The sequence below is a fragment of the Zootoca vivipara genome, chromosome 2 (genome assembly GCF_963506605.1).
Source record: "Zootoca vivipara chromosome 2, rZooViv1.1, whole genome shotgun sequence".
Classification (NCBI taxonomy): domain Eukaryota; kingdom Metazoa; phylum Chordata; class Lepidosauria; order Squamata; family Lacertidae; genus Zootoca; species Zootoca vivipara.
The window spans coordinates 9,773,390-10,053,491 of record NC_083277.1 but is presented as its reverse complement, the minus strand read 5'-3'; the positions used below and the strand labels follow the sequence as shown (position 1 = coordinate 10,053,491).

The window sequence follows — 280,102 nt, the reverse complement described above, 5'->3', positions numbered from 1 at the left end:
CTTAGTCTAGCATCTGGGCCAGCCAGATGCCTATGGGAAACCTGGGAGCAGAACATGAGCACAAGAGCATTCTCCCCTCCCGTGGTTTCCAGCGACAGGTATTGGGAAGATTTACTGTCTCCAGCTGTGTGGGGGCAGAGCATAGCCATCATGGCAAGGAGCCCTCAATAGCACCCTCTATTAATTTTGTCTTACCCTCTTTTAGAGCCACCCAAGTTGGTGGCCATCACTGCCTCCTGGGGGAGCATACTCCATAGTTTGACATTATTATTATTATTTATTATTATTATTGACTAGTAGAAGTCAGTTGGCCCGTAACCTGTAAGATTGCCATCTGTTGTTGATACACCACACTTCAGTGTGATCTGCAGTCTTCCAGCAGAACATCAGAGTTTTCCTGCTTTCCAGTAGCCTTTTCCAGAGCTCCTTTCCCACTCAGTTCAGTTCAAAGTTGATTGCCTCATGGCACAAGACAAACATAAACACACTAGCTACATAAACTTTAATAGATGCTGGTACACTATTAGCTCAACCAACTATAATAGAGTTTTTGTGGTCTTAGAAGTAAACCTTATAAAGCATGGGTCAGCAACCTTTTTCAGCCGTGGGCCGGTCCACCGTCCCTCAGACCATGTGGTGGGCCAGACTATATTTTGAAAAAGAAAAAGGAATTAATTCCTATGCCCCACAAATAACCCAGAGATGCATTTTAAATAAAAGGACACATTCTACTCGTGTAAAAACACCAGGCAGGCCCCACAAATAACCCAGAGATTGTTCTTATATGTTCTTTCAATCTGATTTCAAATCTGAAATCAATTTTCGTGTACATGCTATAGTTATCTTTCAATTTCTGACTTTTGCCGATATGTCATATTTACACTGGGGATAAGTGGACACTGACATGTTGATCTACCCTAACCACATGGTAATTACAGTATTGTTTTGCAAACTTAATTTTTCTTTATTTTTATAGTTTTGTAAACTAAATATTTGTATTTTCAGATCAGACCATGGCTTCTTCAAGAAGACAAAAATGTGTAAACAAGCCTGATGCTTTCCTAAAAACAGCCCAAGGACCACACATTTCCAGTGGCCTTGAAAAGCTGATTCTCTAATGAGACAGGAAAATTCTCTCTGTGTGTGTGTGTGTGAGTGAGAGAGAGAGAGAGAGAGAGAGAGAAGTGATAAGTATCCTGGAAGACAGCAAGATAATAATAATGATAATAATAATAATGATAATAATAATTGTATTTAGACCCCGCCCTCCCCAGCCAAAGCCGGGCTCAGAGCGGCTAACACCAAATATAAAACTTGTTAAAATACAACTCAACAACAAGACTAAATACATCAAAATTAAATTAAAAATGCAGCCTCATACAAAAGGGAAAAAGAAAGGGAAAACGGGGAAGGGAATCAGGTTGGCTCCAGGTCAAATGCCAGGCAGAACAACTCTGTCTTACAGGCCCTGCGGAAAGAAATCAGGTCCCACGGCCCTGGCCTCAGGAGACAGAGCGTTCCACCAGGTCGGGGCCAGTGTTGAGAAGGCCCTGGTTCTAGTAGAGGCCATGAGCACCCTACAGACTGCTGCGTTTCATTACAAATCTAACTTGTAGTAGTGGAATTATCTTTTTAGTGTTCACAGTGTTTCATGTAAATGTTCCCAACAATCCTTTACAACACAGCTGTAGGCAGGCAAATGTTGCCAATTCCCAAGTGCAGATAGGGGATAACTATGAAAAAGGGACAGCTGATCCACTTCGTAACATTATAAAACCGAGGGGGTGGGACTGTGTTAAATGAACTACCAGGAAGAGGTGGTTATGAAGCTGCCCTTCTCTTAAACCATTTCCTACCATTTGAGCCCCTCTGCAGAGCACATTCCAACACCAGGGCTAAATAGACACATAGAACATGTCATTTTAAGAACCCCCCCCCCAAGAGCTGCAAACACAGAGTATTTTCAGTAATCCCCCCCCCTGCAAAAAAATGCCTTTTCTTTTTAAAACTAATGACAGATGTACGGTATTAAAGCTTGAGTGCTGCTGAGTAATGTTACTACTTCTAACTGTTCCTAGCTGGTTTCACAGTTCTGTATTTCTTCAGCCACAGTAACTAGGGTTTCATCTTTCGAGGGCCAGGGTTTGTGGTGCATAAGAACATAATACGAGCCTGGCAGATTGATAGCTATGTGTTGAGGAAGACACTCAATAGCAGTGGGCAATCCATCTTTCAGGGAAGCCTCTCCGTAAGGTTTTGAGGAACTACCAGGGCTTTTCCATTACAAAAACTATACAGTGGTACCTTGATTTGCAACCGTCTTGGATTACAACCGTTTTGGATTACAACCACGTCAAACTCGGAAGTCCGTGTCCCTTTTTTAAAATTACAATTACAATTATTATTATTATTATTATTATTATTATTATTACAACCATTTTTGGGGGGGGGGGAGGCCCCATTGGCGAAAGTGAGCCTTGGGTTACAACCTGTTTTGGTTTACAACCAGACCTCCGGAACGGATTATGGTTGTAAACCAAGGTACCACTGTACTTGGGAAAATCAGGTACTTCCACCTTAGGCTGAAAAATATCAAGTCCACACTTGCAAGTTAAGCTTTTAGACAGTCCTTTTCTCTCTTGAATGTGTTTTCTCGTGTGATGTGAGGCTGCCCTTCTGACTGAATCTCCTCCCGCAATCCAAACACTGGTACGGCTTCTCTCCTGTGTGGATCCGCATGTGCGTCATGAGGTTCCCCTTCTGACGGAAGCGTTTCCCACAGTGCAGACACGGATACGGATTCTCCTCTGTATGGGTCCTTTCATGTATAACAAGGTTGGACTTCTGAGAGAAGCTTTTCCCGCAGTGTGAGCACTTGTATGGGTCCTCCTCTGTGTGGATTCTCTCATGTGCGATGAGGTCACATTTTCGACTGAAATTTCTCCCACAATCGGAGCACTTAAAGGGTCTCTCTCCTGTGTGGGTCTTCTCGTGGATAGTAAGATTGCACCTCTGAGAGAAACTTTTCCCACAGTCAGAGCACTTGAATGGTTTCTCACCTGTATGGATTCTCATGTGTTTCCTAAAAACTGAGCTACGAGTGAAGACCTTCTCACAGTGTGGGCACCTGTGTACATTCTCCCCTGTGTGGATTCTCTCATGCGCTGTAAGGCTCGAGCTGTGATAGAAGGTCTGGCCACAGCTTGTGCATGCATACGGCTTTTCTCCTGTGTGGATTTTCTCATGTGCCCTAAGATTTGAACTATGGGTGAAGCTTCTCCCACAGTTGGAGCACTCATATGGTTTCTCTCCAGTGTGGGTTCTTTCATGTACTAGAAGGTTGGTGCTCCGGCTGAAGGTTTTCCCACATTCCGAGCACTTATATTTATCCTCTCCTGTATGCATTATTTGGTGTTTATGATTTCAGCGCTGTTGGAAGCTGCCTTTGACATCAGCACATGGCTTTACGGCACCATAATCATGATCTTTCACTTTTTTCCCATCCAAACAATCCTCTAGGAACAGCATCACTCATATCTTTCCCGGATCCACATGCTCCCGAAGCTTCTTTGTCTTATTCTCACGCACTCGTCCATCACCTGCCTAGGACGAAAGGGGCAATCATAATATGAGTCACACCCTGCTCTGGATGCTTATTTCTTATGAATAAATATTACCCCACACATCAGGCTGAAGTCTTTTAAAATGGCTCGCCATAATATGAGAACAGCAAAAAGGCCGTAGTGGCACAGCAGATGAAAGGCTAGGATCTAAAAAGCCTAAACATCTTGGGCAAAGAGAAGGATTTGTCTGACTGCAGAAAGGCAAGCAGCTCAGCACCAGGTGAGCAACAAGACAATGCCTTAAGGCTGAGGCAAGGAACCTCAGGCTCAGGAACAAAAGTGGCCCTTCAAACCTCTCTGTTTGGCCCTCAGGGCCACTAAGCCACAACCCCTCCCAGGGGCCTTTCCTTCCTTGAGTGGTTTTGCCTGACTTGAATTCTTATAAAGCCTTTCGTTGCATGAAAGGAAAAGAGAGGTGTTTCTGTATGAATGGATGGATTTTTTTGTCCTTTCCTCTTTTTCAGCATTTGAAAACAGCACTTTTGCCTAGTGGCACAAAGAGCACAACTATTCTGAGATCAGGAACCTCTCTTCAGGGCTATTTGCGTGATATTCATGTCATGTGGGCCAGAGGGAAGACTACTTCATTTTGTTCTAAGACAGTAATGTGAAAGTCAGAGTTGGGTGAAAATATATAGCATCCCAGCTTTTTAAAAATAAAGTTTCAAATTCTCTAAGGGATTGCAGGATTTAGAACTCTTAAGGGTTTTGAGTTCTGCTTGAGAATCCTTTAGTTTTCCACGTGGTTTAATGCTATGCTGCATTTGTATGCTTAAGGTTAGGATTGCCTTTGAACTTCTTTATCGTAGGCTGCCAGAGAACTCCCTGGAAACGGCATATAAATGGTCCCATAAATAAATCTATATAAATAAAAATGTAAAGACGTCTCTGTTCAATGGGGGCAATCTCCAAAAAAGCTTGACCAATTGCTTCGAAAATTCGACACAACATTGCCACACCGTACACGAGTGTTTTCGTATACCTAGGTTCTAAAGATGTCTCACCTGTGACCTTATTTTTTAGAAAAACCTTCCTCCAAAGTTCGTTGTATTACCATCTGTTGGACGTCAAAGCAGCACAGCTGAGGATGTCTCAGCTGCTGTCATTGGCTGCAGAGTATCTGTGACATCACATGGCATTGCCTAGCATTGCCCTGCCAGGGGAACAGACCAGGCCCAAGATGCACATGGGGTGTGCAGATGGAAGAGGGGTCGAAGATGATGTCACGCAGTGGGGGGACCAGAGAGAGGTCTGGGGTGAGGAACGGGGGCGCTGAGTGGAGGAGGGTCGTGCCTTTGGGGAGGGGTGGGGGATCTAACAGAACACGTGGGGGGATGATGGCCACAGCAACGCGTGGTCGGGAACAGCTAATAAATATTAAAATCGTCACCTGGGATTCTGCTCTAGGACACCTGCCTTAGGAAATGATGTGGATGGTGACTGGGCAGAGGGATGTCTCAATGGAGGCACCCCCTTATGGCAGAGATGGGGCAGTTTTTCAGCCTGAGGGCCACAACAACAACAACAAAGAGCCTTGCTATTTCAGGCCAGTGTCCCATCTAGTTCAGCATCCTGTTCTCAGTGTGGCCAACCAGGTAGCAGCTGGTACCACAAGCTGTTAGGAAGCTGGGATAATTACTAATGATATGAGTAATAACTGTATCGTATACTGCTGGATTGTACCCAAAACCTCTTAAAGAGTTTGCAAATAACAATGATGATAACTGTCAAAAAAAATTTTTTTAAAAAAAAAAATCAAACTGTTTATTAAAATAAGCGTAGTTAAAGGCAGACTAAAGCATTCTAGGCATCTTGGATAGGCTTGCATGAGCAGAAATGCTTTGACCAGAAATGTATTACTATTTTACAATCAAAATGATAAAGGCACTCCTTCCCAAAACAAACAAACAAACACACACACACACACACAGAGACAGTGGATTTACCAGGGTGAAATGCCAGATAATCGAGTCAACCAGAGTATCTGAACACACAACGGATCTTTTTTCTTCCTCTTCTTCAGTCTCTCTCCCGTCTTGTGCAACCAGCTCCTGGGCTGCTGCGGTCCATTCTCTGGAACTTACTAGGCTCCCCTTTAAAACCCCTTCCTTTCCCTCCACGCTCACCTCTCCTTGCAACCTTTTGCAATGCAAACCCTGCTAATTGCAGCTGGTGGGTAGGGTGGGGAGATCTGCTAAAAGGCTCCAACGGGAACCCCCTTGTCTGTAAAGGTCGTAGAACACGCCAACCCTGCCACCCACCTCCAGGGGGCGCGATAGAAAAAGGTTTAGTAAGGAAGTGGCTTTCCTGTTCCATCATCATCTTTCTTCCTCCTCCGCCTCCTCCACTCTCTCTCTCTCTCTCTCTCTCTCTCTCTCTCTCTCTCTGGCCTTTCTAGGAACCGGAGTTAAACTCGGTGGATTTAACCGTTTGAGTAATGATGACTAACCTTGCAGACACACTTCTCTGGTCGATAATCCGACCTGTTTCCTGGCGCTTTTCTTATTGCAATGAAGTCTGATCGGCGGAGCAAATTGGTTGTGCAATATAATTTGTGACTGGGCAACCTGAATGTGTTGATGTGCTTATATGTACACACACACACACACACACACACAAGAGCTTGCATGGTAAAGCGCTTAAAGGTTGGACTAGGACTTGGGAGCCAAAGGTTCAAATTCCCCACTCTGCCACTCACAGGGTGATAGTCACTGTCTGAGCCTAATCTACCTCACCGGGTTATTGTGAAGATAAAAAGGACTCTATACAGGCTCTTAGATATCCCATATAAGGGAAAGGGAGCAGTATTTTTCTTACCACAACAGATTTGTAGAACAGCATTATGATATCAACAGTTTTATTTTCAATTCCTTTCTTAACAATTCCCAGGGTGGAATTTGCCTTTATCACAGCTGTGGCACACACTGGGTAGATAGATGTCTTCATCAAAACTATCCACCATGACCTCAAGGTCTTGTCCCTGGCTGGTTACAGGTAGGTAGCCGTGTTGGTCTGCCATAGTTGAAACAAAATTTTAAAAATCCTTCCGGTAGCACCTTAGAGACCAACTAAGTTTGTTATTGGTATGAGCTTTCGTGTGCATGCACACGTCTTCAGATACCTGCACACGAAAGCTCATACCACTAACAAACTTAGTTGGTCTCTAAGGTGCTACTGGAAGGATTTATTATTATTATTATTTTGTCCCTGGCTAGTTACTGGCATTGCTAACTCAGTTAGTGTTAAGGTTTGTTTGGCCCAAAGTGCAAAGACCTTGCTTTTAAACCAGGCACCCCCAAACTACAGCCCTCCAGATGTTTTGGCCTACAACTCCCATGATCCCTAGCTAACAGGACCAGTGGTCGGGGAAGATGGGAATTGTAGTCCAAAACATCTGGAGGGCCGAAGTTTGGGGATGCCTGTTTTAAACCATGAAAAATAAAATGATCAGTTTGTATAATACAAACTGGGACAGCAACTCACAGGGATGAGCTTCCACTAAAAATAAATACATATAACATTTTTATTTACAACAGCAATTCAAAGAAGGCTGAGTGCTCTGCCTCTACATTCATATTTGCAGGCGGGGTTGGAGTTCTTGTGCACTGTTTCTTCAGGGGCAAATAAATAAAAGGCAACCATACAATGTGAAAAATTGTCGTTGTTGTTTAGTCATTTAGTCGTGTCCGACTCCTCGTGACCCCGTGGACCAGAGCAATTCCAGCTATGGTATGGTTCACCTGAAGGGGGTAAATTTGCCTCTGGGAAGTACCACTTCTGATTGCAGGGGGAGGACTCATGTTCCTGAATGCATAAAAACAACAACCCTGCATCTAGAAAACTAGTGTGCCTGGGCTAAAATGATTCTCATTGGCACACTAGCTTTCTAGAGGCAGGGTTTGCTTCTTTTTAATAGTGAAGTATTTGAACATATTGAGCTCCCAACTACCGTCAGAAATGGCACAGCTGAAGACACCAGTTTACTGCTGAAATAAGAACTACAAGGTTTTATTTGGGAGAAACCGGGGGGGGGGGTGTAAAATCGGGTTCAACAGATCTCAGTCCCCACCCATCACATATTGATATCTGAAAGACTCCTTTGCCTTAACAACACAAATGTGTAGCTCCGAAGAGACACCACATTAGCACATTTACCACTCAGCCGTTGTTTGCTTTACCCATGGTTTGTCTGGCCATTTGTTCAACCGCAGTCAGAGTTTCTCCGTGGTTCTCCCTCCCAAGTGGATTCTCCGATGCACGCGAAGGCCTGAGCTGTGCCCGAAGTTCTTCCCGCAATCAGAGCAGCTGTACGACTTCTCTCCTTTGTGGCTTATCTCGTGGGCCAGGAGGCAGGACTTCTGGATGAAGCTCCTCCCGCAGTCCGAACACTTATAGGGCCTCTCCCCCGTGTGGATTCTCTCGTGGGTCAGGAGGCCCGACCTGGTCGTGAACCTTTTCCCGCAGGTGGAGCACATGTACGGCTTCTCCCCGGTGTGAGTCCTCACGTGAGCCCGGAGCGTGGAACCCTTGCCGAAGCTCCTCCCACAGTCCAAACACTTGTGGGGCCTTTCTCCGGTGTGGGTCCGCTCGTGGGCTTTCAGGTTGCAGCGGTGCTTGAAGCTCCTTCCACAATGGCAGTGGTGGAGCCTCTGGTGACCGTTGCCCTCTTCCCACCCCAAGTCGCCTCCTTTACTGGTAGGATCTCCATCCACGTTCCTCTCTGGCCTGATCCCCTGCTGACCCGCAGGCCTCACTCCCTCTTTGCCATGATGCAAAACCTTGCCTCTTCTCAACAGTGCCTCCCTTAGCTCCAGTTGTTCTGGGCTTTCCTGCTGAAGGCGATGTCCCTCAGTTTCAAGTGCTCCTGGATGTGTATATATAAAAAAGAACCATAATAATAATAATAATAATAATAATAATAATAATAATAATAATAATTTATTTATACCCCGCCCATCTGGCCGGGTTCCCCCAGCCACTCTGGGCGGCTTCCAACAAAACATTAAAATACAGAAATCCATCAAACATCAAAAGCTTCCCCTAAACAGGGCTGCCTTGAGATGCCTTCTAAAGGTCTGGTAATTGTTGTTCTCTTTGACTTCTGGTGGGAGGGCATTCCACAGGGTGGGTGCCACTACTGAGAAGGCCCTCTGCCTGGTTCCCTGTAACTTGGCTTCTCGTAGCGAGGGAACCGCCAGAAGACCCTCGGCGCTGGACCTCAGTGTCCTGGCAGAACGATGGGGGTGGAGACGCTCCTTCAGGTATACTGGACCGAGGCCGTTTAGGGCTTTAAAGGTCAACACCAACACTTTGAACTGTGCTCGGAAACGTACTGGGAGCCAATGTAGGTCTTTCAGGACCGGTGTTATGTAGTCTCGGCGGCCGCTCCCAGTCACCAGTCTAGCTGCCGCATTCTGGGTTAGTTGTAGTTTCCGGGTCACCTTCAAAGGTAGCCCCACGTAGAGCGCATTGCAGTAGTCCAAGCGAGAGATAACTAGAGCATGCACCACTCTGGCGAGACAGTCCGCGGGCTGTCCTTGCTTTGGCTAAGAGTTCCCAACAGCTGGAAATCTCTGTCCTTTTCCTCGAATTTAAACATGGAATCACAGAATGGTGGAATTGGAAGGAACCCCATGGGTCATCTAGTCCAACCCCCTGCAATGCAGGAATCTCAGCTAAAGCAAATAGGTTATCTGCCCCAAAGAAGGAAAAATCTGTATCTTCACTGGTTCCCCACATTATTTTAATTATTTGTTTGTATCTAATTCTAGTCCTATCCGGAGGCAGCTACCAAGACAAGAAGACATCGTGTTGCATCAAATACTAGTCGTACCTAGAGGAGACCCACTAAATTTGCATGCTGCTTTTCCACAGAAGTGTGCCCAAAGGGATCTTACAAGACAAGAAAAGCAACAACAGAGCAAGAGAAAGAATCACCGTGACCTTTGTGTGCCCCCTCCTCAGGAGGTCTGGAGGGTGGCAACATGAGAATGGGCCTTCTCGGTGGTGGCTCCCCACTTGTGGAATGCTCTCCCCAGGGAGGCTTGTCTGGCGCCATCATTACATAGCTTTAGGCACCAGGAACAGGGTTGTCTTTTAGATTGTCTTTTGTTTTGTTTTTTCTTTTATGCTCATTTCAATGTACGTGTTTGCCTTCTTATATATTGTAATTCACTTTGAGTTACCTAGGTTAACAAACCAACCAATAAATTTTAAAAAATAATTAAAAAATAGCAGCCATGGATGTACTGTATACCAAGATTGCAATCACCTGTTCCATCTGCATGCTGAGGACGAGCATGAATGACTCTGGAATGAGAAAAACTACATTTTAGCCTTGCAAATGGGTCAGTCTGTACCCAGCCATTGATTTACATCTGCTAAGCCACTTTTTACTCGTTTACCTTAGCCCTATATTAACTATTCCTGTGGCCGTGCAGTTAAGGATGGGTTTCAGGGACAGGGGAAAAAAACCAGATCCTTTTAACTGGATCTGCCAGGGGGGTGGCAATGGGGACTTCCTTCAATTCAGCCCCCCATGTGCTCAAGCACCCATGGAGTTCTCCTGCCCAGCGAATGCAGCTTACAGCCTGTCACTGACCCATTTTCTCACCTGTGTGGATTCTCTCGTGTGCCGCAAGGCTTGCACTCTGACAGAAGCTCCTCCCACAGTTGGTACACTTATGCGGCTTCTCTCCCTGGGGGCTCCTCTCGTTGGCCACAAGGGTTGAGCTTTCACCAAAGGTTTCCACTTGGTACTGCAATTGCCGTGGTTTCTCAACCAGATGGATTATCCGAATGTCTGAGCCCCACCTGGAGTCTCCTCTGAGGTCACTCTGGGCCTTTTCTCCCTTGCCATGCAGGGTGTTATTCTGGGTTATGGCCACTTGCTTCCGAGAGCCCCCTTCCCAACATGAAAGGGTTTCGGCAAAACTCTTTGTCGCATCCTTTCCCTGCTCCTTTTCCGACTCTTGCAGAACCTGGAGACTTGCGGCCTCGTTGTGATACTGGAATATACCGCCTCTTTCCAAGGAGCGCTTTTCTGGTGCCGCCTGCACAGAACATCCGTGATGAGGCTCCTTCATCTTGTTCTCGCGCATTTGCCCATCAACTGCAAGAATAAGCAGAATGTGGTGCCCTTCACATTTAAAATTAAAGCAAAACCGCCGCCCCCCCCATTTTTCTATCCCTCCCCCAGGCCTTCTCAACTCAAGCGAGTTGAGATGAAGTTCCGTGGCACAGGTCAAAGTCCTTGCGCTAACAGGATGACTTCCTTAGATACAACAACCCAATCAATTTTCCATCATTCTGATGCAGCCTGAGTCCTATCCCTTGTGTCCTTACCTCCTTTTCTTGCCTGTTCAGTGGCCTTGTCCAAGGGCAAGACCTGGCTGGCCTCAGAGGAATCCACAGCCGTTATGGTCCCCTGAGGCCGAGACATCTGAAGCTGCAATTAAAGAAAAATCAAGGCATTAGTGCTCCAATAGAGGCAGATATTTGGTTTCTCCTCAAAAAATCCACTCAGTACAGGGTTCCCTTGCACTTGGTCGAGAAACTACAGGTAATAGAGAATGTTGTTAGGAGACCCCCTATTCCCCACAAAATTAAACCATTCCCAGAGTGGTTTAACTACCAGTCCCCCTTCCCAGGGAACTCTGGGAATTGTAGCTCTGTGAGGGGAATAGGGAGTCTCCTAACAACTCTCAGCATCCTTAACAAACTACACTATTCTTGGGGGGAAGCCATGGCTGTTTAAAGTGGTATATAACATGCAGGAGGGTCCTCTCTACAGCTGCTGCCAGTCACTTGTCAGCAGTACTGAGCCTGACTTGGTATATTCCTGTATTCCTGTTTCCATAGAGGAGCTTTATCTCAGCTGACCACCATAACCCCAGAAAGCTAGATGCAAAAATCTGATCTAAAATGCTTGTGGCAACAGCGTCTCTTCAACTCCAATGCCATTTATCTAATTGTAGTAACTGGATTGGCACCAATCAAGTAATGCAAAATCGGGGCGGTCACTCTCTCCTGAATCCACCTTCCAGGACCACCAGAACGACCAGCATTGAACACCCCTCACCTCTCCTTCCTGTTTCACCGTGTTCTGCTGCTGTAGCAGGAAATTCTCTGCCAGGACCACTGCCTGGGCACAAGTCTCTGGGCCCTGTTCCCTCACCCAGCTCTCCATTTCCTGGGGCAGGACGGTCAGGAACTGCTCCAGGATCAGCAGCTCCAAGATCTCCTCCTTGGTGTGTCTCTCCACTCTCAGCCACTGGCGGCAAAGTTCCCTCAGCCGGCCGTAAACGCCTCTGGGCCCCTCCACTTCCTGGTAGCAGAACTGCCTGAAGTGCTGGCGCTGCTTCTCCCTCAAAGTGGAGTCCCCTTGCAAGATGGCCGCCTTCACCTTCCCGTAGTCTCCCCTGTCCTGGGCACTGAGGCTGTAGAAAGCCTGCTGAGCCTCTATGCTGAGGGCTGGCAAGAGGAGGGTCACCCACTTGTCCAGAGGCCACCGGCAGGCTGAGGCTACTTGCTCAAAGGAGGCCAGGAAGGCCTTAGGATCCTCCCATGCTGAGGGCCCCTCTGATACCTGAGGATTCCCCCATCCTGAGTGAGGGGCCTGCAATGTCTTGAGGAACTCCTGCCACTGGGCTTCCCAGCATTCCTGAAGCTCCTCTTCTGGTTCACGTTTCACCTGCCGTGGATAGACCGTAGCTTGTGATTCTCCAATCCCCTTGATGCACACAAGCTGTGGGGCTTTCCTTCCTCCCAGATCTGTCCACAATTTGACGTTGGGGGTGTTTTGCTCTCCCTTCTGCAATCCTGGGGTCTTTGCTGCCCCTTCATCCACAGACATGTTCACCTCCACTCTCAAGGTCTCCATTGAACTGTTCAATGTCAGGAACTGTCAGGAAGAACATCCAGCCTCTGCTGGGCTTTCTTTAAATCACTCCTCACAGTCAGTCCATGAATCTCTTGCTATATTACAGTCTTCTAGGAAACTATAAGTTGCAGGGTGTTGTGGTCTCTCCGATGAAGTGCTGCAGGCTTCTCCTGAAAGGGAACAAGATTTATGTGAATATTTAGTTGGGAACCTGCCCTCACAAAGTGTCTGGACCTTCCTGATAAGCTTAGAATGAGCTATGAACAGAACAGGCAAGACCCACTAAACACTACTGTCCTAAGAGACAGCTCCTTTCTTATAATGTTATTTACCCATCATTTTCAAATGCTTTATTACTGTTGCAAGGTGCGTCGAGCTCAACACTGTTGTTGGAAAAGTGTGTTCCACACATTTGAAGTCAAATCAAGATTGACAGAATTTCAAAATGATTCTTATCCATTATTTCAGGAATCCCTACAACTGTCTGCAAAGACAGGTTAATATAAGTAGCCCCAGAACTGATCGAGGAGGATGAAGGATGGGCAAATAAATCAATGGAACTGTGACACACTTTCCATTGTATGTTATGGTATGAGCAACTTGCAGAGGTTAAATATAAATTTGAGGTACGACTGTGTTTCAGAGGAAATAAACTCTAACATGGATTATTATTTATTCTTAAACAATGCAAAATTTACTCATCACTGGTAACGATATGAACTGCAGATAACACAATTCATTTCCCTGACAGAGCTACAATTCCCAGATTTTTCCGAGAAGAGGGCCTGTTTATACTAATATGGAACTGTAGCCCTGTGAGAGGAATAGGGGGCAACTCTCAGCACCCTTTAGAAACTACAGTTCCCAGGATTCTTTGGCAGAAAAAAATGATAGTTTAAAGTGGTATAATCCTATTTTAAAATGTATGATGTGAATGGAGCCACAGAGACGGAAAAGATCTTCCTCTCATCTAGTCTAACCTCCCTGATTAGTAAAAGACATAAAATGCAACCTCAGCACAGTCTCTCCCCAACAGGCAGTTGCTATTAAATACCTCCCGTTAAGGGGACCACATCACCTCTCAAGGAAGAAACAGGCATTCCCTCAAATAATAGATTTCTCTTTCAGTGCAAAACTTCACTCTAATGTCTAAGGTTGGTGGCAAGCAGAGGAGCCCAGTCAGGAAAGCTGAAGAAAAGGTGGCAACTCAGGCTTGCCAACTGACCAGTGGGAGAAAAAACAACTACCTGCTCCTGTGTAGTTAAACGTTGCAAGTGGTGTGGTACCACCGTGCGCTAATATTTGAGGCTGAAGCTGCTGTTCACAGGCACAGCGACAGAATCTGTGCAACGCCTGGCAACCTTATGCTAGCTTCCAGAAAGATGCTGGTTTGAGCCCACCCAGGGAACAACTGAGCACAGAATTATTGCTTTGCAGGGGGTTGGACTAGATGACCCTCGGGATCCCTTCCATCTCAAGAATTCTGTGATTCTATGATTTAGTGTGTACCTTTGTGACATCTTTCCACTTCTGCACTAGCATGCACTTTGCAGCAGGGATTTGGTGGCGCGGAACCTCTGGATCCCTCCAAAGGCTATTAGGACTCCAACTCCCATCAGCCCCAGCCAGCACAACTAATACTGTAGTGAGGAATGATGGGAGTTGTAGTCCAACAACATCCGGAGGACCACAGCTTCCCTGCATCGCTCTTTAGCAGGCTGTTTGGAACTGGTTTGATTTGGGAGAGAGGTTGAATCTTGTTGCTGCTGCCCTGTTTTTTCTCCCAGGATCTGGGATTGCAGCAGTATGTAGTTTCATTGCTCTTCCTGCAATTCTGCATTTTCTATCCAACTGCAGCTTCTTCCTGCCCCCTTCCCTTCTTTTAAGGTCCCGTCCCCAACCCCACCCCGGCCATTTTCACTCACCTCTCCCTTGCAGCCTTGGCACTTCTCTCCTGGCTTGGCAGCCTGTTCTCTGCAGCAAGAAGATATTCAAAAGCCAGTTTCCCTCCAGAGGGGAGCAAGAGGGGAGGGGGCAGGAAGTGGATGCCCTTTGTTTACCACAAAGAGATAGGTGCTTGAAAGGAAACAAGCCTTTTTTTTAAAAAAAAAAGCCCCAAAGCAAGAGCCTTCATTTCCGGTTCTCCTTGGACTTCTTCATCTGAGGAAAAGTGCAGGGCATCCTTGGCTGCAGTTTTTGTTTTTGTTTTTCAAAATAAATCAGGCAGGAAGGGTGAAAAAGTCTTTCGGGACAGGCTAAAGAAACAGCACAGTGGCATTCACACCCACGCCATGTGGTCACCAACTTGGACAGCTCCAAAAGGGATGATAGAAACATGGAGTTGGAAGGGGCTCCCTAAGGGTCATCTAGTCCAACCCCCCCACACAATGCAAGGGTCTCCACTAAAGCATATAGAATCACATAGTGCTGAGACAACTTTGAAAGTTTCAGCTTGTAAATGCGTTGCTGAAAATTTTTCTACTCCGCCAGGCCTGCTGTGCAGGCAGATAAGAATGCATTTTTCCACAATGATTAATTGATTTCTGCTTTCATTTTATCCCCATGGTTTTCACTGTATGGTTTTGTGAGTCTTTGTTGCAAACCACCTCATTATCTTAAAAAAAAGAAAAAAAGAAATAGCGATATCAGAGAGCCAAGTGTTGCGCAGTGGTTAGAGTGTCAGACTAGGACCTTCGGAGACCAGGGTTCAAATCCCCACTGAAGCTGACTGAGAGACCTTAGGCCAGCCACTGCCTTCTCTCAGCTGAACCTACCTCACAGGGTCGTTGTGGGGATCAAATGAGGAGGGGGAGAACCATGGGGTGCCCCCCTCCTTGAGCTCCTTGGAGAAAAAGGTGGGATATCAATGCAGTAAATATAAAAAATATATAAAAATAAAATCCACTGGGGAGAATGGTCTTGGTCTGCCAGTCCTTACCTGCCTGCCTTCTTAATTCATAACTGGTCCAGGGGTTGGTCCTGCCGTTCAGTCTCAGTGTCAGTATTGCACTTGTGCAGCTCACCAGAGAAGAGGACCAGGGACAAAACTAGAATTAGTTGCCTCTGCCTGTCAGCGGCTTTGGCTGCTGTTTTGGCCCCCTGCCTTCTTCCCCAGGGAGCACCATCCACTATTGCCATGGCTACTAGCTTGGGAGGGCTCTGTTCTGCCTCTGAATATCAGTTGCTGGAAATCACAGGGAGGGAGAGTTTGGTTGTTGGGCTCACGTCCAGGCTTCCCAGTGCAATATCTGGCTGGCCACCGTGAGAACAGGGTGCTGGACTAGGGTGGCTTATGTCCTGCTGATCCAACCAGGATTTTTCTTAGGCATACACCAAATTATTTTTACCCCCAATTCCTGTTGGGCGTGGGAAGAACAAGCAGAAAAGGTCAAATCCGACAGAGCTTTTCCCTACAAGAGTTTCTTGTGTAACTCTTCACTCCAAATAATATGCCAGAAATAAGAGGGGTTTGGAGGGTAGAATCAGCCTTGCCAAGTTTGTGTTGTACTCCCCCCCCCTGCAGATGGCGTGCTCATTTCAAACTGCCTGCTCTATTGGACCTTTATAGAAAAGAACACCTTAATTCCTAGGTAATTTCGTCCTGCTCTTCTACCAACTGCAACTGTGAGTCAGAAATGTTGCTGGAGAACCATAAAAACTGTAGCCCTTTGGGGTTTGCAGTGGTGTCAGATTTCTCAGTTTCCCAGGCCTTGCTAGGAATCCAAGTGGAATTCTATGGCTTTAACTCTTCAACTGCTTTCTGGGTGGAGGCGTTGGGCTGAACCCTTTTCTATTGGTTGTTTCAAAAAGCACATTGCTGCTGCATCTTAGCTATGTGAACTTGGAACAAGTTTTGTTTTTGGATTGCTGCTGTGAATGGCCTAACAATCTGTGCACTTTTCTGTATTTCATTTCCTTTGGATCTTCAGTTTTCACACACTAATGCCACATCCTGTAGAATTCTATCAGATATAGTCTATCTGAACAATCAGAATGATTTTCATTATTTTTTATCTGTGCAACCTGCACAGGAGCAGTAAACAATATTATAGTTAGTTGTTGTAGTTTGTCTTCATTTACTCCACCCCGCTGCCCTGCCCACAGTTGTGAAGAATATTCTCATGTTATGAATGGTCCGTGTCATCATTAAGAAAAAGGCAGGAATCATTTTGTCTTCTCTGAGACATTGCCTAAAAGCAGTGTTATTCAGACAAAGCATTGCAATTTTCACCAACCAGTATTTATTGATGTTTTTACAGCTCTTATTGTAATTTCATATGACTTATAAATCATTTTAGGAATGTGTGGTGTGTGGGTGTAGGTGTGGGTGTAAACCCAAAACACTATCCAATGGGCTTTTGATGAAGGGTAGTATAGAAATTTCAAAAATAAACAAACTGACACAGGTTTGCCCCATAAGAAATAGCCCTGAGGGACACTTTGTTTGCCTCTGTCAGGTTGTCCTTAAAAATCAGAGGCAACAAGAGTGCTTCAGTAAATTTTCTAGTCCAAAACATCTGGAGGGCCGAAGTTTGGGGGTGCCTGGTATAGCCCAACATTCTATTTCCCACAGTGGCCAATCAGGCACCTCTCACTCTTGTTCCCTTGGCAACAGGTACTCACTGACATATACTGTCTCAGATTTTAGAGGTACCAAACAGCCATCATCACTGTTTACAGGCTTATCCTCCATGAATTCAACCCACCTTTTAAAGCAGTCCAAGTTGGTGAAGAACTTAACCCATTTGCCACTCCTGAATCTTCCAACATTCAGCTTCTTTGGATGGCTACGTGTTCTCATATTACGAGAGAGGGAGATAACTTCTCTCTATTCACTATGTGCATAATTTTATATACCTCTATTGCGCTCCCCCAGGGCCTTTTTTCTAAACTAAAAAGACCCAAACATCATAACCTATCCTCATAAGGGACTTGCTCCACCCCCTTGATCACTTTGGTTTCGCTTTTCTGAACCGTTTCCATCATAGATTTGTATAACAACATTGGCAATTTTATTTTCAGTTCCTTTCCTAATGAATCCTAGCATAGAATTTGCTTTTTTTCCCCCACTCTCTTTTGGCATTTCCGTTGCACTTTCCACCACGACCCCAAGGTCCCATTCCTTGCCAGTCATTGACAGCTCAGATCCCATCAGTGTAAACTGATACCAATTTGGATCAATAATTTTCAAGCTCTTCACAGTCCTTTTCTGTTTTTAATCACCCTAAACAATTTGGTGCCATCAGCGAAATTTGCCACCTCAGTAAAGGTAAAGGTAAAGGGACCCCTGACCATTAGGTCCAGTCGCGGACAACTCTGGGGTTGCAGCGCTCATCTCGCTTTACTGGCTTCCGGGTCATGTGGCCAGCATGACTAAGCCGCTTCTGGCAAACCAGAGCAGCGCACGGAAACACCGTTTACCTTCCCGCTGTTTATCTACTTGCACTTTGACGTGCTTTCGAACTGCTAGGTTGGCAGGAGCAAGGACCAAACAACAGGAGCTCTCACCCCTAAATCCAAACAGGTTATGGAAAAAAGTTTTTAAATATTGGTTGGTAGTGGGTCACATTCATTGGGACTGGTGGGGCAGGAAGCAGCGAGCCCAACACTAGGTGGCACCAGAGCCAATATCTGGACCAGCCAATTAATTCAAGCTTTGCTTTGTCCTCCTTGCTGAGTTCCATATTCACAACACTGAAACTAAGGAGGAGGGAGCTGACAGCCAGGCCTATCCACTGGACTGGCTGTAATAAGGAAGGTGGGTTGGTGACGGCTGGTTGAGGGCAAACTGAGGCTGGTGGGCCCCATTTGCCTTAACTGGCCAGCATCCATGGGTAATGTTCCCAATTCAGGTCCAGTCTCCGGCTCCTACCACCTGCATGGGCTCCTGGTGGAAGGGATCCTCCCCACCCCCCACCCCACAAGCCAAGACAGGCAGAAGGAAGTTCATTGCACACAATTCCCTATTAAGACACATGAACTGGAAACTTGAAAATGTTAGTTACATACAGTCAACACTTCTTCCCAGTCCTACCAAAAGTACATTGTCCTATCACTACCGGTAGCATGCAAGCCTCTCACTTTAGTGAACTTTAGTCACTTTCTTCAATAGAAAAGTTCCTCTCTTGTGTAAACATTCAGCAAATTCTGTAGTCTGACTAAAGCAGGCCCACTCCGTGTGGGTTTAAGGGCTCCAAATCTTTGGGGATTCAATGTGAGTTTTATGAAGATCAGGTACTCATCTTCAGGCTTCCTCAGCATCAGCTGTCCATTGGGAGCTTCTTCCAAAGTCAGAGCACTGATGCAACTTATCTCATAGCCAAGCTCCAAATACTTGTGGCAGGAACGTGTTAACCTGGGGGCTCTCCAGGCCACCTCTGACTATTGGCTGGGGCAGAGGGAAGTCTGTAGCCTAGCACCATCTAAATGGCCACATCCTGCCTTACTGGCCAGGCTTCCACAGCCTGGTGCCCTCTAGAAGTTCTTGAATAACAACTCCCATCATCCCCAACTCTTGCCCATGGCTGCTGGGGCTGAATGGAGTTTAATCTATAGGGTGCTGGGTTAGGAAGGCTGACTTAACCCTTTAACAAAGCCTTAACATAGTAGTGAGGAACCTGTGGTCCTTTGGATGTTGCAGGACTCCAATTCCCATCACAACCAGTTGGCATGGATGATGGGATTTGTAGTTCAGCAGTATCTGCAGGGCCACAGGTTCCCCACCCCTGTCTCGACACAAATGGCTTCCCTGCGTTGTGGATTCTCTCTAGTGTCAGAAGGACGATGCTCCATCCGAACTCTTTTCCAATAGCCCATATGGCTGTTCTCTGATATTTGGCTCTTCTCTTCTCACATGCCCTATGTCACTGAAGCCCTCCCCACAATCAGCACTCATACGCAATTTGTCTCCGGGATTCGATTCCTGGCACAAACTTCCACTTGCGCCACCGGCCAAACCCTTCCGACAAGCCGGGCGCTTGTAAAGCTGGACCCCGGCGTGAACTCGTTCGTGTGTCATAAGGCCTGACTTCTGACAGAAGCTCTTCCCACAGCGCCCACACCGATATGGTTTCACTCCCGTGTGGATTCGCTCGTGGGTAATGAGGTTTGAGCCGTCAGTGAAACTCTTCTGGCACACAGCACACTGATATGGTTTCACTCCAGTGTGAATCCTTTCATGGACCCTCAGGTCCGCAGAGGTCCGGAAGTTCTTCCCACACTCGGAGCACTTATATGGCTTCTGTCCCAGGTGGATCTTTTCGTGCGTCGTCAACGTGCCCTTCTGACGGAAATTCTTCCCGCAGATTGAGCATTTGAAAGGTTTCTCTCCAATGTGGATTTTCTCGTGTGTCGTGAGGGTGCCTTTCTGGCGGAAACTTTTCCCGCAGTGCGTACACCTGTATGGTTTCTCTCCCGTGTGAATCCTCTCGTGGGCAACGAGGTTTGAGCCACTTGTAAAACTCTTCTGGCACATGGAACACCGGAAGGGCACCTCCCCAGTGTGGATTCCCTCGTGGGCCTTCAGCTGTGCAGATTTACGGAAACTCATCCCACATTCGGCACACTTATATGGCTTCTCTCCGGTGTGGATTCTCTCGTGGACCCTGAAATTCGAGCTCCAACGGAAACTTTTTCCACAGTGACAGCGGTGGATTTTGGGGTGGGCCCCGGTTTCCTCCTGATTTAAGTTACCTTTATGGACAGGAACGGCTTCATCTGAGCACTTCTCAGGTTTGGTTCTCCACTCGCTCTCCAGTCCCTCCTGACTCCCAAGGCTTCTTCTCTCTTTGCAGTAATGGAAGATGTCGTCTCCTTGCAGTGATGTGTCTGCTGGTACCTCAGAATCACCCTGCTGAAGATTATCAAGTTGGCTCTCATGTACCTGCCCGTCACCTGCAGGAATAAACAGAGTCACACGTCTTGTATAAGTTTATTGCATTTTAATAATGACTCCCTGACTGTGGAATGCTCTCTCCAGAGAGGCTCACCTGGCAACATCATTATTTGTCTTTAGGCACTAGGAAAAACTATTCATATTTACCAAGCATCTGGCCTTTAAATAATCTGTGGCCTGTTAAACCAGGAGGAGGTGGGGGGAAACTGCTATTATGTTTATTCTAGTATTATGCTGTCTGTTGTTATGCTTTTTATTGCATTTTTATAATGCTTTTATTACTGATGCTCTGTAAAATGTGTTCTTAATGTTGTACACTGCCCTAGGGTATTTGATAAAGGGGAGTACTGTATATAAATTGAAGTATATAAATCACAACAACAGGTTACAGGGGAATAAATGGAATAAAAATTGATTTAAGAATTGTAAATTGTCACAATTGCCAGTAAAGAAGTATGTGATTTACTGAGTCAATAACAAAGCATACTAAGAAGGGAATGATGTATGGACTATTATTACAAAGGGTTCTGTAGTCTAAATTGAAGCAATTTATATTTCAGAAAAGAAGACAAGAAGTGACCTTAATCTGAACTAAATCCAAACACTTGCACAGCTAGCTTGTGGTACGTAGCGATGCTGGGAACTGAACCTGGGAAATTCTGCATGCAAAGCAGAAGTTCTGCCACTGAGTCATGGCCCAGATTAACAAAGCCACCAAATTCTGGTCAGTTGTTAAAAAGCTCCCTTTTTATGCTCATCAGGTAGCTCTAGGGTGCTGGAGACCGGGACTCTGCTGCAGAAACAGGAATGAGTCTTCACCCCCAGCGTGTTAACATTTCAGCAATTAGATTACAATGAATCCTTACCAAACAAGCTTGCCTCTTCATCTTGCTCCTGCTTGAACTCCTTGAAAGGCTGCCTTTCCCACGCCTCTGGTGGTGGGACCACGCCTGCCTCGGAGAGATTCACAGCCAGTCCCACACCCAAGGGCCACAGCCCCTGAAACATCAGTGAGAAAAACCATTCAGGACAGGGGAAGGTGCTCCCAGACATGCTAGAACTTCCCATCTCCTCCTCAGCTCTAGATTTCTGGACCCCAGGCAGGAGACATGGAGACACCTTGCAGGGGCACGGCCAGGTGGGCTGGCCTGGGATTCATTCATCTCCTAGGTGGGACACTGTGGCACAAAGCAGAGCAAGCTGCTGCTGCTCTTGCCTCTTGTCACAATAATCCCTCTCCTGCCCTCTCTTGCTAAGCCATAAAAATCAGAGATGGTGGGTGTCTTTTCTGGGAAAGTGACACACTTCAGACAACAGGGGACCCCAGAATTGTTGTCCGTCAAAAAATACAAATGTTAAAGCATCAGCTCTCTCCTGAATCCACATTCCAGGACCACCAGAATGACCAGCATCTAACTCCCCTCACCTCTCCTTCCTGTTTCACCGTGTTCTGCTGCTGTAGCAGGAAATTCTCTGCCAGGACCACTGCCTGGGCACAAGTCTCTGGGCCCTGTTCCCTCACCCAGCTCTCCATTTCCTGGGGCAGGACGGTCAGGAACTGCTCCAGGATCAGCAGCTCCAAGATCTCCTCCTTGGTGTGTCTCTCCACTCTCAGCCACTGGCGGCAAAGTTCCCTCAGCCGGCCGTAAACGCCTCTGGGCCCCTCCACTTCCTGGTAGCAGAGCTGCCTGAAGTGCTGGCGCTGCTTCTCCCTCAAAGTGGACTCTCCTTGCAAGATGGCCGCCTTTACCTTCCCGTAGTCTCCCCTGTCCTGGGCACTGAGGCTGCTGAAAGCCTGCTGGGCCTCTATGCTGAGGGCTGGCAAGAGGAGGGTCATCCACTTGTCCAGAGGCCACCGGCAGGCTGAGGCTACTTGCTCAAAGGAGGCCAGGAAGGCCTTAGCATCCTCCCATGGTGAGGGCCCCTCTGATACCTGCGGATTCCCCCATCCTGAGTGAGGGGCCTGCAATGTCTTGAGGAACTCCTGCCACTGGGCTTCCCAGCATTCCTGAAGCTCCTCTTCTGGTTCACGTTTCACCTGCCGTGGATAGACCGTAGCTTGTGATTCTCCAATCCCCTCGATGGATACAAGCTGTGGGGCTTTTCTTTCCCCCAGATCGGTCCACAATTTAATGGTGGGGGTGTTTTGCTCTCCCTTCTGCAATCCTGGAGCCTTTGCTGCCCCTTCATCCACAGACATGTTCACTTGCACTCTCAAAGTCTCCATTGAACTGTTCAAATGTCAGAAAGAACATCCAGCCTCTGAAGAGCTTTCTTCATCTAAAGTCACTTTTCAAGGACCATGAATCTCTCTGTAAATGAGTCCTCCAGGAAAGCATAGAAGACCGAAGGTGTTGTAGACAGGTGTTTCTGCTAAAAGGAGTTTTGAGGGAGGTGGGAGGAAGAGAGAAATAGATCATAGAATCATAGAGTTGGAAGAGACCACAAGGGCCATCCAGTCCAACCCCCTGCCAAGCAGGAAACACCATCAAAGCATTCCTGACAGATGGCTGTCAAGCCTCTGCACAAGGGACTATCGTTTTTTGCAAGTTGCCTTGCATTCACCTTTCTGAGAACAGCAACTAACTATTAATGATAATAATGTTCAGAAATGAGCTTTCCACCTCATTCAGAACAATCAATTTTAATGCAGCCACAGTCCAGACATTCCTGGTTTCTAGAATTGCAAATTCCAGGGAATCGCCAGCAGCAAGTCTTTTTGTGCGGTGATGGATAGGCTCAGAATTCTTTGATTTGAAGCATTATTTGATTTGGCTCCAGTGAGTGGGTCTTGGGGAATCTAGTGGGGGGAAACAAAGTAGGTCTCATAAGCCTCAAGCTAATCCACCTCTGCTCTATAGCAAACCTCCCAAAATATATAACTGTGTCACCTCTTAACTTTTCCGCAATCACCCCTTTGGGCATGTTTGCTTTCAGATATAAGATTTGGAAGAGAGGATAAACTGGGAAGTGCAGTGCAGCTCAGTGGTATATACAGAAGGTCCCAGGTTCCGTCCCCAGGTACTGCTGGGAGAGGTCTCTTGTCTGAAACCCTGGAGAGCTGCTGCCAGTCAGTGTGTACAATACTGAGATAGAAAGGGTAATTTTATAAAGGCAGAGCCCTGTGTTCTTCAGCTCAGTGGTGTGAGGATCAGCTTACATGCATAAGGTCCCAAGTACTACCTCTGACATCCCCAGGTAGGGCTGCCTGAGAGCCTGGAGAGCTGCTGCCAGTCAGTGTGGACAACACAAAGGTAGATGGACCAACGTTTCTAAGAAGCAGGCTGTAGCTCAATGGTAGAGCATCTGCTTTTCATGCAATCCCAGGTTCAATCCCGGGAGTCTCCGGGCAGGGCAGGGAAAGTTGCTGTCTGAACCTCTGGAGACCCACTGAAGAGTAGACAATATTGAAGCCCTGCTTCAGTCCACCCTGCCCCTCTTGCAGTTTTATTCCTCCCTGATCTTGCTGGCTCCTGATCTTGCTGGCTCCTTCTTAACAACAATGTCCCCTTTTAAATTCACCTTTCTCTGCAGGCTTGACAGCTGCAACTATCCTCCTGGCTGAAGAAATCTGCTCCTTGCAGCTCCTCTGTGTCTTCCTCCAAGCTTTAAAAAGAGAAGTAATTCAAAAGGCAGTTTGCCACCAGAGGTGAAGCAGGGGGGGGGGGGCGTCAAGTGGGGGGGGAGCGATGTGGGTAGTTGGGGAAGGAAGTGAATTATCAGATACTGCACTTGGGGGGGGGGACCCAAGAGTTCCACCAACCTTCATTTCAGGTTCCCAAGCAGAGCTCTCCATTTGAGGGTGGCTAAAAGGAGTGGCACTGGTTGGATTTCTGCCTGTCATTCGTCAACGCGTTATCTCCGCACACCCCAGTATGTTTTGCACTCAACTTCCTTATTGTAAAAATATCTGCCGGGGGTGGTGGTGAGTGGGATTGTTGCTGAACAGCGCCAAATCCAACTTTAATTGTGCACCCTGAATTTGCAAGTGTGTAATAGAATTTTTCCCTCCACACACTGCAAAATATTCGCAGTCTGGAAACAGCTTCGGGTTTCCAGAGCAATGAGTGCTCAATGGGCATCTGCAGTGATTTGGGGGTGGTGGTGGTGGAGGCAGTGCTAAAAGGGGGAAGCCGGCCAATTTCTCACCCACAAAATGAGAACAGTGCACGTTTGTTTTGCCTCGTATCTCAGGTTCTACAATTGCTAGAAACTTAATTTTATTTTGCGTGTTTTTAGAGAGCGAGATGATCGCAGAGCCAAAGCGCCGCAGCGGCACGTTCTTCGCACGGCTTCCTATGCAATCGGAATTGCCAGTTGGAAAACATGAAAACTGTAGCCCTTGGTGTTTTAAACTACATTACCGGGGCTTTGTATCGTCACTGGTCTCTCCAGGAATCGGAAAGGAACTCGGTGGTTTTAACCTTTACGTACGCGCGTGTGTCCCTAAAATGGAAGAGTGGTGGGATCTAAACTGAATAAAATAAGCCAATACTTTGAGGTGGGGGCTCTTCCACCATCTTCAATCTCTTCTGGGGTTGATGTGACTCCTCTCCCACTTTCTGGGATATCCGCCTTCACACAGCCCACAGGGACTCTTTGCAGAAGGCGCCCCCTAGTGGAACCTAGGCGAATGACATCCCAATACACACACGCACGCGCACTGGCACCTGCAGTGGAGACGCGCTTTCACCTTGAATCTAGTCGGAGGGGAGAGCTCTGTCGCTTTAACCCTTTAGGCTCTCGATAGCCTTCAGCTAGACATTGGCAACCGGGGGAGAAAAAGGAAGAAGCACGCCCAGAGAGAGAAGCGGGAGGGAGGCTCGCGGGAAGGGGGGAGCAAAGAGGACGAGCTTCGTTGCAGCGCCTCGATCTTCTGATTTTAAAGAAATGCTTGGATTGCACCCCGCTTTATTATTTATTTTATTTTATGAAAAATCAGTTTGCAACGTTGGTTTCCACGATCTACTGCGAGGGCTGACATCACGCTTCAGCCGAAACATCCGGCCTTTCCATTGCTGCGTTTCCGCCTTGGAAGTTTGACTTTGCGAATTGCAAAATTCTAAAAATTCCAGAATTCGGCATGGATTGACTTCGCCGCGGCATTTTACGACCCTTTTCTCCTCCTCCTCCCTCGAGTTCTCTCTCTTTTTTTAGTCGTGTTTTTAAATCTACTCGTAGGCCGCTTTCAGCCATTCCGACAGTCAAAGAAGGGTGCAAAACAACCCGCTTCTTCTTCTTCTTATATCAACATTTCTGCAGGCTTTCTGCCCGCGATGCTTGCTTTGAAACGCTTCGGGCCATTTTGAGCCGTTTTGGAGAAGCTGGGGCAAGTCTGGAAGGGGAATCATAGAATTGTAATTTTGGAAGGGTCCCCTTAGGGTCATCTAGTCCAACCCCTGGCAATGCAGGCATCTTTTGCCCCCCGTGGGGCTTGAACCCACAACCCTGAGATCAAGAGCTCCCTGCTCTACTGACCGCGCTATCCAGCGCAGCTACCCTTGCTTCAGTCATCGCCATCCAAACAAACGATTGCGTAGTAGTTGCCGCTTCATTCTCGTGCGAATGGAGAACCTCGAGGCCATCGTGCTGGTGATCCTCGCCACGCACAACCTGGTGCGCCTCCACCTGCACCGGGGCGGCGTGGCTGCCCGCGCTCGGCGGACGATGCGCCGCGTGATGGCCAACCACGTCTCGCTCCTGCACCAGCTGCTGCCCGACGCGTGTCCGGACAGCGAGGCGCGCTTGGTGGCCGAGGAGCTCCACGCCGGGCCGCACCGCTTCTGGTCGCGCCAGGTCAGCCAGGACTGGTGGGAGCGCGTGGTGCTGGAGACGTGGCAGCCCAGCCAGTGGCTGCAGGGCTTCCGCATGACCAAGGACACCTTCCTGGCGCTTTGTGAGGAGCTGCGGCCGGAGCTGCAGCGCCAGACCACCACCATGCGCGCGCCGCTGAGCGTGGAGAAGCGCGTGGGCATCGCCCTCTGGAAGCTGGCCACCACCGAGTGCTACCGCTCCGTGGCCGGGCACTTCGGGGTGGGGCGCTCCACCGTCGGGGAGGTCTTCATCGAGGTGTGCCTGGCCATCGAGAAGCTGCTCTTCAGGAAGGTGGTGGCCCTCGAGGACCCCAAAGAGGTGCTGGTATTTTATTATTTTTATGTACTTGCATATTTTTTCTTTGTTACTACCGTACTACTACTATTGCTACTTTTGTCTGTTTGTTTATTTATTGGGGTGTGTGTGTGTGTGAGAGAGAGAGAGAGAGAGAATAATATTTTATTAAATTTTCTGTTTTACAATTTAAAATACTCATGTTACACCCTTAAGATAATCAATGACTTTCCTTCTTCTCTTTCCATGGTTCACTTTAAGTATCATAAATCCCTGCATGTTTTACAAAAACTATACCATTCAGTATTCCATTATTGCACCTATCAAAACTTAATTTACACTGTTGAATTTATCTTAATGCTGCCAGCATACACAATAATTTCCCATATATTCACAATACACAATAATTTCCCATATATTCAATAAACGCTTTCCAGTCTTCTTTAAATGTATGTTCTTCTTGTTCTCTTTATTTATTTATTGTTGTGTTGACCTTTCTTTCGTTCTTTATACTATTCCTTTTCTTTTCTGTTTTAGAAATTTTTTATTAGTTTTACATAAAGTTAGAATCATAGAGTTGGAAGAGACCAGAAGGGCCATCCAGTCCAACCCCCTGCCAAGCAGGAAACACCATCAAAGCATTCCCGACAGATGGCTGTCAAGCCTCTGCTTAAAGACCTCCAAAGAAGGAGACTCCACCACACTCCTTGGTAGCAAATTCCACTGCTGAACAGCTCTTACTGTCAGGAAGTTCTTCCTAATGTTTAGGTGGAATCTTCTTTCTTGTAGTTTGAATCCATTGCTCCGTGTCCGCTTCTCTGGAGCAGCAGAAAACAACCTTTCACCCTCCTCTATATGACATCCTTTTATATATTTGAACATGGCTATCATATCACCCCTTAACCTTCTATTCTCCAGAGAACAGTAACTACAGTATAACCATTAAAAAAAAGGTTCTTTCGAACCTTCAGACCTCCTTCCCTCCCTCTATGGGTACCATTCTAAATATTTTTTTATTTTTATTTTTTCCTGCATCTTTCACCGTTATCCCTCTATTACATAATCACAGTAACCAAAGTTCATTTCACTTTACAAGTGTCATTGTATTCCTGCCAATGATTTCAACTGTCTACAGTTGTCTTTCAAGTATATTAAAAAGTTATTCCAATCTTTTAAGAATACTTGGTCTTCCTGGTTTCTGATCTTTCCCGCCAGTCTTGCCATTTCTGCATATTCCATCAGCTTGGTCTGCCACTCTTCTCTGGTCTGTACTTCTCTTTCTTTCCATCTCTGGGCTAGAAGCTGCCGTCGTTGCATACATAAATAGTCTTTTATTTTATTTTGGTAGTTCCTCACCTATTATAGAGAAAAGCCTCTGGTTTTTTAACAAAAGTTTTCTTTAACATTTTCTTTAACTCATTATATATCATTTCCCAGGAAGCTTTTACCACCCCACATGACCACCACTGAGCTGTATAGAACCAGCTCAAATCTGTACTGAAAATGTAAACGGAAAGAGAGTATCTACTAAATATTCCTTTTTTGGGACTGGCTGATTGATTGATTGATTATATTTCTATGCCAGTTTTCATACAGATGACTCCCAAAGCAACCTGATGCCCACTAGATGTTTAAGACTCCAAGTCCCATCATTCCAACTGGGGCTGATGGGAGCTGTAGTACAAAACACCTGGCTAGCACCTGTTTAAGGAAGCCTGGCCTGGATGATGGTGGGACGATCGGCTTTCTAATTCTTCAATCTTTTTGTTTTGAAAGGTCATGGCAGGATTTGAGGAAATGGGGTTTCCCAGCTGTGTGGGGGTCATGGACAGGACCCACATCCCCATCATCTGCACTGTCCGAAAGGGGACCAACATCAGCCAAAAGGGGTTCTTCCCTATGTCAATGCAAGGCACGGTGGACCACAAGGGCCGTTTCATTGACATCGAACTCAGCTGGTGCGGAAAAGATAAGGATGCCTCCTTCTTCCGAAACCTAGCCCTGTGTGAGGCGATGGACCAAGGGTCGTTCGTACCTGGGACTCATTCCATGACCATTGGCAACGTGGAGATCCCCCCGCTCATCTTGGGCGACGCGTCCTATCCCTTGAAGAAGTGGCTTATGAAGCCCTTCACTGGCAACCTCAGCCCCCGCCAAGAACATTTCAACTCCCGCCTGAGTGACTGCAAGAAGGTGGCCGAAGAGGCCTTTGGGCGGCTGAAGGGACGGTGGAGGTGCCTGGCCACCCGCTTGGAGGTGGCCGAAGAGAACATTATCCCCGTGGTGGTGGGGTCCGTCGTGCTCCATAATATTTGCGAGAATCGTGGGCATGCTTTGGTGGATGGGCCTTGGGCCCAAGATGGCGTGTGGGACCAGGCCCCTGAGGGACACTTGAGGCTCCCAACGTCCCCAGAGGATGCACGGGATGGAAGCCTGGTGAGGGAAGCTCTGGCAAGCTACTTCATGAGCGATTCCTAACTCCTCATGGAGCCCTTGGATTAAAAAAAAACACCAAGGTTTCAAAATGCACACTTCAGTTCAATTCAAAGCACTCTTTGAAGCTGGGGATCTACCACAGAAAGCTCTGGTAAACTGTCTTCCGAAGCCCTGTTGTGAGATGACTTTTGCCACTACGCCATGTGATGTTTCTGATCAGGTCCTGAGGTAAAATTACCTCATAACACAGCCTATATGGTGAAGTGGCACTCCATGTCTGTGGTCACCACAAGAAACAGTTTTGCGAATCCACTTTTTGTGTCTCTGTTGGCAAAGCTATGACTTTTATGCAAGCCACTACTCTTGCCCTGTTTTTGTTTTTATTGCTGTCATTTTTATGGTCGTAACCTGCTGTGAAACTTTGGGGAATGGCAGTTCATAAGTATTTTTAAAAATAAACAGTAGGAACATTTTTAAAGGATTCCTAGCTCCATTATTTGCCAATGTGTAATGAAGCAGTGGGGAGAGGGCTATTTTATGGGAGAATCATCGAGTTGGAAGAGACCACTAGGGCCATCCAGTCCAACCCCCTGCCAAGCAGGAAACACCATCAAAGCATTCCTGACAGATGGCTGTCAAGCCTCTGCTTAAAGACCTTCAAAGAAGGAGACTCCACCACACTCCTTGGCAGCAAATTCCACTGTTGAACAGCTCTTACTGTCAGGAAGTTCTTCCTAATGTTTAGGTGGAATCTTCTTTCTTGTAGCTTGAATCCATTGCTCCGTGTCCGTTTCTCTGGAGCAGCAGAAAACAACCTTTCACCCTCTTCTATATGACATCCTTTTACATATTTGAAGTAAGCAGGAGTGCTTAATCCCTTTCCCTTCCTCCACCACCACTTTTCTAAGGGACCATTTCTTGTTTCCCCCCCACTTTACCAGCAAGCCCACCTAGGAACACCTACCTGGGGGAAAGTACCCTGGGTGAGGTGGTGTTTTGAGCAGGTGTGGGGAACCTTTCACCCTCCAGATGTTGCTGAACTACAGTTGCCCTTGTCATTGGCCGCACTTGCCGGGGCTGATGGGAGTTGTAGTTCAGCAACACCTGGAAGGCAAAGGTTTCCCACACCTGATTGAACACTGCTGTGGAGAAAAAGAGGCAGGTGGGAAGTGTTATGTATGCCTCCAATCCTCCCTGGGAAGACTTAGACATGGGGTTGGCAGCCCTGCTTTTGCTGCTGAACATGTAGTTCCTGAATTTGGAGACGGGGCACAAATGAGGTTGTAGGGTTGCCAGACTCAATAGAGGACAGGACTTTTGTGCCTTTAATTGCCCTGCTCTCTTTTGAGTCTGGAAACCTTAAAGAGAAACCAGCAGACCCTTTGCTTGGAAATTAAACAAAGGGTCTGCTGGCTTCTCTTTAAGGTTTCCAGACTCAAAAGAGAGCAGGGCAATTAAAGGCACAAAAGTCCTGTCCTCTATTGAGTCTGGCAACCCTAGGAGGTTGCTAAATCTGAGAATTGGATTTGCTCAGGTGTTCCTCATATCTAGGTAATGTTACCAAGGGAGAACACACCCTGAGGTAATAGAATGTGTACATACTACTCCTCCACAAAAAGGTATATACTGTATATTCCGGCGTATAAGACGACCCCCAAGTTTTCGAGTTAAAATATAGAGTTTGGGATATACTTGCAATATAAGAAATACGACCCGGCGTATAAGACGACCCCTGACTTTTGAGACAATTTTCCTGGGTTAAAAAGTAGTCTTATACGCAGGAATAGTATTTAAAATATACATAGAAGCCTGAAGCAATCTTAACATTACAAAATAATTTTTCTACCATCATAAAATACACACAGACACAAATATATTGCAACCACATTTATTTATTTATTTTGTTCACATTAACAGCATGATTCTCTGTAGGTTTACTCAGAAGTCCCAGTGTTCCCTAAGTAATTATACATTGGATCGCAATACATTGGATTTTTCCCAGGAGTGAATACAAGATGTGGAGCGGCTCACTTTCATTTCTCGCCCTCCCAGCTGGAGCCAGAGCTCTGATTCCTTGGTCTGCTCCAGAGAAAAGGTGGGGCTCAGCATCCCCAAATATAGAAATTTATTAGTGTGCTGAAATGCTAACCCAGGCACCCCCAAACTGCGGCCCTCCAGATGTTTTGGACTACAATTCATCTTCCCTGACCACTGGTCCTGTTAGCTAGGGATCATGGGAGTTGTAGGCCAAAACATCTGGAGGGCCGCAGTTTAGAGATGCCTGTGCTAACCACTTTGAATAGATGGTTATCTGAGGGCAAAACAGGAGAGGACATCTGTGCAGAAGGAAATGAGCTCCACACAACCAAAGCTTTGGGCAAAGAGGTGTGTCATGCCATGATGGTGGCGTGGCTCCCCTGTAATAAAACAACAGAAACACTTTACCCCCTCCTTCGTTTTCTTGCTGTCTCTCCTATAAAGCATATGATTGTTTGTGGTTTTTATTTCCTTTTATTTACTTCCATATCTCAGGCTACAGACTCGTGGAAATAATAGTAAGCTGGTTACATGAAAACGCAAAATCTGTAGAAAATTGCACCCACACCGTATATTTAAAGCACATTTTACGCACATGGTTCTCCCCCCAAAAAATCCTAGGCGCTGTAGATTACCCATCACAGAGCTACAATTCCCAGCACCCTTAACAAACTACAGACCCAAGGATTCTTCAGGGCACTGAAACCTCAGGGGCATCTCTGGTCCTGCCATGTGAGGAACAGAGAAGCTGCTGTGTTGCTTTCTAGCTGTGGTTGGTCTGCATTGCCCATTAGTTTCAGCTAGCCCAATGGGCATGGATGTTGCTAAGTGAAGTCCTCCTTGAGGGTACCAGGTCCCCAGCCTTCAAGTCAGGGTGTTTGTGTCTCAGCAAGAGAACAGCTTGCCTTTACTGCATTGCAGTGGACGCAACTTGAACCCAGTGCGCTGTAATAGTTCGAGCCCTAACATGGAGTCCTCACACACCCCTGGTTCCTACCAAAGCCTCGTGCCCCTCTGCACTTTTGTATTTTGCTTTAAAAAATAATCAGTAATAAACAGGGTGGGGGGGGGAGTTGCTTGGTTTGGGAGGGGGTTGCCTGTTTTGTCCAGGGGGCGAGTAGTACCTGTTGTTGTTGTTTTTTTTAATGTGTTTTATTTGTGTCAAGTGTGCAGGTGTTCTGCCTGTTGCATTATTTGTTTACAGCATTTATTTCGGCAACGCAAAGGCTCTTCGAGAGCAGCTTGCAAAAATCAGTACTTGCCATCTGAAAAGGCACGGCACACGAGGAAGAAGAACTGGGAGGGAGAAGGGAGGAAACAAGCTCAAAGACAAGTCTGCAGTGGGTCTGGCTGTATTGCCTTGCCTTTGACCCTGCATTGCAGAGGGGAGATCATTGCAAAGAGCAGGTGCCCATCTTGAAGAAGGCGTGTTTCCATGTTGCCGCAAGATGGAATTCTGCAGGTTGTAGCACATCTATCGGGGCGACCTCCAAATAGCTTACTTGACTAATGAGTTCTGTGTGGGGCTGCCCCTTAGTAGCTTTCTTCAAAAGCGGCAGTTAGGCAGCAAAGGGGGATGTTCTGGCGGGCACATACAATGCCTGATCTGAAATAACTCCAAGGGGTGCCAGCTTGTGACTAAGCCAGGTTAAAGGTTATGTTATTTGTGTATATGGAGCCCTAAACAACTTGGGACCAAGTTACAGTATGTGGCTTTGCATGCAGAACGTCCCAGGTTCAATCCCCCACACCTCCAACAAGGACTGAGGGAGATCCCAAAACTTGGGGAGCTGCTGCCAGTCAGTGTAGACAATACTGAGCTAGGTGGACCAATGGGAAGACTTGGAATAATATTGCAGCTTCCTATGTATGTGAGAAACCTGCCTGCATGAATCTGGCAAGTAGAAAGTAGATAGAGAAAAGTTTTCCTCCCTCTCTCCTAATACTAGAACTTGAAGGTTATCCAGGGAAGAAAATACTTCAAGCAGTGCCTAGTTAAACTGTGGAACTCCCTGCCACGGGAGGCCGCGACAACCGCCAATTGGGATGACTTGAAAAGAGGATTAGACAAATTCACTGCACAGTCCGACGCAGTAAATGTTTCTGAATACCAGTTACAGTATTGTACTAGGAACCATAGGAGGGGAGAAGGCTCTTGTGCTGGGATCCTGCTTTTTTGGGGGGGGGGTTCCACAGAGATCTGGCTCATGGGTGTAGCTAGGATTTTTTTGGGGGGGAGGCCTTTGTGGGGGGGGCAGAACCTCAGTTTGCTATGTATTTTTATTCATTTTTATTGATGGCGGGGGAAGCTGCCCCTCCCTGCCCTCCCTTGGCTACGCCCATGATCTGGACGGACCTTCTGAGAACAGGATACTGGCCTAGATGTGCCGTTGGCCTGATCCAGCAGGCTCCCCGATGTCCTTCTGCTTTTAATCTGTCCACTTTTATATACAGGTGAAACTCGGAAAATTTGAATATCGTCGAAAAGTGCATTTATTTCAGTAATGCAACTTAAAAGGTGAAACCAATACATGAGATAGATGCATGACATGCAAAGCAAGATATGTCAAGCCTTTATTTGTTGTAATTGTAATTATTTGTCGTTAGGCGGGTCAATTATAAATGGAATGTAATTAATGAAATGTAATAGCGATGTTTATTTTTGTATTATTGTAACTATTTGTTTTATTACTGTGGAATTTCCAAAAGAAAGCATTTGTAAAAATTAAAAGAAAAATAATAAATAATAAATTGCATTACTGAGATAAATGCACTTTTCGACGATATTCAAATTTTCCGAGTTTCACCTGTATAACACGCAAGTTGCCTTTTCCAAAAACCAACAACAAAATGAAATACAAGGAAAGGGTTAAATGAATCGAGTTCTGCTTGGCAGAGAGGCACACGAATTTGAGAAGGGCAGATGTGAAGAAGGCAGCCGCTTTGTGTTCCCTTCTCCTCCTTTCTTGGGAGACTGGCTTTTGGGGTGCACGCACACGCCTTTTGAAATGTGGGAGGCCCCCAAGACATCACCAGCAGCTGTGATGCAAAGACGGCCAGGAGAGGGTGAGTTTCAGGCAAAGCCCCTAGTTTCAGAGGAAGAGCAGGAGAAGCAGAAATAGCTGGAGAGAGAGAAGCAGCAATGTTGCAAGCAGGGAAACCGAGAGCCTGCGCTGGGGTTGCCAACTTACAGCCTCTCTTCTGTGCCTTTTTGACCGCAGCCTTTGATTGGTAGACCTGAGCTGTTGATACCTCTGTGCCATGGCTTGCATCCCTTGCATCCCTTTTTAGGGAAGCTTTTCATCAAAGCATTCCTGACAGATGGCTGTCAAGCCTCTGCTTAAAGACCTCCAAAGAAGGAGACTCCACCACACTCCTTGGCAGCAAATTCCATTTTAAAAAAAATGTTTAACAGATTATTGTATTTTAATATTTTGTTGCAAGCTGCCCAGAGTAGCAGGGGAAACCCAGCCAGATGGGTGGGGTATAAATAAAAAAATATTATTATTATTAATATTGTTGTTGTTTGTTGTTGTTGTTGTTCTTGTTGTTATTGCTCGCCTTTGCAGATTCATGCAGCTGTTAATGGCACAAGGGTGGGGTAGGTTTCTTTTTCCCTTGGCCAGCCTCACATACTCTGTGTTTTCCTATCATTTTTGGATTCTGTTCTAACTTCCATTGAAAATTATGTCCAGCGTCTGCAGCAATGGGGCCTCTGAATACCACTTTTCAGTGCTGTTCTCCAGCCAGATAATGTGTATAAAATTGCATGTACTGGGGTAAACTGTGCAAAGTAATGCATATTTTTGTGATTGCTTTGCAAAATTGTTGGGGGGAAATGGTGGTGCATATAAAGAGGAATTTGCAGAAATTAAAGAACAAATTGTGTGGAGAAATGAATTTAAGATTGAGGAAATTAGAATCTAAAATCGAGAAACCAGGTTAGACCTGGTTTCCGTTTGTTTTTTTTAATAAATTGCAGACCTACTGACATTGCGCTGGATGTTTTTCCAGTTTCGTGTGCAAAGCAAGGAAGCATGCCTAGAGTAAAAACAGAAAAGGTGGACCCAGCAGAGTTCAGACCAGGGGAGTCCCTGCAGAGGGACCTTCACATCATCCAGGTGGAGACCAGTGGAGAGCTTTCTGGGGAAGCAGCCACACACAAAATTAAGCAGGAGCCAGATGGAGGGCTGCAACAGTGCTGGGAAGCTCTGCGGGGTAAGTTCCCAAAGGATGTGGCCGCCGCTTGGCCAGGATGGGACAATCCGCTGCCACCACGGCCTCACTTGGGGAAGATCCCTAAGGATTTTAAATATTCCATAAAGGGATTTGCAGACGCCAAATGGTGGACTTGTGAAGAGTGGAGGGTCCAAACGTTGCCGGGTGTTAATGGAGAATCCCATGAGGTTGACCGGAGCCAGGATCTTTCTGGGAACCTAGCAGAGGGGGGCATTCCAACTGGCTTGGAGGCCCAGCGCTTGCGTTTCCGGCGCTTCTCCTATTGGGAGGCTGAGGGGCCCCAGGAGGCACTTGGACATCTCCAGGAACTTTGCTGTCAGTGGCTGGAGCCGGAGAGACACACCAAGGAGCAGATCCTGGAGAAGGTGATCCTGGAGCAGTTCCTGATGATCCTTCCGGAGGAAATGCAGAGCTGGGTCAAGGAACGCGGGCCAGAGACCAGCAAGCAGGCGGTAGCTCTGGCAGAGGATTTCCTCCTGAGGTTGAAGTGGTCTGAGAACCACAAAGAGCAGGTGAGCAAACTGCTTCATCCTGAGGGTCACAACTTTCTCAGAAATTAGGTGATGGTAAAGGCACCCCTGACCGTAAGGTCCTGTCGTGGACGACTCTGGGGTTGCGGCGCTCATCTCGCTCTATAGGCCGAGGGAGCTGGCATTTGTCCTGAGACAGCTTCTGGGTCATGTGGCCAGCATGACTAAGCCACTTCTGGCGAACCAGAGCAGCGCACGGAAACGCCGTTTACATTCCCGCTGGAGTGGTAGCTATTTATCTACTTGCACTTTGACGTGCTTTCAAACTGCTAGGTTGGCAGGAGCAGGGACCGAGCAACAGGAGCTCACCCCGCCGCGGGGATTCGAATCGCCGACCTTCTGATCAGCAAGCCCTAGGCTCTGTGGTTTAACCCACAGTGCCACCCCCGTCCTCTCACAAATCAGCCCTTAACAAAAAAGCAATACAATCTGCATTTGTGTGTGTGTGTGTGTATCAGTCTTTTAGTGTGGTGGCACCTACACATTGGAACTGCAGTATTGATATCCAGCAGACACCTTCGTTCTATTATTTTCTGCACCTGCTAGAAACATTTTTGTTTAGACAGACCTTCCCAGATATCTAGGAAAGCGTATGTGTTTCGAGTTTATTGTTGGTTTTTCATTTTTTGAACATTTTACTTGTTTTTACTAATAATGTTATTGTTCTTTTTTGTTTTTGTTATACTGCTTTGAGGTTTTTTTGCTTAAACACACACACACACACACACACACACACACACACACACACACACACACCAAGAACATATGAAATAAGTAAATAAAAAGAATGAAAATATATTATTCACTGTCCTTCATTTCAGACACCATGTGGGCAGCATCTGTCAGAGACTGTCATGTTGAAGCTTTCCATGGAGGCTGTAGAAGAAGGTGATGGAGAGACCATTGTCCCAGGCAAGTATTTACTGAGCATCCGAGGTACTTGTGGTAGCACATTCCTCCTGTGTGAAGTTCTGAGTGCACCTAAAGTCCACAGTCCCGATTTGGAAACCGACATAGGGTATGAGGTCAAGATTCCTGCCTCCCCCTTAAAAAAATATGTTTTCCTCGGTTGGATCTGAATGAGGCAGTAGAAAGACTATACCACTTCAGAGTTGTTGATGTGGAATCCTGTTTTTAAACACTTTTCTTCCTAACAAAGTCTTAAAAGAGCTACACTGGTTGACCGTTATTTTCCAGGCCCACTTCAAGGTGTCAACTTTTAAAGCCCTAAATCAGGCTTCCTCAACCTTGGCCCTCCAGATGTTTTTGGCCTACAACTCCCGTGATCCCTAGCTAGCAGGACCAGTGGTCAGGGATGATGGGAATTGTAGTCTCAAAACATCTGAAAGGCCGAGGTTGAGGAAGCCTGTCCTAAATGTTTTGGGATCCAAATATTTGCAAGAAGGCTTTCTTCCATATTTACCTCCCTGTATGTATTATAGTCAGGACTTTTTTTCAGTTGGAACTCAGTTCTGACATCTCCTCAGTTGGGTGCCATTGCAATTATAAGAGAACAAGGAGACATTAATGGTGAGTTCTGGCACCTCAAACAGCACTGATCATAGTGAATACCACTCATATTTGTCTGCACATTTTTTGTCCCTAGCCTCGGATGAATATCCAGATTACAGAAACTTCCACTCCCTTTTCCATTTTAGATGGAATTATCTGACACCCCTGATGAAATGTATAGGATTGTTTGTGATTTTTGTTGACATCTATGTTCTTGTTTAAACGAGTGGTCTACTTGTTCTGTTCATTATGATGCATAGATCAGTTCTTACTCCACTTTGTGTCCTTCGTGTGACCGATTTAACAGGTGTCTTGTTTCCTTCCAGCTGTCGACTGGCAAGTGAAGGTGAAAGAGGAGCCCAAGGATGAAGAGACTCTTCTGCCAGAAGTACCCAAGAAGGGAGATGTCCCCACTGCATCATGGGAAAACACTTCCCTTTCCCCAAGTCCCCAGGATCCTGAAATGGAACTGATGCCCAGAGGTTTGCAGGTTGAAGAAAATCACATAGAAAACCATCCATGGAAGACAGCAGAACTATCCTTTCTCTGTGAGGGTGCTCACACAGGCTCACACAAGAGGGCCTTCCAGGACGGACTGCTCCGGCGTAAAAGAAAGAAGGCGGGTGTGGATGGCGGGAAGAACTTGTTCCCGAGCTCTGACGTCCTCAAGAAGCAGAGACTGCCGACCACAGAAAAGGCATATAAATCCTCGGAATGGGGCAAGAGCCTCAAGTTGAGGCTGCACCTCAATATGCCTGAGAGGAAATGCATGGGAGGGAAACCCTCCATCTGGTCGGACTTTGGGAAAAGGTTCCCTCAGCCTTACGATGCTCCTCAGCCCCGGGAAATCCAGGCAAGGGCGAACCAACACGTATGTTCGGAGTGTGGGAGGACCTTCAGCAGGCAATCCCACCTCCTCATACACCAGCGCATGCACACAGGAGAGAAACCATATACGTGCTCGGAGTGTGGGAAGAGCTTCAGCTACAGCTCGGTCCTTACAGAACACGAGAGAATCCACACAGGGGAGAAGCCCTATGAGTGCTCGGACTGTGGGCAGACCTTCAGTCGCAGGTCATACCTCATTCAGCACGAGAGAACCCATACGGGGGTGAAGCCCTACGAATGCTCCGAGTGCCAGAAATGTTTCACGCGGCGCAGCGGCCTTCTTCGTCATCAGAAGCTGCACGTGGAAAGGAAGCCAAGCTGAAGCCATGTCTTTATAAGAATCTTTCATTTCCTTTAACTATGCATTAAAGATAATATTGTTGAGTGTTCTGGATGGCCACAGGAGAATTGGATGAATAAATATTAACTGTAGGTTGTGCAGGGTTGTTGTTTTTATTGTTTGGGGGGGGGATGTCTTCTAAAAGAATGTAAGAATCGTCTTGCTAGATCAGTTTATTTATTTCCAGTGCTTCCTACAAAGAGTGCAGAGCAGCCACACAGGGTTTCCTCGGACGCACGCCAGGGACGCTGCTCCAGGTACGAGCAGGTTGCTTCGCCTCTGGCAGCAGACAATGCATTCCTTGGAGGATAGATTTGGTTTGAGTCCAGGCTGGCAGATGCCTTCCTCTGCCTTTTACCTCCCAAGTAGCAAAGACAGCATAGCTAGCCAAAAGTCAATGCTGCAGATCAACAGTGTGATGCAGCAGCTTAAAAAGCCAATGCAATTCTGAGCTGCATCAATAGGAGTATAGCATCTAGATCAAGGGAAGTAATAGTACCACTGTATTCTGCTCTGGTCAGACCTCACCTGGAGTACTGTGTCCAGTTCTGGGCCCCACAGTTCAAGAAGGATACTGATAAACTGGAACGTGTCCAGAGGAGGGCAACCAAAATGGTCAAAGGCCTGGAAACGATGCCTTATGAGGAACGGCTTAGGGAGCTGGGTATGTTTAGCCTGGAGAAGAGAAGGTTAAGGGGTGATATGATAGCCATGTTCAAATATATAAAAGGATGTCACATAGAAGAGGGTGAAAAGTTGTTTTCTGCTGCTCCAGAGAAGCGGACACAGAGCAATGGATTCAAGCTACAAGAAAGAAGATTCCACCTAAACATTAGGAAGAACTTCCTGACAGTAAGAGCTGTTCGGCAGTGGAACTTGCTGCCAAGGAGTGTGGTGGAGTCTCCTTCTTTGGAGGTCTTTAAGCGGAGGCTTGACAGCCATCTGTCAGGAATGCTTTGATGGTGTTTGGCATGGGGTTGGACTGGATGGCCCTTGTGGTCTCTTCCAACTCTATGATTCTAAATGTTGATGATGGCGAGATTCAAATTCAGATGTGCAAGGAACAATGGATTAGCCGCTCTTCACCTTCACCATGCAAACCCCTGACCTTAGGTAGGCTCAGACCACTTTATTTCTGGTTAGGAGCCAGACATGCTCACTGATTGTGCCGCAGAGAGCTGAGTGGTTCCCCACCACCACCACCAGCCTCCCTTGACCTGAAGTTTATCTGCTGGAGCTGAATAGATGAAAATCACCAGGCCACTTTCCTGCCATCCAGCAGAGTGGCACAGCGGGAGCGTGCTGGGCCCCTAACCCAGAGGTCGATGGATCAAAACCATCCTCTCCTAGGTGCCAATGGCATTTTGCTTTTCCGTTAGACATCACTCAAAATAAAACGGTGAGAGGCATTTGCTTCCTGCTACTGGCTGGAATGCTTTGTGTTAAACAGTTCCAGATTCCGCAGTCCTGTGTTCTCTTCCAGCAACAGACTTAGAGCTAACTGCCTTCTCTCCAGTGATGGTTCTGGGGAAGTCCTCAGTCTCTGCAGTGCCTCATTAGAGCAACTCCATGCAGCATCTTTGCAACAGAAAGTGTGAATGGTATAGAGCAGGCATGTCCAACAGGTAGATCATGATCTATTGGTACATCACTGGATGTCTGTGGCCAGATCACTGGCTCTCCCCAAAGAAGCTCAATAACTTTGGCTCCTCTAAAAAAAACCTTAGACCCCCGAAACCCCAAAACAGGGCTTTCCTTCCTTAAAAAAAACTCAACAACTTTGACTTGAACCCCTAAAAAACGGGGGCAGATCACTGCCAGTTTTTAACTCTGTGAATAGATCGCAGTCTCTTGGGAGTTGGCCACCCCTGGTATAGAGGCATTTTGTGAGTTGCCAATCTTGTAGAACCTGTCTTCCAGTTCTACACTTTATTCTGACTCTTACCTTTTCCAGGGGTCAAGACAGCAGAGCTAAGTAAAAGTTTCCATCCTGAAATCCTGCATCCCATGGGGAAAAGGGCCGAGGAGGGTGGGATTCGAACCCACGCGTGCAGAGCACAATGGATCCATCGCCTTCACCACTCGGCCACCTCGTCCATGAATCCTGGCCGCAGCCGTCCCTGGGTGGGCTCGAACCACCATCCTTCTGGTTAACAGCCAGACGCGCTAACCCATTGCGCCACAGAGACCTGGGCAGCTTTCCTCAGCCTCCTTTTGTCTGAGGTTTTGGGGATGGAGGTGTTCATAAGACAGGCGAGCAGAGCTGGGAAATGACACTGAGCTGCCTGAAATAGCCTCTCACCACCAGCAGGTGCTTTTAACTTGTCAGTGAGAAATGATGAGCCAGTACTCCTCCAGACCCTCCAACTCTTCTCTATTTTCCAAGGACATCCATGATTTAGAGAAGCCATCCCAGTTTCTGATTTGATCCCAGAATGTCCTGGTTTTCCTTAGGATGTTCCTATTTTCAATGGAGAAATGTTGGAGGGTATGGAGTTATCCAACCCCCGAGCCGTCTGAAGGCAATCCTGTATAAAGAAGTTTTTTTATTTTAAAAAAAGTTTTATGTTTTATTATGTTTTTATTTATGTTGGAAGCTGGCCAGACTGGCTGGGGCAACCCAAACAGATGTGTGAGGTATAAATAGTAAAATTATCATTATGGAATGGGACGTCCCTATTTCCATCAGAGAAATGTTGGAGGGTACTCTGCTTCTGCTTTGTCAGCAGTGAGCAGTCAGGTCAATGCGACCTATGCCTGCTGCTTCCACAGAAGAAAAAGGCCCTTGTGAATGACTGTATAAGTGCAGAGGCATTATGGGAGGCTCCTAACTTCATTACCTGGGCCTCCATCTGCACTATACATTTAAAGCAGTAACATACCATTTTAAACAGTCATGGCTTCTGGCAAAGAACCCTGGAAACTGGCTTGCTAAACAGAGCTGTAACTAGGGGGAGGTTGGCTTTTGTTTTTGTCCCCCGCCCCCTCCTCCAGAGGGATCCTCCAGAGGGATGCCATTGATGCTCCCATCCTCTGTGTGTGCAAATGCACATGGATATTTTTTTTATACCAGAGTGGTGCATGCTCTGGTTATCTCCCGCTTGGACTACTGCAATGTGCTCTATGTAGGGCTACCATTGAAGGTGACCCAGGAACTGCAATTAATCCAGAATGCAGCAGCTAGACTGGTGACTGGGAGTGGCCGCTGGGACCACAAAACACTGGTCCTGAGATATCTACACAGGCTCCCAGTACATTTCTGAGCACAATTCAAAGTGTTGGTACTGACCTTTAAAGCCCTAAACGGCCTCGACCCAGTATACCTGAAGGAGCGTCTCCACCCATATTGTTCAGCCCAGACACTGAGGTCCAGTGCCGAGGGCCTTCTGCCGGTTCCCTCATTGTGAGAAGTGAGGTTACAGGGAACCAGACAAGAAGGGCTTCTCGGTAGTGGCACCCACCCTGTGTGCCACTTCCTTCCATCAGATGTCAAGGAAATAAGCAGCTATCCTATTTTTAAAAGACATCTGAAGGCAGCCCTGTTTAGGGAAGTTTTTAATATTGAATGCTGTATTGTTTTAACACTTGATTGGGAGCCACCCAGAGTGACTGAGGGAGACTCAGGCAGATGGGCGGGGTACAAATAATATATAATTATTATTATTATTATTATTATTATTTACCAAACTGGGTCTTTGGCCTGGGTGAAATAAAGCCTACTTTTGCCCCTGTGCTAAGGGTGCAGAGAGTTTTTCAGGGACTCCTATCCTCCTCACAGAGCGACAATTTGCAGAGTGGTTTAACCAGTGCTTTTTTCTGGGAGTGACGCAGGGGTACGCATACCACTTAAACATTTTGTGAATCTAAGTTTGGCCTCATTGAGTGGCAGTATTTCAATATGAGTAGGAAAAATGAGAGTACCTCTAAACATTTTTTTTAGAAAAAAAGCACTGGGTTTAACAGTTTATTCCTTTTCCCAGGGGACTCTGAGAATTGTAGCTCTATGGTGGGGGTTATGGGTGTGCAAATTGCTCAATTACTCGAAGGGCAATTGAAATTTGTTAAAAACTGTTATGAATTGTATTTTCTTCCTCTCTTCATTTTCTAACTTTACCTGGTATAGAAGCTTTCCTTCTCCATTTCTCTTTTGTGCATGTATTTTTCTTCATCTGTAGTACATAACGATCACAGACAGTGATTCATACAAAACTGATTTCTTGTTCATTTCATTGGCTGGGGTTTTGTTTTCAGTGTGGCTGCTGGAAAATAAAAGACATGTTTCTGCCCGGTTTTGATCCGGGGACCTTTTGCGTGTTAGGCAAATGTGATAGCCGCTACACTACAGAAACCCAAGGGCAAAGGCTCCCCCATGCCAGCTTGCCCATATCTCAGTGCCCTTTGATAGCTCGGCTGGTAGAGCAGAGGACTGTAGGTGTACAAGTCAAGGCATCTTTGCATCAAATCCAGCTTGAAGGAGTTCTGCTTTCCAAGCTGAGCATCTTTGCCTGCACCCAAACTCGGATTCCCTGATACAAGGTTTAAAAATGATTCAGAATGCTGATAAACAGGTAAGGTGATTTGCAGAAAGTGAGCATGGGTTGAGGATTTTAGTTAGTGTTATTTATCTGTTTTAAATAACTGTTAAAAAATAATTAAACTAACAAAAGAGGACCCCCCAACTGGGAATCAAACCCAGTTTGTGTTGGTGATGAGAGTGCCAAATCCTAACCACTAAACCACCAGGTAGTACGACAGGGTGGAGGTGTCTGCAGACAGGTTTCTTCCTTAGCACATCACTCAATGTGACCCAATGTGCATTGCAGGGGGTTGGACTAGATGACCCTTGGGGTACCTTCCAACTCTACAATTCTGTGACCCTTTGAAAAGGAGCCAGAGTCAGGCTAGTGCTCCTTCTTCCTGGCAAAAGGATTCCCTGACCGGGAATTGAACCCGGGCCGTGGCGGTGAAAGCGCCAAATCCTGACCACTAGACCATCAGGGACAGATGAAACTAGCACCGCCTCCCTGACTTTCATTCCTTCACTCAATGGGTTTCGTTTGTTTGTTTTAAAGACAGTTTCGCTCTGTCCAAGCACATGGGCTTATCTGAGACACCAACACACATCCTCTCCCACCCAAAGCATCACTCCTGTCCTTGAATTCACAAGACAAAACACTCGGAGCTCTCGCTCAGAAAACAGAGGGGGCACACCCACCCTTTGCAAAAACAAAGTGATCTGCAAGCTGCCTTCTCTGAGGCTCGAACTCAGGACCTTCAGATTATGAGACTGACGCGCTGCCTACTGCGCTAAAAAGGCTGCACAGAAATATGCCTGAGCACACTTTCAACAGAAACCCATGTCAGGTGTGGCCACAAGAAAAAACCTCTGCAAGAGCATCCCCTCCACGAGGGGAGGTGGGGGTGGGGAGGAAACACTTTCCCTTGCAGCATTTGGGGACACCGCAGAGAAGAGGCCAGTCAGAGAGGTGGCATGCTAGATTATAAAATTATGCATGTCATGGAGAAAGTGGAGAGAGAAAAGTTCTCTCATCACCCTAGAACTCGTGAGCATGCAGTGAAGCTGAATTTCGAAAGATTCAGGGCAAGTTAGAAAAGCATTTCTTCATGCACCACATTTAAAACAATGGAACTCATTCCCACAGGAAGCAGTGATGGCCACTGAACTGGGTAGCTTTAAAGAAGGATTAGACAAATTCAGGGTGGACTATCAAAGGCTAGTAGACCATTGTGAGAAGAGGATGCTAGGTCATTGGGTTCTCCTTATGTTTTTATGCTCCCTGTCTGGAAATCTAGCCCTGGCCAGTGTGGTGAGACTTACCAAATCACTCGACCAGCCAGGTCTGGACCAGGGTGTTGCCGTTCCACTTCTTGATGGGCCTGTTATCTAAATTCAAGGGCTCATCTAGGCTTCCATTGGCACCCTGCGAGATAGCAGCACACATTAACGACAACTAACTGTTCTGTCATGGAGTTTTCTTGGCAGGGATACTGGAGTGGCTTGCCAATTCCTTCTCCAGGTGGATCACGTTTAGTCAAAACACTCCACTATGACCTGTCCATCTTGGGTGGCCCTGCACGGCATAGCTCATAGCTTCTCTGAGTTATTCAAGCCCCTTCACCACGACAAGGCATTGATCCATGAAGCTGGACCATAAAGAAGGCTGATCGCCGAAGAATTGATGCTTTTGAATTATGGTGCTGGAGGAGACTCTTGAGAGTCCCATGGAATGCAAGAAGATCAAACCTATCCATTCTTAAGGAAATCAGCCCTGAGTGCTCACTGGAAGGACAGATCATTAAGCTGAGGCTCCAATACTTTGGCCACCTCATGAGAAGAGGAGAATCCTTGGAAAAGACCCTGATGTTGGGAAAGATGGAGGGCACAAGGAGAAGGGGACGACAGAGGACGAGATGGTTGGACAGTGTTCTCGAAGCTAGGAACATGAGTTTGACCAAACTGCGGGAGGCAGTGCAAGACAGGAGTGCCTGGCGTGCTCTGGTCCATGGGGTCACGAAGAGTCGGACACGACTAAACGACTAAACAACAACTGTTCTGTGTCCAACAAACAACACAGTACTTCTTATTTGGAAAGAAAATTACCTCCTCACAAGCTGTGTGAGTAGTGATGGGGTATCATATGAAGTCGCCAGTCCTGTGACCTGGGTTCATGCATGTCTTCCTCTCTTTTTCGCCCCTTGGAGAGGTGGGGGCAGCACAGCTATCCAAAGGTTTCGATGCCAGGGCGCCTGGCCACTGAGAAAAAGGTCCAGCCACCTTATCTTGCAACTTGGGAGTCTTGTTTCTGGGAGAAACTAGAACGGTGCTTGCTTTTGCCCTGGGCAGCCAAAGTAGCTCAGTTGGGAGAGCGTTAGACTGAAGATCTAAAGGTCCCTGGTTCAACCCCGGGCTTTGGCAAAGCTGTACAGGTCGTGTTCCTTTTGCATAGTCCATTCACTCCCTTTCATGGGCATTACCCCAAAGGACGCTCCCCTTGCTATGTGGAAAACTTCGGAAGAAAGGGAGCTCTCCTTTGAGCCTGGGGTGGTGGGATGCTGATCTGTGGTGCTTTGTTCACATGGGCCAAAATCCCACTGACTGGGGACTCTGCAGCATAAAATGTCTGCCTGGCTGTGCCATCCTTCCCTCTCAGAAAGGCAAAACACAGAGGAAGGAATTCACCACCAGCCGGGACTCAAGCCCAGGTCACAAGGTTGGGAACCTTGAATGTCTCTACACCCCTGGTGCAGCTGATGAGGACCATTGCCATCCAGAGGTGGAAAGCTTTAAGAAAGTGGCAAGGAATGTGCAAGGTCCCCTACACCCTAATAATAATAATAATAATAATAATAATAATAATAATAATAATAAATTTTATTTATACCCCGCCCTCCCCAGTCAAAACCGGGCTCAGGGCGGCTAACACCAATAAAATTACAATAAAACATAAAAAGCAATTAATTAAAATACAGATTAAAATACAATATTAAAATTTAAAATGCAGCCTCATTTTAAGTAGTTCATAAATCCAAGCCATGAGGGAGGAAAACACAGGGGTCAGACTAAGTCCAACCCAAAGGCCAGGCGGAACAGCTCTGTCTTGCAGGCCCTGCGGAAAGATGACAAATCCCGCAGGGCCCTGGTCTCCTATGAAAGAGCGTTCCACCAAGTTGGGGCCAATACTGAAAAGGCCCTGGCCCTAGTAGAGGCCAATCTAGCCACCTTATGGCTTGGGATCTCCAGAATATTGTTGTTTGTGGACCTTGAGGTCCTCCGCGGGGCATACCAGGAGAGGCGGTCCCGAGGTTTTAAAATATGTATTTATGTGTTGGATTAGCCCTGCTGGAGAGATTGCCACATGACTAGAGGGTGAGAGTCCTGCTGACCTTTAGAAGTGTTTGGCAAAATACCACATCTTTGCCACCAGTGGAAAAGGACCTCTTTTCTCTTTCTGGGTATTTGAGGCAGAAGCCAAAGGCAGCATCTGCCTAGCAGAGGGAAGTTATTGACCCAGCAACCTCTGAGTTATGGGCCCAGTGTACTCCCCCTGTGCCACTCTGCCGGGGGGGGGGGGGAGGCTTTTCAGCCAAATTGACCAGAACTGGACGCACTATTACAAATGTGGTTTGCACCATAAAATGAAAAGTGGCATTTATTGGCACTTTTACGCTCACTTCATTTCCTGATGATCCCTCAGATGGCATTCTCTTTTCACAGCTGCTGCGGTCTCTTCACTGAGCTATTCGTCTTGACCCCAAGATCTCTTTCCCACTCAAGTCACTGTTACAACAATCAAGATCCCCAACTCACCACCCGTGTCACCCAGAGTCTTCCCTGCTCGGTGCCCCAGTCCTGCCACTCAGCACCTGGCCCAGGGTGGGGCCTGGTGGGCTCTATAGAGGACTGCCGCCACCGCCACTGCTGGGCAGAGAGGGCTGTGTTTTGTTTCGTTTTAATTCCTGTTATTTTTTACCTATGTCATTTTAAACTGTATCAATGCTGTATTCTTAGTTTTGGATTTTGATTTATGTGGAAATTGTTTTCCATTTGGTTGTGTATTTTTTGATGTGGTTTATGTATTGTTTGTGACTTTTGTAATTGTGCTAATCCTGTATTGTTTTAATATTCGATTGGGAGCCGCCCAGAGTGGCTGGGGAGACTCAGCCAGATGGGCGGGGTACAAATAAAAAATTATTATTATTAAAAAAATTCCTTCAGTAGCACCTTAAACACCAACTAAGTTTTTATTTTGGTATGAGCTTTCGTGTGCATGCACACTTCGTCAGATACACTGAAACAGAAGTCACCAGACCCTTATGTATATTCAGAGGGTGGGGGGTGGGGTGATGGGAATGGGTGATGGGCTGATAGGAGTGGTAAACCTGTTGATGACTGTTAATGACTGTTAGTGACTGCAATTGGTCTTAGGGGGGGGGGAAGCAAGGGCTGAGGTGCTAAGGAAGCCCTTGCTTCCCCCCCCCCCCCGCAAATGTGTAAACACATTTAACAGGGCAAAAGCCCCACTGAATTCAACAAGTACCTAAGTGTTGAGACAGAAAAGCTGTATTTGCATAGGGGGGTTTGAAGTTTGTGCCCTATTCAAGTTATTTGTGTTTTCTTCTTGTCTGAGTTCTCCAGAGCAAGGAGCCTTCCTGCCTGGTGTGGGTGAAGGGGTTAATTTCTAGAAATATATTAATTCAGTGTGAGTTTGAATAGCTGCAGAAGGTCTTGTGAGCAGAGGAAGGTGTAGAAATGAAACCAGGATTGAAGGTGATGGAGGCTGAACCTTTATGAGGAAAAGATTATTTATTCAGATTGGTCAAGTGTTACTGTTTCCTTAAGATCTCACCTGCAGAATAAATTCTGGAAAGGAAAAAGAAAAACACAACAACAATTGATTGACTATTTTGTTATTTCTGCTTATTTCGACTGGAATGAATCCTCCTCAAAGTGCCCTTGAGAGGCAAATGCTGCTGTTGTTTTAATCTGAGTCATTCTGGTCCAGAGAGAAACTCTTGCCTGTGAGGTGGATTCCATCTCCTCAGGAGATCCTGAAGTGGGTTTTATCTCCTGACAGGTGAAAGAAAGGGAGGATGGTATCTCCAGAAAATGAGGCTCCTGAGAAAGTGTAGAGTTCGGTTCCTGAGTCAGCATCAGAAAAAGACACCTCCTCCTCTTCATAGTCCACAGTCACTCGGATCCTTTTGGGCTCCCAAAGCAGGGACAGAGGGAGGTAATCAGGGGGGTCAAACGCCATGTACTCATCTCCCGACTTCCCCACAGCCCAGATCCCTCCCTCAGAACTTAAGTCAAAGTCACCCTTCCTCTCTGCAGACTTCCTAGTGACCCCCACAGTCCAGTAGACACACTTTCCCTCACTTTCCACAGTGACTTCCCAGAAATGGCAGCCTGCTGTGAATCCCTCACGTCCCAACACAGAAGTACGGTTGTTGAATCTCTCAGGATTGTCAGGCAGGTCTTGCTCTTTGTCTCCATATCTCACGCTTTTCCGATCCTCAGACAGGATGAGGCTGGGATGGGCTGTGTCTGGATCCAGAGTGACATTTGCTGTTGTAGGGGGAGGATGAGGGAAAGAGAAGAGAGGCAGGATCAGCTGAGAGTCAGAGGCAGACATCCCGAACCAAAAAACACCCCAGGTACCAGATTCCCTCTAAAAAAGGGGAGTTCTTTGCCTCACACCTAAAATTAGGAGTCTTCCAGAGTCTCGTCAGAATAAATACATTCCTTTTAGATTTTGAATCAGTTTTGTTCTTCTTTTACATAACACAATGCATTTATATTGTTTCCCTCCTTTCAATCTAGGTATCTTCCAAGAAGCAAAATCACCCAGGAAACATTATCCTATGCCAGGGTTCCTCAACCTCAGCCCTCCATGTGTTTTTGGCCGACAACTCCCATAGTCCCTAGCTAGCAGGACCAGTGGATGATGGGAATTGTAGCCTCAAAACATCTGGAGGGCCGAAGTTGAGGAAGCCTGTCCTATGCCCTTTTAAAATGTGGTTTTTTTTGGGGGGGGGCTATTGGATTATTATTAATTATGATGATGATGATGTATTTTGTGGTTTTATATCTTTATTTTATTCTGTGAACCGCCTTGAGACCCTTGGGTGTAGGGCAATATATAAATTCAATAAATAGTAAGAATAAGAATATTCAGCTCTTCTATGTTAGTGAAGGGGATAGTGGCCAGTAGACAGAAACTGCCCTCCTTTGGCACTTTCTGGGTGAATTAGCCTTTTGGAGCTCCCATGGGGTGTTGAATGACGACACCCCAGTTCAGTTCAGCAGAGAACAGCTATCGACCCCTTAATAACCTCATTTATAGTTAGAGTTGGGAAGAGCGTCAGTGCAGACTGATCAGCCCATTTTAGCTAAGCCGGAGGTAGGACTAATGCTGCTTCAAGGGTTAACGTTTCAATGAGGAAAACAAAGTTGGGCAACCTAGCAGATGCCCTTGCATTGTGAAACTTTCCGTAGAATCGTTGTACCACCAACATGCAAATTTCCTTTCCTGGTGCATGCTAAAAGCTCTTTAAATAATGTTTCGTCTTTTGCAGTTTTCACTGTAAAGCTGATTCATTGTCCTGAACTCACACCTGCATTTGTATATTTGAATTTTTCAGTGATGGCTCCAACCTGGTGGAATGCTCTGTCCTATGAGACTAGCGTCCTACAGGATTTAACCTCCTTCCGCCGGGCCTGTAAGACAGAGCTATTCCGCCTGGCCTTTAATTTGAACTCAGCCTGATCTTTTATTTCCCTTCTCTCCCCCCCCCCCGGTTTTATGAAGATTACCCACTCTGGGACCCCACAGCTATTTCTCCCCTGGCCTCCTCGCTGGCCCAAGTAGGTCTAATTTAGCCAGCTAGCCCTGGTGATTTGGGTGGATTCCCCCCAAATTGATTATTGAACTTGAATTATATTGTTATTCATGCTACTATACTGTATTTTAAGCTGCTTTTATGTTGTATTACAATTAAGTGTTTTAAATTTGTTGTTAGCCGCCCTGAGCCCGAGTTTTTGAACCGGGAAGGGTGGGGTATAAATAACAATTATTTATTCTTTCTTATTAAATACCTTGAAACAAGCTGTGCTTGAGGAAAAGTTGGCTACGGTGGAGTACCTATTGAACTAGAGTTAATACCATCACATGCATGGCTCCCACTCACAATCCCCACGGCAGGAAGATTTTTTTCTTTAAAAAAATATTAGGCAAAAAAATGAAAGAGAGCACTGTGCCTCCACAGTGAAGCGCCTCTTCCCAAAATTCCTCTGGAAGCAGAAGGATGTTTAGGGTGGGCTGTTTCTTTCTGGCCCCTTCCCACTAAGACCAACTCCTCCTCCCTGACCTGAGCTTGCTGAGCCATTTCAGACTACAGATTTCTCCCTACCAAATCAGCCATTAGCACCTGTCTTCTTGGAACTGCTTTTTAAACTTCCAGAAGATGAAGCCTTCCTTGGTCCCTTAATAAGACCAGGGGTGCAGACAGTGCTGGATCTGGCCAGCAAAACAGATCTCCCTGTGGGCTAAATTTTCAAGGGGGGGGGGGCTACTGACAAGGCTGCCTCTGATTCTCAGGTGATTGAAGCCAGAAACTGGAAGCAACTTCCTGGTGGCATCAGTTTGGCTCCTGCTGGAAAGAGGATTTTGGATGAGATGGACTCTTGGTCTAACATAGCTGCGAAGTGCTTTGGTCACATAAAGCAAACAAACTATCTCTAGGCAGGCAGAGAACTTAGTCTTATACATCTGGGCAGTTTCTTTGGAGGGGAAGCCCTCTCCCCATCCTCTCCCTACCCTGTCTGCACCTTCAATCCCAGCGTCTCTGCCTTTGTTGTACATAGGGAAAACCCAAACAGCAAGACCAGAGTCAAGCTATGGATGGTTCTTCACAGACCCCATGAAAGACTAGGCCCGACCCCTTCTGTGAATTTAGGCCTCCATGTGAAACTTACCTCTCTGAAGATTTCTGAGTAATGGGTCATCTGAGGAAGCAAAAAGATATAATGTTTAATCTTGTTACGAAAGTATTACATCATAAGCAAGCATCTGTTGTTTCCTTATTTCAAGCAGAAGATTAAATCAGAGAACAAAGAACTGCAAACAAGAAACAGTATGACTAAGAAATTAAAGACACTAACATAGATGGCCCTCGGAAACCTTTAAAACTCTACTATTCTGTGCTTCTATGTGAAAACCAGGAACGGTACTCCATACTAGAAAATCGCAAAATAAAATCAATTTGAATCCACGAATGAAATAGAGATCTATACTGGATGACTGGAAGGCCGGAAGTGCCATTTCAATCTTTTAAAAAGATCCAAAAGAGAGCTGAAGGAAGGTTAAGATCTGCCCCAAGTATAAACTGGTGGGAAATAGGTGCTGAAGCCGGAATTTTCAAGCATGACTACAAACCAAATTCCAGAGGAAGAATTGGCAGAGCTTTAAAAAGTAATTCCAAGGGTCTCATGCAATATGAAGTCCTCCTTCATAGAATGGGGTTGATCTCATAAGTAGTGTGAGTCCTTTAAGACTCTTGAAAGGTACTGTAAGTCTTTGAAGTCACACACACCCCCACACACAATCAAGCGATATATAAAATTTTATGAAATAGATAAAAATAAAACTAAAAAATCAAGTAGAAAACCAGGCAGGAATGGAACTCTTCCATTAGTCCCAGACTGATGTGCAGGTTCTTCACAGGGAACAGCTATGCCCCCAACACATATCTTCAAACCCTCTTCCAGTTCATTCATGAGACATACAAAGAACCCAAACACCACTAGAGGACTGTTACCCAGAGTTACGCCATTGATGGGGGTCCCAAAATCTGCAGCACAGATGGTTCAACACCAATGAAATATCAGTCCCCATCCCACCTGTGAAATTGTTTTCCCAATGAAATTTACCTTCCTGAAGCTGTTCTTTGAATAACAGAGCATCTGAGGAAGCAAAAAGATATAGTGTAAGGGCAACACTCTTCCACCTGAAATAAATCTCCATACAAAAGTAACACTTCATAACATAGCATCTTCAATTTTTTAAAAAAAGATTAAGAAGTATAATTTTTTTTATAAATCATAGGAAGAATCTATGAAAACCACAAAAGCTTTGAAACTCCGAAATTGTAAAGCAAGCTTACAAACATCAGAATAAAAATATTCAGCATAAATCCTGATATTCTCTGAGTTTTGTCACTAAAATTGGTGTCAAGGGTGGAGGGCTGGAGAGGAGGCAGCACAATAGGAATCCTGTAAAAGGATAAAGAGGGGAGATGGAGGCAGGCTTAACATCTGCCCCAAGTAAAGTGGTGGGGAAAATTATTAAAGGCAAAATTGTGAACCACAAGGAGAAGCGAAGGTCGATGAGGAAGGACTGGCATCTCTCTCATGCAAAAGGAAGCCCTTCTTCACAAACCTTCTACAAATCTTTCAGATTGTTAACAAGCGTAATTGTGCCCATTTGGGCTCATGAGCTCTTGTTTCCATCCTCAATGGGGGAACTCTCAGGAGATCTTGAAGGCTGAAGCACTAGATATGGCAGCTGCAGAGGGACGTCTGAGAAGAAGACGGCTCAGGCCTTGGCTCCACTGCTGAGAAACAAGCCTAAGCAGGCGGCAGAGGTAGAACTGGGGGCTTCTTAATGCCCATTGACTCCGTTCAGAGCAGGAGAACCTCCAAAAGGACAACCCCAGATTGTGTAGACGGGGAACCAAAAGGAAAAGGAGGTTCCGTATAATTGAAAACAGATGCACACTGGAGGAAAAAATCCTGACTTTACTCTATGTTTAAGGCTTTCTTTACAGGATCCAGAGTGACAATATACACGGGGGAAAGGAAATGATCGCTGGAACACCAAGAAGGAAACTACCCTCTCTGCAGCAGGAATGAAATTCAACGCAACAAGAGCCTGGCATGTTCAGTTCTGAACTAATATAAAGCCTAGTGTAAAATCCTTGCAGGCAGTTTTCATTACCTTCAAATTGTTCCATGACATCCTCCACAAGGATATTTATATCACAAAATTCCGAGATCCTCTTCTTCAGCTCTGGAAATAAAGCCATTGGATTCTCTTGACTCTCCCTTTTCTCATACCTGGTGAAAAGAAAAACACTGTTAGCCTCTACAAATCCACAATTCCTAGTACATGAAAAAAATGGAATTGAGGAAGAGAATTGCAGAAAGTTTAGAGCAGGGGCCCCCAGACTATGGCCCGCGGGCCAGATGCGGCCCAATTGGCCTCCCAATCCGGCCTGCGACGACCCCCGCCGCCTGCTCTTACGGCGCGCAGCGCGGCAGCGCACTTCCAGATCGGAAAAAAGCGCCGAAAATCGTTTGTGCGCATGCATATGGGCCTCTCCCGACCCAGAAGAGATCATTTCCGGTGCACTTCCGGGTCGGGGGAGGCCCATACGCATGCCCCCAAACGATTTTCAGCGATTTTTGGAAGCGCGCCACCGCGCCAGTAAGTGTGTGTGTGCATACGCACGGGTGCACACTCCCCCGCCCTCCGGCCCGCTGCGCACGCACTCCCCTGCCCTCCGGCCCAAAGCCGGGTAAGTCTGGGGACCCCTGGTTTAGAGGGACAGGCAGGCACAAAGGGCAAAGATTCTTTCTCACTATGAACTCCACAGCCAGACATCACAGGGCCAGAACAGCAACCCCAGGCCTCTGAGTCTCCCCACTGATGTCTATTCAAAGAACAATAAATGAATATAACATGCAGGAGACAGAGAAGAAGAGGAGGAGGGGTTTGGATTTGATATCACGCTTTATCACTACCCTTAAAAAAAGGTAAAGGTACCCCTGACCATTAGGTCCAGTCGTGACCGACTCTGGGGTTGCGCGCTCATCTCGCATTATTGGCCGAGGGAGCCGGCGTATAGCTTCCAGGTCATGTGGCCAGCATGACAAAGCCACTTCTGGCGAACCAGTTTACCGTTTACCTTCCCGCTGTAGCGGTTCCTATTTATCTACTTGCATTTTGACGTGCTTTCGAACTGCTAGGTTGGCATCACTACCCTTAAGGAGTCTCAAAGCAGCTAACATTCTCCTTTCCCTTCCTCCCCCACAACAAACACTCTGTGAGGTGAGTGGGGCTGAGAGACTTCAGAGAAGTGTGACTAGCCCAAGGTCACCCATCAGCTGCATGTGGAAGAGTGGAGACGCAAACCCGGTTCCCCAGATTACAAGTCTACCGCTCTTAACCACTACACCACACTGGCTCCAGTCCTGCATGAGGTGATTGGGGGGGGGGAGAAGGCAGAACTCTGATCTTGATCCTTGGAGCGAGAATTGGAGTGCTACAAGGTCAAAAGAGGGGGCCCTACTTTTACTTGTGAGATACTGCAGGGAATGAGCCCTACAGTCTCTCCCCTGCAGCCCCTGGAGGGGCATGTTTGAGGTCCTTGCATCCCAACCTCCTGGAGGGATGCTAATGGGAATGAGCCAGATCCACGTACCTCTGCAAGGTGCTTCTCACATCCTAAAGGGAAAAAGAGAAGAGAATTCACTGCACACCACAGGCCACACTAGGAAGACCCCCTCAGAATGGAGGAACAGCCTGGCCCTCGGATGTCAGTCTGCCTGACATATGATTTTTTGGGGGGTAGGGATCAGCCAATTTTGCTTTCTCTCAGTTTACATTTTTCCAATGTTAAGTTCTTAAGTTACCCAGTCCTAAGTTCTTGAGGACAGAAACGGTTTTTTTTCTCCCGGGGGTGAGATAAATAGACATGATGACAAGGCCTTAGTTGAGTCAAGACAACATACCAGCGTGAAGGCGCTGCAAGATTTGTTACTTCATATGACTAGTAGCGCTGGGTGACCTTTGTGAGCATCCCTGTACTCTAGGCATCTCACATGAGTCCCTAAAACAATGGCGGTTGTCCCTTGTCTGCCTCTGGGTGAGAGGATGGGGCAAGAGGGAAGGACAATCTCAATGCCTAAAACCTGGGGTGTCAAATAGGAGACAATTCTTTTCTGCAAAGGGCAGAAAACCACATCCAGTTCCATCCACCACAGAAGAATCTCTAGTCTGTATTCATCCCAGCTCTCCTGACCAGAGCCTCCATATACTGAACCCCATACTACTTGCATAGATGAATGAGGCACTTAAAAGTTTGCCGGCACCCTTTTCCAGGAGTGAAGCCTTGGTGCTGCTCCTGCTACCATCTTACCTGCAGGAGTTCGTTCGCTGGCTTCTGGCGCTTCTCCTCCAACTCCTGCATGCTCCTTTCAAGAGAGGAGAGATCGCTGGAGAATCTGGCCAGCTGCTCATCCCTTTCCCTTGCAATCTCCTCCTCTACGTCTTCTATCTGATTCAGCAGGTGTTTTTCTTGTTCCTCCAGGAACTGCCGCAGTTGCCTGAGCTTCTCTGCAGTTTTCTGCCTCTCCGTTTCTGTCAATTTCTGCAAGAAGCAGGAAGAAATAGGAAAAGAGGCGGCCGGAGTCTGGGATGTGTATTTACAACATCAGAAGGAGACACAAGAGGAATTCCACAGGAAGGCCATGTTTGATTTTTCATACAGGTGAAACTCAGAAAATCAGAATATCGTCGAAAAGTGCATTTATTTCAGTAATGCAACTTTTTTTTTTTTTTTGGAAATTCCACAGTGATAAAACAAATGATTACAATAATACAAAAAAATTGCTATTACATATCATTAATTACATTCCATTTATAATTGACCCACCTAACGACAAATAAGTACAATTACAACAAATAAAGGCTTGACATATCTTGCTTTGCATGTCATGCATCTATTTCATATATTGGTTTCACCTTTTAAGTTGTGTTATTGAAATAAATCAGGGGTGGCCAACTTCCAAGAGACTGCGATCTACTCACAGAGTTTAAAAAGTGGCAGTGATCTACCCCCTTTTTGGGGTTCAGGTCAAAGTTGTGGAGCTTTTTTTTAAGAAGGAAAGCCCTGTTTTGGGGGGTTCACATAAAATTTGTAAAAGAGCTTCTTTAGGGAAGAAAGCAATGTTGAGCTTTTTTTTTTTAGGAAGGAAAGCCCTGTTTTTTTGTGGTTCAGGTCATTTTAGGGGTGCAGGGCAAAGATGTTGAGCTTTTTTAGGGCAGCCACAGTTGTTCAGCTTCTTTAGGGGGAGCAAGTGATCTACCAGTGTTCTACCACAGACGTCCAGGGATCTACTGGTAGATCACGATCTACCTGTTGGACATGCCTGAAATAAATGCACTTTTTGACGATATTCTAAGTTTCCAAGTTTCACCTGTAGACATAAAACCAACACCTAGCAGCTAAAAAAGCCCTCTTCTTCAGACATTAAAGTAAACATTGGAGGGTGGCAGGAGGTTGAAGGGATGAACACACTCTCTACCCTCTCCACTGCCATTTCTATTGCCTTCCATTTTGTTTATGACCACAGCATAAAGCAAGAGCCTTGTCATGTGGAAGAATGAGAAACAGGGAGAGGCTGAAATGGGCAGATTTCCCATCCCTCCTCAGTCCTGACTTGATTCTTCGAGTACCCGGTGGTTGTTCCCTCCCTAATAATCATAGTGATACTTACGAGGAGGGTTTGGCTTTCCTTTTCCAGGTCCACTTGATAGGCTATAATTTTCTCTCTCTCTTTCATCAGGATCTGCAGGCGGATGCTGATCTGTCCCTAAAGAGGAAAGAAAAAACTCAGGCTAGACACAGAGAGATGGAGAGATAAATTGATTATCACCCTGACTTCTAACATGCGGTGGCCCTGCTCTTAAATGGTTTCTCTCCCTCTTCCGATTCATTAATACTTTTAATTGAGCAGAACCCGGCCAGATGGGCGGGGTATAAATAATAAATTATTATTATTATTATTATTATTATTATTATTATTTAATATGCAACAGCTAATGCTTGTATTTTTACGTTTTTAATAAATGATTATAGATAAACTGCAAAAGTTTGGATAAAAACCATAAAAGATTTATTGAGGTGAGAGCATTTTTAGCAGGCTTTGCCAATCTTGCTACCCTGGCAGAAGTTTTGTTTAGGGAACTTTTTAATGTTTAATGTAATTTTAATATTCTGTTGGGAGTCACGCAGAGTGGCTGGGGAAACCCAGCCAGATGGGTGGGGTATAAATAATAAATTATTATTATTGTTATCCATTTTAGCGTAAAGTAAAAAATACAAATGAACAAAAATATTCAAAGTCACAAAACATAAGTGGTTATATCTTCCACATAAACAATAGGCTATGTAGAAAAATGGAAGCTGCCAGGACTGGCTCAATACATTTCATTGCCTGGGGGTAACCATAAAAATAGGGTGCCCCTCACCATGTCTCACTCATACAAAAAGCAAGTACTGTATTTGCCTAGCTGGGATCTAGAGAGGACCTTTTTGAGCCCTTTGAAGCCTAGGAGGTTTTGGCAGACAGAGATGTTGAGTGCCACCCACAAACGTGGCTACTTTATGGCTCCCCTCCAACTTCCCAGGGTGTCTGAGCCAGGGGAACTGCGTTGTCCCCCTCCTCTAAAAAAAACAATAATGGGAGAGGGTGGGTGACCGGACATCAAAAGTGTTCCACCTCAGTGCAAACCTATCACCTTCTGCCAGCTCCCCCCACCCCACAGGCTCCTAGTGGAGATGCAGCCCTGGGAGTTGGAAAGGAGCCAAGGGTCATCTAGTCCAACCCCTGCAATGCAAGAAGCACAGGTAAGATTTGTAGATTTACCGCAGCATGCAATTTATGGCTACTATGCGATGCACCCATCCTCGGAGACAAGTCTTATTAGCATCATCGTTGCTATCTTTTTATTACCCCAAAGGGGTAGCAGTGTTGGACTAGGGCAGAAAACAACAATGAGAAAGTCCCAGGACTTCACAAGCTTACTATAGGTGCTGCAATGTGTATTGATAAAATTTCAAATCCTTAAAAGGAAGGGGATCAATTTATCTGTTTATGGGTGCTATTCCATCCTTACTCAGGAGCAAGCTCCACTGAACAACCAGCATGCAAATGGCATCCAGACAATGAATGGCATGCCTTGTTCAGACCTGTGAGCCAGGGAAAAGCACCCAAGAAGAATCCACAGCTATTCCCTCCCCCGCTCAAGATCCCGAGTGGTTTCCTACCTTGTACTCCTCGTAAGCCTCCTCCAGAGGAATCACCTTGTGGTTTTCATGTTCCTTGGATTTGCCACACGCCACACAGATGGGGGCTTCATCCTCCTTGCAGAAGAGCTTCAGAGGCTTCCGGTGCTCCTTGCAGACTTTCCCTCCTTCCTCCTTTCCCTCTTGGAGGCTGAGCTTTTTGATTAATTCCACAAAGTTTGCCAGCTGTCGGTTGGGGATGAGATTATTTTGCTGGGCTGTTTTTCTGCATTGAGGGCAGGAAGCCTCTGCCTCCGATTCCCCCCAGCAACGGATCAGGCAGGCTCGGCAGAAGTTGTGCCCACACTCTGGGATGGTCACTGGATCCTTGAAGTAATCCACACAGATGGAGCAAGTGGCTTCATCACGGAGATCCTGGACGGGATCCCCAGCAGCAACAGCAGCCATGGCTCCCTCGCGCCAATGTAAGAGTTAAATGTAATTTCCTCCCATCTCACTTCCTGGGTTTTTCTGCAAATGACTCCGGAGCTTATTGCCCACGTGATTTAGTCTTGCTCGTTTACTCTCTGCTTTGCATTTCTTATACAGTACTGTCATGAGAATGCAATGTGTACGTACTTTTATAAACAAATAAAATAAAGGAAATCCTTGGCACCGTGCAGCAGCATCTTCCGCTTTAAGAAAATCCTCCTCCCGGAGGGCAGAGCTTTGTAGCAGCCCGAGATCCCTCCCTGCTCCCCCACCTCCTGGATTGGACATCTTGATCCCCTGCTCAGCTCTGGGATCTGGTGGGGGTGGGCAGAGATTTTTCAGGGGAGGAGCTGCCCTTTCTCCCCTGCTTCGAATCAACTAGTTTGGGTGAACAAAGTTCATTGAAATATTTCCAATAGTGTCTGTGAACTGCACCAGAAAGTACCTCCCATAAACGCTGGTGGAACTAGAGGTGAATTATATTTCTTTTGGGTAAAATGCTTAGAGATTTTATTACCATCAGTCAAGCAGTACAAAAATGTTAGATAAAATAAGTGAATCAAGGACAGCCTCGACAGATCTGTCGGCTAGACTGTGGTGCTGATTACGCCAAGGTTGCAGGTTGTTTTAAATAAAATCTGGCCTTATTCCCTTATGGGGTACATAAGAGCCTTGCAGAGTTCTCCATCGGTAGGAGGAAATAACAGAGCCAACCAGAGAATATTGAGAAGCAAAGCAGCTAGTAAGCTTGATCTTTATTGACTGTTGCAACAGGGTGTTTTCTCTCACACACAGGAGGAAAGAAAAGAACCCCCTCCCAAACGTGCGCCAGCCCCTATGTAGCCTTTTGAAATTGCCCCCTCAAACTCAAGACCCGCCCCAGAAGCATCATGCATACATCACAGAAGGGGTGTAGCCCAAGACCACCACCCCAGATACGTCACTTACATCATAGAAAGGAAAATAAAAAAAAAATTCCTTCAGTAGCACCTTAAAGACCAACTAAGTTTTTATTTTGGTATGAGCTTTCGTGTGCATGCACACTTCTTCAGATACAGTGAAATGGAAGTTTCCAGGCACTTATGTAGAGAAGGGGTGGGGAGGGGTGGGGATGGGGAGGGGGGATCACTCAGAAGGGTGGTGGAAATGGGTGATTGACTGACTGATAGCTGTTGATGACCGCGCTCAGTCAGTCAATCACCCATTTCCACCACCCTTCTGAGTGATCCCCCCTCCCCCTCCCCACCCCTCCCCACCCCTTCTCTACATAAGTGCCTGGAAACTTCCATTTCACTGTATCTGAAGAAGTGTGCATGCACACGAAAGCTCATACCAAAATAAAAACTTAGTTGGTCTTTAAGGTGCTACTGAAGGAATTTTTTTATTTTATTTTACTTCGATCCAGACCAACACGGCTACCTACCTGTAATCATAGAAAGGGGCGGTCTACAGCAGAAATCTGAGTACCTTGTTTATCTCCTGTATGGGAAGTTACCTGTTAATGTTGGATTACCAGGGGCCAGTCCTTTGAAATGATAAATACTTAATTCCTAAGCCAGGACACAGATTCACACCCTATTCATATCTTAAATGTGCCCTTAAGGCAGGATCTGTGAGCAGAGAGACAAAGGGGAGGTTTTTTCATTTCCTCCCTCCTCGCAGAGAAATATTTGGTCAGTTTGGGAGTCAAAATGGTTTTCAGGCCTGTCTTCCTGTATTGTTTGCTTGGGGACCCAGGTGGTGCTGTGGGTTAAACCACTGAGCCTAGGGCTTGCTGATCAGAAGGTTGGCGGTTCAAATCCCTGTGACGGGGTGAGCTCCCGTTGCTTGGTCCCAGTTCCTGCCAACCTAGCAGTTCAAAAGCATGTCAAAATGCAAGTAGATAAATAGGAACCGCTACAGCGGGAAGGTAAACGGCGTTTCCATGTGCTGCTCTGGTTTGCCAGAAGTGGCTTTGTCATGCTGGCCACATGACCTGGAAGCTATACGCCGGCTCCCTCAGCCAATAATGCGAGTGGAGCGCGCAACCCCAGAGTCGGTCACGACTGGTCAGGGGTCCCTTTACCTATCAATCCCCTATGTGGGACAGCTGCGTGTTCCTGCATTGCAGGTGGTTGGACTTAGATCAGTGGTGTCCAAACTTTTTTCAAAGTGCCAACCAAAATTGTTAACTTTTTTTTTTTAGGATTGAAGTTGCTGAGGTTTTTTTTAGGATTTTACCACAGGAACCAGATTAAACCTAGCGGCGGGCCCCCGAAACGGACTTTGGACAGGCCTGACTTAGATGATCCTCAGGGTCCCTTACAACTCTACAAAACAGACAAGTCATATTCCACTGCACCTGTTTGTTTGTTTTTAAATATATTTTTAAAATTTTAAATAGACAGAAAGTGATGTCTCTTTCTGCTGCATCTGTTTTGTTTTTGAAATTTTTAAAGGGCTGGATTCCACTAAGGAGGCTGGCAGGTTTCAATACAGCAACCTCTGAGTTATGGGCCCGGCATGCTCTTCCTGCGCCACTCTGCCAGAGGGTTTTTCTTTAAGGTGACTTGACCAGAACTGGATGCAGTATTACAAATGTGCTTACACCATAGATTGAAACCCAGAGTCTTGGGGGAAATGAGGGAAGTGCAAGTTGCCTTCCCTGAGGCTCAAACTCAGGACATTCAGACTTTGAGGCTGATGTTCTGAGAAGTGGGCAGGTAGTGATGCCCGGTGATTGAGTAACGTATCTCTCCTCTAGGAAAAACATTTCCCACAGTCTGGGCATTTGTGGGGCTTCTCTTCTGTGTGGTTCTTCTGGTGCCTCATCAAATGTAGTTGCCCTCAGTCAGGACATCAGTTGACCTCATGAATGCCTGGACTGTGGAAAAAGCTTTTCCCGGATGAGAGATACGTTACTCAATCACCGGAGGACCCACACAGGGGAGAAGCCAAACGAGAGCCCCGATTGTGGGAGAAACTTCAACCATCCGTGCAACTACATTATTATTATTATCATGATCATCATCATCAGTGTTTATATACCACCCTATACTCAGAGGTCTCAGGGTGGTTCACAGAAAACCATCAGAAGATGTACACAGGGGAGAAACCGCACAAATGTTCCGAGTGTGGAAAAAACTTCTCCCGACAGGATACACTGATCAAGCACCAGAGAACTCACACGGGAGAAGCCTTATGAATGCCCCGAGTGTGGGGAAAGAGTGTGGGGAAAGTTTCCATCATCGTTGTCGGTTGTTTGACCATCAGAAGATCCACATGGGAGAGAAGCCTCACGAATGCCCTGAGTGTGGGAAGAACTTTTCTCAGCGAGATACGCTAATCAAACACCAAAGAACCCACACGGAGGTGAAACCTTATGAATGCCATGAGTGTGGGAAAAGCTTCATTCAGAAAAGGCATTAATCAGAAATCAGATAATTCATCCAGCTAATATTCTTGAAAAGTGCTACATTCCACAGGAAAAAAAGAGAGGGGGAATGTTGGTTACATCCTGATTTGCATGGAGAACCCACACCTTTTCTATGTCATGAGTCATAGGCGGATGACAACAGAGAAACCTAGCAAAAATAGGTTCAAATAAATAAATTGATTCAGCAGGAAGTTTAAAGTAATAATTGATTAAGAATAGAAATTGGACCAATGTTTGTTATCACAAAAAGGTTTTTATAAAGGAGAAACAATTGATGTCATAGGTATTAATCTAGAAGATATAGATGATCTGATTAGAAAAATAATGTGCACCCTGGAGGTTGAAGGATGGAGTGGGAGGAAAGTTTATTTTGAAGAGTCTATCTCTGTGTTGCACCAGTTGCAGTTGATAACAAAATGGATTGTGTTTTGTTGATGAATAGCTATTTTTTTAAAAAAAGAAGCAAAACCCCACCCCAAGTTAATTAGTTAAGTCCCAAAATGTTCTAGACTCCATTATGAAACATCTCGGCTTGATGGTTCCAAATCAAGGCCAGGGACGCATCACAAGGGCAGCCACAGACCCACACTTACTACCACAGTGACTCCCACTGTATTTCTAAACATTAGAAAGAACTTCCTGACAGTAAGAGCTGTTCGGCAGTGGAATTTGCTACCAAGGAGTGTGGTGGAGCCTCCTTCTTTGGAGGTCTTTAAGCAGAGGCTTGACAGGCATATGTCAAGAATGCTTTGATGGTGTTTCCTGCTCGGCAGGGGGTTGGACTTGATGGCCCTTGTGGTCTCTTCCAACTCTACGATTCTATGATTCTATGAACAGATGTGGAAGTGTGAACTCCACAAATGGGAGGAATAGGACACTACTCTCTTTTTGCATACTTGGCAAAGAAAATAAGAAGATCCTTGTTGGATCAGGTCAAAGGTCCATTTAGTCCCAGATGGTGGAAGATTCCAGACTGACAAAAGAAAGCAAAACTATGGAACTCCCTCACATAAGAGGCAGGGATGGCCACCAACTTGGCTGGCTTTAGAAGACGACTAGACACCTTCAGGAATGGCTACGTAGGGCCTCCACTGTCGGAGGCAGCATGTGTCTTTGAGTTGGGATTCCAGAAAGTTAAACGAATAGTATAAAGAAGGTCATGAGCATTACTTCAAAAATGGAGAAGAGCTGCGGTTCAGGGGAACAATGTCTGCTTGGTATGGAAAAGCTTCCAGGTCCAACCCCCCCCCCCAATCTCCATTTCAGACTCGGAAAGGTGTCAGTCTGAAATCCAGGAGAGCCACAGCCACTTGGTGTAGACACTGCAGAGCAAGATTTCCCTGCATCCAAAGCAGCAATGCAGCTTGATCACACACACACACACACACACACACACACACACACACACACACACACACAAGCCAGTGCATGGCATCTCCAAGATTGACTTTCTGTTTCCACAGTTCAGGGAGGCTGGAGCTGAGAGATGTTGTGTTGTCTTTGAGAGGCCTGCTCCTTCCTGATTTGTTTTCCTGCTGCCTCAAGAAACCAGTTGCTGTTGTTAATTCAAGAAACTTCTCTGTTGAGGCTTCTTGTCCCAAGAGGAGACAAACTGTCCACCCCCTGCTCTGGTGCCCACGATTGAGGCAAGCAGGAAGAGGCACATTATCTCCACAGATAATTCTCATAGCACTAGAACTCGTAGCCCCCAAACAAAGCTGAATGTTAGTAGATCCAGGACAGATAAAAGCATTTCATTGTGCAGCACATAGCTGAGCTATGGAACTCACTGTCATTGGAGGCAGAGATGGCAACCAACTTAAAATCATGGAATTGCAGTTGGAATGAACCACAAGGGTCAACTAGTCCAGATCTCTGCAGTGCAGGAATCTTTTGCCCAATGTGGTGCTCAAGCCGGTGACCCTTAGATTAAGGCTATCGTGCTCCACCCACCAAGCTGGGGACAAGACAAGGGGACAAGTTCATGGAGCACTAGACTGTGAATGGTTCTTAAGCACAATGGCTATGCTCTGCCTCCACAGTCCAGAGGCAGCAGGCTTCTAAATCTCAGTTGCTGGAAGGTTCGGGGGGGGGGGGCTGATTTTGCTCTCTGTTCCTACTTGCAGATTTTCCACAAGCGTCTGGGTGGCCCCTCTTGGGTGCTGGACCAAATGGGACACCATTGTGTCCTTCAACAGGGTGAGTGGAGGCTCACAGGGAAACTTATGATGACACACAAACATAGCCAACATCATATAGGGGATGAAGCCAGGAGAAGTGGCCCTCAGGCAGGTGGGGGGGGGAGGTGTCTTTCAGGAAAAGGAGAGCAGGCTGCACCAGTCAGTAGTTAGCGGCCCTGTTAGTGGAGCCGCCACAGAGAGTCCTGCCAGATCTTTGAGAGGGGTCAATTCCATAGGCATTTGTTGTTCTAGCAGTTAGTATCCCAGGAGAAAAATCAGATGCAGCTGGTGCCGAAAAGACGCTCCTTGGGGGAGCATTGTGTATTTGGGGTGGGGCTGAGGAAGACAGGGAAGGTGCCCTGCAAAATGTATAGGGCAGCATAGCCCATGGGGCCCCTTCCTGGAAGAAAGGGGTGGACAGTCAGGATGAGTCCCTCTGTCTTGCTCCCTTGTCTCTTAGGTGTTCCTGTCCATAACAAATCTGACTGGAGGCTCCATCATCTGAGCCCCTGCACTCCTTGTATACATGACAGTTCCAGTTTCAACAGCTTTCCCCCACCAGTTTACTAGATGCAGATGTTAACCTTCCTTCAGCTCTCCAAATGAAAACAAGATTGAAGGTGAGGGAGCCCATTTGAGGAAAAGATTATTTATTGGGACTGCAAAAAGTGTGACTATCTCTTGAAGAAACTGCAAAGGGAATTCTGGGAAAAGGAAGGAAAATGCAAAGCAACAACAACCACCCATTTTTCTTTTGTTATTTCTGCTGATTTTGACCGGAAAAAACTGCCCAAAGTGTTCTTAGCAGGTAAATGTTTTTTTATATATCAGTCATTTTGGTCTGGAGAGAAACTCCTGCTTGTCCTGAGAGGCAGATTTAGTCTCCTCAGGAGATACTGAAGTAGGTTTGGTAGCCCCACAGAAAAAAGATAGGGAGGAGGGTCTCTCCAGAGAATGAGGCTCCTGAGAACGTGTAGAGTTCAGCTCCTGAGTCAGCTTCAGAAAAAGACACACGTCCCCCTTCATAGTCCAGAGTCACTCGGATCCTCCTGGGCTTCTCCCTCAGGGACAGGGGAGAGTAATCAGGGGAGGTGAAGGCCCAGTACTTGCTTTCCCAATTCTCCAAAGCCCAGATCCCTCCCCCAGGACTGAAGGAGAATAGGCCTTTTCTCCTCACAGACTTTCTAGTGACCCCCAAAGCCCACTCTTCCTCACTTCCCACATTGACTTCCCAGAAATGTCTGCCTGCTGTGAATCCCTCACGTCCCAACACACAAGACCAGCTATTGAATCTCTCAGGATTGTCGGGCAGGTCTTGCTCTTTGTCTCCCCATCTTACGCTTTTCCGATCCTCGGACAGGATGAGGCTGGGATGGGCTGTGTCTGGATCCAGAGTGACATTTGCTGTTGGGGAGAAATGAAGGAAAGAGATGATTAGGCAGAGTCAGCTGAGAGACAGAAACGGACATCCTGAAAACAAAACAAAACCCAAAAACCATATTCCCTTTCAGGTTTCTTTCCATCACATGCAAGACTGAGACTCCTCCTTGCAGATTTTCATCAGAATAAATATCTTCCTTGTTGGTTTTTAAGTTTTCTCCACTTTCTTATATTCAATGTGTATTGTGCCTGCCCTCCTCTCAACTCAAGTGGAAAGTTTTCTCCTCTTTCTTATATTTGATGTGTATTGTGCCTGCCCTTCTCTCAACCCAGGCATTTTCTAAGAGGGAAAACCAACCAGCACACCTTTTACTCATCTCTTCTGTGTTAGTGAAGGAGAAAGAGGGGAGACCTGGAGGAGGCAGGAGAGGAGAGAAGCTGCCCCCCTCTGACAATCTCTGTGGGAATTGGCCTTTGGGGACCGCTGGGTTGGGCTGGGAGATGAGGACCCCCTGTTGTAATAATAATAATAATAATAATAATAATAATAATAATAATAATATCATCACACTTGCCTACTGCCCTTCATCCATAGGTCTTAGGGTACTTCACATCATAAAAATACAACACATATAGGTGTCCCCTTGCTTTTGCAGGGGTTATGTTCTGGGCCCTTGTGCCCGCAAGTGAAAATCGTGTTGTGGGAAGCCTGTTTATTCCTGCTCTCCATCTCTCTCACCCCCTTGGTATTTCCTGTGCCTTCCTCCCTACCATCTTGGAAGTTTAGGGCTTGCTGCCAGGGAAGTGGAGGCAGGTGGCAGGGCAGTTTTACAAAGCACGGCTTATTCAATGCTTCTCTTTTGGATTTAATTTATACCTTAAGACCAGTTCCCTGGGGGAAGGGGGGGGTAACTCAAAAGGTTACCTTTTGAAGAAGGTTACCTTTCTGAAGAAGTGTGCATGCACATGAAAGCTTATATCAAGAACAAACTTAGTTGGTCTCTAAGGTGCTACTGGACTATTTATTTATTTATTTAGACTGCGTCAGCCCAACACGGCTACCTACCTGAATCAAAAGGTTACCAGTTAGGGGCTGAGACAGTCATGATAGGCAAGTGTGGAGTTGCCATATTTTGAAGAGCAAAAAAGAGGACACATTTGCCAACTTCTACTTTTAACCGTGTATCGCTATGACGACACTCATTTTAAATACCCCTATTCTATGTAGGCTATAGAAGCTGCGACATATTGCTAGTAGCAATGTTCTTAACTTTCAACAAAAAAAGAATAATAATAGTACATATTGCTCCCTCGCTTGCCACATGAAAGTATTTGGACTCATGTTCACATCTTTGTGAACGCAAGTGTGCACAGAACAATTTATTAATCTGTTAAACATGTATATATGGACTCTCCTTAAGGGCAGGGGGATGTTAAGTCTTGCCCTCCCGGACTCCTTCCTCAAGATCTTGTAGCTGAGCCAGTGTCCTTTTAGTTCAGCCACAAGAGAAGGGATTTACACAGTATGTCACTAGCTTAAGATACAGCTCTGGTGTGATTCTCTGCTGCAGACTAGGTTAGCCTGGTGCCTTAGATGTGAGTCTAATGCATGAGAAAAATTTTCATGGGTTACTGTAAACCAAAAAACCAAACAAAAAAACTTGAGACATTTTGCCAAATTTAAAAAATCCACCAGGGGAGAAATTTTTATCATGAAAATGGAGGACCTGTCCGAGAAAAAGAGGACATGTGGCAACCAGGCCTGAAAAAGGTCACATGGAAAAGCAACCCAATTTTCCCTAGGCAGGAATAACACTCTTCCCTCCTCAGTCTGACCCTTCTGGGCAGTCCCCCCCCCATTCTGCACCTCCAAGTCCACCCTCTCTGCCATTGTGGTACAAACAGCAGGGCTAGAGTCAAGCTGTGGATGGTTCTGAACTGTACAGAAGAGACTCGTTACCCCCCATGAAACACTAGTCCCCCCCTCCTGTGAACTGGGGTCTCCATGTGAAATTTACCTCTCTGAAGATTTCTGAATGACTGGACATCTGAGGAAACAAAAAGACAGGCTTAATGGGCTACACTGCAATAGCTATTAAAAAAAAACTTTTTACAGAACTTCACCATAACATAGCATCTGTTGTTTCCTTATTTCAAACAAAATATTAAATCATAGAACAAATAATTGCAAAGACAACAACTGTAGGCCTAAGGAATTAAAACAACTAGCATGTTTAGTTGTGATTCCTGCATTGCAGGGGGTTGGACTACATGATTCTTGGGATTCTTTCAAACTCTGCTATTCCATGGGAAAAGATGGTAAACCACACTAGAAAATGGGAGAATACAATCATTCAAAATCTACAAATAAACTGGGGATCTGTACTGGAGGGCTGGAGGAAGGTTAACAGGTGCCCCAAGTAAACTGGTGGGAAAAAGCTGTTGAAACTGGAATTTCCAAGCATGCTGACAAACCAAATTGCAGAGGAAGAATCAGCAGAGCTTTACCATGTAATTCCAAGAGTCTCGTGCAATGGAAAGTCCTCCCTCATGGAATGGGGCTGATCGCAAAAGAACTGTGGGAACTCTGAGGAGATTGGGATGGCTGAAGCATGAGAAATGGCTGGTGAGGTGGAAACTTTGAGGAAGAGGCAGCTCAGGCCTTGGCTTTGCTGCTGGGAGACCAGCCTGGCAGGAGGTGGAGGAGGGACTGGGTGCTTGTGGGTGCCCTTTTTAACACACTTCACGAGGGGGAAATCCAAGCAAATCTTGAGAAGCTCCAAATAACCTCTCCAGATTGTATGGAAAGAAAGCAAAAGGCAAGGGAGGTTCCATATGAATCAGGACATTGATAGAATTCCCAGTGTGAAATCCCGGCAGCCATTTTTCATTACCTTTCCATTGTTTCATTGCATCTTCCACAAAGTGATTTACATCACAGGATTCCAAGATCCTGTTCCTCAGTTCTGGAGGGAAAGCCAGTGGCTCTCCTTCTCTTTTCTCTCTTTTCTCATACCTGGTGAAAAGAAAAACAATATCAGCTCATTCAAATCCACAATATCTGGTAAAGAAAAAGAAAGGAATTGAGAGGAGGAAGCCGGCTGGAGGAAGCCTAGAGGGACAGGCGGGCACTGAGTGGGGAGATTCTTCCTCACTACGACTCCTCAGATGACTGAAATTACTACAAAGTCCTTGTATACATAAGGTTTTGATGCATGAAGAAAAATGGACGTATTAGATGTGTATAATAGAGAAATATAGTAGGTTTAGTACGTTCACATAAGTTTAAAAAATACATCAGAGATTGGCAGGAAGGTGAATGCGAAAGGAATAGGGAAAAAACACACACAAACCCTTTGTTTTTGTCTTCTTTTCCAACATTTTTAGTGTTAATGATTTTTATTGAATTCTTACTCCAGGCTTTAGAGTTGACATTTATAATGTATAATATGAATAAAGGAATAAGGGTCATAGGAGGGAGGGAGAGAAGACGGTAAGGAAAAAGGTAGGAAAGAAAGGGTGGAGAGGGGTGGGAGCAGGGAGGGTGGGAGGGGGGAAGGGGTTTTTTATTTACATAGATATAGGAAATGGGTATGACTTGTAAGATTCGAAGTATTTGAGTTGTACCGTTACCTTATGTGCTTTTGTTTTATGTAAAGTTTTAAATTGACCAATAAACTTGTTTTTTAAACTGTAAAAAAATGAAAAGAAATTACTACAAAGTCCATGAAGAGAAAGTGCAAGAGAAAGAAAAGAGCCCCCATCCCTGGGTGAAGTGATGTGGGGAGGGAGGGAGGAGGTAGAGCTCTGGCCTTGATCACTGGAGGGAGAATTGGGGAGTTACAAGTCCAAAATAGGGGCCCCTGCTTTTACCTGTGAGATGCTGTAGGGAGTGAGTCCTACGATCTCCCCCATGCAGCCCCTGGAGGGCCATATCTGAGGTTCTTGCATCCCAGCCTCATGGAGTTATGCTAATGGAAATGAGCCAGATCCACTTACCTTTGCAAGATGCTTCTCATATCCTAGAGGGGGAAAGAAAAAGGAATTCACTGAACACCACAGACCACACTAGGAAGACCCCTCAGACCCCCTCAGAGTGGAGGAACAGCCTGGCCATCATATGTCAGTCTGCCTGGCACATGCCAAGGTTTTGGGTAGGGATGGCGGAATCAGCCAGTTTTGGTTTCTCAAAGCTTTTATTTTTCCAATCTGAAATTATTAATTTTGCCAATATAAAGTTCTTCACATTTCTACATCAGTTTGTATTATTTTTTTAAATCCTTTTGAAAATCAGCCCATCTCTTGTCTTAGAGTATAATTTATTAACTTTAATCCAGTTTGCATTGTGCAATTCAGACGTAGGTAAGCCTATGGGATAATCCTGCCAGGGCACTGTCCCAATTTGTCTCTCATTGAAGTCTCCAAATGTCAATTTTCATTTTCCATTTGGAAATAAAAAAGCACCTGCAGCATAAAATGCCTCCAAAGGGGTAAATAAAACAGCTCAGTGTTTCTTTGGGCTCATCCACATTTCTGCTTTTCCTGTGATCAGAAAACATGGCTCCAAGTGGTTTTGCCTTTGCCCTGCTGCTTTCCCTCAGGTAAAACCTGCTCCTTAGTGCAACGTCGAAGCAAAGGTCAACCCAGAGAAAACCTGGCTGATGTTTGCTCTCATTCAGCAGTAAACAGCGGGTTTTCCTGGAGGAAAGGGGTGGGAGAAGCAGCAGTCTGGATGAGTCCCTCTGTCTTGCTCTTTGGTCACTGTGACTGAGCACCATTTTGGGCCAATCTGTATCCATGGAGAAGGGGATCAACCCAGAAGTCGTGGAGGGAACGGGAAGAGAAGCTTGGTCAAGAGACTGGCTCATGTCGGAAGGAGGCCAGAATGCATCCTTGGCGAAGCCCTCACAGGGCATGAAGGCAGCATTGCCAAGCTGGAAGGCATTCGGAGACAAATCATCAGCAAAGAGCAGAAAATCACCTCCCGTTCCATCAAGAACACAGAAGAATCTCTAGTCTGCATTCAGGTGAGTTAAGCATCCTAGGTCTCTTGGGTCTTCCTGTCCATTACAAACCTGACTAGAGGCTCCATCATCTGAGCCCCTGCACTCCTTGCATACATGAAAGGGGCACATAAAGGATGGGAGGCAGCCTTTTCCTGGAGCAGAGCCTTGGACTGTTCCTGCCACTGTCTTACCTGCGGGAGTTCACTTGCTGGCTGATGACGCTTCTCCTCCATCTCCTGGATGATCTTCTCAAGAGAGGAGAGTTTCCTGGAGAGTCTAGCCAGCTGCTCATCCCTTCTCCCTGCAATCTCCTCCTCCACCTCTTCCACATGATTCAGCAGACGTTTTTCTTGTTCTTCCAGAAACTGGCGCAGTTCTCTGAACTTCTCCACAGTCTTCAGCCTCTCCGTTTCTGTTAATTTCTGCAAAAAAGAGGAGGTCTTAGTGTGGAAGATGGTCAGTTTTCAGAACATCAGGAAGAAAATTATGAGAATTCCACAGGGAGGACACTTCTGATTTTCAGAGACATGAAACTGGAAGTGGCTAAAGAAGTAAACATTTATTTTGAGGGGAGGCCCTCTCCATTGCTATTTCTCTTGACTTCTATTTTGCAGAGGGCTACACCCTAAAGCAAGGAGCATTTTTTCTAGCCATGGATGTTCTCTGCATGTTTTGGGACATGGCATAACCAGAGTTCTAAGTTGTTCAGAGAACATCCATGGACATAAAACACCTCTCAGTTTAGACTGGTGCCATTTAGGTGTAGGAAGACAACAGAAACAGAGTAGGAGGACAAAGTGCAGAGTTCATCACCACAGCTCCATTACTTTAAGGGGTCAAAATAGTCTGTGTGTCCTAAAGATGAACAAGAGTGCACATTTAGAAAGACAATTCTTTAGTAATATTTATGGTAAATCAGAATTTGAATTGAACTGCTTCCACCCTCTCAGCTCTTAAGTCCTCAGGCTCCTTGTTGACTGCTATTCACCTAATAAATGAAAATGGGAAATAAACTCAATCTAGCTGCATTAACTCAATATGCCAGCAAGTTTGGAAAACTCAGCAGTGACCAGAGGATTGGAGATCAGTGTACATCCCAATCCCAAAGAAGGGCAGTGCCAAAGAATGCTCCAACATGCTAGCAAGGTTATGCTTAAAATTCTACAAGGCAGGCTTCAGCAGTATGTGGACCAAGAACTCCCAGAAGTGCAAGCTGGATGTCAAAGGGGCAGAGGAACCAGAGACTAAATTGCAAACATGTGCTGGATTATGGAGAAAGCTAGAGAGTTCCAGAAAAACATCTACTTCTGCTTCATTGACTATGCAAAAGCCTTTGACTGTGTCGACCACAGCAAACTATGGCAAGTTTTTAAGAAATGGGAGTACCTGATCACCTCATCTGTCTCCTGGGAAATCTCTATGTGGGACAAGAAGCTACAGTTAGAACTGGATATGGAACAACTGATTGGTTCAAAATTGGGAAAGGAGTATGACAAGGCTGTATATTGTCTCCCTGCTTATTTAACTTATATGCAGAATTCATCATGCGAAAGGCTGGACTAGATGAATCCCAAGCCGGAATTAAGATTGCCGGAAGAAATATCAACAACCTTAGATACACAGATGACACAACCTTGATGGCAGAAAGTGAGGAGGAATTAAAGAACCTTTTAATGAGGGTGAAAGAGGAGAGCGCAAAATATGGTCTGAAGCTCAACATAAAAAAAACCAAGATCATGGCCACTGATCCCATCACCTCCTGGCAAATAGAAGGGGAAGAAATGGAGGCAGTGAGAGATTTTACTTTCTTGGGCTCCATGATCACTGAAGATGGTGAAAGCAGTCCTGAAATAAAAATACGCCTGCTTCTTGGGAAAAAAGCAATGACAAACCTAGACAGCATCTTAAAAAGCAGAGACATCACCTTGCCGACAAAGGTCCCTATAGTTAAAGCTATGGTTTTCCCAGTGTTGGAATATTGGGGTGTAAATCACCAATATTCTTACTACTGCCACTGGCTTCGGTAAAGAAGACAGCAAACAATCGTAGGTGCTAATCTACGTTTATTCAGAGAGTGTGTGTTCGGCCATCACTCTCCAGTTCAGAAGAAAGTGAAAGTAGAAAGAGAACAAAGAACATCACATGACAGGAGATCAGGTTACAGCTTGAGCTCCTGTGTGGGAAAGTTACAGCAATCATATAAAGTAAACAATTCAGCCACATGCCGCATCTGTGCCATGCAGAGGATTTATGCTAACATCTCCCCTGAATCCTGAAATGGAAAAAGATGCAAATGTGAGAGCATCATTAAGAGAAGTGAACAGACAGTTGTCATAAACAAAGTAGGACTTTCCTGCTGTGGAACTCTCTGAGACTGGATTGACCAGCTTTGGCTTCCAGGGGACCAGAGCAGTTGCTCTGTTGACAGAAACAGTGTTGCGTTTGACAACCTGTTGTTGTGGCTTAGCCTGTGTGACTGCTGCCTGTTTTGGAGTTCTAAGCACAGCTAAATTTGCAATTGCTGTGTTGGCAAACTCCTGAGAATACCTCTTGGGTCCTCTTCTAATCCTCTCAGACCTGCGTGAGAGGTGCAAATCCTGTTTACTGAGATTCTCCCCCTCAGGACTTTTGGGAGAACTCATACCAATGGTAAACAGTGGATCTAGTGCTTCAAGCACTTTTTCATCATCCGATGATGGTCTGTTAAAAACAGCATGAGTTCCTTTGTGTATGACTGTCTCCCCTGTGTCAGAGCTACTCGGGGTAGAGCCTTCAGCAAAGGAATCATTATCACTACAACTTGTGTCAGTGTAGGAATCATCAAAATCATTGGCACCTATGGGAAATTCATCAAGAACATATGTTTCTTGTGGCGTAGGAGTGTGTTCTACCTCTTGAGTAAGAATCACCTCATTGGAAGAAAGCAACATAACTCTGTATTGACCTTCCTCAAAACCCAATAGAATGCTTTGGACTGGCTTGCCCTCAAGCGAAGCCACCCACATTTTGGTTCCAAAAACCTTAGTGTTGCTCACATCAGGCTTTTGTTGGAACAGAATCTCATAAGGAGAACGTTTCTGTCCTTTAGGAACCTGTCTGAGCCACTGGTAAAGGAAAAATGAGATGCTTTCAGCCCACAGTTGTTCAGACAATCCTGAACTCAGCAGTTGCGCTTGCATGCCTGCTTCTAACTCAGTGTTAACCTTAACACATAAGCTTTTGTCCCAAGCTGCCTGGGTTTTGGCAAACTTGTGGTGAATGCCTTTGTCATCAAAAAAAGCTTGAAACTCCTGTGAAGTAAAAAGAGGAATGTCATTGGTTAACAAACATTCAATTTTACAACCATGTTTCAGTTCAACCTTAGCATGAAATTCAGAGAATTTCACAAGAGCCTGCTGAGGCTTTTGCAGAGGATAAAACCATGTATACTTAGAGAAGTGGTCAGTTATCAGAAGATAATATTTGGCCTTGCCAAGGGACTTCGGCATAGGACCAAAAACACCAGCAGAAACTATCTGGAAACAACGTGTTAGGCCTTTCTTGGTTGGTTGCTTCTGTGTCTGCTTAGGCTCCTCTGGACCTGTCAAACAATCATCAACAACAGTAAAACATGCATCACTTTTATCATAAGATAATCTGAAAAGGTTATCTTTGTCTCTGTGTCCCGTCAAAAGAACTTCTCCATCTTTAGAAATCACACAGGTGCCCCTGTGAAAACACAGCTCAAACCCCTTCTCATCAATTTGAGAAACACTGAAAAGGTTTTGCTTCAGCTCTGGAACAAGATACACATTACTGATACTCAAATTTAGAGATTTCAGAAAAATAGTTCCCTTTCCAATGGATTTCAAGGAATTGCCATCTGCCTGTGACACGATGGAATCCAGCTTCTCGAAAGTCTGGAACAGTCTCTTGTCGTTCACCAGATGGTGCGAAGATCCCGAATCTATGATCAGATAAGACCCGTCGTCTTCTTGGTCATCAAGCTGAGTGAGCATTACAAGCATTTTGCGTGCTGTAGGGCCCTTGCTGCTGCCGCCGCCGCCGCTGCTGCCGCTACCGCCGCTGCCTCGCCCCTTAGGCCCAGAAGCCTGTTGTTGACTTCCTGAGTCCTTCTGGGGTCGTCTGCATGTCTTGGCTGTGTGCCCAGGAATATTGCATAACTGGCATCTGACCACAGTTTTAAGGGCTTGTGCTGTCTCTGCAGATGCACCAGGTGAGGGTGAGTAGCGCTCCCCGTTGGCCTCCGCCTGTGCGCGGGTCCTGTCCTCCTCATTAAGCAATGAAGCATAAATTCCTGCTGCAGTCATTTGCTGAGGGTCTTGAGCCCCCAGCTGGGCTGCAATAGCATTATAGGACTTGGGAAGGCTATTTAGCACTGTAAAGCAATAAATGTCGTCATCCAAATTGACGTTTCTGTCAACTAGCTCCTGGCGTAGTTGACGCATCTGATGCAAATGGGCTCTCAGGTCTCCTCCCTCCTTCAGACGCAAATTAATTAATCTCTGAAAGAATAATGTTGTTGATCCGGCGCGCAACCTCAGGTGCTCGTCCCGAAGATGAGTCCAAACATCATAAGCATTATCTAAGTTCCGAATATGAACCAGCTGTGATGGGTCCAAATGCAGAACTATTGTTGCCCTTGCCTGTGCGTTGCGATTCAACCACCTGTGGCCTGGCAAAACGGGCGGTGCGTTCTGAATCAACTCAATAAGTCCTTGCCGGATAAGAACACATTCCATTTTAACACTCCACGTTGCATAATTTGAGTCATTTAACAAAGGACACAAACTCTTGGGTGTTTGATCTGAATCCCCGGCTTTAGCCATCTTGCTACTGTAAGCGTGCTGCTAGCTTCTGACTTCAAAGTACAAAGAAGCTGCAAATTAGGCTTTCGGCAGGCATCTGCAATTAAGCTGCCGCTTTAGAGGTTTTATTGCCGCTATAAATCAGTCCCGGTTACTCACTGCTCCGGTGATAAGGAACGCAGACTTCCGTGCACTTCCTCCCCTGGAACGCAGGAACCGTGACTCCCAAGCAGGCGAAATTCCTCAGGATCAGCTGCTGCAGATTGAGGCCTCCTTGCCAGTTTACGCTTTTCAGAGGTCCGTGGATCGGAACCAGAGCTCTGCCAGAACTCTGCTACCACTGTTGGAATATTGGGGTGTAAATCACCAATATTCTTACTACTGCCACTGGCTTCGGTAAAGAAGACAGCAAACAATCGTAGGTGCTAATCTACGTTTATTCAGAGAGTGTGTGTTCGGCCATCACTCTCCAGTTCAGAAGAAAGTGAAAGTAGAAAGAGAACAAAGAACATCACATGACAGGAGATCAGGTTACAGCTTGAGCTCCTGTGTGGGAAAGTTACAGCAATCATATAAAGTAAACAATTCAGCCACATGCCGCATCTGTGCCATGCAGAGGATTTATGCTAACACCCAGTAGTGATGTATGGAAGTGAGAGCTGGACCATAAAGAAGGCTGATCGTCGAAGAATGGATGCTTTTGAATTATAGTGTTGGAGGAGACTCTTGAGAATCCCATGGACTGCAAGAAGATCAAACCTATCCATTCTTCAGGAAATCAGCCCTGGAAAGACAGATCCTGAAGCTGAGGCTCCAATACTTTGGCCACCTCAGGAGAAGAGAAGACTCCCTGGAAAAGACCCTGATGTTGGGAAAGATGGAGGGCACTAGGAGAAGGGGACGACAGAGGACAAGATGGTTGGACAGTGTTCTTGAAGCTATTAACATGAGTTTGACCAAACTGCAGGAGGCAGTGGAAGACAGGAGTGCCTGGCGTGCTCTGGTCCATGGGGTCACGAAGAGTCGGACACAACTAAACAAGCTGCATTAAAAGGTGAAGTTACCTAATTCACAATTGCTGAAAAAATATGGAGACCGAAACAGAGGAATCCTTTGAAATTCACACCTCTGAATTTTTCAAGGTTGAGCCAGCCAAGTAATGTTCACAAAAAATGTTATTTATGAGGGTAAAGTACGTATTAAAATATTTATACAAGGAGGTACCTACCCTAATATCTGATTCATTTTCAGAATAATAAATGAATAAGCAGACAAAATGGAAAAATGAGAAATGCAGAGAAGCTGAGATGGGCAAATTTTTCCATCCCTACTCAGTCCTGACTTGATTCTTCAAATACTTGTTCCCTGTCTAGTAACAATAGAGACACTTACCAGAAGGTCTTCGCATTCCTTGTCCAGGTCTGCTTGATAGGCCAGAATTTCCTCTCTCTCTTTCCTCAGAATTTCCAGGTGGCTACAGATCTCTCCCTAAAGAGAAAATGAAAAACTCAGGTTTGATTGAGACAGACAGTGTTGATGAATGTTATACTGGCTTCTTGCACCCAGTGGCCTTGCGAAGTAGCACCCCTGTGGGGCTCAGGGACCCAGTTAGGTCACCCCTTGCTTGCCGAGCTGTCATTATTGACATTGCATGGCGCAGGAGCATTTTTGCACCACTGTACAGTGGTACCTCTACTTACAAATAACTCTACTTACGAATAACTCTACTTATGAATGGAGCCCCGTCTGCCATCTTGGATGCGGTTTAGATAGGATTTTTTCTACTTACAAATTTTTAGATAGGGTTGCTTCGACTTACGAATTTTTTCTCCCAATGCATTCCTATGGGATTCGACTTACAATTTTTTTCGACTTACAAATGTGCATTCGGAATGCATTAAATTCGTAAGGTACCACTGTAGTAGAACAAGTGAATTTTTTAAGGGATTAAAAGGCATTTTTAAAAAGTTTCTTCTGTAGCAGCATGAGAATTTTATTTTTTATATATAATAGCCCAGGTCTATTTCTGAGTTATCATGGAAAAGTCACCTTTTCCCCTAGTCTTTGCAGATGCTATTCTGAACTCTGTATGTGCAATTTACATTTGTAGTGTTCTTCATATGTACAAAGCAACCTTGTGGGGCATGTGGATGGGGTTAACCCTTTCTCTCCCTACCACTGCCCCAGTTCAAATCTTTGAAGTTGCTGTGATTATTTCAAGGGGAAATCCCTTGGTCCCCCTGGCAGAGAGAAAGACTTAAACTCCCTCGTCCTTGTCATCCCAGGAGCCCTCAGGCTTCCCCTCAGCTGCTTCTAACATAATAAACAACCACCAATTAATGCCATGCCTACTTTGCAGCTGAGAATTAAAAAGAAAACCTCCCAAGAAGAATCCACAGTTATTTTTCCACATCAAGGTCCAGGGATCTCCTACCTTGTAGTCCTCAAAAGCCTCCTCCAGAGGAATCACCTTGTGATTTTCATGTATCCTGGATCTGTCACACACCAGGCAGATGGGGGTTTCATGGACTTTGCAGAAGAGCTTCAGGGGCTCCTGGTGCTTCTCACAGACTCCTCCTTTTCTTTCTTCTTCTTTCCTTCTTTGAACGCTGAGATTATTTATTAATTCCAAGAAGTTTGCCAGTTGCTGGTTGGGGATGAGATTATTTTGCTGGGCTGTTTTTCTGCATTGAGGGCAGGAAGCCTTTGCCTCCGATTCCCCCCAGCACCGGATCAGGCAGGATCGGCAGAAGTTGTGCCCACACTCTGGGATGATCACTGGATCCTTAAAATATTCCAGGCAGATGGAGCAAGTGGCTACATCCCAAAGATTCTAGACGGGACGCCCAGCAGCAGCCATGGCTCCCTCACGCCAAACACCAGGGTTAAGTTTCACTTTCTAAGTTTTCAGCCACCGGGAGTTTCCTTTCCTGGAAATGACTCAAACTCAGTGACCACGTGATTTTTGTTGGTTTTTTTTAAAAAAATGTCCCCAGGTCTTTGCAGCTGCGGAGTGTTTTCTCAAGGAGCTGCGAATGCTTCTTGATTGCTTCCCATGCTTTTGAGCACACACACAAACGTACCAATTTGGGAATTCTCTAATGTCATCCATTCCTTCAACCAGCAAAACCTAGATGCCTCATAAAATAGTCTCATATCTGGCTGGAAAAAACCTCTTTCTTTTGCATCTGTTAATATTTTATTCACAGTTTTTTCCTTTGCCAAATATATTTAGAAATATCTTTTTGCCATTGCAGGGAATTGTGCTTTCGAAGAAACACAGGAGAGGTGAGCTTGGTGGTTGTTTGGAGGGGAAAGAAATAGAATAATAATTATTATTTTGGGGGGGGGGGACATATATAGCACAGTCTCAGATCAGTAGATGGGGAGAGCTGAGAGGGCAAGAGTTCATTACGATAACACTCTTATCATAGTGTCCTAAATGGGTTTGTGTGTGTCTATTTAATTTGGAGTCAAATCCTCTCACATGTGGAAGCTCCTCCATCCAGATTTCTTTCTGTTTTGCATTTTCTTACCTTCATTGAGGGAGGGGTTTGTGGATGTTTCCTTCACACAAGGAATACAAACAGGGATTCTAGCTGATGTACCATATACAGTGGTACCTCTACTTACGAATAACTCTACTTACGAATGTTTCTACTTACGAATGGAGCTCCGTCCGCCATCTTGGATGTTGTTTAGATAGGATTTTTTCTACTTACGAATTTTTAGATAGGGTTGCTTCTACTTACAATTTTTTTCTCCCAATGCATTCCTATGGGATTCGACTTACAATTTTTTTCGACTTACGAATGTGCGTTCGGAACGCATTAAATTCGTAAGTAGAGGTACCACTGTATAACAGATGTTGTTACCCCACACATTATGACCTGCAGAGTTTCCCCACACATGCACACAACACCCCAGGCAGTTTCCCCAAGATTCCATACAGAAAAAATGAATGAAAAGGAGAACAGTTTCAACTGATTTATTCATAAAGATTAGTCCTACTAAGGCTATATCACAGTCAGTGCATTTAGGACTGTAGCCCTAAGTCAGGCATCCCCAAACTGTGGCCCTCCAGATGGTTTGGCCTACAACTCCCATGATCCCTAGCTAACAGGACCAGTGGTTGGGGAAGATGGGAATTGTAGGCCAAAAGCATCTGGAGGGCAGAGTTTGCCTGATTTAAATGGTAGTGGAACAGAAATGCCCCTTACTCGTTTCTCAAAACGGGTGAGAAAAAATCGTTGCTGATCACATATTCTGTCAATGCCCTTTATGGATTGTGTGGTGCCCATACATTTTATCTGTCCAGACAAAGCTGTTCCCATACTCGGGGCACCATGCTCTAATCAACCGAGCTATTAGTACTGTTAAGGTGAAGCAGTGCTTTACCTTTCTGTCAGCGTACTTTGGACTATAGCCTATGTCAGTCAAATTGCCACTAAGAAGGTGACATTAGCCGTAACGGATTTGTGTACTTTATGCACTAGAGGTAAAAATAGGAGTCAGGAACTTAGGGGTGCCAACCAAATGCCCACACCCAATCCAGAAGCTAAGGAGGTCTAGAGAAAGTGGAATCTGACAGGCCTCTGGGATAAACACACACCAGCCACCGATTCTGCCAATGCACCTTATATATTGTGTGGTTTGTAGATTCATTTTATCTGTCCAAACCAGGGTTTCCCAAAAGTATTATAAGAGCAGGTTTTGGACTACAGTTCCCATCCTCCACAATCACTGGTCCTGCTAGCTAGGGCTGATGGAAGTTGTAGTCCAAAACCAGCTGGAGACCCAACTTTAGGAAACCCTGGTCCAAACAAAACTTATCCCATACTCAGGAGCATTCATAAGGTCTGTTTCCCATGGGTTTCTTGATGTCCACTTAATCTATCTGTCTTGTCAAGAAACGTTTCTCTGGCCATTTGAAAGATCTCTCTCCAGGACGGGTTCCCAGCCACGTCGCAAGCCGCCCTGGTACCAGGGACGGCACCTCGCCCCTTGGCGTGCAGCGTCCCTCCATAGGGACATGCTGCATAGTGACCTAGGGACGCTGCGCGCACATGCGCTACAGAGGGGGATTGGCAGCAGCGATGCTGGAGCTCCGCCGCCAAACTGCGAGCAAGCCACGGCGCGCAGCGAGTTTCATAGGGCTCAAAGGTGTTGACATTGATACAGTGTTACCGGATGGGGCCTGAAATGCTCCAATACTTTGGACACCTCATGAGAAGAGAAGACTCCCTGGAAAAGACCCTGATGTTGGGAAAGATGGAGGGCACTAGGAGAAGGGGACGACAGAGGACGAGATGGTTGGACAGTGTTCTTGAAGCTACGAACATGAGTTTGACCAAACTGCGGGAGGCAGTGCAAGACAGGAGTGCCTGGCGTGCTCTGGTCCATGGGGTCACGAAGAGTCGGACATGACTAAACAACAACAACCTCAAGCATTTCAGGCCTCATCCGGTAACACTGTACCAATCCGGTAACACTGTACCTCTGTTGTGAGTTCTCTGGTGCTCTAGCAGGGCCCCACTCTGACTGAAGCATTCCCCACATTGAAAACATTTGTATGATTCCTCTCTAGTGTGTACTTTCTGATGTCTCCACAGAACTCTTTCTCGATAGAACCTTTTTCCACACTCAGAACATTCATGTGGTTTCTCTCCAATATGAATCAGTTGATGTTCCTTCAAATGCCAAGTCTTCCTGAAGCGTTTTCCACACTGAGAACATTCAGGTGATTTCTCTCCAGTATGAATCATTTGATGTTCCTTCAAATGCCAAGTCTTCCTGAAGCGTTTTCCACACTGAGAACATTCAGGTGGTTTCTCTCCAGTATGAATCAGTTGGTGTTCCTTCAAATGATAACTCTGCCTGAAGCATTTCCCGCAATGAGAACATTTGTAGGGCCTGTGTGTGCTTCCCTTGATTGAATTTGTAGAAATAAAGCTCTGCCTACACTCAAGAGAATTATTAGGCTTCGCTTGCATTGGGTGGCCCGGATGTCTAGTCAAGTGACTTCTTTTCCTGTTCCAAGAGATTTCAGCTTTTCTCTCTCCTCTTCTGGTTCTCTGCTGTTGCCGGACATCTTCCTGTGACATGGGATCCTCATTCTCGTCCTCCACTGTTTGCATCATAGCATGTTCTGATCGGTAGCGATACCTCCTGCCATACCTGGAGAACAAGGCCATTCCCCCCCCTTTGCCAACTGTGGAGGTCTGGCTAATGACAATTGCAGGACCTTCTGTGAGCTCATTGCATTCATTCCCTCTCTCCACAGGGTTCTTCCCATCTTTGAATTGGCATCCTTCCTCCTTAATCTCGCTGGGCTCCAGCTCATTCCCGAGGCTTATCTCTGGGGGTGTCCAGGGCGTGTCCTCTGGCTCATTTCCTCCACACTGAGAATTCTCCACCTTGACCTCACTTCCTTTCCCATCACCTGCAGAGATAGAGAAAGAATTTTGCCCATGCTCTAGGGACCTCTTTTCAGGATGCCTGAAACCTCCTTTTGCCAAGCTTTTCCACTTTGAGATATTTCTCTCTGTGTGTGCGCTATGTCAGCATTCCTTTATGCTGGCTTTTCAAACTTTTCAATGGTTTGTCTTTTATTGCATTTCATTGAAATCCTTTTGACTTAAAAGTCAGTCTTGAAAGCTCTAAAACAAACAAAACAATATTGAAATTATGCAAACTCATGACGCAGCTGCATTGTGCACTATTGCGCATAGCAGATGAAGCCAAAGTGGTGTTTTTCAACTGATCATGAATTCCTATCTGCTCCAGCTGCAGCCCCACAGCCAACAGCAAAGGATAATCAGAGTTATACTGCTGAACAATTTGTATGTGTTCCCATACAGAAAGGGACAAAGTCTGTCATGCCTAAGAGTCCCAGCAGTGGCCAAGGAGGGTGGGTGGGTAGGACAGGAGAAAGGGACAGAGAGGAGGGAAGAACCCAAGGGAAAGAGGCCGTTCAGCTACAGTCCATCTGGTCCATTTTTCTAATGCCTTCTGAGCAACAATAAGTTCTCTTCTTTTCAGATATTTGTGCTGCAGCTTTTTAGAGGCTCCCTCTGCCTGTCTTCCAGCTCTTCTCAATTCTACAAAAGGCAAAAACGGATCAGGTAAGGTTTACTGGATTTCCAGGACCTGAGGGAGAGAGCTCCTTACCCAGAAAATCTCTGTTGCCCTCCTCCTCCTCCTGCTGCTTCAGAACTTCCCAGACCAGGGTCTGTGGGCCTGGCTGTGTCACGCTCAGCTTGACGATCTGCAACGGGACTCCTGTTTCCTTGAGAGCCATCGGTCCCTGCATACAAGGGAAAGACAGCCATCTCCACCAAGTCAGATATTGGCGAGGAAGAATATTATTAATATTAAAGTAAAGCTTGTTTTTCTTTTTTTAATGACATGAGGTAGGCACAAAACACTCTTAGGGGGCTGTATGGAGCGTTCAGTGCAGCCACCCAAATCAAAAAGTTCTGGCTCTGCGGACAGTCTTTAGGACACCCACTGTGATCTCCTGCCTCCCCACCACCTTGCAAATATGAAACCCGCCACAGGGCCACATACCTCCCTCTCGCCAGCCTGGTCCATTCCGTGTCCTCCAGGAGAAAACAACAAAGGGGAGTGACTTGAGCCCAGGATTGCACTGCCTGCAAAAGATGGAAGGGAGATTTCAGGCAGGCGGAGCTGGTCCATGCCTGCATTTATAGTCTAGCCAGATACAAAGGAGGACTAAAGTAGGAGCACAGGGAGCTGCCTTCTTCTGAGCGAGGCCATGGGTCCATATAACCCACACTGACTGGCAGTGGCTCTCCAGAATTTCAATCAGGAGTCTCTTCTGACCTCACCTGGGGATTGAATCTGGGGCTTTCTCTCTTTGCCTTGGACTTGTCTCTTTCCTTGAGGACATGAGGGAAATTATGGCAGAGGGAGGTTGTGATTCCGTGAGGAGGAAGAATGAGGCCCCTGCAGAAATCTTCTGCCTGACATTCAGCAGTGCAGGTTACAGGTAGGTAGCCAAAATAAAATAAAAACTTAGTTGGTCTTTAAGGTGCTACTGAAGGAATTTTTTTATTTTAATTCAGCAGTGCAGTTGCCCTGTGCACCTACCTGCACAGTATGCAAGGAAATAAGGGGGGAGTATTCCTTGCGGAGGCCAGATTGTGGAAATGTCTAAATCTGGCATGTTGGAGGACATGCCAAAAGAACTGGAGAGGCCAATCCTTCTGGTCCTTCCACAGCAGTAGTGAAGAGGAAAATTCAACTGGTCACCTGCAAAGTGAAGCTGAAGTGGCCCACATCCCCCTTTCCACAGGCTGATACAGGTAATGAGTGGAAAGACTTTAAAATTTATTTTAAAAAATATCCTAAAATTGTATATTGAGATTAGATTTAGAAGTGTATAGAAACCGTGGATTTGGGAATTATGTGAAGTAAATAGATGTATGAGAGATTTGAAATTGTAAGGAATTTTTAAAAATGAATTGGAAATTGCTAAAGATAAAGGAGAAATGAACCGCAGATGGAGGGAACTCGAGGAAGTCCCTTTATACAATGTTAAAAGAAAAGGATTGTGTATTTGGATTTTTGTGTTTCCTTTTATTGTTATTGTGTTTTATTGTGTGTTTTATTGTGCTGTTTGTTTCTGCTGTTTTTGTTGTAAAATCAATAAAAATTATATATATATAAAAAGATACAGGTAATGAAGCCCTGGTCTTTCCTTTTCACCTGACTGGCTTAGGTTTGCCTCACAGAAAATTACACAGCACTGAATAGGTGCCCTGGGAATCCTCACCAGGAACAACGATCTCCCCGTCGCCATTTTGCTTGGCTTCTTCATAGATCTGGTCCTGTATGGCACTCAGAGAATCCATGCGTTCTTCCGTAAATTGCCCCTGAAACATGGAGAAAGATCCCCATTAGGATAGAGAGAAATTGCTGGGACAGGAGCTGCTGTAAGCAAGAGACACATTCTGCTCCCCTCATTCCTATTGTGGTTATAATTAAAATATCAACAGCATCATTAGTCCTCATGAGATTTGCTGTGCAGCCAAATAAGAGTGGGGAAATGCTCTCCTTTGGAAAGGTATGCATCAGACAAAATGAAGTTTCTTCAGAAGCTCCACCTTTTGCTATGTGCTATCAATTCTATCCATTTTAAGCTGAAAAAAGGCAGGTGATCCCAACAATCTATTTCACATTAAAACCCTCACCTGCCACTCTTCAGCCTCAGCCAAGTCTTGCTGGCTGGCCATCAGGAACTCCTCTGCCAGGGCCACCGCCTGCGAACATGACTCTGGTCCTCCTGCTCTGATCCAGTTCTGCAGCTCTGGCGGGAGGCTGGCCAGGAATTGCTCCAGGACTAGCAGCTCCAGGATCTGCTCCTTGCTGCGTCTCTCCGGCTTCAGCCATCGGTGGCAGAGATCCTGCAGCTGCAGGTGGATCCTCCGGGGGTCTTCCACCTGTTGGCAGCAGAAGTGCCGGAAGTGTTGGCGCTCAGCCTCCGTCCTCAGGGCAGCCCCTCGCAAGATGGCTGCCTTCACCTTCCCATAATCCTCTCTGTCCCTGGCTTCCAGGCTCCGGAAGGCCTCGTCTGCTTCCCCACTCAGCGCAGGCAGGAGCCGGGCTGCCCACTCTCCTCTGGGCCAGCGGCAGGCTTTGGCCACTTGCTCAAAGGAGGCCAGGAAGGCCTTGGCGTCTTCCCAGGGGGCAGACTCAGGCGTCTCTGGGGGGCTGCCCCCTTCTGGGTGAAGGGACTCCAGGGTCTTCAGGAACTGCTGCCACTGGGCTTCCCATTGCTCTTGCCTCCCCTTGCCAGGTCCCCCCTTGTCATCTTGAGACGCTCCACATCCTGGTCGCTCGGTGGCATATTCAATCTTGTGGCTGCCATTTGCTTTGTCTGGTTTGATTACTAGTTCCGGGCCTGCAGATTTTGGCTCCTTCATGCCTTTCTCTCTTATCTCTACTCAAATCTAGACATTAGAGAACAAGTGGTGACCTTTCCAGGAAGTTGATTTCTGACTAAAAATAAAAACCCCAAAATTTGCTGTTACTCAAACGTTTGAAATCTTGCTGGCACTCAACAAGTCAGGCTTCATGAAGTTTGACAGGCAACAACAGAGCTGTAATTTCCTAGAGAAGCACAGCAGCCCAAGAGAAGTTTCTACCTGAATGAGAGAGATACAATGGAAGCGTCAGATACCATGAGGGAGCAAAAAAGGGGAGAGATCAGCCTGCTGTTGTAGAAGCAGGGAAGGATAAATTTATTTTAAAAGTGCATATATTGGGATGGAGAAGAAACAGAAAAAAGGAAGGGAGAAGTCACCACATGCAGCAAGGATTTTAAGAGGATACATGCTTAAGACTACCATCCTTATCCTCTTATTTCTGCAGTATTCAGAAAGCACCAGATAAGCATCTCATTTAAACAGGGCCCCTCAGGTGCTGAGATTGGCAGAGAGGAAACGAAGGAAACATTTCCCCAACATGGGGCTCGAACCTGCCACCCTGATATTCAGCGTCTCATGTCTACCAGCTGAGCTATCCTGAAGGAAAATTCTATTATTAGTATTAGTATTATATTAACGAAGGTGAAGGGGGGAAATAGCACAGAGGCTGCTTGGGGCAACCCTATAACCCCATATCCATCATTATTCCTTCCATATTGTATATGGGCTGTTAGGGGAGGAGCTGTATCTGGTGGGGGACAAATTATGCTCTGTCTGGGCCCCCACCTTGCACCCAAGTTCTCACCTGTGGCTCCTAGAAACTGTCACCATGCAACAGCAGCCACAATCCCAGAAAATGGCTTCTTCCGGCTGGCTAAACCAGGTTAGGGTATCTGATGTGTCTCAAACCCTTGGTGATTTAGGGACTTTAGCTGCACACGAAGACAGGCTCCGGTGGATTTTGAGACCAAAAGTGGGTGGTACAGTCTGGAAGGCAGTTTCTTCATGTGCCGTAGAGGGAACTGAGGGGCATTTGGGGCTCCTTTACCTGGGAAGGTAGCCCATCTAGTCTAGAAGAAGGAAAACTTGGATCCTAAAGCTCCGCTGCATTGTGGGACTGGAACATCTTGGGGAGAAGAAAAGGCTCAGAGGTAAGCCCTACAGGAGCCCTAAGATGGTTGGGTGGCACCTGGCCGAGGGGAGGGGTCTTATTGTCTGGCCAGACCAGGGCCTCCAGACACACTGCCCAAGCTTGCACCCCAGAGAGGTCATTGGGGTGCTGCTTACATTACAAGAAGGCGGGAGGCGAGTGGGGGACTAACGCAAAGCGACTTCCCTACAATATCCCAGGATGATGATGATCATAATAATTAGTTTCCTCTCCTATACAAGCCCAGCCCAGGACTGTTCTACATCCTCGAGCCATCTAGAAGCTTTCGAATTCGGCAGCGGAACGGGCTGCCTCGGGATATGGATGGATGGCCTTGTTTTTAGTTGAGATTCCAGCCTTGCGGGGGGTTAGACTGGATGACCCCCCGAGCCCCCTCCAACTAAACCTTTCCCATAGAGCTCGACGGAGCACCCAGGTCATACCTTGAAGCGGCGAGGAGTCTGGTGCAACTCTCTCGGCTGCTCGGCTCCCTTCGGATGGCTGCAAAAAACGGCTCCGTCCGGGAAGAAGTCGGCCGAGAGTCCCCGATCCCAGCACGTGGGGAAAGGGGAGGGGGAGGCTGGAGTCGCGATCCCAGGCTTGCCCTCGTTTTCCTTTTCCTCGCGGGTTTCGGGGCGGAGCTGGCTTGCTTTGGGGCGGAGCTGGCTTGCTTTGGGGCATCGCGGGAGAGCTACACGCATCCCGGTGTTCGGAAGGGGGCGATCGTGTGAATCCTCCGGGTTTGTCTCTCGCGACTCCGCCGTTAAACCACTGAGCAAGAGGCGGCGGCGGCTGCAGCCTTAAAACGAGAAAACGAAGCCGTTGTAGAGACCGCCGCGCCGGGCCGTAGGAACTGGGATCGCTCCGGCTTTGTCGCTGTGTGGGCTTTCCCTGCAGCCCAGGGAAAGGGAAGTCTCGTCGGGATTCGGAGCTGGAGGAGCCGCCGAACCCAGATTCGGAGCATTAGCGCCTGCCGCCCAATACTGGCTGCACTGGCTGCCAGCGCCTCGCCAGGGTTTCAGGTGGTGCGGGAGGGGGGACAGTCCCAGCCTCACCTGGAGATGCGAGGGATCACACCTCCATGCAAGATGTTGTTCCTTTATATCCTACTGACATAGGAAGCTTATATCAAGCCAGACCAGTGGTCCCTGCAGCCCAAGACTGTCTGCACTGGACGGCAGCCCCAGCCACACCTGGAGATGCTGGGATTCAAACCTGGGGCTTTCAGCAAACGAAATATTGTTTATTCATATTCTACTTACCTTATATGGGAGGAGACACAGTTCAAATCCCCCCTTGGCCGCAAAGTTTTCGCTGGGTGTCCCCATGCCAGTTGCTGCCTCTCCGCCAAACCTACCTCGCAAGGCTGTTGTGGGGATTAAATGAGGAAGTGGAGAGCGATGTTGGCTGGCTTGAGCTCCTTGGAAATGAAGGTGGGATATAAATGTATGCCTCTTCCATGTGAGGTCCAGAGGGTGGCAACACGAAAACAGGGCCTTTTCTGCGGTGGCTCCCCTTTGTGGAATGCTCTCCCCAGGGTGGTTGGACTGGCGCCTTCATTATACACTTTTAGGCGCCAGGCAAAAACGTTTTTGTTCAACCAGGCTTTTGCCTGATTAATATTCTACAGCCTTTTAAATGCATTTGTGTTTGTTTGTTGTGATTTCATTGTTTCTGCTTTAAGCATTTATTTGTGATTTCATCTCATGTTTTTATCTTGTGAACCATCATGAGATCATTTGATGAATGGCAGTATATAAATTCAATAAATAAAATAAAGGTAAAAATAAAATCAAGGAAATTAATTAATTAAAGATGCTGAACTTGGTAGACCATCGGCCCCCAACTCTTCTTTAATTCACAACTCTATCATCCCTGAATGAACTCCATCAACCACAATCCAACCCTTTAGGGGACTAGTAGATCAACCAAGAAGATAGTTTCTTGTCAGTCAACCGGCTTCTAGATTGGCCCAGTGAGCTTTGGAAGTGATGAAGCAAAAATCTACAGGTCTGGAACTGGAACTCAGACCAGACCCAGCAAGAAAAGCAAGCAGGGTGCTCCTGCCTGGAATAAGGATGGAGCGACCAGGATATGAAGCGTCTCAAGACAGCAAAGGGGGACCTGGCAAGGGGAGGCAAGAGCGATGGGAAGCCCAGTGGCAGCAGTTCCTGAAGACCCTGCAGTCCCTTCACCCAGAAGATGGACTTTCTTTTGTCTTCCATGAAACTTCCAGCACCCAGTTTTGTGGGGTGTCCGCAAGTTCTAGTTCGTTGAGGGAGAAAAATACTTCTATCATGTCGCCTCTTACTCAGGTTCTCTCCGAGCTAATAAGTCTTAAATTCTGCAACCTTTCTTCATTGGGGAGTTGCTCCCCAATTCCGGTAACACTCTGAAAGTTAACACGATATTCCAATGAGCAGTCAAATCCTGTCTTATTATTTTGGATGCTTCTCCGACTTGCTTTCTCTTGAATTCATGTTTTCTGTGTTTTTTGTAGATGTTTCTCCCTCAACACACACTATTAGTTGTGGTACGTATAAGAACAATATTTTGTGATCCCTCCATTCACTGTGAACTGCAGAGTTTTCTGCATCTTCCCTGGGCTGGGCTCCCAAGGAAAATGGGAAAATCCTTTTGGGAAAAGGATGAAAGGAAGAATGGTTTCATCAGAAGATTTATTAGAATCATATTAGAGTTGGAAAGGACCCTGAGGATCATCCAGTCCAACCCCCAGCAATACAGGAATAGGCAGTTGTCCCATACGGGGCTTGAACCTGCAACCTTGGCATTATCAGCACCATGCGCTTAACCAACTGAGCCGTTAGTCCTGTTAAGGCGAAGCAGAGCTTTATCTTTCAGTCAGCATGTAACTGCTTTGGGTAGAATTTAATACACTACTAGAGGTAAAAATGAGTGCTCACTTAGTGCTCACTGGAAGGAGAGATCGTGAAGCTGAGGCTCCAATACTTTGGCCACCTCATGAGAAGAGAAGACTCCCTGGAAAATACCCTGATGTTGGGAAAGATGGAGGGCACAGGGATAAGGGGACGACAGAGGACGAGATGGTTCGACAGTGTTCTCGAACTCCACTGTGAGTTCTTGGATGTCTATTCAAATTTACTTCGTTGCAAAAAAAATTTGCGAACCAAGAATGTTCATATGGTTTCTCATGCCTCTTCTCTCTGATATGAGTTATCTCTCACTCTCTTTTTGCAAATTATTTTTTTTATTGAGATTGTATTAAAAAACAGACATGAAAAAGGTACCAAAATTGACAAAGTACAATATTAATACTAATACTAATACTAATACTACTAATAGACTCTTCCTCCAGGATAGCAGGGGGTTGGACTAGATGACCCCTCTGGTTCCTTCCAACCCTACAATTCTATGATTCCATGACCTGCCTCCTTCACCCAAAGGCCCCAGGGCGGGTTGAAGTACCAAAAAAGAAAACCCTTTGAGCCACAATATTAAAAGCAGTGTGAAACAACTTAAAGTTACCAAATTAAGGTGTGACGCAGTCAAAACAAAATAAAAAAATCCTTCCTATCTGAAGAATGTGCATGCACACGAAAGCTCATACCTATGACAAACTTAGTTGGTCTCTAAGGTGCTCCTGGAAGGATTTATTTGGTTTTGACTGCGTCAGACCAACACGGCTACCTACCTAAAATTAAGGTGGGCCTTGAAAATATACATCTCAAGCATCCAAAGCCAGGGTTAAGTTGTGTGTCTTACACGTTCACTGAAAGCTGCATCACCTCTGGGATTTCATGGACCTGAGGAGGAGAGCTCCTTACCCAGAGAATCTACGTCCCCATCCTAAGAATACAACCCTTGTAAGCCAGCTCTTTCTAACAATGCCATGCCTCATATTTTATCTATTTTCATGCAGAATCCTGTTGTTTTCCGTTGACCCATTTGTGCTAACAGATGGAAGCGGGAATCCAGGTCAACAATGAATCAGTTGAGGCTTAACAGGAGATTGGATCGTGAACAACAAATAGATTGAAATAACTTTAAATGTTGCTTTTTGAATTCTGGGTGACGTTGTCTTAAAAAGGCATCATACCTCAAGCATTCCAGGACTCATCCGGTAACACTGTACTAATGTACAATTTTTTGAACCCTGAGGAACCTCCATTGTGAGTTCTCTGGTGCTCTAGCAGGGCCCCACTCTGACTAAAGCAGTCCCCACATTGAAAACATTTGTATGATTCCTCTCTAGTGTGGGCATTCTGATGTCTCCACAAATCTCTTTCTCGATAGTACCTTTTTCCACACTCAGAACATTCATGTGGTTTCTCTCCAGTATGAAGCAGCTGGTGTGACTTCAAATTCCAAGTCTTCCTGAAGCGTTTTCCACACTGAGAACATTCATGTGGTTTCTCTCCAGTATGAATCAGTTGATGTTCCTTCAAATGAGAATTCTGCTTGAAGCATTTTCCGCAATGAGAACATTTGTAGGGCCTGCCTCTGCTTCCCTTGATTGACTTTGTAGAAGTATTGCTCTGACTACACTCAGGAGAATTATTAGGCTTCGCTTGCATTGGGTGGCCTAGATGTCTAGGCAAGTTACTTCTTTTCCTGTTCCAAGAGAATTCAGCTTTTCTCTCTCCTCTTCTGATTCTCTGCTGTTGCCGGACCTCTTCCTGTGACATGGGATCCTCATTCTCGTCCTCCACTGTTTGCATCATAGCATGTTCTGATTGGTAGCGATACCTCCTGCCATACCTGGAGAACAAAGCCGTTCCCCCCCTTTTGCCAACTGTGGAGGTCTGGCTAATGACAACTGCAGGACCTTCTGTGAGCTCATTGCATTCATTCCCTCTCTCCACGGGGTTCTTCCCATCTTTGAATTGGCATCCTTCCTCCTTAATCTCGCTGGGCTCCAGCTCATTCCCAAGGCTTATCTCCGGGGGAGTCCAGGGCGTGTCCTCTGGCTCATTTCCTCCACACTGAGAATTCTTCGCCTTGACTTCACTTCCTTTCCCATCACCTGCAGAGATAAGAGAGAGAATTTGCCCATGCTCTAGAGACCTCTTTTCAGGATGCCTGAAAATATTTCTCTCTGTGTGCGCAATGTCAGCCTTCCTTTATGCTGGCTTTTCAAACCTACCTTTCTTTTTCTTTTTAATTTCTTTTTCATACAAGAATTTACAAAAATTTACAAAAATTTCAAAAGACAAACCAAAAATACAATGAATAATCAATACATAGTAAAAATCAATTTTCAACTCTTTAGACACCCCCACCACCCATCCCACTACCCACCATGTTGTGCTTTCCAGCCAATCTTATATTGTGCATTTTTTGTTCTTTACTCATATATATAGGTAAAGGTAAAGAGACCCCTGAACATTAGGTCCAGTCATGACAGACTCTGGGGTTGCGCGCTCATCTCACATTATTGGCCGAGAGAGCCAGCATACAGCTTCCAGGTCATGTGGTCAACATGACAAAGCCACTTCTGGCAAACCAGAGCAGCACACCGAAACACCGTTTACCTTCCCGCTGTAGCGGTTCCTATTTATCTACTTGCATTTTGACGTGCTTTCGAACTGCTAGGTTGGCAGGAGCTGGGACCAAGCAACGGGAGCTCGCCCCATCGCGGGGATACGAACCGCCGACCTTCTGATCAGCAAACCCTAGGGTCTGTGGTTTAACCCACAGCGTCACCCTCTCTCATAATATGAGAACACGTAGTCATCCAAAGAAGCTGAAGGTTGGAAGATTCAGGAGTGGCAAACGGGTTAAGTCGTGGGGATTCGAACCACCGACCTTCTGATCAGCAAGCCCTAGGATCTGTGGTTTAACCCACAGCGCCACCCGCGTCCCATACTCATATATATATACCTATGTCCTTCCATTTTGATATTCATTTGTTTGAGCCTTCATAAGTCTTCATAAGTCTACTGAGAGGTCAGAATTCTCCACAAAACTTGCTATATAATCTTTGAATTTATTCCAATCTTTATCCTTTTTTGTTCATTTATTCCTTTAATTTCTGCTATTTTTGTTGCCAGATTATAATATAATATCATTTTTATTTGCCAATCCTCTTTGCTGGGTATTCTATCACACTTCCAGTTCTTTGCTATAAGTAGACTAACTGCTGTTGTCGCATAAATTAGAATATATCTATCCTTCGCTAAGATCTCCTCATCCAGCATTTCCAATAAAAATAACTCTGTTTTTCCTTAAAAGAATATTTGAGTATCTTTTTCATTTCCTTATAGATCATTTCCCAGTAATTCTTAATTTCTTTACAATTCCACCATATATATATGTACCGGTTTCATTGTGACATCTCCAGCATACATTATTGCTTCTCTTGTACATTTTAGCTAACTTTTCCGGAGTTAAATGCCACCTATATTGCATCTTCAGTAGGTTTTCTTTTAAATCATAGTTGGCTGTAAAACTCATATCTCTCTTCCACAAAATTTCCCATTTTTCTAACATGATTGTTTTCCCTAGATCTTGTCCCCACCTTATCATTGTTGCTTTTATTAACTCACCTTTATTTTCCCATTCCAATAATAAATCGTAAAGATTTTTATATATTTATCCTTACCCCTTAATATTTTCTCTAATTCAGAAATTTCTTTATTAAAGCCATTTTAAAAATCTTTTTGGAATCTTTGATTTATTTGAAAGAATTGCAGCCAGCTATTCAGGTAAGATTTAATTGCATTATATTCTTTTAATTTTAATTTCCCACCTACCTCTTCTACTAAATTTTTATAGGATGGCCAATTTGTTCCCATATTCCGCCTTCTCACAGCCACAATTTCCAAGGGTGATGTTGTAAGAATTTTGAGGTCACACATATATAATAAATGTTCATAAATGTACCAAGCAAACAGTACAGGAAGATAGGCCTGAAAACCATTTTGACTCTCCCAAACTGACCAAATGTTTCTCTGCAAGGAAAGGGGGGGGGTGAAGGAACTTTTCCATTGTCTCAAGAATTAAAGTGATATCCATCTTGTTGTAGGAATTTCCCCCACCCCATTGAATCACACACACACATTTCCACATGACTATCAACTTGGGAGCCATAATCCTGTAAACTGGAGGCTCTGCTAATTTCCCCATCCACGGTGCCAGACTGCTAGCCATCTCATTCACAATGGAAGACTCCTCCGAACAAAAGACAGTGATCAACTCTTACGAAAATGTTAATTTCTCTTTGTGTTTAGGAATTCACAGCTGGGAGGGGTGAGAGGAGGACTAGGAGAGGTGTCAAAGGTGCTCAGATTTCTGCCTTGAACCCTCCTTTTTTGTGAGGTATTGATTACATAGCTGTGATGTAGGAATGATGTATTTTGGGGGTGTTTCTTGGTGATGGGAAAACTGATAAAAGTGGAGGTTGTCTTTTGTTCTGGGTTCCTTCCTTGTTCTCCTGTGTGAGGGGAAGGACCCTGTTGCAACAGCAAAAATAAAAGGCTTTGCTTCTCAAAATTCTCTGGTTGGCCTCTGTTATTTTCTCTGACCGATGGAGAACTCAATGAGGGCTCTTGTGTACCCCATAAGGGAATGTTGTTGTTTAGTCGTTTAGTCGTGTCCGACTCTTCGTGACCCCATGGACCATAGCATGCCAGGCACTCCTGTCCTGCACTGCCTCCCGCAGTATGGTCAAACTCATGTTCGTAGCTTCGAGAACACTGTCCAACCATCTCGTCCTCTGTCGTCCCCTTCTCCTAGTGCCCTCAATCTTTCCCAACATCAGGCAGGGGCTTTTCCAAGGATTCTTCTCTTCTCATGAGGTGGCCAAAGTATTGGAGCCTCAGCTTCACGATCTGTCCTTCCAGTGAGCACTCAGGGCTGATTTCTTTAAGAATGGATAGGTTTGATCTTCTTGCAGTCCATGGGACTCTCAAGAGTCTCCTCCAGCACCATAATTCAAAGGGAATAAGGGCAGATTTTTGCTTATAACAGTGACACCCATCCCGGTGTTTTGGGTTCTTGTATGCCTCGGTACTTCTTCCATATTTTATATAGGGATTTCCTTATGGTGTTATTCATGAAAATATTCTGGTTTTTTAGATTTCCCCCCCATTAGATACCAATGTCAGCCAAATCCCAGACCCCCCCCCCCTTCTAGATCCAATATCTCATCATTTTTTAATTCCATCCATTCCTTGATCCAATTCAACCCCGCTGCGTCATGGTACAGCTCTAAATCCGGTAAACCAAATCCTCCTCTTCTTTTATGATCAATTAATATTTTATATTTGATTCTTGGCTTCCTGCCACTCCAGATAAATTTAGAAATAAAGGTAAAGGTAAAGGTAAAGGGACCCCTGAACATTAGGTCCAGTCGTGACCAACTCTGGGGTTGCGCGCTCATCTCACATTATTGGCCGAGAGAGCCAGCATACAGCTTCCAGGTCATGTGGTCAGCATGACAAAGCCACTTCTGGCAAACCAGAGCAGCACACGGAAACGCCGTTTACCTTCCCGCTGTAGCGGTTCCTATTTATCTACTTGCATTTTGACGTGCTTTCGAACTGCTAGGTTGGCAGGAGCTGGGACCAAGCAACAGGAGCTCACCCCGTCACAGGGATTCGAACTGCCGACCTTCTGATCAGCAAGCCCTAGGCTCAGTGGTTTAACCACAGCGCCACCTCTCTTCAAATCTTTGAAACATTTTGCCCCGCCCAATATCGGCAAGTTTTGAAAATAATAATTCATTTTTGGAAGTACAGACATTTTAATAATTGATATTCGGCCTAATAATGAAATTTTTAATTTGGACCAATTCTCCATTTTCTTTTTAATTTCCTTCCAAATTTTTTCATAATTTGCTTGAATTAAATCAATACATTTTGTTGTCATTTGAATTCCTAAATATTTCATTTTCTTTTTTATTTTGATGCCTGTTAACTTTTACAAATTATTATTTTCTTCTATTTCCATATTCTTAACCAACAAATTTGTTTTTGTATAATTAATTTTAAAACCTGCCAATTTTCTTGAGCACTTATGGAATGCTATTTAGTGGATCTTCCATAGTTATAATTTCATAATCAGCAAAAGCTTTAATTTTACTGTATATCGTTCCATAAGACACACTTTTTTCCTCCTAAAATGTCTGTGCATCTTATGAAGCGAACGCCTGGTCCCTGGAACCGAATTGCCCAGGGGCTAAAGGCAGATCGTGCTTTTTTTTTTTTTTTAAGGAAGAGCTAAAGACTAACAAGAGTGAAAGACAAACAACCGGCTCAGCAGCTCTCTTGCCTAGGCCTCACTTGTCTGCAGAGGGAGACATGGGACTGGCTGATTAGATTATCTGTCTGGAAACTGTAGAAATGGGTCTCTTTCATTTCTTAGAGAAGCTGCAGAACTGTGAGTTGAACAGGATTTTCCCCCTTTTGCAAAGAAACTCAGCAACTTTGAGCTGATCCTAAAAAATGGAGCTTTCCCCCTTTGCAAAAAAGATGCACAACTCTGAGTTGACCCCCCCCCCCAAATGGGGTTTTTCCCATTTGCAAAAAAAGCTGCACAACTTTGAACTGATTCTTTAGAAAATGGAGCTTTCCCCCTTTGCAAAAGAAGCTTCCACGAATATTTAACCGGGGGGGGGGGGAGGCACCTAGGCCTCTAGGAGTTGGCTGCTATGCCTAGGACAATTCAATAAAGAAAAATATTTTTTTCTTGTTTTCGTCCTCTAAAAACTAGGTGCGTCCAATGGTCAGGTGCGTCCTATGGAGCGAAAAATATGGTACTTGAATAATCAGGACTGAGGAGGGATGGGAAATCTGCCCATTTCACCCTCTCCCTGTTTCTCAGTTTTCCACATCATGACAAGGCTCTACAAAAGGCAAAAACGGATCAGGTGAGGTTTACTGGATTTCCTGGACCTGAAGGGGAGAGCTCCTTACCCAGAGAATCTCCGTTCCCATCCTCCTTCTCCTCTTCTTCTTCTTCTTCCTCCTCCTCCTCCTCCTCCTCCTCCTCCTCCTCCAGAACTTCCCAGACCAGGGTCTGTGGGCCTGGCTGTGTCACGCTCAGCTTGACGATCTGCAAGGGGACACCTGTTTCCTTGAGAGCCATCGGTCCCTGCAAACAGGGGAAAGACAGCCATCTCCACCAAGTCAGATCTTGGCGAGGCAGAATATTATTAATATTAAAGTAAAGCTTGCTTTTTCTTTTTTTAACGACATGAGGTAGGCACAAAACACTCTTAGGGGGCTGTATGGAGCGTTCAGTGCAGCCACCCAAATAAAAAGCTCTGGCTCTGCGGACAGCCTTTAGGACACACACTGTGATCTCTTGCCTCCCCACCACCTTGCAGATATGAAACCCACCAAAAGGCCACATACCTCCCTCTCGCCAGCCGGGTCCATTCCGTGTCCTCCAGGAGAAAACAATGAATGGGAGTGACTTGAGCCCTGGATTGCACTGCCTGAAAAAGATGGAAGGGAGATTTCAGACAGGCGGCGCTGGTCCATGCCTGCAATTATAGTCAAGCCAGATACAAAGGAGGACTGGAGTAGGAGCACAGGGAGGTGCCTTCTTCTGAGCCAGACCATGGGTCCATACAGCCCACACTGACTGGCAGTGGCTCTCCAGAATTTCAATCAGGAGTCTCTCCTGACCTCACCTGGGGATTGAATCTGGGGCTTTCTCTCTTTGCCACTGAGCTATGGACCTTCCTATCCCTTCTTTCCTTGAGGCCAAGAGGGAAATTATGGCAGAGGGAGGTTGTGATTCCATGAGGAGGAAGGATGATGCCCCCGCAGAAATCTTCTGCCTGACATTCAGCAGTGCAGTTGCCCTGTGAACATACCTGCACAGCATGCAAGGAAATAAGGGGGGAGTATTCCTTGCGGAGGCCAGACTGTAGAAATGTCTAAATCTGGTCACCTGCAATGTTGGGCTGCAGTGGCCCACAGGCTGATACAGGAAATGAAGCCCTGGCCTTTCCTTTTCACCTGATTGGCTTAGGTTTTCCCCACAGAAGAGTACACAGTACTGAATAGGTGCCCTGGGAATCCTCACCAGGAACAACGATCTCCCCGTCGCCATTTTGCTTGGCTTCTTCGTAGATCTGGACCTGTATGGCACCCAGAGAATCTATGGGCTCTTCCTTAAGATGCCCCTGAAACATGGAGAAAGATCCCCATTAGGATAGAGAGAAATTGCTGGGAGAGGAACTGCTGTAAGCAAAAGACACATTCTGCTCCCCTCATTCCTATTCACTTGTACAGTGGTGCCTCGCTTAACGAATGCCCTGCTTAACGAAATTTCTGCTTAACAAAATGATTTTTCGAGTGGAGGTTGCCTCGCTAGACGAATTCGTTTTATGAAAAATTTGTCTAGCGAATCGCGGTTTCCCATAGGAATGCATTGAAATTCAATTAATGCGTTCCTATGGGCAAAAAAAAATTCAATGCATTCCGATGGAATTCGCTAGACGAATTTTTCGTTATAAGAAAAGACCCGTGGAACAAATTAAATTCGTCTAGCGAGGCACCACTGTAGTTACAATTCAAGGGGCAAATATATATATCTCACAACAACTTTATGTTATAGGAGAATATGTATTATATGCCTTTAATCAAATAATAATAGTGGGGAAATGCTCCTCTTTGGAAAGGCATGCATCAGACGAAATAAAGTTTTTTCACAAGCTTCCCCTTTACAAAGGCAGGTGGTCCCATCCCAACAAACTCTTTCACATTAAAACCCTCACCTGCCACTCTTCAGCCTCAGCCAAGTCTTGCTGGCTGGCTATCAGGAACTCCTCTGCCAGGGCCACCGCCTGCGAACATGACTCTGGTCCTCCTGCTCGGATCCAGCTCTGCAGCTCTGGCGGGAGGCTGGCCAGGAACTGCTCCAGGACTAGCAGCTCCAGGATCTGCTCCTTGCTGCGTCTCTCCGGCTTCAGCCATCGGTGGCAGAGATCCTGCAGCTGCAGGTGGATCCTCCGGGGGTCCTCCACCTGCTGGCAGCAGAACTGTCGGAAGTGTTGCCGCTCAGCCTCCATCCTCAGGGCGGCCCCTCGCAAGATGGCCGCCTTCACCTTCCCATAATCCTCTCTGTCTCTGGCTTCCAGGCTCCGGAAGGCCTCGTCTGCTTCCCCGCTCAGCGCAGGCAGTAGCCGGGCTGCCCACTCTCCTCCGGGCCAGTGGCAGGCTTTGGCCACTTGCTCAAAGGAGGCCAGGAAGGCCTTGGCGTCTTCCCAGGGGGCAGAATCAGGCGTCTCTGGGGGGCTTCTGCCTTCTGGGTGAAGGGACTCCAGGGTCTTCAGGAACTGCTGCCACTGGGCTTCCCATTGCTCTTGCCTCCCCTTGCCAGGTCCCCCTTTTTCATCTTGAGACGCTCCACATCCTGGTCGCTCCATGGCATATTCAACCTTGTGGCTGCCATTTGCTTTGTCTGGTTTGATTACTAGTTCTGGGCCTGCAGATTTTGGCTCCTCCATGCCTTTCTCTCTTCTGTCTACTCAGATCTAGACATTAGAGAGCTAGTGGTGACCTTTCCAGGAAGTTGATTTCTGACCAAAAATAAAAAAAACTCAAATTTGCTGTCACTCAAACGTTTGAAATCTTGCTGGCACTCAACAAGTCAGGCTTCATGAAGTTTGACAGACAACAACAGAGCTGTAATTTCCTAGAGAACCACAGCAGCCCAAGAGAAGTTTCTACCTGAATGAGAGAGATACAATGGAAGTGTAAAATACCATGAGGGAAGAAACAAAAAGGAGAGATCAGCCTGCTGTTGTAGAAGCAGGGAAGGATGAATTTATTTTGAAAGCGGCATATATTGCGATGGAGAAGAAACAGAAAAAAGGGAGGAGTCGCCACATGCAGCCAGTCCCAAAGTTGTGGACCTCCCTTCCTCCCACCCCCAGGTGATACAGCTTTAGGTGAATGCGGAAGACACACCCCTTAACCCTGGCTTTGGACATTTGAGATGTATATTTTCAAGGCCCAACTTAGTCTTGTAATTTTAAGTTGTTTCACACACTGCTTTTAATATTTTGGCTCCATGGGTTTTCTTTTTTGGTACTTCAACCCACCCTGGGGCCTTAGGGTGAAGGAGGCAGGTCATGGAATCATAGAATTGTAGGGTTGACAGGAACACCAAGGGTCATCTAGTCCAACCCCCTGCAAAGAAGGAAACTTCTGCCCAACATGGGGCTCAAAGCCACCACCCTGATATTCAGAGTCTCATGTCTACCAGCTGAGCTGTCCTGAAGGAAAATTATATTAGTATTAGTATTAGTGTTATATTAATGAATGTGGAGGGGGAAAATAGCACAGAGGCTGCTTGGGGCAACCCATATCCAGCATTATTCCCTAAATATTGTATATGGGCTGTTAGGGGAGGTGCTGTATCTGGTGGGGGACACATTATGCTCTGTCTGGGCCCCCACCTTGCACCCAAGTTCTCACCTGTGGCTCCTAGAAGCTGTCACCATGCAACAGCGGCCACAATCCCAGGAAATGGCTTCCACCGGCTGGCTAAACCAGGTAAGGGTATCTGATGTGTCTCAAACCCTTGGTGATTTAGGGACTTCAGCTGCATGCGAAGACAGGCTCCGGTGGATTTCGAGACCAAAAGTAGGTCCTACGGTCTGGAAGGCAGTTTCTGCACATGCTCTAGAGTCTAGAGGGAATTGAGGGGCAGGTGGGGCTCCTTTACCTGGGAAGGTAGCCCTTCTAGACTAAGAAGAAGGAAAACTTGGGTCCTAAAGCTCCGCTGCATTGTGGGACTGGGACATCTTGGGGAGAAGAAAAGGCTGAGGGGTAAGCCCTACAGGAGCCCTAAGATGGTTGGGTGGCACCTGGCCGAGGGGAGGGGTCTTATTGTCTGGCCAGACCAGGGCCTCCAGACACACTGCCCAGGCTTGCACCCCAGAGAGGTCATTGGGGTGCTGCTTACATTGCAAGAAGGCGGGAGGCGAGTGGGGGACTAACGCAAAGTGACTTCCCTACAATATCCCAGGATGATGATGGTCATCATCATCATAATAAGTTTACTCTCCTATACAAGCCCAGCCCCCCAGGACTGTTCTACATCCTCAAGCCATCTAGAAGCTTTGCCCAGGCTTGCACCCCATTGTGTAATGTTTCAGTGTATCTGAAGAAGTGTGCATGCACACGAAAGCTCATACCAATGACAAACTTACAGGTGAAACTTGGAAAATTAGAATATCAAACAAAAGTGCATTTATTTCAGTAATGCAACTTTTTATTTTTTATTTTTACAAATGCTTTCTTTTGGAAATTCCACAGTAATAAAACAAATAGTTACAATAATTACAAAAATAAACATCGCTATTACATTTCATTAATTACATTCCATTTATAATTGACCCGCCTAACGACAAATAATTACAATTACAACAAATAAAGGCTTGATATATCTTGCTTTTCATGTCATGCATCTATCTCCTATATTGGTTACATCTTTTAAGTTGCATTACTGAAATAAATGAACTTTTCGACGATATTCTGATTTTCCGAGTTTCACCTGTAGCTGGTCTCCAGGGTGCTACTGGAAGGAATTTTTTAATTTTGTTTCGATCATCATAATAAGTTTACTCTCCTATACAAGCATATCAACAACCTCAGATATGCAGATGACACAACCTTGATGGCAGAAAGTGAGGAGGAATTAAAGAACCTTTTAATGAGGGTGAAAGAGGAGAGCGCAAAATATGGTCTGAAGCTCAACATCAAAAAAACCAAGAACATGGCCACTGGTCCCATCACCTCCTGGCAAATAGAAGGGGAAGAAATGAAGGCAGTGAGAGATTTTACTTTCTTGGGCTCCTGGATCACTGCAGATGGTGAAAGCAGTCACAAAATTAAAAGACGCCTGCTTCTTGGGAGAAAAGCAATGACAAACCTAGACAGCATCTTAAAAAGCAGAGACATCACCTTGCCTACAAAGGTCCGTATAGTTAAAGCTATGGTTTTCCCAGTGGTGATGTATGGAAGTGAGAGCTGGACCATAAAGAAGGCTGATCGCCGAAGAATTGATGCTTTTGAATTATGGTGCTGGAGGAGACTCTTGAGAGTCCCATGGACTGCAAGAAGATCAAACCTATCCATTCTTAAGGAAATCAGCCCTGAGTGCTCCCTGGAAGGACAGATCGTGAAGCTGAGGCTCCAATACTTTGGTCACCTCATGAGAAGAGAAGAATCCTTGGAAAAGACCCTGATGTTGGGAAAGATGGAGGGCACTAGGAGAAGGGGACGACAGAGGACGAGATGGTTGGACAGTGTTCTTGAAGCTACGAACATGAGTTTGACCAAACTGTGGGAGGCAGTGGAAGACAGGAGTGCCTGGCGTGCTATGGTCCATGGGGTCACGAAGAGTCGGACACGACTAAACGACTAAACAACAACAACAAGCCCAGCCCAGGACTGTTCTACATCCTCGATGCTCGAGCCGTCTAGAAACTTTCGATTTCGTCAGCGGAACGGGCTCCCTCGGGATATAGATGGCCTTTTTTTTAGTTGAGATTCAAGCCTTGCGGGGGGTTAGACTGGATGACCCCTGGAGACGCCTCCAACTAAACCTTTCCCATAGAGCTCGACGGAGCACCCCAAGCCATACCTTGAAGCGGCGAGGAGGCTGGTGCAACTCTCTCGGCTGATCGGCTCCCTTCGGATGGTTGCAAAAAAGGCTCCGTCCGGGAAGAAGTCGGCCGAGAGACCCCGATCCCTGCACGTGGGGAAAGGGGAGGCTGAAATAGCCGATCCCAGGCTTGCCCTCGTTTTCCTCCGCCCCGGGCTTCGGGGCGGAGCTGGCTGGCCTTGGGGCGGAGCTTGCGTGCTCTGGGCATCGCGGGAGAACTGCACGCATCCCGGTGTTCGGAAGGGTGGATCGTGTGAATCCACCGGATTTGCCTCTCGCGACTCCGCCGTTAAACCACCGAGCAAGAGGAGGAGGAGGCGGCGGCGGCTGCAGCGTTAAGCGAGAAAACGGGCCGTTGCAGAGACCCCCGCGCCGGACGGTAGGAACTGGGGACGCTCCGGCTTTGTCGCTGTGTGGCTTCTCTTGCAGCCCTGCAGCCCAGGAAGAGGGAAGTCTCGTCGGGACTCGGAGCTGGAGGAGCCGCCGATGATGTTGTTCCTTTATATCCTACTGACATAAGGAAGTTGAAACCAAGCCAGACCTGCAGCCCAAGACTTTCTGCGCTGGACGGCAGTCCCAGCCACACCTGGAGATGCGAGGGATCGTACCTGCATGCAAGATGTTGTTTGTTTATATCCTACTGACGTAGGAAGCTTAAACCAAGCCAGACCAGTGGTCCCTGCAGCCCAAGACTGTCTGCACTGGACGGCAGCCCCAGCCACACCTGGAGATGCCATGATTCAAATCTGGGGCTTTCAGCATACGAAACATATGATTATTCATATCTTACTTACCTTATGTGGAAGGACACAGTTCAGATCACAGTTCAGATCCCCTCTTGGCCGCAAAGTTTTCGCTGGGTGTCCCCATACCAGTCGCTGCCTCTCCACCAAACCTACCTTGCAAGGCTGTTGTGGGGATTAAATGAAGAAACGGAGAGCAATGTTGGCTGGCTTGAGCTCCTTGGAAATGAAGGTGGGATATAAATGTATGCCTCTTCCATGTGAGGTCCAGAGGGTGGCAACACGAGAACAGGGCCTTTTCTGCGGTGGCTCCCCTTTGTGGAACGCTCTCCCCAGGGAGGTTCGACTGGCGCCTTCATTATACACCTTTAGGCGCCAGGCAAAAACGTTTTTGTTCAACCAGGCTTTTGGCTGATTAATATTCTACAGCCTTTTAAATGCATTTGTGTTTGTTTGTTGTGGTTTCATTGTTTCTGCTTTAAGCATTTATTTGTGATTTCATCTCATGTTTTTATCTTGTGAACCATCCTGAGATCATTTGATGAATGGCAGTATATAAATTCAGTAAATAAAATAAGGTAATTATTAAATCAAGGAAATTAATTAATTAAAGATGCTGAACTTGGTAGACCATCGGCCCCCAACTCTTCTTTAATTCACAACTCTATCATCCCCGAATGAACCCCATCAACCACAATCCAACCCTTTAGAGGACTAGTTGATCAACCAAGAAGATAGTTTCCTGTCAATCAACCAGCTTCTAGATTGGCCCAGTGAGCTTTGGAACAATGAGAAGCAAAAATCTACAGGTCTGGAACTGGAACTCAGACCAGACTCAGCAGAAAAAGCAAGCAGCGTGCTCCTGCCTGGAATCGAGCGACCAGGATATGGAGTGCCTCAAGACGGCAAAGGGGGACCTGGCAAGGGGAGGCAAGAGCGATGGGAAGCCCAGTGGCAGCAGTTCCTGAAGACCCTGCAGTCCCTTCACCCAGAAGATGGACTTTCTTTTGACTTCCATGAAACTTCCAGCACCCAGTTTTGTGGGGTGTCCGCAAGTTCTAGTGCATTGAGGGAGAAAAATACTTCTATCATGTCGCCTCTTACTCACCTTTTCTCCAAGCTAATAAGTCTTACATTCTGCAACATTTCTTCATTGGGGAGTTGCTCCCCAATTCCGGTAACACTCTGAAAGTTAACACGATATTTCAATGAGCAGTCAAATCCTGTCTCATTATTTTGGATGCTTCTCCGACTTGCTTTCTCTTGAATTCATGTTTTCTGTGTTTTTTGTAGATGTTTCTCCCTCAACACACACTATTAGTTGTGGTACGTATAAGAACAATATTTTGTGATCCCTCCATTCACTGTGAACTGCAGAGTTTTCTGCGTCTTCCCTGGGCTGGGCTCCCAAGGAAAATGGGAAAATCCTTTTGGGAAAACGATGAAAAGAAGTATGGTTTCATTAGAAGATTTATTAGAATCATATTAGAGTTGAAAATGACCCTGAAGATCATCCAGTCCAAACCCCCAGCAATGCAGGTATAGGCAGTTGTCCCATACGGGCCTCGAACCTGCAACCTTGGCATTATCAGCACCATGCTCTTAACCAACTGAGCCATTAGTCCTGTTAAGGTGAAGCAGAGCTTTATCTTTCAGTCAGCATGCTTTGGATTGCAGCCTATGTCAGTCCATTTGCCACTAACAAGGTGACATTAGCTGTAACTGCTTTGGGTAGAATTTCATACACTACTAGAGGTAAAAAATAGGGGTCAGGAACTTAGGGGTGCAAACCAAATGCCCACATCCAATGCAGAAGCTCAAGATGTCTATATATAGTTTGGTTTGTAGATTCAATTTCTCTGTCCAAACCAGGCTTTGCCAAACTTTGGTAGCAGTTTTTGGACTACAGTTCCCACCTTCCACAATCACTGGTCCTGCTAGCTAGGGATGATGGAAGTTGTAGTCCAAAACCAGCTGGGACCCTAGTTTAGGAACCCTGGTCCAAACAAAACTCTTCCAACACTCAGGTGCATTCATAAGGTCCGTTTCCCATGGGTATCTTGATGTCCAATCAGTCTATCTGTCTTGTCAAGAAACGTTTCTCTGGCCATTTGAACGCTCTCTCTCCAGGACGGGTCCCCCGATTACTCCAGCTGAAACTTTCTTTCTTTTTTTTTTTTTTTGTTTTTCATATTGTTTTAATTCTATTAGAGTTTAACTGCTTTTTAACAACTGCCTTTTGTGTATTTTTAGCATTTTGTATCTAAACTGTGCCGTTTTGATCTGTGGAAGCCGCATTGAATCCCAATTTGGGGAAGAGGTGAGATATAAATAAATTGTGCATAATAATAACAGTAATAATAGTAGAGCCCGGGCTGTGTGTGTAGAAAGGATCCCTACGTGGCTTTTCTGTGCTCTGCACGGCACCTCTGCATCTGCCATTCTGCCAGGTTTTAACGGCTCCTGAAGCACTTCCGTCCCATTCCTCTCTGTTCACTCTCACTAATGGAGGCCAGAGAGCTTGAAGCAAAAAGCCGCTGACATTGGTGAGCTTCCTGGCTATACAGAGCCACTTTCTGAGTCCTCTCAGCCCCTTGCTCTTCTCACCTGCGACCACAGGGCCTGGGTTACCAAAAGAGCAAGAGCGAAGGAAGGGCCCACCTGGGGCGCTTCAGCCTTACAAGAGGCAGGCACAGGCAGGCAGTCTCAACGGGGTGCCTCAGGTAGTTGCATTCAGCCTGCTCCTCCAGCGCCGTCATCTGCGTGCTTTGAAACGTCCCCTGAGCTGGCTTCCCTCGCAGGGGCGTTGTGGGTCTCCAGCTGAAACTTTCTGCACACCAAGAACATTTATATCAGGCACCCCCAAACTGCGGCCCTCCAGATGTTTTGGCCTACAACTCCCATGATCCCTAGCTAACAGGACCAGTGGTCAGGGATGATGGGAATTGTAGTCCAAAACATCTGGAGGGCTGAAGTCTGGGGATGCCTGATTTATATGGTCAGTAATAACTCCCTCATTTCTCTCACTCTTCTCTCTCACTGACGTTACCGGTATTTACCACATACAGAATATCAGATCATCTCTCTCCACTGTGAGTTCTTGGATGTCTGTTCAAATTTACTTCGTCACAGAATTTTTTTGCAAACCAAGAACGTTCATATGGTTTTCTCTTCTCTCCGGTATGCGTTATCTCTCTCTCTTTTTGCAAAAAATTTTTTATTGAGTTTGTATAGAAACCAGATATGAAAAAGGTACTAAAATTGACAAAGTACATGTAAAGTACATTAGAGTAATGCATACAATGTTGAGACATAATATTTCAAAGCAGAACAGTGTCTTGATAGCAGCCCTCCGTGACATGACATTATTTCTCACCCTTATTTGTACAAAATATAAATGGTCACCATATTATATTGAGCTTGTACTATTTTTGGCAATTCCTCTAACAATAAAACTCTTGTAAGCAAACTCTTTCTAACAATGCCTTGCCTCATATTTTATCTAGCCAACGTTTCATGCAGAATCCTGTTGTTTTCCAGTGAGCCATTTTTGTACAAATGTCAACACGTTTAAGCCCTGAGGAACCTCTGTGTGAGTTCTCTGGTGCTCTAGCAGGGCCCCACTCTGGCTAAAGCATTCCCCACATTGAAAACATTTGTATGATTCCTCTCTAGTGTGGACTTTCTGATGTCTCTGCAAATCTACTTTTCGAGAGAACGCTCTTCCACACTGAGAACATTTGCATAATTTCTTTGGAGTGTGGACACTTTGATGTCTCCGCAAAACTCTTTCTTGATAGAACCTTTTCCCACACTGAGAACATTCATGTGGTTTCTCTCCAGTATGAAGCAGCTGGTGCGACTTCAAATTCCAAGTCTCCCTGAAGCGTTTTCCACAGTGAGAACATTTGTATGATTTCTCTCCAGTGTGGATATTCTGATGTCTCCGCAAATCACCTTCTCGATAGAACCTTTTTCCACACTGAGAACATTCATGTGGTTTCTCTCCAGTATGAATCCGTTGATGTTGCTTCAAATTCCAAGCCTCTGTGAAGCGTTTTCCACAGTGAGAACATTTGTATGATTTCTCTCCGGTGTGGATATTCTGATGTCTCCGCAAAACTCTTTCTTGATAGAACCTTTTCCCACACAGAGAACATTCATGTGGTTTCTCTCCAGTATGAATCAGCTGATGTTCCTTCAAATAATTACTCAGCCTGAAGCATTTCCCGCAATGGGAACATTTGTAGGGCTTGCCTCCGCTTCCTTTCCTATTCCAAGAGAATTCAGCTTTTCTTTCTCCTCTTTTGGTTCTCTGCTGTTGCCGGACATCTTCCTGTGACATGGGATGCTCATTCTCGTCCTCCACTGTTTGCATCATAGCATGTTCTGATTGGTAGCGATACCTCCTGCCATACCTGGAGAACAAAGCCGTTCCCCCCCTTTTGCCAACTGTGGAAGTCTGGCTAATGACAACTGCAGGACCTTCTGTGAGCTCATTGCATTCATTCCCTCTCTCCACAGGGTTCTTCCCATCTTTGAATCGGCATCCTTCCTCCTTAATCTCGCTGGGCTCCAGCCCATTCCCGAGGCTTATCTCCGGGGGAGTCCAGGGCATGTCCTCTGGCTCATTTCCTCCACACGGAGAATTCTCCACCTTGACTTCACTTCCTTTCCCATCATCTGCAGAGAGAGAGAGAGAGAGAGAAAATTTTGCCCATGCTCTAGGGACCTCTTTTCAGGATGCCTGAAACCTCCTTTTGCCAGGCTTTTCCACTCTTAAGATATTTATCTCTGTGTGGCCTATGTCAGCCTTCCTTTATGCTGGCTCTTCAAACCTTTCAATGGTTTGCCTTTTATTGCATTTCATTGAAATCATTGAAATCCTTTTGACTTAAAAGTCAGTCTTGAAAGCTATAAAACAAACAAAACAATATTGAAATTACGCAAACTCATGACGCAGCTGCATTGTGCACTACAGAGGAAGCCAATGTGGTGTTTTTCAACGGATCATGAATTCCCATCTGCTCCAGCTGCAGCCCCACAGCCAACAGCAAAGGATAATCAAGAGTTATACTGCTGAAGGTATAACATATGGTACAAAGGAAGGAATCAAAATGGAGTTTCTCTCTCTCTCTCACACACACACATAATTCCAGATTTGGGGTCATCCAATGAAATTGATTGACAAAGGAAGAGCTTTACACAATGCACAAGAGATCTATGGCATTCCCTTCCACACTGGATGCAGTGAGGACTAGTAGATTGGATCACTTTATAGGATTATTATTATTATTATTACAATTTATTAACAATTTATTATAGGGAATATCACTGCCTCTGCCTGCTTTAGGGAGTCATCGGTGCCTCTGTGACATAACCAGCCCCTACACAAATCCCCACCCTCATCTCAGAACAATTTGTATGTGTTCCCATACACATACCTCAGACTACACAAAGCGACAAAGGCTGTCATGCCTAAGAGTCCCAGCAGTGGGCAGGGAGGGGGGTGGGTAGGACAGGAGAAAGGGATAGAGAGGAGGCCATAACCCAAGAGAAAGAGGCCTCTCAGCTACAGTCCATCTGGTCCATTTTCCTAATGCCTTCTGAGCAACAATAAGGATGACATGGGAGCCATTTGCTAATACTTAAGTTCTCTTCTTTTCAGATACAGGTAGGTAGCCGTGTTGGTCTGAGTCGAAGCAAAATAAAAAAATTCCTTCAGTAGCACCTTAAAGACCAACTAAGTTTATATTTTGCTATGAGCTTTCGTGTGCATGCACACTTCTTCAGATACTTCTTTTCAGATATTTGTGCTGCAGCCTTTTAGAGGTTCCCTCTGCCTGTCTTCCAGCTCTTTTCAATTCTACAAAAGGCAAAAACGGATCAGGTGAGGTTTACTGGATTTCCTGGACCTGAGGGAGAGAGCTCCTTACCCAGAAAATCTCCGTTCCCATCCTCCTCCTCCTCCTGCTTCAGAACTTCCCAGACCAGGGTCTGTGGGCCTGGCTGTGTCACGCTCAGCTTGACGATCTGCAATGGGACACCTGTTTCCTTGAGAGCCATCGGTCCCTGCAAACAGGGGAAAGACAGCCATCTCCACCAAGTCAGATCTTGGCGAGGAAGACTATTATTAATATTAAAGTAAAGCTTGTTTTTTTCTTTTTTTAACGACACGAGGTAGGCACAAAACACTCTTAGGGGGCTGTATGGAGTGTGCAGTGCAGCCACCCAAATCACCCAAATCAAAAAGTTCTATCTCTGAGGACAGCCTTTAGGACACACACTGTGATCTCCTGCCTCCCCACCACCTTGCAGATATGAAACCCACCACAAGGCCACATACCTCCCTCTCACCAGCCTGGTCCATTCCATGTCCTCCAGAAGAAAGCAACAAATGGGAGTGACTTGAGCTCTGGATTGCACTGCCTGCAAAAGATGGAAGGGAGATTTCAGACACGCAGAGCTGGTCCGTGCCTGCATTTATAGTCTAGCCAGATACAAAGGAAGACTGGAATGGGAGCATAGGGAACTGCCTTCTACTGAGCCAGGCCATGGGTCCATACAGCCCACACTGACTGGCAGTGGCTCTCCAGAATTTCAATCAGGAGCAGGGTCTCCAAACTACGGCCCCCGGGCCGGATGCGGCCCAATCGGCCTCCCAATCCGGCCCGGGACGCCCCCCGCTGCCGCCGCCCACTCTTACGGCGCGCGGCGCGGCGACGATCTTAAAAATCGGCAAAAAATCACCGAAAATCCTTTGTGCGCATGCGTATGGGCCTCTCCCGACCCAGAAGAGGTCATTTCCGATGCACTTCCGGGTCGGGGGAGGCCCATATGCATGCGCACAAGCGATTTTCGGCGATTTTCTCCCGACCGTGTGCGTGTGCGCATGCGCACAGGCGCACACTCCCCCGCCCTCCGGCCCGCTGCGCGCACACTCCCCTGCCCTCCGGCCCGCCGCACGGTAAGTCTGGGGACCCCTGATCAGGAGTCTCTCCTGACCTCACCTGGAGATACCAGGGATTGAATCTGGGGCTTTCTCTCTTTGCCACTGAGCTATGGGCCTTCCTATCCCTTCTCTCAAGAGGGAAATTGTGGCAGAGAGGTTGTGATTCCATGGGCAGGAAGGATGATGCCCCCGCAGAAATCTTCTGCCTGACATTCAGCAGTGCCGTTGCCCTGTGGCATCTGCACAGCATGCAAGGAAATAAGTGGAGAGTATTCCTTGTGGAGCCCAGATTGTGGAAATGTCTAAATGTGGCATGTTGGAGGACATGCAAAAAGAGCTGCAGAAGCCAATCCTTCTGGTCCTTCCACAGCAGTAGTGAAGTGGAAAATTAAATTCGTCACCTGCAAAGTGAAGGTGCAATGGCCCACAATCCCTTTTCCACAGACTGACAACAAGTAACAGGTAGGTAGCCATCCTGGTCTGACCTAGTAGAAACAAAATTAAAAAATTCCTTCCGGTAGCAATTTAGAGACCAACTAAGTTTGTCATTGGTATGATCTTTCGAAGCTCATACCAATGACAAATTTAGTTGGTCTCTAAGGTGCTACTGGAAGGAATTTTTTTATTTTGATAACAAGTAATGAAGCTCCGGCCTTTCCTTTTCACCTGATTGGCTTAGGTTTTCCCCACAGAAGAGTACACAGTACTGAATAGCTGCCCTAGGAATCCTCACCAGGAACACCAATCTCCCCGCCGTCATTTTGCTTGGCTTCTTCATAGATCTGGTCCTGTATGGCACCCGGAGAATCCATGCGCTCTTCCTTAAGATGCCCCTGAAAAATGGAGAAAGATCCCCATCAGGTTAGGGAGAAATTGCTGGGAGAGGAACTGCTGTAAGCAAGAGACACATTCTGCTCCCCTCATTCCTATTCTCTTGTGGTTATAATTCAAAGGGCAAATATCAACAGCGTCAACATGAGGTTTGCTGTGCAGCCAATTAAGATATGTATGTCTGATCATCACCCAGAGTTCCCCCTAAATTCTTCCCTTCCCGTTGCTGCTCCTGGCCAAAACTGGCGGAGGTACAAGAGGTACACTGTTCTGTGCATTAACACATCTACACACCAGGAAAAGCTACACCTGTGGATTTTCTCAAGGATACTTTCCCCTTGCCAACTGAAAATTTATACATTGCTATACATGTATATATTGCAGTTTTAAAAAAAGAAAATAATAAAACTATCAATAAGTTAATGACAGTAACAATTTAAGGCTTTCAAAGAGTAAAAATAACAATAGACTAAAAACAGATTAAAACTTGCATCAATGAAAAGATAATTTTGATGGGAGACATGAACGGTGTAGCTTCCCTGAAATGGGATAGGACTATAAGAAAAAGCGAGGCTGGGATTGTCCACCTCCCGCACAACCTGAAACCCCTGACAAGCCGCTGGCAGCCAGTGCAGACAATCTGCAGGTGGTCCCAACAATCTCTTTCACATTAAAACCCTCACCTGCCATTCTGCAGCCTCGGCCAAGTCTTGCTGGCTGGCCATCAGGAACTCCTCTGCCAGGGCCACCGCCTGCGAACATGACTCTGGTCCTCCTGCTCGGATCCAGCTCTGCAGCTTTGGAGGGAGGCTGGCCAGGAACTGCTCCAGGACCAGCAGCTCCAGGATCTGCTCCTTGCTGCGTTTCTCTGGCTTCAGCCATCGGTGGCAGAGATCCTGCAGCTGCAGGTGGATCCTCCGGGGGTCCTCCACCTGCTGGCAGCAGAACTGTCGGAAGTGTTGGCGCTCAGCCTCCGTCCTCAGGGCGGCCCCTCGCAAGATGGCCGCCTTCACCTTCCCATAATCCTCTCTGTCTCTGGCTTCCAGGCTCCGGAAGGCCTCGTCTGCTTCCCCGCTCAGTGCAGGCAGGAGCCGGGTTGCCCACTCTCGTCTGGGCCAGCGGCAGGCTTTGGCCACTTGCTCAAAGGAGGCCAGGAAGGCCTTGGCATCTTCCCAGGGGGCAGACTCAGGCGTCTCTGGGGGGCTTCCCCATTCTGGGTGAAGGGGCTGCAGGGTCTTCAGGAACTGCTGCCACTGGGCTTCCCATTGCTCTTGCCTCACCTTGCCAGGTCCCCCTTTGTCATCTTGAGACGCTCCACATCCTGGTTGCTCCATGGTATATTCAACCGTGTGGCTGCCATTTGCTTTGTCTGGTTTGATTACTAGTTCCGGGCCTGCAGATTTTGGCTCCTCCATGCCTTTCTCTCTTATTTCTACCCAAATTTAGACATTAGAGAGCAAGTGACGACCTTTCCAGGAAGTTGATTACTGACCAAAACTAAAAAACCCAAAATTTGCTGTCACTCAAACATTTGAAATCTTGCTGGCACTCAGCAAGTCAGGTTTCATGAAGTCTGACGGGCAACAACAGAGCTGTAATTTTCTAGAGAATCACAGCAGCCCAAGAGAAGTTTCTACCTGAATGAGAGAGATACAATGGAAGCGTCAGATACCATAAGGGAGCAAAAAAGGGGAGAGATCAGCCTGCCGTTGTAGAAGCAGGGAAGGATAAATTTATTTTAAAAGTGGCATATATTGGAATGGAGAAGAAAGAAAAAAGGAAGAGAGGAGTCGCCACATGCAACAAGGGTTTTAAGAGGATGCATGCTTAAGACTACCATCCTTATCCTCTTATTTCTGCAGTATTCAGAAAGCACCAGATAAGCATCTCATTTATACAGGGCCTCTCAGGTGCTGAGATTGGCAGAGAAGGCCCCCTTGGTAGTTCCTCCACCTTCTCCCTGGCAGGAGGAGCTGACCCGGGAAAGGGCATTTTTTTTGTGGCAGCCCCAAAGTTGTAGACCTTAGGGTGAAGTGGGCAGGTCATAGAATTGTAGGGATGGAAGGAACCCCAAGGGTCATCTATAAGAATGGATACAAAAACTGGTGGAATACGTAGAAATGGCAGGGGAAAAGAAATCAAGATAACAAACTTTTTATAAAAGAGTGGAAATTGAATATTTACAAACAAACTGTAAACAGATTAGTAAATGGGCAGGAAACCTGCAGTTTCATAAGAGTATATATTTAAAGTACCAGTACCTTTACCTTTTACCTATATTTAAAGTAGATGGATAAAGGAATAAGTTAAATTAATTTAGAACATGCAGGAAATGTAAAAAATAAAATAAAATTTAAGGAACCGCAGAAAGCGAGGAAGGGAGTTTTGAAATGTCAGAATGATTGTAAAACTACTGAAATGCATATGTAACTGAAAATCATAAAACAAATAAAATACAGAGCTGTTCGGCAGTGGAACGGGCTCCCTCGGGAGGTTGGATACCCTTGCTTTTGTTGAGATTCCAGCATTGCCTGGGGTTAGACTGGACGACCCTTGGAGCCCCCTCCAAAGCAACATTTCTAATAGAACCGTACCTGAAGCGGCGAGGAGGCTGCTGCGACTCTCTCGGCTGTTCGGCTCCCTTCAAATGGCTGCAAAAAAAGGCTCCGTCCGGGAGGTTGGCGGGCGAGGAGACCCCGATCCCTGCAGAGGACGATGCTGCAGCCGCGGATCCCCTCTCTGTCCCTCTTTAGGCGCCCTCCTCTTCCTCTTCCTCGCGCGCTTCGGGGCGGAGCTGGCGTGGGAGAGTTGCACGCATCCCGGCGTTCTGAAGGGGGCGATCGTGTGAATCCTCCGGGTTTTGCCTCTTGCGACTCCGCCATTAAACCTCCGAGCAAGAGGAGGAGGAAGCGGCTGCAGGTTTAAAGCGAGAGATCGGGGCAGTTGCAGAGATCGCCTGCTGCAGCCTCCGACGCGCCCCGCTTCCAGCCGGGGACGGTGCCAGGGAACTGTAGTTCGCGCCCGCGGGCGCCGAAACGGAGCTGAGCGAGCGGGGAGCAGCGCCGGTACGAACCGGGATGGCCATCGATCGCGGTAGGAACCGGGATCGCTCCGGTTTTGTCGCTGTGGCAGCTTCTATCGAAGCCCTGCAGCCCTCCCTGCGAGAGGGAAATCCCGTCGGGAGCTGGATGAGCCGCCCGCATTAGCGCCTGCCTGCAGCCCAATACTGTCTGCACTGGCTGGCAGTGGCAGCGGCTCGCCAGGGTTTCAGGCGGGGGGACGGACGGTCCCAGCCTCACCTGGAGATGCAAGGGATCGTACCTGCATGCTAAATGTTGTTTGTTTATATCCCACTGACATTGGAAGCTAAGCTTATACCAAGCCAGACCAATGGTTCATGCAGCCCAAGACTGCCTGCACTGGCCGGCTGCCCCAGCCTCACCTGGAGATGCCAGGGTTCAAACCCTGGGGCATTAAGCATACAAAACATTAGGTACCTTAGGTTCATGTCCCCACTTGGCTGCGAAGCTTTCGCTGGGTGTCCCCGTGCCAGTCACTGCCTCTCCGCCTAACCTACCTCGCAAGACTATTGTGGGGATTAAATGAGGAAGTAGAGAGCCATGTCGGCCAGCTTGTGTGTGTGTGTGTGTGTGTGTGCCTCTTCCATGTGAGGTCTGGAGGGTGGCAACATGAGAACAGGGCCTTTCCTGCGATGGTTCCCCATTTGTGGAATGCTCTCCTCAGGGAGGCTCGCCTTGTATATATTTAGGTGCCAGGCAAAAACATTCTTTTTCAACCAGGCCTTTGGCTGATTAATACTCTACAGCCTTTTTAATGTGTTTGTGTGTGTGTTATGGCTTTGTTGTTTCTGTTTTAAGTATTTATTTGTGATTTCACTTTGTGTTTTTATCTTGCGTACCACCCTGAGATTAAAAAAATTCCTTCCAGTAGCACCTTAGAGACCAACTAAGTTTGTCATTGGTATAAGCTTTCGTGTGCATGCACACTTCTTCAGATACTCTGAGATTGTTTGATGAAAGGCAGTATATAAATTTTAAAAAGATAATAATGCAATCAAGGAAATTAATGAATTAATGAAATACTTAAAGATGCTGAACTTGGTAGCTAATTGGCATCTCTCTTCTTTAATTCACATTGAGACGTGCACACCTTGGCTCCTTTTTCTGGGTTTTTAAGAGTACCGTATATTCTGGGCGTATAAGACGACCCCCCAACTTTTCCAGTTAAAATATAGAGTTTGGGATATACTCGCCATATAAGAAATACGACCTGGCGTATAAGACGACCCCCAACTTTTGAGACGATTTTCCTGGGTTAAAAAGTACGTAGTCTTATACGCAGGAATATACAGTATGTGCTATGGTCATCAGTTCTCCCTGTATCTCCTCTCTCCCTCCCCACTTGTGTTTTAAACAGTCCATTGTTTCTCACTCAGGAAGACTATCGCCTAAACACTGAGCATCACTGCCAGGGAATGGTCAGGGGCAGGTGGTGTATATGACGGTTGAACCCCATTGACCACAATCCAATTCTTTAAAGGACTAGAAGATCAACCAAGAAGATAGTTGTTCCTTCTTTCATATTTCTGGCCAGACTTTCAGGGATTGAGAGCAAAGATAGTTTCCTGTCAATCATCCGGCTTCTAGATTGGCCCAGTGAACTTTGGAAGCGATGAAGAAGCAAAAATCTACAGGTCCGGAACTGGAACTCAGACCAGACCCAGCAGGAAAAGCAAGCAGGGTGCTCCTGCCTGGAATTAGGATGGAGCAACCAGGATATGGAGTGCCTCAAGACGGCAAAGGGGGACCTGGCAAGGGGAGGCAAGAGCAATGGGAAGCCCAGTGGCAGCAGTTCCTGAAGACCCTGCAGCCCCTTCACCCAGAAGATGGAAGCACCCCAGAGACGCCTGAGTCTGCCCCCTGGGAAGACGCCAAGGCCTTCCTGGTCTCCTTTGAGCAAGTGGCCAAAGCCTGCCGCTGGCCCAGAGGAGAGTGGGCAGCCCGGCTCCTGCCTGCGCTGAGCGGGGAAGCAGACGAGGCCTTCCGGAGCCTGGAAGCCAGAGACAGAGAGGATTATGGGAAGGTGAAGGCGGCCATCTTGCGAGGGGCCGCCCTGAGGACGGAGGCTGAGCGCCAACACTTCCGGCACTTCTGCTGCCAGCAGGTGGAGGACCCCCGGAGGATCCACCTGCAGCTGCAGGATCTCTGCCACCAGTGGCTGAAGCCGGAGAGACGCAGCAAGGAACAGATCCTGGAGCTGCTGGTCCTGGAGCAGTTCCTGGCCAGCCTCCCGCCATCGCTGCAGAGCTGGATCCGAGCAGGAGGACCAGAGTCATGTTCGCAGGCGGTGGCCCTGGCAGAGGAGTTCCTGGTGGCCAGCCAGCAGGTGGGCAAAACAGACAAATGGCAGGTGAGGGTTTTCATCCCTGGAGTCCCTCTCAAGAAACAGTGAACTGGATTCTTGCCGTCATCTGCAATTGTTCAGTTAGCAATGGGTGGGATATTTAGCAGGGAGGTGCAGTGAATTTTCTTCAATTAACCACACTAAGGTTGTTGAGCTAATCAATAGCCTTATTGGTTATTAGCACTGAGGGAATTAAAAATTCCAAAGCATCAGGTTAAATTTTATAAGTTAGCAAGTTATGTATCTCAGCAAAAAGCATGCATCTCTAGGTCATATGCAGCCTTAAAAATGGAAGCTTTTGGTTACCCAGGCAACACTTTTTACCAGACACAGGAAAGTATCATATCCGGATTCAGTGAGGTCATACAGGCCTCATCAACAAATTCCTTCTCTCTTTTCTTCATTTCATTTCACTTTTAATTTGTATACCGTCTTTCTATTTTACAGTACTCAAGGCGGTTTACAAGCTGAAGAAACAAAGAATGTACTCCTTATAAGCATCTAATCCAATACAAAAATGTGATAATAAAACATTACTTTAAAATAAGCAGAAGAAACAAAGAATGTACTCCTTATAAGCATCTAATCCAATACAAAAATATGATAATAAAACATTACTTTAAAATAAACAACTTTAAAATAAGCAACTTATATCAAATAAAGTAATATTCAACAATCCATTAGAATAGTATAGAATAATATTAAATTCCAGCATATAAACACTAAACAGAAATCCACTCTTAACAATTATAATAAATATTTTCTAAACTATAATCAATAAAAACAACGGCAAGTCACAGTGCATAAAATAATGCAATGCAAATTGAAAAGCAGAGACTGGAGGGTGGGGCAAGGCAGGTGGAAGAAGGCCTTTTCATAAATCAAAAGGCCTCTTGGCTTATTTTTTACAAAACCCCTCCACCTCAATAGCTTTTTGATGCTTTATTTTTTGCGCATACATCTTAAATGTATACATTTGGATGTTTTCCCACAGCATAGCCAAAGCTAAGGACACTTAGCTTAGCAGGATCTGCTGAACATCATTGGGGTATCTCTGAATGCTTTTTGTAAGATGCTAATATGTTTCTTCAGATGGCAAGAATTTTTCATACATGCAGCCATATGAAATGTTCACAACTGCTCCATTACCATTATAAAATATTCCTATTAAACACCATGTGTAGATAGCCAGTTGACATTTTTATTTTTATTTTTGTTGACATTTTATGACTGGTACTATTGCTACTGGCACAGGGAAGGGTTGAAATGAATGTCAAACTAAATGAAAAGGTGGATTAATACAAATTGTAATAAGTTTTTTCAGTAGAATAGAATAACTTTCATTGTGTTATTCCTTAGACCAGGGGTCCCCAAACTACGGCCCCCGGGCCGGATGCGGCCCAATCGGCCTTCCAATCCGGCCCGCGACGACCCCCGCCGCCCGCTGCCGCCGCCCGCTCTCACGGCGCGCGGCGCAGCGACGATCTAAAAAATCGGCAAAAAATCGCCGAAAATCCTTTGTGCGCATGCGTATGGGCCTCTCCCGACCCGGAAGAGGTCATTTCTGGTGCACTTCCGGGTCGGGGGAGGCCCATACGCATGCGCACAAGTGATTTTCGGCGATTTTCTCCCGCCCGTGTGCGTGTGCGCATGCGCACGGGCGCGCACTCCCCCGCCCTCCGGCCCGCTGCGCGCGCACTCCCCTGCCCTCCGGCCCACCGCGCGGTCGGCGCGGCGGGCACCGGCCCGCCGCGCGGTAAGTCTGGGGACCCCTGCCTTAGACCATAGCAGCACAGAACTGTAGTATCATAGAATTGTAGAGTTGGAAAGGAACCTGAGGGTCATCTAGTCCAACCCCGTGTAAAACAGGAATCTCAACTAAAGCATCCCTGACAGATGGCCATTGAACTAAGAGCCTCCAAGGAAGGAGAATCCACCTTCCCCTCAAGGAAGTGTGTTCCACGTTTTTCCTGATGTTTAGTCGAAATCTCCTTTCTTGTAACTTGAAGCTGTTTGTTCGAGTCCAACCCTCCAGAGCAGAAAACAAGTGTGCTCCATCTTCCATGTGACAGCCCTTGAGATATTTGAAGATGGCTATCCTATCTTCTTTTAGTCTCCTCTTTCCCAGGCTAAATATACTCCTTCAACTGTTCCTCATAAGGCTTAGTTTCCACATCTTCTATCATCTTGGTCGCCCTCCTCTGCACATATTCCAGCTAACAAAATTTAAACCAGATACCGTGTTTCTCATATTTTAGGCATCCCTACAAAATAAGGCATGGCAGGATTTTCCTGAGGTGGAAAAATATAAGGCTTACCTCGAAAATAAGCCGTACCAGGTGGTGGGAGCAGGTCTGTGGCAAAGAAGGGTTGCTGCTGCCGCGTTAACCCCCGGGACCTGGCTGCAGCCTCAGAGCGCAGAGCGCGCAGCCCCAGAACTCGGCTGCAGCCTTTGCGCACCGCGCCCGGACGCCCGGAACCTGGCTGTAGCCTCAGCGCGCAGCGCACGCAGCCCCAAGACCCGGCTGCAGCCTCAGTGCGCAGCGCGCGCAGCCCCAAGACCCGGCTGCAGCCTTTGCACACCACGCGCGGACACCCGGGACCCAGCTGTAGCCTCAGCGCGCAGCCCCAGGACCTGGCTGCAGCCTTTGCCTGCCGCGCGCGCAGCCCCAGGACCCGGGTGCAGAATTTGCGCACCGCGCGCGGACACCCGGGACCCGGCTGTAGCCTCAGTGCGCAGCGCGCGCAGCCCCAAGACCCGGCTGCAGCCTTTGCACACCGCGCGCGGACACCCGGGACCCGGCTGTAGCCTCAGCGTGCAGCCCCAGGACCCGGCTGCAGCCTTTGCCTGCTGTGCGCGCAGCCCCAGGACCTGGCTGCAGCCTTTGCCTGCCACGCGCCCAGCCCCAGGACCCGGCTGCAGCCTTTGCGCACCGCGCACGAACACCCGGGACCCGGCTGTAGCCTCAGCGTGCAGCGCGCGCAGCCCCAAGACCCGGCTGCAGCCTCAGCGCACAGCCCCAAGACCCGGCAGCAGCCTTTGCACACCGCGCGCGGACACCCGGGACCCGGCTGTAGCCTCAGCGCGCAGCCCCAGGACCCGGCTGCAGCCTTTGCCTGCCGCACGCGCAGCCCCAGGACCTGGCTGCAGCCTTTGCCTGCCGCATGCGCAACCCCAGGACCTGGCTGCAGCCTTTGCCTGCCGCGCGTGAAGACCCGGTGGGAGCAGGTCTGTGGTCCTTACAGATACAGGTACCGGTACTTAATTAAAAAATAAGACATCCCTTGAAAATAAGCCATGGTGTGTTTTTTTCAGGAAAAAATAAATATAAGACGTGTTTTATAATATGAGAAACACGGTAACAAAATGTACTTAACCTCTCTAATGAGTGGCCCCAGGTCAAATGACACAGGGCCTATGGAGAGCTTATGGCTTGATAGAGATAGCAGAGTACTGAGAAGGAAACTCAGAAGACAGAGGTGGAATGAATCATAGAATCAACTCGCCTTGAGGACTAGAATATTGTGCTGACTCTCAGGTGAAATCATAAAACACCAATTACTGCAAATTTCAAGTAGAATTCTGGTCTGACCTTGAATTGGCAGCCACCAGGACAAATTTTGCTCTTGGATCCTGCTTGCCCAATTCCTATAGGCATATTGTTGGCCACTGTGGGAACAGAATGCTGGACTAGGCGGGGCTTTGGTCTGATCCAGCAGGACTTTTGATAGGTAAGCTTTATTTGGTTCGAATAGCTCCTCGAATTAATACCCGAAGGGGGAGGGGGTTTAGGAGTGCAGAGCCCTTATCATTCCTGTGCCTCTGTTCTGAGAGGGGTTTTCTGTGCCTGTTTCAGGGGCCGCTGCAAGAGGTGTGTTTGGGTTCTCTGGATGCAGTTGAGGAGCCCTCGCATGCCACCAAGGGGCAGGTCTGCTACGAAGGGAAGCAGGACAGCGATGGGGAGATCAGCTTGCTGGGTAAGAAGTCACCAAATTAGTGTTTCACGTCGTTCTAGTTTCATGGATTATGAGAGGGACAAGATTTGGGCTGCCTCAGTCTTGTAGAAGGAAGGAACTCTTTTGTTTTGGGGAATCAGAACGGCTGCCCAAGTCTTCCAAGTCGAGATTTTATTTAATAGAAATGAATAAATCCCACCAGCATGTGAGGGCTTTAGAAACCCGATTCTTTTTTCTTTCAATTTCTTTCTGAATACTTGCATTTGGAAATTTTTAATGTTTGATGTTTTAGTATGTTTTTTATGTGTTGGAAGCCACCCAGGGTGGTTGGGGCAACCCAGCCAGATGGGCCAGGTATAAACAATAAAGTTATCATCATCATCATCATCCCAGTCTGTGCCTGTGTTGGATTTGAAATCCATTTTTATATTTTGTTGTTTAGTCGTTTAGTCGTGTCCGACTCTTCACGACCCCATGGACCATAGCACGCCAGGCACTCCTGTCTTGCACTGCCTCCCGCAGTTTGGTCAAACTCATGTTCGTAGCTTTGAGAACACTGTCCAACCACCTCATCCTCTGTCGTCCCCTTCTCCTAGAGCCCTCCATCTTTCCCAACATCAGGGTCTTTTCCAGGGAGTTTTCTCTTCTCATGGGGTGGCTAAAGTATTGGAGCCTCAGCTTCAGGATCTGTCCTTCCAGTGAGCACTCAGGGTTGATTTCCTTCAGAATGGATAGGTTTGATCTTCATGCAGTCCATGGGACTCTCAAGAGTTTCCTCCAGCACCATAATTCAAAAGCATCCATTCTTCGGCGATCAGCCTTCTTTATGGTCCACTTTTATATATGTAAGGTATTTAATTGTTTTTGGATATGCAATTGTCCATAGGCAGCAATCGTTTTAACTTTATAAATACATGTGCATGAGAGAGGGATAGCCCAAGCACAATATATCTATATCTATCTATATCTATATCTATATCTATATCTATATCTATATCTATATCTATATCTATATCTATATCTATATCTATATCGTGCAGTATTGTGAAATGGCTTCAAGATCCTTCATAGGGAGCCATCCATAAATAATAATACTAAATCTGGTTTATTATTATTACTAATCTCTTAACAGCAGAAATCTTGCTCCAGGAGAAAGCTGAGCAAAAGCAAGGTCTGTGCAATTTTTTAGCAGCTGTGTGCCAAAAGGGGAATTGGTGACTTTGGGTCTCTTTCCCCATCACTGCATGAAAACCTTCCCCTTCTCTCCTTTATGCAACTCTTAACAGAACAGGAAACTTACCATGCTCTGCTGCATCCAGACGCCCTAAAGGTGATGGGATTAACTTGCTCCCCATTTCTAAATTTCCCCTCGCCCTTTGCAGGCAGCGGAATCAAGTGCTCAGGTCACTCTCGTTCCTTGTCTCCTGCGGAAGGACAGAGGATGGCTGAATCAGGTCTGAATGAGGTACGAGACGTCCGGGTGGGTCAGCTTTTCTGTGTGGTGTGTTAAGACTATAGAGGAGCCAGGCTAACAGTGGATGCTGCGATGATTCCTCTTTCCTGGTTTTCTAACAGTCCTGGTAAACTGTTGGTTCATTTTTTTGCTCATTTAGAGGGAAGGAGCCTTTATTTAACAGACTTTGGGTACTCACAAATCATTAAAAAAACCTGCAAGCTGTTCACATAAAATGTAAAATGTACGTTAAAGTCTTTGATGAAGGTCATAAGTTAAAAACAAGTTGGCCAAAAAGCAAAATCCTTTTTCTAGTGCACGTGTGCACTGGAGTTACTTGAGTTCCTAGTCCTCATGGTTTATACAGTCGTACTTGGTTTTCGAATTTAATACATTCTGGGAGTCCCTTTGACTCCCAGAACAGTTTGGAAACCAAGGTGTGGCTTCTGATGGGCTGCAGGACCGTCCTGCAGCCAATTGGAAGCCACATCAGATGTTCAGGTTTCGATTGTTCGGGAGCCGAAACTTTTGAGTTCAAAGGCATTTGGTTCCACTGTACCTGTAGTAGATTGCCCTGTAAGGCTGGAACCCTGCCCACATTTACCTGCATATTGGGCAGTGGGGCTTGAATAGCACTGTAAAGAGTGCAAGAAAAGTGGGTGTCCCCCCTCCCTTATGCTTTACAAGTGGATCAAAGACTGTGGGATCCAACTAAATAATTGTGTGCAGGGATCAACTTCCATGAGCACAACGATGAGCGCATGCCTCCCCCAATTTCCTCCAGGCCTCTGGAGCCGATTTGGAGGAGAAGGAGGAAAAGTTTCATTGTGCTCATGGAAGTTATTCCATGTGCAATGAATAGCTCTAAATGCTATTTATTGTGCAACAAGATCTGACTGGGGAAATCAGTGGTGGTTCCTTTCACTTTTTCCCCAGGGGCTGGTGAGCCTCAAGGAGGCAGGTGTCTCCTTGCACCTAGTGGAGCCGACTCTGATCCAGCCAGCCCAACAGACGATGTTCTGGCAAGTCCTGCAGGAGGAAGATAGGAAGACAGAATCCTTGGGTAAGGCTTTGTCAATCTCAGGCCCCAGGAGCTGCTGTGGATGCTAGCGTAACTGATGGCCCTCTTTGGAATATATAGAAGGAGGGCGGAATAATTGAGTAACTAGATTGAGTATTTGACTCCTTTGAATAAATATTGCATACACAACTGACAGATGGAGTTCCTTTAATCCATTTCTTTCCATTTTCTCTCTCCTACCCTGTTTCTCATATTTTAAGACATACCCATAAAATAAGCCATAGCAGGATTTTTAAGCATTCAAGGAATATAAGCCATACCCCGAAAATAAGACATAGTGATAGGCGCAGCAGCAATGCCGGCCATGGCAGGAGGAGGAGGAAAAAAACAAGACATCCCTTGAAAATAAGCCATAGTGTGTTTTTTTGAGGAAAAAATAAATATAAGACGTGTCTTATAATATGAGAAACACGGTAACTATTATCTCCCATGTTAGTTTATTGTTATTCTTATATAATTACTCTCTCTCTCATTGTACTTTGGTAAGAACTGGACACAGATGAAGGGGAATGACAGTTTGAGGACCCTGTGTAAGAGATGGGCAAGGGGAGATATCACCAGCTTTGAGAAGAGAGGCATGAGCCCAAGGGACAGCTGAGAGGGCACACCTTTCTCTGTTAAGCTATACCAGGCATCCCCAAACTGTGGCCCTTCAGATGTTTTGGCCTACAACTCCCATGATCCCTAGCTAACAGGACCAGTGGTCAGGGATGATGGGAATTGTAGTCCAAAACATCTGGAGGGCCGAAGTTTGGGGATGCCTGAGCTATACTGATGAGGGAGGATCTTGTAGTTTCTGTTTCTTTACCTCCTTTCCTTAGTTTCTTTCTTTTCTAGATTAGTTGGCTCCTTTTATTGTATAGTCGTACCTTGGAAGTTGAACGGAATCCGTTCCGGAAGTCCGTTCGACTTCTAAAACATTCAGAAACCAAAACACGGCTTTGTTCAGCTTCAAATGGATAGAATTGATAGCACATAGCAAAAGGTGAAGTTTCTGAAGAAACTTAATTTTGTCTAGTGCATGCCTTTCCCAAAAAGAGCATTCCCCCACTATTATTATTTGATTAAAGGCATATAACACGTATTCTTCTGTAATATAAAGTTGGTGTGAGTTTTTTATATATACAGTGGTACCTTGGTTCTCAAACTTAATCCATTTCGGGAGTCGGTTCGACTGTTCGAAAACCAAGGCGCGGCTTCCGATTGACTGCAGGAGCTTTGAAAAGCATGGTTATTGGGTTTTGAACTGAGCTAGACATCATTCTCTCTGTGTTTCTCTTTTCCACTCAAGAGGGATTTTTGGCACCCAAACCAGATTTCCCCTCCCACCCCAAAAAGGAGGATGAGATGTTCCACCAGTTCTCAGTGCGATGTGAACGACCCTCGGACCAAGCTATGGGTAAGGGGTTGGCCACGTTTGCTATTTGCATTTGCCATGCAGAGCTGAAGGCCGTTCTTTTTTCTTTCTTTTCCGCCTCTCCCCAAGGTCATTGTGGGGACGCAGGTGGCGCTGTCGGTTAAACCACAGAGCCTAGGGCTTGCCGATCAGAAGGTCAGCGGTTTGAATCCCCGTGACGGGGTGAGCTCCCATTGCTTGGTCCCAGCTCCTGCCAACCTAACAGTTCGAAAGCACGTCAAAGTGCAAGTAGATAAATAGGTACCGCTCTGTCGGGAAGGTAAACGGCGTTTCCATGAGCTGCTCTGGTTCGTCAGAAGCGGCTTTGTCATGCTGGCCACATGACCTGGAAGCTGTACGCCGGCTCCCTCGGCCAATAACGCAAGATGAGCGCTGCAACCCCAGAGTCGGTCACGACTGGACCTAATGCATAGCTACCAAGTACCCCGTTTTCCCCGGGAAACCCCTGTTTTTACTTACCTTTTCCCGGTGGTCCCCCGTATCACTTCGTCTCCCGTTTTTCTCCGTCATTTTCTCCTGCCGGCGGCCATTTTTTTCCTTTCTGATTTGCCCTTCTATGGGCACCAAAAATGGCCGTCACTGGTTTCAAAAGTCGCATCTACGCATGTCCGGAAGTGTGTAGACGCGACTTCCGGTGTCGGCGGCGGCCATTTTTGGTTCCCATAGATGGGCGGGATGACACCAGAAGTTGCGTCGACGCACTTCCAGTCATGCGTAGAAGCGACTTTTGAAGCCGGCGGCGGCCATTTTTGGTGCCCATAGAAGGGCAAAATGACACCAGAAGTTACGTCGATGCAACTTCCGGTGTCACACGGCTGCCGGTCCCGGATTCTGCAGTCCGGGACTTGGAAGGTAAGCTAATGGTCAGAGGTTCCTTTACCTTTAAGGTCATTGTACACAGGTTCATCAGCATTTCTGATGACTAGTGGATGAACCAAAAAAATTATGCAGAACAGGACTGACTCCTCGTGCATTCTCTATTTTCCAAAATGCAGAAAACGTATGGAAATGTCAATGAGCTCCTTTCCACTTAAGATTTAAATCAAGTTTAACTATGATGCATTGTGTCCAAAGAAGCCTACAAGGTCTTGCACTTTTGCAACAGAACCTCCCTTTTCTCTGTCCTCTTGCGCACGCCCCAACTACCACCACCACCAAAAAAAATGCTTCACAGGGTAAAGGGAATGCCTAGAAAATATTTTGTGGGCCCTTAGACAGGCACTATCTCTTTGGTATTTTTGGTACCTTTTTCTTCCCACAAACCTTTTAAGCTGAGATCATTCCCAGTCTTATGTCTGTGTTCGAATTGTTTTAAATATGTTTTTAGGTGCTTTCATTGCTTTATCATTTGTAGGTTTGGGAAACAGGGCAGGGTCATTCCACGCCAAATCAGCTGGTGCTATGTGCTCTCACATCTCAGATTTTGTTCAGAATTTTTGGCACTTAATACCACTTTTGTACCTTGATTTCGAAAGAGACAAAAAATAGCTTTCTTTTGATACCAAAATAAGCCCAATTGGTTGAAAAATAAGCCGAACAGGAAGTTTTTTCCAAAACTGACGCAGAAATTGCATTAGTCCAGGCATCCCCAGACTGTGGCCCTCCAGATGTTTTGGTCTACAACTCCCATGATCCCTAGCTAACAGGACCAGTGGTCAGGGATGATGGGAATTGTAGTCCAAACCATCTGGAGGGCCGAAGTTTGGGGATGCCTGCATTAGTCTAAATTGTGCGAAAATTTTGGACCAAAAAATCTTAAAAAATTAATTTGAGGGTATCTAATAGGTATGTACACACACAAAAATTGAACAAAATCTGAAACATGACAGCACGCTCAAGTATTAAAATCAGGTGATTTGGTGTGGAATGACCCAGCAGGATATAAATTTCTGATGGTGATATGAGGCAGAAGCAATGAGGTGGCAGGAATCTGTAACAGAGTCCTATCTGAACATGGACAAAATGTCCTCTTTTTGTCTCTTTAGGTGATGGGAAGCGAAGTGATCTCAAGGTGGAGAATTCGCAGTATGGAGGAAATGAGGCAGAGCCACAACCAGATATGGGCCAAGGGAATGGACCAATAGCAGCTGAGCTGTGTGAGAAAAGATGTGAGTCCGACAGGGAGCAGGGGAAGAAGCCTCTAGAAACTGAGAATGAATCCAACAAGTTCTCAGAAGGTCTTGGAGTCGTAGGTAGAGGAAATTGCTCTGTTGATACCGGGGAAGAGAACCTCTCGTTCTCAAACCATGGTAGACGGACCCGCTGTAAATCAGGACATGTTGCGAAATGTGCTGGAGAGGACTGTTCCGAACGTCCCGCGATGGTGGGCTGCTTCCTGCAGAATCCAGACCGTCAGCAAAGGCATGCGGGGGGCAAATTATACCAGCGCTCGGAGAGCAGGCAACGCTCTCATCCGAGAAAGGATCTTCTTGGACAACAGAGCAGCCAAGCAAGAGGGAAATCCCACAGCTGCCCCGAGTGCGGGAGGAACTTCTCTCGGGGATCGCATCTGAAGCACCACCTGCGAATTCATACCGGAGAGAAGCCATACAAATGTCTCGAGTGCGGGAGCTGCTTTCCTCAGGGGATAAACCTGATGAGACATCGGAGAATCCACACCGGGGAGAGACCGCACAGGTGCCCCCGTTGCAAAAGTAGCTTCGCTCGGAAGGATCAGCTGCTCCGGCATCAGAGGACTCGCAAATGTCAGAGCGCTTGACAGTGCGCCCTGAGTGCGGGGAGGCCTTTGAGCCCCAAGGGGCACTGATCGGCCAGCAGAGAACCTGTGAAGGGCACCAGCAGAGCTCATTCTAGCTGGAGTTATGGGCGAACATGTTTCTAGTGGGCCTGCAGAAACTGCAAAGGAAGAGCTGTCTGGATCAGGCCAGTGGCCCATCTAGTCCAGCATCCTGTTCTCACAGTGGCCAACCAGATGCCCTAATGGGAAACCTGAAGGCAGGATTTGAGAACAAGAATCATCTCCCCTCCCATGGTTTCCAGCAACTGGTATTCTGAAGCATTGCTTCCTCCAGCTGTGGAGGCAGAGCGGAGGCGTCGTGGCTGGTAGTCGTTCAAAGCATAATCCGCTATGAATTTGTCTGAACATATTTAAAAGCCATCCAAGTTGGTGGCCATCACTGTAGCTTAACTGCGTGAAGAACGACTTCCTTTAATCCGTCCCGAATCTCCCAGCATTCAGCTTCCTTGGATGTCCACGAGTTCTGGTGTTCTGAAAGACGGAGGAAAATTTTCCTGTGTCCCCTTTCTCTGTGCCGTTTTATAGACTTCTTGCTTGCCTTTTAAGTTTCTCTGAACAAGTTTTAAGCAACCATTCCCCCTCTGGTTGAGCATTAGTCTTCGCACCAGGTCACATAACCAAAATACCTTCTCCAGGGGTGTTGATGGTGCTGTCATAGAATCATAGAACTGGAACGGACCACAAGAGTCATCTAGTCCAACTCTCTGCCAATGCCTGCACACTCCTCATTTAAAGCACCAAAGACGCAAAGGAATTAGATGATGTACGCAACTCCTGCCGTGAAAGTTTTATGTGCCCCAAAATGGCACGAGGAGGCAGTACCCATGAAGTGGGGTGGCAGTTGAACTTGATGGAATGTGCAGGATTAGCAAGTTGAACTGGTAAAATCAGAGAACAAAGTGGAAGAGTTTTCAAGGAGGAATGGAAAACCTTTGCCGATTATTCTTTTTAAAATGTTGTAAATATGCCAGCACGCTAGCACGTGTGAAATAAGTTCAGCAGTAAAAGTTATTTTGAGAATAAAGCTGAGAAAAGAAGATATAGATTAGTTGCAATGTGCAGCATCGAAAGATAATCGGGAGAAAGACATTGAGGGGTCGGGGGGGAGTTGACTTTTAAAGTGAATGTATACTGGAAAATGTTTTGATTAGTTGTATTTTATTTGTGAAAATTTATAAATATATATATATATTTAAAAATTAAATGTGTGGTGTGTACACTGGAGCAGTCTTCATCAAGCTGCTCCCCTTCCCCCTTTTATGTTTCTTTCTTCTAAAGGTTTGTCTTGTGCTTCTTCAGATCTCAGGGCTACCCTAAGGCTGCTGACAGGGATAGCTCAGTTGGTAGAGCGTGAGACTCTTTATCTTGATCCAGTATACCTGAAGGAGCACCTCCACCCCCATCGTTCTGCCTGGACATTGAGGTCCAGCTCCGAGGGCCTTCTGGTGGTTCCCTCACTGCGAGAAGTGAGGTTACTAGGGAACCAGGTAGAGGGCATTTTCAGTAGTGGCACCCACCCTGTGTAATGCCTTCCCATCAGATGTCAAAGAGAAAAACAACTACCAGACTTTTAGAAGACATCTGAAGGCAGCCCTGTTTAGGGAAGCTTTTAATGTTTGACGGACTATTGTATTTTAATATTTTGTTGGAAGCCGCCCAGAGTGCCTCGGGAAACCCAGCCAGATGGGCAGGGTATAAATAATAAATCATCACCATCATCATCATTTCAGGGTTGTGGGTTCGAGCGCCACGTTGCGCTATGTTCTGCCACTACTGCCTGAGGCTGCGTTCCTCTCAATGCATGTTGCTGCGAATCGCAAGTTGGGAGAGTCCTGTGCTGTTGTGCTCAGATCCTGCTTGTGGACTTCTCAATGGGGCATCTGGTTGGCCACTGTGAGAACAGGATGCCGGACTGGATGGGCCACTGGCCAGATCTAGCAGGTTATTCTTACATTCTAGATACAAGGGGTTGCGGGAGAAGAGATGTTTAATGGAGCCTGTAATGCCGTACAATAGAAGGAAGACCAGCAAAATTCCTCTCTCTTGTCTCTTCAGGTGACAGCAAGAGAAACTGGATCAAGATGGAGTGTTCTCAGTATGGAGGAAATGAACTGGAGGAATCACCTAGGTCTCTTCCACAGATGTTGTTGTTGTTTAGTCGTTTAGTCGTGTCCGACTCTTCGTGACCCCATGGACCATAGCACGCCAGGCACTCCTGTCTTGCACTGCCTCCCGCAGTTTGGTCAAACTCATGTTCGTAGCTTCGAGAACACTGTCCAACCATCTTGTCCTCTGTCGTCCCCTTCTCCTAGTGCCCTCAATCTTTCCCAACATCAGGGTCTTTTCCAAGGATTCTTCTCTTCTCATGAGGTGGCCAAAGTATTGGAGCCTCAGCTTCACGATCTGTCCTTCCAGGGAGCACTCAGGGCTGATTTCCTTAAGAATGGATAGGTTTGATCTTCTAGCAGTCCATGGGACTCTCAAGAGTCTCCTCCAGCACCATAATTCAAAAGCATCAATTCTTCGGCGATCAGCCTTCTTTATGGTCCAGCTCTCACTACCATACATCACTACTGGGAAAACCATAGCTTTAACTATACGGACCTTTGTAGGCAAGGTGATGTCTCTGCTTTTTAAGATGCTGTCTAGGTTTGTCATTGCTTTTCTCCCAAGAAGCAGGCGTCTTTTAATTTCGTGACTGCTGTCACCATCTGCAGTGATCAAGGAGCCCAAGAAAGTAAAATCTCTCACTGCCTCCATTTCTTCCCCTTCTATTTGCCAGGAGGTGATGGGACCAGTGGCCATGATCTTGGTTTTTTTGATGTTGAGCTTCAGACCATATTTTGCGCTCTCCTCTTTCACCCTCATTAAAAGGTTCTTTAATTCCTCCTCGCTTTCTGCCATCAAGGTTGTGTCATCTGCATATCTGAGGTTGTTGATATTTCTTCCGGCAATCTTAATTCCGGCTTGGGATTCATCTAGTCCAGCCTTTCGCATGATGAATTCTGCATATAAGTTAAATAAGCAGGGAGACAATATACAACCTTGTCGTACTCCTTTCCCAATTTTGAACCAATCAGTTGTTCCATATCCAGTTCTAACTGTAGCTTCTTGTCCCACATAGAGATTTCTCAGGAGACAGATGAGGTGATCAGGCACTCCCATTTCTTTAAGAACTTGCCATAGTTTGCTGTGGTCGACACAGTCAAAGGCTTTTGCATAGTCAATGAAGCAGAAGTAGACGTTTTTCTGGAACTCTCTAGCTTTCTCCATAATCCAGCGCATGTTTGCTATTTGGTCTCTGGTTCCGCTGCCCTTTCGAAATCCAGCTTGCACTTCTGGGAGTTCTCGGTCCACATACTGCCTAAGCCTGCCTTGTAGAATTTTAAGCATAACCTTGCTAGCGTGTGAAATGAGCGCAATTGTGCGGTAGTTAGAGCATTCTTTGGCACTGCCCTTCTTTGGAATTGGGATGTAGACTGATCTTTTCCAATCCTCTGGCCATTGCTGAGTTTTCCAAACTTGCTGGCATATTTGGTGTAGCACCTTAACAGCATCATCTTTTAAAATTTTAAATAGTTCAGCTGGAATATCATCACTTCCACTGGCCTTGTTATTAGCAATGCTTTCTAAGGCCCATTTGACTTCACTCTCCAAGATGTCTGGCTCAAGGTCAGCAACCACACTACCTGGGGTGTATGAGACCTCCATATCTTTCTGGTATAATTCCTCTGTGTATTCTTGCCACCTCTTCTTGATGTCTTCTGCTTCTGTTAGGTCCTTACCACTTTTGTCCTTGATTATGGTAATCTTTGTACGAAATGTTCCTTTCATATCTCCAATTTTCTTGAACAGATCTCTGGTTTTCCCCATTCTATTGTTTTCCTCTATTTCTTTGCATTGCTCATTTAAGAAGACCCTCTTGTCTCTCCTTGCTGTTTTTTGGAAATCTGCATTCAGTTTCCTGTATCTTTCCCTATCTCCCTTGCATTTTGCTTGCCTCCTCTCCTCCGCTATTTGTAAGGCCTCGTTGGATAGCCATTTTGCTTTCTTGCATTTCCTTTTCCTTGGGATGGTTTTCGTTGCTGCCTCCTGTATAATGTTACAAGCCTCCATCCATAGTTCTTCAGGCACTCTGTCCACCAAATCTAAATCCTTAAACCTGTTCCTCACTTCCACTGTGTATTCATAAGGGATTTGATTCAGATTGTATCTTACTGGCCCAGTGGTTTTTCCTACACCAAAGAAATGTGTCCATGGCAGCCAAGGTCCACGAGGAAAGATCTGAGTTCAACAGTGGACTGGAGAAGAAGCCACCGACAGCTCAGAATGAATCCAGTAGCCTCTCAGAAGGTCTTGAGGAGTCTTGGAGTGAAAAACACATGTTGTGCACCAGGGAGGAAAGGCCTTTGCGCGCCAAGTGTGATAAAAGCTCCCGGCACAAACCAAGACTTGTTACGAAACATGCTGGGGAAGACTCGTCTGACTGTCATATGCTGGTGGGAATCGTCCGGCAGCACCTAGGCGATCAGAGAAGGCAACGTACCAGTGAAATACTTTACCAGTCTCGCAGATGCGGGAAAATCTTCCATGAGAGAACTAAGGTCCTTAAACATCAGCAGTGCCACATAGCGAGGAAACCTTGCATTTGTCTGGAGTGTGGGAGAAAATTCTTACGGCAATCAGATTTGACAAGGCACCGGAAGACTCATACGGGAGAGAAACCTCACACTTGCCTCGTGTGTGGGAAAAGCTTTGTACGGAAGGAACACCTGAGGAGACATTTGAGAACCCACATGGGAGGGAAACATCACAAATGACTTCAGTGTGGCAGAATAGTTTCCCGGAAATCTGAGCTGATCAGACATTGAAGAACTCACAAACATAGAAGCGTATCAGGTCCCAAGAGGGGGAAAACTTTGGGTTCAGACACTCAGAGCTCCTCCATCAAAGAATCCATAGACTCTCTTTCATGGGAGGTGTTTAAGCAGAGGTTGGTTGGATGGATCCTTTAGTTGAGATTCCTGCAACGCCTCAGGGGTTGGGACTAGAGGACCCTCAGAGTCCCTTCCAACTCTATGATTCTATCATTCTGTGACATGAACAAGAATTGATGATCTGAGAGAGCATAGGCAGACTTTTTGTGAGAAACAGAAAAAAAATAAACCTTTGGCCTTATCATAGGTTTCCTCCAAGGGGTCAGAGGGAATTCGAGATACGAGACTGAGTTATACAGAGTGAGGCCATTGGCTATCTGGTCCACTACTGTGTAGCAGACCGCCAGCAGGGATCGAGAGCTAAAGGAGATCCCAAACTCTGTGACTCGTGGGCTGCCAAGAATCTGCTAGCTTCATTCAGGCGGTCTGCAGCATGTCTGCAGTCAGTGTTAATATTTTCAGCTGTATTTTTTATTCAGTCTTTTGTTTCTTATGTTGTATCTTACAATGTTCCCGTTTGAATTCTGTGGAATGTGAATTACCCTGTGTGATGAAATAAAATGTGTAAGTAATAAAAGGAACAATAGAAGCACAACTAAAAAAACCTTACACTGCAGGGATGTCCAAAGTCCTAAGAAAAAGCTCAACAACTTCGGGGGGAAATTGTACAAAATTTTACAAAAAGCTCAGCAACTTTAGTCGGCCCTCATGTGTGTTCCCTTCATCAAATCTGGCTCTCTTTGAAAAAAGTTTGGGCACCCCTGCCCTACAGCATCTAAGACCGCACATTTCAATTGCTAGGAGAGGCAGAGACAACATTAAGCCAAGTCCATCCGCAATTTTCAAGTCCATGAGGAACGGATGTTTGGAAACGACTATGTTAGAACCTCCATGTAGGGCAGTGATGGGGCTGAAATCCCCTGATCAGGAATTGTGTCTGTTTGAGGGTATGTATATCTGAGGTGGGTCCATTTATTGCTGACCCCTAGCATATTCTGCAAGAATCCTATTCTACACAAAATTCCTCTGTCAAGTGTCAGAAATAGACTGGGTTCCTGAACACCTCAGGAACACATTTTTGGGAGGTTGCTGAAATCTCTTGGATGCCCATTGACCTGCCCCAGAAAATTAGTTCTGCTCAGAGTACACCCACTGGAATTAATGGGCGCATTCGTTATTTTCAATGGGTGTACTGTGAGTATGGCTAATGTTGGATGCAACCCACAATTCCCAGGGTTTGAGTCTCTGTGTTGTCCCCTTTCCGCTTGAACAGAGAAAACATGTAAAATAGAAAATAGCTTATTATGCAAAAGAGGGGGAAATAAACCCATTTGCCTTGATTGGCTTAGCTAATTTAACTGTTTAGGGAATTTTTTAATGTTTGATGTATTTATTGTGTTTTTAATATTTTATTGGGAGCCGCCCAGAGTGGCTGGGGAAACCCAGCCAAATGGGCGGGGTATACAACAACAACAACAACAACAACACAAGCTACAACATCCATCTTTCCCAAGAGCAGAATCTGGGAACGTTGACATTTATTATTTTATGGAGAGGGTGATCTTTGAGGTGGTGGGGAGGGGGGAAATACTGTAGCTCAGTAACGACGTGATGAATTAGAACAGGGGTTCCAAAAATGTGGCCAAGCTTCCTTCAAGCAGTTCATGGCATGTCTGCATTAAATGTCCAAATTGATTTTTAATTGTATTTCTATTGCTTTTTTTTATTTCCTCTGTTGTGCTGCAATTTGAACTCTATGGAACGTAAATTGTCATACTGCGTAACACAAGAAAAGGAGAAGCAATAGAAATACAATTAAAAATTGCACAGCATCTAGCACATTGCAGTAGCGACATTAAGTGATTTGACAAGTCTGGCCTTTTTCAAGTGGTCCGTGGGGGGAGAGTTTTGGGAACCACTGAATTAGAGTATACAAAAGGCAGGGAGAGCAGCGATAAGGATTCTCTTGACAAGAGGTGACCAGAACATAGACAAAACCCCTCTCTTCTTCTCTCTTTAGGTGATGGGAAAAGACATTGGATCAAGATGGAGAAATCTCAGCTAGGAGAAACTTTGCTGGCAGAAGCACATAGGACGTTAGCAGAAACATCCCAATGGGATTTCCCTGAGGCATCTGAAATTTATGAGGACCGATGGGAATCCAAAGAGCATCAGGAGAAACAGCTGCTGATGGAGAACAAGAATGAATACACAGAGGTTGTACAAATTCTCCCACCTGCTGTTAGCACCATGCAGACACAGGGGGGAAAGCTCTTCTCTAAGCAGGTCAGAAAATCCCGCTACAAATCGGGACTTCTTATGATCCCTAACAGGGAGAACGCCTATAAAAGTCCCACGCTGGAAGAAAACGTCCAGCTGAAATGTTTCTTGGATAACCATCCAGGAATCTCTGCAGGCGAGAGGCAACATGAGCTCTCTGAGGGCAGGAAAGGCGTCCGCCGTGGGGACGGTTTGATCGGGTATCAGAACAGTCGCACGCAAGCGGATCCCTACGAATGTCCCGAGGATCGGAAAAGCTTCGGGAACAGAAAGGCATTAAAGCGGGATCAAGGGATTCAGACAGAGGGGAGGAGATACCAATGTGCGCAGTGCGGGAAGTTCTTCAGACACAGGCAGACGCTGGCTAAGCACCAGAAAATTCACACGGGAGAGAAACTGCACGAGTGCCCCGCGTGTGGGAAAGGGTTCACCTCTCGGGAGCCGTTACTGAGACATCAGAGGATCCACACGGGAGAGAAGCCGTACGAATGCCCTCAGTGTGGAAAGTGCTTCAGGCAGAGGGTGCACCTGATGTGCCACCAGAAAACCCACACGGGAGAAAAGCCGTTCAAATGCCCCGAGTGCGGGAGGAACTTCTCTCGGAGGGATAAGCTGATCAGGCACCAGAGAATCCACAGAGGGCAAAGGCCTTATTCGCACCCGGAGGGCGGGAACAGTTTCGATCAGAGAGCAGCGCTGGCAAAACACCAGGGCCTCCAAGAAGGGTGCTGAGAGACTGCTCTCTAGACGGCAACACATTTTCCACAGTCAGGAGGGAAGCAGGGACTCGAGCTCCCGTCCCCGAAAGCCTCTTTTAAGCAGGTTGCATTGCCACAGAGAAATAAATACAGTGGTACCTCAGTTTTCAAACATAATCCATTCCGGAAGACCGAGTTCCGAAACATTTGAAAACCTAAAACTCAATACGGCAGCCGCATGGCATGTTCAACTTCCGAGGTGTGTTCAAAAACCAAAGCATTAACTTCTGGGTTTACGGTGTTCAGAAACTGAAATGTTTGTCAACGGAGACATTCGAAAACCGAGATACCACTGTAAATAAAAGGAGATGCCAAGCCTCTAACTGAAAATTTCCTCTGCGACCTGTGCAGTACAAGAAAGAACATGCATCGCGTGGCGTTTCGTGAGCAGACCTGTTTCTTCAGAATCCCTGTTTGCAAAGCTCTGAAGGAGTACAATAATAAAATGAATTCTGACTGGGTACCTACCGGTACTGTCTCCTTTAATCGTGGCCGAGTCTCATGCTTGCCTCTGTGCTATGAACATTGAGGATTAAAACTCATGTGGGAAGCCATGACGGCTTAAAGTGGCAATAGAGACCAGGCAGAGGGCCTTCTGGGTAGTGGCGCCTGCCCTGTGGAACACCCTCCCATCAGATGTCAAGGAAATAAACAACTATCTGACTTTTAGAAGACATCTGAAGGCAGCCCTGTTTAGGGAAGTTTTTAATGTTTTATCGTGTTTATAATATTCTGTTGGGAGCCTCCCAGAGTGGATGGGGCAACCCAGCCAGTTGGGCAGGGTATAAATTATTATTATTAGAGTGCTTTACATGTATGCTGCAAGCGGGGCCTTCGTCTCTGGTTGTTATTCGCTTGCATTAAATGATTACTGTATATTCCTGCGCATAAGACTACTTTTTAACGCAGGAAAATCTTCTCAAAAGTTGGGGGTGTCTTATACGCCGGGTCGTATTTCTTATACGGCGAGTATATCCCAAACTCTATATTTTAACTGGAAAAGTTGGGGGGTCGTCTTATACGCCCATCCGTCTAGTTATAACAATGCAGAAGAGTGACAATGAGAGACAGAGGTTCCATCTGCCCCATACATTTAAAGCAGTACTGTATTATGTCACTAGTCACAGCTTCACCCAAAGGATTATGGGAACTGTAGTCTGTTACAGGCGCTGAGAGTTTTTAGGAGGCCCCTATTCCCCTCATAGTGCTACAGTTCCCAGACTGGTTTAAGAATCCCTTGCCCCAAGGAACTCTTGTGAATCATAGCTTCATGAGGGCAATAGGGGTTTCCTAGCAACTCTCAGCATCTTTAACGAACTACAGCTCCCTTTGGGGGAAGCCATGACTGCTTAAAGTGGTGTAATACTTCTTCTTTTTTTTTTTATTTTTTATTTTTTATTTATTTTATTTGCATTTCAAATCATTACAAATTATATCGACACCAACAGAGGAAGACGGGAAAAAGAAGGATAAGAAACCTATTATGGATTATAAGCTGTTATAAATCAAGAAATCATATAAAATGGTAAATCATATACATTTAACATATTATAGCAATATAAAAGTAAACTTCAACAAATTAATGACCAACAAAGGGAACTTAAAGAAAAACATAAATAAAGAGAATGAGATTAAAAGGTAACTAAAAGAAGAAAAATAAAGAATTATATATAAAAAAGATATATATGTGTGTGTGTGTGTGTGTGTGTGTGTGTGTATATATAGTTTACGATTTTCTAACCCCCACCATCCCACCCTCCACCCACCACACGTGAAAGTTGTGCTTCCAGCCAACTTCGTTCTGCGCCTTTTGTGTTTTTTTTTTCAGTCATCTGTATACCTGAAACATTATTATTTATCTCTTAATAGGTCTTTCGTACCTGAGTCATCAAATGGCTTCTGCAAATGAGGGTTTTTCCATCATTGTCATTATATAATTTCTGTATTTCTCCCAATCTTTATTTCTGGTTTCCTCATTAATTCCTTTAATTTCAGCATATTTCGTTGCTGAATTGTAGTATGTTAGCAATTTTTTCTGCCAATCATCTTTGGTTGGTACCTTATTGCTTTTCCAATTTAAACCAATCAAATTTCTGGCTGCTGTTGTAGCATACATTACAATGCTTCTATCTTTGGGCCGAATTTCATCATGTAGTATACCCAGGAGGAATAATTCTGGGTTCTTTTTAAATGAGTACTTAAGAATTTTTTTCATTTCTCTATAAATCATATCCCAGTAGGGCTTTATTTCATTACATCTCCACCATATATGGATGTAACTACCTATTTCTGTTTGACATCGCCAGCACTTCTCATCAGCTCCTTTATACATTTTGGATAATTTTTGTGGTGTTAGGTGCCATCTATGTTGCATTTTAATTAAGTTTTCTTTTAAGTCGTAGCTTGGCGTGTAATTTATATCCCTGTTCCATAATTTCTCCCAGCTGTCTACCGTGATTGCCTTCCCCAAATCTTGTCCCCAACGGATCATTGAAGCTTTGGTTAATTCTTCTTTTGTTTCCCATTCCAATAATAAGCTGTATAGATTTTTTATATATTTGTTCCTGCCAATTGTTAAAATTTTTTCGAATTGGGAAATTTCCTTATTGAATCCTATTTTTTTATCTATTTGGAGTCTTTGATTTATTTGGAAGTACTGCAACCAGCTGCTTAGGAGATGTTTAAGTTCATTGTAGCTTTTTAATTTTAATTCAGCCCCGACTTCTTCTAATATGTTCTTATAATTTGGCCAATTTGTGCCCATATTACGTCTTTTGACTGCCACGACTTCCAGTGGCGATAACCATTTTGGGGTTTTTGTTTCTAGAATTCTACGATATTGTTTCCAAATTTTATAGATGGATTTCCTGATAATGTTGTTAAAGAATATATTTTGGGGTCTTAGGTTTTCTTGTATTAGATAAAAGTGCCAACCAAATCCGAGTCCTTCGCCTTCTAAATCTAATATTTCATCATTTTTAAGCTCCACCCATTCCTTCATCCAATATAAGGCAGCTGCATTATGATAAAGTTCCAGATCCGGTACGTCCAGGCCACCTCTGCTCTTATGGTCAATTAGCACTTTATATTTTATTCTAGGTTTTCTGCCTCCCCATATAAATTTGGTAATATCTTTTTTCCATTCATTAAAGCATTTGTTTCCGCCTAAGATGGGTAAATTTTGAAAATAATAATTCATCTTGGCTAACACTGCCATTTTGATCAGAGAGATGCGTCCCAATAATGATAATTTTAACTTCGTCCAAATTTCCATTTTCTTTTTAATCCCTTTCCAAATTTTTACATAATTTTCCTGATATAAATCGATGCTTTTTGCAGTTATTTGGATTCCCAAATAATTTATTTTCTTCTTAATTTGTATACCAGTCAATTTTTGTAATTGTTCTTTTTCCTCTAACTCTAGATTTTTTACCATCATATTCGTTTTTTTATAATTTATCTTAAATCCTGCCAATTTGCCATATTCTTCAATTTTTTGTAATGCCTTGGGGACGCTATTAATGGGATCTTCTGTTGTTATAATAACATCGTCGGCGTAGGCTTTAACTTTAAATCTTTTTTGTCCAATTACCACACCTTTAATATCTTCTTCATTTCTTATGCTTTGTAATAGTACTTCCAACACCATTATGTAAAGTAGGGGGGAATAGGGGACACCCCTGTCGCGTCCCTCTTTTTATATCAATATTATCCGAGAGATTGCCATTTATTATCAATTTTGCTATTTGGGTTGTATAAATTGCTTCTATTGCCCTCCATAGATTATTGCCTAGTCCTAATTTTATTATTAGTCTCTTCATAAAGAGCCAGGAGACTCTATCAAAAGCTTTTTCAGCATCGATTGATATCACTGCTGCCTTCTTACCTCGGTTATTCTCAAGGCATTCAAAAATGTTTATAATATTCCTAATATTATCTTTTAGCTGCCTACCCTTTATAAATCCCACCTGATCCGAATGTATAATATCCTTTAATATCAAATTTATTCTGTTGGCCAATATTTTTGCATATATTTTGTAGTCCGAATTTAATAATGAAATTGGTCTATAATTTTTTGGATTTTCTAAATCTGAATTTTGCTTAGGCAGCAGTGATACCAATGCTTCTTTCCATGTTTCTGGCAGTTTCCCGTGCTTCATAATATTATTCATAAGATCTTTTAATGGTTGTAATATTACTTCTTGTAAACATTTATAATATTCCGCTGGTAGGCCGTCCGGGCCAGGGGCTTTCCCCTTTTTTAGTTCCTGTAGCACTATTTTGATTTCATTTTCCGAGATTTCTTGATTTAATAATTTTATTTTCTCTGGTGATATTTGGGGCACTTTATATTTCTCTAAAAAATTCTCAATTTCTGGTATTGTCGGGTCCTCATTTTGATACAATATTCTATAATAATTTTCAAATTGTTTCACAATTTCTTGGGGCTTATCAATAATTTCTCCCTGATTTTTTAATCGGTTTATAAATTTTTGATTTTGTTGCTTCTTTATTTTCCAGGCTAATAATTTCCCTGGCTTGTTTGCCCATTTAAAATTTCTATATTTCCAATATTGGATTTGACGTTCCATTTCTTGGTCTACCATATTTTCATATTTTGTCCTTAATATAATCAGCTCTTGATTAATTTCTTTCCTTCCTGTTTTATACAATAATTTTTCCTTATTTTTTATTTCTTCCAATAAGTCCATTTTAAATTTTTCTCTCTTTTTGTTTTGGATCGAATTTTGTTGGATAAAGTAACCCCGTATCACTGCCTTTCCCGCATCCCATACTGTTTCTAAATCTACCTCTCCATTTCCGTTTATTTCAAAATATTCTTTCATTAATTTAGAGGCTTCTTGGACAATTTTTTCATTATTTAGTAGAAAAACATTCATTCTCCATTTTTTTGTAATATATTGGTTTTTCCCTTTTATTATAATTTGGATTGGGTTGTGATCTGCCATAATTTTAGGTAGTATTTCTACTTTTTCAATTCTAGTTATCAATTCTTTTGGTATCCATATGCTATCTATTCTAGAAGCCGATTGATGCACAGTGGAGAAATAAGTGTAATCTTTTTGAATAGGATGTTTAAATCTCCAGGAATCTATCATTTCAAGATTCTCCATCATTTCCGTAAAATTCCTAGGTAATCTATTGTCTCTCTTCTTTTTATTACCTTTTGTTCTGTCTAGTGCTGGGTCTGTCACACCATTCATATCTCCCATAATGATTATTTTTTGTCCTAAATGATCCAATAATTTATTTTCCAAAAAGTGGTGTAATACTTCTTTAAGTACTCAGTGCTTACGGGGCCTAGCTTAAAAGAAGTCATACATGTGAAAATAATTCAATACGTAATTTAAGTGAAAGTTATGCACCTGCCCTAAAGAAAAATACCTTTAGGATATGCTTGCAGTAGCCATCAGTAGCCCTCTCCATGAATGTCTAATCCCCTTTCCTTTTAAAACCATCCCAGGTAGCGGCCCTCACTGCCTCCGGTGGGAGAGAGTTCCACAGATTAACTGCGCTGCATGAAGAATTTTATTTTATCTTCCAACAATCTGCTTTGTTGTTTGCCAATAAGTTCTAGGGTCATGATAGAGAGAGGAAAAAAAGCTTTTATCTTTCCCCTTGCATAATTTTATGAACCAGAATGCTGAGTCTGCTTTCCCCCCTTCCCCTTTTGAGGGAGGTTTGGGGTGGAGTGATGTGAGGACTGCTGCAAAGGCAATAATCATCTGCCTAAATGGCCGGGTGTTTTAAGATTAAGATACTGTTACATGACTTGTAAGTTGCGGCTCGTGCCACAGAAAACCAATCCTTTGCCCTTCAAAATTAGGAAATATTCTCTGAGACACTTTGAATGTATCAGACAGTTCACAGAGCAAAAGCAAGACCAACTTTAGCCTCCAGTTGAAGACCCCCCCTTCCAAACAGACAGAAGGAAGTTCTTGCTAAAATCAGTCCTCCACAGCCAGCAGTCTTTACATTTGCAAATGTCTCAAGCCCTGCTAATACATAAACATCTTTGGTAGGAATGGGAACCATTCTTAGTCAATTGATTCTGTACCTGTGTATTCAGCATTTCAATAAGATGCTCTGGCAAGCCCAGGAAAACAATTAGCTTGCATTGTTAAAATCTGAGTGACAGGCTTGTCTATGGCAAACCTGAGTTCTGAGCTTTGCCTGATTTACATTTCTGCATTTCTGTGATGTTTGCATGATGATCTTGGGTGGTCTTTGGCTAAGGGTTGGGCATTTTCTAAAGTCTCACATATTTACCTCAGCACTGCAGCACTGGAGCCAAGGGCATCTCTCCTAGCCAGCCCAAGATGGAGCTCTGTCTTTCTTTTCCCTTCTTCTTCTAAAGACATACTTTTCTTCTAACCTCACATCCAGTTGCCCTGGCAACCCTCCAAATCCCCAGTCTCTATTGACACCTCAGGGTGGGGTGGGGGGAGAGTCAGGCAGGGGACCGTTTTTTCTTGCATTGCCAATGGCACTCAGTGGCCCTATTGTTTCTTAATGACCTTAGCTTGGCCAAGTCATTTTGCATAATCTAGTCCAATAATTCTTCTACAGGAATCTTAAGATTCCTCAAGGGTCATCTAGTAACTTGAAACCATTGGTTCGGGTCTGACCCTCCAAAGGAGGAGAATTCAAAATAAATAAATAAAAAATCCTCCCAGTAGCACCTTTGTTGTTGTTGTTTAGTCGTTTAGTCGTATCCGACTCTTCGTGACCCCATGGACCATAGCACGCCAGGCACTCCTGTCTTCCACTGCCTCCCGCAGTTTGGTCAAACTCATGTTCGTAGCTTCGAGAACACTGTCCAACCATCTCGTCCTCTGTCGTCCTCTTCTCCTAGTGCCCTCCATCTTTCCCAACATCAAGGTCTTTTCCAGGGATTCTTCTCTTCTCATGAGGTGGCCAAAGTATTGGAGCCTCAGCTTCACGATCTGTCCTTCCAGTGAGCACTCAGGGCTGATTTCCTTAAGAATGGATAGGTTTGATCTTCTTGCAGTCCATGGGACTCTCAAGAGTCTCCTCCAGCACCATAATTCAAAAGCATCAATTCTTCGGCGATCAGCCTTCTTCATAGTCCAGCTCTCACTTCCATACATCACTACTGGGAAAACCATAGCTTTAACTATACGGACCTTTGTAGGCAAGGTGATGTCTCTGCTTTTTAAGATGCTGTCTAGGTTTGTCATTGCTTTTCTCCCAAGAAGCAGGCGTCTTTTAATTTCGTGACTGCTGTCACCATCTGCAGTGATCCAGGAGCCCAAGAAAGTAAAATCTCTCACTGCCTTCATTTCTTCCCCTTCTATTTGCCAGGAGGTGATGGGACCAGTGGCCATGATCTTGGTTTTTTTGATGTTGAGCTTCAGACCATATTTTGCGCTCTCCTCTTTCACCCTCATTAAAAGGTTCTTTAATTCCTCCTCACTTTCTGCCATCAAGGTTGTGTCATCTGCATATCTGAGGTTGTTGATATTTCTTCCGGCAATCTTAATTCCGGCTAACCAACTAAGAGACCAACTAAGTTTGTCATTGGTATGAGCTTTCGTGTGCATGCACACTTCTTCAGATACACTGTGTAGAAGGGATCCCCAAGAAGGGATCCCCAAGGGGCATCTAGTCCAACCCCACACCCACAGTGCTTAGGTCATCTAAAGGTTAATGTGTCTTTACTCCTGGACTGCCAGATCCTGGTCAGGTTCACTCACTACAACCCTGGATTCAACAATACTTGCCGCCTAGTCCAAGGTGATAGTGGTCAGAGCATCAGACCGGGGTTCAAATCCCCTGATGCGACCATGAAGCTCATTGGGTGGCATTGGGCCAACCAGCCACTCTCTGTGTGTCTAAAGAAGTGTGCATGCACACGAAAGCTCATACCAAAATAAAAACTTAGTTGGTCTTTAAGGTGCTACTGAAGGAATTTTTTTATTCTGCCTCACAGGGTTGTTGTTAGGGATTAAACGAAGCGGGGGGTAAGAGAACTACGAGCGTCACCTTTGAGCTTCTGAAAAAGCTGGGGATTACGATTGTTGTCGTTGTGTATTAAATCCCTAACGCCCGCCATTCACCCGAGGAGAACAGGGCGCTTTACAGTATATAAAACGCAGCAATGCAACGAATAAGCAAATGTGCATATTTAGATGCAGGGAATAAGCAAATATGCACAGTGACATCCGTCTGCAGTTTTTTTTGCTTTGCTTTATAAGAAATATTTCTCCTGTAGCCACCCAGTCCTTCAACAGGGGGCGGTCGGAGGAGCGTCTTTCTGCCTCTGCTGCTCCGCCATTAAAACACCGAGGAAGAAGAAGAAGAGGCGGAGGGAGCATTTTAGGTAGGGGTGGGGTGGAGAAAAGGGGGGGCTGGCAGCGGGGACGGAAGATTTTAGCGTCCGGGGAAGCGTCATAGGCGCCCCAGCAGCAGCAGCAAAGCGGATCGATTAGAGAAGTGAGTTGCACCAGGCTCTCTCCCGCTCTCTCTCACGCACACGCACACGCACACGTGTCTCCTTGTCGCTTTCGGGACTGTGCAAATATGCACGTGGGAAGCCCCGCGGTTAATCGTAGAAGCCCCACGTGGCCGCCGGCTGCCCCACTTTAAGTCGCCCCCCCCCCGCCTCAGTTCTCCGCGTACGTAGTATGGGAAGCAATAAAAACAAGTAGGTCGCAGGGTTTCTTTGCTGCAGTCCCGCTCCACCTCTTCTCTCCCAGAAGCTCAAGGTGGCGCACACGTCCCCACCCACCTCCTCGTTTGGCCCCCACAACAACAACCCCAAGAGGTAGGTCATTATTAGTATTATTAGTATGCCTCCCTCCGTCCGAGGATCACAGGGCGGTTTACGATAGGAAAACACAGATTAGGCTGAGCGCAGTGAGCTTCATGGCCGAGTGGAGGGATTTGAACACAGGTCCCCCAGGTACTAGTATGTTGCTCCAACCACGGGTTGTCGCCAGTTACTCTCAGCCCGCCCTTGACCCGAGATTATGGGAGAAGCCTATAATTAAAAGCTGCTGTTGCTCAGATTAGCCCCACCCCCCACACCGCCAATATGCAATGGATATTAACGCCAGATTTTTATTATAATGTTCCTGCAAACGGCTCGCTGCTGCTGCTGCTGCTGCTGCTGCTGCTGCTGCTGCTGCTCCTCTCAAAATGCAATGCATTCTGTGTGGGGCTACCTTTTAATTTCGTGACTGCTGTCACCATCTGCAGTGATCCAGGAGCCCAAGAAAGTAAAATCTCTCACTGCCTTCATTTCTTCCCCTTCTATTTGCCAGGAGGTGATGGGACCAGTGGCCATGATCTTGGTTTTTTTGATGTTGAGCTTCAGACCATATTTTGCGCTCTCCTCTTTCACCCTCATTAAAAGGTTCTTTAATTCCTCCTCACTTTCTGCCATCAAGGTTGTGTCATCTGCATATCTGAGGTTGTTGATATTTCTTCCGGCAATCTTAATTCCGGCTAACCAACTAAGAGACCAACTAAGTTTGTCATTGGTATGAGCTTTCGTGTGCATGCACACTTCTTCAGATACACTGTGTAGAAGGGATCCCCAAGAAGGGATCCCCAAGGGGCATCTAGTCCAACCCCACACCCACAGTGCTTAGGTCATCTAAAGGTTAATGTGTCTTTACTCCTGGACTGCCAGATCCTGGTCAGGTTCACTCACTACAACCCTGGATTCAACAATACTTGCCGCCTAGTCCAAGGTGATAGTGGTCAGAGCATCAGACCGGGGTTCAAATCCCCTGATGCGACCATGAAGCTCATTGGGTGGCATTGGGCCAACCAGCCACTCTCTGTGTGTCTAAAGAAGTGTGCATGCACACGAAAGCTCATACCAAAATAAAAACTTAGTTGGTCTTTAAGGTGCTACTGAAGGAATTTTTTTATTCTGCCTCACAGGGTTGTTGTTAGGGATTAAACGAAGCGGGGGGTAAGAGAACTACGAGCGTCACCTTTGAGCTTCTGAAAAAGCTGGGGATTACGATTGTTGTCGTTGTGTATTAAATCCCTAACGCCCGCCATTCACCCGAGGAGAACAGGGCGCTTTACAGTATATAAAACGCAGCAATGCAACGAATAAGCAAATGTGCATATTTAGATGCAGGGAATAAGCAAATATGCACAGTGACATCCGTCTGCAGTTTTTTTTGCTTTGCTTTATAAGAAATATTTCTCCTGTAGCCACCCAGTCCTTCAACAGGGGGCGGTCGGAGGAGCGTCTTTCTGCCTCTGCTGCTCCGCCATTAAAACACCGAGGAAGAAGAAGAAGAGGCGGAGGGAGCATTTTAGGTAGGGGTGGGGTGGAGAAAAGGGGGGGCTGGCAGCGGGGACGGAAGATTTTAGCGTCCGGGGAAGCGTCATAGGCGCCCCAGCAGCAGCAGCAAAGCGGATCGATTAGAGAAGTGAGTTGCACCAGGCTCTCTCCCGCTCTCTCTCACGCACACGCACACGCACACGTGTCTCCTTGTCGCTTTCGGGACTGTGCAAATATGCACGTGGGAAGCCCCGCGGTTAATCGTAGAAGCCCCACGTGGCCGCCGGCTGCCCCACTTTAAGTCGCCCCCCCCCCGCCTCAGTTCTCCGCGTACGTAGTATGGGAAGCAATAAAAACAAGTAGGTCGCAGGGTTTCTTTGCTGCAGTCCCGCTCCACCTCTTCTCTCCCAGAAGCTCAAGGTGGCGCACACGTCCCCACCCACCTCCTCGTTTGGCCCCCACAACAACAACCCCAAGAGGTAGGTCATTATTAGTATTATTAGTATGCCTCCCTCCGTCCGAGGATCACAGGGCGGTTTACGATAGGAAAACACAGATTAGGCTGAGCGCAGTGAGCTTCATGGCCGAGTGGAGGGATTTGAACACAGGTCCCCCAGGTACTAGTATGTTGCTCCAACCACGGGTTGTCGCCAGTTACTCTCAGCCCGCCCTTGACCCGAGATTATGGGAGAAGCCTATAATTAAAAGCTGCTGTTGCTCAGATTAGCCCCACCCCCCACACCGCCAATATGCAATGGATATTAACGCCAGATTTTTATTATAATGTTCCTGCAAACGGCTCGCTGCTGCTGCTGCTGCTGCTGCTGCTGCTGCTGCTGCTGCTCCTCTCAAAATGCAATGCATTCTGTGTGGGGCTACCTTTGAAGGTGACCCGAAAACTCCAACTACAGTGGTACCTCGGTTTACAAACACAATTGGTTCCAGAAGTCTGTACTTAACCTGAAGCGTACTTAACCTGAAGCGAACTTTCCCACTGAAAATAATGGAAAGTGGATTAATCCTTTCCAGACGGTCCGTGGAGTACTTAAACTGAAGTGTACTTAACCTGAAGCGTACTTAACTCTAAGTATGAGTGTAATTGGTTCTGGAAGTCCGTACTCAGGGCAGTCTCGAGCAGGTCGGGCACCCTGGCGCTGAGGGGCGGAGATCGCTCCGGTGCCCCCGCCCTCGCAGAGCGGAGCATGGTTTCCGCGCGGCTTCGCCGTGCAGCGCCCTGCCTACCAGCCTGGCACCCTGGCGCACCGCACCACCGGGGCTCTACCTAGAGCCGGCCCTGTCCGTACTTAACCTGAAGCGTACTTAACCTGAAGCGAACTTTCCCATTGAAAGTAACGGAAAGTGGATTAATCCATTCCAGACAGGTCCGCGGGAGTACTTAAACTGAAAATACTCAAACCGAGGCATACTTAAACCGAGGTATGACTGTAATCCAGAATGTGGCTAGACTGGTGACTGGGAGTGGCTGCCGGGACCATATACCATAACACTGGTCCTGAAAGGCCTACATTGGCTCCCAGTACGTTTCTAAAACACAATTCAAAGTGTTGGTGCTGACCTAAATGGCCCTGAAGGAGCATCTCTACCCCCATTGTTCAGCCTGGACACTGAGGTCCTCCTCCGAGGGTTTTCTGGCGGTTCCCTCACTGCGAGAATCGAAGTTACAGGGAACTGGGCAGAGGGCCTTCTTGGTAGTGGCGCCTTTCCTGTGGAATGCCCTCCCATCAGACACTAAAGAAATAAACAACTACAGTTGTACCTTAATGGGAGCATTAACAGCCAGTGTGGCTAACAGGCTAGATCAGGCCTGATCTAGCCTGTTAGCCACACTAGATCTATGAACCAGGAAGTTCACTGCTCAACTTTTAACTCTGAAATAAAATGAACAACGAGGTTTTCTGCAAGGTACTTTTCCTTCCCTTAAGGCAGCGTTTCCCAAAATTGTGTCTCCAGCTGTTTTTGGACCACAGTTCCCATCATCCGTGACCACTGGTCTTGCTAACTAGGGATGATGGGAGTTGTAGTCCAAGAACTGCTGGAGACCCAAGTTTGGGAAACGCTGCCTTAAGGGAGCGCACAAGCAGGGCCTTAGCAAAAGAGTGATGTGATGTATAGAAAGCTTTATGAGGAACGGTTGAAGGAATTGGGTATGTTTAGCCTGGGAAAGAGGAGACTGAGAGGAGATAAGATAGCCATCTTCAAAGATCTCAAGGGCTGTCACATGGAAGATGGCGCGAGCTTGTTTTCTCCTGCTCTGGAGGGTTGGACCCGAACAAATGGCTTCAAGTTACAAGAAAGGAGACTCCGACTAAACATCAGGAAAAACTTTCTGACAGTAAGAGCTGTTTGACAGTGGAATAGTCTCCTCCAGGAGGTGGTGGACTCTCCTTCCTTGGAAGTTTTTAAGCAGAAATTGGATGGCCATCCATCAGGGATGCTTTATCTGAGATTCCTGCATCGCAGGGGGTTGGATTAGATGACCGTCAAGATCCCTTCTGACTTATGATTCTCTATTGATATGGGAGTTGATAGTCCACTTTTACTAGAGAATGTGCCCCGTTTGTTCTAGGTGCATTATACAACAGGGAGCAGTTTCTGAGCTCTGGGCGCAGATTTCAGACTAAAACTGCAGAGTGGAAGGAAAGGAGGACATTTTTCTGCCTCCACACTTCCATCTACTCCCTGAAGAGACCCTCTTAAGAATATTACGGGGTGGCTGGGGGGGATGACGACAGGGGAAGGACTGGACAATGTGAAAAATGAACATAATATTTAGCTGCAGTTCATTCATTTTCAGCTTTGTATTCTTGTTATTTAAAAAACCGCCTAGGCATTCTATTGTTGCGCCCATAACCTAGGTTTAAGCAGCCATTTAGCTCCTAGCTTTCATATCTCAGTTTCTAATACTGAATGTGCCCCCCCACCCTGATTGCTAACCACTTTTTTGCGTTTGTTTTCCTTGACTCCATTGTGTGTGTGTTTGTGTGTCTCTTTAGCCCAGGTAGAAACGCCCCTTTCAGCTCAGGAAGACCCCCAGGGTCTTCAGACTACTGGGGTCCCCTCAGCCAATTGCAGCTCTTTTGTCACCAAGCAAATTTCATCAGATCTGAACCTTCTTCTCTTAGAGCTCCTTGGACTAACCATCTCTCTGTTTCCAGCAATATCAAGAACTGGCAAGGATCTTCCTTCCCCTGGAACCAAAAAGCCAAAAGGTTTATCGCCAGCTTTTTAGCTGAAAGGGTTGGAATGAAGATGATAGAGCAAAAATATGCAGGCACTGAACCTAAAGCGGGATCAGAAGGAGCAACAGAGCCTATCAGAGCAGTTTATTCTGAATATATGACCAAGCAGTCAGGATGTGGAACGTCTGAAGGCAGCAAAGGGGGACCTGGCAAGGGGAGGCAAGAGCAATGGGAAGCCCAGTGGCAGCAGTTCCTGAAGACCCTGGAGACCCTTCACCCAGAAGGCAGAAGCCCCCCAGAGACGACTGAGTCTGCCACCTGGGAAGACGCCAAGGCCTTCCTGGCCTCCTTTGAGCAAGTGGCCAAAGCCTGCCGCTGGCCCAGAGGAGAGTGGGCAGCCCGGCTCCTGCCTGCGCTGAGCGGGGAAGCAGACGAGGCCTTCCGGAGCCTGGAAGCCGGAGACAGAGAGGATTATCGGAAGGTGAAGGCGGCCATCTTGCGAGGGGCCGCCCTGAGGACGGAGGCTGAGCGCCAACACTTCCGGCACTTCTGCTGCCAGCAGGTGGAAGACCCCCGGAGGATCCACCTGCAGCTGCAGGATCTCTGCCACCAGTGGCTGAAGCCGGAGAGACGCAGCAAGGAGCAGATCCTGGAGCTGCTCGTCCTGGAGCAGTTCCTGGCCAGCCTCCCTCCAAAGCTGCAGAGCTGGATCCGAGCAGGAGGACCAGAGTCGTGTTCGCAGGCTGTGGCCCTGGCAGAGGAGTTCCTGATAGCCAGCCAGCAAGACTTGGCTGAGGCTGAAGAGTGGCAGGTGGGAAAATAATGCATTTAACTGGACACACGGAATGTGTCTTAGGCATGTGCAAAGTGTTTACATGTATCCCCTCTGAAAAAGAGTGTTAACTTTTCATGACTCCAGCCAGGAAATTTGGGGAACATTCCTGTGGGGTTTTGGCAAGACAGGCAGAGGGGAAAAAGGTCAGCATTTTTGTTTTGTAATTTAAAAAAGTGTTGGTTTGGGCTGTAAGTCCAAGTAAACCCCACAGAGTTCTAGTTTAGGATTGCTGTGTTAGCCTTACATTGACCCTGGAACGTAAATGCAAATTTGCCACATTTTCTTACTGGCAGGGCAACTGTGCCTTTAGAAGTTGCAACACAGGACAGAAAGGCCACATTTGTCACTTTCCCCAGCATGGCAATACAGCATGGAGGTCTTCAATGTTGTCCCCTTCTGATCTTTCCATTGGCTTAAGCTTTTCAGGTTCCCCGCTCCAGAACCAATTGTGGAGGGTCACAGAGGGGGTTGGGGAAGCCCCACTGCCCAAGCAGAAATCCTTGTGCAGGCAGATCTCTCATGCAGGGTGGTAAACGCGGGCTTACTCAGAGCAAAGCCTCTGAAATAGGTGGACCTTAGTCATGTTTATTAATTTGAGTAGATCTTCTCCAGGTTGAATGTGATTGAATTCCACCCAATGAAGTCAGCTATGCTCATTAAGTTCAAGGTGTCTCCTCTGAGTAGGACTAGCATTGGATGTGAACCCGCACCTGAAGAAGAAGAAGAAGAAGAAGAAGAAGAAGAAGAGGAGGAGGAGGAGGAGGAGTTTGGATTTGATATCCCGCTTTATCACTACCCGAAGGAGTCTCAAAGCAGCTAACATTCTCCTTTACCTTCCTCCCCCACAACAAACACTCTGTGAGGCTGAGAGACTTCAGAGAAGTTTGACTAGCCCAAGGTCACCCAGCAGCTGCATGTGGAGGAGCGGAGACGCGAACCCGGTCCCCCGGGTTACGAGTCTACCGCTCTGAACCACTACACCACACTGGCTCTGTGTGTGTTTGTGCTGTTTTGCCAACCCTATGCAGTATTCACAGTTATATAGCTTGCTTGGCCTTGGAACAATCTCATGAGAGCCAATGAGCTTTATTTGCTCCCCCCAAACCACTGCTAGTTGAATTAATCCTGGAATGGAATAGGATGGGTGCAGAGTGCGTCTCTTTTGCCTACCACTTGCTCTTTGTAGTTTCAGGAACCGATGCAGGATACATGCGTGGATTCTGTGGATGCAGAGGAGGTGCCATCGGACGTTGCTCAAGGACGGATCTACAAAGACAGAGATGGGGAGATCAGTTTGCTAGGTAAGGATTCACAAGAGCGACTAAGATCGCAGTCCTAACCGTGTCTGCTCAGAAGTAAGTCGGGGCTTACTCCAAGGAAGAGATGGGGACCTAAGAGTTTTGCACCGTTTGTATTAGTGGTACAGTTTGGACAACCAGGTGTAACAGAAGTCTCTTGTGCCTTTAAGCTGCCTGGTGATGAGATTTTGGCAGGTGAGATTTGTCATGCAGGGATGATGAAACACTGCACCTGTTGAATTTCCCTATTCTACACAACAGCGCAAGTTCGCTTCAGAGGTGCCAAAACTAGCATCTCGCCAAAGTAATTTGTTGTATGCTCAGACGAAGCAACCACAAAGTACCAATCATCCAAATACTGTAACTGCATATTCAAGTCTGGCCCAGGTTTTCCATATTTTCTAGTCAATTTTACTGACAAGCTGGAACGTGTCCAGAAGAGGGCAACCAAAATGGTCAAAGGCCTGGAAACGATGCCTTATATGAGGAACGGCTTAGGGAGCTGGGTATGTTTAGCCTGGAGAAGAGAAGCTTAAGGGGTGATATGATAGCCATGTTCAAATATATGAAAGGATGTCATATGGAGGAGGGAGAAAGATTGTTTTCTGCTGCTCCAGAGAAGCGGACACGGAGCAATGGATTCAAACTTCAAGAAAGAAGATTCCACCTAAACATTAGGAAGAACTTCCTGACAGTAAGAGCTGTTCAGCAGTGGAATTTGCTACCAAGGAGTGTGGTCGAGTCTCCTTCTTTGGAGGTCTTTAAACAGAGGCTTGACAGGCATATGTCAAGAATGCTTTGGTGGTGTTTCCTGCTCGGCAGGAGGTTGGACTGGATGGCCCTTGTGGTCTCTTCCAACTCTCTGATTCTGTGATTCTATGATTGTGACTTGATCTAGTACTAGAATTTGGAGGGCAGGTCCTCTGTAGGATGCTGTAGCTAGGCATGACGTGAGCTGTTGGCATCCAGTTATAGAGTTGTACAGTTGGAAGAGACCCAAGCGTCATCTAGTCCAGCAGCCCCCTGCAATGCAGGAATCTCAACTAAAACATCCATGACGGGTGGCCATCCAACCTCTGCCTAAAACCTCCAAGGGAAGGGGTGGCCAGGTTTCCCTTCTGAAATTGTCCTTTCCATCCTTTGCAGGTGATGACATCAAAAGCTCAAGTAATTCTGGTTTGTTGCTTCCTCCTGAAGGACGGGAGATGGCTGAAGTTGTCCTGAGCAAGGTGGGCTTTGGAGAGCACAGCAATGCTTCCTGTGGCCGGGGTCTCGGTGTGCAAGTAGAGGAGGTAAAAGCCTCGCTTTTACCCCAGTTTGCTGCTTTCCCTCTTGTTCTGCCTCAGGGCATTTCTGCCCTGTTGTTGTTGTTGTTGTTGTTGTTGTTGTTGTTGTTGTTGTTTAGTCGTTTAGTCGTGTCCAACTCTCCGAGCCCAGCTAAAGTGGATTGAGAGCTGAAACTCTTATTTAATGGGTCTGGGGTTTTTTTGTGGGGCGGGGGGGGGGCGGGAAGGACATTATCATGATTCTGTGCATTGGCAATGTTTCTTATGCAACTGCATCTGATGGCGGTGTTGGGGTGTTTTATGTTTCCAGGGACTGCCAAACTCCAAGGAGACAGGCGTGCCTTTGCACATGTTTGAAAGGACTCCAACACAGCCAGGCCAACAGACTACGTTCTGGCAAGTCCTGCCAGAGGACGATGGGAATGTCCTGTCTTTTGGTAAGGGTCGCTCAAATCAGTGGCGGAGCTTCATGCGCCGGCACCGGGGGCGGGGTTGGCGCCCGTTCTGGGGGTGGGGTGCGCCTCCCGGAGGGGTGTGTCACACGTTCCGGGGGTGTGGTGCGCCTCCCAGAGGGGCGTGACGCGCATTCTGGGGGGCATGGCGCGCGTTTTGGGGGCGTGGCGGGCAGCTGCGATGGCGCCCCTGAGATCGTGCTGCTCGGGGTGGCCTGCCCCCACCGTTCCTATCTTCCTACGCCCCTGGCTCAAGTCCTGTAAACAACCTGCCATTTTTGGAATTTGAAAGAGGAAGAAATTCTATGTACTGCAGTACAAGTCATAAATACAAAAACATTAGGAATAACAGTAAGAGCTGTTGGACAGTGGAACAGTCTCCCTCGGGAGGTGGTGGACTCTCCTTCCTTGGAGGTTTTTTAGCAGAGGCTGGATGACAGAATTGCTTTTTCTGAGTGTGTTGAAAACTCTTGGGAAGCCAGAGGCCTTGGTTTGCTTCAAATAGCACCATTCCCAGGACTTGAGTGTGAGGTGTCCCTTTTGCCCCTTCAAAACAGGAGCCATCGTGTGAGATATGCCCGATAGCGTTCAGTGCCCCAAATTCCTTCCGTGCAGGATTAGCTGAAGCAGTTTCTGTACAAATAGAACAAAATAGCCGTATTTATTCCCTTTATTTAGAGAGGCCACAAACCAACCTGGGTTAAGCGAACAATCCACACAGCCTGGGATGTCAGGAGAGGGGTTGATATCTGGCTGGGGGTAGGGAGAGAGAGAGAAATAAAGCTTGGGATCAGCAGATATATTTCGATGATGCGGAAGGGCAAACGGTGAGGAGAGGAAGGAGGTTGCAGGCATCTAGAAAAGACCAGAGCATGGTCAAAACCCCTCTCTCTGTCTCTTCAGGTGAACAAAAGAGTTGCTGCATCAAGAAGGAGACATCTCAGCGGGGAGAGACATCGCCAGAGGACATACACAGGGCATGCGCAGAAGTACCTCAGTGGGATTTTCCTCTGACGTCTGAAACTCATGAGCAGCGATGTGAGGGGAAAGGGCGACAGAAGAAGCGAGTGGGGAGAGAGGGAGAACGCAACGACTACACAGAACTTATTCCAGGTGTTGTTATCCTGACCTCCTCAGGGCCCATAGAGGGGGGAAAGCTTCCATTTTCTGGGTACGGGAGGAAATGCAACGACAAGTCAGGGCTTGTTGTGAGTCACCCTGGGGAGGACCCCAGCGAACGTCCTCCGTGGGGCAAAGAAAGCCAGACAAAGCATTGCTTCTGTAAACCTTGGGGGATGCTTACAGGAGGGAAACAACATTCACCTGCTGAGTGTGGAAGAAGCTCTTTTGTTGGCCACCAAAATATTTGCACAGAAGAGGAACCCAAGGAAAATCTTGAGGGTGGCCAAAGTTTCAGATGCAGGCTGCAGAATCATCAAAATGTTCCTTCAGGAAGGAAGAAGCATGAATGTTCCACATGTAGGAAAAGCTTCACTTCCAGAGCAGGTTTAACAAAGCACCAGAGGATTCATACTGGAGAGAAACCCTACAGATGCCTTGAGTGTGGGAAAAGCTTCAGCTGGGGGGAAAACCTGTGGATACACCGGAGGGTCCACACTAGAGAGAAACCGTACAAATGTTCTCACTGCAGCAACTGTTTCAGTCAGAGAGCGGACTTGAAGATTCACCAGAGAATCCATACGGGAGAGAAACCGTACAAATGTCCCGAGTGCGATAAGAGCTTCAGGCGGCGACAGCACCTGATGGGCCATCAGAGGACCCATAGCAGAGAGTAACTGTTTCAAGTTCATCAGAGCACTCACAAAAGACCTTACAAATGCCACAAGGGCAGGAAAAGCCAGAAAAGATTGGTTAAGCACCAGAGCACCTTTAATATTGCCTGCCATCAGATCCTATCACCACAGATTCCACTTTCTCGATACTCTTGATAGCAAGTGGGTGGCCACTGTGAACTATTTTTGCCCACAGCTCCTCAGCAGCATTCTCTCCTAGTGAAGGAAGTTCCAGAAACCTTTTTTTATCTTGTCAAAAAACTGCATACTTGTTAAAAACTGCATACTGGGACATAGTTAGTGGAATATCTCATGTGTCAAACTGCTTGGGATTAAACCATTCTACTTGTCATTGCTTTTCCTCAAGGAGCATTGGGAACTGAAGTGGTTTTTTTTGTTTTGTTTTTTGAGGGAGGGCGGTCTTTTGGCAGCCTAGAGGTCTGTACTGACCTCTTGATGTACAATTCCCAGAGTCTGATTCTGAGTTGTCCCCTTCTCATTTCAACAGGGAAACCATAATATGGAGACATGGCTGATAGTATGGAAAGGGGGCAGGTGATCAGGGTCTTCAGTGCCCCAAATATATCTTCTTTGTGATTAGTTGAAACTGGTTTTGTATTTTTAAAAAGCCAAAATAGCCATATTTGAGAGAGAGAGACTACTGTGTTAGACGGAACGCTTGGGAGTGGGGCTTAGTCCAAGTGTGGGGAATCTTTGACCCTCCAGATGTTGCTGAACATTGCCAGGGATGATGGGAGTTGGAGTTCAGCAACATCTGGAGGGTCAAATGTTCCCCACAGCTGATTTAGCCAGTCAAACTGCTGTTGCTGGCCCCTATGAACGTAACCGTTTATCCATAAAGTACTTTAGCTATTAGGAAGAAGTAGACAGGTTTAGACTGTAATCCTAAAAAACGTCTGTCACCTGGCATTGTGGACTTAATTAAAATTACAGGCTTTTGATACCAGCCTTTAGAACAAACTATAATGCATAGTTGCTTTCCTCATTTACCCCCAATGTACCCCAGGAATTGCTTTTTCTGGGGGCGCTGAAACCTACTGAGGAACCAGAGGTATCATGTTTCCTTCAGAAAGCAAAACTCCTGGAACTTATGTCTTTGCCCCTTTATAAAGCCGTGATGAGAGATAATGGCTGACAGAATGGAAGGGGACGGTCTCATTTTCAGTGTGGAAGGTGACTTTCCTCTGCGACAAGTTGACACGGATTTAGTGCAAGCAGACCCGAATAGGCGCACTTGGATTTAACATCTTAATTTAGAGATGTCCCAAAAGGCACCTCCCCCAGGAGCAGAACCGAGTGAAGAGGAGAACCTCACTTGTGGAGAGAGTGGTGATACATGGCTAGAAATTGAGAGAAAAAGCTGAGTGTAGCAGAGAAGATTCAGAATTGCCTAGAAAGGGAGATCTGGCAGAACAGAGAAAGCCAGGAGGGAGGAGGTTGCCAGAGTCTAGAAAAGAGGTGACCAGAGCTTGGACAAAATTCCCCTCTCTCTCTCTCTCTTCAGGTGAACAAGACAGGTGCTGGATGAAGATGGAGATATCCCAGTTGGGAGAGAATTTGCCGAAAGAAATGCACAGGGAGTTAGCGGGAGAATTTCGCTGGGATATTTCAGCTGTGACACCTGGAATTCCTGAGCAGAAAAATAATTCCAAAGGGCAACAGGAGAAGCAGCCGGTGAAGAGAGAAACACAATGCAGTGGCCTCTCCGGAGTTATTGCAGTCTCTGTTAGCGAAACCTCAGCAGTGGCCACAGACAGTGGAAAGCCCTGCAGGAGAAAATATAAGTCAGAGAACCCTTCTGAGTGCCCCACATCAGGGAGAGACAGCCAGTCGGTATGTTGCCTTGAGAAACTACAGGGAATACTTAGGGGGGGAGAAACAGCATACATTGCCTGCATGTGGGGAAAATTTATGTGGGACAGAGGAATTTGTTGGACACCAGGACAGCCGCACAGAAGACAGCTCCCATGGATGCCCCGAATATGAGAAACGCTTCAGACCTAGACATCGGAACAATAATTCAGGAAGGAAACCCCACAAATGTTCTGTGTGCTGGAAAAACTTCACCTTCAGAGCAGAGTTAGCAAGACATCATAGAATCCATACGGGAGAGAAACCATACGGATGTTCTCAGTGTGGGAGAAGCTTCCGGCAGAGAGTGCACTTAGTTAAGCACCAGATGATTCATACTGGAGAGAAACCCTACAGATGCCTTGAGTGTGGGAAAAGCTTCAGCTGGGGAGAAAACCTGTGGAGACACCGGAGGGTCCACACTAGAGAGAAACTGTACAAATGTTCTCACTGCAGCAACTGTTTCAGTCAGAGTGGGGACTTGAAGATTCATCAGAGAATCCATACGGGAGAGAAACCGTACAAATGTCCCGAGTGCGATAAGAGCTTCAGGCGGCGACAGCACCTGATGGGCCATCAGAGGACCCATAGCAGAGAGTAACTGTTTCAAGTTCATCAGAGCACTCACAAGAGACCTTACAAATGCCACAAGGGCAGGAAAAGCCAGAAAAGATTGGTTAAGCACCAGAGCACCTTTAATATTGCCTGCCATCAGATCCTATCACCACAGATTCCACTTTCTCGATACTCTTGATAGCAAGTGGGTGGCCACTGGGAACTGTTTTTGCCCACAGCTCCTCAGCAGCATTCTCTCCTAGTGAAGGAAGTTCCAGAAACCTTTTTTTATCTTGTCAAAAAACTGCATACTTGTTAAAAACTGCATACTGGGACATAGTTAGTGGAATATCTCAGGTGTCAAACTGCTTGGGATTAAACCATTCTACTTGTCATTGCTTTTCCTCAAGGAGCATTGGGAACTGAAGTTTTTTGGGGGGGCGGGCAGTCTTTTGGCAGTCCAGAGGTCTGTACTGACCTCTTGATGTACAATTCCCAGAGTCTGATTCTGAGTTGTCCCCTTCTCACTTCTCACTTCTCACTTCCAGATGAGGTTTAACAAGGCACCAGAGGATGGGGAACTGGCCCCATGCCCCGAATGTGGGAAGGGCTTTTCTCAGAGAGATGCTTTGATAAGACACCAGAGAACTCGCAGGACGCTCCCGAGGCCTGCGTCCTCTGAGGGTGGGAAGAGTTCAAATTGGGGCAGCATGTTCGCTGTGTAGGCCCCCACCACACCTGTACCAGTGGCCATATTCCCTTTGGGAGTAGCCAGCATTAGGCCTCAAAAAGCTCTCTGAAAGACCGTAGTAAAGAACAACTATGTCCACTTTCAGTTAGACTCTTAAGTCTCAAATGTGTTAGTCACAAGGCACCAGTTACCCATATACGTATAATAATATCAATAATTTTATACCCCACCCATCAATATACATAATGCATGCTGAAACTAAAAGCTTACCACTGGCGAGGAAGCCATGCATAAACAGAATACTGTAGTTGTGGCTATAAATCGCATAACTTGGGCTGCAATCCCAACCCCACTTTATCCTGGACATAAACCCCATTGAATTCAGTAGGACTGACATGGTTAGGAACACACTGTTCTAGTCCTTATGGAATACCTTCTCCGTGGAGGCATTTCATCCCAACTTCATTTTATTTTTCTGTGCCTACTTAAAACACACCGGTTTGCACATTGGCTTGTTGCACATCAGAGAATCCAGAGGGAAAGAAGATGCTTAGCAGGGCTGAGAACATGTAATATATCCCACTGCAGGAATTCCTGCAGCTGCTGTTGAAAGCAGAACATCTAGCAGCAGGGAGGCAGTAACAGCTCTGCCGACACTGTAGGCCCCACAGCATGGGTCTAGGGCAGGCATCCCCAAACTGCGGCCCTCCAGATGTTTTGGCCTACAACTCCCATGATCCCTAGCTAACAGGACCAGTGGTCGGGGAAGATGGGAACTGTAGTCCAAAACATCTGGAGGGCCGAAGTTTGGGGGTGCCTGGTCTAGGGTCTTCCCTCCATCTCCAGCTTTAATCAGTCCATGGCCATGGCTTCACTTTAACCAGCTTATGCACATCCTCTTAAAGCCAGACATTGTGTCACAGGTGAACAGAAAGCTTATGGCCTCTGAAGGTTTGCCATTGAGTGCTTAATTCTGCTCTCTTGTGGAGTGTTCCCAGAGGCATAGCTGGCTGGGGAGGGGGGCACTGGCCGTCACACTGTGGGGGCAGCACTTACTGCGGGACCTGCTGTGCGCCTGAGCCACACAACTCTCCTGGGAGTGACGTGCTGGCTTGGGCGCCTGCAAGCTCCACAATGCCTGAAACAGCAGTGTGGGACTTGTGTCCGCCGCCTTGTCCCTCACTGCCCTACAGCTGACGGGGAGACTCGGCTTTCTCTCTCCCCTCTCCTTGGAAGTCCTCCGGGTAGTCGCTGCTGCCTCCCCTGGTCTCTGAGCTGCTGCCCTCCGTCCCAAAGAGAGGTGCCTCCTCACACTGCCCCACATGGGCCTGGGAAGCAGAGACATGAGAGGGCATCCAAGGAGGAAGGGAAGGAAAGAGGGCCAGAGACCAGTGTTGTCCGTGGCACCTCTGACCATCATTCAAGGCACCCCACACACTGGTTGGAAACCACTGGTTTAGGGATTGTGCTCTCAAATGAACAGTGGGGGAACATTGTGGTCCAAAAAGCCCCTGCCATCTTACCTCACAGATAAGGGAGAAATAATTCCTCACAGTTGGCACCTTATCTCGGATTCCCCGATCCATTATCCTTCTGTGCATGTTTGACAACCATTCATCCTATAGATGCCTCGAGAAGATCTTATGAGAAGGCCGCCTCAAAGGCACGACCTGTTCTGGTTTGCACTTTTGTGACCTTTATTTCTCCTTTGACAAGCCTCCTATTTTCTCGGAGGGGAACCCCCCAAGTTACGTTTTGTTGCATTTGTTAAGGTTTTGAAAGTGAATAAAAATTAATTAATTATTAATTAATAATAAACTCTGAGTGTAGCACTGTTGTTTTGTAAAGGCTCACTGCGAGATTACAGAAAAATAAGACTCCAGTTCTGAAATGGAGGCAGGGGCATATTGTCTTACCTTTTGTGGAGGCTGCATCAGTTGAATGTTTGTTCTTGTTTGATTTGTTTGTTCCCAAGCGTGCACATATGACGCCAGTACACTTCACAGCATGCATCCGGCCGCCACAACTTGGGGGGGACGGACGGACAGTCCCTTCATTGATTTTTTTTTGAAGTGGCCCTCATGGCCCTGCACAGATGGTGCCCCTGTTTGTTCCTTTTTCCTTTCTAGAGAAGCTTGAGTTGGATTAGTGCCGGGGTGGCCATGACAGGATGTGTCTCTTGCATAAAATGGTGGAGTGTTTAAGAAGCCAACAGCTATATCTTTAAAAAGATGACAATACTTTTAAAAAAAAAAAATCAATGAGAAGTTTTGACATTCCAAAACATAAGGGAGAGTTGTCCTTTCGGGCTTTCTGACTAAGTTGAACTGCACAAATATAAGCAAGGAGACATCTAGCTTGCCAGTAGCACATGTGAAAAGAATCTAGGGGTCTTAACATGAGCCAACAGTGTGACGCAGCAGCGAAAAAAGCTAATGCTATTCTGAGCTGCATCAACAGAGATATAGTGTTCAGATCAGAAGTCATAGTCCCACTCTGTTCTGGAGTACTATGTCCAGTTCTGGGTACCACAATTTAAGAAGGATGTTGAGAAGCCGGAACGTGCAGAGGAGGGCAACCAAGAAGATAAAGGGTCTGGAAACCAAGCCTTGGGAGCAGTTGAGGGAGCTGGGGATGTTTAGCATAGAAAATGAGACTGAAAGGAGATATGATAGCCATCTTCAAACATCTCCAGGGCTGTTGCTTGGAAGATGGAACAAGCTTGTTTCTCCAGCTCTGGAGGGTGGCCTCCAAACCAAGGGCTTCAAGTTGCAAGAAAGGTGATTCCGACTAAACATCAGGAAGAACTTTCTGACGGTAAGAGCTGTTGGACAGTGGAACTGTCTCCCTCGGGAGGTGATGGACTCCCCTTCCTTGGAGGTTTATAAGCAGAGGTTGGATGGCCATCTGTCACGGATGCTTTAGCTGAGATTCCTGTCTTGCAGGGGGTTGGACTAGATGACCCTGCGAGTTGTTGGATCCCTTTTCTTGTGGACTATAAAATATTGTAAACCACCTGTGGACCTTGGATGAAGGGCGATCTACAAATACAAACAAATACAGTAAGTTGGAAGGGACCCCCAACCAACCAAGGGTCATCTAGTCCAGCCCCCTGCAATGCAGGAAACTCAACGAAAAGCAAAATGGCTACCCAACCTTTGCATTACCTAAAGTCCCAGAGCGGGTTACAACTACTAAACAAAAGAACTTTTACATATTGGTGTGCATGTTGTAGGTTGCTTTCATTCGTGTTTAATATCTGTTTCTCAAAACTTTGCTTTTGCAAGCCGTTTTGAGCTCGGTCCTTGGGGGCGGGGGAGAGGGGCAATGTAATCATAATTAAACAGCAACTAATGACTCAAATTGTTTTGGGTGGAAGAAGGAGGCATGAGCAGCTCCTTCCAGTCGAGGGCAGCAATTCTCCCGTGCAGGAAGCTCGGCTCCCTCTCTGCAAGCGCCGCCATTAGACCAGGAGGAGGAGGAGGAGGAAGGAACAGGCGGCGACCGGGAACGAGAGCAGCTTCCATCGCTCCAGAGACCTCGCAGCCGCCTTCCTCTCCCCCTTTTCCCGCCGGAAAATCCCGGGGAGCCGCGCTTCCCTTCTCCCTAAAAAGGTGAGTCTCACTTGCTGTCCGAACTCCCCTCCGCCTCCTTCCCTTTTATTGCATTTGATCATCATCATTTAATTGCATTCCATCATCAACATCTGCAGACCAACTTCAACCCCTCCTTTGCGCACAGGGAAAAAAACAGAAACTGGGGAAGCCGTGGGTTCAAACGAGGACAAGTGGGCTTGGTTTTATGTACAATATTTGAATATATCGGTTTTTTTATTAAAAAAAAAGTGCGCTTGGCGGTGGTCTTCTTTTAGGAGCAGCCTCCTCGCCTGCAAGTTAATTAGCACCCGATGCTTCAAAATAATACTCTTTAAAAAACAAAACAACCAACAATTCCGTGCTGTGAAAAGGCTTCCCCTGTTTCCCTGAAGGTGCAGCTGGAGTTAAAAGGTTTTTTTGGTTGTGGGTAAGGGAAGCTTGGAGGGGTGGTATCTCTTGTGCTTTTAAGAGGGAGATCTGCTCACTCCTTTCCTGGGTATTGAATGGCTTTAAAATAGACATGTCTGGAGGATAAGGGCTATCAGGGGCTAAGAGCCAGGATGGAGATGTTTGTTTGTTTACTTTAGCCAAAGCCATTACAAAAGATAAAACACAGAATACAGAATAGAAACGGAATAAAATATATTACTCAGTTAAAATGATTATTAAAAGCAGACACTCTGTGAGATGACAGTTTGCTCCCCTGAAGAACTTTACATCATCCCCACAAACTTTTCTTCTCAAAGTTGCCACTCGAAAGGCAAAACCGGCCACTTTTTCCAGAAGTGTAGGGGGACCTGCCACCTTATTAAAAGTGAATCAAATACCCAATTGATCTCCCAACTGGGAGATTTAAATCTTTGAACAAGGCTTCTCTTAATGTCTGTGTAGATTGGGCAGACCAGGAAGCAGTGGGACATAATAATAATAATAATAATAATAATAATAATAATAATAATAATAATAATACTTGCCTCCACATGGGCAAACTCTCTCTTTATAAGGGATCTGGCGATAGCATCATTCCACTGTGGCAAAGTGCACAGACTGGAGTCGCAGAGCCATAAAGGCATTTCTCCATTTGCTACTGGTGGTGGTCACATAAGTGAGGGCAGGGCGTCTGAATGGGTAGCTTGGCATACCAAGGGGCAAATTTTGGACAGACAAGCTTAGGCGTGAGGCCACCACAAAAATAACGCTTCAAAACGGCAGATTTGACGAGGCAAGATGCCACCTCAAAGTCTAAGGAACTCAGAATTGTCCAAAGAAAGGCCGTAATTCTCAGTAACTTGTAGCATTTCCTGATTCCAAGATGGGGTTGCTCCAGCGTTAAGATTCAGCACGTCCTTGAAAGCTGAAAGTATTAAAATGGGCCCTATCCCCCTTTTTAATTTTAGCCAGTACCCAAGGTCAAGGATGTGACTTGTTTGAAAACCTGGAGTGAAGCCTCCAACAAAAGACCATAGGCATCCTGGTCTTTGCCTCCAAGGCCTACCTGTAGATGCTGAGGGATTGAACCTGAGATCCTCCTGGATAGCTCAGTTGGTTAGAGTGTGGTGCTGATAATGCCAAGGTCACAGGTTCAATCATTGTATGGGACAGCTGCATATTCTTGCATTGCAGGAGGTTGGACTAGATGATCTTACTATGATTTCTGCTTGCAAAGTGATTCCTCTAACACTGAGCGATAGCTCTTCCCCAGAGCAGAGGCCTCTTGACCAGAATTCTGCTCTTTCTCATTTTCTTTTAAAAGTTTGTTTATATTCAAAGGTGATGCAACACTCAAATCAATGTGTGTGTGGGGTTTTTAATTTAAAAATGGGGAGAGGTTTGAACCCTGCGGTCCTTGGGCACATTTCAAAAATCCAATAGTAGAACCATCATCACCTTGGATGTTTGTAACAGCCATCATTTGTCAATGGTAAATATTTTTGTCTTTCAGGTGCCACGTGGGGTCAGAAACCAACAAGCCACCAACAAGGCATAATAAAAGAAAACAACCACCAAAAGACCTTTCTTAACCACCAACAGTCCCTATTTTTACTGCTGCTTATGGAGGATAATCTATGTCAGGTCGATTTCTAAACGAAATAAACTTCTGCCAGACAATGTGAAAAGGCACCAGCGATCTGCCTGCGATCCTTATTGGTCTCACTTGGGCGTGTCAATTTCTGTCGCAAATTCATTTTTTTTGCATCGGGTCCTTTGTTATACACCCTCAGCCTCACGCGATGAGATAACAACCGCCTAAAGTTCAGAAAGTCTCTTGTGAGAACAGAAATTTGAGAGTGGTGGAGAAAGAGGCCTCTACTGGGATTAGTCTGCCAACAAGCCCACTCCTCCACCTCCTGATTCCAGATTCAGGGCTTCGCAGGCTGGGTGGGGAAATGGAGCCTCAAACTGTGAGCCCAGAACGAGAAGGAGGGCTGGGAGGGGATAACAAGCCCTCCAGTGTGGTTCAATCAGACTGTGTGAGGGAGCAGCCAGGATGGAGAGCATCTCGAGAGACCAAGCAGGAGCCCTGCAACGGGATTCAACAGCGCTGGGAGGCCCAGTGGCAGGAGTTCCTGACAACATTGCAGTCTCCTCACACGACGGAGAACCCATTGTCACTGGAGGCCACCCCATGGGACGACGCCAAGGCCTTCCTGGCCTCCTTTGAGCAAGTGGCCAGAGCTTGCCAGTGGCCTAGGGAAGAATGGGCAGCCCGGCTCCTGCCTGCTCTGAGCGGGGAAGCCAAACAGGCCTTCGTCGCCCTAGAAGCCGGAGACAGGGAAGACTTTGGGAAGGTGAAGGCGGCCATCTTGCGAGGCGATGCTATCAAGATGGAGGTGCAGCGCCAGCACTTCAGGAAGTTCCGCTGCCAGCAGGTAGAGGACCCCCGGAGGATCCAGCTCCAGCTGCAGGATCTCTGCCACCGGTGGCTGAAGCCAGAGAGATGCAGCAAGGAGCAGATCCTGGAGCTGCTGGTCCTGGAGCAGTTCCTGGCCAGCCTCCCGCCAGAACTGCAGAGCTGGATCCGAGCAGGAGGACCAGAGTCGTGTTCGCAGGCTGTGGCCCTAGCAGAGGAGTTCCTGATGGCCGGCCAGCAAGACTTGGACGAGGCTGCAGAATGGCAGGTGAGGGTTTGAGGTTTCATATCCAGAATTTTGAAGAGGATAACGCTACCTTTCCCAAGTAGTTTCTTTCCAGAAGTTTCAAACTACAACTCACGTGATCCCTGAGTATTGGCCATGCTCCCTGGGGCTGATAAGGTGTTTCTATTTTCAACCACCTGCAAAGCAGCAGATTGGGGAAGACTAGGATATGGGAACAAAATCATCCAGGGTGCTCAACGTTGACTGGTTCAGCCTTCGGCCACATTCATGTCATCCACTTAAACACTGCGACACAACTTTCAACACTCCTGGATTTCCCCCAAATAGTTATGGGAGCTGTAGTTCATCAAGGGTTGTTCCCTTCACTCCGCTACAATTCTCAAAGTGGTTTCCCAGTCAGTTAACCCTGGGAATTGTAGGTCCTTACAACTCTCAGCATACTTAACATACTACAGTTCCCAGAATTCTTTGGGAGAAGCCATGACTGATTAAAGCAGTGTCACACCACTTTAATGTATAGTGTGAATGTGGCGGTAGAGCTGTTTTCTGAATTCAAGGAGGTAACTCTTAGTAAAATATTAGTACCCCTATTGGGAACACACACACAGAGGGTTGTCAGCTAACCAGCTTTGCCCTGCTCTTGTGCTTTTAAGCAGCTGCTTGAAATGCAGGGATAGGCACGGAGGGAGAAAAGCAGCAATTGCCTGCCAGTGTCAGTAAAATCAAGCTGCTGCTAAGCCCAGGAAGAGGCTGACGGAAAAGCTGGCAGCCCTGTTTTTCAGAGGCTGAAATGACTGCAAATGTCCAATGTAACCTTCGCTTTTTAGATGCCTTTTTGTTTTGCAAATGTAACAAAAAGAAAAAAAGAGAGAAACACAATCTGCTCACATTAAGGGTTAAAGTAATCCACCAGTCCTGACTTAAATAGATGAATTAATATAAGCAGTCTATATGCTGAAAGAGATACCCAAACAAGGTTGATGATTATAAGAGATAAGTTCAAATGCAGAAAGGGCACCTTCTACGTTTACGAGAACCTTCAAGTCCTATGGATAATAAGGCTATCTTTAAATTCTTCACCAATCAGATCAATTTTTTTTCCAGAAGCCACTGCAGGAGGGTTCCCTGAAGGCTGAGGAAACAGAAGAGCAAAGCAGTAGCAACGGTCTCTGTTTGCTGGGTAAGGCTTCCCCTTTGGCATTAAGGCTATGATCCCCTTACACATGCTTCTTCAGAGTTTGCCCTACAGAAGCATATGCAGAAGGAGCTGCAAATTCAGAAAAGGGGGATGTGCCACCTGAGAGATGACAGAAGGAAGATTAAAGTTTTGAAGGCCCTGTGTTTGAAAGAAACAGCGCCACCACCCGGTAAGTGCCTTCTGCAGGAGAGTTTCCCCTTCAGCCCCCCAAAATGTCAGAAATCTGCTCCACGGTAGTTCAGAGTAGGGCTTGCAGTGTGGCTGCAGCTGTTCTGTGGAACAGCATTCCTGTCACTGTCTGCACTGCCTGGAAACAGCAGGAGATGTTTTTGTTCCAACAAGCTGCCCCAGATGGGTAAATTTCCCTCTGCCATTAGCGTCCATTTTGCATCGTTCTTAAACCCGTCTTCAGTTTGTTTTCTGTACTATTTTTTTTTGGCTGTCCTTCTGATGCATTTGTAAATCCCACTGACACATAAGTAAAAGGCAATTCATAAAATGAGGAGGAGGAGGATAAAAAAATATCTCCCTTCTGTACTTCGCAGGCAGTGGAAGCCAAGGCCCAAGGGATCACAGCAACTTGCTTCCTCCTGAAGGACTCCAAACGTCCATGTTGTGTCAGGCTAAGGTACGTTCACTTTTAAGGAGCAATACCTAGGTTGTATTTTTCTCAGTCGTTTAAACTATTTAATTTATGTATATGCGGGTTACTTGCCAGGATAGCTTCTAAGTGATTTATTACTGTATAACCATCCCAAAGAATATAGCCGCACATCATTGCGTTTTTCCTCTCTGTCAAATCCTAAATTGTGACGCACCTCTGGATAGGGAGCTCTTGCCAGGTCCGTGCATATTGATGTCGCCCTATAAGCAGTCTTGTCCATCTCCCGTTCTCAGGGGCCAATGAATCTCGAGGAAACTTCACACATGGACGAGCCCCCTCCAACCCAGACAGGCCAGAGGACCATGTTTTGGCAAGTCATGCAGGAAGAAGATAGAGATACAGAATCTTTGGGTAAGTCTCTGCTCCATTAAAGCCCTGATATATCGATTTTTTGCATGATGGGTCCAAACATACAATTCAATGCAAACCACAATATTTGTTGGTTTCTAAAAATACTCAGGCAGCGCCAAGCCCTCACTGCTTTTCATTAAACCGTTTTGAGTTCAAATTGATTTTCTTATCAATAGATCCTTTTTGTTGTCAATTGGTGTTTTTTTTAAAGCCAAAAACTGCCAGGAATAATCAATGCATGTTCTTTGTGACAGAAATAATAATAATTATTATTATTTCTCTCTCTCAAACTTAAGAGGGACTCTTGATTCCTAAACCTGACCCTGCCTCCCACCCTGAAAAAGAAGAGGAGATCTTTGTCCGGTTTCCTGTGGAAAGTGAAGGATTCCCAAGTCAAGATTCAGGTAAGGGGATAGAGAACCCAAAATGATAACTACCGTGTTTCCCATATTTTAAGACACAGTCTTAGATTTATTTTACTTGGGGGGTGTCTTTTTTTGTAATTAAGCAATCTACATTTGGACATTTGGAGCCGGTCCCTCGGGGTGCGATTGACAGCCCTGGCATTGTGGGTGGTGGTGGTGGGAAAGCGGAGGCAGCTGAAACCCAGTTGGGCAGCCCCGGCATTGCGGGTGGTGGTGGTGGGAAAGCGGGGACAGCCGGAACCCAGCCGGGCAGCAGCAGTAGCGGGAGGACAAGAACGGCGCTGCTGCTGACCACGGCAGACACGCGAAACTGGCGGCTGCTGCAGCCCCGACAAAGCGTGCGGCAGCACTGCTCGCCCCGAGGCAGCGGGACCCAGCAGCAGCGCTGTCCTCGTCCTCCCGCTGCTGCTGCCCGACTGGGCTCCGGCTGTCCTCGCCTAGCCTCCTCCGCGGCCCCCAGGGGCGAGCAGCGGCCTTGCCTCTGCCTGGCCCGGCAGCAGCAGCAACAGGCAGCGGGAGGACGAGGACGACGCTGCTGCTGGGTCCCGCTGCCTCGGGGCGAGCAGTGCTGCCGCACGCTTTGTCGGGGCTGCAGCAGCCACCGGTTCCAGGCGCCTGCTTCCTCCTGCCGCGGCCGGTTCCGGGCACTGACCCGGCAGACCTCCTGCTGCTGGTGGCTGGCTGGGTGCTTGCGGTCTCCCTCTGCGCAGCGCGGAGGTATGACTTATTTTCAGGGGGTGTCTTATATTTCACAAATGCTTAAAAAGCCTGCCACGGCTTCTTTTATGGCTACGTCTTAAAATAGGGGAAACACGGTACACACTCCCTCTCCCTATCTAAATATTATATTATGCTTACTATTGTGAAATGTTACCTTCATTACTTTAAATACATGTCTAAACAATGTTACATACAAACAACAAAAGCTCATGTATGCTGCCTGCATCTAAGATTGATTTCCTGTTACTGAAAAGTGTCAATTAAGAGAGAAACATGTTCTGCACTCTAAATGGTGCATGGAATTTGGTAGATGTTTTGGAAAAGCAGTCCATACTAACTACTTCCCTAGCACTAATATGGTTTCCTCCCCTGTATGAGTTTGTTGGTGTTTTGTAAGAAGTCCACTCCAACTGAAGCACTTTCCACACTCCATACATTTAAATGGTTTCTCTCCTGTGTGAATCCTTTTATGAATTCTAAGGTTTCCACTCTGACTGAAGTTCTTTCCACACTCCATACTTTCAAATTGTTTATCCTCTCTCTTTCCACACTCCATGTATTTAAATGGACCAGAGCACGCCAGGCACTCCTGTCTTCCACTGCTTCCCACAGTTTGGTCAAACTCATGTTCGTAGCTTCGAGAACGCTGTCCAACCCTGCCAAGCAGGAAACACCATCAAAGCATTCTTGACATATGCCTGTCAAGCCTCTGCTTAAAGACCTCCAAAGAAGGAGACTCCACCACACTCATTGGTAGCAAATTCCACTGCCGAACAGCTCTTACTGTCAGGAAGTTCTTCCTAATGTTTAGGTGGAATCTTCTTTCTTGAAGTTTGAATCTATTGCTCCATGTCCGCTTATCTTGAGCAGCAGAAAACAACCTTTCTCCCTTCTCTATATGACATCCTTTTATATATTTGAACATGGCTATCATATCACCCCTTAACCTTCTCTTCTCCAGGCTAAACATACCCAGCTCCCTAAGCCGTTCCTCATAAGGCATCGTTTCCAGGCCTTTGCTCATAAGGCATCGTTTCCAACTCTCTCCTTTTCTTTTCTTTTCTTTTCTTTTCTTTTCTTTCTTCTCTTTCTTTCTCTTCTTTCTTCTTCATGAAAATTGATGTATGGTTATTCAGAACAATTGTCTATGACATATATAAAGGATTTTTAAACTTAAAAAAGAAAAAAAAGAAATCTAGTAACTGGATAAAATAAGATCAGAGTGTGGACCAGGTTCCCCTCTCTGCCTCATCAGGTGATAAGAAGAGACATCAGCTCAAGATGGAAAACTCTCAACAGGGAGCAGGGGAACGGAGAAGACTCAAAGAAAGGACAGTAGCATCTGTGTTTCTGCAGAATTCAGTTTTCCACTTTGTAGCTCAACCACCACTCTGGATTTAAAGAGCTTCTCATAACAGGCATCTGGTTGGTCATTGTGAGAAGATGATGATGATGATGATGGTGGCGACAACAACAACAACATTATTTATACCCTGCCCATCTGGCTGGGTTTCGCCAGCCACTCTGAGCGGTTCCCAACAGAATATTAAAAATACAATAAAACATCAAACATTAAAAACTTCCCTAAACAGGGCTGCCTTCAGATGTCTTCTAAAAGTCAGATACAGTGGTACCTCGGGTTACAACCACTTCAGGTTACAAACTCCGCTAACCCAGAAATAGTACCTCAGGTTAAGAACTTTGCTTCAGGGTGAGAACAGAAATTGTGCTTCGGCGGTGCAGCAGGAGGAGGCCCCTAAAGTGGTGCTTCAGGTTAGGAACAGTTTCAGGTTAAGAACGGACCTCCGGAACAAATTAAGTTCTTAACCAGAGGTACCACTGTAGTTGTTATTTCCTTGACATCTGATGGAAGGGCGTTCCACAGGGCGGGCGCCACTACCGAGAAGGCCCTCTGCCTGGTTCCCTGTAACCTCACTTCTCGCAAGGAGGGAACCGCCAGAAGGCCCTCGGAGCTGGACCTCAGTGTCCGGGCTGAACGATGGGGGTGGAGATGCTCCTTCAGGTATAATGGGCCGAGGCCATTTAGGGCTTTAAAGGTCAGCACCAACACTTTGAATTGTGCTCAGAAATGTACTGGGAGTCAATGTACCTTGTTTCCCCTATTTTAAGACTTAGTCATAAAATAAGGCATAGCAGGATTTTTAAGCATTCAAGGAATATAAGCCATACCCTGAAAATAAGACATAGTGATAGGTGCAGCAGCAATGCTGGCCGCGGCAGGAGGAGGAGGAAAAAAATAAGACATCCCCTGAAAATAAACCATAGTGGGGTTTTTTTTTTGGGGGGGGGGGAATAAATATAAGACGGTGTCTTATTTTTGGAGAAACATGGTAGGTCTTTAGGATCAGTGTTACCAGTATGTGGTCTCGGTGTCCACTCTCAGTAGCTGCCTTTGGCCTGGTCCAACTTCAGGGGTCTTCTTAAGGATGAAGGTGAAAATATAATTAGACAGGAGAGAGATGAATGTAGCAGAGATATCCCGAATCATCTGGAAAAGGAGGGATGGGATGGGATGGGTTGGGGCAGGCCAACAAGAAGGTAGTTGCATGACTGTAAATAAGAGGTGACCGGACCATGGAAAAATTCCTCTCTCTGTCCCTTCAGGTGACAAGAGGAGGAGTGTGATCAAGATGGAGAACTCTCAGCAGGACGAGGTGCATAACACATTAACAGAAATTTCTCAATGGAACATGCCAGTGACAGCAGCTATTGATGAGGAAAGATGTGAGTCCAACAGGGACCAGGGGAGGAAGCCAGAAGAGCAGGAGGATGAAGCCAGGAAGTTCCCAGAAGGTCCTACAGCTTCTGGTAATGAAATCTCCATGGTGCACTTGAGGCCCAAGAAGCCCTCAGTCTCCAAGTACAGCCAAAAGTGCAACTACCGATTAGGATGTGTCATGAAACAGGCTGGAGAGAAACACTATCACTCTCCCACATCAGGGGAAAGCATCCAGCAAAAAACATGCCTTCTGGCACACCAGGGAATCCAGCCTGGGAAGAAATTGTACAGCTGCTCTGAATGTGGGAAAAGCTTCCATACAAGATCTATATTTCTTAGACATCAGAAAATCCACACCAGGGAGAGTCCCTTTGAATGCCTTGAGTGTGGGAAAAGCTTTAATCGGAGAACAAACCTTTCGAGACACCAGACGATCCATACGGGCGAGAAAGTGCATGAATGCCCCAAGTGTGGGAAAAAGTTCTATCGGAGAGATGCGTTGCTTCAGCACCAGATAATTCATACTGGGGAGAAACCATATGAATGCCCGGAGTGTGGCAAAAGCTTTAGGGTTAAGAAGACATTACATAGACACCAGACAATTCATCTTGGATATAGAACAGTTAATGCTGAAAGATTTTTAAAAAATTAATCTTGTTCCCAAACCTATAGAGAGCAAACACATTCCACACATATTTACAAAACAGAAAATAATATTTCCATCCCAAGGAAATAATTGTTCAACTCCTTGATCAATAGTGAGAGGGAATGTGTTTTTGTGCCAACTTTTTGAACAAAAACCAAAAGCAGGCCCATGCATTTTGTTAGCAGACCCTGCAGCTTGGATGAAATAGATTGGAATAATCATTTACAGTTTCTGGAGTTTATTCATGCAGGTACTATTTATTTACAGGAGGAGTGGAAGTATCAGACATGTTGACTCAACAAGCTGAGAAAGAATAACAAACAAATGGTTTAGCTTTTAAGGGTGGAGTTAACAGAGAGCTACAAACAAGTGCTCTCTGGATTGCTACACAAATAGTGCCCTTGTGCTTAAACTAAGACACGCATGCTTTTCTCTAACAAGTTATTCATGGGATGGAGAGACTAGGGAAAAAGAGTGTTTAGATGGTTGCTTTTAAGTGTTTTCGATTTTGTGAGTTTTTATTTCTTTTGATTGGTGCCTTGGGAACTGTATACTTGAGAAAGCAATAAATAAAGGGGTCTTTTATTGTAAAAAATGGTGTATAAAAATTTGGTTGTTGATTTTTTAAAAAGTGTTTTTATTTCAATTGTTTTTTGGGTGGATTGGTGCTGGGGAGCTGTTGCCACATGAAGCCTTGCAGGTGTACATGGTGGGGTCTGGGAGGTTGCAGGATATAGGGTATCCCTCTTGCGCCTTCTGGAAACAACACAGCTTTCCAGATTCCTTGTGCTTCGTTTGTGGAGACTGCTCTCCCTAGAACTGTGCTGTCTTGGTTAAGTGCTTTGCTAAAAAGCTTCTATTTCCTGGGACTGAGACGCCAGCCTTGAAGGGCACCACTGCAGCAGGGCCGGCTCGCCCATTGGCTCTAGTGGCGCGGGGCACCACGGCGCCTGGGCGCTGAGGGGCGCCCCAGCAAGTGGGGGAGCTGCGCGGCGGCCTCCCTTTTCCCTCCGCCAGCCGCGCCGCTCAGGGGAGAGCAGGGAGGTAAGCGAGCGGAGCAGGGGCTCTAGGACCCTGTTCTGCTCTGCAGCGTCAGGGTAATCCCTCACCCCGGCGCTGTGTTTCATTGGTAGAGGCGACGCCACATGGCAGCAGCTCTACCAATGAAACTCAGCACCAGGGTCATCCCTGTTGGCGGGAAGGCTGTCAAATTTCCGAGGCCAGGAGCCGCGCGGCCTCTGAGGCACCTCGGCTGCTCCTTCCCTCAGCGCCGCCTCATCCTGCAAATAAGGCCACTTCCTCGCTCCGGGCCTGGCGGCGGCAGGGCAACCCTTCCTCCTTGGGTCCTACCCCGCGCTCCTCAAGCGAGGCCCCCGTCGGCTTCGGGCGGCGGCGCAGCAGAGATGCGGCAGGGCCGGCGTTCGCAGGTGTCCTGAGCTGGAGGGCCTCTGGCTTTGGCGGCGGCGGCCCTGCTGGTAGCAGCGCTGGGGGCACTGGGCTGGCTGTTCCTGGGGCGACGGGGTCTGCTGGACTCGGAGCTCGGGGAGGCCGGCGGAGTCGTGCTCCCCTCGCAGCAGCCTCCCGAGCTCGCCCGGCGGCTCCTCCGTAGGCCTCAAGCCTCCACTGGGTAGGGAAGCAGAGCTGGGTGAGCTGGGCTGGCCCACACGCCTAGAGCTGAATGCCGCCAAGCAGCGGCACCAGGAGGGGAGCATCCGGAGCCACCAGATCAACACCTACCTAACTGGCACCTTTTCCCTTCCGGAGGTGAGTTCCTATCCCTGAGAGCCGTGCAGGCCGGAGGGAAAGTGGGGGGGCAGCGAAATTTTTTTTGCGCCAGGGCGCTGGATACCCTTCAGACGGCCCTGCACTGCAGGAGCCTGCTGCCCGATATTGGAGGGCAGTAGTAACCATGCCTAGTAACCATTAATTGCCCTATTATCCACAATTTTGTCTAATTCCCTTTTAAAGGCATCTGAGTTGGCTGTTATTACGTCCAGGGCTTTTTTCAGCCAGGTCTCGCCAGGACTCTGTTCCGGCATCTATCAGGTGGGCGCCATTGCCAATGTAAGAGAACAAGGGAGGTGTTTAAGGTTTAGATCCAGCACCTCTTTTGCACATCTTAGCACATCTCCTTTTACTTGCCTTATCTCTAAACTAAAAGGCCCCAAACTTTGGTTAACTCTTCTGCATAGCGGAGTCGCTCCAACCCCCTTGATCATTTTAGTTGCCCTTTTCCTGCTCTACAATATCCTTTTCTTTTCTTTTTTACAATATCCTTTTTGAGTCAGAGTATTACCTAGAGTGTGGGTTGTGCCACAGATCTGTATACTGTAATGGCATTATGATATTGGCAGTTTGATAACTGTGGTTTGAATGTTTTGAAATGGATATCCCATTATCCCAAGTACAAGAATAGTCTAGAAATCCCTGGTCTAATTAGCAAATTGACTGATTTTCTTTTTAGTGGGGGGAATAGTATATTAAACAAAAAACCGGCTGGCAAGCATGTAAAATTTATTACTTCCTTACGTTCAATACTTCATGGTAAAATGGGCATAGAATATGGGGGGAAATATTCCAATGGAGATCTGCAAGAATTTTTGGACATCAGCACAGTAAGTTCTCTGGTATCACAGAAAATTGTTATGAAATAATGATTAAGTGATATATAACCCTGATAAAAATTAAAATTATTCTCTCCCCTCAGCCAAATGCCTGGGGGGGGGGGTATTTTTTACACATGTGGTGGAAATGTAAGTTGGCAATGGGATATTGAGAAAGAATCAAAACCCATTGGGAAAGAATATTAGGTTATAAAGTTTGCAATTAAAAACAAAGAAAATAAAAATTACACTATGCAATTGCAACAGGCAAACAGAAATTAGAAATGATCCAATAAGGAGAAAGAAGGCATTGCAGATAGTTGGCTTTGGTCATGGGTAGGCAAACTAAGGCCCAGGGTCCGGATCTGGCCCAATCACCTTCTAAATCTGCACGCGGATGGTCCAGGAACCAGCATGTTTTTACATGAGTAAGATGTGTGCTTTTATTTAAAATGCATCTCTGGGTTATTTGTGGGGCATAGGAATTCATTCATCCCCCCCCCACAAAAATATATATAGTCCGGCCCCCCACAAGGTCTGAGGGACAGTGGACCGGCCACCTGCTGAAAAAGTTTGCTGACCCCTGGCTTAGGCCTTCTCCCTCTGGGCGCTTAGCAACAGACTTCCTGGCAACCAGCCATGAGCTTTGCTCCTTATCCTTGACTCATGGAAACTGGCTGATTTACTGAGGCGGCTCTGGACCTAGCATTCTGCAGGTGCTCAGAGGTAATTCATCAACAAATTCCCTGCCTGAATCCAACATCAGAGGGAGAGAGAGAGAGAGAGAACAGTGGGGCAGGAATAACTATGACTCTGGCTTAGGTTACGCCCAGCAAATTGGGCTGCATTGTTTCAAATCTAATTTTGTTAACAAATGGCCATACTGTTTTAGTTTTAGCCCATTTTTTTAATTAAAAAACATTGTATTAAAAAATAAAAAGTGTAGTACCTGTACCCCCTACATATTGTTGGACTACATCTCCCACCATCCCTGATTCCTAACCATGCCAAGTGGGGCTGATGGGAGTTGTAGTTCAGCAGGCGTGCCATGGAGGAGGGGAAGGCCCCCCAAAATGTTGAAGCAGGGGCTCTCCTGCAGCTGCAACTGGCCTCTCAGGGCCTACCTGGGGCCACAGCGAACCCACACGCACCATGCGCATGAAGCCATGCACGCACGCTGCCCCCGACCCCAGGAATTGAACAGAACCAGAAGGTTGCCATTTCTGCTCGCCCCTTCCACAAATTGCCCCACTTGGCCACTGTAAGAATAATGTAATATTATGTGAAAAGGGGTGCCAGAATCTGCTTATTTTGCTCTTTCTTTCCTGCACTTTTCCTTTCGTGTTGAACCTATTTTTTTAAAAAAAGAAAGCCTCAAAGCTTAGCCTGTGTGGTGTAGTTGTTAAAAGGATCGCACTAGGACCTGGGGGATTAGAGTTCAAATCCCCCCTCAGTCCTGAGCCAGTCCCTGTTTCTCTCAGCTTAACCTACCTCACAGGGACCTGTTATGGCGATTAAATGAGAAAGAGGAGAACCATGTATGGCAGATTGAGCTTCTTGGAGAAAAAGGTCCCTCGACATCTAAGGACCCAAGTAGGGTTGCCAGACTCAATAGAGGACAGGATTTCTGTGCCTTTAATTGCCCTGCTCTCTTTTGAGTCTGGAAACCTTAAAGAGAAACCAGCAGACCCTTTGTTTAATTTCCAAGCAAAGGGTCTGCTGGTTTCTCTTTAAGGTTTCCAAACTCAAAAGAGAGCAGGGCAATTAAAGGCACAGAAGTCCTGTCCTCTATTGAGTCTGGCAACCCTATTCCTGTGTGGAATATATTGTCCCACAGCAACAAAACAGGTCAGTCTTTCCTCACACCTGAATACTGATGGCAGGTGAACATTATACTTTCAAAGCACATGACTTACCCCAATGAATTATGGGACAAGTTGTTTAAGGGTGCTGGGAATTGTAGCTCTGTGAGGGTGAAGCGCCTATTTCTAAGAATCTTTGAGGCAAGCCCTGCACAATAGTAGTAGTAGTAGTAGTAGTAGTAGTAGTAATTCATTAGTTATACCCCTTCATTAATATCCTTCTGGTGGCTTCCAGAAGGATATTAAAATGCAACAATCTATTAAACATTAAAAGCTTCCCTAAACAGGGCTGCCTTCAGATGTACCTGTTGTTGTTGTTGCTGCTGCTGCTGCTGTTTTGTTTATACTCCACCCATCTAACTGGGTTGTCCCAGCCACTCTGGGCAGCTTCCAACAAATATAAAAGCTTAATAAAACATCAAACATTAAAGACCTCCCTATACAGGTCTGTTAAGCTATTTATCTCCTTGGCATCTGATGGGAGGGTGTTCCACAGGGTGGGCGCCACTACCGAGAAGGCCCTCTGCATTGAATTTGCTTTAAATGTATGCTGTGGATTTGCCCTATGCTCTGTTGACTGAGGGTAGTCTAGAATAGATTCTAGGTTTTTTTTCCAGAGCGGGAGGTCTTTAACAAGAAACCTGATTTTCTAAAAGACCAAGCTTTTTTCAATAAGGAAAGTGACAGGAAAACGCACTTGTTCCGATGCAGCAGCATCTCTCCTCGATGCAAACAATGAATGTATGTTCATAAAAGAGCTGATGCCATCTAATTAACCCTGCAATAAACAGGTTATCTCAAAATGGGAGGAGAGTTGTGGTTTTTTTTTTAAAAAAAAATCCGTCTGCATGGGAAACATCTGCAGTATATGGTCCTTCACCGCTCTCCTAGGTGGGCAGTTAGCATAATTTTGCTAGATTGTGTAGTTTGTCCACCCCACCTGCCAGTTTAATACGTGCAAGAGATATTACGTTGGGAGTATCCCATCCCATGATTAATGACCTTGGAGTGCTGTTAGGCTTTTTCTTGGCAGCTGCAGCCCAGATTATGTAGTCCACCCCAGGTGTGAGGAATTTCAATTTCTCTCTCTCTCTCTCTCTCTGTTTGTGTGTGTGTGTGTGTGTGTGTGTGGCAAGTAATTAAGCAATTAAGCAACCAAGCCTCGAAAAACCTATAAGGCCCCTGGGATTCGAGGCTACAGTGGGGGTTCCCAGCAGCTGAAAGAAGACATTGCTTGCTTGGTATGGTATATTCTTATGTATGATTTGCCTGCTGTTTAATAAATCTTGAGACTTCTTAGAACTGTAGAGTTGTAAGGTATCCTGACAATCATCTAGTCCAACCTCCTGCAATGCAGGAATATGCAGCTGTCCCATACAGGGATTGAACCTGCAACCTTAGCATTATCATCACTTGTGTCTTGTATTCTCTCTGTATCCAAGAGAAAGAAGCCCCTTGCCTTTGGCAAGACACTGTCCAAGCTGTTTCTTAATTATTATTTTTTTTGGGGGGGGGAGAGTTGGTAGAAATAAAGAACAACAAAAGTTGACTTCTTCCTCAAGTATATATCATGTGACTAAACAGATACTTATTTTCTACTCTTATATCTTTCCTGTAGGGAGTATCCCCACCATCCAAGACTACCCTCTTGGGGAATGTTCTCAAGAGCTCAAGGCCTCAGAACTGCACTTAAAACTACCTACCTGTTGTAACTAACAGGATTTTCCAAGAGAATAAGGGGGGGGGGAACTGAGGGTCAAAAATGGAGATAAGCTGTGAAGACCTGGGAAAGGGTCCAGGCATTGCCCACTTTGAAGAGTTTTCAAGAGGGGCAGCACCACAAAATGTTAACTGGCAAACCCAGGAGTGGCCGCCACAGCAGAGGGTGAGCCAATCTGAAGAATTCCTGAAGAACCTCCAGCCCCCAAAGCTGATTCTGGAGAATCCAGGATTGACAGAGCCCATATTGTGGGACGATGATCCTGAAGGGTTCCTGGTCTCCTTTGAGAAAGTTGCCGAAGCTTGTCGATGGCCGAGAGAAGAGTGGGCAGCCCGGCTGGTGCCGGCCCTTAGCGGAGAAGCAGCAAGAGCCTTTAGAAAGCTGGCTGCTGGCGACAGAGAGGACTATGGGAAAGTGAAGGCTGCCATCTTGCAAGGGGATGCGATCAAAATGGAGGTCCAGCGCCAGCGCTTCAGGCAGTTCCGCTTCCAGGAGGTGGAAGACCCGCAGTGGGCATATGGCCGGCTCCATGAGCTTTGTCATCAGTGGTTGAAGCCAGAGAAACGCACAAAGGAGCAGATCCTGGATCTGGTGGTCCTGGAGCAGTTCCTGGCCATCCTGCCCCAGGAAACCCAGAAGAGGATGGAGAAATGTAGCCCAAAAGCCTGTGCCCAGGCATTGGCCCTGGCAGAAGACCTCCTGAGGAACCATCAAGAGGCCAAGATGTGGAGTCTGGAGGTGAGATTTGCATGATGTGAAAACTTAATGGCCTGTCTGTTTGAAGCCAGCGCAGAGGGGTGATGCGGGTTGCCAACTGCTGAGAAAAGAGGCCTGCCTTGCTCTTGTGCTGTTAATATAGGCTTGATCTACAGCAGAGGTTCCCAAACTGGTCCATGGACCACCAGTCTCCATAAGCTTCGTTCAGGCACAATAGGAATGGAGAAACCTCATGGGAATGCAAAACATGTTTTTTTAAAAAATAAAAATTAAACATTTTTATTGAAAGTTCAAAAGTACATAATTATACGTGCACTAAACATGGTGAGACGTAAATAAAAGAGAGAAAGCGAAAAAGAGAAACAGAACCTGTGTAGAAGGTAAAATAAAAGAGGGGGAGGGGGAACCCAAAACTGTGTATTTTGCAAGGTTATTGTACTTCACCAATTCTTAACCTATTACAGTAGCTGTAAGAATGAATTCCAAACATCATTGAATTTGTCCATGGCAAGTCTGCATTTATATGCAGATTGTTCACATGTTGCAAGTTTGTATAATAAATCTTCAATCCAATCGTAGAAGGGAACTGCATCTTAATAAGGGGGGGGGTTAGGGAGGGGGAAAATCTCACAATAGCCCAATGCTGACTTCTTTTGTGGGGCGGGGGAGGCTAGAAATTAAACAAAATAAGATCAAGGCCATTTTGCTGGTGCCACCACTGGGGGCTGCAAAGTTGGTACTGTTAAGATGGTGCAGAGAAAGGCTATGATAAAGTATCCTTTTTGTAGAATTCCCTCCCTTCTTGCGAGGTATGTCTGTGTCCTTCATTCGGGTGAAATCTTGAAAACATTCCTGTTTACCTAGGTATTTGGTGGGTGAAAACCACTGTTCCTGGCACACCTGAGATCACTGTTTTGAAATTGTAGAATCATAGAATTGTAGATTTGTAGAAGGGACACCAAGGGTCATCTAGTCCAACCCCCTGTAATGCAGGGTTCCTGCCCAAAGCTGTCCCTGGGTGGGCTTGAACCACCAGCCTTCCGGTTAACAGCCAGGTGCACTGACCCATTGTGCCACAAATGTTTTAACTGTTTTTAGGATTTTTTTGAAATACAGTAGTTTTCTCTTTATATGTTTCCCCCTCTGGGCTCCTTTAGGAAGAAGGGCAGGATTTAAATTGAAGGAAGGAAACAATAAAGTAAATAAATAGTTTCAAAAGTGATATACAGCTCACTTCAAGTGAGTCAGGCCATTGTCTCCTGCTCTGGCCAGCAGCAGCCCTTTCCCGCTACCTGATCCTTTTAAAGAACAAAACTAAAATGGAGACCTAGCTTGGGATCTTCTGCATGCAGAGCACCTGTCCTCCCACTGAACTGCACTCCCCTCAACATTAAGCCACTTCCAGAGCGGCGTCCCCAAGGAAACAGGAGTTCAGAAGTTGAGTATGGCCTCCGTCCCTAATGTTTCTGTTTCATTCCACTTTATGGGATGCAATTTTCCTTGCTGTTTCAGGAGCCGTTGCAGAAGATGACCCAGAGTTTATTGAGAGCAGAGAAGATGGCGGCCCACTCCCCTGAGAGAGAGATCTGCAAGGAAGCCAAGCAGCAGGGGGATGGTGGTGCCACGCTTCTGTGTAAGGGTTAAGTGACTTGCCAGAGGCCAGCTGAGCAATGGGGCAGGCAGGTGGCTGAGGCAGGCCTTTCTATGCCTGCCTCACCCCCCTTTGACCCCAACAGCTGCCACTGCTGATAGAAGTAAGCGTGCAGACAGAAAGGGAGGGGGTGAAGGGGAGAAACATGAGCAGCAATTGAGGGATCTTGGGACTGGACAAACTGGGAGGGGAGGGAGGAGTTTGGGGTGAAATATGAGGGGAGGGGATTGGTAATGGGGCAGGGAGTTGGCCGGTGGTCTGGAATTTTTGATGTTGCTGAGCGAGCTCTTTTTGTTGTGCAGAAGAGGACAAAATAGGTAGTGCTAACACAACTCCTCTGCCGGTCCAAGCAGCCCATTAGATTTGGCTGTTGTGCAGGGCGTCCACTAGTGGAATGGCTGTTGTGATCTGTGGCTACCACAAGTGGATCTCCTCCTGTGTGTGTCCAAACTCTCTGATACTTGTACACCGCTTTGATTATGTTTTGAGAAGGGATGGATCATGGAAATGACTGGGAAAAAAATGATGATACAAATGTTGCTTCTGAAAACATAACCTGTTCTTGTCTCTTACAGCCAGCAGAACAACATCGCAAAGTGTCTCTGTTCCCTTGCATTGCCCTGATGGATCAGAGTTGGCAGAAGGTGTCTTGGATGAGGTGGGTTCATGTGTTAGGTGTCCTGATGTCTCCCCTCTTCCTGCGGGCTCCTGAATCTTCCTTTGCATCAAGAAGTCTGTGTGTTTTTTGAAATGGGCAGCTTTTTTCTGTCACCTTGCTGCCAAATTCAGAAGCTGCCATCTTTCTCATTTTAGTTTATCCTATTCCTTACCGATTTGCCCAAAATGACCATGGAGGCCTGCCCAGCCTAATGAAGCCCATGGGCTGAGGTTTGCCAATGCTGCACTAACCCAAGGAGGAAGAGGGGGCGGGGGGAGTGCACTGCCCCTGGCAGCGCGATTCCGGTGGACACACCCCTAGCCCCTCCCCTGCCTGCTCCCCCCCCCCCGGGTGCCAGAGCATGATGCTTCGCCACTGGGTTGTTCAACAAACTATTGGTTGTCCTGCAAACAACAGTTTGTTTCTCCAAACTGTGTTTTAAAGTACTGGTGCCACTTTGCTAAAAACCTTAGTTTCTGTAGGAAGCAGATGCGTATGTGATAGTGAGGGACCTAAGGGGCTAGATTTAAGGGATTTAAGTGGCAGGAAGGGAGATTTTGGTTGGACATGAGGAGAAACATTTTGATGGTAAGAATTGCTGGAGATCTTCAGTCCGAAACTTGAGAACTCTAGCTCTGAATCTCCTGCATCGAGCAGGAAATTAGACTGGTTGGCTAAGAAGGTCTTTTCCTGGTCACATTCATGCCATATATAATGATCTCTGGCAATCAAGCAGCCTAACAAGCAGCAACGACTCCCCGTCAGTTTTATGTAAGTTTATTTACAAGAAGAAACACATCCAGAGCCTGGTCTTCCTGACTGCTCTCATTAACAGTAGTTGCTCAATCTGTCTCATCGTCCCTTCCCCAACAAGAACGCCAAGATCGAGCCATTCTTCTTCTTCCCTTCCGTTGTTCTCTGAGCTTCTCCCATCTTTTAGTATGGGGACTGAACGGCTGGCTTGTCTCCTCCCCAATCCCAGAAGACAAAGACTCAGACTCTGGCTTATCTGATGGTTGCCTGGCAACGCTCTGGCTGACTTCCAACTCTTCCTCTTCCTCTAGTTGGGAGCTAACAACTTCTTCCCTGGGAAGGAGCGGGGCTGGGCTGTCCTCTCTAAACTCTGACAAACAGCTCTCATCTGCAGAGTCGGCCCGTTGTTCCTTTAGCTCAGTTTCTGAGGCCAACTCTTCTGCTGTGCTCCGGGCGGGGAGGGAGCACATTCTTGACACCATACATTTAAAAGCACCTGCCAAGGAATCCTGGGAACTGCTGCTTACTCCTCATACAGTTACAATTCCCAGCACCCATAACAAACAACAGTGTGTCCAGGTTTCTTTGGAGGGAAGGAATTAGCTTTAAATGTATGGCATGAACGTGACCTGTCTACAGTTCTGTATTCAGAGCAGGAAACCCTCTTGTAGTTTCAGGGTACAGTTGATTTGATGAGTGCAACTGTCTTGTTGGATACAGCAGAGAAGGCTGTGCTCAATTCCATTCAGAGCACTCTGTACTGGAAAGTTTTGGAGGAGGAGGATGAGACCGCTGCTTTCTCAGGTAAATATATCAAGCATATGTACACTGCTGTCACACCACAAGCGGATTGGATTTGTCTGACATCCATATTTCTCCCAGTTGTGAGACAAACTCCTCTTTTCTCCCCATTCATCAATTGTGTCTCCAACCTGTAGGAGGACCAGTGGTCTTCCCCAGCCTGGTTGGACAAGAAAAAGTAGTATTTGTTCCAAACTCTGAGCATAAAGATACATTCCCAGGTAAGACTCTCTCAGGTAAGGGTTATCACAGAGACTTCATAGTTACATCCTGGTGGCGATGAGTACCCGGTACATAGGCAACAGCCTGAAACCACATTAGTGTCTTGCCCCCATCTAATCCAATACTATCTGCTCTGACTTGCAGCAGGTCTTCAGCGTCTAAAACACAGAGAAGGTCCTTTCCCATCCCCCTGCTTCTCGAGATCCTTTATTACCGTAGTTAGAGAGAGCAGAGTCTGAGATGGAGATATTGGCTGTGTTTGTACTTCCAGTAATCTTGTTAGGGGGATAGTGGACCCTATTATTCCCATATTACAGGAGAAGAATGTAAGAAAGAGAGCCCTGCATGATCAAATCCTGCACCCTAGCCCAGCACCTTATTTCCCCCACTATGTCTCTTGGAAAATTACAAGCAGGACCATGAGCAGAGGAAACCACCTCATATGATTCCCAGCAACTAATACCCAGATGCAACACTGCTGATATTGACATTACCATCATGACTAGATATAAGAACAGTTCTGCTAGATTAGGCCTAAGAACCATCTAGTCCAGTATATTTTTCTGGCAGTGGCCAAGCAGATGCCCATGAGAATCCCATGAGCAGGACCTGACCAACTGGCATATTTTCTCTGGACAGCAGATATTGAGGCTGGCTGTTCAGGGTTTGCCCAAGGCCAGGCAGTAAGTCTGTGCCAGAGAGTTAAGAATGAACTCTCGCCCTCCTGCTTCTAAGCTCAATTCTCTTTACAGTGCAGGACTGGCTCTTGTATAAAATAGCAATGATCCCCCCCTGTGTTTTCTCACCTTCATGACAGGCAGGAGCATGAACAGGAAGGAAACTGAAAATTATCAGCAAGGAAGCCCCAAGCGACAAGGCCCATCTGTGATCCGATCAGGAGAACCCCAGGACACTGTTCCTTTGAGTCCTGGTGTTTCCCTGAGTCCTGGAGTGATGTGGCATCAAATGAGTGGCCGAGGGACGAAGCAGGGGGAGCCAACTCTGCATGGTATGAGCCAGGAGTTTGCAGAAGGAATCGCAGATCTACCACAAGAGAAAAAACTCCGGCGCGGGTACAGAACTTGCTCCTCCAACCTCGCTCAGCAAAGGGAGATTCACACGCAGGAAAGACCTTACCAGTGCTTTGAGTGCAAGAAAACCTTCTGTGGGGTACATGCCCTTTCTGGCCACCTGAGAATCCACAAGACCAAGATGGATCCCAGAGGCAAGAAGCGACTGCTTGCCAGGGCATCTCTCACCAAAGGTCAGAGATTACTTTGAGGCTGCAGCTATGACCAGACAATAGACTCGTGGAAACCTGCTTTGTTGGGGTTTTTTGCTGGGGGGGGGGGTCCAGCAACTGGTAAAGGTAAAAGTAAAGGGACCCCTGACCATTAGGTCCAGTCGTGACTGACTCTGGGGTTGCGGCGCTCATCTCGCGTTATTAGCCGAGGGAGCCGGCGTGCAGCTTCCAGGGCATGTGGCCAGCATGACAAAGCCGCTTCTGGCGAACCAGAGCAGCACACGGAAACGCTGTTGACCTTCCCGCTGTAGCGGTACCTATTTATCTACTTGCACTTTGACGTGCTTTCGAACTGCTAGGTTGGCAGGAGCTGGGACCGAGCAACGGGAGCTCACCCCATTGTGGGGATTCAAACTGCCAACCTTCTGATCGGCAAGCCCTAGGCTCTGTGGTTTAACCCACAGCGCCACCCGCGTCCAGCAACTGGAGCTGAGTGCAAAACAATGCTTCCTCAGAACAGCTGCTGGGGACTTAATTGCAACTTTGATTTCAGATTTGACCACTAATGAGGCAAATCCAGTTGCCCAGTTTTCCTTGTATTATATACATTTGTTAAGTTACTCTTTAATTTTATGAAACAGTACACGGAACAGTAAAATGTTTCCCCTATTATGCCCTTTCAGAAGCGACTTGGTAGGTGGGGCAGAGTTGCTATGCCAGCTTCCCAGCATGTGGGTTACTGCTGCTTACCAGACGATAGATGAATGAAGAGGTTGGCATGGTGCAAACACACCAGCAGAGAGAGCCAGACCAGTGCTCCTGCCAGTGCCTTTGCACCACACTGACCTTTCCCCTCTCCCTCCTGGTAAGCAACAGCAATCCACCTGCCAGGAAGTTATAATAATGGATTTGCCCCACCCAGCACAACACATCTATATAAGTTTCATTCTCTGTGTTGAAGAATTAAGCAAACTAATTCAACTTTCTCTCCATCCCTGTAGGAAATGAGGGGCTAAGTAAGTTCAGGGTGGAGACTCCTCAGCAGGAAAGGAATGAGAGAGAGGGTGTATCTAATGGAAGGAGAGCAGAATTTCCTCAAAGTAAGATGACACTGGCTCAAGAACCAGAATGGGAACCTGAAGGGCAGCAGGGAAAGAAGATGGTGAAGACACAAAATGAGCCCATCAAGCTCTTAGAAGGCCGCAAGTCCACAAAGGAAACAGTGGCACACATGTGGGTGCAAAAATTGTCGTACTCCTCCCAGCCTGGGACTGTGTGCCCCAGCACACCGGGATTTGTAATCCAGGAAACTCCTCCTACAGAGAAGGCACCCTATCAATGTCCCTCGTGTGGCAAAACCTTCATGAACAAGGTCCGTCTTGAAGATCATCATAGGGTCCATATAGGAGATGACTTATGGATGCCCACTGTGTGGGGGAAAGTTTCGCTGGAGAATCTGCATGTTCAAACATTTGTGGATCCATAGTGGGGAGAAAACGTTCACATGTACTGAGTGTGGTAAAAGCTTTCGTTGGAAAACCGGGTTGAGAACACACCGCACTCGCACAAGGAATTGTTCAAAACTAAACTTGATTTAGATTGAACATGGTATCGGGTGTAGGGTCTATGGGCATGGCTGTGCCAAAATGGCCTTGTGAGCCAAATTAGGGAGGTCTGATGGGCCTAAATTTGCCCGTGGCCTGGTGGTTCCCTACTCCTGCTTTCATTGTTTCATTGGCCATCAGAGATTCCACACAGGAAAGAAAGCCTATGAATGCTTTGAGTGAGGAAAAAGCTTATAGTGGGAAGTTGTAGATATTAAACCTCTGACTGTAAAATTTGATGGGTGCAGGAGAGATAGAGAGCATCGCTTGTTTCCCCAACACCACTCTGTCATTTCCCCCTACCTGAATCTGACTTCACTTCTTGCAATGGTGAGAGTGATGGGTTGCTTGGGTGTGGAGGCTTGTAATCTGTAAACCCAGACCTGTACTTCTATATGAAGACATACTGCTTTTCACCCATTTTCTCTTTCTTCCTGGTTGTTTCTCTGAAGAACGTTTTGTAGAACTTTCCTCTTGCAGAAGGGCTACATTCTGGGGGTGGTGCATGTATACAAAAACACTCATACGCAAACCACCCTCTTGGAACTGCCCCCGTGAGACCATCCTTACCTTCCAAGGAAGGGCAGAGAGTTTTTAAGCTCTCCAGCTTGCTTACCAACCCAGTGAGCAAGCTTGGGGATCCGATGGGTCTGTCTGAGTTCCTGCAAGAGCCTCCCAGAGCCTGGTAAGCAAGACAAAGCTTAAAAGCTTCTTCACGCCAGGAAAGCCCAGCACAAAACGAGCTTTAAAGCTCTTCTCTTCACATGCAATTAATTTGGGCAATTTCAACTGGATGGATTTCAACTGCACAAGGATGAAATCCTCCAATTTGTGAGCAAGATGCATATGGTACTGTAATTGACATTTGAATCTATGAATAGTCAAGCTGGTGTCATCAAAATAGCGTGGGACTCCAAGTCTCATCAGCCACAGCCAACAGACATGGCCAATGGACAGGGATGATGGAAGTTGTAGTTCAACAAAAAGTGGAAGGCACCACTTTGCTATCCCTGCTCTAACCAAAAAGGAAAATAGACCTTGTTACACACCCAGAAGAGTCAATAGAGAGGCTCTATAATAACCTATTCTGATACATGTGCAGATAGATATGCAAAGTTATGTGTGCTCTGTTAAAATGTGACAGCTGGCGGCCAAGGAGGAATTGTTGAATTACTTTTTGTCTATTAAAAATGGCTTTGAAGTTTCAAAATCAGTGGAGTGACTTCTTTTACTTAACCTCTTATACTTACAAGCTAATTCTGAAGCCCCACTGATCGTAATGTGACTTATATTTTTCAGTAAAGACATGCTTAGGTTTGCAATCCAAGGTGCCAGTTTTTACTAGTTAAGCCTTAAAACGTTCTAGGTCTTAGTTAGGATGCCCATATGAAACTCGGCTAAATCAATTCCTACAAAACAACAAGTGAGACTTTTCAACTTCTATAAGTCAGACTGGTCTCAGCAACAAGCAGGAACTTTTCTGTTTTGGCCCCCAGGATCTGTGGTGCTCTTTGACCTAATGGTCAGGGGTCCCTTTACCTTTTACCTTCCCCTTGCCACTTCCTGGGTTTTTTTATGGAACTCAACAACTCGGGTGCTTCAGAACGCGCCTTCTGTTGCCAGGCCCTTGCGCCCGGGCCAGGTAGATAATGTGGCCCTGTTTTTAACCCTTTTGTTACTTTTTTCATTTTACTGATTGTGAATATGCTAACCGAGGCCCCCTTTGAATTCGGAGGCCCGCGCCAAGTGGCTGATATGACCCCCCCTCCTTCTGTCTGGGCCTGTCTGTTGCTACGGGGCTGTGGGGCTTCACTATTTGACCCCCCCCCCGGTCGGGATTTTTAAAGTGGTTCTCTGGGTCCCAGGGCGCATCATCACCCCCAATCCTTAATCTAAATATATAGAAATGTTCACGATGCATGCGCAGGGGCCAATGTATGGAGATACAGGGGGGAGGGGACAACAAAGGGCTCAGTCAAAAGTAAATACTGGGAAATGGAACCCAGAAACTGACAGTTCCTTCTCCAAGGGTGGCGGCCAATGTAGGAAGATACCAGGGGTAGGGGCCAACACTCCCCAGGGACAACAGAGGGCTCAAACAAAAGTGCATGCTGGGAAATAGAACCCAGAACCTAACAGTTCCTTCTCCAAGGGTGGGGGCCAAGGTATGGAGATACATAGGGGAGGGGCCAACAATCCCCAGGGACAACAGAAGGCTCAGACAAAAGTGCATGCTGGGAAATAGAACCTATAAGCTGACAGTTCCTTTTCGAAGGGTGGGGGCCAAGGTATGGAGATACAGGGGGGAGGGGCCAACACTCCCCAGGGACAACACAGGGGGACTTGGATGAGCCGGGGTGGAGGGAGGAGAGGCAGAATATGTCATGGATTCGGGGGGGGGGGGGGGAATCACAGGAAAGAACCACAGCAACATGTGGCCGGGTCAGCTAGGACGTCAGGGAAAGGGGAGGTACAGGAGACATTTACATATAGGTAAACAGGATTAACATAAGGCAATGACATATAACGACCCAAGGTATTGATAGGCAAGTACAGGTAAGTATTGAGAGGGGACCCTTGAGCACCCCGCAGGGGAAGAACAATGAGGCCCAGGTGTGGACAGTTTATCGCTTGGGAGAGTCTGGAGGCAACTGGAAGACAGGGTATTCAATCTGGATGGTCCAGTGATTATCTGCTGGGGCACCACCTTGCCTACGTGACCCCTCGCTTATGAGATTATGGCTGAGTCCAGTGGCCCTGAGAGTTCTTGACCAGAGTTACAAAATGCTGTTGGGGGGGGGGGGAGAGAAGATCCGTCAAAGCAATGAATTTCTATGATTTTATTAAACCGCTGGGGCTTTTCTAACATGAACCGCTACGGTCTAGACGGCATGTAAGGTTTCGATGAGCTGTCAGTTCATTGATCTCCTGTCATCACCTCGTCAGGGCTTCACTCAAGCCTGCAGAGCTGAGCTAAGCTGATTCTGCAGGCTGAATGCATTTCCCTGATTGGTTAAGACGGAGCCTTATTCGAATACAGGGTTCATTCATGTATCTGAAGAAGTGTGCATGCACACGAAAGCTCATACCAAAATAAAAACTTAGTTGGTCTTTAAGGTGCTAGTGAAGGAATTTTTTTATTTTGCTTCGACTCAGACCAACACGGCTGCCTACCTGTAACTAGGGTTCATTCATGGATACAGGGTATCGCTCATTTAGAAATATTCATTTATTCATTTATTTATTAAATATTCATTTAGAAATATTCGACACAGAGTCGAATGCAGATGAAAAGGAAGGGAAGCCCACCTTTATTTAACGGGGTTTGTTCTGGTGCGGCTCTAGGGTGTTTGTGTTTGCGTAATACTGGAATAAGGGTGCAGGGTCGGACGGGTCCCCTTGAGGGCATTTATACCATTCTCAATCCCTAAAGTTCTGTTTAGCGGGAACTTCTCAATCCCTAAAGTCCCCCCCCCCCCCCGTCCTTTCCCCTATCACGCTCTATGTTGGGATTTCATCTTACAATTGCAGCAATCTCTTCCATCCATTCTGCTGGTAATTTGACATATAGTTTTTGAATCACAATGCCTTTCCTTATTGACTTGACTGGTGTTTTGTTTCAATGCAGCTTCCTTCTGTTATGGAAATTACCAGGGGGGGCACATCTTTGTAGTTGTTAAATGTTATAAATATGATGCATGTGTGTATCATTTTGACGTGACAGCTCAGGGAAGTTACCTAGCTTAAAAATCATATAAAATCAACTCCTTTGCCAGTTCCCTCCATTCCAACCCTTTTTTTCCCCTTGAAAAAGGGACTCTGGTAACTCTGGTCAAGGACTCTCAAATCACTCAGTTCCCTGCCATGAAATGGCAAGCGAGAAGTCACGTCTGCACATTCAGACAGGTCACGTAGGCAGGAAGGGACCCCAGCAGGTAATAGCTGGGCGATTTGAGAGATCACTGGCCAAATGCTTCCCTCCGGAATCGCCCAGGTGAAAGAGGAATCGCCCAGGTGAAAGACTATGTAAACCCGGACCTTATTGTTCTTTCTCTGTGGGTGCTCAAGAAGTTCCTCCCGGTACTTATCCCACATTTTGCTTCTGCCCTGAGCGTTAACCTTGTTTACCCTTATGCTAATGTTGTGTAGACCTCCCCTTTTCTGACGTTTTAGCTATGTAACAGTGATGGAATGATTATGCTTTCAAACAGTATTCTTTGTCAGCATATAGCACCTGCACTCAGAGATCTGCACTGGCTGGGAATTTGCTAATGGGCCAAATTGAATGTGTTGTTAGTATATAAACCCCTTAACTTGGGACTGGTTAACCTACAAAATCTCCTTACCCAATTTACACCCACTCTTACCACTTCAGTCAGCGGAATGGGCACTTCCATGTGCCACAAAATACCTGTTCCACCTACACTTTGGAACTCCCTGCCTATTGAGATCAAGCAGGTGGCTTCACTGTGCTCCCTTCAGTGCCTGCTAAAAACAGATTTGTTAGGCAAGCCTACCAAAATATTTAGAAAGTGTTAATCTGTTTTTAGGTTTGCTTGTTTGTTTTACAATCAAGCAGTGTATGAATTTTACGAAATAAATAAGAAACTACTGGTGGAACTGTGGGGAACTCTTAACTTGTCTTCCCTTGCCTGCAAGCCTAAAACTGCAAAAAGGGGTATTCCAGCACCTTTAGGGCTTAACAGCTTAATAATAATAATAATAATAATTCATTTTAAGGACAGAAGCTTCTTTAGACCACATCATCAAATGCAAATTGCTATTTGCGATGGGGCTGTGTTGTTCAGTGGCCAGAGCATCTGCTTTGCATGCAGAAGGTCTGTTTCTGTTCCTGGCATCTCCAGGAAAGGGAGGTCAAGGAAACTCTCTCGCCTGAAATTCTGGAGAACCTCTGCTGCCAATCAGTGCATGCAATAGTGGGCTGGATGGGTCCAATGGATGAAGGCACCTTCCCATCTTGCAATTTAATCAAAAAGACACAGAGAGACATTTAATCAGCTTCATCTGAACCGGCGGTGGGGACGCGATTTCCCCTCCTCCCTCCGTTCAAAAAGGGACCGGAAATAGAGGAAGAGGCGCGTGTTTGTTGCAGCCTCCTCCCTGCCTTTTGCCTCCCTCCTCCTTAAAAAGCGTGGCAACCCGATCCGGCCTTAAATGCAGCTTTCCCGGGAAAGTAAAGCTTGCAAACCCCAACCACCCCCGCTAAGGTTTGGCCTGATCCGGTCTGCAACCCCTCCTCCTGTCCCAGAGTGATGGAGAGAGAAAGTATTGCTGGAAAGGGTTAAACTCAGATTCCTGGAGGAACTGGGAAATTTGAGAAGGGAGGTGGAACTGGAAGTGGTGTAATAGTTCTCACTCTCTTGCTCCCTCCCCTTCTCTTTCCTGCTTTGTTGAGAGGGACGGATGCCTGCTTTTGAATGGCTGCGAGAGAGAGGTGAGTTTTAAAGGGGCAGATTTGGGCGAAATGTGGTGGGAGCTGGTGCAGATCAGAGAAAATGGAGCAAGGAAGAGTTGCTTGCATTCCTCGTCCGGGCTGCGTGCGGAGCGACTGGGAAAGTTGGGCTTCCAACTAGGTTCGGGGGTGGGTGGGTGCGTAGGAAGCCCCCACTGCATCCCCGCACCTTTTGAACTTGTGGCAATGGTCGATTTGCAGGTTTGGAAACAACAACATGCGCAGAGTGGCGTGGCAGGGTCTGATTTGGGAACACCGTCTTATGATTTAGAAGCTGTTACCCCCTCCCCCCCAAAAAAATCATCATTGAAGTGGGGGCTCCTCTCTCTGTGGTTCAAAAGGCCACACCAACATTATTGTCCCTCCTTTTCCTTCAAGGAGTGCAAGGCGCTGCACATGGTTCTTCCCTCTTCATTTCATCCCCACAACAACCTTGTGAGGTAGGTTAGGATGAGAGATTGGCCCAGGGTCACCCCAGTGAGCTTCATGACTGAGTGGGGATTTGAACCCTGATCTCCCTAGTCCGACACTGTAACACAGGCACCCCCAAACTCGGCCCTCCAGATGTTTTGGGACTACAACTCCCATCACCCCTAGCCAACAGGACCAATGGTCAGGAATGATGGGAATTGTAGTCCCAAAACATCTGGAGGGCCGAGTTTGGGGGTGCCTGCTCTAACCACTGCTACTCCAGGGGAAAGAGTGTACAGCAGGGGTGGGGAACCTTTTCCCAGCCCGTGGCCCGCATTCCCTTCCAGGCAGCCTTCGGAGGGCCATATGCCGGTTGTAGGAGATGGGGGAAAGACAAAAACAGGCACTGTTTGTGGGAAAAGGTGGTTGGAATAACCAATATAAATGTATGGGAGTTGTAGTCCATCAACATCAGGGAGGGGGAATTTGAGTCTGAGACTGAGCAGGCTTCTGTTTCCCCAGCTTCTGGGACTCGAGTGCATGTTGTAAATGGCACTATAAATTCAAAGCACTATGATGATCACTTTAAACTGCCATGGCTTCCCTTCCCAGAGAATCCTGGGAGCTGTAGTTTGTTGAAGGAGCTGGGAGCGGTTCAGAGAGACCCCAATTCCCCTCACAGACCTACAATTCTTAGAGTTCCCTGGAAAGAGGGATTGATAGTTCAACCACTATGGCAATTGTGGTGTTTTAAATTTTATGGTTCCACAATTTGCCAAAATGGCTCCTTCTTTATGCCCTTTGGTGTTTTGTTCTTTTTCTTCTCCGCAGGGACCGGTCCCACTTGCCGTTCAGAAAGACACCCAGGGGTACCGTCAGAGACAGTCTCTGCAAAATGCTGTAGGGTCTCCTCCTTGAACAGAACCTGTCTGTATAGCCACAGGCCCGAAACAAAAATTTGACATTACGAGTGTGGGATATTTGTCCCAATCCCCCCCACACAGAGGACACCAAAAATCCAAGATGGAGGAGAGGTTAGAACCCGCAGGCCAAGCACCACCGCATGTTGTCACGATGGCATGCCTGAAGGAGTTACCGGGCCAGGCAGTGCTGCAAAATGGCAAGCAGCAGCTTGAGGATGGGCTACCCCAGGAATGGGCAACCCAGTGTCAGGAGTTCCTGAAGGCCCTGGACTCTCATCGCCTAGGATGGGGAAGCCCACCACGGTCAAAGCTTGGGCCGTGGGACGATGCCAAGGCCTTTCTGGCTTCCTTTGAGCAAGTGGCTGAAGCTTGCCAATGGCCTCGAGAAGAGTGGGCGGCGCGTCTCCTGCCTGCTCTCAGCGGAGAAGCCAAGCAGGCCTTTAGCGGCCTAGAAGCTGCCGAGAGGGAGGACTACGGGAAGGTGAAGGCGGCCATCTTGCGAGGGGAAGCCAGCAGAATGGAGGCGCTGCGGCAGCACTTCAGGCAGTTCCGCTACCAAGAAGTCGAGGACCCGCGAAGGGTCTATGGGCAGCTCCAGGAGCTCTGCCACCAGTGGCTGAAGCCGGAGAGGCGTAGCAAGGAGCAGATCCTGGAGCTGCTGATCCTGGAGCAGTTCCTGGCCATCTTGCCCCAGGAAATGCAGAGTAGGATCAGGGCCTGGGACCCGGAGACCAGCACCCAGACGGTGGCAGAGGAGTTCCTGATGAGGAGTTCTCAAGAGGCCAAGGCTTGGAAATGGCAGGTGAGGTTTTAATGCATGTCACCGTTTAATTCATGTGTGGGGAAACTGTTAGCCTTCTAGATGCTTCTGAAGTGCAACTCCCATCGTCTCCGGCCATCGGCCATGATGGGAGTTGGAGTCCAATGGCAGCTGAAGGACCACAGGCTCCCCACCCCTGCGCTACTTGGACGGCTCCTGGGTTTTAAAATAATTGAATGAGGCCCCATCTGCACTGTACTTTTAAAGCAGTCTTGTACCACTTTAAGCCATCATGGCTCCCCCCCCCCCCAGTGAACCTTGGGAACTGTTTGTTGAGGGCGCTGACCCTATTCCCCTCACGGAGCGACAGTTGGCCTTGGTCTAGTATACCTGAAGGAGCGTCTCCACCTCCATCATTCTGCCCGGACACTGAGGTCCAGCACCGAGGGCCTTCTGGCGGTTCCCTCGTTGCGAGAAGCCAAGTTGCAGGGAACTAGGCGGAGGGCCTTCTCGGTGGTGGCGCCTACCCTGTGGAACGCCCTCCCAACAGATGTCAAAGAGGAAAACAACTACCAGACTTTTAGAAGACATCTGAAGGCAGCCCTGTTTAGGGAGGCTTTAAATGTTTAATACATTACTGTGTTTTATTTTTGTTGGAAGCCGCCCAGAGTGGCTGGGGAAACCCAGCCAGATGGGTGGGGTATAAATAATAATAATAATAATAATAATAATAATAATAATAATAATAATAATAATAAATAATTCCCAGCATTCCATGGGAAGAGAGCCTGACAGTTAAAGTCACCTGGAAATTGTAGGTGCATGAGGGGAATAGCGGGGTCTTCAAACAACTTTTCCTGCTTCAGTAACGTTCAATTGCCAGTGTTCAACTAAAATTCAACGGCTAGTCAGGCCTGCTTTTGCATACAGAAGTCTCTTCTAGTCTTTCACCTCAGGCAGCAAAATAACTTGCGCCGGCACATGGGGCATCCATGACGGGAGAGGTGGAAGTAGCAGGGAGGAGAACAGCCACTTCCCCCCCCCCCCAAACAAACCATAATTCCCTGGTTCCCAGTTTTCAACTAAAAAGAAGAACAGAGAAAGGTTTTGTGAATGCCATCTATCTATCTATCATCTATCTATAATTTTTTATTACATTTTCTGTTTTACAATTTAAATTATCAGTGACTTCCCTTCTTCTCTTTCCATGGTTCATTTTTCATACCATAAATCCCTGCATAGTTTATATAAACTAAACCATTCAGTATTCCATTATTACATCCATCGAAACTTATTTACACTGTTGAATTTATCTTAATGCTGCCAACGTTTTCAAGTGAACACAATTCCCCCCATATATTCAATAAACCTTTTCCCAATCTGCTCTAAAGGTATGTTCGTCTTGTTGTCTTATTCTATATGCTAAGTCTGCAAACTGCACATAATCTGTCAAGTTGCCATTCTTCTTTGGTTGGGACCTAGCTCCTTTTCAATTTTTGGGCTAACAAAACACGGGCCGCAGTAGTGGCATACATAAATAATCTTTTTTGACACCTGGGGATTTCTGTCTGAATTATCCCCATCAAAAAGGACTGTTTTTTTTGGGGGGGGGGGTAAAGTACTTTAAAGCATTTTTTTCAATTCATTTTTGATTATTTCCCAATGCTCTTTTACCCTTTTACAAGTCCATCACATATGAAAGAATGTTCTCCTTGCATCTCCAGCACTTATCTGATTCAGTCTTATATACGGTATCTTAACTAGCCTACTCAGAGTTAAATACCATCTGTAAATCATTTTTGAGTAGTTCTCCTTCAAAGAATGCCTAAAGAAGCCAGGCTGGCTATCTAAAGAACTTTTGACTGAGTTAAGATTTAAAAGGGATATGTACAAAAAATGGAAAAGGGGGGAAATCTCCAGAGAGGAATTCAAACATATAGCCAGCACGTGTAGAGACAAAGTCAGAAAAGCTAAAGCACAGAATGAACTCAGGCTCGCCAGAGAGGTTAAAAGCAACAAAAAGGGCTTTTATGGGTATGTCCGTAGCAAAAGGAAAAACAAGGAAACAGTGGGGTCACTCAGAGGAGAAGATGGTGAAATGCAAACAGGGGACAGAGAAAGGGCAGAACTCCTCAATGCCTTCTTTGCCTCAGTCTTCTCCAAGAAAGAAAACAACGCCCGACCTGAAGAATATGGAGCAGATGATTCAGCAGGGGAAACACAGCCCAGAATAAGTAAGGAGGTAGTACAAGAATACTTGGCTAGTTTAGATGTATTCAAGTCTCCAGGGCCAGATGAACTACATCCAAGAGTATTAAAAGAACTGGCAGAGGTGATTTCAGAACCACTGGCAATAATCTTTGAAAATTCCTGGAGAACAGGCGAAGTTCCAGCAGACTGGAGGAGGGCAAATGTTGTCCCTATTTTCAAAAAGGGGAAAAGAGAGGACCCAAACAATTACCGCCCAGTCAGCCTGACATCAATACCAGGAAAGATTCTAGAGCAGATCATTAAGCAAACAGTCTGTGAGCACCTAGAAAGAAACTCTGTGATCACTAAAAGTCAGCATGGGTTCCTGAAAAATAAGTCATGTCAGACTAATCTGATCTCATTTTTTGACAGAATTACAAGCCTGGTAGATGAAGGGAACGCTGTGGATGTAGCCTATCTTGATTTCAGCAAGGCCTTTGACAAGGTGCCCCATGATATTCTTGTAAAGAAGCTGGTAAAATGTGGGCTAGACAATGCTACCATTCAGTGGATTTGTAGCTGGATTACTGACCGAACCCAAAGGGTGCTCATCAATGGCTCCTCCTCATCCTGGAGAGTAGTGACTAGTGGGGTGCCACAGGGTTCTGTCTTGGGCCCAGTCTTGTTCAACATCTTTATCAATGACTTGGATGATGGGCTTGAGGGAATCCTGAGCAAGTTTGCAGATGACACCAAGTTGGGAGGGGTGGCTAACACCCCAGAGGACAGGATCACACTTCAGAATGACCTTAACAGATTAGACAACTGGGCCAAAGCAAACAAGATGAATTTTAACAAGGAGAAATGTAAAGTGCTACACTTGGGCAAAAAAAATGAAAGGCACAGATACAGGATGGGAGACACCTGGCTTGAGAGCAGTACATGTGAAAAGGATCTAGGAGTTTTGGTTGACCACAAACTTGACATGAGTCAGCAGTGTGATGCAGCAGCTAAAAAAGCCAATGCAATTCTGGGCTGCATCAATAGGAGTATAGCATCTAGATCAAGGGAAGTAATAGTACCACTGTATTCTGCTCTGGTCAGACCTCACCTGGAGTATTGTGTCCAGTTCTGGGCACCACAGTTCAAGAAGGATACTGATAAGCTGGAACGTGTCCAGAAGAGGGCAACCAAAATGGTCAAAGGCCTGGAAACGATGCCTTATGAGGAACGGCTTAGGGAGCTGGGTATGTTTAGCCTGGAGAAGAGAAGGTTAAGGGGTGATATGATAACCATGTTCAAATATATAAAAGGATGTCATATAAAGGAGGGAGAAAGGTTGTTTTCTGCTGCTCCAGAGAAGCGGACACGGAGCAACGGATTCAAACTACAAGAAAGAAAATTCCACCTAAACATTAGGAAGAACTTCCTGACAGTAAGAGCTGTTCGGCAGTGGAATTTGCTGCCAAGGAGTGTGGTGGAGTCTCCTTCTTTGGAGGTCTTTAAGCAGAGGCTTGACAGCCATCTGTCAGGAATGCTTTGATGGTGTTTCCTGCTTGGCAGGGGGTTGGACTGGATGGCCCTTGTGGTCTCTTCCAACTCTATGATTCTATGATTCTATGATTCTATGAATAACATGCTATGAACTTCAAATGGCTTTTCCAAAGGTTTCCCCAGAGATTAAAATCTATATTATGTCCTACAGTGGTGCCTCGCTTAACGAACGCCCTGCTTAACGAAATTTCTGCTTAATGAAAGGATTTTTCGAGCGGAGGTTGCCTCGCTAGACGAATGCGTTTTCGTCTAGCGAATCGCGGTTTCCCATAGGAATGCATTGAAATTCAATTAATGTGTTCCTATAGGCAAAAAAAAAAATTCAAAAAAATTCAATGCATTCCTATGGGACTCGCTAGACGAATTTTTTCGTTATAAGAAAAGACCCATGGAACGAATTAAATTCATCTAGCGAGGCACCACTGTATATCTATTACCCTGTGTGTCATAGAGGCTTTGGCAAGCTCATCTTTTGCTCCATTTTTAATGCCATTTATGAATTGCTTTCCCAAAAATATCTCAATTATAAAAATAATTTTAAAACAATTCCACGTGCAAAAGCAATTAAGAACAATTCCATACTGCAGTAGATGCTGTAACTCTCCATCAGTTTTACTTCACCCACCAAGGCACACTCTTCCATTGTCTTCCAGCAGCAGGAATATAAAAACAATTTCAAATCCAATATGGGTATAGGCTGGGGTAAAAATCTGCACTTGAAAGGATGTTTGAACAAGGAAGGCCTTCAATATGCGCCAAGCAGACGATAGATGTGACACAAAATGTCCAGGTGCTTTTCTTACTTGATCTCCCCCCCCCTTTTGTAAGAAGCTCCCCTGCTCCCCCCTGCCCCCATCAGTTATTTGCTTTGTCCACCTCCTGCCCTCCTCTCAAGCCCTCCTGCATCTTCCCCATCCTGAGTGGGATCTGTGTTGTTCTTTTTCAGATGCCGGTGGAGAAAGTGCCCACGGGCCCCTCAGAAGCCAAGGGGGCACATCGGAGGCAAATCTACATAGAGGCCAATGAGAAAGCAGACAAAGACCTCTGTTTGCTGGGTGAGGATTCATTGGGCTAGCGCAGCATTTATTCAAACTGGATTCCTGGGATCCCTCTGCGACTTTTCAGAGGGACTCACGATGAGAAAACTAGCAACGGCTGAAAGATAGTCGTGGCTTCCCCCAAATATTGAAGGACTACAAGTCCCATTATCCCTCACTGCTGGCCATGCTGGCTGTGGATGATGGGAGATAGAGTCCAGCAACTTCTGGAGGCCCACCAGGTTGGAGAAGGCTATTTTAGGGGACAAACAAAGATGGCTGGGGTTCCATTTGGCACTCCTATGACATCTGTGCTGGTTATTTATGGGCTTAAAGTGTGGCATCCTGCCTTGTAAAACAGATGCACTGGTTGCCAGTTTGTTTCAAGGAGCTTGCTCACATGTCACATTAGTCATGACTTAGGCCCCAAATATCTAAGATGATCTCTTTCCCTACAGACCCTCCCGGGTGTTAAGACAAGCAGAGGGGGCCCTCTTGGTAGTTCTGCTCACCCCAGAAGTTCAGGGTGGGGTATGTTGGAGATTCATTCCCTGTGTCTGCAGTCATGGGATTGTTTTCTATCACATAACAGTGTATGTTTACATTCCACAGAGTGGAAAGTGATGGAGACAGGATGTTTTTGTTACTGTGTTCCTTGAAATGGGATTGTTGTCCTTTGTTTTTTTCCCCCTTTGCTGTCTGATGCTAGAGAGAGAGGGAGCCATGTTGCAGTGCTCCGTGTGTGTGTGTTTATATGTAAACAAAGTAGATTAGCCAAATGCTGAGTTGCTGAGGTCTGTTATGCGAATTGCGAGCACTCTGCGGATCCCTGAGTGTGCTGATGTCTGTTGGCATCAGTTGCTGTGATGTTCGAGCAGCAGAAAGCTTTTGAAGCTTACAAACGATTGACCAGGAGGGAGAGAACATGCCAGTCAGGCATGTGTCTCTGCCAGGGTCCTACTAGTGTATAGGACAACTCCTAACATCGGTTATGGGCCCAGGGATTGGGGCCAAAGACCCAGTGCCAGCAGAGGAAGGACCAGGGGCTGATTTTGTCCCAGTTGGAGTCTCCTGGAACTGGCAGCGTGAAGCAGGCCTCTTCAGAGACAGAAGAGAAAAGAAAGCTGCGTGGGGACTGTGTGAGTACAGTGAATGCCTAAAAGTGAAAGTAAAACAGGCTAGACTGTATTTTTGTGCCGTAGCCAGCAGCTTGTGCACAGAGAAAGGCAAGACGCCTTTTAAGTTCTTGCCAGGCAATTTTGGCCAGCAGAAGAGGCAGTGGCCGTCTGATAAGGACTATAAAAGGTTATTCCAGCTTGAGCTAAACTGCAGAATGGACCTTTTGGAAGTCTAAAGATCCCATTCCCTAAGTTTATGTGGAGGGAACTAAGAGGAAGAAGTCCCATCCCCTGAGTTAGGGAGATGTGACATGCCGCTGGAGGCAAGACTTTGCCAAGACTGTACTGGGGGAGGGAACGATTTCCCCCGATGCTGCGTAGAAGTAGCAGATATGGACTTTAAGAAGATAGGATTCTTCTGATTCATTCTGTACGGGCGTGAGGTGGTTGGTTACTCATGAGTAACAACGCTGGACTCCAACCTGGCTTTTTACAGGTTTATTGTGCATACCATATACAGTGCAGAGCTAACTAAAACACGTCCATTTCAGTCACTTCCAGAATCCGGGAGTACCCCCTTCCTGCTCCTCCCCCAGCATTAGAACTTGGGAGGCCCCCAAGCACCTCCTACCCTCTTTGCGCTTGACCCCTCTGCGCAAACAGGGCGCTGGAAGCAACGTCTCCCCTTCTGAAAACTCCTGTTGCAGGCAGTGCAAGGGCTCTTTGCTATCATCTCCGAGCCCTCTCTCCACCCTTCTGACCATCCCTCCTTCCACCCCATTGGATGACTCGCTACTATCCCAGCTGGAAGAGGTGGTGCTGGAGAGGAGGGGCTGAGGCTCCCTGTAACTCGATCTGACCTCCCTCTCCTCCCACCAGGCCCGTCCTAGCCATAGAGGCTAGTGGCACGGAGAACCACGGCGCTGGAAGGGTGCCAAGTGAGCGCAGGGTTCCGGCGATCTGGCCAGGACTGCGCTCCTTCTCCAAGAACTCCGCGCTGCGCCTCCTCCTCGTTTCCCCAGCGCTGGGTTCCGTTCAGTCGAGCTTCGCCACCAGAGCGCGCATAGCGCCCAAACAACTCTTACTGGTCCCGTGGTGCGCGCGCGGGTGGCGAAGCTTGACTGAGCGGAACCCAGCGCTGGGGAAACGAGGAGGAGGATGCCGCGGTCCGCTTGGCACTCCCGGGCCCTTGGAGAGGCTCTGGAGGGGGGCGCTGGAGGGACCTAGCGCCAGGGCGCTGGATTGGCTTAAGATGGCCCTGCCTCCCACGGACCTGCTGGGAGTTCCCTGACACATTCCCTGTGAATTTGGGAATGTGGGGGAGCAGTGCTTTTGTTCCCAAAGCTGCAAAAGGAGTTTGATGCTGTGCCTGAGACCCAACAGCCAGAATGTGTGTTCGGCAGGAATTTCCTCTGCGACACACTTGGACATTCCAAGATGGCGACAGGCTGTCTAGGATACCGGAGATGTTCAGAGGGCTGGACTTTGCTCTCTCTGACATCCACATGGAGTGGGAGACAATGGTTCCTGACACCAGAAGCTCCAGTCATGTTTGGAGGCGTTTTGGAGGAAGATTCCTGTTCTGGGGGAAGACTCTCCAGACCGGAAAGAGGAACAAGGGGAGATGAATGCCGCATCATCCCAAGCATCACTGCAACCAGCAGGTGGCACTGCTGAGGTCGAAGCAGTGGAAAGTTTGTCCTGTGAGAAATTTGGACAGGGTCCAGAAGTCAGGGACGTTTGCAGCATTTCTGACAGGCGACATGAAGCAAGGCCAGAGCTGGAGAGTGGGTTTTAAATCACTACAACCTGCCCAGGACCTTATTGGGAAGGGCAGTTAAGAAATTGACTCAATCACTATTATTGGTATCTGAAACATTCCCCTTCTTTACAGCCAGCGGAATAATGTCCCCAAGTCATCCCAGTCCGGTGCTTCCTCCCGAAGAACAAGAAATAGTTGACACTGAACTTTCTGAGGTATGTGAGGTTCTGGGGTGTGAAATACGTTTTGACCAGAGGGCCACATTTCCTTCTGGGGAACTTTCCAGGAGCCACATAGCAGTAGTGGGCAGGGCCAGAGGCAAAAGTGAATGGACCAACAAATGTGAATTTTGCCATTTGGAGAGTAGGACTATTTCTCTATGTGCACACATGCTCGCGTGCGTGCGCACACACATCCCCGGTCTTTCATCCAGGCAAGCAAAGAAGCATTATTAAGAGTTCAAGGGCACATTCTAAGCAACCAAAAACACCTGAGGGAAGGTATGAAGCAGGGCTGGTGAGGGGAAATGTCCGAGGGCCAGGTAATGGCCTGGGAGCTGCATTTGGCCCCTGAGCTTGATGTTTTGCAGCCATGATCTAATTCGAGGCAGAACAAGGCAAACCAGGTGGACCTCTACCTCAATGAGCCTACAGCGTTGACAGTGGTGAGAGATAATGGAGAGGAGGAAAGGGCCAGTCTCCAAAATTATACAGCTATTAGAATCATAGAGTTGTAGAATTGGAAGGAATACTTAAGGGTCATCTAGTCCAACCCAGGACAATGCAGAATGGAGGGGATACTTTTATCGTTCCAGGGAAGTGTGAATTTAAACGAGGTGACTGTGGCTTTGGGCAGTGCTGAGTGGGCTGTGCTGAACACCAGTCAAGGAACCATGCATTGGGAAGTCATGCAGGAGGACTCTGAGGACATCAGCTCTCTAGGTAAGGAAGTCCTCGCCCCGTAGAAAAGAAGCGGGGGGGGGGGGAGAGAACAAATACATTTTATTTATTTCCAATCCTTTACGGACCGATTTTCACCATAGATGGTCACAAAGCAGTTTCTACTACAATCAATAAAACGATCCCTCCATGAGAAGAACAGCCCAAACAAGGAGTTTGATGCTGTGCCTGAGACCCAACAGCCAGAATGTGTGTTCGGCAGGAACACACATTCTTGAGCCCAGCAAGGCTGTTGGAACTGGGCTTGGGTTGGCAGACTCTGATGCACCCTTCTCCCTGCCCTCATCCTATATCCTAATGGCAAGCTCATAGTTTGAGTTGGGGTCCTAATGCAACTGAAACAGCCCCATCCACACAGAAGAGAGAAGCATCGGTAAACTTAGGGTAATGCCCCAAGATTTGCCAAGCACGAAACATCTTTGTGGGTGGGGGGAGCCCCTCAGAAGAACACCCCCCCAAAAAAGCCAATCTAATGAAGATTGACCATGTTCATTGGTCATGGAATGCTGGGTGGCTATTTGTGAAGGAGGAAAACTGGAGGATGAATGAAATGGAGTACTATGGAACAGGGTTTGGCTGGCTGAGGATTTCATTCTGTGACCGCATCTGCTTAATCCCCAACCAGCAGGCTAAGTAGAAAGTGTTCTATGCTTATTTTAAAACTGCATTTTATTGAATCTCCAAAAATATTCCAAACCATTTATCATCCTATATAGAAAAAAACATATTTTTCAACATAAATATCTTCTTGACTTCCCACTGCTCCTTTCCTGATGTTTGTTTTTTGCATTTTATTAGCTGTTTTGCAATACATTTGTTTTTATTATCTAAACTTCACTACCATTAGTTATATCAGTAACCCACTGCTTACATTTCAAATCCTGCCCGCGACTTCATGTATAGGTGATATTTTGATAGATAATCCATCAATGGCCTCCATTCTTCTTTAAACACTTCATCATTATCTCCTCTTAGTCCGGCAGTTAATTTTGCCATTTCATCAGAGTCCATCAGTTTCATAAGACAGCTTATTTTGAAACTTTTTAATAATAATAATAATAATAATAATTTTTTATTTGTACCCCGCCCATCTGGCTGAGTCTCCCCAGCCACTCTGGGCGGCTTCCAATCGAACATCAAAACAATACAGAAATAGCACAATTACAAAAGTCACAAACAGTACATAAACCACATCAAAAAATACACAACCGAATGGGAAACAATTTCGACATAAATCAAAATCCAGAACTAAAACTAAGAATACATCCTTAATACAGTTTAAAATAACATAGGTAAAAAATAACAGGAATTTAAACAAAAAACAAAACAAAACGGAGCCCTCTCTGCCCAGCAGCAGGGGCCGCAACAGTCCTTTATAAAGCCCATCAGGCCCCGCCCTGGGCCAGGTGGTGAGTGGCAGGACTGGGGCCTTCAGGCGCTAAGCAGGGGAGTCCTCCTGGCTGGCAGCAGCAGCAGCAGCAGTTCATATAGGCCTTGGCCCCGCCCAGGCCAGGTGGTGAGTGGCAGGACTGGGGCCTTCAGGCGCTGAGCAGGGGAGTCCTCCTGGCTGGCAGCAGCAGCAGCAGTTCATATAGGCCTTGGCCCCGCCCAGGCCAGGTGGTGAGTGGCAGGACTGGGGCCTTCAGGCGCTGAGCAGGGGAGTCCTCCTGGCTGGTAGCAGCAGCAGCAGCAGTTCATATAGGCCTTGGCCCCGCCCAGGCCAGGTGGTGAGTGGCAGGACTGGGGCCTTCAGGCGCTGAGCAGGGGAGTCCTCCTGGCTGGTAGCAGCAGCAGCAGCAGTTCATATAGGCCTTGGCCCCGCCCAGGCCAGGTGGTGAGTGGCAGGACTGGGGCCTTCAGGCGCTGAGCAGGGGAGTCCTCCTGGCTGGCAGCAGCAGCAGCAGTTCATATAGGCCTTGGCCCCGCCCAGGCCAGGTGGTGAGTGGCAGGACTGGGGCCTTCAGGCGCTGAGCAGGGGAGTCCTCCTGGCTGGTAGCAGCAGCAGCAGTTCATATAGGCCTTGGCCCCGCCCAGGCCAGGTGGTGAGTGGCAGGACTGGGGCCTTCAGGCGCTGAGCAGGGGAGTCCTCCTGGCTGGTAGCAGCAGCAGCAGCAGTTCATATAGGCCTTGGCCCCGCCCAGGCCAGGTGGTGAGTGGCAGGACTGGGGCCTTCAGGCGCTGAGCAGGGGAGTCCTCCTGGCTGGTAGCAGCAGCAGCAGCAGTTCATATAGGCCTTGGCCCCGCCCAGGCCAGGTGGTGAGTGGCAGGACTGGGGCCTTCAGGCGCTGAGCAGGGGAGTCCTCCTGGCTGGCAGCAGCAGCAGCAGCAGTTCTTATAGGCCTTGGCCCCGCCCAGGCCAGGTGGTGAGTGGCAGGACTGGGGCCTTCAGGCGCTGAGCAGGGGAGTCCTCCTGGCTGGTAGCAGCAGCAGCAGTTCTTATAGGCCTCAGGCCCCGCCCAGGCCAGGTGGTGAGTGGCAGGACTGGGGCCTTCAGGCGCTGAGCAGGGGAGTCCTCCTGGCTGGTAGCAGCAGCAGCAGCAGTTCATATAGGCCTTGGCCCCGCCCAGGCCAGGTGGTGAGTGGCAGGACTGGGGCCTTCAGGCGCTGAGCAGGGGAGTCCTCCTGGCTGGTAGCAGCAGCAGCAGCAGTTCATATAGGCCTTGGCCCCGCCCAGGCCAGGTGGTGAGTGGCAGGACTGGGGCCTTCAGGCGCTGAGCAGGGGAGTCCTCCTGGCTGGCAGCAGCAGCAGCAGTTCATATAGGCCTTGGCCCCGCCCAGGCCAGGTGGTGAGTGGCAGGACTGGGGCCTTCAGGCGCTGAGCAGGGGAGTCCTCCTGGCTGGTAGCAGCAGCAGCAGCAGTTCATATAGGCCTTGGCCCCGCCCAGGCCAGGTGGTGAGTGGCAGGACTGGGGCCTTCAGGCGCTGAGCAGGGGAGTCCTCCTGGCTGGCAGCAGCAGCAGCAGTTCATATAGGCCTTGGCCCCGCCCAGGCCAGGTGGTGAGTGGCAGGACTGGGGCCTTCAGGCGCTGAGCAGGGGAGTCCTCCTGGCTGGTAGCAGCAGCAGCAGTTCATATAGGCCTTGGCCCCGCCCAGGCCAGGTGGTGAGTGGCAGGACTGGGGCCTTCAGGCGCTGAGCAGGGGAGTCCTCCTGGCTGGCAGCAGCAGCAGCAGTTCATATAGGCCTTGGCCCCGCCCAGGCCAGGTGGTGAGTGGCAGGACTGGGGCCTTCAGGCGCTGAGCAGGGGAGTCCTCCTGGCTGGTAGCAGCAGCAGCAGCAGTTCATATAGGCCTTGGCCCCGCCCAGGCCAGGTGGTGAGGAGTAATCCACCAATACTCTTTGTCCCGCAAAACGTTCAGTCAATGACTATTTCTCTCAGTGTTCCTTTTCTCTGTCTCTTTCTCTATTCTAAGGAGGGTTTGTGATTCCCAAACCGGAGGCTGTATCCCAAATGGAAAAAGGAGACATGGGTTTCATCCAGGACTCTGAGGATGGCGAAGTATTTGCAGAAAGCATCTCAGGTAAAGGGGAGGGGTATTAAAGGCAGGGCAGGGCTTAGTTGGGAGGGGGTAGTTACAGAGGGGTGCATCACACACCCTCGTATTGCTTTCATTGTGCCTGTTTTTCCATGTGCCACTTCCTGCTTTTCTTGTCCTGGGTGCTGATTGGGTGGGAAAGTTCCACATGGTTGACCACACCCACATGGCTTCTTCAGCCAATCCACATGTGAATGAGGTGGGAGAATTCTGAGGTGGTTGAACAGACTGTACCACTTCAGACTGCGTGGGGAAATGTCATTTTTTAAAGGTCCCGTGTAATAATAATAATAATAATAATAGTTATTATATTATTTTATTTATTTATACCCCACACATCTGGCTGTGTTTCCCCAGCCACTCTGGCCGGCTCCTAGCAGAATAGCAAAAGCATCAAACCACTAAAAACTTCCCTGTATAAAATGAGTGAGCCAGCACCTCCCTGCAGGAAGAAATCTAGCACATCAAAGAGAAAAAAACCTCCTTTGCCTGGTGTGCTGGTTTACTATTTGCAAGGATCCTAAACTTACTACATTTACTATATGTATAGGCAAACTTTTCCCCAATGCTTCATAAATATATAAATAAATTATTATTATAATGACAGGAATTCTTGATTTTTTATTATATATATATATATATATATATATATATATATATATATATATATATATATATATATATATATATATAATTAAAACTCCAAAAATATTCAAAAATATTATACAAAAAAACCCCATAAAGTTTCCAATTGACTTCCCACCCACCCTTTCCTGATGCTTGTTTTTGACTCCATTTTCTGAGCTGTTTTACAACACGTTTTTACTATCAAAATTCCAGTTCTTTCATTAATCCACTGCTTATATTTCAAATCCTGCCAGAGACTATGTATGGGTGACACTCTGATAGATAATGTATCAATGGTCTCCAATCCTCCTTAAACACTTCATCATTATGTCCTCTTAATCTGGCAGTTAATTTTGCCATTTCAGCATAGTCCATCAGTTTCGTAAGCAATTCCTTCTTCATTGGAAATCCTTCCTATTTCCACCCCTGCGCATATGAAGTTCTAGCTGCTGTTGTCACGTACATAAATAAATTAGTCTGCTTTCTCAGGATCTCCATCCCCATTACTGTATTCCTAGCAAAAAGGCTTTGGGGTTTTTTATGGACTGTCAGTTTGAACGAATTATTGTCTCCGTTATCTCTCTTTCTCTCTCTGCAGATGATGAAGTTCAAATCAAGAAGGAGAGTCCCCCACAAGGAGGCAGAGAGCCAGATGAAATATACAGCATGTCGCTGGAAATATCCCAAGGGAAGGCTTCTCTGGTGGCCGAAATTCACGAACACGGATGCGAATCTGATGAGCGATGTGGGGCGAAGCCTACGGAGGGATGGGGTGCACTAAACGAGGTGGCAGAAAGTCACAGGGCAGTAAAGGAAACCTTGAGACATGCACGGGTGAATAAATTTCTGTACTCGAAGGGCGGGAAATGGTACCGATGCAAATCTGGACTGGTTGCAAACCAGAGTGTCCACTCCGCAGCCATGCCTTACGAGTGCCTCACGTGCGGGAAGCGTTTCCAGAAGAAGAATTACCTGGCGAAACACCAGAGGATCCACGCGAGGCCCAAAGTGTACCAGTGCTCCGAGTGCGGGCAGAGCTTCAACGGGCGAGAAGGGTTCATCCGGCACCGAGGAACACACACAGGGGAGAAGCCACACGAGTGCCCTCAGTGCGGGAAGTGCTTCAGCCAGAGGGAGAGCCTGATCAGACACGAGAAGATCCACACGGGGAAGAAGCCGTACGAGTGTCCTGAGTGCGAGAAGAAGTTCTGCCGGAGGGACTCGCTAGTAAGGCACCAGAAGATCCACACAGGGGAGAAGCCGTATGAGTGTCCTGTGTGTGGGAAGAGCTTCAACCAGAAAGAGGTGCTACTCAGGCACCAGAGGATCCACACAGGAGAGAAGCCATACGGGTGCCAGGCCTGCGGGGAAAGCTTCACCCAGAGAGCCATACTGAACAGACATGAGAAAACCCATCTGGGGGAAAAGGCCTTATTAATACTCTGAGAATGTGGCTCTCAAAGATGCGCTGGCCTTTTGTGTAGTGTGTGTGTGTGTGTTTTGAGAGAGACAGACCTTTTTGTAAGCTGCAGATAATGCCTTTGTTTTCAGAGCTATTTGGAACAATAGCTCAAGAGCTGTGAGCCTGTCGCTGGTTCCTGAATTATGGATGTCCTCAGACAAGAGCCACCTCACTGGGTACTAGAAGAGGTGGGCAGTGCCAACTGAGAATTCTCTTTCTGGCCACACCCCTTTTGGGAGAAGCCATTAATGATAGAATCGTAGAATTGTGGACTTGGAAGTAATACAAAGGGTCACTTAGTCCAACCCCCTGCAATGCAAGAATCTTCCCTTCCAACTTACTGTATTTGTTTGTATTTGTAGAGCGCCCTTCATCCAAGGTCCACAGGTGGTTTACAATATTTTATAGTCCACAAGAAAAGGGATCCAACAACTCGCAGGGTCATCTAGTCCAACCCCCTGCAAGACAGGAATCTCAGCTAAAGCATCCATGACAGATGGCCCTCCAACCTCTGCTTATAAACCTCCAAGGAAGGAGAGCACCACCTCCTGAGGGAGTCCGTTCCACTGTCAAACAGCTCTTACTGCCAGAAAGTTCTTCCTGATGTTTAATTGGAATCTCCTTTCTTCTAACTTGAAGCCATTTGTTTGGGTCTTACACTCTGGAGCAGGAGAAAACGAACTTGCTCCGTCTTCCATGTGACAGCACTTTGCTTTTTCCTGCTCTGGAGGGAAGGACCAGAACCAATGGCTTCAAATAACAAGAAAGGAGATTCCGACTAAGCACTTTCTGACTGTAAGAGCTGTTGGACAGTCGAACGGTCTCCCTCAGAAGCTGGTGGACTCTCTTTGCTTGGAGGTTTATAAGCAGAGGTTGGAGGGCCACCTGTCAAGGATGCTTTTGCTGAGATTCCTGCAGTTGGACTAAGGGACCCTTTGTATCCCTTCCAAGTCTACAATTTTAGAAAGATCAGTTATTACTATTACTGGTAAACACCTGTTTTCATGAACACTGGCCATCACTATATACCTTTCTCCAGCAGATGACAACTTTTAATTCATGAAGGCTGCAGTCTCTCTTTCTCTCTCTCTGATTTCAACAGCAATACCATGTACACCATTTCATAGGAAAACATTATAAAGGCTGCTTCACGATTGATCGGTTTCTCCTACCTCTTTCTTCTTCCCTGTTTTGGCGATTTACTAATATTATCGTGCGAGAGTGCATGTGTACATTTTCCTTATTGTTTGGCTTTTCACTTAAAAGTTTTTAAACTGTTCCTGGTTGTTACACTATTTTCTACGCAACTTGGAGCGGTTTTGAAAATGAAATAAAACAAGAGCTGCCTAAGATTTATATATGTATATAGAAAATATAAATAAATAAACAAATAAATATTATTGGTCTGGCTTCTAACCCCTTCTAGGATTGATTAGGGTGCTTTTGATTGTTCTGGCACCACTCTGACATTCAGAGGACGATCTGGCCTCACATTTGCAAAAAATATCATGACAATAATGAAATCGGTTACATGTTAAAAGAGGAAGACTATTAGCCTGTGATGTCACCAGAAGCCAAATCAACAAGCTGCCAACTTATTAATAATAATAGCCACTCTGGGTGGCTTCCAACAGATTATTAAAAACACGATAAAACACTAAAAACTTCCCTAAACAGGGCTGCCTTCAGATGTCTGACATAGGAGTGGCTGTTATTGTTATGGAGCATTGGTAATACTTCAGCAGTTTTTGCAAAAGTTCACCCACCCTTCTCAACAGGTGGCGCCAGTTGATAGATGGGTTATTTGTTGTGACATGAGTCAAGAGCATGGGTAGGGAAACCGCCAGATCTTTATCTGAGAGAAACAGGTTTCCCAACTTGCTTCTAGATGTTGCTGATGCAGTTTTGCGCCTGGCGCAGGCTGCCTAGCAACCAGAGGCAGGTAAGTACTGGCTTTCCCCATTGCCAGGGGACCATGCTTTTCCTCACCAGGTCATTCAGACAGCCCGATTCCCGGCTCTCACTTGCAACTGCGGTCACTGATCATGCTATACATCTTCACTCTGGTCTTTAAATGCTGCTGGGCAGCAGCTGGGTTTTAAATGTTGAAACACTTGTTGCAACTAGTGAGCGGGCCCTGCAACAAAATGTTGTGATGTGGGGTGCTTCTCTGGTGATCCAGACACACTCCCATCGCTCCTCCAGTTTTTAGTCTGCGAAACTCGAGATGATCCATCCAACAGAGGACGTGGTTTTTATACCAACATGTTTTTATATCTGTATCTTCCACAATGAGGTGGCTCCAATACTTTGGCCACCTCATGAGAAGAGAAGACTCCCTGGAAAAGACCCTGATGTTGGGAAAGATATGAAGGCACTAGGAGAAGGGGACGACAGAGGACGAGATGGTTGGACAGTGTTCTCAAAGCTACCAACATGAGTTTGACCAAACTGCGGGAGGCAGTGCAAGACAGGAGTGCCTGGCGTGCTCTGGTCCATGGGGTCACGAAGAGTCTGACTAAACGACAACAACATCTTCCTCTGCCTTGCTTCTCCAACTGCTCCCAGGCAATTGCCAAGGCTTTTTCTCTCTCGGTCAAAATGCTGCGACCACCGAGTCCTTACTGGATTGGGTTGGGGGTGTGTGTAGCTTTTATTTTAAAAATTCTCTGCAAATTTCAGTGTTATGTTGAGTCTCCATAATGTTTTAAGATCACACACGACAGTGCTATTTTTATGGAAAAAGAGGTGCCATAACTCACCATGAACATGTCCCTTGTTCTCTTATAATGGCAATGGTGCCCACCTGAGGTGTGCCAGAACTTTGTTCTGGCTGAAAAAACTCCGACACCTGTACTGGTGTAACACCACAACAGTGTTAACAGAAGAGCAACACAGAACATCAGGAATATATAAATTACACCAATACCCCTTCGTGTAATTAAGGTACATATCAGGAGCGTGCTGCTCAGTAATCACACAGTTCAAAGTAGAAGTTAACTCTTTATTAGCAAAAACATGACGAACCTGGTTGAGTGTTAAGCCTAATGAACAGAGTAGCATATTCCCAGTGGTGTTACTCCATAAAAATCAGTTGCCGAGACTGAAAATCCTCGCCTCTACACAGCCATCTAGGTCCCCTCCTTTCCAGGGCTTTTACCAATCAAGTGAAGAGGTTGTGTAGCCAACCTCTCCTCCAGCCTTTTTATGCCTCTTCTGGTTCTGAGAGACAAGGGTGGCCTGACAGGGAGACACCAGCTGGACTCCTCCCTGCCTCTTCCACCACTTCAGCTTCTGCTCAATTCTGAAACTTGCATGCATAAGGTCCCAGTTTCAATTTCTGGCATCTCCAGGGACAGGTAGGGACAGGTGTGGGGAAACTTTGCAGCCCAAGGGTTAAATTTCTCTCAAGATAATATCCAGGGGCCACCTGTTGGGAATATTTGGTGAGATACCCACACAGCAGAAGTTGCCCCCAGTTCCAGTTATGATCCAAAATGGTTTACTCCTGTAGATTAGGCTTCAGTAATAAAGTTCCAGATGTTTATATATACATACAGCTTGTAAGCTTTGTAGATACAGATACAAGTAGAAAGTATTTCTATACATGTACACCATGAAGCTCCAACATGAATAATTCCCTCCAACAACTATTCCAAAACCAGCCCGGTTGTGAGACACTGCACCATCATCCGCCTCCCTGGAATATGTCACAGAAAATTTATTGCTTCAACTTGTCTCCTCCTTCGCTTGTGTCATCCAGATTTACTGCCTTCTTACTTCTGACCTCTGGTAGCTGATAACTGGGCTGTGGTAGCTGGAGAACTGGGCCCATAACCTGTTGGGAATCTGAGGTGAGATGCCCACATAGCAGAAGTTGCCCCCAGTTCCAGTCACCACACAGAAGCAGCTTAAGGCCCAAAATAGTTTACTGCTGTGGAAGGTCAGGCTTCAGTAATACTCTTCCAGACGTTGATATATAAAGCTTGTAGGCTTTGTAGATGCAGACACATAAAAGTATAAATAATTTGTTATTCCAGCAATTCAAGATGTAACATGGACTGCACCTTCACCTACTGATGAGCTGTCATATCCTAATCATTTCTATAATAAAGTTACCAGACGTCCCAGTTTCCCGGGGACAGTCCCTGGATTTACAAATCAGTCCCCTGACGAAATCCATCTATTTAATTGTTGTTGTTTAGTCGTGTCTGACTCTTCGTGACCCCATGGACCATAGCACGCCAGGCACTCCTGTCTTCCGCTGCCTCCTGCAGTTTGGTCAGACGTTCGTAGCTTCGAGAACACTGTCCAACCATCTCGTCCTCTGTCGTCCCCTTCTCCTAGTGCCCTCAATCTTTCCCAACATCAGGGTCTTTTCCAGGGATTCTTCTCATGAGGTGGCCAAAGTATTGGAGCCTCAGCTTCAGGATCTGTCCTTCCAGTGAGCACTCAGGGCTGATTTCCTTCAGAATCTAGTAGGAAGTTGAAGTGTGTCGCCAGATTCATTGAAGAAAATCTGGTAAGCTTATTCTATAAATGACACTGGGCTGTTGCCATAGCAACTGGCTTGGCTGATCTTGCTCCTGTTGGCTTATATCATGCATGGGGTGATTTGCCCCCATGAAAGAAATTAACTCCTTCCTCCAAAGGCTAGGTAGGCACATATTCTGACCAGTTCAAAAATTCAGCTACATCTATCTAAAATACCATCTTCTCTCATGCAATATCTGCATTGATATAATCGATTTTGGGTGCTTTCACCTCCTAGGAAAGAGATAGGAAACATGTGGGGTCCCAATTGTTGCTGATCTACAGCTACAACTGCTCCCACTTACTGTGTTGGGGTGAGTGTGTTCATTCATTTCCAGAAGTTCATGAAGATTCCAGAAGCAGCTAAGTGCTGGATGTTTATTCCTACTTGAGGACATTTCTGTGGGAACTGTTCTTTACTCCTCCGCAGTTCCTACAGTGATTATGAACTGTGTTTAGTCTGTGTCCATCTACCAAGCTGAGAAGATAGAGGGGGGAGGCGGCTTTGCAGAGAGCAAGGCCTGGAAACTCTTAAGAGAAAACTTCACTGGGACTCTGGTGGAAGTAAACTGTAAATAGTTGCAATTGTCAAACTTTGTATAATCTGGCAGTAAGACTATTTACTGTCTGTTGCTTCTGTGATTTGTTACTTCGCTGTCTGGGTCAGAGCTCCTGAAGCACTTTGATGCTGTGTGCCACTGCTGATTCACAACTGCTGCCACTGGGAAGTGTGCCAGACCCAACTAGTCATGGTTCGGAGACCATAGACCGCAGCATACTGGCCATGCTGGCTGGGGCTGATGGAACCGCAGCTGGAGAGCCTCACCCCTTAGGTGGTGTGTGTGAACTACAAGCCTTTTCTCCTTGTGGCGACTCAACTGGACTGCTCTCCCTGCATTCAGCCAGCATCTCCTGCAATTTCTTGAAGACACCGGGCAAAAATGGTTTCTCTTACTAAGGGCTTTGGCTAGTGCGGTTGTGCTCCCCCAAGTGCCACAAACTGTAATTCACTGACACAGGATATAGCGAGGCCTGCTAGCTTGGCTTGCTTAAAAAGGGGTAAACAGATTTAGAGAGGATAAAGGCTACCAGTGGCTGCTGGCTGTGTTCCACCTCTACAATTGGAGGTAGCATGTGCCACTGCATAGCAGTTGTTTGTTTGGATCAGCAGGTAGGGACAGTAGCGTTGTTGGACTCTGGGTCTTCCTTGGAGACTGAATGGCCACTGTAAGAACAGAGTGTCAGACTAAATGGGCCTTTGGCCTGATCAATAATCAATCCATTTAAGTGCTGTTTCAAACTCACATTGGATAGTTTTAACTCTCTTGCAGTTTTTGTGCATTGGTTTCCCCTCCCCCATTTTTACAAGACTCCATTTTGATGAATGCGTGTGTTAAACCTAACACCTTAAAAATTCATTCATAGCATTGCAGCCATAAGCCTTTATAAAGGTAAGCTCCCAAAATAGTCCAACATTGACAGTGGGGGGAAAGATTCTGGAAGGTTTTAAAATTGAAAAATTCTTTATTGATTATGAGAATTCATGTCCACAAACTCCTCTGCAGCTGCCACAAACATGACGTCAACAGCTCTAAAATTTTTACAACTTTTACTTTGTATTCTATAATAGACATTACTTTTCTCAGGCAAGTTATACTTCTAGGGTTGTTACTTTCTCATCTCCAGTGCACTTTTGCTTTCCAACGGCACCAAGGCAAACAAAATTATACAAAACTTCCCCTTCCCAATCATCATTTATTTCCCAACTACCGCTCAATATTTCTAATACACCTTTATCCAGGACTGTCAGCAGGGCAAGTGAACCTCAGGAAACCTTCGAATTAACAGATGCTAGCAGGGCATCTGAAAACAGCGGGTTGGTGCATAAAACAGAATGCCAAGCTAAAAGGACGCTTATGTTTTCATGTCTAAAGTCTACTGAATTATAGTATCCAAACTAGCCAGGGCTCTTGTCTAAATGTTGAAAAAACAAACAAAAACATTTAAAAGTAATAAAAAGTCATGAGGCAAGACGAGGGGAGATTCGGAAACTCCAGAGGTAGGAAGAGAGGGAGCTATATTACATTACACGGGCAGAAGTCTGAGTTCAGGTTGCAAACTGGTAAAAACATACCCAGCCTGGCTTGATCTTGGGCCGTTAAATCACCACCATGTGCCAAAAAATCAACAACCCAGCAGCATGGAAGAGGTCAGCTCTGTAAACTGAGAATATCGACAACATTGAAGGCAGAGGAGCAGGGGCCAGTAAAAAAAAGTTAGCAGCCCTCCTTTGAATGCTCAATCACCACCACACCTGCTCCGCAAAGGGATGGGGTTGCTGTATAAAGTTTTTGACACCTTCCATTTCCTGTGCCACTGCCCTTTCAGACTTAGAAAGAGTAACAACTGCAAAACAGACTTCAATGCTTGTGACGGTGTGAACAAGACTTCCCCAGTGCAGTACAATGTGAACCATGCACAGGGTTGCAACCTAAGTACGCATTTACCAACGGAGGACACCAGCTCCCAGCAGAACTTGCTACTGAGTTAAGCCTTCTTAAGATAGGATAGTTCACAAGTGGGGGACCTGTGTCCCTCCAGGTGTCACTGACCTCCATTTTCCATCAGTCCATGCAGCTGGAAGGCCACTGCCCCAAACTTGCTGCAACAGTCAGTGGGGCAAGTCAGGGCAAGTCTATATGACTGTCTGAACTGGGCTGGAGATGGGTCCCAAGTCTTTCCTTCACAGCTGTGCCGCTATTTCCCATCTCCTCTCCTCAGCTAACAATTCAGCGTGATCCTTGATAACCAATCCTGCCCTATGAGGCCCTGCCAGCTCATTCGTCAAAGCGCTTGCTGAACTCAAAGCCATGAGTCTTCTCGTGGGCTTCCAAGGAATCCTTCCGAATGAAATCCTGCCCGCACTGGGAGCAGAGGTATGGTTTTGCCTCGCCCTTGTGGGGCCCGTCCCCTGCCTCGCCCTCGTGGGGCCCGTCCCCTGCCTCGCCCTCATGGGGCCCCTCCTCTGCCTCACCCTCATGGGGCCCCTCCCCTGCCTTGCCCTCTTGGGGACCCTCCCCCGTGTCGTCGGTACTCTGTTGGTCAGCTAAGGTGGTGGGCTCACCCTCGGAGGATTTCTCGCTTGCAGAACTTTCGGGAGGCAGTGGCTTCTCTTCCACTGGGGCAGTCTGGCTGGTGTCCGGCTCTGACGGGCAGGGATTTGTCTCCCCGCCTTTGGAATACACAAACCTTTCCAGCCTCGCACGGACTTTTGTTGCTTTAATTTCTGCTAGCTCACGTTCTGCTGCTGCAGCTGCTGCCTTAGCTGCAGCCTCAGCCTCAGCCTCAGCTGCAGCCTCAGCCGCAGCCTTAGCTGCAGCCTCAGCCTTAGCTGCAGCCTCAGCCTCGGAGTCCTTGGCCGAGTCACTCGTTGCATCCTCAGTGGAGGCACCTTTAGCGGATTCACCCTCAGCAGTGGAGGCAGCCTTAGCAGTGGAAGCACCGTCGGCGGAGGCAACAGGCCCTTCTGCTTGTTCTCCCCCTTTCTGTTTGCAAAGGCTCCATCGTCCCCGGAGCTCAGCCAGCTTGTCACTGTCCATGTGGCTCAGCACTGGCACTTTCAGAGGTTTCAGTTCCACTGTTGTCATGTTGCCTGCAGGGACAGATGGGAGAAACAATCCAGGCATGAGACCAGCCCATTTCAAGGGAAGAAGGGGGGTGGTAGAGGAGGAGGAGGAGGAGGAGGAGGAAAGAGCTCTCCCAGGTAACAATGTTTGTCAATGAAGCCCTGCTGCATTGAGTTTCAGCAAATGGGGACATTAGGAAGAGCATGGCCCCGTTGACAGCGGCCCCTCCATCCTTTTGATATAAGAAGACCCCAGGTGTATATTTTCATTATTTTAACAATGTTTAAATGCTTCAGTTTAATTGCATTTAACTGTTTAGAATGTACGGTATTAGGCTTGATTTTTGTGCGTTCTGCATTTGTGGACATCTCCCTCCTATGCTGCATTCCATCTCCCCTTATCTATTTATTTTATTTACTAGCTGGCCCTGCCATGCATTGCTGTGGCTCAGTTTGTTAAATGGAGGGTCAGAGTCCCCCTTCAGACTTCCCTGACCGTCAGAGTCCGTTTTGTGTGTGTTATGTTTAGGTAGGCGGATCCCTGTGTCTCCCCCCACTGTGTACCGACCCATTACCTATCCCTGTCTCCTATTCTGGATCCCTATAGCCTACGGAGGTAAAGGTTGATATACCCCTGTCTCGTATTCGCCTCCCCCAGTCCACCCAGGGAAGGACTTATCTATCCCTGGGTTGTTTTTTGGTCCCCACACCCCACCCAGGGTAGGGGTTACGTATCCCTGTCCCCTATTTTGGTCGTCCCTATCCCACCCAGGGAAGGCATTACCTATCCCTGGGTGGGGTGGATGGCGGGGGGGGGGTGTCGGTGGGGTGTGTTGATCGCAGGGGTGCAGTGCGTTGTCTGGGGGTGGTTGGATCATGGGGTGGGTTTAATTTTGGTGGGGGAGATGTCGGTGGGGGGGTGTTGATCTCAGGGCTTGATTTTGGTGGGGGTGATGTCAGGGGTGGATGTTGATCTCAGGGGCGCAGTGCGTTGTGCAGGGGTGGGCGGATCGCGGGGTTGGTTTGATTTCGGTGGGGGGTATGGTGGGGGGGGTATGGCGGTGGGGTGGGGGTGGATCATGGGGTGGGTTTGATTTCGGTGGGGTGGATGTCGGTGGAGTGTGTTGATCTTGGGGGCATGGTGTGGTGTCCAGGGGTGTCTGGATCGAGAGGTGGGTTTGATTTTGGTGGGGGGTGGCGGGGGGATGTCGGTGGGCTGTGTTTGGTCTCAGATCTTGGATGCAGTCTGTCTCCCAGGGTGGCCTGCTCCTTGTTGGTGGCGGAATCTGTGGGGAGGGCGCGGCCTGGGACGGCGAGAGATGGGGAGCGGCCTGTTCTGGAGGCGGCCTGCTCCCTGGTGGAGGCAGAATCCATGTGGCAGCTGGGGACTGTGGAGCGGTCTTGTCTGTGGCCGTTCCGTGTCTCCTGGGGTGGCAAGGGACGTGGAGAGGCCTGTTGTGGAGGAGGCCTGGTCTCTGGCGGGAGCTAGATTGGTGGGGGCGTGATCTGCGGGGCGGGCAGGGACTGTGGAATGGCCTTCCTCCGTGGCTGTTGCAAGCTCTCCGAGGCAGGTGCAGGTCCCTGAGGAGTGGCCTGCTCTCGGGTGTGCGATCTCCAAGGCGGGCGTGGGTCCCTGGGGAGCAGCCTGCTCTCTGGGCGAGCTGCTCCCCTTATGTTTGTTGGATGTCCACTGGAGGGTGCAAATTTTTTTTACATAAATCCAGGTTTCTACCTGTCCTAGGTGTGTCATCCGGCCAATGTAAGTGGATAGAGACACTCCCACATGTGCACCTGATGTTGTGGCCAAATTTGAGGCCGATCGGGCAAGCGGTTTTGGAGAAAAGTGTGGCCGTACAAACATAGACCTTCTACATTTATATATATATAGATTGAATTTTATGCCACCCTATACCCAGAGGGCTCGGGTTCAAAGAACAAAATCAAAATATAAAACCACAAAATCCCCAACCTGAAAGTGATACGAACAGCACGATGTTTTAGCACCAGAGTGTAAAATCAACTATCCTTGAAGCAATCTGAGACCCAGGAAGAGGATTTTATGATGCTCTTCCCTCACTGTAGGTTGCCAGGGTAACATCAGACATTTGAGACCTAAAACCTACGGGACCGCCTCTCCTGGTATGCCCCGCGGAGGACCTTAAGGTCCACAAACAACAATATTATGGAGATCCCGAGCCATAAGGTGGCTAGATTGGCCTCTACTAGGGCCAGGGCCTTTTCAGTATTGGCCCCAACTTGGTGGAATGCTCTTTCACAGGAGACCAGGGCCCTGCGGGATTTGTCATCTTTCCGCAGGGCTTGCAAGACAGAGCTGTTCCGCCTGGCCTTTGGGTTGGGACTTAGTCTGACCCCTGTGTTTTCCTCCCTCATAGCTTGGATTTATGGACTACTTGAAATGAGGCTGCATTTTAAATTTTAATATTGTATTTTAATCTGTATTTTAATTAATTGTTTTTTTATGTTTTATTGTAATTTTTTTGGTGTGAGCCCGGTTCTGACTGGGGAGGGCGGGGTATAAATATTATTATTATTATTATTATTATTATTATTATTATTATTATTATTATTATTATTATTATTATTAAAATGGTCTGGGCACATCAGGGCTAAGGCGATTGCAGGGGTGAAGATACCAGTATGGAGTCATGAGTGTTGTTACTGCCTTTTCCATGAGCAAATGTAAAAGGTGGGATAATAATGGAAGTGCAGAGGAAAGAAAGGAGGGAATAATTTGGGCAATGGACCTAGGCAAAAATATTCAATTATTGGCATGGGAAAAATTATGGAATAAGGACTGGAGATTCACGGCTTGCGACTTGATAAAGGAAAATTTTCTCAAGATGTTTTTATAGGTGGTATATAACACCTACCAAAATATCCAAAGTGTATAAAACAATATCTAAAATGTGCTGGAGATGTAATCATTCAGAGTGCACGGTACTTCATATGTGGTGGACTTGTAATAAAATTAAAAGTTTCTGGGACATGGTATATGAGGAGTTGAAAAAAAATATTTAAACAGAGACTTCCGGTTGAGCGCCATTTCAAGCCTCTCAGGAGATTTCTTGCGGAGAAACTCCGGCACACTGAAGGGAACGGGGTACCGCACCAGCGCTGTGGGCACCCCAAAGAACCTCAGATCGGGTGTTCTGAGGTTGTGGAGATTCGGCGAACACCCCTTGCACCTCCTTTGCTCCCCGGTAGGCTCTAGTAAGAGCCCCAAGAGCGAGCGAGGTGGTAGGCGCGGGTGCTATGGATCCATTGCTGCCTTCACTGCACAAAGCTGCAAGAGCCAGCGGAATGTGAGCGCTCAATTCTTCCAAAGTAATTATCAAAGTTAAAGACTGCCGTGAGTTCAGAATAAATTGGAATTAATTGGAACAATTAATCGGGGCACGGGGAAGGGATCTAAAAAGGAAGTCAATTCCTGACCACTGACTGGGAAGGTGATCATATTGACCTGAAGCCGGAATTTTTTTGGGACTATTAAACTCCTAAAGATTGGACCTAAATTCCCCTCCAGATGCAGGATAAGGGGTGGGGGGTGGGGAGAGTGTTATTTGTTTCTAAATCCTGCGAACTTGGAAAATTTGCCTGAGGAAAACAGTTTCTGGTGCTGGAAACGTTCCCTCAACAGGAAGAAAAGATCCTACTATGATCTCATCACCGAGGAATGTGCTTTATATTTGGAAGCTTTGAAGTTAATGTGGAGAAAGAAATAGACCTAAAAACTGTCCCCTGGATCCGAAGTGGCGCAGTGTGAAAGTGAAAAGCCCCTGCACCGCGCCGCGGGGGCTTTCGCAGCCCCCACACTGCTGCACTTCGGCTCTGTCCCTGGAGCCAAAGTGTGGTGGTGTGGGGGCGTTTTGCCGCCTGCCTCCCCCAAGCCAAGGGGAAGGCAGGCGGCAAAAAGCCCTGGCAATTTCTCGCTACACGGTAGACTTTGCAGTCAGAGGTTCATTTTTCTATGGCCATGCTTCGCAAGAAGAAGCGGCAGCCATAGAAAACCTCGTCTTACGAGGCAACCTCCGATCGCAAAATCCATTCGTCTAGCGAGAAATTCGTCTTACAGGGCATTCGTTAAGCGAGGCACCACTGTATTGGTACCCGTATGTGGAAGAACTTGCACATTTGGTTATATCTTCAGGGATGGCAGAGAGCATGCGAAGAGAACCATAACTTTCATTCTAAGCTGAGGTTTGTTTAATTCTGTCAGGCTACCATTAACCAAACTGTAGCCATGTGAATTGTGCATTGTACACATTGTTAGTCCTACTCGGAGAAGACCCACTGAAGACAACAAACATTAATATGTTTGGGTCCGTTAACTTTAATCAGTGTAATCTGAGCAGAACTTACGTTGGTTATATCCCCATACTCTGGTTCTGAATTTTGAGATTAAAGAGTAAAAATGGTATGGTTGGGCATGGGGTGAGATGGGATCAGATTTTATGGGATTCCTTTTTATTTGGGTACTTTCTTCGGTTAAGCGCACTAAAACTTAAAGATAATTAACAGCTTGTATATTATTGTATATATATATTTTAACCCTTCCTGATTCAAATCATACGGTGCTCACCTGTAGCAATTTGCTGGTGTTCAGAGAGAGACTTCGTTCTGGCATTGGAGAGATCTCTCTCGTGGATCTTCTTGTGCCGGGAAAGATTTGATTTATAACTGAAGTTTTCCCCACACTTGTCACAGGGGAAAGGCCCGTCACCCACGTGGCTTTTCATATGGATAAGATGGGTTGACAATTTGTAGGTTTCGTGCCCACATTTGGCGCACGTGTGCTTCTTCTCCTTTTGGAGGCTCCGTGCTCTGTTGACGGGCGTCTTCCTGCAGCCAGAATGACTGTCAGACTTGTGGGCTGTCTTGTAGTGATTGCTGCAGGCAGAAGGCTCAGAGAAAGCTCTCCAGCATTCAGGACACTTGTAGGGCTTCTCGCCTCCGTGGCGATTCTGGTGTCTCAGCAGGTCGGAGAGATAGTAGGATTTGTGCCCACATTCAAGACACTGGAATTTTCTATCCATCAGATTATACCTGCTCCTCTGGGCAGTCCTGGTTTCTCGGCACCGAGTTGATTTTTGCTGACTTTGAGCTAGAGAACCACCACCTGAAGGTTTTCTCTGGGGTTCCTGCACTTTCACTCCTTTTTTCTGCGTTTGCTTCGCCAGGATGTTAATTAACTCCTCCTCATCTGTGAGGATACAGAGATAATTGAGATATATTTCAATAAAGATTATTACAAAAAGAAGAAGAGATAATTGAGATATAGGGCTGTTGCCCCAAGGGTTGGGGGAGAGGCTATATAACCCCTGACCCCCATATTTTTGAAAGCCAAGAGCTGCAAACATGCTTTAAAATAAAAAAGTTTTTTGTGAAGGGCAGTCCCATGGACAAGCAAAGTAACTGGAGCATATTTTGACGAATGGCTGCTTTTGTTTTCTACCTGCTCTTGCCTCACACTTCTGTAGCCAGGCGAGCCTCTGGGGTGAGGCATGAAAACAAACCAGCATTGAGCTAGGGTTGTTTTGGGGTGCAACATAAAACCACTGTCAGTGTAAGCAGAGTTTAGAGCTTCGAAAACATGGTTTCAGACTCTGGTTGTATGGCTGAACATCCGACGCAGCTTCCGATATTGTTTTCAGTGCGCCTGCGCAACTGGAAGCCACACCTTGGTTTCTGAACGTTTCAGAAGTCGAACAGACTTCCGGAAAGCATTCTGTTCAAAAACCAAAGTACGACTGTATGTGTCCTTTTCTCCCTGCCCCATGGAAGTAAGCTAGAGAGCTTAATCCCAATTAGGTGCTGGAGTGTACGCAGACATCAATCAATCAAAAGTTTTCAGCGTAATACCGTAGCACTTTTGATTGCACCTGAAATATGAATCCGTTTTTTTTTTATTCATTTGTAAAGGGTGTAAAGCAGTGTTTCCCAAAGTGGGTAATACCACACCCTGGGTGGCTCTAGAATCATCCAGGGTTGGGGGAGGGAGTAGGCTTGGGTAAAATTGGAGCTGTTGAATAAAAACAAGGTGGCAATGGAAACATAAAGAAGGCGCAGAAAGTGGATTGCAGCTTGACTGCTTATTTATCCAATGGCAGGTGGGTTGCAGTGCCAACCCCGCCCGTGGGGCGGATCGGACTGAGCTGACAGGCTTCACTCCAGTCCACCCCATGGGTTTTTTTTTAATCACAGACCTAGTCCACCTCCTCGTCCAGATTTGAAAAACCGTTCATACCTATTTCATCTATTGTGTAATGATGCTTACTGATGTAACAGGGTGTGTATGTGTGCCTATTATTATTTTCCTGAAAAGGGGGCGGTAGGCCAAATAAGTTTGGGAAGCAGAGAAAGGACAAGGACACACACACACACACACACACACAGTATCTTGCCTAAAGGGGCTGCTTAACGAGTTCGTGGCAGAGGCAAGATCAACACTTAGCAAACCAGTAAGAGGCCAAGAATTGAGCTAGCTTAGTTAGAATAGGAAAGTATTCTGCTCCTTGGTGCAGGGGCTTGTTCTCTTAATTTATCTGATTTGGTTTCTTTCATAAAATTTATACACAGCTCGGTTGTTGAAAAAGAAGAAGAATCTGCACAATCCTCTAATATCTAATGACTCACCATAGACAAGTACTCACCGCTAAGCGTTACGTCACATTCTGCCACAGGAATCTGGGGAACCAAAGGGGTACTGGAAACAGAGGGGTCAGGAACAGGTTTATTTCTTGAGCAGGAATTATATTCCAAGTGTTTACTAAGGCTCGCTTTCCATGCAAAGGTTTTTCCACACCGAGGGCACATGTAGGGCTTTTCTCCAGTATGTTTCCTCATATGGTAAACAAGGTCTGTTAAACTCCTAGCCTTGTATCCACATTGTGAGCAAATGTGTGGCTTTTTCCGACGGTTAGCTGAACCTGCCGTTGCAACCATTGCAGCCATTGCAGCCAAACTGCTCTCTCTTGGGTGTTCACTCAAAGCAGGTTCATGACTCAATGTAGGACCTTCTGGGGATATCTCAAACTCTTCTTCCTCCGTTTTGATTGTGGGCAGAGAGTCCTCAACACCTGCAGGGAAGGCAAATAAATGAGTCCGATCAAGGCGATAGAGAAATGGACCCCTACAAGGATGGGTTACAACGAACCGTCAGAGACGACATGATAGAGGTGTATATAAAGGCAACCGTGCTGTAGAGATATAAAAGTCCCCCCCCCCCGACCCACTTGTAGTTTGAATTATAAAACGTTGATAGGTCATACCGGCATCCCTTGCACATAAAATATCATACGATTATATACTTTCTTCTAAAGTGGTACCTCGGTTTCCAAACATTTCTGTTGACGAACATTTTGGTTTTCATACGGGCCTCGGACACTGAACATGCCACACAGCTTCCGTATTGAGTTTTCAGATTTTGAATGTTTCAGAACTTGAATGGTTTTACATTCGAAAACCGAGGAACCAAAGTATTTCAAAAAGATTCCATTTAACAGAATATGCATCAGTTTAAAGCAGAGCTGTCAAAACGTTTCATGTTGATGACATACTTTTTAGACATGCATCATTTTGCGAAATTCAGTTTTACTAGCAAAATGGATCCTAAACTATGTAACCCCTTTCCAGCCCTGGGAGGAGCTCAGGGAGCATTTGTGCAACACACCTACACACTGCAGCCAACATTGTGAAAGTTTGTAAAACTCTGCTTTAGATGGTGTTTTCCACACAGCAGTTCCGTTTCTCCAAGGTTTCTTCTGTGTGATCAGAAGAAACAGCCTCTCCAGCAAGATTTCTCTATTTATTTACAAAATACAATATATTTCCTGCCCTGCGAGAGAAGCATCTATTTAAATGTGTGAACAAGCATCTTTGCAGTTCATTTAACACTTCAAAAGACTACCTAGGGAGCAGGCAGAAAGGGAATGCTCTCAGCTCTGCTGCACAACCAGAGATCAAGGTCACACGGCTTCTGGTTCCAGTGCCTTAATGGAGACAGCTCCCACAACAGCGGGAGAAAGAAAAACCAAGGATGATTGAGGGCAATTATCCTTGCAAGTTCTCCTCGGAGACGGGAGGGAGGAGCTTCACTCGCATGTGTCTCAGTATCTGGCTCTCGCTTCAACATGGAATGCGAGAGGCAGAGACGCTGAGTGCAAAAGCGCTTCGTGTGCCGATAACCCCCCTACTTCGCCATTAAGAAGCAGAGGTTCTTCTGTTAATTAGAGTTTAATTGGGACTAATGTACAGGCGTGTGCTGGAAATGTTGAGATAATAAACCGCATAACGGAAGGTTGCTAAGGTTTGAACTTGAAACTTGAACTTTGAACTTTGCAGACATGTGAAGCCCCCCCCCCCAAGAAAAATACTTAGAGGAGTAGAAAAATACAATAAAGAATAGGCATTGAAACAAAGATATATAAATCGGAATATAGGGAAGGCTGGAAGTCACACGGGGTTGGGTGGAGGCAGCAGCGTTGCTAGCCTTCTGGCTGCCCGGGGCAGCAAACCAGAACGCACCCCGTGGGGGGGGGGCGTCCGTCATGACGCACAACACACACGTCGCACTACGGAGTGGGTTGCCGGGGGCAGTGCTCCAGCGCCAGCAACCCGCTCCGTAGTGTGCTTTGTGTTTCTTCCTACTCAGGCAGAGCGGCGAGGGGCGTCAGCGGCCGCCGCTGACGCTGCTCTCTGGACCACCCCTTGCCTCCGCCCCACCAGGGGGCGCTTCATGTCTCAGCTCGCCCCCTCCTCGCTTGCCCATGCCAATTTTATTCCTTAGGCAGGATCTGAGTCCCTCCGCCCTCCCTCATTGCCCAAATAGGCAAAGGGGGTGGGGGAGAGACTAGATAAAAAGAAAACTGTCTCCAGAAACATCCGAGACTAACAGGGAGAGCACTGAGAAGCCCCGCAGCAGCATAGCTACCCACCCAGCCATGAACCCCCAAGCTCAACTTCCCAATCACTGGAGGCAAGAAGAAGAAGCAGAAGCAGAAGCAGAAGCAGAAGAAGAAGAAGAAGAGGAGGAGGAGGAGGAGGAGGAGGAGGAGGAGGAGGAGGAGGAGGAGGAGGAGGAGTTTGGATTTGATATCCCGCTTTATCACTACCCGAAGGAGTCTCAAAGCGGCTAACATTCTCCTTTCCCTTCCTTCCCCACAACAAACACTCTGTGAGGTGAGTGGGGCTGAGAGACTTCAGAGAAGTGTGACTAGCCCAAGGTCACCCAGCAGCTGCATGTGGAGGAGCGGAGACCTGAACCCGGTTCCCCAGATTACGAGTCTACCGCTCTTAACCACTACACCACACTGGCAGGTGGGATGGATGGCCAGCCTCTCAACAGCGCCCTCCCCACTTTATGCAATTTCACGTACATGTGTAGAACCAGGGGACACAACAGCCGCGCAAGTGGGGCTGTATTTTGCGAATTATTGGGGATCAACCAAGTTATTCTGTTCACCTTCGTATGACATCTGGCCCTCTTCGAGAGGGGCATCCATAGCAAGGCTGTTTTGCTGGCATGTATTTCTGCTGCAGTGTTTATCAAGGTGTGACAACGACTTGAAGCCTCTCCCACATCTGTTGCATTTATAGGGCATCTCCTCCGTGTGGACTCTCCTGTGTTGAATGATGCCCGATAAGCTTTCAGAGACAAACCCACATTCAGGGCAGGTGTGCTTCCTCCCATTGCAGAGCTTGGCAAACTTGGTCAGCACCACCTTCACTGTTTTTGTCCCATAGCGAGAAAGAGGCACCTCTCCTTCAGGTTTGCTCAAGATCAGCTTTGAAGGGGGGCTAGTGCCATAGGTCTCGGCGCTCGTCGAAGCAGTAGCCATGGGCTGCAGCAGCAGAGGAGTGTTTCCAGCCGTGCTCGGCCCAGAGGTGGCTGCAAAAAGAGATGGAAGATGTGAATAGAGGTGGCAGCGAGAGGAGACAAACGGTATCACAACACGGAATACTTTATAACCACAGGGAGCACAGCACACACAAGGCCAAATGATGAACTACCAGCTAGAAAGCTAGTAGCCCAACTTTCTGTATCATGGGGTGAGAAGCTTAGGCCCTCGCAGCTGTTTCAAAAGCCCTTTTGCAGGCAATCAGCTTATGTCTCTGGAAAGCACAATCTGTAACCACCCTGGGAATCTGCTGGGCAAGGAGGGAGAGAGAGGGGAAAGGGTGGCAGAAAAAGGGTGCCGGCACACTCCGTCTGATAAGCTTCCCTCAGAGATACTTCAGCCCCTGTTACAAAGCTTCCCCGCTTTTGCAGTAGAACAGAGCTTTCCAAGCTTTTCATGTAAGTGACAGTTTTTAGCATGCACAGTAATTTAGTTTTACTAGCAAACTAGAGGTTCAGCTAACCCCTTTCCAGCCCTGGGAGGAGTGCAGGGAGCATTCACATGACATACCTACACCATAGCTGCCAAAAAACGGATTTTTTTTTGTTTTTCCCTGGTTTATTCTGGTGCGCCGGCCATTTTGGAACTGGGCGGATCATGCTCAGAAGCGACTTTTGATGCTGCTCTGCCCAGTCCCAAAATGGCTGCAGCGCGACTTCTGGTGCGGCGGCCATTTTGGAACTGGGCACATCAGCATCAAAAGTCACTTCTGAGCATGCTCCGCCCAGTTCCAAAATGGCGGCAGCGCTACTTCCGGTCTGCTACTTCCGGTCCGGTCCCTTATTTTTCAGGCAGGAACTTGGCAGGTATGACCTACACACAGCAGCCAACAAACTAATGTGTCACAACACAGTTTGGAAACAGGCACAGGAAGCCTCAGATTGAAATAACAGACCTACCTCTGGGCGTCCTGCGATAACCCGAAACATTTTCTTGCTGCGAGTGTAGCGTCTCCTGGTGAAGAGCAAGATGCGACTTATACCGGAAGGTTTTGTCACATTCTGGACACTTGAAAGGCCTCTCCTCCAGGTGGGCTATCATATGCTCGAAGAGACACTCTGGTGTAGCTGCGCTCAGTCCACATGTGGGGCATGTGTGCTCTTTACCCTTCGGGGCACTTGAGGTCATTGCCCCATAACTTTGGCTGCTGCTGGCATTACCTTGGGACATGTGGGCTTGCTGGTGAGCCTCCAGAGATGATTTATCTTTGTAGGTCATCCCACACTCTTGGCACTTGTAGCCCCCTTTCGTCAAGTGGGTTTTTATGTGCCTAACCATGTCCGAAAGGTAATAGGCCATGTGCCCGCACTCAGGACAAGTGTGCTTTTTCTCCCTGGGGACATATCTGCCTTTCCTCTTCACACATTTCCTCTTTCGTTTACTGCGTCTCCCCGTCTGCTCATCTTGTTTCCCCTCAGGACTCGGCTCAGAAACCTCGGTATTCGAATCACCCTCTGGAGGTTCATCTGGTAAGCCCTCAAAGCTGAATTCCGTCTCCAAATCATCATCAGAATTCTCCATTTTGATCTCGTTCCGAAGTCTACTCCCTGGACAGAAGATGAGAAAATATACAGTCATACCTTGGTTGTCAAACGCCTTGGTACTCGTACGTTTTGGCTCCTGAACGATCGAAACCTGGAAGCGAGTGTTCCAGTTTTCGAATGTTTTTTGGGAATCCGAACATCCAATGCAGCTTCCGCTATTGTTTCTGGCGTGCCTCCGCAATTGGAAGCCAATTGGAAGCTGCGCCTTGGTTTCCAAACATTCTGTTCAAAAAGCAAGGCAAGACTATACAAAGGATCGCCTTCTGGTATGAGACAGTGTAGGAGTTCAGCTCGATTTGAACAAGAAATTGAATTACAGTGGAACCTCGGTTTAGGAACACCTCGGTTTACAAATTTTCGGTTTACGAACGCCGCGGACCCATCTGGAACAGATTAATTAGGAAAACATTAGGAAGAACTTCCTGACAGTAAGAGCTGTTCGGCAGTGGAATTTGCTACCAAGGAGTGTGGTGGAGTCTCCTTCTTTGGAGGTCTTTAAGCAGAGGCTTGACAGCCATCTGTCAGGAATGCTTTGATGGTGTTTCCTGCTTGGCAGGGGGTTAGACTGGATGGCCCTTGTGGTCTCTTCCAACTCTATGATTCTATGATTCTATTCTAATTCACTTTCCATTACTTTCAATGGGAAAGTTCGCTTCAGTTTATGAACAGACTTCCGGAACCAATTACACCCATGCTTCGGGTTAAGTACGCTTCAGGTTGAGTACTCCGCGGACCCGTCTGGAACGGATTAATCCACTTTCCATTACTTTCAATGGGAAAGTTCGCTTCAGTTTATGAACGCTTCAGTTTATGAACAGACTTCTGGAACCAATTGTGTTCATAAGCCAAGGTACCACTGTAGATCTGGGAAGTAACCTAATTTGATGGCCCCAGGCAAGCTGATACTCCCTCAGCCTAATGGCACCCAGAGCGTCTGATAAAACCAAGCCAAATGGCTGGAGTATAAATAGTAAAATTATTTTTTTAAAAAATGCTTCCAGTAGCACCTTAGAGACCAAGTTTGTCATTGGTATGAGCTTTTGTGTGCATGCACGCTTCTTCAGACACTGAAACAGAAGTCCCCAGACTCTTATATATAGTGAGAGGGTGGGGAGCGGTATTATTCAGAAGGGTGGTGGGAATGGGTGATTGGCTGATAGCTGTGGAAACTTATTGATGACTGTTAACAACTGCAATTGGGGAAATGTTTCAGATGTATACAACATGTAAAATTAACATGTAAATTAACACACCTGCCCCCCCCATAAAGTCAAATAAACTTGCTAAATCAGATGTGCGTTGGTTTAGTGGAGTGGGAAATTTTCCAACTGAAAGTCTCTCCCCCCCCCCCCGAATTTCCACAACTCTGGCACATGCAACAGGATAATGTCTACTCAGACACATGTTGCCCTTTCAGATTCTGGGGAATTGTTCCTAGCCTGCCGCCCTATAGCCTTTTAGCCTACACGTGGGGAACATGCAGTCTTGCAAGTACTGTTTGATTCACTCCTCTGAGCTGATGCATGGGGGAGGGTTAAATCCTGCTGCCTTGGTTGCTTTGCTGGGAACAGTCAATCACAGTTAAGGCAGAACGGAATGATTCCTCAGGAAGTGGGAAATCTATCATGGGACTACAATGCCCATTAGCCCTGTTGCACTGACGTATCTTCACTTCCCATTCTACGGTTCTCTCACTTACTCAAGAGCCTGCCCAGAAGCGTATCTTCACAGTCCATTTGCTGGGGGGGAATGGATTCCTGATGTTGAGGTAGAGGGTTCATCTCAGGTGTGGGAAACTGAAGCCCCTCTTGGATAAGGAGAGAGAGAGAGAACACGTAAAGAAAATAAGCATATGGCATCAGGAGCACTTGGGCTTTTCCAGCTTATCTGCACGGCATTCACTGACTTCTGGTTTCAGAACGTGAGAATTCAAGAAATAGATAACAAGACCACACCCAAACTGAACCTCTGGGTTTCTCTGTGACACAGTGGGAATGAGCTTGTGGTTTACTCAATATGGAGATAAAAGGTACTTTGTGCATTGTCCTGATCCACAGGCTCAAAAGGAGGGCCTGTGGAAGTGGTTTGATGCATGTTTGATACCAAAGGATGTAAAAAACACCAGCATTATCAGTTCTCATGCTTTATTAGAAGAACAACGTAGGGTTTCAGACCACACGCCATGGTTCATGGCGCTAGCTCTGCTCCGGGGCAGAGGGGAGGTTAAAGCAGGGGAAAGCCAGGATTTATGAGGTAAAATTCCTGGCAATACTCTCCTCCCTCAGGGGGTTCTGGGGAGTTCACTGCATCCCACTGTGCTTATGCCCACGTCTGCCAAACTGAAAGGCAGAGCAGGCGCGACTTGGGAGTTTGTGTCTCCACCGTGGACGGGCCTCTGTCGGCAACATGATTTGTACAGGGTTTGCCAAGAATTTGGAATATTGGCATTAATTATGGGGTGCTCCTGAAACAGCATATGATGAAGGGCTGCAACTAATCAGCTGCCAAAAGGACTGGATTTGAGCCAAGAAGGTATTTGAATGATTGAATGAATTTTAACAAGTGTGAAAAACCCTACAGCAGCTGGAAAGGAGGGGGGGGCAAGCCAATGTTTGTTTGTATGGTTCTTAAATGGCCTTTTCTTTTCCTGACCTCTCCTGCAAAATGAAAGAACTGTGTGCTGGCATTATGATGTTGTCTGATATCGAGGGAGAGAGGGGAGTCAATTATTTATGCTCTGCAAAGGGTTTTTACAATGCTTTTTTAAACCTCCCCTCTCGAACAAACAAATGGATTTAAATTTTTTTTTGTGTGTGTGTGTCATCTGCATCAGGAGTGGAGAAGAGAGCAATTTGCCGGGATTAAGCCCAGCAGGAGCTTATATATAAATTGTATAAAATTTAATGATTTGATCAATTTGTTAAAATTTGGAAACTTAATAAAAATTAAATTTTAAAAAATACAGTCGAACCTTGGTTGCCGAACACCTTGGAAATCATACGTTTCGACTCCCAAATGACTGAAAACCGGAAGTGAGTGTTCTGGTTCTTTAATGATTTTCAGAAGCCGCACTTTGCTTTCCGAACATTTTGTAAGTTGAATGGACTTTCGGAATGGATTTCGTTCAACTTCCAAGGTACAACTATACTGTGGATGGTTCTGGGCAGTGTTAGAAACTAGGATAGAAAAGTTATTCGCCACATGGCTGCTGAAACTTGGGTTGCTGCCACCACCGCAGCACGCAGATACGGAGCAGGAACCTTGAACATGGCGGTGCTGAGGCCCCCGAAGCCCAAAAATGTCTGCCTGAGGGGAGGCCTTGCAAGTTCCGTCGAGACGGGGGGGGGCAGGAAAGAAAGGCAGGCCAGCAGGCGGGCATGGGAGGGAGAAGGGAGGACATGAGCTGCAGGTGACGGAGCGGCCGAGCGCGAAGACGGGACGAGGAAGGAAGGAAAAGGAAAGACGGCTGAGGGAGAGAGAGCGGCATTCTCGCCCCTCTGCTCCGCCGCTGCAGAAGCTTCTGCTGCTGCTGCTGCTTCTCTCCTGACTGACTCTGGGGCGGTGGCAACACTGCTACTGCCGCTGCCTTAGAAGCAGAAGAGGCACTTGGACCCGGGCAGCAGGGCCGGGAACTGGGTAAAGGCAGGCAGGCGTCAGGGAGGGAGGGAGAGGTAGAAGCAGGCAGGGGTGGGGACCAAGGGGAAGAGAGGCTGGAAGCCGGAGGGGGCTCCCTCCCTGCTCGGAGGAGCGAGGACACACACAGCCGTCTCCACCGGGGGGGGGGCGTGGCTGGGCAGTATGAGCCTGGTGCTGAGTTTCCAGTGCCCTTTTTTGAAGGCGGCCGTGGCCGTGGGATGGACAGGCAGGAGGACCCCCCCCCATTTTGGAGCGGGGGCAGGGCTGGTCCTCTCGCTCTTCCACGCAGGATGGCGGGATTGTTCCAGGAAGAGCAGCCCCTCCACACCCCCGCCCCCAATTAGCAAACCTGAACCAGAACCATGTCCTGATTTATGTACAATAAATGTAGCCTAGTATCCACGCCTCGAGACAAATCTGTTGCGTGTTTACTCTGTTGAGTAACGTGTGCTCATGCACAGCAACATGAGTTGCAGACGCACGTCAGAGGACGACGACTGATGGATCTCCGCAGCAGCAAGGCTGAGAAGGGAGACACTCCAGCTGGCACCTGTCCAGCTAGCTTTCCATTTCACAGTTCCAACACACGATTCCTAACACACACGCCGACACAGCCCCCCAGTTATCTTTCCTGCGAAAAAACACCTTAAACTTTGGGTTCCTGGGGGTGTTTCGCTTCTTTCTCACGCCCTGGCCGCCAGCGCGGAAGTATCCGGCTAGCCCGAGCAGAAGAGCGGAGAGGTGGGCAAGAGATGTTGATTAAAATCATTTTTGATTTTAAATATTGTATTTTTCCTGTTTTTTGTGCTCTACAAATAAAATATGTGCAGTGTGCATAGGAATTCATTCATTTTTTTTCCGAACTATAGTCCAGCCCCCAACAGTGTCTAAGGGATAGTGAACCGGCCCCCTGTTTAAAACGTTTGAGGACCCCTGGAGTAGAGACTCACCAGAAACATTGGCGTTCATGCCGTTCTCCTGCATTGCTGCTAAGTGCAGAGGATTCTGGTGGGGTAGCACATTCTTCACATCCTCGGGCTCCTGAAACAGGAAAGCAAACTTTGCTCAGATCTCCTGAAGGCCTCAGACCCAGTCTCAAGAAGTACATACAGTGGTACCTTGCAAGACGAATGCCTCGCGCAACGAAAAACTCGCAAGATGAAAGCGTTTTGCGTTGCGCGAAGGACTTGCAAGACGAAGCGGCGGCGAGCGGCAACAAAAGGGGAACCAGCTGTAGCGCGGGATTGCCTTCTTCCCGCCCTACAGCTGGTTCCCCTTTGTGTTCCGCTGGTCTCTGCCGGTTGCCGCGAGCGGTGAGGGGCAACCGGCAGAGACCAGTGGAATGCAAAGGGGAACCATCTGTAGTACAGCAAGAAGGCTGCCAGCTGATCTTCTTTGCCTTCTTCTGCCGCTGTCAGTGCGAGCCGAAGCGAAGCTCTGGGAAGGCAGGAAGGCATGCGACAACAGCCCGAAGCCAAAGCTCAGGGCTCTGCTTGCCGCCTGCCTGCCTTCCCTGCCAGTCCCCCGAGCCGAAGCACAGCTTGCGAGACTGGCGGACTGGCGGCGGCAGTGGGGGGCTTCCTCGGGGAAGGCAGGCAGGCGGCAAGCAGCACCCGCTGCGCTTCAGCTCCGGGGCTGCTTGCCGCCTGCCTGCCTGCCTTCCACAAGGAAGCCCGCTGCCGCCGCCAGTCCCCCGGAGCCCATAGGAACGCATTAATTAAGTTTCAATGCATTCCTATGCGAAACCATGCTTTGCAAGACGAATTTTTCGCAAAACGAATTGACCTGTGGAACGAATTAAATTCGTCTTGCGAAGCACCACTGTACCAAGTTGAGGTTGCAAGGTGCTGCCACACATCACCCAGCCCAACCCATCACCACCACACTTACCTGATCTGGGAGTCAGCTGGCAATGGAAACAAACCAGGACTGCTTCAGGGGGGTGAAAAGGAGGGGTGAAATTTATGGGGTGAAAAGGAGGATTGCTATGCCCTGGTGGGCCGCCCCCTTCCTCACTTGCGATTGGCTGAGCGGATAGCCAGCCAATCAGGATTAAATAATAATAATACAGTCGTACAGTGGTACCTCGCAAGATGAATGCCTCACAAAATGAAAAACTAGCAAGACGAAAGACTTTTGCGTTGCGCGAGGGATTCGCAAGACGACGAGGTTTTCTATGACCGCCGCTTCGTCTTGCGAAAGCCGAAGCGGCGGCGAGTGGCAACAAAACGGGAACCAGCTGTAGCGCGGGAAGCTGACAGCTGATCTTCCTTTGCCTTCCCACGCTACAGCTGGTTTCCCGGGGCTTGCCAGGGGGGACGAAGCCGAAGTGCGGCGTTGCGGGGGCTGCCCCAGCCTGTCTTCCCCGAGCCAAGGGGAAGACAGGAGGTGGCAGCCCCACTTTCTACTGCTCGCCTCAGCGGCGGCAGTACTGACGCGGCCGATCCCGTGCTGATCCCGTGCACAGCGCGCGGGGGGGCCAGCAGGATAAAGCGTGCACGCTTTCTCCTGCTCGTCCTCGGGCCGGCCCAGGATCGGCCCCCTCAACGCTGCCGCGAATCATATCATACACGTTTAAACTTAAATGTCGGTATGTTTTGTTCTCTTAGTGCATTTCTGCATCTCTGCAAAGCGAGGCGAGCGGGAGAAAGCACCCTGCGCTCGCCCTCGGGCTGGCCCGAATCGGCCCTCTCAGTGCCGCATCTGCCGTGCACTTTCTCTTGCTAGTCCCGCACGCTGCGCTCGGACTGTGCCAAGATTGGGCGCCTCAGCGCTGCCGCAGCCTGGCCTTCCCTGAGCCAAGCAAGCAAGCGCTGCCGCCGCCAGTCCCCCAGAGCCCATAGGAACACATTAATTAAATTTCAATGGGAAATGGTGCTTCGCAAGACAAATTTTTCGTAAAACGAATTGACCGATGGAACGAATTAAATTCGTCTTGCGAGGCACCACTGTACCTTGGAAGCCGAACGCCTTGGCTCCCAAACAAATCGGCTCCTTAACTGGAGTGTTCTGTTTTTTGAATGATTTTCAGAAGCCAAACGTCTGGCATGGCTTCCGATTGGCTGCAAGACGCTCCTGCAGCCAATCGGAAGTTGTGCTTTGGGTTTTGAACAGTTCCAGGAGTTGAACGGACTCCCAGAATGCATTCTGTTTGAGAACCAAGGTACGACTGTAATAAAATTGATTTTTTTTGAGGGGGGGGGAAAGGTTCCAGAACTCTGCTCCTGAGAGTTCCTGCTTAAAAAAAGGCCCTGAAAGAAACAATTATCAAACTTTCACATACCTCAGTTGGTCCAACACCAGTCATTCCTTGTCCTTCAGGAGTTAATACAGGAGGTAATACCATAGCAGAGTTCCTCATGGATGCCATTTCATTGGCTGCAAAACACAGGAGCGGGGGAAGACGTCAAAAACAAAGAAGCATTAAGAACAGTCTGGCTGAATCAAACCCAAGGCCCATCCGGACCAGTCTCTTGTCTCTCACAGTGGCCAACCAGATGCCTCAATGGGAATCACCCAAACAAGACATGATCAATACAGCCCCTTCCCACAGGGCGTGAGTGCAGCACTTCTGATTCCCAGCAACTAACTGATATAATAACAATGGCTTTCCCAGTATTCTCATTGCCCTCGCCTATTTCACAACAAAAACAACGCGTTAATATTGTTAGATCAACTCATATTTTCTTCCTGCCATCTGGATAAATTTCTATACAAACCTCATCCTATTCTAAAGCTTTTTATAAACTTGGCCTTCAGATGGAATGGTTTCCCCTATCCCTTCACTCACCTGTCTTTTCCAGGTGTGGTGCCCCTCACACAAAGAGGGGAGAACAGGGAGGAGACCCTTTGGCCCCCTCCCCCTCTGTCCCCGTGGCCCCCCCTCCACACACTGGGTGCTGAACATCTGCAGTGGGGAGCCTGTGGGTTGAAGGTTTCCTTCTGCAGACGTTCAGCCTGCAACAAGTGGAAGAAGGCAAGAAATGGGCAATGAAAATTACTCGAGTGGTGCAGCCCACAGGGTTGTTGTGTTCTTTTCTATTACCATTTCTCAGCAATATTTTTCGTTTTCATTGCAAGAAATTTTTTACAGCCATAACCTACAAACCCCCCACACCCAGGGTGCATGCAGCACGGTTCCCACTACTGCAAGTGTGGAAAGATGAGTATTAAAATAAATAAATCCAATAAAGCACAAATGTGTTGCTATAGTTTCAAGGATTGCCATTTATTCCATATTGAAACATACTGGGGTGGATTATTTAGAGCATTCTATACCATACTGCCAGAAAAGGAAGAGCATCTCCTAACTCCTTACCCGTTGCAGACATGACATTCGGGCTGACCCCCGTGAAGAGCTGTCTTTGAGCGGCATCTGGCAGCGCCACCTCTGGCTGCAGGGAGCTTGTGGCTGGCCCCTGATCAAAGCAACAAAGATGCGTCACTGGAAAGCTACGGATAAACGGCACCACCTCTCGCTTCCATTTCTTCCCGGTCAAAACTGAAACGTTTTAATTTATGTGGCTGCCTTGTCTACTCCAAGGTAGGCACCAAAGGGCTGGAGCCCGATTCGCTCATCCTCACAAGTAGGCCCACTGAAATCAACGGGGAAGGTGACTACTGCAGTCAGTGGGTCTACTTCAAGCATGACTTGAGTGTGGATTCAACCTGAAGTCAGTTAACCCGGACTGTACGTTTTAAATCTGCAAATTATTAACTAGTGCACCAAAGACTAATAAACACCTGGTTTTAATTAGTGGGGATGTTTTACCACCACCACCACCACCATGCTATTTCAGCTTACTGTTATTACAGCAAAAAGGAATGAACAGGAAATATTAAACACGGTCTTGATTCTTCCCAAAAGAACAGTAGCTTTTCTTTCTTTTTTAACTAAACATTGACTACAGCAAGTCAAGTCTGGGGCATCACCGGTGCACAGATGACAGGATATACTTAGAAAGTTGATGAGCGAAATTATTGGTTTTTTTCTTAACGATGATCTTTGTTTTTGTAAACAGCTTTGAGGCTGTCCTTTTTCTTTCTTTAAAACTGAGCAGCGTATAAATTTCATGAACTAAATAAATAAATAAGAACGGGTTCTCCCTCCTGCAAGAGAGAAAATGGAGAATGCCCCCACTAGAGGATCCTCACCATCAAGTTCCTGTCAGTATCAATTTTAAAATGCAGCACTGTATATCCCACTAAACCCAATAATCCAGGGAGCACCCTCTTAAGCTTCTCAGCTGCCACCCCCCTCCACCTCCACCATGTTTTAATTTGGACATTGTTGGCCAACAGCAGTAAGATCTGGGTGAATCTCATAGGCAAGACCTTGTTCTTCTGCCGCTTAATTTAGGAGGATAGTATCAGTAGAGCCAACTGACTTCACTGGTTCTACTTTCTTAGTCCTCCAGACAAGTGTTACCACAGGGATGGTGAAACCTGTGAGGGTCTCCAAATGTTGATAGGCTACAAACTCCCATCATCCCCAAGCCCATTACCATGCTGGCTGATGAGAGCTGGAGTCCAACACATCTGGTGGGTTACTGGTTCTCCATTAGGGCTGAGCAATAGGTAGTTTTCAACACTGTGATATATCAGTGGCTAAATATTGCGAGGTACTGATATATCACGATGTCTGAAACTGCCTAGTCCTACCCTATACCGCTCCTGCTTAAGGGAGCTAGAGCGATATGGGGGCTTGAAAAACTGAGCCACCTGCCCACCCCATAGCTGATCAAGCCCTGGGGGCATGTGCCCCTCAGCAGAGCAGTTTAAACAAGCTGCCCCCTGCCTTCGGCTCGCATGAGCTTGATCAGCAGGCTTCCTTAAACCGCCTGTCTCTCAGCTGATCAAGGCCATTTTGAGCTGGCAATACATTGCAACTCCCTGGCTGTCACCAGCACAGAACAGCCAGGGTGAGGTGTGCTGTGCTGGTAGCAGCCGATGAGTCGCAATGTAGTGCGAGCTCAAAAAGTCTGAAACGAGTATCACAGCCTGAACATCATGGGAACCTACGGCCCTCCAGATCCTACACTCCTATCACGCCTGGCCATCGGCCATATTGGCTACTAGGTAAAGGTAAAGGGACCCCTGACCATTAGGTCCATTCATGACCGACTCTGGGGTTGCGGCGCTCATCTCGCGTTATCGGCCGAGGGAGCCGGCATACAGCTTCCAGGTCATGTGGCCAGCATGACAATGCTGCTTCTGACGAACCAGAGCAGCACACGGAAATGCCATTTACCTTCCCGCTGTAGCGGTACCTATTTATCTACTTGCACTTTGACGTGCTTTCGAACTGCTAGGTTGGCAGGAGCTGGGACCAAGCAACGGGAGCTCACCCCGTCACAGGGATTTGAACCGCTGACCTTCTGATCAGCAAGTCCTAGGCTCTGTGGTTTAACCCACAGCACCACCCGCGTCCCATATTGGCTACTGCCCCCCCCAAAAAAACAGTGCTATCTACTTCCCACTGCTGTGTAAGGTGGGTGCAAGGACAGTGAGAGAGAGGTAAGCCAAAGATCGGTGGTATGGAGGAAGCCATTTCCCTCCAAGTTGCTTAATACAAGACAAATCAAAATCAAACCAAAGATTCTTTATGCAAGCTCTGATTACAGGTTTAAAAATTGTCTGAAACATATGTAAGTACCGAAGCACCAAGCTTGCTTCAGCTGGCCTGTCTCCTCACTCCAACACAACCATCTACCACAGGCATCCCCAAACTTCGGTGCTCCAGATGTTTTGGACTACAATTCCCATCTTCCCCAACCACTGGTCCTGTTAGCTAGGGATCATGGGAGTTGTAGGCCAAAACATCTGGAGGGCCGCAGTTTGGGGATGCCTGATCTACAACAAACAGCCATATTGGGAGGCTTCTGATGACTTGGGTTGGTGGTATTGGCTTATTTTGTTACATGATGTTGCCTGTAAGTCACCTTGAAAAAAATCTGTAAATTGAAAGGCAGGGGGTTAACAAGTGGTAAATGTGTAGTAGCACAGCACAGGCCATTTTCTTCTGGACACTCCCCACCCCCTGGGCAGCCAAGGAGTATTAAATACTCATCTCTCACCTGCCTGACCCATGACCTGGCAGAGCGGCGCCCCATCAGGAAATCCTCTGCCAGAGCCACCAGCTCAATACAGTCTTCCGGCCCACACTCCTTTACCCAGCTCTGTACTTCAGGTGGCAACATGGCCAGGAGCTGCTCCTGGATTATCATCTCCAGGATCTGATCCTTCGAGTACTTGTCCGGCTTCAACCATTGGCGACAGAGTTCTTTCAGCTGGCTGTAAATCCTTCGCGGCCCTTCCAGCTCCTGGTAGCGGCACTGTCGGAAGTGCTGGCGCTTAGACTCCCTGCGGATGGCGTCTGCTCGAAGGAGGGCAAACTTCACCTTCAGGAAGTCAGTCCTGTCCCTGGGATCCAGCTGGCAAAAGAACTGCTCCACGCCACCTCTCAGCGCCGGCAGGAGGCGGCCCACCCACTCTTCTCGCGGCCACTGGCAGGCTTCGGCAACTTGCTCAAAGGCGGAGAGGAATGTCTTGGCATCGTCCCATGGAACCTGCTCCGTGGGCAATGAATTTGCCCTTCCCGCATGAGGCGGCTGCAGTGCATTCAGAAATTCCTGCCAATGAGTTTCCTGTTGCTGGGGCAGCCCAGTTTCAGGCAGCTGAGAAACAGGCCTTGGGGGCCCTTTAAAGTACATAACCTGTACAATTTGGGGGACTTTGCCCGAGCTGTCCAAAGCTTTCTCCATATCTGTTCTTTGCTTTTAGGAAATCCAAATCACACAGCTATGTGCCTGCTGATAGCTTGAGATATTGTCCAGGCCTTGGGTTGCCTGCCCCACCTGGCAAGTGATATTAAAAGGTTGGCCGTGCCAATATTTCAACAGCAACTTCCAGGGTACTCAACAATTGGCTTGTTCTTAAAAACTATCATCTAAAGAGGAGGCCAGAGGGGATGGGGGTGAGTTTCTGGAAGTTAAGTGGAATTCCTCCCTGTGTGGAAAAAAAAAAGACATTTTAATTGTTATTATTTATTTCAGAAGCACGTGTTATGGTGTTCCCTGGATGTTGAAGTACATCTCCCTGCTAAGGAACATGAAAAAAGGATTAATTCTCCCCAAGTTGGCAGAAATAGTTTTCCGCTCCCATAGTATAGCTGCAGGCATCTGGTTTTGTTTTATGTAGATGACATTGTGTTTTTATGCACAAGCCAATCAGAATGCTGAATCTGAAAAAGTAAACAAAGACGAAAGCAATGAAAGCTTTTGTCTGACTCAAAAAGGAAAGATCTGTCGTTAGAAGCACTGAACGTGGCATATTTTGAATGGTTAAAACTCTAAAAACTTGATTTTCAGAAAAATGTTGAAAGCAAAACTTTTCAACAGCCTGAAAGCTGTGCACAATTGGTTCACTGTGCATTTTGAGTAATATTTCAAGAACTGATATAAGCAGTGCAGTAGGAATATTTAGTAGAAAGGTTGCCCTACTGAAGAAATACTGGTGTGCAGTCAAAAAAACAATCAGATACACGAATAGCAAAGTCGACTGCAATTTAAAATTCTCTGCACAAGGTTCTGGTGAGCTGGGGGTATTCACTGATGCAGATTGGGGGTCTGATCTTAGTGACAAAAAGTCCACATCAGGCATAGTGATCATGTGTAATCAATCATAGATTGGTATAGCAAGAAGTAGAATCTGGTAGAAATCTGTAGCACTTAAGTGAATAAGTCTGTCCCCTGCGTGTCATGAGGTAACTTGATTTAAAAGCCTGTTACCTGACAGAGGCATGCAAATGCAAAATGCTATAAAAGTATACCATTAGGTATGCATTAGCTTTGCAGAGATGCAGAAATGCACTAAGAGAACAAAACATACCGACATTAAGTTCAAACATGTATGATATGACTCAGCAAGGCGAAATTGAACTGGTGTACTGTGCTACTGAAGACACGTTTGCTGACATATGGACTAAACTGCTAACAACAGACTTTGTACAAAGCTTTCACAGAAATTAGGACCGTGCTGGAATCAGCTTAAATTTAACATACAACGGTACTTAACAAGCTTATAGATTGCATCTTGTCTTATGTGCAATACGGATGACTTCCTGTAATGTGTATGGAGGCGATAATCAGTAGCTAGTCTTAAACCTTCCGTCTCTGTCTGGCTGAGAAGTTTTATTGCCTTTTAAACAGGCACAGAACAATTCATCTTTTACACCAGGAAAAAGCTTCCCTTGCACAATTCCTCTTTGTTTGCTCTTAGCTTTCTCTGGCAATTGTAGGAAGACAAGAGCAGCCATTTTGTCTTCTCTTTTTCACTGGCTCTGCTCTGATGCTTTTTGCACATTTCTTTTTTGTCCAGTGGCTGAAACCTTCGCACCTGCTGAATGTTTGCACCCTTAGCGGCTTTGGAAGCAAATTCAATAATTCACTTTATTTATCTAAAACACATTTATAAGCCACTTAGTATTTTTTTTATTAAAAAGAATCCTAAAACCCAAGTACAAATAATAATAATAATAAAAACAGCATTCTAGAAACAAGCAAGCAAATGCAGGATGAAGAGAGAAATACAGTAATATCTTACATGCCAGTGAAAGCCTGAGCAAAAAGGTATGTCTCAGGTTACGTTACCTTCGGGTAACATAATCCTTGGGTTGCGAACATGGCAAACCAGGAAGCATACACTCAACTGCGCCTCTGGTTACAAAGTTTTCGGGATGCGGCCAGGCCTCCAGAACGGATCCCATTCATAACCGGAGGTTCCACTGTAATCTGAAGCAACTGATAGTTGCCGTTTCACATACGGCAGAAGTAAGAGCATTCTACATGGCCAGGGAAATGGCAAAGAAATGGGTCGCTCATTTAAAAAAACAGCCTCAGTGCTGTGAGATGGGGAGAATCTGAGGGAGGCTTGTTTTGCCACTGCAGGGACTCCATGTTTGTTTAAGTTTATTGCTTTGGAGTTTAGCCGGTTCTTCAAAAATATTTCACCCCAGCCACAAGGTTTCCTTCTTCACTAACAAGGAAGGTTGCTATCCCCCACACCAAACCGCTATACCTTTTGTGGCTGGGGTGAAATATTTTTGAAGAACTGGCTAAACTCCAAAGCGATAAATAAACAAACATGGAGTCCCTGCTATTTCCAAGTTTTGTTTTGTTGCTGATAACTAGAGAATCATAACTGGGTCAAAATAGAAATTGTGGCATTGGGGCCCGTTTTCCTAACTGACTTGCTTTCCTCAGCTCTGGTTCTCCACGGCCCTATTTCATTCTAGGCCATTAGCAACAGCTGGCCCAACAGGAATGGTGTTTTCGGTAAAGCTTTTAATAGGATGGAGGTAAATTAGTGGAGGAAAACAGGCCCCAATGCCACCATTTCCATTTTGAGATGGAAGTTATTGCAACTTAAGGTTTGAAATCCAAATGCTCCTAGGTAACAAATTTTAAGTGACATGTAAGAACACAACGGGAAACATTTGGAAATCTGTTTATTCTACAGTACATTTCCCTGTCAGTTATGATTCTCTAGTTATCAGCAACAAAACAAAACTTGGAAATAGTCATAGTTCCTTTCTTAAAAACAAGCCCACAATCCCCCTTTTAATAATAATTAAAAAATGAAGTGATGTTTGTGAATTCTGTGAGGTAAATCAATTTTACAGTCCAAGTCTGGGAAAGGGAGGCCTGTTCTGTGGAACAGGATTGCTGTCAAGATGAGACACGCATTCACTATCTGTACTTTCCAGAAAAATCTGTCAGGGAAATCCGAAGTGTTTCCTCGTGGAACACATCCCTCTTACTTTAAGGTTCCTAGATGTTTAGAGCATGAGTGCGCATAAAAGGGGGAAAGTAAAGAAAAAAGAAACAATGTGGGGAAATGTAGTGAATAAAATAAAATAAAAGTAATCAGATGAATCATTCCCAACAATTTAGATGCAGGCAATTTAGATATCAATTTAGATAACAATTTAGATATCAGTATTACTGGGCAGAACCGGCATGTAGATGAGGAGCTCAAGTTACAGCATTCAGTATGGGATAGCACAGTTTGGAGTAGTGTGGAAGACTGAAGACTTTGCAAAGAGTTGCAGGAAAGCAGCTTTGAAAGCAACTGATCTCAGGACTTGTGGACTCTGTCATGGCAAGGACTTTGAAGGATGGAACCTGCTCTGGGCTCAGAGAGAGAATATCACTTGTAACATCTATAAATAGTGTGTGTTGGTCATGGCCTAATACAAACAACTCTGCTAAACAGCTGTTTCCTGTGGAGAGTTTTGTGGAGGAGTGATTTGCTAATTGTATTATTGAGCCAAATCGGATCCTATAGTTTGCATTGCTTGCATTGTATGAATTCTGACTGTATGGCTGTAGCCCTGGGATGTCTTGTTTAGAATGCTTTCAGTGCCTCTGCACCAAAGTGTGTCAAAGGGCAAAGCAAAAAGGAACAGGATGCCCAGCTCAAGGCTAGATGATGTCTGGCTTTGTCTGACGCGCAGTCTGATGCGCAGAACAGGCAAGATAAGTCAAGGCTGCTTGAGGCAGGCACCGGGGCAGCATTAGTCAGCATGTGTTTACGCACATGGCGTAATGTGTGTTTATGAGAACAACCGGACACAGGAAGATGCGCACACCCCCTTGTGTGTGTGACCCCTTGCGTGCGCACTCTTACAGAGGAGGGGGAAAGAGCCCAAAAGAAGGGTATAAGAAAGCTTTGCAATTTGTGTTGCTTTACTCATGTTGTGGAGGACCACCTTGAGTCTCTCTATATATAGAGATTAAAACTCTTTCTCTGAAACTCAACCCGGTGTCGTTTTTACTATCTTTGTCCTTGCCTGGGTGCAACTTAAAAGGACCCTTATCAGCAAATAAGGCTGCAGTTTAACCACTGAGCTTTTGTGGCGCGCACACCCAACACCCAACATATTGGAGTAGCTGGGCATGAAAAGGAGCTAATTTCCCAATGAGCGAGGAAATCACCGGTGCAAGGTCATATGAGCCAGTTTCTGTGGTAATGTCACAGAACTCAAGCTACATCTGTGTGATTAATGTGTGTCGTTGTGCTTTTGGAGTCTTGGAGTTAGAGCAAGGGAAAACTCTCTATGTAGCTGTGTCTGAACTAGACTGAAAGCTGCAACTTATTCTTTTTACATTGCACAACTTTGTCTAGAGTTGTTTGCTGTACCTGTTACTTCATCAGCCATAAAAGCATATGGACCTTACTGACCCTGCTTTCTGTGTGGTTGTTTTTTTGCTGCATGCAAGAGCAAGACCAAGATCCACACTACTGCGCACACTCTCACTCTCTCTGTGTGAGATAACAGGTTCCCAACAGGTTATGGGCCCAGAGGTTAGCTGTAGGTCAAAACAGGATTGGAATGCTCTTCAAAAACTGAGTTATTTACAAGGATCTCTATAATTAAGAATGAGACTACCTACAGAGTAAGTAGAGGAATTTCAACTCTTCACTGATGTTGACGGGTTCATGTTGGGAACAGCATTCAAAATTAGCTGGGTGCCAGTCAACTGGCCTTTTGCGAGGCAGTGCCAGGCATCCTTGTCTGGCACCTAACCTCTCCACCTGGCTGGCGTGGCTGCAAGGCCAAACAAGTCAGTTGGTCTGCAGGGCACCAAAAGATACGCCTCTTTTGGTGCTGTGCAAGACAGTTGATTCCCCGCAGCCAGTCACCCCCACCGGACTTCAATGGCTCCGTGGCTGCCCGGATCCAGTTTTGTTGGGGCCGAAGCAGCGATTCTTGAGCCCTGGCAGCGGGGAGGGGGGGAGCAGCAGTGGGATGCTGACAGCTGTATCACTCGCCACCCAGCAGTCGTAAAAGACAATTGAACTTAGGAACATGGAACATAGGGATTTGGTTGGATAACACAGATAATGAACATCCTGAATGCAGAACTGCCATCATTGCAAGAGAGCTGCAACATTGTAACATCAATATTGCAGCACTTCAAGAAACTCACAAGAGTAGGTATGGGACAACTGAAGGAAGAAAAAGGAGGCTACACATTCTTCTGGAAAGGTCTACCTGAACAAGAACATTTAATACATGGAGTAGGCTTTGCTATCAAAAACTATCTTATGAAGCTCTTGTCAGAAGTCCTTACTAACATTAACGAGCGACTTTTAACCCGTTGAATAAAACTCGCTGAAAAACAACACACTACTATTCTAAGCGCTTAGGCACCAACACTGGACACCGATAAAGACATTACAGGAAAAAAATTACTCTCAGCTGGGGAGCTTAACAATATCTGAGGCTACATGAGGAGACTCAGGATCAGATGGCTATGATCGAGATGTTTCAGAGGGAGATGATTTTGCGCCTGAGAGGCGTCTCAGAATTGCAGGACAAAAGGATTGAACAAAAGTTGACTCAGGAAATAGCTAAGTGGATGGGCCTATTTGAAGACGAGGTGATGATAGACATAGATAAAGTCTTTAGAATAAAAACAGAAAATGTGAAATCCTTTAAGGGACCAGGCGACTGTCTGGTTTTTTTTTCAACTCAAGGCTCTTAAAAGACAAGATTTTGTTAAAAAGCAAACAGAAAAGGTTAATAATAGAAGACAAGAATGTGAAATTTTTTAGAGAGATACTGAAGAGGATTCTTAGGAAGAGACAGATTTACAAACCACTGACTGATCTATTAAACAAGAACTCAATACGATTCAGGTTGGAATTTCCTGAGGGAGTGACATTTACAGTGGTACCTCGACTTACGAAGATGATCTGTTCCGCGGCCGTCTTCGTAAGCCAAAGTCTTCGGTTGTCGAAGCGCTGCTTCTGCGCATGCGCGAAGTGCATTTTTGTGCTTCTGCGCATGTGCCGACCGTGCGCGCCACTTTGCACAGGCACAGGACGCACGCGCGGCGAAAATACTTCCGGGGTTGTCGACTTCGGAAATCAAAACTTTCGGAAGTCGAATCGTTCAGTTGTCGAGGTACCACTGTACTTACGGTACAAAGAAAGGAGAACATCTATCAAATCACCAGAGGAGCTTTCAAGATTCTAGGGAAAGCACAAGAAGGATCTGGAAAATCAATCGTCAAGAGGAGAAGGAGAAATCCCGCAACAGGACTAAATCCTTGGTTGTGAACCTTAGAGAAAGTAATAGATAGTGTATACACATGAAAAGGGTGTTCAAAATTTACTACTAAAATTTACTTTTAGATGAATTTGAAATTAATAATAACATGGAATGTTAATGGGTTAAACGACAAAATTAAAAGCAATAGGATTGAATGTATTTTGAAGAAACAAAATTGGGATGTCATCTGTTTACAAGAAACCCATGTAAAACAGAAACATAGGAGAATAATAGTAAACGAAAGGTTGGGAGAGGAATTTATAGCCTCGGACTGTAAAAAGAAAAGAGGGGTGGTGATTTATATGAGTACCAAATTACAGGCAAAACAATTATTTAAATACTAGCTGGCCCTGTCATGTGTTGCAGTGGCTAATCCCTGTGACTGCCCCCCACCCTGTCCCGAACCATAACCTATTCTGTTCCTCCCCCCCCCGGCTCATCCCTGTGAATCCCCCAACTCCCTCTTCCCCCCCACCCCCACCCAGGTGAGTCAGTACCTCCATTTGGGCTAGTCTGTAAAGGCTATTCTGTTCCTTGAATTAAAAGACAGAGAAGGGATAAATAGAAGATGGAGATTAAATGAAGCTTTGTTAAATGATGAAACTATAGTAAAAAAAGCACAGGAGTTATTAAAGGAATTTTTTGAATTAAATAAAATACAGGATACGAAAATTAGAACTATCTGGGATGCCAGTAAAGCGTATATTAGAGGTTTCTATATTCAGCAAGCAGCAAGAAAGAAAATAAGAGAAGAAATTAGAAAAGAAATAGTTAATAATGAGAGAATATTAGCAAAGGAACCAAAAAATGTGACAGTAGCTCAGAAAAGTAAATCACTACAAGCACAGCTAACAACAACAATCGGGGAGGAAAAAGAAAGAAATATAAAATGGATGAAACAAAGATCTTTTGAATTTGCGGATAAACTGGGGAAATTGTTATAATGGCAATTTTTAAAAAAGACAAAAGGAGATGCAAATTGATAAAATAAAGGAAGGGGTCTATATATAGACAGCCCAGAAGAAATAAACAGATGTTTTGTAAAATATTTTAACAAATTATTTACTGTAGGAAAGGAAACAGAGGAAGAGATTGTAATGTATTTGCAGGATAAATGGTGCCCAAAGGATTGGGAAAGAAATGTTAATGTGTTAAAAGATAAGGCAGCTTTGCAGAAGCAACTGTAGAGCTGGCAGGCTGCCTAATTGGATCGTCTACGTGACTGAAGTCAGAGGTCTGCTCAGCAACTTCAAAGACCTAGCAACAGGTTGTGATTGGTTGCTGATTTTCATGATAAGCAGTATGCTACTGCAGAGTTATTGAGATGAGGTTAGTATTGAAGTGTTGGAGTGAGTTAGAGTCTGGAGATTGTTACTGGTGAGAGAGCTGTAAATACGTTACTTTGCTTTTTTGCTCTGCTGTACATAATACAGCAACTGGAATTTAAGTTACTCTTCGTCAAGTTTCTGTTCCTGATCCAATGCACTGAGGCTGCACAGTCTTGCAACTGTACTGTATGCTTGTGAAACATGGACCAGTTATAAACACTATATCAAACTCAAGAGATTCCATCAACGGTGTTGCCGAAAATTTTTACACAGCACTCTGGAAGACAGGCGAACTAATGCCAGTGTACTGGAAGAAGCAAAGATCCCCAGTGTCAAAGCAATGATTCATCCACATCAACTTTGTTGGACTGGTCATGTGTGGATGCCTGATTATCGTCTTCCGAAACTACTCTATTCCCAACTTTAAAATGGAAAGCGAAATGCTGGTGGCAAAAACAAGATGTTTAAAGACTATTTCAAGGCAAACCTTTTAAAATTTAGTATAAAGACCAACAACTTGGAAACACTGGCCTGCGAGTGCTTCAGTTGTAGAACAGCCTTTAGCAAAGGGGTCAGTTACTCAAATTCAGGACGAAAGAGAGAAACGTGCTAAGAGGAAGGCACACTTAGCAAACCCTCACCATGACCAACTCCCGCCCAGAAACCTATGTCCCCACTGTGGAAAGACGTGTGGATCCAGAACTGGCCTCCACAGTCACTTACGAACCGTGTTCATGGAAGACAATTTTACTCGGCTATGAGTGATCATCAAAGAAGCAGCTGACAGCTGCACCTAAAGGCACTGCTGGGGATCAGAGCCCCATCAGCGCTGCAAATGCAGAGCAGCTCATTCTGCTGCTCCAATTTCTTAAGCAGCTCTTGCAGCTTCTGCACTTCGGTGTTGGTGGCCCCGCAGCTCCAAACAACACTGTTACCTTTGGAGCTGCCGCAGCACTGACACCAAAAAGCAGCAGAATAAGCATAAATCATCTGATGGGTGAGGTAATCACTGGTGCAAGGTCAAACAAGCCAGTTGCAGTGGTAACAGCACAGAACTCAAGCTACTGTATATCTGTGTGATTAATGTTGTCAGTTCTGGAGTCTTGAGAGTTAGGGCAGCAGGGAACCTCTAATAATAATACCTTTATGGTCAATATACAACCTGTGACAATTAAATTAAACGAGCCTCCCCCCCCCAAACACTCAATCTCATTGCACTCTGTGTGCTTATCGCACAACACACCACCTCGCAAGTCAGTTGCGCTGTTATTTTCCATTCAACAGCCTAACAGCCCACGGATAGAAGCTATTTTTTAGCCTGTTGGTACTGCTGATTATACAGTGAATGCTCGGGTAGTGAACGTGATCCGTGCGAGAGGCATGTTTGCAACCCACGTCTGCGCACGCACAGGTCGCAATTTGGTGCTTCTGCACATGCGTCGAAACCCGAAAGTAACCCAATCCGGTACTTCCAGGTCCGGCACGGAGCACAACCTGAAAAGACGCAACCTGAAGCAGCTGTAACTCGAGGTATGACTGTACTTTTATTATTTCCTGCCCGAGGGTAGAAGATGGTGGACTGGAGAGAAGTTGCCAGAGGTTTTCCCACACCACCCAACACCCCAGGTGTAAAACCGCGCCAAAAAGGACAAATCAAACGCGGTGGGGGGGTAGGAAAACCATTCCACCCCTTGGTACACCTCTTGGGAAAGATGGTGGACTGAAGAGAAGGTGCCAGAGGTGTAAAACTGTGCCAAAAAGGACAAATCAAACGCCGGGGGGAGGGGTGAAAACCATTCCACCCCTTGGTACAAATGGGACTTACGAGCACCCATGAACGCTAGGGGAGTGAAGTCACACAACAGCTCGGGTTCTGACTCCCATAAGGTTGGACAGTGAGAACTGTTGTTCCTTTGTTCTCTCTCTTTGCTGTGTGATACTAGAGAGGGAGCCATGATGAAGAGCTCCGTGTGTGTTTATATGTAAATAAACTAGTTTAGCCAAGATGCTGTGCTACTGAGGTCTGTTACGCGCAACCTCTGCGGATGCCTAAAGTATGCTGGTATCTTCTGGCTGTGATGTTCGGGCTGGAGAATGCTTATGAAGCTCCCTAACGATCACTCAGGAGGGGAAGAACATGCCAGCTGGGCATTGTCTCTGTCAGGTTTGTAGTCATAAGTAGACCTTACCATGACAGGAACGACCTTTGTCCCACACCCATATTCCCTTCAACCCCGAAACATGCCTTGTGCAAGGGGGGGGGGTGGAATGGTCTGTGGCGGTCACCCCGCCGGAGGAGCCAGAGCAGCGGAGGACCGCATGCCAACAGACCAGTTTTTTACATCCTTTTCTTCCCTTCTTTCCCTCCCCCCGCTTGCAAGGGGATGACCAAGAGGGCCGAGAGGTTGGTGGCGGCTGCCCCGCCAGGAAGGCTGGATCCATAGGCAGGGACATAGCTGCCAAGTCTCCCGTATTCCCTGGGAAACCCCGTTTTTCCAGCTATCCCCAGCCGAAAAAACAGATTTTTTTGTTTCCCCCCGATTTATTCTGGCGGGGCGTCCATTTTAGAACTGGGCGGAGCATGCTCAGAAGCGACTTTTGATGCTGCTTTGCCCAGTTCCAAAATGGCTGCAGCGCGACTTCTGGTGCGGCGGCCATTTTGGAACAGGGCAGAGCAGCATCAAAAGTAGCTTCTGAGCATGCTCCGCCCAGTTCCAAAATGGTGGCAGCGCTACTTCCGGTCCAGTCCCTTATTTCTAAGGCCGGAACTTGGCAGCTATGGGCAGGGATGAGCCACATGCTGTTCGCCTGAGTCTTATCCCCCTCAGCCTATTGTTTTCTTTGGTTTTCCTCTCCCCCCACCCCAATTTCCTTTCCCCGTTTCCCTTTTCTTTTTTCTAAACTCGAGAGGGCTGGGTTCGCAGGTCAAGAAATGCTGCCCACTTGCAATCTCTTTCCTCAATGAAGCGCAGGAGTAGCAACCACCACTAACAGGCTCCCTGGCCCCCAGACCAGCTGAGGCCAAACCCCTGACAGCTGATTTGGGTGAAAATCATGTCCTTGACACCACTGCCCAGCCCCAATAGAGGTCCAGGTCCTCTAAAACAAAATAATTCCCACCACCCCCGGGTCATCCCTTTTTGAGATTGGAATTATGACAACTTTCCCCTGCAATATGAAGTTTTGCCGTATCAGGAAAACATGATCTATTTTGTGTTTATTTTTAGGACATATGTCGGGGTTTCTATTAAGCCAACCTATAACCAGATTTTTGCACTGGTCCTGCTGCTATTAGAAGTTAAGTCATGGTTTGACTTACCATTATATGTGGAAACCCAGACTTATGGTTTGTATTGTTCCAAACAATCCTCAAACAGTAACCAAGTTTTGTTTCCTTCTTTTGGTTTGCTTGGGAGATACAAACCAAAAGTCCAGGTTGACATGTAAAACATTTTTAGTAGTGCTGCACCAGCAGGGCCAAGGAAGGAACAAAGTGGTCACAATTTTCTAAATGTGGACTGTCAGGCTTGCTAAATATTTGTTTGTCTTAGTGTGAAATTGTGAAGAAAGGAAGAAGTTAGTTAACGTTTTGAAGTGTGGTATTTTATTTTTTTTGTCTTTTGGAGAGGTCCAGGACTGTTGTGGAGGTGGCCTGATCCGTGGGGGTAGCGTTATTGGCGGCGGCGAGATCCGTGGGGTGGAGTGGGGTGTGGATCTGTGTGATCTGCGGTGCGGGGATGGGTCCCGGGAGGCGGCGGGATCAGCGGGGGTGCGATCCGTGGGGTGTGTGGAGTGGTCTTGTTCGGGGGGGAGGGGGTCACGGGAGGTAGTTTGGAGAGACCTAGGGCTGTTGTGGAGGCGGCCTAGTCCATGGGGCTGGCGTTATCGGCGGCGGGATCCATGGGTGGGGGGGGTGGATCGGTGCGATATCTGGGGCGGGTCCCAGGATGCGGCGGGATTGACGGGGGTGCAATCCGTGGGGTGGGGGTGTGTGGAGTGGGCTTGCTCGGGGGGGCGGGAGTCACGGGAGGCGGCAGGGGCGGGATCCGTGTGGTGGGGTGTGTGTGGAGTGGGTTTGGGGGGAGGGGGTCACTGGAGGGGTGGTCGGGGAGGGGGCCTGGTCCCCGGGAGACATCGGGATCGGCAGGGGCAGAATCCATGGGGTGGGTGGGTGTGGAGTGGGCTTGGTCGGGGGGGGGAGAGGGTCGCTGGTAGGACCCTGGAGAAGAGAAGGTTAAGGGGTGATATGATAGCCATGTTCAAATATATAGAAGGATGTTATATAGAGGAGGGAGAAAGGTTGTTTTCTGCTGCTCCAGAGAAGCGGACACAGAACAATGGATTCAAACTACAAGAAAGAAGATTCCACCTAAACATTAGGAAGAACTTCCTGACAGTAAGAGCTGTTCGGCAGTGGAATTTGCTACCAAGGAGTGTGGTGGAGTCTCCTTTTTTGGATGTCTTTAAGCAGAGGCTTGACAGGCATATGTCAAGAATGCTTTGATGGTGTTTCCTGCTCGGCAGGGGGTTGGACTGGATGGCCCTAGTGGTCTCTTCCAACTCTATGATTCTATTATCTCCTGAGCGGGCGCGGGTCCCTGGGGAGCGGCCTGGTCTCGGATGTGCGATCTCCGAGGCGGGCTTGGTTCCCTGAGGAGCAGCTTAGTCTCGGGGACGGTTTGTTCTCTGTTGGAGGCGTGGTCTCCGGGGAGTGAGGGATTGTCCGTTGTTTGTTGAATGTCCACTGGAGGGCGCAATTTTTTTGACCACAAATCCAGGTTTACACCTGTCTTAGGTGTGTCAGCTGGTCAGTGTAAGTGCATGATTACCTTCTCACATGTGACTCTGAGGTTGTGGCCAAATTTCAGGATGATCGGGTAAGTGCCTGTGGGAGAAAAGTGGGGAATAACACACATGCACCTTCACCATTTATTTATAGATAGATAGATAGATTGATAGGCAAGTTTTTAATGTGTGATGTTTTATCATTTTTAAATTATTTTTAATATTCTGCTGGGAGCCGCCCAGAGTGGCTGGGGAAATGCAGCCAAATGGGCGGGGTATAAATTATTGTTGTTGTTATTTTGTGAGTGTGTAATTCGCTCCCACCACCCTCTCTGGTCCCACCCCATCTGTGTCATAAATACCTGCTGATTCCTTTTATGTGTCTTGTTTGTCGGTCTCGGTTTGTTTGTTTGCCTGTCCCTCGCTTGCCTACCATCCTTGATTCAGCTACTGCGGCCCAGGAGAAGTCCACGAACCAACCAGTCTACTCCTGGGAAAAGCCGCCCAAGAGAAGAAAGAGCAGTGTATAGACACACAGAGAAAAGACTACAGTGGACCCTCGGGTTACGTTATCTTTGGGTAACGTAAACTTTGGCTTGCAAACGCAGCAAACCCAGAAGTGTGTTTGCCACTCGCACATGCGCGGAACCGGCACGTCGGTTACGTAATCTTTGGGATACGGAGATCCCGTTTGTAACCGGAGATACCACTGTACAATGGTGCCTCAGTTTAAGTACACAATTGGTTCCGGAAGTCTGTACTTAACCTGAAGCGTACTTAACCTGAAGCGAACTTTCACACTGAAAGTAATAGAACGTGGATTAATCTGTTTCCAGACGTGTCCACGGAGTACTTAAACTGCAGGTACTCAAACCGAGGCGTACTTAAACCGAGGTATGACTGTACACAAAACCAACACCAGTAATCAAGAAGGCTAGGAATCACAACCCAGACATGACAATGATAGTTAACCTGATCCCAATGCTCTGAGAAAGCCACCAAACAATGCAGCAAGGAGACCCTTCCCAGAGCCCAAAGAGGACATCCTCTTCAGGCTCTGGGACGGTCTCACATGGGAAAGATTCCCCTTCTATCAGATGTGCTAATACAGGCAACTCCCCATTTTTGTGTAAGCCAGGGGGGGTTTAGAACGTAACCCCCACATAAATGGGGAGTTGCCTGTATTCCAGAAGTCTAGAGGCGGCCCATCCCTGTTACAGCTGAGTGGTTTGAACGACATCAGTACAGTACTTGAATGAAGATCAGTTACAAAGGCCAGCCAGGAAATGCTTGCTCTATAAAACCAAACAGCTTTTCAAGATATTTATGAATCTTCCAGATCCCAAAATCTTTGAAGAAAGGATAAGCCATCCCTGAAACAAGAGCCAAGATTGTGCCAAACACTGGAAAAACAAAATAACAACTTAAACCCGATTTGTAAGAGGATAGGAAAACAAATTAAACTCCAATGTGCTCTAGCTATTAATCAGCCTGGCGTACAGCTGAATACTTGAGATAAGAGGGATTTACAAAAGTCCACAAAAGGCAGCAATGCTTCTCCCCACCTAGTTTGCTTTTCTTTAATCAGAGTTATCTCCAGTATTCCTTGCCAAGAGCCCAAAGTCAGGAGCTAGCCAGAAAACAACTTGCTTTGAGTCAGCCAGTCACAAAATGGCTGCTCACTAAGTCAGTCACAAAATGGCTGCTCACTAATCCAGGCACACTTTCTGAAGCCTTAAGCTATCTGCATACAGAACTCAACAAGCCTTCACCGAAGCTACCAAATCCTCAGGGGTTCGAACTGCTAGCTACAAATGTTTTAAAATAAACATTGTAAGTAAATTTAACACTGCTCCAATGAAACATCAGGAGGGGAACAAAAAGATTACATAGAGTTTGATGGGGATTGAATTTGGGAGTTTCTACATGCAAAGTGTCTGCTCTGCCACTGAATTGCCTTTGATTTAGAAAAACCTTCAATTTTGCAGGCAGTTCAATGATAACCACATTGCCTAAATGACTACCACAGTGGTTCCCAACAGGTGGTCTGGGGACCCCCAGGGGTCCGCGAGCTATGCCAAAGGGGTCCGCAAGATGCTATTAGAATAAAAAATATATTAAATATATTTCGTACGATAACAGATTTTTTGTTTTGGCCGCTTCCTGCATGAGCAGAGTCTAGCGCAAAACTAGAATTAGATAGAGGCAGTAGTTCTGCTGTATGCCGTTAGGTGGCGCTTTACAAACACTACTGTTTTGCAAAGAGGCAGCGCGCGCATTCTACTAACACTCACCTCCCCAAGATGCTTTGCGCACGTCGGCTTCATTTGTGCACTACTGCGCAGGTACCCTGTCTTCTCCATTCCCCTCCCTCCTCCCTGGCACGCGCTGCCTCTTTGCAAAACAGTAGTGTTTGTAAACAAAGCGTTGGACTACGCAAGGACTACAAGAAACTTGGAGGTAAGGCAATGAAAAAGATCCTTCCATTTGCAACCACATATCGGTGTGAGCAAGCATTTTCTTCCATGTGTTTCATGAAAAACAAATATAGGAATCGGCTCGACATGCAGTCGGATTTCAGAGTGAAAGTTTCAAGTTTGGAACCTAATATTTCAGAAATAATGGACTCAAAGGACAGATTTAACTCATCTCATTAAGAACTGAAAATTAAAACTAACTGTATACTGATGGAGTACTCTGTTGTAACTGTAAAAAACGTATAAATATAAAATATAAAAAGACTCTTAATTTGGCTCTCACTTTTTAATTTTAGGATTAGGAATTAATGGGGGTCCTTGTCACAATAGCGGCTCGATGAGGGGTCCTCGAGAAAATTTTGTTGGGAACCCCTGGACTACCACTTAATTCAAAAGGACTAAACTTGCCCTTTATAGCACAAGCTTAGCTATACAGTCATACCTTGGGTTACAGCTGCTTCAGGTTGTGCGTTTTCGGGTTGCGCATCGCGCTGAACCCGAAAGTCCCGAAACGGGTTACTTCCGGGTTCCGGTGCTCGCGCATGCGCAGAAGCACCAAATCCCGCTTTGCACGTGCGCAGAAGCGCTGAATCACAACCACGCATGCACAGATGCGCCACTGCGGGTTGCGGACGTGCCTCCCGCACGGATCATGTTCGCAACCAGAGCGTCCACTGTATTTCCTAAAAAACAAAAAGCACACAGGCCCAGGCAAGGGCATAGCATGTGGGGAGGGCTGCACAGCCCTGGGCACATTTTTAGAGGGGGCAAATCCAGGCATGTGCCCCAGGTTCCCTCATTGGGCTTGGCTCCGGCGCGCAACTCGCACCCAGCCGCTGCAGCTCCAGTCCTGGATCAAATCTGACCCGAGAGGAGGAAAGAGGGAGAAGAGTTGCAGTAGTGCTTCCACCCCTATCCTCAGCTGGGCAGTGCCATGCGAATATGCTGCAGAGGTAGCATTCTCAAACCTGACCGTACTGGGCACAGCAGGTTCCTTCTGTACCCCTAGGGGGAGGGTATCCGTTGTGCTAGACCCAGACTATCTGAAAGACCGTATTCTCCCTTATAAACCTGTGGAAACTCAGGGTGCCCTTCTCTCAGTTCCACCACCCTTACAGACAGGGGCGGCAAGATCCATTTTGCCACTTGTGGTGAAATGGGAATGCCATCTCCTTCGCATGCCCCACCGCTGGACCCCAGCTCTCACTTAACTTGGCAGGAGCCAGAGCACTCATCAAAGTGTCACCACTCAGCTTCTCCACCGGGGGAGCAACGCTGCACACTGGAACACCTCCCTCTCGGCAGGGCCGAGAGGGCGCCAGGATGGAGGGGGTGCCGGCCAGCCTGCCTGCCGCCCGCCCCCCCATTGCTGAGCAGCTTCAGGCCGCTCTCCAGAGGCATGCACGTGCCTCAGGAGAGCGGCCTGAAGCCGCTCTACAGCTGACAGGCGCAATGGAGGAGCTGGCCCCAGGCTCGCGCTTCCCGCTCGAAGCTCCGGAGGCGCGCAGGAGCGCGAGCCTGAGGCCACCTCGCTGCGCCTGTCAGCTGTAGAGTGGCATCAGGCCGTTATCCCAAGGCGCGCGTGTGCCTCCTGAGAGTGGCCTGAAGCCGCTCTACAGGCTACAGCTGAAGCTCCAGAGGCGCGCGGGAGCCAGGGACCAACTCCCCGCGCCTCCAAGCTGTTTTTTATTTTTTTTCCTACTTTTTATTTTTTCTATTTTTATTTTTATTTATCTTATTATTTTATTTATTATTATTTGGGGGGGTGCCAGAAGGTGATCTCGCCTAGGGAGCAAAAACCCTAGCACCGGCCCTGCCTCTCAGCAGCACATGCACTGCCTGGGGTGGGCACTTCACCTCGTCTCATGGACGGGTGAGCTCTGCTTAACTGCACACTTCGTGGGGACACAGGAGTGAGTCTTCTTGGTGGATGCTTTCAGACTTTGGAGCACACTTCTTCGATAAGCTAGACTGGCTCCCTCCTTTTTGTCCTGCTCACAGGCGAGGACTGTTTTATTCCAACAAGCCGTTGGGAACAAACTGTTTTTTAAAGGAAAGGGCTTTCAATACAGTCATACCTCATGTTATGAATGCTGTGGGTTGCGTACCACACGGGATACTTGCGCGCTGAACCCGGAAGTACCGGAACGGGTTATTTCCGGGTTCAGCGGTTCGCGCAGACGTGTTGAATTGTGCCACGCACATGCGCAGCGCTTCATGTTGCGTACTGCTCATGTTGCGTTTGGGGCTCCGAAACAGATCCCGTACGCAACATGAGGTACTCCTGTAGTGCTGTGCTGTTTTTACTATCTTTATTTTGCTAGATTCGTTTTTACAGTGGTACCTCTGGTTGCGAACAGGATCCGTTCCGGAGGCCTGTTCACAACCTGAAAAGTCTGCACCCCGAAGCGCTGCGTCTGTGCACGTGATGCAATTCATCGTTTCTGCGCATGCGCAAAGCGCGATTCAGTGCTTCTGTGCAGGTTATGGATGCACCGAACCCAGAAGTAACCCGTTCCGGGACTTCCGGGTTCGGCATATCCATAACCCGAAAAGACGCAACCGGAAGTAGACGCAACATGAGAACGCTGCGGTTTGAGAAAATCCAGGTTCTGCGGCGCGTGCATGCGCAGAAGCGATCTGCGCCATTCGCGCATGCGCAGAAGCACTCTATTGGCGCTTCGTACACCCGTAGAAGAGGCACTCGTATTAATTACTTTTTGGGGAGCGAATGGCTCCCCGGAACCAATTGAGTACTTATGGTAAACCGAGGTGCCACTGTACTCTTTTGATTCCGTAAGAGGAGACTTACCCCAAATTAAAATGGCATGGATAAAAGACAAAAAGCTAAAAACTCGTAAAAGATCATGATGTAGTTACTTTTTACCTATGATCTTTTACAAGGTTTTAGCTTTTTTTCCTGTTATCTGTGCAAAAAAAAATTTATACAGAGGATCTGTTACGAGTTTTTACTTTTTTCTTTTATCTGTGCAATTACTGTATACTGATGATCCTTTATGAGTGTTTACCTTTCTGTGCCGTTTTAATTTGTGTTAAGTCTCCTCGAGTCCCAGTTGGGGGTAAAAGCGGGATATAAATAAATATGTTTTCCCTGTGGGTATGCATAAGATTGCAAACTTAGCTATGGATATGCATTGCCATCTTTTACTTGTTTACTCAGAAGTAAGTCTTAAGAGCCCTGGCTCACCTAGCCCAGCACCTTGGTTCTCAAGCTCCTGATATTTAGAAGGAACCTCAGCATAGTGTTGATGACGCCAAGGTTGCAAGTTTGATCCCTCACTTAACTGAGCCCCTCAGATGCAAGCTTGCAAAAGATAACAGCCTTCAAGTTCCTATTCAAGTGTTTAATATGATGATCATTACTAATACGAGTTGTAGTAGTAATAATGATAATAATGTTTATTACCTGCCCTCCGCCAGATAGTCCCAGGGCGGCTTACAGCAAATATAAATTGCAGCGTTGGAAGGTTCCAGCAAATTAGGTCATCCTTCGCACGGCAGTGTCACGTGGGTGGCAGTTTCCGCACCCAGCGCGCGCCATCTTATGTGCTCCCAAAGTTTCTGGAAACGTTTTCTACTCCTTTAGCGTAGCTGTTTCTAAAACGGACATCGGGAGAAACAAATCAGTATGGCAAGCGACCGCCCTTCCTTCCGCAAAGAAAAATTCTTAGGGGGGTTTCCGCAAAGGAAAAAAACAAAGCAAAATAAAATCCTATTTTTACCCGCCCTCCCCCGCTCCTCGCGCCTTCTCCGAGAACACAAAGAAACAAGGGGACCGATTCAGCCACGTAAAAAGAAAAAGGCTTGTCGGTTTCAGCGGCAAAGATGCGCCTTCAAATCGTTTTCGCGTTAAAATCGATGGGATGCAAAAGCCCGTTTTGCTGGATCCGCGCCCAACCTCCCTCCCTCCTTCATCGCATCTCAAAACTAGTGGAGATCTTGCATTTTAGCGGGAGGGGTAGCGCCCTGTTAAATCTATTTTTGTTTTTTAAAATAAAGGATTTTTTTAAAAAATAAAGGCTGCTCAAAATAAAGAGGGGTAAATGCTCCATGAAACCAGGCTGAAGCCGCTCGAGTCTTGCATTATTAAGTCTCCCCAGCCGCTGCCCCACAGCCCGCCTAAAAAATAGACCCCCAAAAGGCTTACTTGGTCGCCTCCGGAGGAGTTTCCCAGGCTCGCAATTTCACCAGGTTTCTAGCCCAACAGCATCTTGCAAACTCGCGCCTCTAGGAAGAAAAAGAAATCGACTTTTCTTCTAGCTAAGAGGAATAAAAAAAGACCTTCCCATCTTGCATCTCGAAATATATATATATGTAAAAGATATGGCGACGTTCCCAGGATCGCCGGTCTTGCTTCGCCCGGAGCATGCTGGGAATTGTAGTGCCGGCCGGTGCCAACTACGGAACGGCGAGGGGGCCAAATTTCCGGAGCCCAAGAAGGAGAAGATGACAGAATCATAGAATTGGAGAGCTGGAAGGGACCTCGATTTGGTGACATCTGCTGAACAGGTGCAGAAATCGAAACCATGTGGAAGCCATGCTCTTTTAATATTTTATTTATGAGCAAGTACACATAAGATCTCACGGGGTGTTGAATTTTTTAAAAACAAACAAACCAACAAACCAATAAAACAGCATATTCCAAATTAATTTCAAAGCAGAACACAAGTGCTGCCAGGAGGATAGAAAGCCATTGGTGGAAGTAACTGTGTGGGGTGATATTTCTTACTGGGCTAGAGTGGACTGACTCAGCAATAAACTGAACCCCCCCCCCAATATCCCAAATACACACTTTTAGGCTGGGAAAATTCTTGATAGAAAATGATGAGAAGTGTTATGAGTATGGTGATAGTATCGGGAGACGCATAGAAAATAATAGGAATGTTACAAAAGAAGGCAAGGTTTTTGCACTGTTTGTAAGACTTGCCAGCAATTCCTCTCTTCCCACTTTTTGGTGGTGGTGGTCTTCTTATAGAATTCCCTCTGAGCTCACGCAGACTTCAACACGGATGACATTTCAGCATCCTTTCAAACATATTCATTATCCAGTGATTTTGCTGGTGTTGCTGGAGGTTGTTATGATCTGAACTCTGGGTTATTATCTGCATCTTTTCATTTTTACCTTTGCCGGTGTTTACTTCCAGGAGGTTGTTAACTCTTGAGTTATTATCTGCATCTTTTTTATTTTTATTGGTGATTTTAACGTTAATGTTGCATTGTTAAAGTACTTCTTCACCACAGTGCCTTGAGGGATGGCCCCCAACTTGGATGGCTTTAAAAGAGGGTTAGACAAATTCACTGAGGTAAAAGGCTGTCAATGGCTACCAGCCATGGAGGCTGTGCTCTGCTTCTGAATACCAATGACTTGGATGATGGGTTTGAGGGCATCCTGAGACGACACCAAATTGGGAGCGGTGGCTAATACCCCAGAGGACAGGATCACACTTCAAAATGACCTTAACAGATTAGACAACTGGGCCAAAGCAAACAAGATGAATTTTAACAAGGAGAAATGTAAGGTACTACATTTGGGCAGAAAAAAATGAAAGACACAAATACAGGATGGGTGACACCTGGCTTGAGAGCAGTACATGTGAAAAGGATCTAGGAGTCTTGGTAGGGAGCTGGATATGTTTAGCCTGGAGAAGAGAAGGTTAAGGGGTGATATGATAGCCATGTTCAAATATATGAAAGGATGTCTTATGGAGGAGGGAGAAAGATTGTTTTCTGCTGCTCCAGATAAGCGGACACGGAGCAATGGATTCAAACTTCAAGAAAGAAGATTCCACCTAAACATTAGGAAGAACTTCCTGACAGTAAGAGCTGTTCGGCAGTGGAATTTGCTACCAAGGAGTGTGGTGGAGTCTCCTTCCTTGGAGGTCTTTAAGCAGAGGCTTGACAGCCATATGTCAAGAATGCTTTGATGGTGTTTCCTGCTTGGCAGGGGGTTGGACTTGATGGCCCTTGTGGTCTCTTCCAACTCTATGATTCTATGATTCTTTTAATTTTGTGACTGCTGTCACCATCTGCAGTGATCATGGAACCCAATAAAGTAAAACCTCTCACTGCCTCCATTTCTTCCCCTTCTATTTGCCAGGAGGTGATGGGAACAGTGGCCATGATCTTCGTTTTTTTGATGTTGAGCTTCCGACCATATTTTGCGCTCTCCTCTTTCACCCTCATTAAAAGGTTCTTTAATTCCTCCTCACTTTCTGCCATCAAGGTTGTGCTATCAGCATATTTGAGGTTGCTGATATTTCTTCCGGCAATCTTATTTCCAGTTTGGGATTCATCCAGTCCAGCCTTTCACATGATGAATTCTGCATATAAGTTAAATAAGCAGGGAGATAATATACAGCCTTGTCGTACTCCTTTCCCAATTTTGAACCAATCAACTGTTCCATATCTAGTTCTAACTGTAGCTTCTTGTCCCACATAGAGATTTCCCAGGAGACAGATGAGGTGATCAGGCACTCCCATTTCTTTAAGAACTTGCCATAGTTTGCCGTGGTTGACACAGTCAAATGTGGTGTAGTGGTTAGAAAATGCCCCACTTGAGGTCCATTCACAGCCGAGTCACTTTACGCACCAGCAATGATGAGTGACACCTGGCAATTCTCTAACAATAAACGTTTTATTTCTTGCTCAAGCAGGAAAACTTACTGCAAGAAATTAGGGGAACTGGTCAGAGGTTGATCTTTGTTTACCCAGTTTATATAGCAATACAGGTTAGACATGCGAGGAACCCGGTGGTATGGTCCAACTGTTAGCTGAACCGCAAAAAGATAGGTGTTTTCACACCTGAGCTATGTTGGAGTAACTGGACATGGGAATTGGTTAATTTCCTTCATGGGCATAAATCACTCTGTGAATGAGAATCAGAGGCGGAAGATCAGGCAAGTCAGTTGCTATGGTAACAACCCAGTGCCCTGGCTGTAGAAGTGATTAATGTATGTCAGCTCAGTAGTGTCTGCTGTTATGTCTTGAATTGCTGAACATCAGAGCAACGGAGATTCTTTGTACTGGTATGTATCACTACATATTTGTATCTGCAAAACCCTATGTATGTATTTCTACATCCATAACTGTTTTACTGATCCTTATCTTCTGCAGCAGTAAACCATCGGAATGCTTCTCAGCTTCTGTGTGGCAACTGGTGGATTATTATTATTTATTGAATTTATATACTGCCCTGTACCCGGGGGTCTCAGGGCGGTTCACAATATAAAATCAATATATAAAACCACAAAAGACCTAATAAAAACAAAAACAACTCAATAGCCCCCCAGCCAAGGAGATGAGACCAATAATGGATTGAACCGTCAATACGGTGATTTCTGCATGTGCTGTAGTGAGAGGCAGATGGAGCTAGTCAACATGGGAAGGTAGCCCATCTAGGACAGACATGTCTAACCCATCGATCATGAGCCCAGCTCCTCTCCATGGCAACCCAAAAGAGCACAGCATGCTCCTCACCAGCCAGAAAGGCGATGTCTCCAAAGTCAGCGCGAAAGATGATCGTACACAACAAAGGAGAAGGAGAAGCACAGAAAAGAGAGAGGGGAGTGTTGGTGACATCCTGATTTGCAGCGGATAAGCCACACCTTATCTATGTCATAAGACATAGGTGAATGACAACAGATAAACCTACCGTAACAAAAATAGCCTGAAATAAATAAATAGTTTCAGCAGGAAGTTCAAAGTAATAATTGATTAAAAATAGAAATTGGACCAATGTTTTCAGTTAACACCAAAATATTTTTAAAGAGGAGGAGAACCAGTTGCTGTCATAGGTATTATAGCTGTATCTAGAAGATATATAGATGATCTGATTAGAAAAATAATGTGCACCCTGGGGGTTGAGGGATGAAGTGGGAGGAAAGTTCATTTTGAAGAGTCTATCTCTGTGTTGCAACTCTTATGATGCCATCTTGGTTTTGGGATTGTAACATCGTGACTGGTCTGTATCATTCAGCTGCATGTTCCTCTTTTGGGCTCTAAATGGGGTCTTGTTCTGACTGTGACTTTTGGCTGTGAATATAGAAACTTGTTGGGCTCCTTACTGGTATTAATTGCTTTTCACCTAACACAGAAAATAGTTCAGACTTCAGAAAGTTAAACAAATGGTATAAAGAAGATCATGTGCGAACTTCCGGTTTACCGCCAGCGCTGATCAGCGAGGAAACCTTGAGCTCCGAGGTTCCTGGTGCTGTGAGGGAGTGTCACGGTCCGGTCGGCAGGCGGTTCAAGCCCTGGCTGAGGACATCAGGACCAGAGGCAAGATGGTGGTGTAGACGCAGGAACAGGTGCAGGGCTGAGGGTCCAGTAGCAGGCAGTCGCAGGGTCAAGGAGCAAGGCAGAGGCGAAGACAAAGGTCTGGGAGTCAAGGAGCAAGGCGTCGGCAGGGCGAGGGTCCACGGGTTGAGGATCAAGGCATCGGCAAGGCGAAGGTCCAAGGGTCGAGGATCAAGGCGTCGGCAAGGCGAGGGTCCAAGGAGCAAGGTGTCGGCAAGGCAAGGGTCCAAGGAGCAAGGAACAAGAGGCCAGATGCAACAAGGCAGGGATAGCATTGCTGTGGCAAAGAGCTGAAGGGAAATGCTGAGCTTTTATCCCTCCCAGCTCTTGCCACCAGGTGCATTTGATGACCTGGATTTTCAGAAGCAACTTTTGGAATTGCTTTTGGACTTGATAGATGAATTGCTGCAAAATAATATGCAGCTGCATGAAAGGAAGCAGAACCGTGTGGACAGTGAAAAAGGATTAATTTTAATTGAGAATGAAGTGAAGCAAGAAGAACAATAATCAGTCTTGGACAGTGTAATTTAACTTAAAAAAGAAGAGGAAGATTTATGGAATATTGTTCCCCCAGTGAGGGGGGCTGGGAACAGAACATATGCTTGATCCAAGGAGTATCCAAAGAAGAACCAGCATGGAATAATGTCCTCCCAGTGAGAGAGGGAGGGCAGGATCCATACTGGGTCCATAACCTAAAGGGGGGAAAACTGAGATAGGGCTGGAAATTGGAATTATAACAGGATGGTTTTGTACTACAGTATTTAAAGAATTGGGGGAGGCAGAAGGGGACGATTAAGGAAGAATGGTGGGTAGGCTGGGACAGGGTGGGAGTGGGGTGAGGGGTAATAATGGATGTAGTTTCTTGATTTAGATGGTTCGAAACTGGAATTGCTTATGGAACTTGCTGAAGTATCTGGGAGACCCTGAGTCCAGGGGAAGGGGGGCTGAATTAGCTTTCAGTGTTTAAATGTTATTATGATAGAAGAATTAATATTTAAATTTATGGAAATTTTTTGGTAATAAATTTGAGGCTAAAAGGAGAAATAGAAGATAGAAGGATGGGAAAATAAATTTTGATTTGGATAAATTGATTAATTATTGGTGAAGAATAGATGATGTTTTTAGAATAGAATATTTGAGTGATAATGATAAAATATGTTAGAAAGATTTAAGACATAAAATGAAAATTGCTTAATTGGAATTATAAAATGGACCCAGTGAGGGGGGAATTGAGGAAGTCAACAATGTTAAGTAAAAAATGTAAGAATTGATATGTTTTTATTTTTTTATTTTTTGTGATTTTGTATTTGGTAAAATTGGAAAATGAATAAAAATTATTTGAAAAATTAATAATAATGAAGATAATGTGCATTACTTCAAAGATGCAGAAGAGCCGTGACTCAGGGGAACAGTGTCTGCTTGGCATGGAAAAGCTTCCAGCTTCAACCCCCCCCCCTCCCGGCATCTCCATTTCGGACTGGGAAAGGTGTCAGTCTGAAATCCAAAAGAGCCACACCACTCGGTGTACACACTGCAGAGCAAGATGTCCCTGCATCTAAAGCACCAATGCAGCTTGGTTACACAAACACATACACAAGCCAGTGCATGGCACTGCCAAGGTTGACTCTGTTCCGGCAGTTCAGGGAGGCTGGAGCTGAGAGATGTTGTGTTGTGTTTGAGAGGCCTGCTCCTTCCTGATTTGTTTTCCTGCTGCCTCAATAAACCAGCTGTTGTTAATTTAATAAAGTTATCTATTGAGGCTTCCTGTCCCAGGAGGGGACAAACAAACTGCCCACACACTGCTCTGGTCCCCATGATGGAGGCAAGGAGGCAGAGACACCTTATCTCCACATTGCAGATTCTCATAGCACTAGAACTCATGGCCCCTAAACAAAGCTGAATGTTGGGAGATCCAGGAAAGCGAAAAGCATTTAATTGTGCAGCACATAATTGAACCATGGAGCTCACTGCCACTGGAGGCAGAGATGGCAACCAACTTATGGAATTGCAGAGTTGGAAGGGTCTTCTAGTCCAGATCTCTGCAATGCAGTAATCTTTTGCCCAGTGTGGTGCTCAGGATGGTGACACTTAGATTAAGACTTTTTAAAAAAATAAATAAATTTTTTTTTATAAAAAAAACTTTATTTCAATTCTATAAACAATACAAGATAAACAAGGCAAAGAAATCAAATAAGCAATAAGCAAATTAACAAAAGCAATAGACAAATTAACAAGATAACAAATTAACAAATTAACAAAATAAACAAAATAAAGAAATTAACATAATTTAACATAACTTAATCCAAACCATAACTCAAACCATAATTTCAATATTTCAAATAAGACTTAAGTAAACTAATAAGCACCTTATAATAAAAGAACGAAAATAAAACTAAAATATTTACGTATAATACATAAAATACACAAAGAAGAAAAAATAAAGATACAAAGGAAATACTTCCTACTATTCATGCATCGCTTTCCTTCTTTCTTTCCCTCTATTCTTGCTTTAATTTACTTATCACTCTTTATTTCATTAATTACATTGTTATAGCTAATAAAATTTCCTGCTTCTTTTTCAATTTAGGCAAATCACCAAATCGATATTGAATTTTTCTTTTTTGAAATACTCCTCTACGCATTTCCATTCAATTATATATTTTTGTTTAGGGATATTTCTAATTGCCGCGGTCATTTTGGCCAAATTCATGAGCTCTACTAAGACTTTTGTTGTTGTTTAGTCGTTTAGTCGTGTCCGACTCTTCGTGACCCCATGGACCATAGCACGCCAGGCACTCCTGTCTTCTACTAAGACTATCTAAGACTATCATGCTCTACCCAAGATGGGGAAATAAGTCAAGGGGACAGATTCATGGAGCACTAGGCTGTGAAATGGCTCTTAAGCACAATGGCTACGCTCTGCCTCCACAGTCCAGAGGCAGCAGGCTTCTAAATCTTAGCTGCTGGAAACTGCAGAGGGGGGGTGGGAAGGCTGGTTTTGCTCACAGGTTCTCCTTGCAGGTTTCCCACACGCGTCTGGGTGGCCCCTCTTGGGTGCTGGACCAAATGGGCCCCTTTTGTGTACTTCCACAGGGTGAGAGGCGGCTCAAATGGAAAGTTATGACGACATACAAACATAGCTAACATCATATAGGGGATGAAGCCAGGGGAAGTGGGCATCAGGCAAGTGGGAGGGGAGGTGTCTTTATTCCGACATGTGACACCACCCCGTGGGAAACGCAGGGAAAGGAGAGCAGGCTTCACTGGTCAGTAGACAGCAACCCTGATAGTGGAACTGGAGAGCCCTGTCAGATCTTTGAGAGTGGTCAATTCCACAGGCATTTGTTGTTCTAGCTGTTAGTGTAGTGTAGTGTAGTAGGTCTTCAGTGATTTCAGCTCAGTGCAAATAAGAAACAGGAGGCGAGGATCTGGTACAACATCTCTTTACTTCAAAGAACAGGTAAGAGCCAGAACACAGGGAATGGGGAAAACTGGGGCTTATATAGTAACAGAGAACTAGCAGGGGAAATATACATTTTTGTGGGAACCAATGGCAAGCATTCCCTCCAGCGGAAACCAATCCGGCAGTGAATCCAAATCCTGCACTCTGAACCAGCAAATGATAGATGTTCCCGCTGGAACTTGAACATTCGAATAAACACAGTAATACACTACAATAAACTCTATATTACAGTACATACTTGGCTGTGCTATTACTTTAATACACAACAGTTAGTATCCCGGAAGAAATCAGATGCAGCTGGTGCAGAAAAGACACTCCTTGGGGGAGCATTGTGTATTTGGGGTGGGGCTGAGGAACAAAGGGAAGGTGCCCTGCGAAATGTATAGGGCAGCACAGCCCATGGGGCCCCTTCTGGAAGCTGCTGGACTGCAACTCCCATCCTCTCTGACCCCTGGCCATGCTGGATGGGTCAGAGGGGAGTTGGAGTCCAGGATTATCCAGAGGACACCCCATTTGATGCCCCCGATAGACAGAATCCAGCCTGTAAATAAGGAACTTTAATGCATCAACCATAAACACATTTAACTGGGCAGAAGCCCCACTCAATGCAATGAGGTTTATTTCTGACAAAGTGTGGCAATGGCGAGGGCATTTGAAGCTGACACCTTGTTCAATTTCTTTTTCATTTTCTCCCCACCTGAGGTCTCCAGAGCAAGGAGCTATCCTGACTGATGTGGGTGAAGGGAGTTCATTTTCTATTCCTCTATTAATCCAATGATGCATGCATTTTAAAAGCTGCATGAGGTATTGTGGGGAGAGGAAGGTTTCGCAGAATCACAGAGTTACGAGGGGTCCTGACGGTCATCTAGTCCCACCCCCTGCAGTGCAGGAAACCTTTGCCCAATGTTGGGCTCAAACCCACGACCCTGGGATTAAGAGTCTCATGCTCTGCCAAATCAGACATCTCCAAAGGAAAACAAGATTGAATTTATTAGGACTCTTAAAAGTGTGACTGTCTCTTTAAGAAGCTGCAGAGGGAATTCTGGGAAAAGGAAAGAATGCAAAGCAACAGCAACCCATTTTTGTTTTGTTATTTCTGCTGATTATTACTAATTAATCATTTCAAAAGGCCCTTGAAAAACTGCCCAACGTGCTCTTAGCGTGTAAATGTTTTTTATATCGGTCACTCCGGTCTGGAGAGAAACTCCTGCTGGGCCTGGGAGGCAGATTTAGTCTCCTCAGGAGATCTTGAGGTGGGCGTTGCTCCACCCCAGATAAAAGAAAGGGAGGAGGGTCTCTCCAGAGAATGAGGCTCCTGAGAACGTGTAGAGTTTGGCTCCTGAGTCTGCGTCAGAAAAAGACACACGTCCCCCTTCATAGTCCAGAGTCACCCGGATCCTCCTGGGCTCCTCACTCAGGGACAGAAGAGAGGAATCAGGGGAGGTGAAGGAATCAAGGGAGGTACAGGCCACGTACTTGCCTTCAGGCTTCCCCACAGCCTAGATCCTCTCCTCACACCAAAAGGAGATGCTGCCATTTCTCCTCTCCTCACGCCACAAGGAGATGCTGCCCTTTCCCCCCACAGATTTCCTGGCAACCCCCAAAGCCCACCATTCCCCACTTCCCACAGTGACTTCCCATAAATGTCTGCCTGCTGTGAATCTTTCACATCCCAACATCCCAACACACAACGCAAGTTGTTGAATCTCTCAGGATAGTTGGGCAGGTCTTGAAATTTGTCTCCATATCTCAGGCTTTTCCCATCCTCTGACAGGATGAGTTGGGGATGGGCTGTGTCTGGATCCAGAGTCACATTTGCTGTTGCGGGGAATATGAGGGAAAGAGAATATTAGGTAGAGTCAGCCAAGAGACAGAAACAGACATCTTGTTAAAAAAAAACACAACCAAAAATCCCAGATTCCCTTTCAGATCAATGGAATTTCTCTGCATCACATGCAAGATTCCTCCTTGCAGACTTTCATCATAATAAATATCTTCCTTGTTGGTTTTTAAATCAGTTTTCTTCACTTTCTTATATTTGATGTGTATTGTGTCTGCCCTCCTCTCAACCCAGGCAGCAGGAGGAGGAGAGACACAGGGACCTGCCAGACCATTGCTCAGTATTGCCTACCCAGGCTGGCAGCAGCACTCCAGGCAGGGCCGTCTTGAGCAGATTGCGCGCCCTGGTGCTGAGGGGCGGAGATCGCTCCGCCGCCCGCTCCGTCCTCGCAGGGCGCAATTGGTTTCCGCGCGGCAAAGCCGCGCAGCGCCCTCCTTGCCAGGCCGGCGCCCAGCTTACCAGCCCCCCCCCATGGTGCACTGCGCCACTGGGGGGCTATGTAGAGCCGGCCCTGACTCCAGGGTTTCAAGCAGGAGGCTCTCCCGTCACCTGGGGATGCCAGGGGTTGAATTTGGGATTGCCACTGAGTTGTTGTTGTTGTTGTTAATTGAATTTATATACAGCCCTATAGTCGGAGGTCTCTGGGCAGTTTTGAACAAAATCAAAATCTGAAATCAAAATATATACAGTAATCAAAATAAAAACAACAACACAATAACATCTCCCCCCCAAAAAAAGAACAACATTTAAAAAGGGCATAGGATGTCAATCAAATCAACCAAAAGCCTGGCTAAAATGGAACGTTTTTGCCTGGCGCCAAAGGTGTATAATGAATGCGCCCCCAACAGTGTCTGAGGGACAGTGAACTGGCCCCCTGTTTTAAAAGTTTGAAGACCCCTGGACTAGATGATCCTTGGGATTCTTTCAGACTCTACTATTCCATGATTCCATGGGGAAATCAGAAATGGTAAACCATACTAGAAAATGGCTGAATACAATCATTCAAAATCCACAAATAACATTGGAAACTGTACTGGAGGGCTGGAGGAAGGTTAACATCTGTCCCTAGTAATCTGGTGGGGAAAAGCTGCTGAAACTGGAATTTCCAAGCATGCTGACAAACCAAATTGCAGAGAAAGAATCAGCAGAGCTTTACCAAGTAATTCCAAGGGTCTCATGTAATGGGAAGTCCTCCCCTCATGGAATGGGGCTGATCTCATAAGAACTGTGGGAACTCTGAGGAGATTGGGATGGCTGAAGCATGAGAAATGGCTGGTGAGGTTGAAACTCTGTGGAAGAGGCACATTAGTCGTTGTCTCTGCTGCTGGGAGACCAGCCTGGGCAGGAGGTGGAGGAGGGACTGGGTGTTTGCGGGTGCCCTTTTTAACACACTTCACGAGGGGGAAATCCAAACAAATCTCGAGAAGCTCCAAAATAATCTCTCCAGATTGTGTGGAGGGAAAACAAAATGCTAGGGAGGTTTCCTATACATGAGAACTTGACAAGATGGACATTGGACTGACCCTGGAGGATTCTCCTTAAGGGCTTTTGTAATATAAGGCTCTGAGGCTTTTTCCTACAATCAAGCAGTATATAAATTTTTGAAAGAAAGAAACATCTATAAAATTAAGGGGGAAACCAGGATAATAGTCTACAGGCAGGAAAAGAACTCACAACTGGTGTGCAGGTTCTTCACAGGGACAAGCTCTGCCCCCAATGCAAGCCTTCAAACCCTCTCCCAGTTCATTCATGGGACAGACAAAGAACCCAAACACCAACAGAGGACTGTTACCCAGAGTTACACCATTGATGGGGGTCCCAAAGTCTGCAGGCCAGATGGTTCATCACCCATGAAATATCAGTCCCCATCCCTCCTGTAGAGTTGCTCCTCCCCTGGAAATTTACCTTTCTGAATCTGTTCTCTGGATAGCAGAGCATCTGAGGAAGCAAAAAGATATAAAGTGTAAGGACAACACTCTTTAATCTGAAATAAATCTCCATACAAAAGTAACACTTCATAACGTAGCATCCTTAAATTCAAGTATGGTCAAACCTTGGTTTTTGATCATCCCTGTTGCTGTAAACATTTTTTTAAAAAAGCTTTGAAACTCAGCAATCATAAAGCAAGCTTACAAATAGCAGAATAAAAATATTCAGCATGAAGATGGAGGGCACAAGGAGAAGGGGACGACAGAGGACGAGATGGTTGGACAGTGTTCTCGAAGCTACGAACATGAGTTTGACCAAACTGCGGGAGGCAGTGCAAGACAGGAGTGCCTGGTGTGCTCTGGTCCATGGGGTAACAAAGAGTCGGACACGACTAAATGACTAAACAACATTTTCATTGGAGAAATGTTAAAAGGGTGTGGTGTTTTGCGACTCCCAAGTCAAGGAGATAAGTAACTATCCAACCTTTAGAAGACATCTGAAGGCAGCCCTGAATGGGGAAGCTGTTTATTGCTTAATGATTTATTATGTTTTTATAGGTTGGAAGCTGCCCAGAGTGGCTAGGGCAACCCATTCAGATGGGCGGGGTAATAATAATAATAATAATAATAATAATAATAATAATAATAATAATAATAATAATAATCAGTGCTTTTTCTGGGGGGGATGCAGGGGTACGCATACCCCTAAACATATTGAGAATCTTTGTACTTTTGTCCATTTACTGTATTTATTTTCCCCGATTTGAAATGGTGATTTTCTTGAGTCAAAATGAGAGTACTCCTAAACATTTTGTGTGTGAAAAAAGCAACAACAACAACAACAATTTTTCATCAGAGAAATGTTGGAGGGTATGCTATAGGATGGCCTTGTTTAAATTTAACTTTTATATATTAAAAGCTGGAGAGCATGTGCAATCGTGCCTTTTGTTAGAAACAAAATCAGTCCAAATACCTAAGAGTTAAATAGATAAAGCGTTAAATAAAGTACTTGCTCCTAGAGAGACAACAGAATGTGAGAGGGGGGGGGAGGAAAAAGTGTAGTTCCTGTCTCTTCCTGCTCTTTCTTACTCTCTCTCTCTCTCTGTTAGGGAGATGGGAGGAGAGCTGGCTCTTGCGTTCCTGCAAGGAGAAAAAATAGGTGAGTTGCAAACGACCCTTTGAACAATGGGGAAATGGAGTCCACAGGAATGCTGGAAATTGCTGACTGGAAGGGAGCCCACGGTAGAAAATGTGAGGGGGAGAATGTAACTCAAGGTCTTTCTCTCCCCCCACCCCCCAAAAAGCAAAAATTACTTAAGCATTCAGGAGTCAAATTTTTTGAGTACCAAGGCACAACTGTATTGCCTAGCCCTGGGAGGTATTGATAGCACAGTTGTTGTTCTTTAGTCGTTTAGTCGTGTCCGACTCTTTGTGACCCCATGGACCAGAGCATGCCAGGCACTCCTGTCTTCCACTGCCTCCCACAGTTTGGTCAAACTCATGTTCGTAGTTTCGAGAACACTGTCCAACCACCTCATCCTCTGTCGTCCCCTTCTCCTAGTGCCCTTGATCTTTCCCAGAATCAGGGTCTTTTCAGGGAGTCTTCTCATGAGGTGGCCAAAGTATTGGAGCCTCTGCTTCAGGATCTGTCCTTCCAGTGAGCACTCAGGGCTGATTTCCTTCAGAATGGATAGGTTTGATCTTCTTGCAGTCCATGGGACTCTCAAGAGTCTCCTCCAGCACCATAATTCAAAAGCATCAATTCTTTGGCGATCAGCGGCCATGATAGCACAGATAGCGCCATATAATCCCATTAGTAATGCCAGTCTTCTGTCTTTCCACTCACCAGGTGACAGCACTGCATATGAGATCATAGAGGAGACGTCCCTGCCCCGCTCCTTTCCCCCACCCTGATGAAGGAGGTCGTGAGCTTGTGCGCTTTCCTCAAAGGGTTGAGGGCAAAGTTTCCTTGAGGCCTACAACCTGTGTGAACGGGCAGACCTCAGGGATGAGTCTACAGGAACATTCATGGAAGACCCACGCTGGAGAAGAGGACGGTCTCTTTGACCCGGCGGCACTTAAAAACAAGGGCAAGCTCTTGAACTTCGGCCAAATGGAAGAGGAGCAAGGTAAGAGAAACTGCACAGGTGCCACTTAAATTTAGGGAACCAATGGTTTTCAAACCTTTGGCCCTTCAGGAAATATTTATTGCATCCTCTTCATAGTTGCAGTTATTGTGACATTTATTTCACCTAAAAGTTTCCAGGCACTGTCCAAGGATTAAGCAATCATATAGGGCAGGGTTTCTCAAACTTGAGTCTAAAGCTCTTTTTGGACTACAATTTCCATCATCCCTGACCACTGGTCCAGCTGGCTAGGGGTGATGGGAGTTGTAGTTCAAAAACAGCTAGAGACCCAAGTCTGGGAAGCCCTGTGTTAAAGTGTTGGGGGACGAAGGTTCAAATCCCTACTCAGCCGTAAAGCTGGGCCAGTCACTTACTACCTATTAGTCTCAGCTACCTCACAGAGTTGTGGTGAGGGATAAAATGAGGGAGGAGGAGAACTATGTTTGTCACCTTGCCCTCCTTGGAGGAAATGTAATAAATAAATCAGTGTTGTTATCCCCATTTTGCAGATCTGGGGCACGGGTATGGTGAGGGCCGGGTCATGGATTTGTGACGGAGGCAAAGTCTGAATTGGTGTTCCCTGAATTATAAACTTAGTCCCTTAGTTTCTATGCTGTAATTTTGTTTTCTCTGACTTGTGAGCAGTTATGGAGCCAAATGTCCTGTAAGTCTTTAAACTTGGCCAGTGCATCCTGGTGTCAGATGTGGCTCCAGTTCTCTCATTTATTTACATGATTTATATGGCACCCTTCGCACAGGGTGGCTAACAGACAGGGATGGAAATAGCTGCTCCAGCACCCCGAGCGGTGTGTGTCAATCTGCTCATGGGGGTGCCATGGCGATCCGTGCACGGGGGGGGGGGGGGGCGTCGCGCTGAGCAGCCCATGGAGTCCACCTGCAGACACAAGCCCCACTCTGCCATTTCGGGCAGCACAGGGCCCCAAGCCACCACGTCACTCCCAGGAGAGATGCATGGCTTGGGTGTGCTGCAGGCCCCACGGTGAGTGCCGCCCACCATTTTCTCACCCCTCTCAGTGGGGACACCTGGGGAGGACCACACCTACCACACACCCCTTGCTACGCCCCTGCTAACAGGAAAAGCAAGTGAATAAGAGCTCATAAAATCCATTAAAAAAGCAAGTCCACACCAGAACAAATCACTGAATAATCATTACTAATAGTAGCAGCAGCAGATAAATCAGCAGTAGCTGATTTAGGACAGTCATGAACCAATGAACCAGGCAATGAAGAGAGCGAAAGTTGGGTTGCATATACACCATGCATTTAAAGCACATATGCTCCCACCAAAGAATCCTGGGAACCTTAGTCTACCCCTCTCAGGGCTACAATTCCCAGCACCCATAACAAACTACAGCTCCCAGGGGGAAGTAACGTCCATTAAATGCATGGTGTGTACACAGCTTTAAGTGCTTAACTAGCAGAGTCTTCTTGCTTTCTCTGAGTGCTGATTTGGGAGCTTTTATAGGGACCATCAGGGACCCAGGTGGCGCTGTGGGTTAAACCACAGAGTCTTGGGCTTGCTGATCAGAAGGTCGGCGGTTCGAATCCCTGCAACGGGGTGAGCTCCCGTTGCTCGGTCCCAGCTCCTGCCCACCCAGCAGTTCGAAAGCACATCAAAGTGCAAGTAGATAAATAGGGACCGCTCCGGCGGGAAGGTAAACAGCGTTTCCGTGCGCTGCTCTGGTTCACCAGAAGCAGCTTTGTCATGCTGGCCACATGACCCGGAAGCTGTCTGCGGACAAACGCCGGCTCCCTCGGCCTATAGAGCGAGATGAGCGCCGCAACCCCAGAGTTGGACACGACTGGACCTGATGGTCAGGGGCCCCTTTACCTTTATAGGGACCATCAAGAAACACCTGAACATCTCTGGCCTATTGGTGTACAGAGGATAATCTGGCTGGTGCATATTTCCTCTCTGAGCTAGAGCTGGGTGGTGGTGCACAGGCTAAATCCCTGCCTGACATCTTTCAAGACCAGCTTCAGGCTTACATTTCACAGAACAGCTCCCTTTCCCAGGAAATCCCTTCAATTCTTCAGGGTTTGTCTGTTTTAAATCAATGTGCCCCCCTAGTGGCAAAACAGCTGCATAGCTAGGAAACCGACTTACCGGTATTTATATTTAATTGCATTTTTACCCTGCTTTTATCTTGCTTTTCAGCCAGAAACCTAACAGCATTGAAACCCATTGCAAATAGCAATTATAATAGTGTGGAAAGAAAAGATGCTGTTCAGAGTGGGTTCTTAACAGACATGAACCAGGCATTATTTATTTATTGCATATCCCACCTTTTTCTCCAAGCTTAAGGTGGTTCTCCCTTTCTTCAGTTAATCCCCATGACAACACTGTGAGGTAGAGCTCTTAGGCTGAGAGAGGCAGTATCTGACCCAGGGTCACCTAGTGAGCTTCATGGCCAAGTAAGAATTAAAAAACCCTGGTATTCAAGGTCCTGGTCTAACACTATAACCACTAACACTACCACCACACAAGCTCTTCAGACCTGCTGCTTCCCTGCCCTCTGATGGTCTCATGGTGGCAATTGGTAGCTCCATGGCTGGAGCTCACAGAGAAGGGTCTCTGATACAGGCTGGTTCATATTGGGAAGGGTTTATGGTTTTATAGTTCAAAACCAGCACTTTGAATTGAACCCAGAAACTATTGGAAAGCCAGTCGGGCCAGAATCTGTGTAATAGGTTCAGTCCTCCATGTCTCTGTCATTAATCTGGCTGCACTAGCTGCAGTTTCCAAACTGTCTTTATTTTTCTAATTTTTTTTATTCGTTTTGCAGATTATTACAAATCAAACCAAATCGAATTTAATACAATTTCTTAAAATATCAGGTTTCCCACTCCTTTTGCAAACATATGTCAAGCATTTCCTCCTGTATCCACATCATCTTTTATTTAGTGTCCAATTGATCCTTCACTTCACTTGTTGTTAGTCCATTATGATGACCCCCCCCCTTAAAAAACACGCCTCTGTTACATCTTATAATTATAAAATCCATTCCTTCATATGCATTGTTGTTTGTGGTGGGAGAGTTCATTACTATCTTCCATTGCTCAGTCTTTGCAGTGCTTGTCTGGATATTACGAGGTCATATTTCATTCCTTCTGCTGATCACCAACTAGCATACTGTCTGCGACCACAAATAACTCACAAACTGTCTTTAAAATCAGCCCCACATATAACACATTGGAATAATCTAACCTAGACCAGTGGCTAGACTGTACACAAAGTGTGTTCACTTTGTACTCTCTTTCTTCTCCCATCAGGTGAGGGGAGCGCAATTGAGAGTATACATCATCCATGGCAAGCCTCTGAACAAGGGGAACTCTGTGCAACCAAGAGAATCCCTGAAGGGAATGTTTCCGAAGCTCCAGGAGCTGTTGAAAGTCCCCAAGGACCGTGGAGGCAACAGGGAAACTGTTTGGAGAAGAGCAGAGGTAAATCTTGGCAAAGTGAAATCGGAGACCGCAAGGGAAGCCGTGAAGGTCAGGGGCAAAAGACACTGACTGAATTGGGGAACAGCTCAGGCAGAACCCAAGAAGAGAAGATATACCAGTGCTTATACTGTGGGAAATCCTTCAACGCACACTTCAAACTTGTTAGACACCACAGAATCCACACGGGAGAGAAACCATACAAGTGCTTGGATTGCGGCAAGAGTTTTGACCAGAAAGGAAACCTTATTGCTCATGTGAGGATCCACACAGGAGAAAAGCCATATGTGTGCTCCGATTGTGGGAAAAGCTTCAGCCACAAAGGCAGCCTTGTTTTGCATGTGAGAATCCACACTGGGGAGAAACCCTACAAATGCCCTGATTGCGGGAAATGCTTCAGCCGTTTAGGTTCCCTGAAAGAGCATGAGAAGACTCACACAGGAGAAAGACCATACGCCTGCTTAGACTGTGGGAGGAGCTTCAGAAAAATATCTGAGCTCACAACCCACCACAGGTTCCATACGGGAGAGAAGCCATACAAATGCTTGGGCTGTGAGAGATCCTTCAGTACGAGCTCCAATCTCATTGCCCATCAAAGGACCCACACAGGAGAGAAACCTTATAAATGCTCAGATTGCGGGAAAAGGTTCAGCCAGGCTGGGAACCTTAAAGAACACGAGAGAACCCACACTGGAGAGAAGCCATATAAATGCCCAAACTGTGGGAAAAGCTTCAGGCAGATCTCTTACTTTATTAAGCACCACCAAACCCACCTTGCAGATGAGGGGATGCATGTGGAAGAGAAACCATATAAATGCTCTGATTGTGGAAAAGGTTTTGGTGAGAAAGCGAGCCTCGGCAGACACCAGAGAATCCACACTGGAGAGAAGCCCTTTAAATGCTCAGACTGTGGGAAAAGCTTCTGCCTGAAATCAAATCTTGTTGTCCACTTGAGAATCCACACTGGTGAGAAGCCATATAAATGCTCCGAGTGTGGGAAGAGCTTCAACCAGACGTCAAGTCTTCACAATCACGAGAGAACCCACAAAGGGCAGGAACCATATAAATGTTTAGAGTGTGGGAAAAGCTTCAACAGACCTTCACAACTTAAAGCACATGAGAGAATCCACATTGGAGAGAAACCATATCGGTGTTCACTGTGTGGGAAAGGCTTTATTTACAACCACCACCTTGTGAGACACCAGAGAAATCATGCAGCAGAGAAACCTTATAAATGCCCAGGTTGTGGGAAAGAATTCAGCCTCAGATCGACCCTTATTAAACATCAAAGAATCCACATGGAAGGGACACAATTAAAAAATATGTAAGGCACGCTTTGAGCATACAGTACTAAACAGTTGAGAATCCATTCAGGTGTTGGAAATCCCATTCACAGCAGGCCTTGAAAGTGGGCCTGGATATTGTTGTGGCCTGGCCCTAGGCTAATGTGTAAAGTCAGTGAAATGAACATTGAACATAGGGAATTGCCTTTTACTGAGGCCTTTTCATTCTCCTTTATTTATTCATCTTCTTACATTTATAGACTGTTTTATCCCCATAGCCTTTGGCAAGATGGGAGCTTTAGGAGTTTAGGACGCAGAGGGTGGGGGGAGTCCAGTAAGTGGGGAATGTGGTAAAGGCTTATAAACTTGTGCATGATGTGAAGAAAATAGATGGAGAGAAAGCCTTCTCCCTTTGTTGTGATACTAGTGTGTGTTTTTCATTTGCCACTGAAATCATAGAATCATAGAGTTGGAAGAGACCACAAGGGCCATCCAGTCCAACCCCCTGCCAAGCAGGAAACACCATCAAAGCATTCTTGACATATGCCTGTCAAGCCTCTGCTTAAATACCTCCAAAGAAGGAGACTCCACCACACTCCTTAGCAGCAAATTCCACTGCCGAACAGCTCTTGCTGTCAGGAAGTTCTTCCTAATGTTTAGGTGGAATCTTCTTTCTTGTAGTTTGAATCCATTGCTTCATGTCAGCTTCTCTGGAGCAGCAGAAAACAACCTTTCTCCCGCCTCTATACAGTGGTACCTCGCAAGACGAAATTAATTCGTTCCACGAGTCGTTTCGTGTTGCAATAATTTCATCTTGCGAAGCGTGGTTTCCCATAGAGGAATGCATTGAAATTTAATTAATGTGTTCCTATGGGGGAAAAAAGAAGTGCCAAAAAAAAAGAGGCGCCGACGGCCGGAGCTCTGGGGAGGGGGAAGCAGGAGGAGGGCCAGGGGTGGGAGAAAGCAAGGCCGGAGCCGCGGGGTCTCCTCCTGCCTCAGCCTCCGCTCCTTCAGGCCCTGCAGCTGTTCCCACCAAGGGCGGCCTGGGGAGCTCCGCTGCTGCTCCTGCTGGAGCTGCAGAGGCCGCAAGGAGGGCAAGGCCGGAGCCACGGAGGCTGCCATGAGCGCCGCGCCGCTGCAGGAGGCAGAAGCGGCGGCTGTGGTTGTCACCGGCGGAGTCCTAAAGGTAAGCGGCAGCAGCTTCCCTTCCCCTCGCAAGGCTGCTTTGTCTTACGAAGCACGGCCATAGACAGCTTCGTTTTGCGAGCCGTCCAAAAAAATCGCAAAACGCTTTCATTTTGTGATTTTTTCGTTGTGCGAGGTGTTTGTCTTGTGGGGTACCACTGTATGACATCCTTTTATACATTTGAACATGGCTATCATATCACCCCTTAACCTTCTCTTCTCCAGGCTAAACATACCCAGCTCCCTAAGCCGTTCCTCATAAGGCATCGTTTCCAGGCCTTTGACCATTTTGGTTGCCCTCCTCTGGACACGTTCCAGCTTGTCAGTATCCTTCTTGAACTGTGGGGCCCAGAACTGGACACAGTACTCCATGTGAGGTCTGACCAGAGCAGAATACAGTGGTACTATTGGTCTACCAAGACTCCTAGATCCTTTTCACATGTACTGCTCTCAAGCCAGGTGTCACCCATCCTATATTTGTGCCTTTCATTTTTTTTGCCCAAGTGTAGTATTTTACATTTCTCCTTGTTAAAATTCATCTTGTTTGCTTTGGCCCAGTTCTCTAATCTGTTAAGGTCATTTTGAAGTGTGATCCTGTCCTCTGGGGTATTAGCCACCCCTCCCAATTTGGTGTCATCTGCAAACTTGCTCAGGATGCCCTCAAGCCCAGCATCCAAGTATTTGATAAAGATGTTGAATAAGACTGGGCCCAAGACAGAACTCTGTGGCACCCCACTAGTCACTACTCTCCAGGATGAAGAGGAGCCATTGATGAGCACCCTTTGGGTTCGGTCAGTAAGCCAGTTACAAATCCACTGAATCTTAGCATTGTCTAGCCCGCCTTTTACCAGCTTCTTTATAAGAATATCATGGGGCACCTTGTCAAAGGCCTTGCTGAAATCAAGATAGGCTACACCAGCCATCCCCAAACTGCGGCCCTCCAGATGTTTTGGCCTACAACTCCCATGATCCCTAGCTAACAGGCCCAGTGGTGTGGGAAGATGGGATGTGTAGTCCAAAACATCTAGGGCCTAAGTTTGGGGATGCCTGGGTTACATCCACAGCGTTCCCTTCATCTACCAGGCTTGTAATTCTGTCAAAAAATGAGATCAGAATAGTCTGACATGACTTATTTTTCAGGAACCCATGCTGACTTTTAGTGATCACAGCGTTCCTTTCTAGGTGCTCACAGACCGTTTGCTTAATGAACTGCTCTAGAATCTTTCCTGGTATTGATGTCAGATTGACTGGGCGGTAATTGTTTGGGTCCTCTCTTTCCCCCTTTTTGAAAATAGGGACAACATTTGCCCTCCTCCAGTCTGATGGGACTTTGCCTGTTCTCTATGAATTCTCAAATATTACTGCCAGTGGTTCTGAAATCACCTCTGCCAGTTCTTTTAATACTCTTGGATGTAGTTCATCTGGCCCTGGAGACTTGACTACATCTAAACTAGCCAAGTATTCTTGTACTACCTCCCCTGCTGAAACATCTGCTCCATATTCTTCAGGTCGGGCATTGTTTTCTTTTTTGGAGAAGACTGAGGCAAAGAAGGCATTGAGGAGTTCTGCCCTTTCTCTGTCCCCTGTTCGCATTTCACCATCTTCTCCTCTAAGTGACCCCACTGTTTCCTTGTTCTTCCTTTTGCTACGGACATACCCATAAAAGCCCTTTTTGTTGTTTTTAACCTCTCTAGCAAGCCTGAGTTCATTCTGTGCTTTAGCTTTTCTGACTTTGTTTCCACACGTGCTGGCTGTTTGAATTCCTCTCTGGTGGTTTCCCCCTTTTTCCATTTTTTGTACATATCCCTTTTAAATCTTAACTCAGTTAAAAGTTCTTTAGATATCCACCCTGGCTTCTTTAGGCACCTTCCATGTTTCCGTCTTGTTGGTATTGCCTGAAGTTGTGCTTTTAATATCTCCCTTTTAACAAACTCCCAATCATCATGAACTCCCTTCCCTTTTAGTCTTACTGTCCATGGGATCTCACCCAGCATTTCCCTAAGTTTTCTGAAGTCAGCTTTCTTAAAGTCTATAATTTGAGTCTTAGTATGCTTGTGCAGCAACTTACCTTCATGTATCCCTTGCTACTCTTTCCCCGCTTTCCTGATCCCCTTTATTCTCTTCTGTCCTACATTCTCAATGTTTAGTTTGTAAGCTCCTCGGGGCACAGATCTTTCCTCCTCCTCCTCCTCCTCCTCCTCCTCCTCCTCCTCCTCCTCCTCCTCCTCCTCCTCCTCCTCCTCCTCCTCCCCCTCCTCCCCCCTGCTCTTCCCGTGACACATATGCATATACCCTGCTTACATTGCTCTGTAAAATGCTTTGCATAGAAGGAGCAAAGCTCAGTGGCAGACAGAAGGTCCCAGGTTCAGTCCCTGTGTCAGAAGTGAGTCAGCAATAAATCACACTGTGCAAGTTGTAGTTAACTCTTTATTAGCAAAAACATTATCTGCACAGGAGGGTCAGGCCCAATGGGCACATTAACTCATCTCTGGTTGGTCTAGCCTCCATGAAGTACTTGCTGAGAATGAAGGTCCCCACCTCCCCACAGCTGCTGTCAGTGGCTCCTGGCTGGTTGCCCAGGAAAGCATAAAGACAAGGTAAAGTTTCTTAATGTCATTTTTTATTTCAGTCCTTACAGAGAGAGGCTATAGAACCCAGACTCTGTGATAATGATGTTGCCCCAAGCGAATCTGCCCCCACCGCCAAGTCTCTCCCAGGTTCTCATTCGTCATTCTCATCATCTCCTCTACAGGTGCTGCTAAGTGTCCTCTGTCTTTGAGCTCTTTGCTCTCCTACTTTTAAGGCTCCCCAGGTTCTGGGAGATGGAGGGTCTGGAATTCTTTCTAATGAAAACATGTCAGCCGGGGGTTGTTCCAGCTCTCCCATGATTTCCCTGCTTTCACCCTCATCTGCCTCTGAGCTGCTACCTCCCTCAAACCTCTGTTGTAAATCTATACCGTCTTCCTCTTCCTCCTCCCTGGAAGGGTCAGGATGGGGACGCGATCTCCACCATTCCTCCTCTGCCCAGTCCCTGACAGCTGCCTAAGTTCCTCCTCTCCAGATTTTTTATCTAATTTCATGCCTCTTCTGGTTATGGGAAACAAGGAGGGGGCGGGGGGCAGGAGAGGTTGTCACAGCAGGAGAGTGAGGCATCCCTGACTCTTCCCCAGCCTGACTCATCTCTGCCTCTTGGTCTCCCTCCTCTCTTGCTTCAGCTTCTGCCTCTGATTCTGGACTTCTCTCTGCCACAAACTCCCCCAGCTCACGAAGCCATGTTACCCCTTTGGCTATATGAATTATAATAAATTCCTGTGAATATTTAATGGGCGTTTTTTTTTTATTTGCTGTGATTTCTGCCTTATTGCTGCCGTGGTAGTATCCCTATTTCATCAGCAGTGCCATAGCTATGCAGATTTGAGGATGGAGCCTTGCTGCAGAAACTTATTTTTGTTCCAGCCCTGAAACAATGAACAGGTTAAATGTTTTAGCCCACCCCCAACTGCTGCTTGCTCTCATCCTAAATGCAGCCGCTCTCTGCACCTCCCACAGGATGCAAAGGATGTTAAATTGTTTGGCCAAAATGGCCCAGTCAATTTAACAAACAGTCAATTTCCCCAAATGCTCCATTCAATTTCAGAAAGCACATACTGTAAATGTTTGTCCAACTGCAGCTAGTAGCTGTAGCGCAAGATTAAGGTCAGAGCAGGAAATGTGACTCTATGAACCATAGACTACAGTGTAGCAGAAAGTAAACCCTGGTTAGATTAATGCCTAATGAAGCCCGCCAGATCTTCCAAATACTAACACAATAAAAAGTTGATTGTATGCTCATATATTCACATGGGCACATGGAGTCCCTTGCTGACTGCAACATCCGAGAGCAAGCATGTGACTGAGACATTGCAAACCAAATATTAGGTATTCTACCAGTGTATAGATTCTCCCTGCAGGGAGCTCTCTCATGCACCCGAGCCCACCATTGAGCAACATCCTTCTCCCTTTGCATCAGCTGAAAAGAGGGAAAAGCCATCCTGTATATTGCTGGGTTTCTGCTTTGCATAACACTTCAAATGCTCATCCAGCTAGTTCTTGGGTGCTTTGGGAGCTTCACCAAGCCCCACCCTTACCTGTATGACCTCAGTTGTAGGGTAGGTGGACAGTGGCTTGCCCCAGACAGCCTCATAGGTCCTTCCAATATTGACCAACAACTAGCTGCAAGAATATAACAAATTAGAGGTTTGAAATGACAACCCGTTGTTTCAAGAAAGGGTTTGCAGGGCTAATTCTGGAGGTTTCAGTAATTGCTGTCTAGTCATTTTAGTAATTCCTGCAAAGACCAGAGTCCATAACTGGGACACTTTTCCACAATCCACCACATGAATTGGAATGAACCTGTTTCCTTACATCTCCTACATAAAATCTAAAACAATGTAGTATAAACACTGACAACTGGGAAATACTGGCCTGCGAGCGCTCCAGTTGGAGAACAGCCTTTACCAAAGGTGTCATGGGCTTTGAAGA

At 46.6% G+C, this 280,102-nt stretch overlaps 14 protein-coding genes, 6 non-coding genes and 1 pseudogene across 30 annotated transcripts; 7 read left to right on the top strand and 14 right to left on the bottom strand.

Moving 5' to 3' along the window:
* Positions 1–352: 352 nt before the first annotated feature.
* On the bottom strand, positions 353–5,988 carry LOC118081371 (gastrula zinc finger protein XlCGF49.1-like). The gene is made up of 2 exons (XM_035107865.2): positions 5,570–5,988; positions 353–3,603 (listed from the first exon to the last, which is right to left on the bottom strand). Exon 2 carries the CDS (start codon positions 3,403–3,405, stop codon positions 2,620–2,622), a length of 786 nt encoding a protein of 261 aa, XP_034963756.1. The 5' UTR covers positions 3,406–3,603; positions 5,570–5,988; the 3' UTR covers positions 353–2,619.
* An 806-nt stretch (positions 5,989–6,794) lies between these two features.
* Positions 6,795–14,559, bottom strand: LOC118081184 (zinc finger and SCAN domain-containing protein 20-like). 2 transcript variants are annotated; one of them, XM_035107485.2, is made up of 6 exons: positions 14,430–14,559; positions 11,704–12,674; positions 10,968–11,070; positions 10,237–10,734; positions 9,895–9,932; positions 8,300–8,487 (listed from the first exon to the last, which is right to left on the bottom strand). In XM_035107485.2, exons 2-6 carry the CDS (start codon positions 12,502–12,504, stop codon positions 8,428–8,430), a joined length of 1,500 nt encoding a protein of 499 aa, XP_034963376.2. In that variant the 5' UTR covers positions 12,505–12,674; positions 14,430–14,559; the 3' UTR covers positions 8,300–8,427. The 2 variants fall into 2 exon arrangements, with proteins under 2 accessions (XP_034963375.2, XP_034963376.2); XM_035107484.2 differs by lacking the exon at positions 9,895–9,932 and having other exon boundaries at positions 6,795–8,487.
* Positions 14,560–16,728: 2,169 nt separating this feature from the next.
* LOC118081182 (zinc finger and SCAN domain-containing protein 12-like) lies at positions 16,729–25,225 on the bottom strand. Of its 4 annotated transcripts, none has more exons than XM_035107474.2 (5): positions 25,092–25,225; positions 23,921–24,004; positions 21,825–23,198; positions 21,265–21,397; positions 16,729–20,397 (listed from the first exon to the last, which is right to left on the bottom strand). In XM_035107474.2, the coding sequence occupies exons 3-5, from the start codon at positions 22,623–22,625 to the stop codon at positions 19,277–19,279; spliced, it is 2,055 nt and encodes a 684-aa protein (XP_034963365.1). In that variant the 5' UTR covers positions 22,626–23,198; positions 23,921–24,004; positions 25,092–25,225; the 3' UTR covers positions 16,729–19,276. The 4 variants fall into 4 exon arrangements, with proteins under 4 accessions (XP_034963365.1, XP_034963373.1, XP_034963367.1 ...); XM_035107482.2 differs by having other exon boundaries at positions 21,921–23,198; XM_035107476.2 differs by having other exon boundaries at positions 21,825–22,771.
* A 738-nt stretch (positions 25,226–25,963) lies between these two features.
* LOC118081312 (uncharacterized) lies at positions 25,964–29,067 on the top strand. Its single transcript, XM_035107779.2, has 2 exons — positions 25,964–26,530; positions 28,283–29,067. The coding sequence occupies exons 1-2, from the start codon at positions 25,964–25,966 to the stop codon at positions 28,982–28,984; spliced, it is 1,269 nt and encodes a 422-aa protein (XP_034963670.1). The 3' UTR covers positions 28,985–29,067.
* Positions 29,068–33,826: 4,759 nt separating this feature from the next.
* On the top strand, positions 33,827–38,586 carry LOC118081228 (zinc finger and SCAN domain-containing protein 31). Its single transcript, XM_035107586.2, has 4 exons — positions 33,827–34,045; positions 34,994–35,730; positions 36,570–36,660; positions 37,587–38,586. The coding sequence occupies exons 1-4, from the start codon at positions 33,853–33,855 to the stop codon at positions 38,468–38,470; spliced, it is 1,905 nt and encodes a 634-aa protein (XP_034963477.2). The 5' UTR covers positions 33,827–33,852; the 3' UTR covers positions 38,471–38,586.
* Positions 38,587–40,603: 2,017 nt separating this feature from the next.
* TRNAN-GUU (transfer RNA asparagine (anticodon GUU)) lies at positions 40,604–40,677 on the bottom strand. The gene has a single exon. It is a non-coding gene; the product is annotated as a tRNA-Asn (tRNA).
* Positions 40,678–42,764: 2,087 nt separating this feature from the next.
* TRNAV-AAC (transfer RNA valine (anticodon AAC)) lies at positions 42,765–42,837 on the bottom strand. The gene has a single exon. It is a non-coding gene; the product is annotated as a tRNA-Val (tRNA).
* Positions 42,838–43,417: 580 nt separating this feature from the next.
* TRNAE-UUC (transfer RNA glutamic acid (anticodon UUC)) lies at positions 43,418–43,489 on the bottom strand. Its single transcript has one exon. It is a non-coding gene; the product is annotated as a tRNA-Glu (tRNA).
* A 243-nt stretch (positions 43,490–43,732) lies between these two features.
* Positions 43,733–43,805, bottom strand: TRNAM-CAU (transfer RNA methionine (anticodon CAU)). Its single transcript has one exon. It is a non-coding gene; the product is annotated as a tRNA-Met (tRNA).
* A 1,547-nt stretch (positions 43,806–45,352) lies between these two features.
* TRNAF-GAA (transfer RNA phenylalanine (anticodon GAA)) lies at positions 45,353–45,425 on the top strand. The gene has a single exon. It is a non-coding gene; the product is annotated as a tRNA-Phe (tRNA).
* Positions 45,426–47,794: 2,369 nt separating this feature from the next.
* On the bottom strand, positions 47,795–58,888 carry LOC118081280 (zinc finger protein RFP). Its single transcript, XM_035107707.2, has 8 exons — positions 58,121–58,888; positions 56,568–56,663; positions 55,208–55,438; positions 54,491–54,513; positions 53,005–53,123; positions 51,939–51,971; positions 50,985–51,014; positions 47,795–48,575 (listed from the first exon to the last, which is right to left on the bottom strand). Exons 1-8 carry the CDS (start codon positions 58,544–58,546, stop codon positions 48,049–48,051), a joined length of 1,485 nt encoding a protein of 494 aa, XP_034963598.2. The 5' UTR covers positions 58,547–58,888; the 3' UTR covers positions 47,795–48,048.
* A 5,217-nt stretch (positions 58,889–64,105) lies between these two features.
* On the bottom strand, positions 64,106–78,234 carry LOC118081293 (zinc finger protein RFP-like; annotated as a pseudogene).
* Positions 78,235–82,298: 4,064 nt separating this feature from the next.
* Positions 82,299–85,355, bottom strand: LOC118080246 (SCAN domain-containing protein 3-like). Its single transcript, XM_035105187.2, has 2 exons — positions 84,569–85,355; positions 82,299–82,665 (listed from the first exon to the last, which is right to left on the bottom strand). Exons 1-2 carry the CDS (start codon positions 85,304–85,306, stop codon positions 82,480–82,482), a joined length of 924 nt encoding a protein of 307 aa, XP_034961078.2. The 5' UTR covers positions 85,307–85,355; the 3' UTR covers positions 82,299–82,479.
* A 1,904-nt stretch (positions 85,356–87,259) lies between these two features.
* LOC118080245 (zinc finger protein 397-like) lies at positions 87,260–98,892 on the bottom strand. The gene is made up of 4 exons (XM_060270937.1): positions 98,164–98,892; positions 96,422–96,533; positions 90,738–91,464; positions 87,260–87,350 (listed from the first exon to the last, which is right to left on the bottom strand). The coding sequence occupies exons 1-4, from the start codon at positions 98,818–98,820 to the stop codon at positions 87,260–87,262; spliced, it is 1,587 nt and encodes a 528-aa protein (XP_060126920.1). The 5' UTR covers positions 98,821–98,892.
* Positions 98,893–105,103: 6,211 nt separating this feature from the next.
* LOC118081161 (zinc finger protein 25) lies at positions 105,104–113,343 on the bottom strand. Its single transcript, XM_035107427.2, has 6 exons — positions 113,189–113,343; positions 111,278–112,231; positions 110,497–110,596; positions 109,158–109,240; positions 108,748–108,883; positions 105,104–107,494 (listed from the first exon to the last, which is right to left on the bottom strand). The coding sequence occupies exons 2-6, from the start codon at positions 112,007–112,009 to the stop codon at positions 106,326–106,328; spliced, it is 2,220 nt and encodes a 739-aa protein (XP_034963318.2). The 5' UTR covers positions 112,010–112,231; positions 113,189–113,343; the 3' UTR covers positions 105,104–106,325.
* A 100-nt stretch (positions 113,344–113,443) lies between these two features.
* LOC118081160 (zinc finger protein 566) lies at positions 113,444–136,290 on the top strand. 5 transcript variants are annotated; one of them, XM_035107425.2, is made up of 8 exons: positions 113,444–113,659; positions 115,051–116,024; positions 119,876–119,996; positions 121,358–121,440; positions 122,365–122,491; positions 123,801–123,908; positions 125,912–126,034; positions 133,642–136,290. In XM_035107425.2, exons 2-8 carry the CDS (start codon positions 115,287–115,289, stop codon positions 134,631–134,633), a joined length of 2,292 nt encoding a protein of 763 aa, XP_034963316.1. In that variant the 5' UTR covers positions 113,444–113,659; positions 115,051–115,286; the 3' UTR covers positions 134,634–136,290. The 5 variants fall into 5 exon arrangements, with proteins under 5 accessions (XP_034963316.1, XP_034963315.1, XP_034963317.1 ...); XM_035107424.2 differs by having other exon boundaries at positions 113,444–113,687; positions 115,055–116,024; XM_035107426.2 differs by having other exon boundaries at positions 113,444–113,687; positions 115,051–116,000.
* Positions 136,291–145,300: 9,010 nt separating this feature from the next.
* On the top strand, positions 145,301–171,427 carry LOC118081215 (uncharacterized). The gene is made up of 13 exons (XM_060270936.1): positions 145,301–145,429; positions 147,965–148,961; positions 150,172–150,286; positions 151,430–151,575; positions 151,880–152,006; positions 152,925–153,813; positions 155,783–156,283; positions 162,807–163,647; positions 164,731–164,806; positions 165,370–165,452; positions 165,722–165,839; positions 166,136–166,243; positions 169,610–171,427. The coding sequence occupies exons 2-13, from the start codon at positions 148,215–148,217 to the stop codon at positions 170,374–170,376; spliced, it is 4,518 nt and encodes a 1,505-aa protein (XP_060126919.1). The 5' UTR covers positions 145,301–145,429; positions 147,965–148,214; the 3' UTR covers positions 170,377–171,427.
* Positions 171,428–176,515: 5,088 nt separating this feature from the next.
* On the top strand, positions 176,516–185,493 carry LOC118080243 (zinc finger protein 449-like). The gene is made up of 7 exons (XM_035105183.2): positions 176,516–177,293; positions 178,785–178,905; positions 179,499–179,581; positions 181,006–181,138; positions 181,273–181,356; positions 182,175–182,621; positions 183,602–185,493. Exons 1-7 carry the CDS (start codon positions 176,598–176,600, stop codon positions 184,084–184,086), a joined length of 2,049 nt encoding a protein of 682 aa, XP_034961074.2. The 5' UTR covers positions 176,516–176,597; the 3' UTR covers positions 184,087–185,493.
* Positions 185,494–189,346: 3,853 nt separating this feature from the next.
* Positions 189,347–274,470, top strand: LOC118081199 (zinc finger protein 271). The gene is made up of 8 exons (XM_035107507.2): positions 189,347–189,659; positions 190,920–191,813; positions 196,462–196,570; positions 199,565–199,647; positions 200,247–200,373; positions 203,803–203,910; positions 205,151–205,936; positions 273,267–274,470. The coding sequence occupies exons 2-8, from the start codon at positions 191,112–191,114 to the stop codon at positions 274,439–274,441; spliced, it is 3,090 nt and encodes a 1,029-aa protein (XP_034963398.2). The 5' UTR covers positions 189,347–189,659; positions 190,920–191,111; the 3' UTR covers positions 274,442–274,470.
* LOC118081116 (zinc finger protein with KRAB and SCAN domains 5) lies at positions 206,085–256,347 on the bottom strand. 3 transcript variants are annotated; one of them, XM_035107309.2, is made up of 14 exons: positions 256,147–256,347; positions 255,406–255,596; positions 249,864–249,991; positions 249,546–249,601; positions 236,346–237,276; positions 233,588–233,687; positions 232,553–232,647; positions 230,220–230,310; positions 227,333–227,440; positions 224,989–225,636; positions 223,654–224,079; positions 220,844–221,269; positions 218,773–219,393; positions 206,085–214,199 (listed from the first exon to the last, which is right to left on the bottom strand). In XM_035107309.2, exons 5-14 carry the CDS (start codon positions 237,030–237,032, stop codon positions 213,385–213,387), a joined length of 4,017 nt encoding a protein of 1,338 aa, XP_034963200.2. In that variant the 5' UTR covers positions 237,033–237,276; positions 249,546–249,601; positions 249,864–249,991; positions 255,406–255,596; positions 256,147–256,347; the 3' UTR covers positions 206,085–213,384. The 3 variants fall into 3 exon arrangements, with proteins under 3 accessions (XP_034963200.2, XP_034963201.2, XP_034963199.2); XM_035107310.2 differs by lacking the exon at positions 249,864–249,991; XM_035107308.2 differs by lacking the exons at positions 249,546–249,601; positions 249,864–249,991.
* LOC118081645 (small Cajal body-specific RNA 15) lies at positions 234,555–234,686 on the bottom strand. The gene has a single exon (XR_004692112.1). It is a non-coding gene; the product is annotated as a small Cajal body-specific RNA 15 (non-coding RNA).
* Positions 274,471–280,102: the final 5,632 nt, after the last annotated feature.

Bases quoted from the DNA above. Each gene is read 5' to 3' on its own strand.
- LOC118081371 (XM_035107865.2), bottom strand. From the start codon at position 3,405: ATGCATACAGGAGAGGATAAATATAAGTGCTCGGAATGTGGGAAAACC.
- LOC118081184 (XM_035107484.2), bottom strand. From the start codon at position 12,504: ATGGAGACCTTGAGAGTGGAGGTGAACATGTCTGTGGATGAAGGGGCA. The intron at 11,071-11,703 runs GTGAGGGGTGTT...CTTTAATTGCAG, and splicing joins CGGTGAAACAGGAAGGAGAG to CTTCAGATGTCTCGGCCTCA. The intron at 10,735-10,967 runs GTAAGGACACAA...TTATTCTTGCAG, and splicing joins TGAACAGGCAAGAAAAGGAG to TTGATGGGCAAATGCGCGAG.
- LOC118081182 (XM_035107474.2), bottom strand. From the start codon at position 22,625: ATGGAGACTTTGAGAGTGCAAGTGAACATGTCTGTGGATGAAGGGGCA. The intron at 21,398-21,824 runs GTGAGGGGAGTT...CTGATGTTTCAG, and splicing joins CGGTGAAACAGGAAGGAGAG to GGGCTGTGGCCCTTGGGTGT. The intron at 20,398-21,264 runs GTAAGGATTCAT...TTATTCCTGCAG, and splicing joins TGAAGAGGCAAGCTTGTTTG to GTGACGGGCAGGTACATGAG.
- LOC118081312 (XM_035107779.2), top strand. From the start codon at position 25,964: ATGGAGAACCTCGAGGCCATCGTGCTGGTGATCCTCGCCACGCACAAC. The intron at 26,531-28,282 runs GTGCTGGTATTT...TTGTTTTGAAAG, and splicing joins CCCTCGAGGACCCCAAAGAG to GTCATGGCAGGATTTGAGGA.
- LOC118081228 (XM_035107586.2), top strand. From the start codon at position 33,853: ATGAATCGAGTTCTGCTTGGCAGAGAGGCACACGAATTTGAGAAGGGC. The intron at 34,046-34,993 runs GTGAGTTTCAGG...ATGTTTTTCCAG, and splicing joins GCAAAGACGGCCAGGAGAGG to TTTCGTGTGCAAAGCAAGGA. The intron at 35,731-36,569 runs GTGAGCAAACTG...CCTTCATTTCAG, and splicing joins CTGAGAACCACAAAGAGCAG to ACACCATGTGGGCAGCATCT.
- LOC118081280 (XM_035107707.2), bottom strand. From the start codon at position 58,546: ATGGCTGCTGTTGCTGCTGGGGATCCCGTCCAGGATCTCCGTGATGAA. The intron at 51,015-51,938 runs GTAAATTTCATT...TTGCTTCCTCAG, and splicing joins CAAAGAACAGCTTCAGGAAG to ATGACCCATTACTCAGAAAT. The intron at 48,576-50,984 runs GTAAGTTTCACA...CCCCTACAACAG, and splicing joins ACTCAGAAATCTTCAGAGAG to CAAATGTCACTCTGGATCCA.
- LOC118080246 (XM_035105187.2), bottom strand. From the start codon at position 85,306: ATGAAGGAGCCAAAATCTGCAGGCCCGGAACTAGTAATCAAACCAGAC. The intron at 82,666-84,568 runs GTTTTAATGTGA...CCTTGTATGCAG, and splicing joins CTGAAGAGTGGCAGGTGAGG to GGACCGATGGCTCTCAAGGA.
- LOC118080245 (XM_060270937.1), bottom strand. From the start codon at position 98,820: ATGGAGCGACCAGGATGTGGAGCGTCTCAAGATGAAAAAGGGGGACCT. The intron at 91,465-96,421 runs AGGAGGAGGAGG...TTATCTCTGCAG, and splicing joins TCTGGAGGAGGAGGAGGAGG to GTGATGGGAAAGGAAGTGAA. The intron at 87,351-90,737 runs GTACTATCGAGA...CCTGGGCTGCAG, and splicing joins TGTTCTGAGTGTGGAAAAAG to GGAAAGCCCACACAGCGACA.
- LOC118081161 (XM_035107427.2), bottom strand. From the start codon at position 112,009: ATGGAGGAGCCAAAATCTGCAGGCCCGGAACTAGTAATCAAACCAGAC. The intron at 109,241-110,496 runs GTGAGGATTCCT...CATCTTTTGCAG, and splicing joins CGGGGAGATTGGTGTTCCTG to GCAGTGCAATCCAGAGCTCA. The intron at 108,884-109,157 runs GTATGTGGCCTT...CCCTGTTTGCAG, and splicing joins ACCAGGCTGGTGAGAGGGAG to GGACCGATGGCTCTCAAGGA.
- LOC118081160 (XM_035107425.2), top strand. From the start codon at position 115,287: ATGAAGAAGCAAAAATCTACAGGTCCGGAACTGGAACTCAGACCAGAC. The intron at 116,025-119,875 runs GTGAGGGTTTTC...TGCCTGTTTCAG, and splicing joins GCAAAACAGACAAATGGCAG to GGGCCGCTGCAAGAGGTGTG. The intron at 119,997-121,357 runs GTAAGAAGTCAC...CGCCCTTTGCAG, and splicing joins TGGGGAGATCAGCTTGCTGG to GCAGCGGAATCAAGTGCTCA.
- LOC118081215 (XM_060270936.1), top strand. From the start codon at position 148,215: ATGAAGATGATAGAGCAAAAATATGCAGGCACTGAACCTAAAGCGGGA. The intron at 150,287-151,429 runs GTAAGGATTCAC...CATCCTTTGCAG, and splicing joins TGGGGAGATCAGTTTGCTAG to GTGATGACATCAAAAGCTCA. The intron at 153,814-155,782 runs GTAACTGTTTCA...ACACCAGGACAG, and splicing joins CAGAGGACCCATAGCAGAGA to CCGCACAGAAGACAGCTCCC.
- LOC118080243 (XM_035105183.2), top strand. From the start codon at position 176,598: ATGGAGATAAGCTGTGAAGACCTGGGAAAGGGTCCAGGCATTGCCCAC. The intron at 177,294-178,784 runs GTGAGATTTGCA...TTGCTGTTTCAG, and splicing joins CCAAGATGTGGAGTCTGGAG to GAGCCGTTGCAGAAGATGAC. The intron at 179,582-181,005 runs GTGGGTTCATGT...ACCCTCTTGTAG, and splicing joins CAGAAGGTGTCTTGGATGAG to TTTCAGGGTACAGTTGATTT.
- LOC118081199 (XM_035107507.2), top strand. From the start codon at position 191,112: ATGGAGGAGAGGTTAGAACCCGCAGGCCAAGCACCACCGCATGTTGTC. The intron at 199,648-200,246 runs GTATGTGAGGTT...TTATCGTTCCAG, and splicing joins TTGACACTGAACTTTCTGAG to GGAAGTGTGAATTTAAACGA. The intron at 200,374-203,802 runs GTAAGGAAGTCC...CTCTATTCTAAG, and splicing joins TGAGGACATCAGCTCTCTAG to GAGGGTTTGTGATTCCCAAA.
- LOC118081116 (XM_035107309.2), bottom strand. From the start codon at position 237,032: ATGGAGAAAGCTTTGGACAGCTCGGGCAAAGTCCCCCAAATTGTACAG. The intron at 233,688-236,345 runs GTGAGAGATGAG...TGCTTTGATCAG, and splicing joins CCAGGTCATGGGTCAGGCAG to GGGCCAGCCACAAGCTCCCT. The intron at 219,394-220,843 runs GTGAGTACTTGT...GTATCCTCACAG, and splicing joins ATGTGACGTAACGCTTAGCG to ATGAGGAGGAGTTAATTAAC.